This window comes from Vulpes vulpes, chromosome 2 (genome assembly GCF_048418805.1).
Source record: "Vulpes vulpes isolate BD-2025 chromosome 2, VulVul3, whole genome shotgun sequence".
In the NCBI taxonomy this organism is placed as follows: domain Eukaryota; kingdom Metazoa; phylum Chordata; class Mammalia; order Carnivora; family Canidae; genus Vulpes; species Vulpes vulpes.
The window spans coordinates 34,585,883-34,874,240 of record NC_132781.1 but is presented as its reverse complement, the minus strand read 5'-3'; the positions used below and the strand labels follow the sequence as shown (position 1 = coordinate 34,874,240).

General features: G+C 35.0%; 2 protein-coding genes, 1 long non-coding RNA gene and 1 pseudogene across 8 annotated transcripts; 1 reads left to right on the top strand and 3 right to left on the bottom strand.

Annotated features, from left to right (window-relative positions):
* Nucleotides 1–46,525: 46,525 nt before the first annotated feature.
* Nucleotides 46,526–228,961, bottom strand: BRIP1 (BRCA1 interacting DNA helicase 1). Its single transcript, XM_025996062.2, has 20 exons — nt 228,442–228,961; nt 226,452–226,574; nt 224,543–224,654; nt 222,022–222,192; nt 214,598–214,725; nt 212,592–212,711; nt 177,903–178,193; nt 173,331–173,552; nt 169,551–169,750; nt 162,768–162,900; nt 155,556–155,710; nt 152,148–152,313; nt 151,890–152,030; nt 147,809–147,970; nt 102,604–102,763; nt 101,029–101,150; nt 73,840–73,952; nt 55,344–55,426; nt 52,129–52,452; nt 46,526–48,313 (listed from the first exon to the last, which is right to left on the bottom strand). Exons 2-20 carry the CDS (start codon nt 226,542–226,544, stop codon nt 47,466–47,468), a joined length of 3,744 nt encoding a protein of 1,247 aa, XP_025851847.1. The 5' UTR covers nt 226,545–226,574; nt 228,442–228,961; the 3' UTR covers nt 46,526–47,465.
* LOC112917945 (large ribosomal subunit protein eL33 pseudogene) lies at nt 156,138–156,686 on the bottom strand (annotated as a pseudogene).
* LOC140597791 (uncharacterized) lies at nt 228,949–232,871 on the top strand. Its single transcript, XR_011999728.1, has 2 exons — nt 228,949–229,203; nt 232,181–232,871. It is a non-coding gene; the product is annotated as an uncharacterized lncRNA (long non-coding RNA).
* Nucleotides 230,213–282,217, bottom strand: INTS2 (integrator complex subunit 2). 6 transcript variants are annotated; one of them, XM_025996059.2, is made up of 25 exons: nt 282,098–282,217; nt 280,407–280,713; nt 279,405–279,543; nt 277,703–277,805; nt 276,100–276,213; nt 270,901–271,031; nt 270,484–270,657; nt 268,019–268,245; nt 266,252–266,377; nt 261,254–261,325; nt 261,062–261,176; nt 258,580–258,648; nt 256,996–257,130; nt 255,277–255,453; nt 254,155–254,263; nt 250,271–250,375; nt 247,861–248,025; nt 246,058–246,259; nt 242,713–242,838; nt 238,572–238,770; nt 235,864–236,115; nt 235,186–235,293; nt 234,951–235,056; nt 233,125–233,301; nt 230,213–232,289 (listed from the first exon to the last, which is right to left on the bottom strand). In XM_025996059.2, the coding sequence occupies exons 1-25, from the start codon at nt 282,105–282,107 to the stop codon at nt 232,120–232,122; spliced, it is 3,618 nt and encodes a 1,205-aa protein (XP_025851844.1). In that variant the 5' UTR covers nt 282,108–282,217; the 3' UTR covers nt 230,213–232,119. The 6 variants fall into 6 exon arrangements, with proteins under 6 accessions (XP_025851844.1, XP_025851843.1, XP_025851845.1 ...); XM_025996058.2 differs by having other exon boundaries at nt 282,085–282,207; XM_025996060.2 differs by having other exon boundaries at nt 281,808–282,163.
* Between the last annotated feature and the right edge of the window lie 6,141 nt (nt 282,218–288,358).

Genomic DNA, 288,358 nt, shown 5'->3' with positions numbered 1-288,358 from the left:
GAAATATGGTATAATTGATTTTCAAATGTTGAACAAGGCTTGTACAGCTGGAATACATCTCACTTGGATATGGTGTATAATTACTTGTATAGAATGTTGGATTTGATCTGGTAATTTAAAAAAAACAATCTCTACACTTAACATGGGGCTTGAAATCATGATCCTGAAATCAAGTCATATGCCTTACTGACTGAGACAGCCAGATACCCCAATCTGGTAGTATTTTGTTCAGGAGTTTTGCATCCATGTTTGAGAAAGAAAGTGGTCTGTAGTTTCCTTTTCTGTAATGTCTTTATCTGGTTTTGATATTAGATTAATGAGTTAAGAATAGAATGAGTTAAGCAGTATTCCCTCTGCTTCTAATTTCTGAAAGAGATTGTAGAGAAATAGTAAATTTCTTTATTGAATGTTTGGTTGAATTCATCAGTGATCCCATCTGTGCCTGGTGTTTTTTGCTTTAGAATGTTATTAATTATTGATTTCATTTCTTTAATAGATATAGACCAATTCAGATTTCCTCTTGTGTGAGTTTTGGCAGATTAAATCTTTTAAGGAATTAGTTCATTTTGTAGGCTTCTATAGATGCCCTTTTGTTGAGAACAAATGGACGGTGGATTTTTCCAAATACTTTTTCTGCACCTATAGAAATATCAAGAATTTTTTAGTCTATTAATAGGATGATTACATATATTGAGTTTTTAAAATATTTTTTCCTTTAGAAATTATTATGGATTCCCAGGAAGTTGTAAAGGTAATACAAAGTGATCCTATGTATCCCAATTTCCCCTATCAGTTACATTATACGTATTTATAGTACAATATCAAAACCAGAAAAATGACATTGGTATAAAATGTATATATAGTTCTATGTCATTTTATTGCATGTGCAGAGTCATAAAACTACCACCACAATTAAAAGAACTATTCCACCACTGCCAAGATCTCTCTAATGATACCTCTTTAAAGACACATCCAATTCCCTCTGCCATCTCCTCCTACTTCTGGAGATCACTAATTGTTTTCCATTTCTACAATTTTGTCATTTCAAGAATGTTATATAAATAGAATCACATGGTATGTGATCTTTGAAATTTGATTTTTCTCACTCAGCATATGTCATTGAATTGTGTATTCTAATTGTGCATGTATCAATAGTGCCTTCCTTTTTATTGCTGAGTAGTACTATGGTTTAACCATTCACATATTGCAGAATATTTTGGTTTCCAGCGTTTAGCAATTACAAATAAAGGTATAATGAACCTATCGTGTATAAGTTTTTATGTGGACATACTTTATTATTTCTTTGAGATAAATACCCACGAATGCTTCTGTATATTTTTGTTTATTAAGTCCTTGCCAAAATATTTGCCAGAGTAGCTGTAACATTTTATATTCTCCCCAGCAATGTGTGATAGGATTCATTTCTCTGCATTCTTTCCAGTATTTGGTATTGTCACTATTTTTTATTTTAGTCATTTTGATAGACATGTGATTTATCATCCTGGTCTTAAATTCATTTCCTTAGTGGCTAATGATAAACATTTTTTCATGTGGTTATTTCTTATCTGTTTATCCTCTTTGGTGATATGTCTCTTCAATGTCTTTTTCTTATTTTCGATTAGATTTTTTTTTCTGTTGAGGTTTTTTGTTTGTTTTAGAGAGGGAGAGAGAGAGAGAAAGATGAGAAGAAGGGGCAGAAGGACAGATAGAAAGGGAATCTTAAGCAGACTCCATGCTCAGCACAGAGCTTAACACAGAGCTCAATCTAACAACTGAGATTATGACCTGAGCCGAAATCAAGAGTCAGATACTTTAACCAACTGAGCCACCCAGGCACTCCTTTACTGTTGAGTTTTGAGAATGTAGAATAATCTTATCTATATCTACAAACACTTTTTGCTGGAATTTTGATAAAAATCACATTAAATCTATGTATCAATTTGGAAGAATTGATATATTTACTATGATGAGTCTTCTAATGTTATGTCTAACCATTTATTTAGAACTTCTTTGATTTCTTTCATCTTTATTTTGTACTTTTTTTATTTTCATTTTTTGCTTTTCGACATACAAGACCTATTGATATTTTGTTAGGCTAGTCTCTAGGTATTTCATTTATAAAGTGATTTTAAATATTGTATTTTCCATATAAACTATAGAATCAATTTGTTAATATCTACAAAGCTTGTTGGGATATTGATTGGAATTGCATTGAATCTACAGATTATGTTTGGAATTGACACCTTCACAGTATTGAGTCCTTCCAACCATGAACATGAAATATCTTTCCATTAATTTACATATTTTTTTATTTCTTTCATCAGAATTTTATAGTTTTCTGCATATAGATTCTGTACATATTTTGATAGATTTAAATCTTACTAAATCATTTTTTGGTAATACTAAAAATGGTATTTTTAAATTGCAAATTCCAATTATACATTGCTGATATAGGAAAGTAATTGATCATTGTATATTAACTTGGAATCCTTCAACTTTGCCATACTCAGTTCACTCCAGGGAATGTTTTTCAATTCTTGGGATTTTCTACATAGACTACCATCTAGATAGATAATAAAGACAATTTTATTTCTTCCTTTCCAATCTGCATACATTCCCTTTTCTTATCTTGTTGTTATAGCCAGATGTCCAGTATGAACTTGAATGGGGGTGGCAAGAGAGGACATCTTTATCTTTCTCCTGATTTAAGCAGGGAAAACATTCAGTTTCTCAGTATTACAAATAATACTAACTGTAGGGTTTTTGCAGATGTTCTTTGTCAAGGTGAGGAAGTTTACTGAGAACTTTTTATCATGAATGGGTATTGAATTTTGTCAAATGCTCTTTATGCAACAACTGATATGATCATATGATTGTTTTTCTCTTTAGACAGTTAATGTGGTGGATTACACTGATTTTCAGATGTTGACCCAACTTTGATACTTGGGCATAGTGTGTAGTTCTTTTATACATTTTTTGGATTGTCTTGTTAATATTTTGCTAAGGATTTTTGCATTTATGTGCATGAGAGATACTGGTGTGTACTTTTCTTCTTCTTCTTTTTTTTTTTTTTTTTGTATTGACTTTGTCTGGTTTGGCTATCAGGATAATATTAACTCCATAAAATGAAATAAAAAGTGTTCCCTTCTCTTCTATTTTCTTGAAAAGACTATAAATTTGATATTAATTCTTTAAATTTTTGGTAAAATTCTCCAAAATCATCTGTATCTGTAGATTTCTTTTTTTGAGTTTTAAAGCTATAATTTCCTTAATAGTTACAGTGCTATTCAAATTTTTATTCCTTATTGGATGAGTTACAAGAACTTTTGCTTTTCAAAGAATTTGTCATTTAATTTATCAAAATTATGTGTAGAGTTGTTTGTAGTATTCTTTTATTTTCCTTTGCAGGCTCTGTAGTGATATCCCTGTTTCTTTACCGGCATTGATAAATTATGTTTTCTCTCTTTTTCTTTGCCAGTCTTTTTAGAGGTTTGCCAATTTTATTGATCTTTTCAAAGAACCTTTTGCTTCATGATTTTTTTCTATTGCTTTTCTGTTTCTAATTTCATGAATTTTTGCTCTTATGTTTATTATTCATTTCCTTATGCTTGCTTTGGGTTTATTTTACCCCCCCCCCCCCCATTTTCTAGGTTTTCTTGAGGTGGGAGCTTAGATTATTGATTTGAGACTTTTCTCTTTTTATTGAAACATGACTGACATATAACATTCATATTAGGTATTCCAGGTGTACAACATAATGATTCAACATTTGTATACATTGTGAAAGGATCACCACAATAAGTCTAGTTAACAACCATCACCACACAGTCACACTTATTTTCCTATGGTAAGACCTTTTAAGATCTCCTGTCTTAGCCACTTACTAATATACAATACTGTATTGTTAACTATAGTTACCATGCTGTACATTACATCCCTTATTTTATAAGAGTACTTTTGTACTTATTTTATAAATGGAGGTTTGTACCTTTGACCACCTTCACCCATTTCACACACACACACACACACATCCCATGCCCCACCTCTGGCAACTAACAATATGTTCCCTGTGTCTATAAGTTCGTGTTTTTTAATTTTTTTTTTTTCAGATTCCACATATAAATGAGATCATACAGTACCTGTCTTTTTCTTATTTCACTTAGCATAATGCTCTCAAGGTCCAGCACAAATAGCAAGACTTCCTTTTTTTATGGCTGAAATATATGTGTGTGTGTATGTGTATATACATCCATAAAAACATCTCCTTTGCATTTTCTTTATCCATTCATCCACTACTGGACATTTAGGTTGATCCATGTCTTATTATTGTGAATAATGCTGCAATGAACATGGGGGTTCATAAATCTCTTCAAGTTAGTGTTTTCATTTTGTTTAAATAAATATCCAGAGTATTGCTAGGTCATATTTTTAATATTTTAAGTAACTTTTATACTCTTTTCCATAGTGGCTACACCAAATTACATTCCTGCCAATAGTTCACAAAGATTCCTCTTTCTCTACATTCTTACCAACACTTGTTATTTCTTGTTTTTGGCAATAGCTTTCTGACAGGTGTGAGGTGATATCTCATTGTGGTTTTAATTTGCATTTCTCTGATTATTACTGATGTTGAGTACCTTTCATGTACCTGTTGGACTATGTCATCTTTGGACAAATGTTTATTCAGATCCTCTGCCCATTTTTTTAATTGGTTGTTTTTTTACTATTGAGCTGTATGAGTTCTTTACATATTTTGGATATTAACCCATTATCAGATATATGACTAGGAAATATTTTCTTCCACTGGTAGGTTGCCTTTTTATTTCAATGATGGTTTCCTTTACAATGCTGTAAGTTTTTTTTATATATTAGTATATGTTAACAAATTAAGCTTTACATAGTAAATCATCGAAACTATTGTTAAAAACTATTCATTTTTGTGATAAACTATGTAATTAACATTCTTGGGATAAATCTATTTGCAACTTTAAAAATTCTAAAACCTTATTTAATGCCCTTAATATTTAGAACACTGACTACAGGGGTGCCTGTCTGGCTCAATTAAGCATTAGACTCTTGATTTCAGCTCAGATCATGATCTCAAGGTACTGAGAATGAGCCCAAGTCAGGCTCCCTGCTGGGCATGAAGCCTGCTTAAGATTCTCTCTCTCCTCCTTCTGCCCGTCACTACCCTCTCTGAAAAATAAACAACTCACTTCAGAGAAATCACACAATTATAGAATTTATATCAATGTACAATGTTGAAAACAATGCTTCGATTTTTTCTTTTCTGTTGGTTGATGTTTTGTATTCATGTTCTTCAGCCAAATAATATACCAATAACAAAGAAGTGATTTATATTTTGATACTCCTGAGAAGTGGCAACAGCAGAATAATCAGCATAAAACAATCCCACTTTAATGAAACTGTATTAGAATATGCAACAATCTAATCTTTAATTCCTAATTTTAGCAGCTACTCTTATAAGCTTTAAATATATCCCGATTCCTTGCGTAGGACTTCATAGTCTTGGAGAAACATATTAACTTGCAAACAAGAGTATGAAAAAAAATATTTGGTTTTTTCTTTTAAGATTTTATTTATTTATTCATGAGAGACAGAGAGAGAGAGAGAGGCAGGGACATAGGCAGAGGGAGAAGCAGGCTTCCCTTGGGGAGCCTGATGTGGGACTAGATCCCTGGACTCCAGGATCACACCCTAAGCTGAAGGCAGGTCCTCAACTGCTGAACCACCCAGGCATCCCACAAAAAAATTTGTATGAAGCAGTTCTTTTTTTTTTTTTAGAAAGATATTTATTTGTTTGTTTGTTTGTTTGTTTGTGAGAGAGAGAAAGGTACTTGAGCAGGGGGAGGAGGCAGAGAAGGACAAGCAAGCTCCATGCTGAGCACAGAGCCTCACATGGGGCTCAGTCCCACAACTAGCAGATCATGGCCTGAGCCAAAATCAAGAGTCTAACATTCAACCAATTGTTTAAAGCACTCTTGCAAGCTGCATGTGATCTTTTAAGTCCCACATGACAAATTTCTTTTTTTAAAGATTTTATTTATTTATTCATGAGAGAGACAGAGAGAGAGGCAGAGACACAGGCAGAGGCAGAAGCAGGCTCCATGCGCAGGGAACCCAATGCAGGACTCAATCACAGGACCCCGGGATCATGCCCTGAGCCAAAGGCAGACACTCAACTGCTGAGTCACCCAGACATCCCAATGACAAATTTCTAAAACTAAATGAGATTACTAACTTAATGATTGTATTATACCATAACTGAAAAGGTAATGTTATATGGCAAAATTCATCAACTTCCCAGAAAATTTATTTATGAATAAATTTATAATGGCCAAAACTAAATTGTAACCCAAAATACAACACTGTATACATTAGCTAATAAAAAATATATGCACACTCTTATAAAGCTTTTCAGTAATAATATAATGAGCAAAGACAAATTACATATACATCGTGTTTACAACATTTGTTTAATATTTATTTAGACATCTCAAGCAAATGATATATAATCATAAATATTTTAAAATTTAAATGAAGATAATTGAGATCATTTTGTTGAGATATGAGCTAAGTACTTCAACCTTTGATTCAATAGAATGACTTTGCAGAATGACAGTCAGATTTCTCCGACCCTGGGATTATGCCACTACATGGACATTCTGCAAGCTTTTTTATTAGAAACAAAAGAAATCATAATTAAAAATTATCATAGGATTTAGTCAAGAATGTCAGTTTTAGCCAATGTTCTATAGTTAGCACAGATTCAACTCAGTGTCCTAGATAATCTATGTTAATAATCCTGAGTCTTAGTCAGGATTAAGTCTTAATCAGGATTAAGGGAAGTATAACATATTACAAATATATTTTTTTATGTTTAAATATATTTAAACATATATTTTAAATATATTTAAATATAAAATATATTTAAACAAATATATATTTTAAATGTTTAAAGCATAAATTTTAGAAGGCCTTACATACCAGCATTTAACTACTCAAAAATTCTATTTTTTTTTTAATTTTTATTTATTTATGATAGTCACACAGAGAGAGAGAGAAAGAGGCAGGGACACAGGCAGAGGGAGAAGCAGGCTCCATGCACCGGGAGCCCGACATGGGATTCGATTCCGGGTCTCCAGGATCGCGCCCTGGGCCAAAGGCAGGCGCTAAACCGCTGCGCCACCCAGGGATCCCCTCAAAAATTCTATTTTTGAGGGACTACATCAATTAAGTAAGATTTTGCTACACTTAATTTCTTTTTGAAATCATTTAAATTTTTGGCCTTTTTGACCTTTAAATTTTGGCTGAAATTATACTATTTTTGTTTGGAGTATGCAATGTGTATTTTTAAATATTAAGATATGCAAATATTTGTTATATCATTTTGATATATGATTTTAATCCTTTAATTGCAGTTGTCAGTACATATCTAATGAGAGAGATATATCCCAAAATTTGGAAAAGGTCAAATTTTCTTAAAAGGTCAAAAACTTATTTAAATTATCTTCATTTGAATTTAAATATTCTTTACTTAAGAATGTATGTCTACTTTTATTTGCATCCACTTCTCAAGTAATACTAATTAAATTTACATGGTTCTTCAAAATTTCAAAATGCTTCAGCTGATTCTTGAAAATCCTTATGAGGTAGGTGGCACAGGTATTTCTGACATAAAAAGCACTGAAATTCTAAGAAATTATATGTACACACACTAGTAACTCAGATCTAGAAGTGAGATATAATGAAAAACAGCAAATAAATAAACAGATCCATGAGTTTTGTAGGCAGTTAAACTTGGATTTAAATCCTGATTCTCCTACCTTAAAACTGTCTGACATTGCAAATAATTTAGCATTTCTGAGTATCAGTTTCTTCATATTAAAATTGACAATAATGACTATCAATAGTATTATGAGGAATAAATTAAATAATGCACAAAGTAAGAACATATCCATTCCAACTGATATCTAGCGTTATTTTTACCAGGCTCTCTCCACATGAAAGTTCTTAAATGTATATAAAAGTTTGTATGACACTTTCACATAAGTATAACCCATTTGATGCTTATTACTTTGAGACACAGGCAAATCAAATAGAACACCTCCAACTTACTAGTGAAAAATATAGATTTTAGAGAGTATAAGCTTTTTAACCAAATTCATCCCATTGTAATAGGGTGACAAAAAACATCTTTATTGTAAACACAAAAATTTCTTTTCTATTGAGGAGTCAACTCTTTTTTTTTCCAACTCTTTTTTATTAGAAAAAAACTTTGGGGACACCTGGGTGGCTCAGCAGTTGAGCATCTGCCTTTGGCTCAGGGCGTGATCCTGGAGTCCCAGGATCGAGTCCCACATTGGGTTCCCTGCATGGAGCCTGCTTCTCCTTCTGCCTGTGTCTCTGCTTCTCTCTCTCTCTCTGTGTGTGTGTGTCTCTCATGAATAAATAAATAAAATCTTTTTAAAAAATCAATCATCAATCAATTAATCAATCTCCCCCTCTCTCCAAGCCTTCATTAAGCCTGTTATATACATAAATTCCTTAAATAAGGGGATTCTTTTTCTTTGTTCTTTTTTATTCTTCTTCCTTCTTTTTTTCTCCTTCTTTCTCTTCTTTCCTTTTTAAAAAACAATATTTATGAACAGAGTCCAATTCTATATCTAAGTCAGTATGATGTGAGATAAGGACAGCATGTGGAGAAAGAGCAAATAGTCTATAAATGAATAAATTCAACCAAAGCATAAGCTTAGACATATGATAAAGAAGAAAACAATACCAATTCCTCCTCCCCAGATTAATAGAAATCTTAGGTAAAGGAATTAATCTTTCATATGCTGTTCTTATCAAGATTTTAAGGGAAAAAAAATTTTTTTTTAAAGATTTTAAGGTAATTACAGTGGAAAAGCTAAGACTAGTACTCAGATTTTTTTTATTCCTTATCCACTCTTCTCTCTAAAGCTCATCCCCAAAAGTATTAGCTAAATGATGCAAATATAAAGCAAGAGTTAAGCCTACTGAATTCTGATGACTTAATATGATGAAAATAATGTAATGGGTTGATATGTAGAATTAAAGCTAGAAAAAAACAAAAATTAATTTTTTTATATAGTATATATAGTCTTGACTGTTTTTTTTAGGCAAGTCATTTAACCTGCCCCCCTGCTTCAGTATATTATCAATAAAACAAGTTTTGATATGAATCTTGCCATATAATTCAATACCTTAACATTATTAGGCTGAACTGTATGAAATAGATGTTTTTGTAGATAAAAAGGCCAAATATTGGCAATCATATTTAGTTAAATTTAATATTGAGCAAAAACCACATCATTTAGCTTACTGCCTTCTTTCTACATTCTGCTAAATTTCTGATTAATTTGTTTATGCCTAGTATAATTCATATTCAAATGGATGATGTTTTCTTAGATTGTTAGATGTCACTTATAATTAAGTTCTTTCCTTTTTCTTATACCCTAACTAGATCTTTGCTTCTCATGAATTTTAGTGCCTGGAAGAGATATTAATACGGCTCCCATCAGAGTGTCTTTAGCAAATTACAGAAAACAGTGCTTCACAAAGAAATTCTCTCCTTCTTCCATATCTTGGCTGTTGTAAATAATGCTACAATGAACATAGGGGTTAGTGTTAGTGTTTTTGAGTTGTGTTTTTGTTTTCTTTGGGTAAATTCCAAGTTATGGAATTACTGGATCATATGATAACCCTATTTTAAATATTTTGAGGAACCTCCATACTGTTTTCCACAGTGGCTATACCAATTTGCATGTCTATGAACAGTGCACTAGGATTCCTTTTCCTCCACATCCTTGCCAGTGCTTGTTATTTCTTGTCTTTTAGATTTTTTTAAAAAACGGTTTAGTTATTTATTTATTCATGACAGACAGGGTGAGAGAGAGGCAGAGACATAGGCAGAGGGAGAAGCAAACTCCACACAAGGAGCTCGACATGGGATTCAATCCCCCGCCCCGGGATCACACCCTGAGCCAAAGGTGGACGCTCAACCACTGAGCCACTCAGACGTCCCTCTTGTCTTTTAGATTTTGATTTTGATTTGCATTTCCCTGATGATTAGTGATGTTGAGCATCTTTTCATGTGTTCGTAGGCCATTTGTATGTCTACTTTGGAAAAATGTCCGTTTAGATTCTCTGCCTATTTTTTTTTTAATTTATTTATGATAGTCAGAGAGAGAGAGGCAGAGACACAGGCAGAGGGAGAAGCAGGCTCCATGCACCGGGACCCCGACGTGGGATTCGATCCAGAGCCTCCAGGATCGCGCCCTGGGCCAAAGGCAGGCGCCAAACCGCTGCGCCACCCAGGGATCCCTCTCTGCCTATTTTTAAGTCAAATTATTTATTTGTTTTGTTTTGGTCTTTTTGGTGTTGATTCTAGAAGTTCTTTATATATTTTGGATACTAACCTCATATTGAATATATCATTTTCAAATATCTTCCTCCACTTAACAGTTTGCCTTGGAGAATTATTTACAATAGCCAAGATACAAAAGCAACCAAGTGCTCATCCATAGATAAATAGATAAAGAAGATGTAGTATACATACAATGGAATAATATTCAGCCAAAAAAAAAAAAGAGAGATCTTGCCATTTTCAAAAACATGAATGGAACTAGAAAGTACACTTCTAAGTGAAATAAGTCAGACAGAAAAAGAAAAATACCATATGATTTCACTCCTATGTGGAATTTAAGAAATAAAACAAATGAACAAAGAAAAGAGACAAAGGAAAAAGCAGACTCTTGAGTACAGAGAACAAACTGGTTGTTGCCAGAGGGGAGGTAGGTAGAGAAATGGGTGAAATAAATAAAGGAGATTATTATGTTGAATATTGAGTAATGTATAGAATTGCTTAATCATTCTATTGTACACCTGAAACTAATATAACTCCATTATAAACTAATATAATTAATAAATATTAATTATACATCAATTTAAAAAGATTTTTAAAAAAGAAATTCTCTCCTATAGGTAAATGAACTACTTCTGAGTTATCTATTAACTTGAACACATATACTATATTTGCCTGAAAACATAAAGCTCAGGATTCAAAGTACACTAATATTACTTCATTATGAAATACATACATAGATTATACATATATATGAAATAAATACATATACAAATACATACATCTCTATAAGGTAAGTTAAAGCAGAATTAACTCCATTTTGAAATAAGAGAAATAAAGGGCCCAGCCCACTGAAAATTAGATTTAAAAAAATTTTTTTTTTAATTTATAATAGTCAGAGAGAGAGAGAGAGAGGCAGAGACACAGGCAGAGGGAGAAGCAGGCTCCATGCCCCGGGAGCCCGACATGGGATTCGATCCGGGGTCTCCAGGATCACGCCCCGGGCCAAAGGCAGGCACCAAACCACTGCACCACCAGGGATCCCTGAAAATTAGATTTAAAAAAATCAGTCCTTGTGGGCACCTGGGTGGCTCAGTTATTTAAGCATCCAACTCTTGATTTCAGCTCAGGTCATGATCTCAAGGTTGTGGGATTAAGCCTCCTGTTGGGCTTCATGCTCAGCGTGGAGTTTGCTTGTCCCTTTCCCTCTGCTCCTCTTCCCTGCTCCATGTGCACGCTCTCTTTCTCAAATAAATAAATAAATAAATAAATAAATAAATAAATAAAATCTTAAAAAAAAAAGACCACAGTAAAAAAACCAGTCTCTTGTCAACAATAACTGGTTATCTGCTAAGTGTTATATTATGAGTCTTACCTTTTGACAAAATTACAATATTGAGTATTAAGAGCAATTCAAATAATCATTGTCTACACAATACATATACATTTCCATCTATACTTAATAGGATATTTATACTTAAAAATTATCTTAAAAGGGAGAAAAAAATAGTAGCACTGGGAACAATAGGAGGGAACAGAGGCATGGCCAACCATCCATCCACATACACTAGAGTTGCTATCTCTGAAGAATATGTCTCAAGGGGGATAGAAAATCTACACAAATTGAACAGAAAATCAAAGGTCACAAAACAATTAAGTGGTTAAATGTGTAAGATAGGAAGCATTGTCAGAAAAGTGAGGGATAAATGTGGCTACAAGGGTAAGGGAAGGCTCCACAGAGCAGATGAATCCAAAATTGGAAAAGCAAGATAGTCAAAATGGATGAAAAAGAATATTTTAGAGTCAAGGAATAACTTACGTAAAAATTCTAGCATTGAGGGATGCCTGGGTGGCTCAGTGGTTGAGTGTCTGCCTTCAGCTCAAGGCATGATCCCATTCTAGGAATCGAGTCCCAAGTCGGGCTCCCTGAAAGGAGCCTGCTTCTCCCTCTGCCTTATGTCACTGCCTCTCTCTCTGTGTCTCATGAATAAATAAATAAAATCTTAAAAAAAAAATTCTAACATTGAAAGCCAATTTGTCAATTGATTATCTTTGTTGGAGCAGTGTCTTATTTAGACTATATCAACTAATATTTGTTATCTTTTATAAACAGATGGCATGTCATTGAATTTAGTATTATACCATTTGTCATCGTATAATGAGTTCTTTTGGCACCTCAGTAAAGAAACCCATTTAGATTAACACTATTCTCTAAGCCAGCTCTGTTCCACAGTGTTGTAAAAAAGTTTGAGTTCAGATACTATCCAAATATTTCATTAAAAAGTGAATTTTGGAGGAATGACTTCAGTAAGATACTATCATCTCCCCACAGAAGCATGAATTTTAACAAATATTCATGGATGAGAGTACCTTTGTGGGAGGCTAGAAGTCCAATGAAGAAGTTCAAGCACACCACCGGAGAAAAAAATCTGAAGATAGATGCATCGAAGAGGGTAAGAATAGCTTCACTTTAACCATATCACACTTCCCTCAAGGTGACATGGGCCAAGAGAGATCCCCCCTCTGCCTGCAATTTCTTCCATGGGAGAAAGTGAGAGCATGATGAGTGATTGCCTGGCTTCCCTAACCATACAGAATGCTGCTCAGTGGTTGCTTCTTTCTTATCCCACTCAGAATACTGAGGTGATAGGCACAGCTGAGTGCCTAGAAGAGTCATTGAGGGCAGGAAAGAGAGACAGGACTCACACTAACCAGTATGTGGAATTCAACAAAGGGCAGTGGATCCTATTGAAATGCTTATACCCTCCATCAGAAAGCCAGCAATGAGCCACTTGGCACATCACCTCAAGAACCCCCAAAACTGCCCCATGGATTCCCTCAACACTATGCATCTCCCCTTTCATGGCTGTATCATCATGGATGCTCCTGTGGACATATGCAAGCCTCTGCAGACAACTTGCAAGCACACACAAACATCCAACTTGACTTTATGAGTTTGGGAGAAGGCATGCAAACTTAAACATTTCAGGGTACCACCCTAGGAAAAACAAATGGGAGAATCTCAGCATTTGGCTGGCTTTGAAGAAATCAAGAAAAAGCATATTATCTTAAGAATTCCCAATCATCCCAAGAGGTGTCAAATGGGCACACCCATAGTTAATGTTGAAGAGAGCCTCAAAAATCCCTAACCAAGCTGACTAGTGAAGGTATTTCTCTCCCAGAGCCAGCTAGTAAAGACTAAAGGAGGTCACCTCTTCTTCAAATGTGAATACAACAACACAAAACTTCATGGAACATACACAAAAAGTAGTACCCTACTTTCAATAAGGTATAGGTTATCCAAACAGAAAATTGATAAAGAAACATTGGATTTAAACTATACTTCAAATGGACCTAACAGAAGAATCTATTCAGGACAGCCCCGGTGGTGCAGCAGTTTAGCGCCGCCTGCAGCCCAGGGTGTAATCCTAGAGTCCCAGGATCGAGTCCCACGTTGGGCTCTCTGCATGGAGCCTGCTTCTCCCTCTGCCTGTGTCTCTGCCTCTCTCTCTCTCTCTCTGCATCTCTATGAATAAATAAATAAAATCTTAAAAAAAATTTTTTTAAAGTATATGATTGTTTTAAAAAAAGAATAATCTATTCAACAGCAACAATATGCACATTTTTCGTAAGTGCATAGGGTATTCTTCAGGATAAATCATATGTAAGGTCACAAAACAAGTCTTAAGAAATTTAGGAAGATTGAAATCATATCAAGTATCTTTTCTGACACAACAATAGGAAACCAGAAATAAATAATAGGAGAAAAACTGGAAAATTCACAATATGTGAAAATTGACCACACTGCTGAACAATTAATGAACAAAGAAGAGATCAAAATGGAAATAAAAAACTATCGTGAGACTAATAAAAATGGAAATACAATACAACAAAACACTGGGGATACAGTCAAAGCATTTATTAGAGGAAAATTTATAGTAATAAACACCTATATTAAAACCCAAAAATAATCTTAACTAAACAATCTAATTTCACAGCTCAAGAAATTAGAAAAAAAGAACAAACTAAACTCAAAGTTAGCAGAAGGAAGAAAATAACAAAAATCAGAGCAGAAATAAATGAGATAGAGACTAGAAAAATAAAATACCAATGAAACATTGACAGTTAATTTTTTGAAAAGATAAATGAAATCAACAAATCTTTAGCTAGACTAAGAAAAAAAAAGAACAGATGCAAGTAAGTAAAATCAGGAATGAAAGTGGGGACATTACTACTGATACCAAAGAAATATGAAGGGCAATAAAAGAGTACTATAAACAAATATATACCCCCCAAAATGGGTAACTTAGAAAAAAATGGTTAAATTCTAGATACATACAACCTACCAAGACTGAATCATAAAGAAAGAGAAAATATGAACAGGTCAATAATAAGTAAGGAAAGGAAAGTAATAATTAAAAACCTCCAAACAAAAAAGAAGTGCCTAGGTTTAGATAATTTCATGAGTGGAATCTACATACAATTTTAAAAAAGAATTAATACCAATTCTTCTCAAACTCTTTCAAAAAGTTGAAGAGGAGAAAATGCTTCCAACTCATTTTAGGAGGCCAGTATTATCCTGATAACAAAACCAGAAAAGAACACTATAAAAAAATTATACTCTAATATATCTGAAGAACATAGTTGCAGAAATCCTCAAAAGGATTGGGAGACAATATTTGGAAACCATTTATCTGAAAGGGGTTAATATCCAAAACATATAAGGAACTCATACAACTAATAACCAAAACGCCAAATAACCTGATTCAAAAATGAGCAGAGAACCTGAATAGCCATTTTTCAAAAGATGTACAAATGGCCAGTGGGCATATGAAAAATGCTCAACATAACTAATCATCAAGAAAATGCAAAACAACATTGAAATATCATCTCGTGTCTCGTGTATGGCTATTATAAAAACAAACATAAAAACAAGAAATAACTAGTGTTGGTGAGAATGTGGGGAAAATGAAATCTTTATACCCTATAGTATGAATGTAAATAGGTATGGCTATTATGGAAAACAATATAGAGTTTCCTCAAAAGATAAAAAATAGAACTACAATATGATCTAGCAATTCTATTTCTGGGTATTTCTCTGAAGAAAATGAACACTAACTCGAAAAGATAAATGTACCCCCATGTTCATTGCAGCATTATTTGTAATAGCCAAGATATGAAAACAATTTAAGTGTTGTCAATGGATGAATAGATGATAAATAGAGAAAAATACATAATGGAATAATATTCAGCCTTAAAAAAGAAAGAAATCTTGCCATTTGCAACAACATGGGTGAATCTGGAGGATATTAAACTAAATGAAATAAGCCAGACACAAAAGACATGATCTCACCTGTGTGTGGAATCTAAAAAAATCTAACTCATTGAACCAGAGGTTAGAATGGTACTCACAAGGGGTAGGAGAAATGGAGACATGGTGGTCAAAGGGTACAAGCTTTCAATTATAAAAAGAACATGTTCTAGAGACTTAGTGTGCAATAATGACTAGAGTTAATAATAATGTATTGCATAAACTTTTCTAAGAGAGTTAGATTTTGTTGTCTCACCACATTAAAAAAAAAAGGTCATTATGTGATGATAGATATATTAATTAGGTTATTATGGTAATCATTTCATAATGTATCAAATATAAAAACACCATGTACAATTTAAATCTATATAATTTAGGGATGCTTGGGTGGCTCAGCGGTTCCAGATCTGCCTTCTGCTCAGAGTGTGATCCTGGAGTCCCTGGATCTAGTCCCACATCGGGCTCCCTGCATAGAGCCTGCTTCTTCCTCTGCCTGTATCTCTGCCTCTCTCTCTCTGTGTCTCTCCTGAATAAATAAATAAAATCTTTAAAAATAAATAAATAAATCTATACAATTTATCTCAATAAAACTGGGGGAAAATTCAGATGCATTGTAAATCTAAATGAGGATAGAAAACAGTAAAAGCACTAGAGAATTTTTTAAAAAGTGAATATTTTCACTCATATATATGAAAATATTTTTATTAATAGTAATTGCTTTATTTACAAAATGCTTGACCATTCCTAATACAATTTGCAATATACAAATTTGAGAAGACTCAGTTCCGTAATAGAACAGAAAATAATACTCTTCCCTAAAACTCACTGGTCAGGAAATATGAAGGACAACCATATAATTCCATCTACTCAAAACTTGTAAACCAGATTATGAAGCTAAGTCCACCTGAACCCTTAATGGGTGAGGATTTCATTTCTAAGGCTGCAATAATTTCATTTGTGGCCAAGTCAGCTTCAAGAGCAGACAGATTACGAAGGATGTCCTAAGATAAGTATGAAGTACAGTCTGCTTAAACCAATTATGATGACATTGTCAGATCTCAGATGGCAGCCAATTTCATGCCTTTCATAGCCACTGAATTTATTTAATCAGAACAATAATGAAATTGAATAAGAAAGATGGCATTAAAAAAAAAAGAAAGATGGCATTACATGTAATTCTTTTGAGGGATCAAAACCATAGATGAATGATTTACACATAAAACTCAGCAAATATGATTTTATGGAATACATTGTAGAGAAAATGTGGATTTATAATTATATTGTTTAATAATTATACTTTCATGATTTTTTTGCTTATTCTACCTCACTGATTCATTTTAAAAGAAAACTAACAGTAAATTTAAATAATATATTTAATCCTTTCTCCTCTGTATCATGTCATTAATAAATGAGGATGACACAATATATCAAGGTAGAGAGCAATGCTTACAAACTTCTCACTTTTGTACTACTTTTAACCCATGGATTCTAAATGGTGCTCTATAATATATATAAAAGGAAACAGTTTAACATAATTAGCGATTATTTCATGCATCCTTCACTATAAAAGCCTGTTATGAACTAAGAGGAATTCATATGCGCTTTTTCTAAGACTGTTCTTTGTAATATGTTTGCATAATAATAAGACCCAATCTGTTAGAAAACAAGTAAAAGACAAACGGTCATTTGGGTTTGATTATGCTTAATGCAGTTTTAAGCAATCTGCTCAAGACAAAAGGTGGCCACTCAGACATAGCCAATTACTTATTGTGTGGCAGATGAAATCTTTAATAATGAATCTGATTAACATTCAATACTAAACATACAGGCTGAGAAAATGACCAAGCCACCTCCAGCAAACATCAACTAAGGCTTTGTTCAGATTGAGGTCAGACTGGTATTCCAGAAAGGTGCTTTAAAATAAAAGTTTACCAAATGTGTTAACATGGACCCCTTGCCCCCTAAAAAATCCACACAAAATCCTTGCTACACAAAGATCACCTTTTTAACAGTTGACTTCTCTATCAGTTAGAAAAATAATAGACCAAACACCGTTATGAATTATACATATTTAATTTTTTAGAGAAGCTTTAAATCAGTTTGGTTTGATCTCCAAACACTAAAAACATGATAAAATCATGCTATAGGAGATTTAGCTTAAGTTTCTTAAGTTTAGCTTAAGTTTTTCTACTAATGACATTCTATGAGCAACTTCAAGGGATTCTGTTTTAATCATACTTAAATTCCTAAAATGCCTTCGATTCAATGGTGTTTAATAATTGTTTCTTGTCTAAATAAGCACTAATTAATAAAGTATGGAAGAGGTTAGATGAGGATATCACAAATTGTATTTTTAAAATGTTTTACTGAATAATAGTGTACCTGCAGAAAAGTACACAAATAATAAAGAGGTCACTGGATTTTCACAAAGTGAGCATACACATTAACCAACAACCAGATTTTTAAAACTAAACATCAAGAACTGGCATCCTAGAAGCCAAGATCACAAGATCCCTCTCTGCCAGCACACTAACCCACTTTTAAACACCATGCATTAGTTTGGCCAGTTTTTGAACCTGTATCTGGCTTTTTCTCTCAATATAATGTTTGTGAGATTCTTCAATGTTTTTGAGCAATCATAGCTCCTTCATTCTTTCTGTGCAAGTAAACCATTTTATATATATATATATATATATATATATATATATATATACACACTATATATTGTAGATTTTAGATTATTTATTCATTCTACTATTGTCCACTTTATAGCTATAGTGAATTATGCTGCTACAAACAGTCTTATACCTGTCTTTTGGTGAACATACATATGCATTTCTGTTGAGCATATATCCAGGAGTATTGCTGGAGGTTAGAAAGTAAATATATTCAATTTTATTAGATACATAAATCAGTTTTCCAGATGGTTATACCAATTCACATTCTCATAAACAGTGTTCTCCATTCTCACCAATCTTAGCATTTTCTATCTTTATCTTAGCCATTCTGTTAGGTAAATAGTGGTAAGGCATTATGGTTTAAATTTGCATTCCTCTGATAATTAATAAGGTTGAATATCTGTTTATATATTTATTAGTCATTTGAATACCCTCTTCGTGAAGTGCCTATTCAAGTCTTTGGTCTATGTTTTATCTTCCAAGCCAAACTGTAGTATCTCTTATAAGTGGTTATATTAACCAGTATGTTAGTGAAATTTGAGCTATTATTCTATTTTTTTTATTTTTTTATTATTCTATTTTTAAAATATGAAAGGAATTGAAATATATCAGTATTTTTTGGCTTCTGAGCTTATAATAAAACAAAAAAGAAAACCAAAAACATTGCTATTGGATGCTAATGAACTAACTCATCATAATAATTATAGTAAAAAAAAAAAAAAAAAGATATCAAGTACTTATCCTGACTTTCGTATTTAAACTTTACCTCTGGGGCAGCCTGGGTAGCTCAGCGGTTTAGTGCCGCCTTCAGCCCAGGGCATGATCCCGGAGACTAAGGATGGAGTCCCATGTCGGGCTCCCTGCGTGGAGCCTGCTTCTACCTCTGCCTGTGTCTCTGCCTCTCTCTCAGTCTGTATCTCTCATGAGTAAATAAATAAATCTTTAAAAAAAATAAAAAATAAATAAACTCTACCTCTGAGTAATCATATAGCAGATAAGGAGAAGTTCCTCCTCCTAAAAGTACTCTATATAATAAGTGAATAAAGAATGAGAGAATTGGAACATCACTATTTTGTAACACTTAATGAATTAATGGCCCTAGATGTTGAACATCAATTTCTAATAACATCATCAATAGACAATTACACATATCCTTCTTAATGGAAGAATACAATAACACCTATGAAGTAGATTTTAAAAAATTACTAGTTATACTAAAAGACTAAAACAAAGAAACAATTTGAAGAGACAGAGCATCAGAAGCAGACTCAGATATGTCAGAGATGTTAAAATTATCATACTAGAAACTTAAAACATATGATAAATAGGCTAAGGGCTCTAATGGAAAAGTGGACAGCATACAAGAATGTATAGATAATGTAAGTAGAGAAATGGAAATTCTAAGAAAGAATCAAAAGGAAATGCTAGAAATCAAGAACACTGTAACAGAAATAATGAACACCTTGCTGGGCTCTTCAGTAGATTGACATACTCTCATGAAAGGTCAGTGGGCTTGAAGAAATGTCAGCAAAAACTTCCAAATTGAAATGCAAAGAGAAAATACAATGAAAGAGGTAGAGCAGAATATCTAAAAAATATACAATACAAATTACAATTTTAAAGAATGTAACATGTATAATGATTATACCAGCAGTAGAAAAGAGAAAGGAAAAAAAAAGGAATACCTGAAACAATAATATTTCCCAAAACAATTGAGAAACATCAAAACAAATCCATGAAGCTCATAAACCACTAAGAATAAATACCACAAGATATACACCGCATATCATATTCAAACCTCAGAAAATCAAATGTAAAGGGAAAATTTTGAAAGAAGCAGAGGGAAAAAAACCACATTACCTACAGAGAAGCAAAAATAATAATTACAGTGACTTCTCTTCAGGAAACAGCCAAGCAAAAAAAAAAAAAAAAAAAAAAAAGAGTGAAGTACTTAAAGTGTTGAAAGAAAAAAAATAACCAACCTAAAATTCCATCTCCAACTAAATTAAATTTCAAAAATGAAGGAGAAATACATTCTCAGGCAAGCAAAAATGAGAGAATTTGAAGGAATTTGTTGCAAGTAGGCAATTTTCATGTTTTGCAAGAAATGTTAGAAAAAATGCCTCAGAAAAAAATGAAAATTATATGTCTTTGTTAATGGACTGAATTGTCTTCCCCAAAAATTCATATATTGGAGCCCAAACCCCCACTAACTCAGATTATAACTACATTTGAAGATAGAGTCACCAAAAAAAAAAAAAAAAAAGTAAAATGAGATCAATAATGTAGGCTGGTGTCCTTATAAGAGGAGATTGACTTCTTTTGTGCTAAATATCTTCTAGTGTACTAATATTTTAACTACTTTGTGTCTCTTCTCACATTTAAAAAATTATTTCCTTAATGAGTGCTCTGGGGATTATAATTAGCATCTTAAAACAATGTAGCTCGGATTAATATCATCTTAATTTCAATGTTACACACCAATTTTTCTCTTACATCTCCATCCTCTCCTTTGTATGATTATTGCCACACAATTTACATCTTTAATATGAACTCATCAGGGACTCCTGGGTGGCTCAGCAGTTGAGCATCTGGCTCTGGCTCAGGGCATGATCCCAGAGTTCCTGGATCGAGTCCCACATCGGGCTCCCTGCATGGAGCCCACTTCTCCCTCTGCCTGTGTCTCTGCCTCTCTCTCTCTCTCTCTCTCTCTCTCTCTCTCATGAATGAATAAATAAATAAAATCTTTAAAAATAATAATAAGGGGATCCCTGGGTGGCGCAGCAGTTTGGCGCCTGCCTTTGGCCCAGGGTGCGATCCTGGAGACCCGGGATCGAGTCCCACATCGGGCTCCCGGTGCATGGAGCCTGCTTCTTCCTCCGCCTGTGTCTCTGCCTCTCTCTCTCTCTCTGTGACTATCATAAATAAATAAAAATTAAAAATAAATAAATAAATAAAAATAATAATAATATGAACTCAACAGTTTTTATTATTGTTTTATGTAGTTGTCACTAAAAAGAGGTAAAAGGATTATAAACAATCTTTTTAAAAAGATTTTATTTATTTATTCATGAGAGACACACAGAGAGCAACAGAGACATAGGCAGAAGGAGAACCAAGCTCCCCGGGGAACCTGATGTGCAACTTGATCCCAGGACCTCAGGATCACACCCTGAGCCAAAGGCGGACACTCAACCACTGGGCTACCCAGGTGCCCCATTTGTGGTGTCATATAAATATATATATACACACACATATATATACATGTATATATATGTGTGTGTATATATATATTTCTGTAGTATTTTTACCAGTGCTCTTTTTTTTTTTTTCATGAGAATTCAAGTTACCATCTGGTATTTTTTTCATTTAGCCTGAAGGACTCCAGTTAGCATTTCTTATATGGCAAGTTTGCTAATGCTCTGTTTTTGTTTATCTAGAGTGTCATAATTTCTCCTTCTTTTTTTTTTTTTTTAAATTTTTATCTATTCATGAGAGACACACACAGAGAGAAAAATTTTTTAAAAATTATTTATTAATTTGAGAGAGAGTGAGAGCAAGAGCAGAGGGAGGAGCAGAGGGAGAGGAGAATCTCCAGCAGGCTACATCAGGTGGAGACTGACAAAGGGCTTGATCCCACAACCCTGATATCATGACCTTAAGATGAAATCAAGGGTTGGATGCTTAACCAATTGGGCCATCCAGGCACCCCATCTCCTTCATTTTTAAAATCAAACATATTTTGAGATAGTTGTAGACTGATCACTTGTAAGATATAATATAGAGATCCCATAATCTTTCACTCAGTTTCCTAAAGTATAGTATCTATCCACAAAATAACTTGCTGGGATTTTGATTGGGGCTGTACTGAATTTATCAATCAAGTTAGGAAGTACTGATATCTTGATAATATTGAGTCTTCCTAACCATAAATATGGAATCTCTCTCCTTTTATTTATAGTTCTCTGATTTCATTCATCAGAGTTTTGTAGTTTTCCTCATCTAGATCTTGTACCTATTTTGTTAGCTTTATACCTAAGTATTTCTTTTGGTGGGGGGAGGGGAAGAAAGGAGTACTAATGTAAATGGTTTTGTGTTTTTAATTTCAAATTCCACTTGTTCGTTGCTGGTATATAGGAAAGCAACTGACTTTTGTGTATTAACTCATACCCTGCAATCTTGCTATAATCACTTCATTCCAGGGGGGTGTTTGGTTGATTTTTTTTTTCTACATACATGATAATGTCACTGCTGAACAAAGATAGATTTATTTATTCCTCCCCATTTTGTCTTTTATTTCTTTTTCTTGTCTTATTGCATTAGCTAGAACTTCCTGTACAGTGTTGAAGAGAAGTGATGAGAAGGGACATTCTTGGTTTGTACCTGATCTTAGCGGGAAATCTCTGAGTTTCTTACCATTAAATATAATGTTAGCTGCAGGGTTTTTTTGTAGATATTCTTTAATAAAGTTGAGAAATTCTCCCTCTATTTGTACTTTACTGAAAATTTTTATCATGATGGGTGTTGAATTTGTGAAATGCTTTTCTGCATCTATTGATATGATCATGTGATTTTTTTCTTTTAGTTTATTGATGTGATGGATTACATTAATTGATTTTTGAATGTTGAGTCAACTTTTGCCTGGTTGGGATAAACCTCACTTGGTTGTGGTGTATACTTCTTTTATACATTGTTGGATTTGATTTCTTTTTTTTAAGATATATTTATTTATTTATTCATGATGGAGAGAGAGAGAGAGAGAGGCAGAGACACAGAAGGAGGGAGAAGCAGGCTCCATGCCGGGAGCCTGATGTGGGACTTGATCTGGGGGCTCCAGGACGACGCCCTGGGCCAAAGGCAGGCACTAAACTGCTGAGCCACCCAGGGATACCCTGGATTTGATTTCTTAATATTTATTGAGAATTTTTATATCCATGTTCATGAGAGATATTCTGTAGTTTTCTTTTCTTGTAATATCTTTGTGTGGTTTTGGTGTTCGGGTAATTCTGGCCTCATACATTGAGTTAGGCAGTATTCTTTCTGCTTTTATCCTCTAAGAGAGATTGTAGAAAGTTAGTTTAGAGGCACCTGGGTGGCTCAGTGGTTGAGCGTCTGCTTTCAGCTCAGGTCATGATCCTGGGGTCCTGGGATCAAGTCCCCCATCAGACTCTCCCTGGGGAGCCTGCTTCTCCTATGCCTATGTCTCTGCCTCTCTCTTTGTGTCTCTCATGAATAAATAAATAACATCTTTTTTAAAAAAGAAAATTAGTATAATTTATAATTAGTATAATTTCTTCCTTAAATGTTTGGTATAAATCATCAGTAAACATACTTGGGCTGGGTTCTTTCTGTTTGGAAGGTTATTAATTATGGATTAAATTTCTTTAATAGATATAGGCCTTTACAGATTATCTCTTTGTGTGAGTTTTGCCAAATTATATTTTTCAAGAAATTGGTCTATTTCATCTAGATCATCAATACTTGTTGTTTTTAGTATTTCTTTATTATCCACAGGATCTGTAGTAATATCCTCTCTTTTATTTCTGATATTGGTAATTTTTGTCCTTTTCTTCCCTTAGTTACAATGGCTAGAGGCTTATTGACTTTTGATCTTCTCTGATGGCAAGTGATGCAGCGCATTTTCTCATGTGCTTGTTGGCCATGTCTATGTCTCAAAGAAGCAGCTTTTAATTTCACTGATTTTCTTCTATTACATCTTGTTTTCAATTTCATTGACTTCTGCTCTCAATTATTATTTTTCTTCTGCTTGCTTTGGATTTAATTTGCTGTTCTTTCCTAGTTTCCTAAGATGGAAACTTAGATTTTTAATTTTATACCTTTATTCTTTTTTATCTATGCATTCAATGCTATAAATTTCTTCTAAGCATTGATGTTGCTGCATCCCACACATTTTGATAAGTTGTGCTTTCATATTCATTTAGTTTCAAAATAGTTCAAAATATTTTCAAATTTCCGCTGATATTTTTTCCTTAAACCCACGTGTTATTCAGAAGTGTGTTGTTTAGGGGCACTTGGGTGGCTCAGTCAGTTAAGCATCTGCCTTTGGCTCAGGTCATGATCCCGAGTTGGGCTCCTTGCTCAGCAAAGAGTCTGCTCCTCCCTGTGCTCCTCATCCCACTCATGCTCTCTCTTGTTCTCTCTCTCTCAAATAATATAAAATCTTTTTTTTTTTTAAAGAAGTGTGTTGTTTAATCATGTACTTTAGGATTTTCCAGTTATCTTTCTGTTACTAATCTGTTACCACTGTGTTCTGAGAGCAGATATTGTATGATTTCTATTCTTTTAAATTTGTTTAAGTGTATTTTGGTGGTTCTCTTGGTGAATGTGCATTCTTAGTTTTTAAAGATACTTTCAAATTGTTTGCGACTGTGGCTATATTATTTTACTAGACACCCAGCAGAGTATAAGTGATGTAGGTTTTCTGCATTCTCATCATCATTTGGTGTTGACACAATTTTTAAATTTTAGTCATTCTGATATGTATATAGTGATTTCAGTATGGCCAAGTTGCATTTCCTTAATGGTTAATAATGTCAAACATTTTTCCATATACTTTTTTGTCATCTACATATCTTCCTTGGCAAAAGGTCTCTTCATATCTTCTGCCCATATCCTAATTGAATTGCTTGTTTTTTACTGTTTAATTTTGAGAGTTCTTTATACTTTTGAGATAGTCCTTTGTCAGGGATCCCTGGCAGCAGTTAAGCGTCTGCCTTCTGCTCGGGCATGATCATGGAGTCCTGGGATTGAGTTCCACAACAGGCTACCTGCATGGAACCTACTTCTCCCTCTGCCTGTGTCTCTACCTCTCTCTCTGTCTCTCTCTTTCTCTGTGTCTCTCATGAATAAATAAATAAAATCTTTAAAAAAAAATAAAGAAGTCCTTTGTCAGAAAGAAATGTGGTTTCAGATATTTTCTCACACTCTATAGTTTGAATTTTCATCCTGTAATAGGGGTCTTTTTTTTAAAGATTTTATTTATTTATTCATGATAGACACAGAGAAAGAGAAAGAGGCAGAGACACAGGCAGAGGGAGAAGCAGGCTCCATGCAGGAAGCCAGATGTGGGACTTGACCCCAGGTCTCCAGGATCACGCCCCAGGCTGAATGAAGGCAGGTGCTAAACTGCTGAGCCACCCAGAGATCCCTAATAGGGGTCTTTTACAGAGCAAAAGTTTTTAATTTGGTTGAAGTCTAATTTATCACTGTTTCCTTTTTATAAGTCATGCTTTTGAGGTCAAATCTAAAAACTTTTTTTCCAGACCTGATTCTAAAGATTTTTTTCCTATTATATTTTTCTAAAAGTTTAATAGTTTTATATTTATTTATTTATTTATTTATTTATTTATTTATTTATTTATTTTTTAATAGTTTTATATTTAAATGAATGATCAATTCTGAGTTAAATTTTGTGTAAGATGGGGGATCCCTGAGGGGCTCAGTGGTTTAGCATCTGCCTTTGGCCCAGGGTGTGACCCTGGAGTCCCGGGATTGAGTCCCACATCAGGTTCCCTGCATGGAGCCTGCTTCTCCCTCTGCCCTCTGCCTGTGTCTCTGCTTCTCTCTCTCTCTCTTGCTCTGTGTGTGTGTGTCTCTCTCATGAATAAATAAATAAAATCTTTAAAAAAATTTTGTGTAAGCTGTGAAGTTTACATTGAGGTTTTTTTCTTTTTTCTTTTTCCTTTTCTTTTTTTTTTTTTGGCTTGTGGATGTCCAATTGCTTATTGAAAAGTCAATCTGTCCTACATTGACTTTCTTTTGCATCTTTGTCAAAATTTAGCTGGGGATATTTGTGAGGATCTATTTATGAGTTCACTATTCTGTTCCATTAACCTATATTTCTATCCCTCATTAAAAACACACATACACACACACACACACACACAGTCTTGATTACAGTAATTACATTAAAAGTCTTTCAATCAAGGGGACTGATTTCTTCCAGTTTATTCTTTTTCAAAATTGTTTTAGCTATCTTAGTACCTTGGCCTTTCCATGTAAATTTTCGAATAATGTCTATATCTACAAAATCTTTGTTGGGATTTCGACAGTTACTGCAATAAACCTGTATATCAATTTGGGGAAGACAATTGACATCTTAAGTCTTTGAATGAACACATTATATCTTTCTGTTTATTTTATTTTATTTTTTAAAAAGATCTATTTATTTTAGAGAGAGACCAGGGAGAGGGGAAGAGGGAGAGAATCTTAAGCAGACTCCTCCCTGAGTGTAGAGACTGACAAGGCTGGATCACAATCCTGAGATCATGACTTGAGCTGAAATCAAGAATCAGACACTCAACCAATTGAGCCACCCGGATCCCCCTCTCTGCTTATTTTATTTTTTAAGATCTTATTTATTTTAGAGAGAAATAGAGAGCGTCAGTGGGGGGAGGGGCAGAGAGAGAGAGAGAGAGAGAGAGAGAGAGAGAGGGAGAGACAATCTGCAGCAGACTCTGCAGAGACTGAAGCAGGGATTGATCCCAAGACCTTGAGATCATGATCTGAGCCAAAACCAAGAGTTGGACAGTTAACTGACTGAGTCACCTAGGTATCCTATGTTTATTTTAGATCTTTGATTTCTTTCATCAGTGCTGCATAGTTCCAGCATACAAACCTAATACATATTTTGTTAGAGCTACACTTAAATATTTCCATTTTGAGCTATTATAAATAGCACTGTATTTTTTTTTAAGATTTTATTTATTTATTCATGGGAGACACAGAAAGAGAGAGAGAGGCAGAGACACAGGCGAGGGAGAAGCAGGCTCCATGCAGGGAACCTGATGTGGGACTTGATCCTGGAGGCCCAGGATCACGCCCTGGACCGAAGGCAGGTGCTAAATCGCTGAGATACCCAGGGATCTCAACAGCACTGTATTTTTAACTTTGGTGTCCACGTGCTTATTTGTAGTATATAGGAAATTTTTTAAAAAATGTTATATGTTTTCATTGTATCTTAGGCCCTTACTGAACTCACTTGTTAGTTTTAGTACTTTTTTTGGTAAACTCTTTAGAATTTTTACATTCAAAATAGTTTGATTTTTAAATACTCCATTTCTGACAGAAAGTTTAGTTGCATGTAGAATTTTTGGTTGATAGGATTTTTCTTTCAACATTTTGAAGACTTTAAGATACTGGCTTCTAGTTTTCATGGTTTCTGATGAAAAATCAACTGCTAATTTATTGAGCATACTTTACATATAATGTCATATTTTTCTCGCTGCCTTCAATATTTTCTTTGTTTTCAACTTTTGTCAGTTTATGATGTGTCCAAATGTGAATCTCTTCAAGTTTATCCTATTTGGAGTTGGTTGAACTTCTTGGATCTGTAATCTTTTCTCAAATTTTGGAATTTGCAGAATTTGCAGCCATTATTATTTTAAATATTTTTTCTGTCCTTTTATATTGACCCATCTTCAAATTTGTTGATGTTTTCTTCTGCCAGCTTAAATATGTTATAAGTGCCTCTGGTGAATCTTTTACATTTATTTTTCTTTTTAACTCCAGGATTTGACTTGGCTCTTTCTTTCTTTTTTTTTTTATAATTTTTTAAAAAGATTTTATTTGTTCATGAGAGACACGGGGCGGGTGGGGGGGGGCAGAGACATACGCAGAGGGAGAAGCAGGCTTCATACAGGGAGCCCGATGTGGGACTCCATCCTGGAACTCCAGGATCTCGCCCTGAGCCGAAGGCAAACACTTAAACGCTGATCCACCCAGGTGTCCCAACTTGGCTCTTTCTTTAAAAACTATTTCTATTTTTTTATTGATATTTTCTCAATAATGTTGTTATATTTTCACTTGATTCTTTAGATACGATTTCCTTGGGGATCCCTGGGTGGCGCAGCGGTTTAACGCCTGCCTTTGGCCCAGGGCTCGATCCTGGAGACTCGGGATCGAATCCCACATCGGGCTCCCGGTGCATGGAGCCTGCTTCTCCCTCTGCCTGTGTCTCTGCCTCTCTCTCTCTCTGTGACTATCATAAATAAATAAAAAATTAAAAAAAATATATTAAAAAAAAAAGATACGATTTCCTTTAGTTCTCTGAATATGAATACATGTATTATCTGATTTAAAGTCTTTGGCTACTGAATCCAAAACTTGGAGCAGCTTGCTTTTGACTTCTCTGTCTCATGTCTAGTTATTTTTTGTTGAAAACTGGATATTTTAAATAATAAATTATAACAACTCTGGCATTTGGTCTTTTCTTCCTCTGGCATTTGGTTTGTTGTTTTGTTGTTGTTCATTTGTTTAGCAATTTTCCTGGACTAATTGTGTAGCTTCTGTACTCCTCATTGCTGAGTTCTCTTCTAGCTTTTTTTTTTTCTTCAAAACATTTTTTGAAGCTGGGTTTATAGGAGTCACTTCTGGGTCACTATAATTTAGTAGTCAGCTAATAACCAGTCAAAAGATTTCCTGAAATGCCTGGACTTTGTTTTCCATCCTTTGCTGAGAGAATCTGTGTGAGAAGGCATGCCTTCAAACTTCAGGCAGTTTATAAGACAGACCTAACCCTTCACTTACTTCTTGCACAGGACCTGAAAGTCAGCTAGAGGTGATTGAGTGGGCCTTCTTTCCCATGTCTTTCATGAACAGGCACATAGTGTTGTTCATGCGTACAGCTTTTTAATCCCCAGGAATATATCAGAAATATTCAAAGTTCCCAATGGTTTTCTATTTCTCTAGGATTTCCCATTAAATTCCTGGCCAGACTCTGGCTTGTAGCAACTGAAATCCAAGCCTTAGGTAATTCTGAGATTGCTATTGTTTCAGTAATGTCCTGCAGGTAGAACTTCCTCTCCTACCCACTATTCTGATTTATTTATTTATTTAAATTTTAATTTTTTAATTTAAATTCAATTTGCCCTACTCTCATTTAAATCAAATAGCTATAACAATCTGGGAATTGAGATATTTTTTAGGGAGCTGAAGTTCATACAAAATATCCATTGTGTTGTGGTGATGTTGCTTTAGTTTTTTTAATTGTGAAAAATACACATAACATTTATCATCTTAATCATTTTTAAGTGTACAGTTTAATAGTAATAAATATATTTACACTGTTGTGCAACCAATCTCCAGAACTTTTTATCTTCCAAAACTGAAACTCTGTGAGTAATACATAATAACCATTTCCCCCTCTCCCTAGCCCCTGGAAACTACCATTCTCCTTTCTGTTTCATGGGCTTCACTGTTCTAGGTTATAAATAGAATTATAAGGAATTTTTCTTTTTGTGACTGGCTTTGTTCGCTTAGCATAATGTCCTCAAGGTCAAGATTGTGTGTCAGAATTTCCTTCCTTTTTCAAGGCTAAATAAAATCCCTTTGTATGTGTCTGCCACATTTTCTTTATCCATTCATCCACTGATGGACATTTAGGCTGATACCACCTCTTGCATATTGTAAATAATGCTCCTATGATTAATGCGTATACAACTATCTCTTTGACACCCTGCTTTCAATTCAATACCCAGAACTGGAATTGCTATATCATATAGCAATAGTATTTTAAACTTTTTGAGTAGTGGTGTTACCTTTTAACTGAGCATCTTTCCACTGGCTGAGAAATTGATAGCTTTGAATGACTATGGTACCACAGAGCTAGGAATTGGGTGGTGGTTGTGGGGAGATGGATGGGAATAGCCCCAGGTAAAATGTCACTGAAATCGTTGTCTTACTGAGTTTCTCTTGGATAGATGATTTTTTTTCAATTCGTTCTGTGGCTTTGGTTCATTGACAGAGTTCTAAAATAGCTGTTGTTTTGCCAGTTTTCATAGTTTCTTTCTTTCTTTTTTTTTTTTAAATTTATGATAGTCACAGAGAGAGAGAGAGAGAGGCAGAGACACAGGCAGAGGGAGAAGCAGGCTCCATGCACTGGGATCCCGACGTGGATTCGATTCCGGGTCTCCAGATCGCGCCCTGGGCCAAAAGCAGGTGCCAAACCGCTGTGCCACCCAGGGATCCCCAGTTTTCATAGTTTCTGTGGGAAAATGAGTTCACCAAGATCTTCATGAGTTCACCACCATTTCAGAAGTTGATCTCCTATATTATTTTAATTATTTATGTTTCCTGTATGTTTTTAACATCTGCTAAGGTGAGATCCCTTCATTAATCATTATATTCAAATCAATTAATTCTATACCTTATTTTGTAAAGAGCTGGTATCTATACAATATTTATTTTACTAATTCTATGACAGATATCTACTTAAAAGCTTTTACTCTCAAACTTTTAGCCTCATGTCATTTACATGCATACACACTACCAACAATAGTAACTCTAATCATGTAGGAATTCTTTGGAGTAGAAGTTGATACACTCCCCTCCATTTGAAAATCTCTGCTCAACATCTTCCAGATAAGTTTTACATCTTTTGTCCTATAAGTTGTAAACATTTCCTAGATTTCAGTGGATTTTTTTCATCTTGTAAGAGAAATTGATATTCCCAGTATCCTCTAAATATCTAAAACATTCTTAAATACCTAAAGGTAGAAGTAAAAATTATCTTGAATATTAGTTATTTCAGTTTTTTTCACCCTGGATAGAAGTTATTTTAATTACGGCTCTTATCAAAAGTATATATTGTTTTACAAAATATCAGGAGTTACATTCTTTTTGTTTGTTTGTTTTTAAGGAGTTACATTCTTAAACAAAGAGTTATACATTCACTAAGATTGAAAATGATCAGAGCATCTAGGTGCTCAGTTGGTTAAGTGTTCAACTGTTGATTTCAGCTCAGGTCATAATCTCAAAATTGTGAGATCAAGCTCTGCCAACGAGCTCTGCACTGGGTGTGTAGCCTGCTTAAGAATCCCCCCCACCCCTGCCTACCTCCTCACCCCGCATGCACTCATTCTCTCAAAAAAAAAAAAATTAAAATGAGTATTTTGAAATTACAGGGTTACTATGCAAGTTTAAGATGAAAATAAAAATGTACTAAAAGATTTGCATAATAACAAACAGGTAGAAAATTAACTCATAAATTAACCCAATTATTGGGCATTGATGAAAATGCCCAATAAATTTGAATTAGGCAATTATTTCAAAAAATTACTGAAAACTTAGATGATCAATTATAATAAAGTATAGCTGCTTAGGTCTTTCACTAATGATCACTGTGAGCATGTGAATAGTTTCTTGGCTGTATTAAGGTATCTTCTAAAGAATCTAGAAGTTTACAAAAATAAATTATAAGGTTAACAAGATCAAAATTTCTGAAGCTTGAATGAACTATGAATAGAGAATGAATTAATAAAAAGAACACCTTAAAATCATTTATTTAGAACTTTTTTCTTTCATTTATATACACATTCTAACGAATTCGGGAGATGCGAGAGAAAGCAGTTTTTTGTTTGCTTGTTTTACCAATTCCCTATTAAACTATATTACTCTTAATGATCTTTGGATGCAACTTGAGTGTTTTTAGTTCATTTTTCATCCTTCATCCTATTTTAGAGATATTTCTATGGCAATGACATAATCTCACAGTATATCTAGTTCTTAGGAAGAAGTATTGTCTTAACTAAGGAGAAATTGAATGTTTTGGATTGACAATGTTCTCTTTTAATAGTTGCCAAATAGGATGCATGTGCTTGCTATAATATTCTTATTTCCTTTCCCCATTCCTCTTTTTTATTTTCCCATATTCTCTTCCTTGTCATTGATATACTTTTGCTCTTGTATTACTGTTTCCCACTAAAATAGAGGATTCATGCCAAGGTCCCTGGATGGCTCAATCAGTTAAGCGTCTGCCTTTGGGTCAGGTCCATAATCTCAGGGTCCTTGGATAGAGTCCCGCATCAGCTTCCCTGCTCAGAGGTGAGCCTGCTTCTCTCTCTGCTCCTCCCCACTGTGCGCTCTCTCTCTTTCAAATAAATAAATAAAATCTTAAAAAATAATAATAAAGGTTCCAAGCCATATACATGTATGTTCATCATCAAGCCACATTCATAAAATGTGAAAACATTTCTACTACTTTGTCTCCTGAAATAAGAGTGTTATATCATCTAAAACAAATATTTTTATGGGGTAATGTGATTTTTACTGATACCATCATTTAAGGAACACTAGTATGCAAACTCTTAGTATAAATAGTAGCAAAAACAAAAAGAAAGAAGGGTTACAAATAGACATAAATGAGAGAAAATAAAAATGTATAGAAAAATGTAAAAACTAGCATTATTCAGTGAATGTTTTGAAGATAAAAGGGAAAAGGGAGATGTTAAGTACAATAAATCAAAGAACATGAAGTTTGTTTACTCTGAGTGGTAAATAAAAATATAAAAGATATATTTTTTTATATAAAAAAATATATATATAATATATATGATATATATAATATATATATAATATATATAATATATAAATAATATATATATAATAAATAAATATAAAATAAATATAAAAAATATTTTTTATATGACATAGAGAAAATAAAAATGTATAGAAAAATGTAAAAACTAGCATTATTCAGTGAATGTTTTGAAGATAAAAGGGAAAAGGGAGATGTTAAGTACAATAAATCAAAGAACATGAAGTTTGTTTACTCTGAGTGGTAAATAAAAATATAAAAGATATATTTTTTATATAAAAAATATATATATAATATATATAATATATATATAATATATATAATATATATAATATATAAATAATATATAATAAATAAATATAAAATAAATATAAAAAATATTTTTTATATAAAAAATATATCTTCTACGAGCTATCAAGTTACATATGATGTATCTGGGTTAAAAATACTAACATCTCTAGAGCAAATCTCATTTCCATCAATAAGATCGTCAACAGTTACAACAATCACCTTCAGTAAAGCCAGAAACAGGAGAACTAATCCTTCATCTGCACATAGCACATTTGCATGTACAATCATTTCAGATTTTAGATCCCCAAATACCTTCAATATTTATTTTAAAAGAATTATTTAAAAAAATTAGTATATTAAACAAGTAAAAAAATATCTAGGGTGCTCTTATTAGGTAAAATCAAACAAGAGAATAAAAAGCAAATTTTCTCTCAGTAACACAGGTAATGGTGATGTTCAGTTAACATATATAACAAGTGATAAAATTTCCTAACTCCTAACAAGAGTGTAATGTGAATGGATATGATATGGACATAACCAAAAAAGAGAAAGTCACATTGCAAGTTAATTCCCAGTGGCCCTAACCAAAAGAAGGTTATGCTTACTGTCCTGTCTAAATTTCTTATCAAGCAAGACAATGGAACAGAATCTTGTTGCAAAATCTTTATTACATTTCCAATTGGGAAGAGTAAATTTTCAAAAATAAAATACATAACCCTGCCAGAACTTTTCAATGTTCCCATACTGCCAATTTTACCTTCCTTGGAAGAAAGACAAGCTCTATTTTTTTTCCCACAGAGAAGTATTAATTGTAAGGCATAATTCACCAGCCCACAAAGGAATAGTACTTAACTATGCTCTTCCTGTGAGCATTCAATTAACTGTATGCTTATAAATGGCATTTCCTCTGAATGTGTATTGAAACTCACCTTATAAAATCCACAGCAGTAGAGCATTTCTTGTTGCTAAGGGACTATGATACTATTTCATAATGCTAAAACAGAATATTATAGTTTAAATTGTTCATATGCGTAACCATCATCAGACAATTTAAACACAAAAATGGATAAATATTCTAACCTCTAATTATGTTATTCAATGTTGGGATATTAAGTGATTTTGTACTTTTTGATGACTAAAGACTTTTAAAGTAATATAAATAATAATATAGCATCAATATCATTATGATTGTTGTATGAGCTCTTGCATCATGCTAGGCACTATTCTAAGTGGTTTATAGGAATTAACTCATTTAATCCTTATAACAACTCTATTGCTTAAGTATTATTATTATTTCCCCAGTTTTGCACAAAAGTAAAAGAAAAGTTAAATAATTTGCTCTAGGTCATGGAGCTAATAAAGAGGGAGAGAAGAATTTGATATCCAACTGGTCTCATTGCAGACGCTAAGAAAACAATAAAAAAAAAATCTTACTACATTTAGTTACCTGGGATTTGATGTTTTTTAAAGTAATATAATTCATAGTTCTTTGAGAACATACCTAGTCTTATTCATAGAACATATCTGCTGAAAGTACTTCTATCCTTTGATAAAACTGTATTTATAACCAAATTGTTTACATTACTATTATGACTTTGAATCTGCTTGATTTAGGGATGTACACTAGCAGTTTACATTGAGTCGGAAATCCAATCCTTATTTTACAAGGCTAATCTTTGGGTCATGTCTTTGTCTCTAATGTATATTTAATCCTGATTAGGCTTAAGTGAGCAGATTAAAAAACACACAAAGAGATAAGATAGAATTACTTTAACAATGCAAGTTTTTAAAGTGTAATTTCACTGCAACGTGGAAGCATAATGTGTCTAATTTTTCTATGCTGCCATACTAAATGGCTTTTTAGTTTTGGCTTTGATATTTAAGGTTCAATGACAAATTTACTAAAGCATAATCTAGGAATAGTTCATCTTTGGTAGTATATCATATTTTATATTTGTTTTTTATTAAAACGGCGAATGGGCCTTATTAATTATATTTATCTGCACATAGCAATACTTATGATGAAGATATATGAAATATCGTTATGAGCAAGCAGCTCCGTATTAAATTTCAAGAACAAATCTATAAAAACTTAGCCTTGATTCAGCAATGTTTTCAGGATCACTTTTTTCAGCACCAATTAAAGGACATAGGAATAGAGACTGGTTACACAATTCCTAAACTGTAAGTAGTTGGCTAAAGAACATTCTTTCATATTCCAGATGGCATTTAAAGATAAACCTGTCTCCATGCCCACAAAAAATTTAAAAAGGCCTTTCAAAAACCCTGTATGACCAGATTCAACATCTCAATTTCACTCACTTATAAAGGTCTAATAGAAGGTAGAGTGGATGTTAAGACTGGATAAAGATTTTGAAAACTATTAGTTTAACGTATTTAAAGGAAAAAGTAAAATCTTAACTTTCACAATCTTTAGTTTAACACAGATTACAAAAATAAGTTTAAAAAGAGTATTAGCTTACATTTACTATTGCCTATTATGTAAATTCATTCAGTTTACTCTCATAGCATCGTAGCATCTCTATGCAGTAATATTGTTCTCACATATGAATGAGAAAATTGAGTTTCAGAGAATATGAGTAAAAGTTAGAAAGCAATAGGCTGGGATTAATTTAAAATGTGGTAACACTGGCATGCCTGGGTGGCTTAGCGGGTTGGGCTGACTCTTGACTTCAGCTTGGGTCATGATCTCAGGGTTGTGAGATGGAGCCCTGCATTGGGCTCCATGCTGGGCATGGATCCTGCTTGAGATTCTCTCTCAGCCCACCCCCACTTTTTCTCTAAAACATAAATAAATAAAATATCCTAACCCCAAACTCATGCTCCAGTCCATTAGGCTTAGTGCCTTTCTAAGAACCAAAACTGTTCTCAAGAGAAAAATATATTTCTTTGTTTTCTCATCATGTATAATTGAGAATATTAACAAATTTCCATATCCTACAATAAAAAAATCTGTCTACATTAAATGTGAGACAGTACCTTTCAAAATTTTCAAACCAGTTAGTTTTAAAACAGAAATTTGATTACCATATCAATATATAAGAATTTAATTTTTCCCATAACAGAGGCTATACGAGAAATTACATGTAAGATTTATAGTCTAAGAGAAGGCTATTTTAAGAGAAAAATTTTAAAAATGCAAATATTTCTTCAGTAATTAGAAATAGCAAAATAATTTTGCTCAAGCTTCCTTCACATTGTAATACATCTATGGGAGTAATATTCCTTTACGGTATATTCATAATAATAGTAATAGGTGACTGCTACACATCTGGTTTCAGAACAAAAAGTTTCTCCATATTCTTTAGTTGAACAATCCACCAAGCAAATCTCAAATCAGCAATCTTTTTTATGTTAGGCTGCCTTTTGTATAAAGTGGGTAAAACTCCAAGTTTTCATAGAGGAAGGAAGAGCTCCTCCGGGTGTTGAATGAACACTCACAACCTTCTGTAGGAATTAATGATACTATGCAATAATAGTTTTCAGTTACGGCAGAGAGGAGAAAATAGACCAAGAGAGAATCTCCTTTACTCTATTCCCCCAGTCTCTTTTGAGATTGAATTACATTTGTGCCTGGAAGTCACTGCAAAGAGTAGTGGAAACTCAGAATGAGAAAACATTGGATGATGTAGTTCAAAATACAAAACAAACAAACAAAAAACAACATAGCATTTTACTTCAAGCTCAAGGGTACACAGTTGAAATTGGAAGAATTTATGTAATAAGACTATGAATCTATGCAAAGTTGTAGTTCTCAAAAAAACTTCTTACAGTCTTTTATATTTCACTAAGCCAAAAAGTTCTTAACAACCACATATTCATTTTTTGATAAATGAGTACATTCCCACAAGAAAGAATTTCCAATTCCAGAAAAAATATTGAAATTGGTCAAAGCTGCAAAGTACTAAAGGGAACATTATTAGAACCATATGATCTGACCATATGTTTCTGCAGACATTTGTAACCAAAGTAAACATTCAGACTTGTCATAAATGGTCCACCTTTGAGGGGGTAGCAGCAGGGAAAATCCCAAAGTATAGTTGTGTCTCTTATACTTAAGGATTGAATGAATGAATATTATCATAGAACTTGTTATCTTCAGATTTTAAATGGGTAGAAAAGAGTTTAAATGTTAAAAATGGGTAAATAATGGATGCTTGATTATTTAACTAAGCATTTTGGAATACAATTTATCTGCTTCTCCTTGGCCTGTTTCTAGGAAAAGTGGAGGTTAGGATTATTTCTGGGTGAGTGCAGGGCCTGAAGTAAATCATAAAGTTTGACCTAGTCCCTTCTATACAACATTAGAAACGCATATTAGAATAAAAATGAACATGATGAGCAGCATTGAAAATGGTTAGGAAATTGAAAAAGGCTAGCAGGCAACCTGAGACATACTTATGCAATAAAGCTTATGGGTCACTTGTTTGTATATGAGCACCCATCCTGTTGTTTTTTAGAAACAACTGGTGAAAACCAGTCCCTTTTATCCTTGTAGGTTGCTTCCATAAATTACTGCCCATCCTTTCCCCAGGTCAAACCTGCCAAAGCATGAGATCTGGATTATGTATACATTGGGAATATTTGTGTGGTTTTTTAAAATTCATTATCCGACACAAATAGAGAAATACCTAATTGCCCCAATGTGACATTTCTTACTTCCTATGTTTTGAACAGAGTTTAAGATTGTTTTATTTTTTCTTTTTTGCAATTCTTAAGACAGTGGACTATATTTTAAAAAGCAGTTTAAAAATTGCTTTTCATTTCAGAATTTACATGAAAATGAAAAAGGCATCTTATTTACATTTGAAGGCTTTAGAAAGTGGCAAGGAAGCAATGTAGCAAATAAGTAAGTTTACCTTCATTCTTCCTTGAAGTCTAATAAATCATTACTGTGGCTTTTAAATAATTAAGGGCAGCACTATCACCAGAGACAGATTTTCTTCTGATCTATATTATCAGTTAAGCAATGGCAAAGGGATTTTGTGCAATTTTTCTAAAGATTTATTTTATTTTAGGGAGAGAAAGAGAGAGAGAGTGGGGCGGGGGGGGGGGCAGAGGGAGAGAACCTCCCAAGTAGACTCCTCACCAAGTGCAGAACCTGATGTGGGATTGATTCCATGACCCTGAGATCACCACCAGAGTTGAAACCAAGTGTCAGACACTCAACAGATTAAGACACCCAGGCACTGTATGTGCAATTTAATATTCAGGAAGATCCTTTGGATTTTTATCAGCGCAGTATTCTTGGAAAAAGCTTTTTTAAACATTCCTAGGAATAAAATAAGGTGAAAAAAATTTAGAAAAGGCTTATCACACTAACAATTAAAATCTATTATCAACATATTTCTCATAATAAACTCCATATTTATAGGCAGTCACAAAAAATGTGATTGAGTGGCTTCTTAATTAGTATCTTAATTTGTTAGTTTTTTGTTTATCTAATGTAACTTTCTCTAAGAATGCCTTAAGAGGCCAAATCATTTAGTTAATTTGTACTACACTATATTAAAAACAAACAGTGTGGTATGTTGTTATCAACAACCTTGGTCTAGGTACTAAATCTCTCTGGCTTCAGTTACCTCACATTTAATGGAAGGGAAGTATATGATTTCTAAAGTTCTGGTCCACTCTAAAATATTAAAACAGTAATAAACAATATAATAAACAAATCAAAGCAGCACCTAAATAAAAGTAGCCTGTCTTAAAATAGCATGATTCAATTCAGCTTGTGGAACTGAACAGTGCCCCAATAGGGTGGTTTTAAAGCACGTGCCAGATGCAAGAATTATGAAGACAAGATCTTACGTTGTATAAGCATATATAGTCTGATACGGAGACAGAAGCAAAAATAAACAACACAGTGTTGAAAATACTATGTTGAAGTAAGACACTGAGCAGGGGCAGTGGGATGAAGTTTACTTAATGCAGTTGGGAGGACTCAATGTTTTCAGAGGAATATGCTTTAGTTGAATTTCTCAGGATGAGTAGGAGTTTGCCAGGTAAGGAAGAGGGAGAGAACTCTGCCCAAGTGAAAGAGCATTAGCAAAGGCAATGGATCTGAACAGCAGTTTTTAAATAAATTTTAAGACTATTCTTAAATATATAATGTCAGCAAAGGGTGACAAGAGTTGAGGCTGGAAACATTGGCAAAGATCAGATCACAAAGGCCAGGTTATGTTTTCATGTGGAGTTTTGACTTGGTCTTGTACATAGAAGGGTTTTAAATAAGTGAGTAAATGGTCAGATGCATTTTTTGATTGGTTAAATGGCAACAAAATGGAAAGTGGAATTAGAGTAAGACTGGTGGCAAAGTGACTAGTTAAGAACTATTACAGTAGGGGGATCCCTGGGTGGCTCAGCGGTTTGGCGCCTGCCTTTGGCCCGGGGCGCTGGTCCTGGAGTCCCGGGATTGAGTCCCATGTCGGGCTCCTGGTGTGGAGCCTGCTTCTCCCTCTGCATGTGTCTCTGCCTCTATCTCTCTCTCTGTCTGTCGTGAATAAATAAATAAAATCTTTTTTTTTTTAAGAACTATTACAGTAGGTTAGAAAAAAGGTCTTAATGCAATCACAGTAAAGATAGAAAGTTGAACAATATTGCTCAACTCTAAAACTTAGAGGACTTGATACTTTAAGATTTGGAGAACTAGATGAATGATGGTGCCATCAGCTGAAACAGGCAGAGCAGGTTTCAGGTTTCAGGAGAGAATTGTACAAATTGAATTTGAGATACTATGGGGCACCCAAGATATTGAGCAGGAATCATTAGCATATGGTTCAAGAGAAGATAAGATTATCCAGAGGAAGCATATCAACTGGGAAGGGTGTTGGGCTGAGAAGTAACATGTAAGTTTAGTCCAGTTGCTGCTCGGTGAATGGAGAGATGGAAAACAAGTCAGGGAAAAATATATAAGCTGGAAAGCAGTATTGAGAATACAATTAAGACTGAAGCCAGGGGCGCCAGTGGTTGAACACCTGCCTTCCGCCCAGGGTGTGATCCTGGAATCCCAGGATCGAGTCCCACATCCAGCTCCCTGTGGGGAGCCTGCTTCTCCCTCTGCCTATGTTTCTGCCTCTCTCTGTGTCTCTCGAGAATAAATAAATAAAATCTTAAAAAAAAAAAAGACTGAAGTCATAATACTGTAGTGGCACCAATCCACGCTATTTTACAAAATTTTTCAGTAGTACTCAACTTCCCAGATGTATGCATAGCAAAAACAGACTGTGACATTAAACTAGGATTGTGATTTTGCAAGACTGAGATAGTAGAATGACAAAGGTGGATGGGAGTTCAGGACACCAGCAAGAGACTAGTTCCAGTGATTGACTATCAAGTCCACACTTGGAAGGAAGGAAGCTAGGCCTGGAGGAGGTTGATAAACTGGGAGAAAACTAAGGGAGTAGGTATACAAGGAGAAGTGGAGTAAAAGCTGGAGGACAGAAGATCAGAGAGGTAATCAGAGAGAAGGATATTTATTCAAGGTTACACAAGTAAATTTTAGTGTATAGTCAATGAAAATGGGTGGATGAAATGGAAGTGAAATCATAAGAATAGAAGTCAAGAAACTGAGGCTTTGGTATAAGGTAAGTTGGTAAGATGTTATGAATCTAGAATTAGAATTTATGACACCTGTATACAAGTTCTGACTCTAGTGTCACTAGTTAGCTATGTTACTTAAGGCGATGTTAAGATTTTGGGGTGGTTTTGAAAAGATTCCTTCTTCTCATCAAAAAATATTTACTAATCATCTACTATGTGTCAAGTAGTATACTATGGTCTAGGACTGTTTCTGCCCTCAAAGAGCTTATACTCTTTAATGAATATTAATGTATCTTTGTTTAATATTATAGAAATGTTGAGAAGATTCTGGAAAGTACTCCTTTGGGAAAAAAAGATAATGAAGACCGCTTTCAGAATTCTAAGGTTCTGCTTTTCATAGTTTTTTGGAAATAAAGGAGTACCAAAATCAACATGAAAGTACAGAATTGCAACAAAGCAGTAAAAAGAATATCATGACTTTGTGGACTCACTGTTTCATTTTCCTCATTTTTTAAATGTGTTGCTGACTTCGGCAGGCTATGTTGAGAACCAGATGAGCTAATGGTTGTGAAAGCTCCATGATAGACTACATGTTATACACCAAAAGTACTACAGAAGATTTACTTGCTATGTTCTTGCTTTGTTTCCTTTAGGTAAGTCCACACTCAATAATCCTGAGAGGCTAAGATATCTAAAGATGGGATTGTCAAGAAAAATAGTGTATCCTAAATACCCTCAAGAATGTATTTCACGGGCAGCCCCCGTGGCCCAGCGGTTTAGCGCTGCTTTCCGCCCCGGGGGCGTGATCCTGGAGACAGAGGATCAAGTCCCATGTCAGGCTCCCTGCACGGAGCCTGCTTCTCCCTCTGCCTGTGTCTGCCTCTCTCTGTGTGTCTCTCATGAATAAATAAATAAAAACCTTTAAAAAAAAAAAAAGAAGTAAGAATAGGGGTACCTGGGTGGCTCTGGGCATCATCCCAGGGTCCTGGGATCAAGTCCCGCATAAGGCTCCCTGTGGGGAGCCAGCTTTTCCCTCTGCTTATGTCTCTGCCTCTCTCTGTTTTTCATGAATAAATAGTCTTAAAAAATAATAAAATATTTATTTATTTTTTAAAAAAAGATTTTACTTATTTATTCATGAGAGACACACACAGAGAGAGAGGCAGAGATACCGGCAGAGGAAGAAGCAGGCTCCATGCAGGGAGCCTGATATGGGACTCGATCCCACGTCTCCAGGATCACACCCTGGGCCCAAGGTGGTGCTAAACTGCTGAGCCACCCAGGGATCCCCGAATAAAATATTTAGAAAGAGAAAGGTCACTACAGTCTAGAAATTGGTCAAAAGAAACAGGCATTTATGAGTTAAGTAGCATATGACAAAATCCTGAGAGAAATAAATACATTATTAATAGAATGCTCTATACATTTAATTAGAAATTTAATGCTGGGAGTACAGCAGTGAATAACAGGCTTAAAAAAGAAAAAAATTCCCTTCTCTATGGGATCTTATGTAGAATGTTCTCAGTGGGATTTACAGATTTTGGTGTTCCTTTGATAACATTTTTGTTTGCAAGGTGCAATGTACACACATTTTAAGATATAAAAATGAAATGTAAAAAGTGGGAAAATTTCATGATGTCTTGCTAGTAAAAGAATAACTACATTGATTTTTTTTTTCTGAAATTAGCTCAAAGTGCTTTTGAGTATATGGACCAAATTCTAACAAGTTTATTAGTCCTTTGACTAATACTGAGATGACTATTAAACTGTATTATTTGAATTTCCTACCAACTGATATTTGCTTCAGAATTTATAAAGCACTTTCACATATTACATAATCCTCATAATTTTCTTGGGTAGATATTGCTCACTGTTTTCCCTCAGAAGATATAGTTTAAGCTCAACAAAGACCACTCTGTAAATAACAGGGCCAAAACTCAAACTTATTCCTTTGACTTCCAAATTGTTCTTTCTCCTTGTCTGATTTAAAAAAAAAACAAAAAACTTTTATGCACTCTACTGCACTTGCTATTCATGTTATGTTTCTTATGAAATTATTATTTATCTCAATTTTAAGATGAAAAATACAGAAATTCAGAGTACTTAACTTGCCCAAAGTAAGTCAGCAGGTAGAATTGGAACATGTTTCCAAGTCTAATGGTAAAAAACTTTATGTATTTTGCAATCAACTTTAAATGCTGAAGTATGGAAATATTACTACATCAATCTATTTTATAATTTTAGGTAGGCCTATAGTAAGGATGGCACAAAGAATTTTTTATATTTTCTACCTCTTGCTTTTGGTATAATTCAGCTCCACACACAATACAATAAAGGCCTAACTGGCAAGGCAGGTTACTTGGGTCCTTTTACAAGAGATAAAAGGTATCAATGTTTGGAAGAATGTTAGTATTTAAATATAAATTTCATAAGACTAGTTTGTAAAAAAGAAAATATATCAAGGCTGTATTTGATTCAAAATAACAATCAGTGTTTAATCTTTAAATCTTTTAACTATATATGAACTGTATTTAAAAGATGACAGCATCTAACAGATTTAGATAAATGACATGCCAATTGTACAATTTAGTACTTTGTAACAGCAAAGAACCAAATGAAATATTTTACTTATTTATGTATTTATTTAAGGTTTTCCTTAGAGAGAGAGACAGAGAGAGATCACAAGCAGGGTGGAAGAGTAGAGGAAGAAACAGGCTCCCCACTGAGCGGAGAGCCCAATGAGGGATTCGATCGCAGGACCCTTGGATCATGACTTGAGGTGAAGGCAGACACTTAACCGAGTCATCCCAGTGCCCTCAAATGAAACATTTTAATATTGAATTTAATAAATATTGATGTGAAATAATTTTATGTAAAATGACAAAATTTGGAAGAAAACCGTAAGAGCACCAAAATCATATAAATTGCTTGAAAAAGGAAAACCAAGATAAAAAAAATACAAATTTATTATTAAAAAAGCACTAGAGTAACTATCTGAGTATGCCTTGTTAAAAATGTTCTTTTAAATCAGTATTTACCATTAGGTTTTCAAAGGTTAATTTCTAGGAATAGTTAAATTTCACGCAGCTTTTATTTTTCTTTCAATACATTGAAGCTTGTTTATTACAGAGTGGAATTTGGTATAAGATGGGTTGTTTTGGACCTTGTCCAAGAGTTTAGTTACTGAAAGCACTTCATTATAAGGTGGTTTCACCAATAAGGTGATCCACTGGCTCAGATCCCATGGATATTATAACAAGGCTCCATTGTAGAGTACAGGAAGCTGGGCAGCTAATGTTCTATCAAATGAAACCTTAAGAAACAAAATTCTTTTTTGGGGGTAGACATGAAAATCGTTTAAGCCTAGAGAATCATAAGCCTAGGTCATCTGTATAAATTTCCATTTCCTGAAGTGATGTTCTTTATTGTACATTTAATAGCTGCACATATACTTCATGTTATGGTTTTAGCTTAAGATATTCATTGTCTGATGCAGTCTTAAATTTATTTTTTATTATGAAAAAGTCCAGTATTAATACTGCTTTTCTATTTATAAAAGATTGACTGCAATTGTCTCTGGAATAGATAGGAAACTACCAAGAATTCATAAAGTTTAAAATAAAATGTGTAGCTCATTGATAAATCTGATGTATGAGCAAGAATAATTGTGCAGTAATCAAACACAAAAAAATGCCATTAAATAACACAGTAACTAGTCTTTCAAATGATTTTACAACAGGCACTTTGATTTCATGAAATCTTATAAGCAATCCTAAAGAATTAAATATTTTGAATATATTTTACTTTGGAAAAATATGACAGTCACTGCAAAAAATATGGAAAAGACTTTAAAAATTAATGAATACAAAGATCATAAGAATCAAAACAAAGCCTTATGTGAACTTACAGTAGCAAATTAAAAGCCATGTAATAATTAAGTGCATAGTAGCAGCATAGTAAGAACTGTCATTAGTTTCCAATACAATTATAAAAAGTTTTAAATGATTTATCTAAATTTCAAAAGTCAAAACATGAAACATCTACTCTTTACGTTGTACTTTTCTTCCATTAATAAAGCCCCTTCTCCAACTGAAGTTTTCCTGGTTCCTGGTTAGTATGTTTTATATACTTTCAGCTCCTAAATAAATTCAGTATAATTATTTCATATCCATTGAATGGGTAAGGCAAATAACCTGATAAACAATTTCTAGCTTATATATCTCCAAAGCCTTAACAAATAAACTAGCCAAATAATTTTTCCTTCCTATTATATAAGAATTCTTGTCAGTCTATCTATCTATCTATCTATCTATCTATCTATCTATCTATCTATCTATCTATTATCTATCTATCATCTATCTATCTATCATCTATCATTTCCATCATCAGAGAACTCTTCACATAAAGCAAGGGTTTACTTCAGATATGACTGATTTACTAGCTAATATTTGAGGGTTTGCCATGTGCCAAATACTCAATTTCACGTGTTTTAGGGATGCCTGAGTTGATTGGGTGGCCAACTCTTGATTTCAGCTTGGGTCATGGAAAGGAGCTCTGGATTGGGCTCCATGCACAGTGCAGAGTCTGCTTGAGGATCTCTTGCTCTCGCCCTATGCCCTGCCCCCCGCTCACACTTTCTCTCAAATAAATAAAAATCTTTAAATGTTTCCACATGTTTTAACTTAGTCTCCGAGACATCTTTTAAAAGTACATTATTACTAATTAAAATGTTCTACCTCCTACTCCGTTTTAAAAGCTGGTGCTTTTTTTTTTTTTTTTTTTAATATTTATTTTAGAGGTGGGAGGGTAAAGGGAGAGAATCCCAAGAAGACTTCCTGCTGAGCACAGAGGCCCACATCGGGCTGGATCTCTCCATGCTGAGATCATGACCTGAGCCAAAATCAGTCAGAAACTTATCTGACTGACTCATCCAGGTGCCCCAAGGTTGGTACTTTAATATTTTCTTTAATTTTAAAGATTTTATTTATTTTAGGGAGAGAGAGAGTACACGGGCAGAGAGAGAAGCAGAGAGGCAAGCAGACTTCATGCTGAGCCCAACATGGGGCTTGATACCATGACCCTGAAATCAAGAGTTGGATGTTTAACTGACTGAGCCATCCAGGTGCCCCATAAAGGCTGGTATTTTAATTCTTGCAATATTATCCTGGTCAAAGTTGTTATCTGAGGGGACCCTATACCTGTTTCAATAGTGAGGTCATTGCACAAAATTTCTGAAATACCTTTTGGAATCACTAAATGCTAGTGTTGCATTTCTACATGCATTCTTAGTTAATGGAAATTTTTAGCTTCAGAGAGAATTAGATTTTAGAGAGAATAAACTTGAGATTAAGTTGGGTGATACACCAAGGAATGACTAAAAAATACTGTGCTTAATTTATCTTCTATTCTAGTGTTTGTAACTTATTACTCACTGATCAACTAGGAAAAATGTATAATACTAGGGATCTAATATATCCTAATCTATAGATAACTCTAACTGGTAAGTTATCAATTTAAATTTCTTTGAACTATTGTCACAGTTCTAATATCCAATGCTATAGAAAAAAGCTGTAGTCAATCTAAACACTTTCAAAATAAAAGCAAATATATACAATATAATTCATTTATCCAAATGACTATATAAAATACTGGATTGCTGGGAATTTTGAGTTGAAAAAATAAAACATATCCAAACTTGACAAATCACAAAATTTAAATTCGAATCATCCACACAAAGCCTAAAAGTCCATCAAATAACAGATGTTTCTTAGAAAAACATGAGTGAATGTAATTTTAAAGAAATAATAACAGAGAAGGGCATCTTTTATAACCATTGTTGATCAGAAATATAGCTTCATTCATAAACACATAAACAGAGTCAAAATTTACAGAAAATTAGTGAGCATAAGAGAACATTTTTCAGTTGCAGTTACATGTTTGGGTTTTTTTTTTTTTTAATTTTTTTTTTAATTTTTTTTTTTTTTATTTATTTATGATAGTCACAGAGAGAGAGAGAGAGGCAGAGACACAGGCGGAGGGAGAAGCAGGCTCCATGCACCGGGAGCCTGATGTGGGATTCGATCCCGGGTCTCCAGGATCGCGCCCTGGGCCAAAGGCAGGCGCCAAACCGCTGCGCCACCCAGGGATCCCACATGTTTGGGTTTACTTATAAAATTTACATATGAAGTTTTCTATCCTAACAATTTCATAGTTATAGCTTTCATGCTAGAACATGTCACCTTTTTCCACAATGAAGCTAAATAATTAGAACTGCAAATCTGGAGTCATTCATTTGGCATTTTGTAACTACATAATTTGCTTTAAATGTGCTTGATTTTGGTTTATCAAAACAGAAAAATGTAAAGCAATATCAGTTAAAAATACATAGTTTTCTTCTTCATTCTTAATTACTTCTAAATAGGCAGTTTAATACAGGAATAAGCTTTTAAAAGAAAACTTTGATTTCTAAAATAATAAACTGATTTGAGGTGAATATATAAAACATGACTGAGGTATAACTGGATTCGACTGCTTTCATTTTTTATATATTAGTATGAAAACAAATGGATGAATAGGACTATAAAATACAAATATTTATGTAAAATTTAAAGTGCTTCAGTTAACTATGTATCTTTCAGATTAAGTATATAGGTAAAGAAAATTTGTTAGAAGAAAATATTTTGTATGGATCACTCTCAAAACTCAAAAACAACAAAACTTACATTCTAAACATAAAATAAGACTTAAAAACCTCTAATATCAAAGAATTAAAGTGAAAAATATTTTTAAAATAAAAAAACTATACCATTTATCCAATGAAGGAGTTGTCATTTAAAATAGAGTTTAATACAAGCATGACAACATATTTTTATAGTATTATAGTTAAGTATTATTATCTAACACCAGGAACACACCTTTATTTTTGGAAGGCAACTGATTAAAGTTCTTTATATCAGTTTCACAAGTTTTTCCTAGTTCCAATTCATTTATATGAGTTTTTTTCATATTACTATCAATGTTATCAATTTTACTTTCTTTAATATGCATGAGTCTACTCAACGTTGTGACTGTGCAATCCTCAGCTTTCATTTCTTGGACTGAATCCACTCCCTTAATAGTTCTAATTTCAAAAAGATCTTCAACTAAAATACAATTTGAATGATCAACAAATCTATTGTCTCTATCACTTTCAACTAGTTCATTCTTTTCTTCATTTGTATCTACAGGATCATAAAGCTCAGGTGAAAAATAGATAGATTCATCCTCTGCTTCTGTTTCAGAAGCTCTATGTGAAGTGGAAAATTTAGCTTCTTCACCAACTAGAGACAATTCAATGTCTGGATCCACGGCTTCTTCACAGCAAAATAGTTGTTTGGAATAATTTCTTTTAAGAAGAGTAGAATCAATCTTTACTGATGAAATGACTTCTGATTGAGAGCATGATGCATTTAACATCAGAGATGAGGATTCACATTTATCAGTGAGTGGCAAAACTGTTTTATAACCCTCTTCTGTTTCTAAAGTGGAAATGCTAGAGGCACAGTCCTCTGGTGACCTGAACTTAGGTCCTGCAGTCAGAATTTCACCAGTAAAATAATGTCCCAAAGAATTAAAGTTAGACCAGCTAACTGGCTTTGTTTGTTTGTTGAAGATTGGGCTTGTGGATCTGGAAATCACATTTTTTTCTGCTTTGACTGCCTGGGCAAACTCTTCTGGTAATACAGGATCATCTACAAATACAAAATTTAAAAGTGTTAATTTTCTGCTTCTAATATAGTAATTTTTGTTAAAAATACTGAAATAACTGTATAGGATCCTAATTTAAAGCCTACAACCAATAGCAGCAGGACTTCCATATTAGAATATAGAGAACAAAATGTGAACTCTGAAAGGAATCTTAGATCTCCAGTGATTCTGAGCCCAAGTTATAATGCTGTCTGGTAAACTATCAAATTCCACACCAGGGACCTCAGAAGTGAATGAAAAAAGGAGGGGTAAAAGGAATAGGAAGAGGGCTGAGTAACGGAGGAAATACACTATAAAACTCTGCCTTAAAAATTCACTAACCAAGGACTGGGAAAAACTGATCTAGATTAATTCCCTAAAGGAAACTGGCAACCACAAAGACTAAATTATTTGTTTAGAGTTATAAAACTGGTTAGTAATCAGACCCAAACTAGAACTTAGGTTTCCTGATTACCAGTCTAATGGCTTTGAATTCATTATGACATTTACTTAAACAAAACAAAAACAAAAAAACCCCAACCCAACAGGTACTATAAAGTAAATATTTAATGCTTCATATATTAAATTGTCATATATTAGTTAAAACAATTAAAATGATATCCAATGATACAGATCACAGTTTGGCAAACTTTTTCTATAACTGGCCAGATAGTAAAGATTTTAGGCTTTCTGGGTCATATTACTGGCATACCTTCCTGTTTTTTAAATTTTTTATAAATTTATTTTTTATTGGTGTTCAATTTGCCAACATATAGAATAACACCCAGTGCTCATCCCATCAAGTGCCCCCCTCAGTGCTCATCACCCAGTCACCCCCACCCCCCACCCTGGCATACCTTCTTTATTGTACTTTGCAAATAATGTGTTTTTTACAAATTCAAAGTTTGTGGCAACCTTGCATCAAGCAAGCATACAGGCAACAGTTTTTAAAAAGCATTTGCTCATTTCACGTCTCTGTATCACATTTTGGTAATTCTTGTAATATCTCAACCTTTTTCATTATTATATTTGTGTGGTCATCTGCGATCAGTGATCTTTGATGTTACTATTGTAACTATTTGGGGCACTATACATCACAGCCACGTAAGATGGTGAACTTGGTAGACAAATGTTTGTGTTCTGACTGCTTGACTGACCAGCTGTTCCTCCATTTTTTCCCCTTTTCTAAGGCCTCCCTATTTTCTGAGATATAACAATATTAAAATTAGGCCAATTAATAATCCTCCAATGGCCTCTAAGCATCCAAGGGAAAGGAAGAGTCACAAATCTCTCACTTTAAATCAAAAGCTAGAAACGATACAGTTAGTGAGAAAGACATGTTGAAACCAAGATAGATCAAGGAGCAATTCTGACTTTCAGGTTTTATTATTTAAGAAATACACTTTTGGGGGCACCTGGGTCGCACAGTTAAGTGTCTGACACTTTTTTCAACTCAGGTCATGATCTCAGGGTCATGAGATTAAGCACTGCATCCAGCTCTGTGCTCAGCATGAAGTCTGCTTGCGATTCTCCCTCTGCTTCTCCTGCTCGTGTTCTCTCTCTCTCTCTAAAATAAATAAATAAATCTAAAAAAAAAAAAAAGGAAATACATTTTTGTAAGGCAACAGCTGCCATAGATCGGGATTCCTTTGATGAATCTGGGCAAAAAAAGTTGAAAACCTTCTGGAGAGGATTCACCATGCTAAATGCCATTAAGAATATTCATGATTCATGGGAAGAGGTCAAAATATCAATATTAAGAGGAGTTTGGAAGGAGCTGGTTCCAACCCTCATGGATGACTTTGAGGGATTCAAGACTTCAGTGGAGATGTGGTAGAAATATCAAGACAACTAGAATGAGAAGGGAAGCTTGAAAACGTGATTGAATTTCTGCCGTCTCATAATAAAACTTCAATGGAAGAGGAATTGCTTCTTACACATGAGCAGGAAGTGGTTTCTTTCTTCTTTCTTTCTTTCTTTCTTTCTTTCTTTCTTTCTTTCTTTCTTTCTTTCTTTCTTTTTTTTTTTTTTTTCAGGAAGTGGTTTCTTGAGATGAAAGCTACTCCTAGTGAAGATGCTGTGAAAATTCTTGAAATGACTACAAAGAACTTAGAATATTACCTAAACTTAGTTAATAAAGTAGCAACAGGGTTTGAGACGACTGACTCCAATTTTATTTTTTGTTTTGTTTTAAAGATTTTACTTATTTATTCATAAGAGACATACAGAGAGAGGCAGAGACACAGGCAGAGGGAGAAGCAGGCTCCATGCAGGGAGCCCAGTGTGGACTCCATCCCAGGACTCCAGGATCATGCCCTGAGCCGAAGGCAGAGGTCCAACACGGAGCCACGTAGGTGTCCCAGACTCCAATTTTGAAAGGAAGTTCTACTTTTAAGTAAAACAGTATTGCATGCTGTAGAGAAATCATTCATGAAAGGAAGAGTCAATTGATGTGGCAAACTTCAATGTGGTAATTTTTTTTAAGAAATTGCTGCAATCACCCCAGCCTTTGGCAAACACCACCCTGATCAGTTAGTAGCCATCAAAACTGAGGCATGACACTCCACCAGCAAAAAGATGATGACTTATTGAAAGCTCAGATGGCTAGTATTTTTTAGCAATAAAATATTTTTAAATTAAGGTATATACATTATTTTTAAAGACATAGTGTTATTGTACACTTAAGAGATTGTAGTATAATGTAAATATAACTTTTATATGTACTATGAAACCAAAAAATTCACTTGAATTGCTTTTTTTTTTTTTTTTTTACTTGAATTGCTTTATTGTGATACTTGCTTTATCGTGGTGGTCTAGAACCAAACCTGCAATATCTCTGAGGTACATATGTACTCAATTATGCTGTTCCAGTACAAAATATACTATGACTAAACTCTGCTTTGTGTACCTTATGTAACTGAATAGACATGACTATGTTCCATTAGACTTGCTTTACGAAAACAGATGGCCAAATTTGGTCCATAAGCCATAGTTTGTCAATCCCTGACAGACTATTCTTGTGTGTGTGTGTGTGTATATATATATATATTTTTTAAAGACCTATTTATTTATTTATTTATTTATTTGAGGGAGCGAGAGAGAGCCCACACAGTGGGGGAGGGGCAGGAGGAGAGGGAGAGAATCTCAAGCAGACTCCTTGCTGAGTGCAGAGCCCTATGTGGAGCTCAATCTCACAACTCTGAGATCATAACCTGAGCCTAAACCCAGAGTCAGATGCTTAATCAACTGAACCACCCAGATACTCCTCTATTTTTTACAATTATTTTTTTTATCATTTAGTATAAATGACTCACATTTACCTAAACTAAGAAATTCATTTACCTAAACTAAGAAATTCATGTTTTTTACTTGAATACTGCTCTTGTATCTATAAATAGACCAATTTTTATTATAGCTTTTAGAAAAATATCTACCATTTGTACAGTATATTTTACTATGCTGTGATATTTATTCATGATATTCATGATATTCATATTATTAGATCTTTACAGCCCATCCTAAGAGATAGGTGTGTATAGATTCTTTTTTTTATTAAGACTCAAAAAAGTTACATGACTTGCTCAGGTCACACAGCTAGGTGGTGGCAAACCTTGTGAGTGGAGAAATACAAACTATGCTTAGGTCTCTTGACAAAAGTTTGTTCCTATTCCAATACACCATATTATTTTATTATTTTATGGCAACACTTTCTATTTCAAACCGTGTTTTAAAAAATTAATCTATAGCACAATAAATATCATTTCACTGGATATAATGAAAGACTTCTCTATCAAATGTAAATAGGCAAAACTTTTCAAACCTCTTTCCTTTTTGGAGATGATGCCTCTTGGTAGAGGTGGACTTTCAGTTATTGTAAGACACTGTTGTTCTTGGACATGTATTTTTGCTTCACCTTTCCTAGGATTTTCTGGTGTTAGAGGACTTGCTGCTTCTAAGTAAGTTAATGTATTGTCCTTCAAACAGGTCACTTCAAGTATAGACTCACTGTCTTGTGTAAACTTTCTGTCCTCTTTGGATACATTAATGACCTTTTGGTGCTTTCTGGAAAATTCAGACAAGGACTCCAGTGCACTTTCAAAGGTTGAATGGTGCTGAATCTGCTGCCGTATCCATTTGGAAAGTCCTAAGGAAAAAAGTAAACCCAAGGAAGAAACTGTAGTTATTTAGTTTCTTAAGATACTATGTTTTGGGGCACCTGGGTGGCTCAGTGGTTGAGCATCTGCCTTTGGCTCACTCAAGTCATGATCCTGGGTCCTGCAATCAAGTCCAGCATTGGGGGGCTCCACACAGGAAGCCTACTTATCCCTCTGCCTATGCCTCTGCCTCTTTCTGTGTCTCTTATGAATAAATAAATAAAATCTTAAAAAATATATATTATGTATTAAGAAAACACTTAGATCATTTTTCTAATGAAGTAATCCACATGAATTTAGGGTATATAGAATGATTCTCAGTATTTTTCCTGCCTAAACATCTTCACATGTATACTCTGCTCATGTATCAGTAACATTTTTCTTTATGTGCAGTGATTATCAACTGGAGGGAGGGAAGAGGCAGAGGGGGAAATGTATTATTTGTCAGTTTAGGATAACTGGGGAAATAAGGCAAATTTAATTTCATCATAATTTTCCACAAATAATGCCTGCTCTTTAATTTTAAGGAAACTAAAAGTTGTAAACAACAATCAACAGTCTTCCATTCCAACTTTCTAACTTTGACTTCCTTCACAAAAATAAATTCAAGATTCCTTTTTTGGTGCTCTTCTCCCCCAATTCCAAATGTCTTATACTAACCAGGGAATGAAAAGAATAACAATGTTATTATTAGGGACAAATCATGTCCTGTTTGTATATTTATTATATAATTCTTTTTTAATATATAAATAACCAAGTTATAAGGGATAGGATTTGACCTGTGACATGTGAGTAATGTATAAGCTTGAACCACATAAAAGTATAAGTGTTTTGCTTAATTTCAGAACGAAATTCAAAATCAGACATTTGGATTTCTAAAAAATAAATATTCTCTGCTGGTTGGTATTACTAAAACTATCATCATCTTCTGAAGTAGTTTAAAAAGTCACTATGGTATTTTAAGTTAGAAGAAAAATAAGACAGGGCTTCAAGTTTCAAGTTGTAATTCATTCATTTCAAATACATTCCCCTTTAGTTTTTTTTTTTAATGGAGCTTTTCTATATTTAATGTAAATCAAATTGAGTTCTATAGTTAATACAAACTGAATTTTTTTTTAAAGATTTTATTTATTTACTCATGAGAGACAGAAAGAGGCAGAGACACAGGCAGAGGGAGAAGCAGACTCCTCACAGGGAACCTGATATGGGACTCGATCCTGGAACCCCGGAATCACGACCTGAGCCAAAGACAGACACTCAACTGCTCAGCCACCCAGGAGTCCCTACAAGCTGAATTTAATCAAAAGGAATTTGTATGCTGTGCTATTACTGTCTCGATAAGAAGACTTCAAATTTTTATGAATCTCAGAAAAAATAAATAAAAACCATACAAAAATAATGAAAAATTCTTCATTTAAAATCTGTCAGGGATGCTTAGCTGGCTCAGTAAGTGGAGCATGCAACTCTTGATCTTGGGATTTTAAGTTCGAGCCTCACATTGGCTATACAGACTAAAAAAATACAATTAAAAAAAAATCAAATTTGATCAGGTAAAAATTCAACTTCAAGATTTTAAAATAAGAAAAACTTTTTTTCATATTTTACATTTTTTAGTTGAAGTATAGTTGGCAAGAAGAATATTTTAATTTTTAATTTTTTAATGATTCTATTTTTAAGTAATCTCCACACCCAACATGGGGGGCTCAAATTTACAATCCCAAGATCAAGAGTCACATGTTCTATCTACTGAGCCAGTAAGGTAGCCCTAGAAGTACATTTTAAATAAACATTTCCCTTAAAGTTCTTTATTTTTGTTAACTTGGGGAAAATAATTACACCAATTAACCAAGAAACTTTCTAAAATGGACAATTTTTAGTTATAAACTTCTTTCATGTTTGGAACTTTCTGTAATCAAAGAAAGCCTTTTTGGTGCAAAATGTCCATTTGCTTTTGAAAACACAAAGAATCTGAGCTCCATCTGCTGACTAAACATAAGCACTTAACATTTTTCTTTTAGTTATATCTGGACCTAAGCACAATGGCTTGCTTTACATGGAAAGGGCAGAAAAGACTAATAAAGCACTTGCTATTTTAAACCAGGTGGATACATTTTAATACCAAACCAAATATTAGGCTCTGGGATAGAAAAAAAAGTCCATACCTACAGGTAGCTAATCAGAAAGAAACTTAAAATTCTGCATCTCTATCATTGTACGGCATGAACTTTTTAAGCTTTAAAGATAATACAGATGCAAGTATTCCTAACAGTTCTTTAATAACAGATGGATTCCTGGTATTGACTCTAAAGGGACTCTGACTACTGGATAGAAACTATAGGCACATAGTACTTGTTCATCTAAGTGGGCAAAAAATGACCATCTATTTCATCTTGAGACCCACATGGTGCTTTTTTTCTTTTAGAAAATACTAGTTCTGACTAACATAAACTGTAGAACAGCTGAAGCATATCTAAATAAACAATCAAACTTCAGTATATTCCAGAATGAAAGAATAAGGAATTCTAAGCAGCCAAAGGAGATTGCTTACATGCTTACATGTAAAAACTTATTTCCTGGAAAATTCATTTTTGTGAACAGCCTTTTTTTCCCCTTACAATGCTAAATACTCTGTTACTTAATTAAATCCTACATTCTATGAAACTGAAGGATCCTGATTAATACTATGTTAGTATCTAACCAGATTCTTCTATTTTTTTTATAAACACAAGCATTATTAAGGCTAGATTTCCCAACAATGTGAATTTTTCCAAGTTTGATTTAGTAAAACAAATTCTGTCCAAAATTTTTCTTTAAAACTAGTAGTTATCAAATGCCAAAGATCATTATTATTTCTTACTTTAAGCCCATCTGAGAATCTTACCAGATATATATCTACTGGGATTACTCCTGAAGCGATCATCCACTAGAATAAGAGCTCCCCAATCATTTTTGTGTCGAATACACCTATAAAAAGAAATAGGGAGAAAAATCAAACAAAAATAAACTTGAAAATAAAAACCAACAGGGCGCTTTGGTGGTGCAGTTGATTAAGCCTCTGGCTCTTCATTTTGTAACAGTTTGTGATCTCAGAATGGTGAGATTGAGCCCTGCACTGGGCTCCATACTTAGCAGGGAGTCTGCTTGAGAGTCTTTCTTCCTCTCCCTGCCTTCCTACTTGTGCTCTCTTTCTAAAATAAATAAAGCTTTAAAAAAAAAAAGAAAAGAAAAGCCAAATTTCTCATGGGACAGATAAAAGAATGAGAAAGTCAGTGATATATCAGTGATATATCTAATATATCAGATATTCCTTTAATCAAAGCTTTGCTATTATGAGCAAGGTTATAGAAATGGTTCAATATAATATACCTAAGTAGGTATATTAAAAAATCAATTTTTGCCATCTACTGATGACTTATTTTTTTTCTACTGATGACTTATATTAAAAATGTTATATGCATTCTATTTTGAAAGCCAAAATATTATTGAAAATATTTTCCAAAATCTTAGCCACACAGACTGTATTTTTTTTTTTTTTTTACCTTTGGTATCATATTAGTTGTAGATTTTATGTAAATGAACTTTTTTTTAGTTTAATGAGTTTTCATCATTAATGAATGTTTAATTTTGTGAAAAAGAAACCTCGGAAGTATCAATTGATATGATCATGTAGTTTTTCTTCTTTAGACTGTTAGCATAGTGAAGCACATTGGCAAAATTTCAAATAGAGGGCCAGACTTTCATTCCTTAGATAGTAACCACATGTTGTTATGGTGCATTATTCTTTTTACAGATTGTCATATTTGGTTTGCTAAAAAAAATTTTAATCTTAAAAATTATTCAAGGGCGCCTGGGTGGCTCAGTTGCTTAAGTGTCTGATTCCTGATTTCAACTCAGGTCATGATCTGAGGGTACTGAGATTGAGCCCCCTGTCGAGTGGTGCCTTGGTGGAGAGTTAATGAGTATTAGGGTTGTTTCCACATTTTGATTGTTATGAATAATGCTGCTTTGAACATTTGGTACAAATTTTCGTATGAATCCAACTAGGAGTGGAACTGATGGATTGTACAGAATTCAATATTTAACTTCTTGAGGAACTACCACACTTTCTTTCTGAAGCACTTGCACAATTTTACATTCCTGTCAGCTTTGTGTGAGGTTTCTAATTTCTCCATACCCTCATCAACACTTATTATCCACTTTTTCATTATATGTTCTGTAGGAAATGTGAAGTATCATTTCACTGTGGTTTTGATTTGCAATTCCCTAATAACTAGTGATGCTGAGCATCCTTTCATGTGTATACTGGCCACTTGTATATCCCTTGGAGAAATGCCTATCCAAGTCATTAGCCCATTTTTGAATTGCATTATTTATCTTCTTATTGTTGAATTATAAAAGTTCTTTATACATTCTGGATGCTACACCCTTATCAGAAACACTTTTTGCAACTATTTTCTCCCATCTGTGAATTTTTTCCATTTTTAGTAGCATTCTCTGAAGAACAAAAGTTTTGACTTTGACAAAGCCCAACTTATCTAGTTTTTTTTTTAGTTATGCTGCTGATGTCAGATTTAAGAAACCACTGCCTAATCCAAGGACAAGAAGATTTACACCTCATTAGTCTTTGACCCATTTTGAATTAACTTTTATATATGGTGTGAGGAAGGGGACTAACTTCTTTCTTTTGCATATGGATAGCCAGTCATTCCAGCACCAGCTGTTAAAAAGATTTTTTTCCCCATTGAATTGTCTTGACACATTAAGGGGGGGTGGTGCTTAACGAATAGGAATTTATTTCTCACATTTCTTGAGGCTGGGAAGTGCAAGAAAGTGGTGTGAACTTATTAGTTCCCTGGTGAGGTTCTCCTCCTGGCTTGCAGATGTCAGCCATCTCATTGTGTGAGGGTGAGAGGAGGGAGAGGAAGAGACATGCAAGTTCTCTGGTGTCTCTTCTTCTAAGGGCACTAATCCCATCATGAGGGCTCGTGTGAATGACATCGTCTAAACCTAACGACCTTTCAAAGGCCTCATCTCCAAATAGCATTACATTGGGGATTAGGCTTCAACATATGAATTTGAGGGGTGGGGGCACAATTCAGTCCATGGCAGAAAGTAGGAAAATTACATAGTATATGAGAATATACTAAGTATTAAGGAAAAAATAGAGAATAGGGAATGTTGGGGGCACTAAATTTTTAAATACAGTAATATTGAGCACCTGAAAAAACATCATTTCAACACAGATCCTTCACAGGTAAGGGAATAGGCTGTGTATATATGTGGAAAGGAAGTTTTGTAGCAAAGAGAAATGCAAATGCAAAGACCTTGGTACAAGAGCTTATCTGACATAGTCAAGGAACAGCAAGGAGCATACTATACCTTCTTCAGTGTGGCCCCTGCTCTCCCTTTAGTTGTGTTGTTTGTTCTGTCAGTCTTCAGGTTGATTTCTGGGGTATTTAAGATGATTTGGTAGTTACATAGTTGTGTTCATGGGATAAGACAAGCCTAAGGTCCTCCTACTCCACCATCTTCTTCTCCCTCTGTCTTGGCACTTTTGTCAAAAATCAACTTACTGTAAATACTGGAGTTTCCTGGACCTTCAACTTTACTCCCTTGTTCTATATGTCTATATTATGCCAGTACAACACAGTCTCGATTATTGTAGCACTGCATATGTTTGAAATTGAGAACCGCTCGTTCTCCAATTTTGTTCTATTTCATTATTTTTGTGACTAAAATGAGTTTCTTTCAATTTCCATATGAATTTTAGGATCAGCTTTCTCAATTTCTACAAGAAATCCAGTGGGATTTTGGAACTGCACTAAATCTCTGTAGATTAATTAGGGGGAATATTGTTATTTTAAAAATAAGCCTTCCAATCCATCATCATGGAATTCTTTCTCATTTATTTAAAAATTTTTCAACAATATTTTGCAGATTTTGGTGTAAAGTCTGGCATTTCTTTTGTTAAAGTTACTCCTAAGCATCTTACTCTTTTGATGCTATTAGAGATGAAAAATTTAAAATTTATTTTTATTGAAATATAGTTGACACACAATTTCACATTAGTTTCAGATCTTAACAAACCTATATGTTATACTATGCTTATGACAAATGTAGCTATCATTTGTTACCATACAACAATATGTAAATAGAATTTCTTAATTTTTTTTTGGATTGTTTATTCCCACTGTATACAAGGTGATTGATTTTTGTATACTGAATGTTATAACTTATTGCACTTGCTTATTAGCTCTAATAGTTATGTTTTATGGATATAAGAATTCTATCTGGAATACCATGTCATTTGCAAAGTTTAAAATAATTTTACTTCTTTTCAAATCCAACTACTTTTTTTTCTTTCTCTTGCTTCCTTCCTTTCTTTCTCTCTTTGCTTGCCTGCCTGCCTTCCTTTCTATCTTTTTTGCCTATTTGTCCTGTGTAAAAACTCTAATACAATACTGAATACAAGTAATGAGAGTGGACATCCTTATTTTATTTCCAAACAAAGGGGCAAACTTTCAGTCTTTCACTATTGAAATGTTAACTACAGGTTTGTCACAGATGCCCTTCCATTTCTACTGAGTGTTTTGTGATGAAAATATATTAGATACTGTCAAATGCTTTTCTTTCTTTTCTTAAGAAGATCTTGTGTTTTTTGTATTTTATTCCACCATATGGTATATTACATTGACTTTAGTTGGAGCAACAAAATTGGTTGGAGGTTGAACCAACCTTGCATTCCCAGGATAAAACCCATATGGTCAATGTGTATAATTTGTTAGTAAATTACTGGATTCAGCTTTCTATTTTCCATTAAGAATTTTTTCATCTACACCCATAAGAGATACTGTTGTGTAACTTTTTTTTCATGTGAGGGCTTTGACTTTGGTAACAGGCAATACTGGCCTCATGGAATACGTTGATACATGTTTGTCCTTCTATTTTTCATAAGAGCTTGTAAAGGACTGGTGTTAATTCTTCAAGTATTTACTAGAACTCATCAGTGAAGCCATTTGGCCCTGAGCTTTTCTTTATGGGAAAATTTCTGATTACTAATTCTTTTATCTCTTTAATTTTATAGATCTATTCAGATCTTCTCGTTGTATCAGTTACAGTAGCTTATGTTTTTCTATGAATTTGTACATTGCATCTAAGTGATGTAATTTGTTGTCATGGAATTGTTCAAGGCATTCTCTTATAAGGCTTTATATTTCTATGGGGTTGGTAGTCACATCCCCTCTTTCATTCCTAATTTTAGTAATTTAAGTCCTTTCTGTATTTTCTCTTGGTTAGTCCAGTTAAAGGTGGTCAATTTCATCTTTTCAAAGAACCAACTTTAAAAAAAAAAAAAAAAGGTTAGCCCTGGTGGCTCTGAGGTTTAGTGCTGCCTTCAGCCCGGGGTGTGATCCTGGGGGCCCGGGATCGAGTCCCACATCGGGCTCCCTGCATGGAGCCTGCTTCTCCCTCTGCCTGTGTCTCTGTCTCTCTCTCTGTGTCTCTCATGAATAAATAAATAAAATCTTAAAAAAAAAAACTTTTGTTATCATTTTTTTCTATTGAATTTTCTATTCTCTCTCTTCTTTATTTCCACTCTAATATCTCTTATCCCTTTGATCTGCTCGCCTTGGGCTTAGCTTGCCCTTCTTTTCCTAATTCCTCAAGGAAGGAGGTTAGACTACTGATTTTAGATCTTTCTTTAAAAAGAAATAGGCATTTACAACTGTAAGTTTCTTAATGAGCAATGCTTTCATTGTATCCTCAAAATTTTGGTACACTGTGTTTTCATTTTCACTCATTGCAAGGTATTTTCTAGTTTCTTTCATATCTTCTTGGATCCAATGGTTAAAAATGTGTTCTTTAATTTCCACATGAGTTTCCCATTTTCTCTGCTATTCTTGATTTCTAGTTTCATTCCACTGAGATCAGAAAAGATACTTCCTATGATTTTAACCATTCAATTTATTGAAGACTTATTTTGTAGCCTATCTTGAAGAATATGCTCCATGCACCTTAGGAAGGTGGAGTGTAATAGATATGTTAGGCTTATAATTGTTGGGTTATAGTGTTCACGTCTCACATTTTTGATCGATTTACTTTCTAACCGTTCTATTATTGAAAGGGTAATAAAGTATCCAACTATTTAATTGTTGAACTGACAGTTTTTGCTACATATGATTTAGGGTCCTTTTGTTAGTTGCCTATCTGTGTATATGTTGCAAAGCTGAATGTTACATATTCTTGATGAAATGAAACATTATAGAATATTCTCTCTATTAACAATTTTTGTCTTAAAATCTATTTTGTCTGATATCAGTATAATCAACCAGCTTACTTATGTTTACTGTTCATATGGTAAATCTTTTCCCCATCTATTTACCTAAATCTATTTGTATGTGTGCACGTGCACATGCTTAATTAGAGTGTTTCTCTCACAGGTAGCATTTAGATGGGTTGTATTTTTTTTTAAATGAATTTTGCAAATCTTTGTCTTGACTGCAGTGCTTAATGCAATTTACATTTGGTGTAATTACTGATAAGATAGGATTTACTTAGCTATTTCATACTTTACTATTTGTTTTCTATGTCTTAATTTTTTTTCACTATTTTCCCATTATTGGTTTCTTTTCTGTGCAATATATTTTTTAAAAGTTTTATTTATTGGGGTGCCTGGGTGGCACAGTGGGTTTGCTTTGTCTGTGCTTTGCCGCAGGTCATGATCTCATGGTTGTGGGATCGAGCTCCATGTCAGGTTTCACCCTCAGTGCAGAGTCTACTTGGGATTTTCTCTCTCTCCTAGCCCCTCCTGCTTGTGTGCCCTCTTTCTAAAATAAATAAACCAATCTTTAAATTTATTTATTTCAGAGGGAGATGGAGAATCCTCAAGCAGACTCCCCACTGAGCATGGAGCTCAATATGGGGCTTGATCTCAGGATCCTGAGATCATGACCTGAGCTGAAATTGAGACAGATGCTTAACCAACTGAGCTCCCCAGAAACCCCCTGTGTGCAACAGATATCTTTATGTATCATGTTAAGTTCTTGTCATTTTATATTATTTTGAGTTATTTTATTTGTGGCTATGTTGAGGATTATAAATTAACACTTTAACTTATAATATAATTTGGATTAATACCAACTTAATTTCAATAGTATATAAAAATGTTGCTCCTATATGATTCTGTTCCTTCTCCCCTCATCTTTGTTATTACTGTCATATAAGTTATATCTTTATACACTGTATGCCTGTGCAGAAAAGAGGTAACAGCAGGCCAAAATGCTTATCTCTAGAGAGACCTGCATACAAGGGAGACTTTGGTGTTTAGGAACTTAGATTTCAGGAGGGTTCCAATCATTGACTGATAGGAGAGGCTCCCTAAGTTTAAAATGTTTGTGCAAGGGTGCTTGGGTGGCTCAGGGGTTGAGCATTTGCCTTTGGCTCAGGTTGTAATCCTGGGGTCCTGGGACCAAGTCCTGCATCAGGCTCCCTGTGGGGAACCTGCTTCTCCCTCTGCCTATGTCTCTGCCTCTGTCTCTCTCATGAATAAATAAATAAAAATTTAAAAAAGAAAATGTTTGGGTAAACAATTATTAAGCTGAACATCTGCTTAGAAACATCTGTTTCTAAGAGGTAGAACTTTGGGGAAGTGCTAGGCAGAGGCTATGTGAACAGTCCCAAATAAAAATACTAGGTCCTGAGTCTTTAATGAGCTCCCCTAATTGGCAATATCTCATACATGTTACCATAATCACTGTTGGGAATTAAGTGTGTCCTATATGACCCCACTGAGAGAGGAGTCTTGGAAGCTTTAACCTAGTTTCCCCTAGACTTTGCCCATATGCCTATTCTGTTTGCTGATTTTGCCTGGTATTTTTTCAATGTAATAAATCCTACATGTGCATACAACTAACTATATGACAAATGTATCCCTGCCCTGCTCCTAGTGAATTACCGAACCTGTGGTGGTTCATGACAATGCCTATCACCACATATTTAAAATGACTGCTTTATGCAGTTGTTATTTTAAAAAAAATCGAATAGGATAAAAAGAGCTATAAAATACACTTACATTACTTTTTATATTTATCTATGAAATTACCTTTACAGATGCTCTTTATTTCTTCATATGGTTATGTCTATTATATAGACATATGTCTATATGCCTATTGTTTTTTCATTTCAACCAGAAAAAGACTCTCTGTAGTATTTGCTGTAGGACAAATTTTTTGGACATTAATTCTCTCAGTTTTTGTTTATTGGGAATGTCTTAATTTCTCCTTCATTTTTGAAGGATAGCTTTATTAGATACAGAGTTGATTGACAGTCTTTATCTTTAAATGTCAGTACACTGCCTTCTGCTTCCCAGAGTTTCCAATAAGATATCTGCTAAAATTATTGAAGATGTCTTGTGAGTCGTTTTCTCTTGCTGTTTTCTAGATTCTCTTTGTTAGTGGTTTATGACATGTATACGTATGGATCTCTTTGATTTTAAATTACTTCAAATTTGCCGGTTTTCTTATATGTGCAGATTAATGTTTTTCATCAAATTTGGGAAGTTTCCAGCCTTACTTCTTCAACTAATCTTTCTGTTCCTTTCTCTTCTCTCCTTCTAAGACTCCCTTTATGTGAACATTGGTATGCTTGATGGGGTTCTTCTACAGGTCTCTGAGGCTATGTTCATTATTCTTCATTCTTTTCCTTTCTAGTCCTCAGACTAGATAATCTCAATTGACTTACTTTTAAGTAAAGGGAGTCTTCTTCCTGCTCAAAACAGCTGTTGAGTCACTCTAATGAATTCTTCATTTCAGTTATTGAACTTTTCAAATCTAGAATTTCCATTAAGTTCTTTTAAAAATTCGATATTATTATTGATTCTATCTTAAGAAATTCTATTTGGTGAGACATCATTCTCATAGTTTCCTATAGTTCTTTAGACATAATTTCCTTATTTCTTTGACCGTATTTAAAGTAGCTTTATACATTCACTACAATGACTGGATTATCTTAGGGACACTTTCTATTTGATTGTTTTTTCTCATGTGTATGAGACATATATTCTTTCTTTGAAATATATCATTTTTGTTGCAAAAGTACATTTTAAATAACACAATGTGGCAACTTTAGAATTCAGATTCTTCCCTCTGCTCAAGGATTTTTTTGTTGCTGTTGTGACTTTCTAAAAATAATTCTTTAAAGTCTATGTTCTGTCATGTGTGACCACTGCTAGATCAGCTTAGTGGCCAGTTAATGACAGGACAAAGATTTCTTTAAACATCTGTAACCAATATATGTCTCATTTGCCAAGAGGCTTTGCTCACATTTTTCAACATCCTCAGTAAGGCAGGTAACAACTCTGCCATAGTCTTCACTTCCTGCTTCAACAGAGCCTCAAAGTCAGCCATAGGTGAGAGCTTAGGGGCTTCTCAGGTTTTCCTGACCATGTGGCACATCCCTAGTTACATGCACCATTGTACATATGGGCATGGCCCACTAAAGTCCCAGGAATATGTCAGAACTTTTAAAGCCCTCTATGTATATCTCATTTGCTAGTTTTTCCAATTAAGCTGTTTTAGTTAGCTTTTTACTTGGCCCAAATTTAATTGTCATTTCAGGATGCTGTGAAATTAAAAAATTGCCTGTGTGAGGTCCTAATCAGGTCATATAAGACAGCCCTGTCCAGGAAATCACAAGAGGTTCCATAATGACAATTCTCAAGGAATCTCAAGGAATAAGATCCAGCCTTTTCTCTGGCTGGCAGAATGCTGGCTTTCACTAGGATTTAAAACTACTGTGAACTTGAAGAGAGGGGAATGGGAACTGGGCAAGTGAAAATGTCACAATATTCACTGTTCTTTTTTTAAAATTTATTTTTATTTATTTATGATAGACAGAGAGAGAGAGAGAGAGAGAGAGAGAGGCAGAGACACAGGCAGAGGGAGAAGCAGGCTCCATGCCAGGAGCCTGACAGGGGACTCGATCCCGGGACTCCAGGATCACGCCCTGGGCCAAAGGCAGGCGTGAAACCGCTGAACCACCCAGGGATCCCCATATTCACTGTTCTTAATGAGATTCAGCAATTTGCATGAATAAATTTTTCCTGGAATGTTGTAAACTGGTTAATTTATAGTTTCGACAAAGTTGATTCTATATGGCCTGTTTTCTCATTCCTTTATTATAGAATTTTCAGAGGTCTTTGTCATTTTTGTACATCTAACCTAATTTAAGAATATTTTCACTTATATTTTTGACAGGTATTAGTCTACTGTTTTCTTTCTTTCTTTCTTTCTTTCTTTCTTTCTTTCTTTCTTTCTTTCTTTCTTTCTTTCTATTCTTTCTTCCTTTCTTCTTTTTTTCTTTTTTTCTGTTTTATATTGTCTTCATTTAGTTTTGGTTGCAAGATGGTACTGGGCTCATAAAATGAATTGGGAAGGGTTCTATCTGTTTTTTAAAAAAGGATTTTACCTATTTGAGAGAGAGAGAGGGAGAAAGAGAGAATGAGTGGGGGTGAATGGGGCAGAGGATGTGGGAGAAGCAGACATCCCACTGAGCATGAAGCCTGACTTGGGGCTCAATCCCAGGACCCTGAGATCATCACGTGAGCCAAGGGCAGATGCTTAACCCACTAAGCCACCCACGTGCCCTATACCATCTATTTTCTAGAAGAGATCAAATGGAATTGGGTGTTACTTCTTCTTTAAATGCTTGGTAATTTGCTAGTGAACCCATCTAGGTGATTTATTTTCAAACTACAAGTTGTTTCTTTACTAGAAAGAGGATTGAAAAAAAAAAAAAAAAGAGGATTGACTATTCAAGTTATCTATTTCATCTTGAGTGAGTGTGGTACTTTGTGGGTTTGAGGGAATTAGTTTATCACATCTAAGTTGTTGAATGTATGCATATTGTATAGTTTTTCCCATACTATCTTTTTAATATCTGCAAGTATAATAGTACTAGGACTTCTTTTATTCTGGAGATTGTTAATTTGTGGCTTCTCTTTTTTACTGATCTTTTTAAAATCGATTTTTTAGGGGCACCTGGATGGTGCAGTCAGGTGAGCATCTGACTCTTGGTTTCAGCTCAGGTTGTGATCTCAGGGTTTTGAAATTGAGCCCTGCACTGAGCTCTGCACTCAGCAGAGAGTCTGCTTAAGATTATTTCCTCTCCCTCTGCTCCTCACACTTGTGCTTACTCTAATAAATAATCTTAAATAAAAACAATTTCTCAATTTTTAGTTTCATTGATTTCCTTTGTTTTCAAACTCATGGATTTATACTTTTATCTTTATTATTTCATTTTTTGTGTGCTTTATATATATTTTACTTTTCTTCTCCTAGCTTAAGGTAGAAGCTTAGATTATTGATTTGAGACCTTTCTTCTTTTTTGAAATAAGCATTTAATGATACAAATTTCTCACTGGGCACTGCTATAGATGCAGCCCACATATTTGGATATATTTTCATTTTGAATTTTTTTTTTTTTTTTTTTTTTTTTATGATAGTCACAGAGAGAGAGAGAGAGAGGCAGAGACACAGGCGGAGGGAGAAGCAGGCTCCATGCACCGGGAGCCTGATGTGGGATTCGATCCCGGGTCGCCAGGATCGCGCCCTGGGCCAAAGGCAGGCGCCAAACCGCTGCGCCACCCAGGGATCCCTTCATTTTGATTAACTCAAAGTATTTTCTAATTTTCGTAAGATTTTCTGCTTTACCTATAGATTATTTAGAAGTATGCTTTTTTTTTTTTTTTTAAAGATTTATTTATTCATTCTAGGGGGTGGAGAGGAGGACAAAGAGTCTAAATAAAGCAGACTTTGTGTTGAGTGTGGAGTTTGACATAGGGCTGGATCCCATGACCCTGAGTTCACAACCTGAACTGAAACCAAGAGTCAGAAGCCCAACTGACAGTGCCACCCAGGCGCCACTAGAAATATATTTATAATTTCACTCATATGTGGAATTTAAGAAACAAAATAGATGAACAAGGAGAGTGTGGGACAAAATGATGAAAAAATGAGAGACTCTTAATTATAGAGAACTGAGGTTGATGGAGGTGGGAGAGGTATGAGATAGATGGATGATGAATATTAAGGAGGGCACTTGCTATGATGAGCACTGGGTGTTACAAGTAAATGATGAACCACAGAACTCTGCTCCTAAAGCCAATATTGAACTGTATGTCAACTAATTGCAATTTAAATTTTAAAAATTACTAGACATTTATTATAAAAAAAAAGTATGTTTTTAATTTTTAATTTCCTAGTATTTGGGGTTCTTTTTCTGTCAAGTGTTATTGATTTCTAATTTAATTGTTTAATTCCATTTTGATCAGAGAACAAATTAGGATTTCAATTCTTTTAAAAATGTAAAGTTTATCATACAGGATATGACCTGTTTTAATAAATGTTCCTTGCACACTTGGAAACAACATTATTCTAATGTTGTATGGAGTATCTATAATGTCAATTCAATACAGTTGGTTAATAGCATTGTTCAAATCTTCTTTTTTTTATTTTTATTTTTTTTTTTAATTTTTATTTATTTATGATAGTCACAGAGAGATAGAGAGAGAGGCAGAGACACAGGCAGAGGGAGAAGCAGGCTCCATGCACCGGGAGCCCGATGTGGGATTCGATCCCGGGTCTCCAGGATCGCGCCCTGGGCCAAAGGCAGGCGCCAAACCGCTGCGCCACCCAGGGACCCCCTTTTTTTAATTTTTATTTATGATAGTCACACAGAGAGAGAGAGAGAGAGAGAGAGAAGCTGAGACATAGGCAGATGGAGAAGCAGGCTCCATGCACCGGGAGCCTGACGTGGGATTCGATCCCAGGGCTCCAGGATCGCGCCCTGGGCCAAAGGCAGGCGCCAAACCGCTGCGCCACCCAGGGATCCCTTGTTCAAATCTTCTGTATTTTTATTGGTTTTCTGTCTATTCCTTAAGGAAAGAGGAAATGAAATCTTCAAATATACTTTCAGACTTATCTATTTCTCTATTCAGATTTGTTATTACATCATATATTTTGAAGCTCTTTTTTAGGTGCATATACATTAAGGATTTTGTAACTTATTGGTAAATTGACCCTTAAATCATTATATAATTTTCCTTTTTATTTTATTTTATTTTTTTAATTTTCCTTTTTAATACTCCAATAATACTCTTTGCTCTGAACTCTACTGTATTTGATATTAATATACTTACTCCAGAAAGTTCTCTTGTACTTTGAATTCTATTCTTCCCAAATCTGCCTGCCACTATTTACTTTTTACAGTACTCAAATAGCTATTCCATGCATTCTGTCCAGGCCTTTAAGACAGTATATAGTATGCTTATTCCATCTTATCTAGGGTTGAAACCTCCAGACTATTTTTTAAAAGTTAATTTTAACTTTGCAAATTTTAATTTTTAATCAAATACATAAGCATAGTTTAAAAATCAAATGGTTGTAAAGTAGTTATAATCAAAAAAAAAAACAAAACACCAGAATTCTCTTTTACCTATGCACATCCTATCTCCAATTCCCAATCCTCAGAAACAATTCCTTTATATATATTATAGTTCTTCTACTCCTTTACTTCCATGTTTCTAAATAACTTTTAGAACTACTACTACTTCTTGGTTTTTAAACTTTACACATTATATGTTGACTCTTCCTATAAAAGATGTTTATTCTCTTACATCACGGATACTTCATCACCTCTTCATTTTCCTGATAGTTATACCACAATTCTGAGCAATCAATATTCAATGGATTATCATTTATAGGTGTTATATTGTACACTATGATTACATTTTTTTCTTGCACAAGATTTCTTGGTCTGCCCTAGAGTTAACAACTGTCTCTCTCCTTTTTGTTTTTTTTTAATGTACCTTTTTTTTTATTAATAATTTTTTAAAAAAATTTATTTATGATAGTCATACAGAGAGAGAAAGAGAGGCAGAGACACAGGCAGAGGGAGAAGCAGGCTCCATACACCGGGAGCCTGACGTGGGATTCAATCCCGGGTCTCCAGGATCGCGCCCTGGGCCAAAGGCAGGCGCCAAACCGCTGCGCCACCCAGGGATCCCTATGTACCTTTTTTTAAAAAAAGATTTAATATATTTGAGAAAGAGAGAGAGAGAGCTCATGAGCAAAGGAAATAGGCTCCCTGCTGAGCAGAAAGCCCCACTTAAGACTCGATCCCAGGCCCCTAAGATTATGACCTGAGCCAAAGGCAGATGCTTAACTGACTGAACCACCCAGGTGCCCCACTTTTCTATGTATTCTATCAGTAATTAATTCCCAAACTTTGCCACAGCTATAAAAATTCTTCTCAATATGGTCAAAAATCCATTCTCAGAAATCATTCTAGACTGACTACTATGGGGCTGCTGCACAGCTGTCATTCCAGAGCGGATTCCTCTCCTAATCTAAGAATTCTCCTTTCCTGTATTATAGATTGGAACTCCCATTTCCTGAAACCTAGATATTCCTCTGTATAAATTTTCTCTTATTTGACAGAGCATTTCTTCCAGGAGCGTCCTGGGAAAGTACGCATTTAAAGCTAATGTTTTAGGTCCTTGCATATTGAAAGCTTTATTTTATCTTACAGTTGATCATTTGAGTTGTATAGAACTTAAATTGCAAGTCAAAATTTCCCTCAAAAATTTGAAAATAATTTAAAACTGTCTTCTAGCTTCTAATGTTTTTAAGGAGACTCTCAAATGTGATTTCGCATCTTCTGTATGAGACCTTCCCCCCCCCCCCACACCCCCCTGGAATGTTTTAGGACTTTTTCTGTATCTGAGGTAGTTTGAAACTACACAGTGAGATGCTTTATAGCTTTTCTTCCTTTACTGGTGCTTGCGTGGGCCCCCTTAATCAGAAAATTATATCCTTTAATTCTGAACATTTTCCTTGAATTGTTTCTTTGATAGGTTTAATTTCCTTCATATTTTTTCTAGTCTCTTTCTATAGATCTCTTTTTTATTAGAACTTGGCTCTTATATATGATCTTTAATTTTTTTTGTATCTTTGTTGTTTTGACTTAGGATATTTCAATTTTATCTTCTAAGCCTAATTCTGCATTTCAAATTTGTTGCTATCATGTTAATGCCTGGAAACTTTTCCTATGATAAATCTGTTCTTATTTCATTAAGGAAATATTTTACCCTCTATGGGTAAGGGGTTGACTAACTAAGCCCACACAGAAAATCTGGTCCATATCTTGTTTTTGTACAGCCTCAAAGTAGGAATGGTATTCACATTTTTAAAGGACTAAAGAAAAAATAAAGAAGAATATGCAGATTGTACATGGCCAAAAAACCCTAAAATATGTACTGCCCACTCCTTTACCAAAAGTTTGACCAACTTTTGTTCTATTGCACTGTCTCTGTTTTCTACAAGCTCTTCCACCTTGTTTTTATTGGTGGAATTTTGCTATTGTTTTGGTCTGTATTTTTCATATTATAGATTTTTAAAAAATATATCTGGTGATCACTCTTTGCTCTTAATACATCTTTAGCTATACCTGGAGTTGAAGAATATATAAACTCTCTAATACAATCTCCCCAGAGAGTTAATTTGACTGGTGCAGGGGGCTGTCTACTTATAGTGCCCCCATATCCTAAGCTTTTCCACGGTTCAATCTGAAGAATCTTGCTGGCCTTTACAATAGCTTTCTTTTGCCTGCTAAGTCACTCATTCATCTGTTCTCCAGTGTTCAAAATTTGCTGACATCTCATCTGTTAGTGTTCCCTCTTCCACTCTTTTAAACTTTTAGTTTTGACATTTTTATTTCTTTACTATCATGGAATTTTGAGAAGGGTGGAGATTAATATAAATGTTTGATTTTTCCAGAAACTTTTAAAAAAATCTAAATTTTATATGACACCCTTTTCTGATATTATTTTAAAGCAATTCAGAGGTTCTAAGGCATCATACCACAAAATTAGGCAGGATAGGAACATGGATATGCCAACATGATAGAACACGGTTGAAAAATCAATGGAAAGTCAGGGCACCACTCTATTTTTTATTCCACTTTGGTTTATTTTAAAGTGTCCTATGGTAGAAAGGTATTTAAGTTAACAAAACAGTTCAGAGAAAAGAATTTCATCTTTTTTTTCCATTGTTTTCATTCTGCCTTGTTCAAATGAATTATGCCCACTCGAGACAAAGATTATACTTTCAGTAAAGCACACCCGTTAGGAAACTTATAGTGCAGTTGTAACCTGGTCACAAAACCATCTGGTACATTCCCAAAGGCTGTTATTACATTTCATGGACTTATATTACTTCAAATACTCTAACAGTCCCATGTGGGCTTAAAAAAAAGATTTTTTAAAACTCAATTTGTTTCTGCTTACTTTAGACCTTCTAGATTTATCCCTTATACGAAGAGTGCCTGATATAGGTACCTTTTATGTCTATCAATACATATTATGAGTTTTATCAAGTGATGTAAAACATTCACTTGATTTTTAAATAACGTTTCTTTATAATAAAAAGTTGCTACTTGTTGACACTGTTCCCCTGAAAATCAATACAAAGACTATCAATTTTTTAATTAATAAAATTTTTTAAAAAATTTATTTATTTATGATAGTCACACACACAGAGAGAGAGAGAGAGGCAGAGACACAGGCAGAGGGAGAAGCAGGCTCCATGCACCGGGAGCCGGACGTGGGATTGGATCCCGGGTCTCCAGGATCGCGCGCGCCCTGGGCCAAAGGCAAGCGCCAAACTGCTGCGCCACCCAGGGATCCCCTAATTAATAAAATTTTAAAACTGCAATATTATATATCACTATTTCAAACACATGTTTTTTGTTTTTTTTTTTTTAAGATTTTATTTATTCATCATGACATAGAGAGAGAGGAGGCAGAGACAACACCGGCAGAGGGAGAAGCAGGCTCCATGCCGGGAGCCCGATGCGGGACTTGATCCCAGGTCTCCAGGATCACGCCCTCAGCCAAAGGCAGGCGCCAAACCACTGAGCCACCCAGGGATCCCCAAAACACATGTTTTTTATGAAATTCTAGAAAAGTATGTTTGAAGCTCTAGAAGCCTCTGGTCAACACGGTATAGTGGGGAAAGCACCAAACCACTATTTTTCACAAATTCAACAAGTATTTATTGAGCATCCATGCCCCAAGCTGAGGCATAGTTGGTTGCTGAAAACGTAAAATACATGTTTAGGGAAGGAGACAGACATATAAACATGTTATTACAATACAATGAGTTAGATGTGTAACAGAGATAATGTATAAACTACTATGGGTTTCCTAAGGAGTAAAAACTAGTTGGAAAAGTAAAAGAAATCTTCATAAAGGACATGATCTTCAACTAGGTTTTGATGGGTAAACATGTCAAATGAATTGTATGATAGTTTGTATGCCAAAGCAGAGAGTAGTGAAAGGATATGGTATGTTTACTAGTAAGATATTTTATGCTTAACAGGGAGAATTTTAGAGGATAAAGGTAAGGTCTAAGGATGAAAAAGCAGGTCTTGAGGTTTTAAAAGTATGTGGGGCCAAAGTGTGAAGGCCCACTTAGTAGTATGTGATATTAGACAAGTAATTTAATCTCTTACAACCTGCTTGATATGTGTAGAAAATGTTTACAAATGACAAAGTGGGATATATATATTTTTACTTCAAGTAATTTCTTAAAATTCAATGCATTGCCTATATTAAAAGGAAAAAAATAATAACTGGGGTAAGAATACTTTCTTGAAATTAAGTATAGTGACTAAAAGTCAAGAATTTTGACAAAAAAAGGTAGAATAAAAAAATAAAAATTTAGTTAAAGGTTGGGGAAAAACAGAATTTTAAATAATATTCAGGATCCCCTAGAAACTATTTGCTGAATATTAAAATAAAAATTAGAGAACACAAAACAGGTCAATCAACAGGAAAAGACCAAGTAAACATGAAATGGTTCAAGAACGATTTATAGTGCAACTTGATGTGAAGTACCAATGAGATTTCTAGGCAGAGAAGGGCAGCACCTTAACCATATCAGCAGATTAACCACAGAACTGAATCATTCAATTTGAAGGGAAACACCTGCAGAATATCATTCTTAAATGCTGAGGAAGAAAGTGGGTGATATGTTCTGGGGCTTAAATCTAGCCATTGTAGTCCTATGTCATTAGGTATCTATCTGTAAATCTGAACTCAAATGGAATCTAATGTTATGTGTAAATAGGCTAATGTAAGTGAACAAGTTACTTGAGAAAACCTTAAATTCTGGTTGGTTAGGTCAGATTACAGTTAGGTGTGATTCTTCTGGCTGAATAGAAAATATATCAAATGGTCATGTTTTCATGACTTTATTCTTTTTTTAAAAGATTTTATTTATTTATTGATGAGAGACACACAGAGATAGGCAGAGACATAGACAGAGGGAGAAGCAGGCTCCTTGCAGGGAACCTGATGTGGGACTCGATCCCAGGAATCCAGGATCACGCCCTGAGCTGAAGGCAGATGTTCAACCACTGAGCCACCCAGGCGTCCCTCATGACTTTATTCTTGTGTTCTTTTATTTTGATTATATGAGTGACTTATAGCCTCACAGGAAAAAATTATTACATGGTTTTAACTAATTACAATTTCATAAACAGAGAATATAAAATATTAGATGAGATTATTCAAAGTCTACGAATTATTTTGTTTATAAATTAAATGCTGATGTTCCACAAAGCACAAATCTTAACGGACCAGAATCCTTAGGAAAAGAAGTGTTAAATGTTATTGTGAGTTGGCATTAATTCTTTAGTTCCACAAGCATGGTTTTTTTAAAAAAAATTTTAATTTTATATTTAAAAAAGACTTATTTACTTGAGAGAGAGAGAGAGAGAGAGAGAGAGAGCAGGGGGAGGGAAATATAGAGAGGGAGAATCTTAAACAGACTCCTGGCTGAGCACCAAGCCAAAGAGGGGCTTGATCTCACAACCCTGAGATTGTGACCTGAGCTGAAATTGAGAGCCAGATGTTCAACTGAGCCACTCAAGCACCCCTACAAGCATGTTTTTTTTTTTTAACTCTTCTTGAATGATTCGCTTTATATCCATAAAATCATCATCTAGGTTCTGATGTTCATAAGATAAAACTTTTATTGTTTGGTGGTGAACTTCTATAAACACTTACTGAGTACCTCTTCTGTGTGACATTCATCGTTTGATCAATCATTAATCTTTAAACTTTAGCAAATGTTGAGGTTTTAGGGATTCATTTATTCCACTGATTCTTTTCAGCTTTCACTTGTGACATATATCACTTAAAATTTATCAGTTCCTAAGCAAAATGCTATCAAATTTAGTCTAAGAAGTAGTAAGACTGTTTCTTCTATAGCCCTGGCCATAGATAATATTATAGTAACATTACATTAAATTTCACTTACCTACCTAGGGCCTGGTTTAAGGCCCTATATGCTTGAATTTCATACCACTGACGACCAGGTAAAAGACCTCTCAATTTTGAGTGCTGATCATTGTATTGTCGCTTTAGTTCAACCTAATAATTTAAAAAATATTAAAAACATAGTAGGTAACACTTATTTTAAAAATCATATTAACTTCTAACATTCTGAGCATCACTTTGTTAGAGATTTTGCTTTTCAATATTTCAGTACTAAATTTTGTTTAGTTTCTCTATGTCTATTCATCTTTACATTCCCTGAATTCCTACATGCAACTAATTAGCTGTTTAATTAAATCAGCTAATCACATAGAATAAAATTCATAAGCTTTCAATGTACACGTAGATTAAGTCTTCTTTTTTTTTTTTTTTTTAAGATTTCTTTATTCATGAGAGACAGAGAAAAAGGTAGAGACATAGAGGGAGAAGCAGGCTCCCTGTGGGGAGTCTGATGCGGGATTTGATCCCAGGACCCCGGGATCACAACCTGAGCTGAAGGGAGACACTCAACCACTGAGCCACCCAGGTGTCCCTTCACGTCCCAACACAAATGTATTGTCATATAACCACCACTATAATCATAATATAGTATATTTTCATCACCCTGCAAATGTGCTTTCTATTCTGTCTCTCTCCTTCACTGCTGACTTTGTCAACCAATGATCTGCTGTTTTATCTTTTCTAGAATTTCTTGTAAATGTTATTACTCAGTATATAATAATTTGTCTTTTTCATTTACCATAATGATTTTGGAATTCATTCATGTTGAAACATACATCAGAGATTCATTTTTTAAATGTTTATCTAGCCTGATAATCTCTTGCTTTTTAATTGGGATGTTCAGAGCATTCACATTTAATGTAAATATTGTTATGATTTGGTCTAAATCTATAGCAACAGAATTCACATTCTTCTCAAGTACACATAGAATATTTTCCAGGATAGATTGAACATGACCAAGACATGTTCTTGGTCATAAGAACATGTCTTGAGAAATTTAAGACTGAAATCATATAATGTATCTTTTCCAACAAGGGTATGAAATTAGAAATCAATAACATGAGGAAAACTGGAATATTCACAAATATGCAGAAATTACATAACACATAACTGAACAGTCAATGGGCCAAAGAAGAAATCAGAAGAGAACTCAAAAAGTATCTTTATACAAATGAAAATGGAAAAACAACAAACCAAAAATATACAGATGCACCAAAAGCAGTTCTAAGAGAAAAGTTTGTAGTGATAAACATCTGTAGATGTTACTGTAGTAAGAAAAAAACAATAAGATCTCAGATAAACAACCTAACTTTACATCTTAAGAAACTAGAAAAAGAAGAACAAACTAATTACAAAGTTTGCTTAAGGAAGGAAACTAAGATGAGAGCACAAATAAAATTGAGACTAGAAAGCAACAGAAAAAAATTGTTGAAACTAGGAGTTGGTTTTTTTTTAAACATAAGACTGATAAACTTTTCGCTAAATAAGCAAAAGAAAGGGTCAAAAAATTATAAATGAAAGAGTACAAGTGGGGATCCTGGGTGGCGCAGCAGTTTGCCGCCTGCCTTTGGCCCAGGGCCCGATCCTGGAGACCCGGGATCGAGTCCCACGTCAGGCTCCCGGTGCATGGAGCCTGCTTCTCCCTCTGCCTGTGTCTCTGCCTCTCTCTCTCTGTGTGACTATCATAAATAAATAAAAATTAAAAAGAAAGAAAGAAAGAGTACAAGTGATACTACAGAAATACAAAGGATTGTAAGAGACTACTATGAACAATTATATGCCAAATAATTGGAGTAACTATTCTAGAAGAAATGGATAAATTCCAATAAATAAACAACCTACCATGATTAAATCATGAAGAGACAAAAAAAAAAAATCTGAACGGATCTGTATCAAGCAAGAAAATTGAAGCAGCAATCAAAAATCTCTGAACAAAAATAATCCCAGAACCTGATGGCTTCATTGATGAATTCTATCAAGCATTTAAGATAGAATTAACACTGTCCCCTTCTCAAATGCTTCCAAAATAATGAAGAGAAGGGAAAACTTCCAAACTCATTTTAAGAGCCCAGCACTACTCATACCAAAGCCAGATAAGGATGCTACAAGAAGAGAAAATTACAGGCCTACATCCCTATATGATAAACATTGTTGCAAAAATCCTCAACAAAAGATTAGGAAATTGAATTCAACAGCATATTAAAAGAATTAGACACATGATCAAGTGGGATTTATCCCTGGAATGCAAGACGGGTTTATCTATACAGAAAACAATAAATCAATAAATGTGAAAAGAGAGTAAGAACCATATAATCATCTCAATAGAAGCAGAAAAAGCATCTCAGAAAATTCAACATCCTTTCATGATCAAATATAAAAGGAATCAATATAAAAGGAATGTACTTCAACATAATAAAGTCCATACATAACAAGCCTACAGCTAATATCATACTCGGTGGTGAAGAGTTGAAAACTTTTCTTCTAGCATCAGGAAGAAGACAAAGTGCCCATTCTAACCACTTCTGTTCAACAAAGCACTGAAAGTCCTAGCCAGAACAATTAGGCAATAAATAAAAGGCATCCAAACCAGAAAGGAAGAAGTAAAACTGTCTTTGTTTGCATATGACAGGATCTTACATAGAGAGAACCCTATAGACTCTACCAAAAAACTCTCAGCACCAATAAATGAATTTAGTAAAGTTGGAGGATACAAAACCAACATACAAAAATCTGTTGTATTTCCATACACTAATAAAAACTATCCAAAGAAGAAATTAGGAAAACAGTCTCATTTACAATAACATCAAAAAGAATTAAAATACTTTGGGATAAATTAAACCAGGGATGCAAAAGATCTTTACACCAAAAACTATAAGACACTGATGAAAGAAATCAAGGAAACACAGATAAATGGAAAGATCCTATGTTTATGCATTGGAATAATCAGCATTGTTAAGATATCCTAACTACCCAAAGTGATCTATAGATTCAATAAAATTCCCATCAAAATCCAAATGGCATCTTTTACAGAACTAGATGAATGATAACTGGCTGGCAGCCCACATGAAAACATGCTTAACTTTACTAGTAAATGAAGAAATGCACATTTAACCATTCCATTGCTTTTATCTGCAAAAACTGACAAATATTTACCAAAAGTGTTTATATTTTTCTACAAGTACAAATAGATAATATATACAAGGATATTCACTGCATCTTTGCCCTGAAGACAAATAAGAAACAACCTAAATGTCTACCAAGTGGATTAATTAAAATGTAATATTATATTTATTCTGAGATACTGTATTATTAAAAGAAATAGATTTATACATTTTGACACAGAAATTTAGCCAAAATACATGTTTAAAATAAAACCTGAGTCTCACACACACACACACACACACACACACACACACACACACACACACACAATCAGTTCAGAGCTATGCCAAATCTAAACCAACCCCCAAAAAGATTTCAACTAAAACTGACAAGAACCACAGAGGAGACAGAGTTTAAAGATTATGTACTTTGAGCTTTTCCCAGATCTCCCTTTCAAAATTGTCAATCATGCTCATACAAGTTCAAGATGATCTACTAATTGAACTACCTACAAAAAACAAAAATCAATATTCTTCATAGAATAGAGTCCAGAATCTCTAATGTACTACCCACAATGCCCAGTGTACAATAAAAATTACTAAAAAATGTGATGCATAATCAAAGAAAAAAAAAGTTAATAGAAACCAATTTTAGCAAGGGCCCAGCTGTTGGAATTAGTGAAGACTTTATTGTAGCTGTTATGGATATATTTAAATAACTTAAAAACATACAGCTTAATGAATACACTTTAGAGAGTCTCAGTAGAGAAACAAAAACTATAAAAAAGATCCAAATGGAAATTCTACACCTGAAAAAATATAGTAACAAAATTCCATTCCATTGGGTAGGCTTAACAGCAGATTAGAGAAGATAGAAGAACTGGTAAGTCTTAAGATAGATCCACAGAAGCAAAGAAAAACATAAACTAGAGCAAAATAACTTTATGCACACCAAAGACATAGGTGTGAAAGAATCAAAGCATATGAAAGCATTCAGTGATGATCTAAACAAATTTAAAATTCAGAGCTGAAACAGTACTAATACATTTGAGACAATATTTAGTGCCAGAAAGGCTTCAGTATTATAGGATATCAAGAATCTCTTACTTTTCCAAGTGACTGAATCTACATTGATTTTCTATCTATATTCAAAAACTATGTTAAATTAAACTTCTTTGCTGGAAAAGAAATCACAATAAATTCTGCTACCTGGTCAATTGAATTTGATATTATAATCATATCCCTTTTCAAAGAGACTCAGAATTAATTACAGGACATAAACTACATTCCTATTAAAAGCAGTGTCACGGGCACCTGGGTGACTCAGTGGTTGAGCATCTGCCTTTGGCTCAGGTCGTGATCCTGGAATTCCAGGATCGAGTCCCACATCGGGCTCCCTGCAAGGAGCCTGCCTCTTCCTCTGCCTGTGTCTCTCTCTCTGTGTCTCTCTCATGAATAAATAAATAAAATCTTTAAAAAATTAAAAAAAAATAAAAGCAGTGTCACATCAAAGGATACCACATACCCAACAACCTTCATCTGGTCTTCATAAAAAATGTTAAAATTACATCATCCTGAGAGTAGACTACTTTCATACAAGGTTAGAGTGTATGGTATACACAATTCAGACTGACCTATTTAAATATATAAGATAATGAGCTTTTTCCTGTAAAATTTCTCCTTTAAAAAGATGCAAGTTCTAAGTTAAAGGAAATTATGCATTATGATTTTATATTTTTATACATTCACTGAATGAAAAAGAGGTTTTTATTTTTAGAAAGAGACAGCAAGAGGCAGAGGAGGGACAGAAGGAGAGGGAGAGAGAAAATCTTAAACAGGCTCCGTGCTGGGCATGGAAATCAAGAGCTGGACACCCAACAAACTGAGCCACCCAGGTACCCTAAAAGGGATTGTGTTTTAGACAGCTCTCAAGAATGCTATAGTCAATTATGTCTCAATAAAGCTAAAAAATAAAAATAAAAAAGAACCTAAATAAAAAAGAATGCTGTAGAAACATAAAAAATAGAACATTTGAAGTACAAAAATTTATAAAATGGGAGGGAGGAAATTTTTAAAGAAACACTGAATTTAGACTAATATTTACAGTTTCACTTATGTACAAAACATCTGTGATAGGCAGTAGAAATACAAAGATGAGTTAGAGTTGCCTGGGTGGCTCAGTCAGTTAAGCGCCTGACTCTTGATTTTGGCCTAGGTCATGATCTCAGGGTAGTGAGACTGATCCCCATGCTGGCCTCCACACTCAGTGGGGAATTTGCTTGAGATTCTCTCCCTCTCCTTTTCCTCCTCTCCCTGCTCATGCTCATGTGTTCTGTCTCTCAAATAAATAAATAAATCTGAAAAAAAAAAGTTAAAAATATGTTCTGTCTAGCAAGAGTTTATAAGGAACTGAAAAGAATATGAGTACAGGGATCCCTGGGTGGCGCAGCGGTTTAGTGCCTGCCTCTGGCCTAGGGCGCGATCCTGGAGACCCGGGATCGAATCTCACGTCGGGCTCCCAGTGCATGGAGCCTGCTTCTCCTTCTGCCTATTTCTCTGCCTCTCTCTCTCTCTGTGACTATCATAAAAAAAAAAAAAAAAAAAAAAAAATATGAGTACAAACAGCCATCAAGTAAATTTAAGTCTTAAAGTATTTGCTTTTATTATAATGTATAGAAGTAAGAAGAATTGAGAAATGAAGACATGAATTTGGTGCAAAAGTAATGAAGGCCTTATTTGGAACAGCAAAAGGAATAGAAAAAAGAGGCCCAGGTTTGTAATACATTGTAGAACTACAGAACTTTTAGTGATAAAGTAGATGTGGGGCTTACTAAAGAGAAAAGTAAAAAATGACTCCACAAAGTTTCCAGCCACCAGAGAGAAGCAATCTAGTAATCCATCAAGAGAAGACAAGAAGTATGTTTAAGGGAGAAGATAAACTTGGCTTAATTCCTGATAAATAATTAATTTCTGGAGCACCTGGCTGACTGTCTGTAGAGCACCCAACTCTTGCTCTGGAGGTCAAGAACAAAAATCTATGGAGTCAAAACACTACATAGCTCCTATGAGTCATCTTAAGTAGGTCAATTCTCTTGTGGATTACTTTTCCTAATTAGAAATGGAATGAGAAAGAAAATCTAATTAAAATAAAATTTAAAATGGTTTTCAAATACAGTGACAACAATTTAATCACCTATAACTGCTAGTATTGGCAGCTCACAGAAATTGACTATAATACCTAGCAACTAGTTACCTAATATGAAATAGTAGGAATTGCTCTTTTCACTTAGTTACCCTGTAAAGATCTCCTATGTACTATTCCTGGGCAAGTATATAGTATGTTTTTTTTGTAGTATACACCTAATTAAAGATATAAAGAGCTATTCTCTTGGAAAAATTCTGGACTTTCAAGATAAATTAACAGTAGTTTTAAGAAGTTTTAAAACTACTCAGGAGAAAAAGTGTCAATACAGTGTATAATACTATCAACCTTCTAAAGCAAAGGACATGTGTTAGATGAGAAATCAGAAGGGTACACTTCTCGGGTGCCTGGGTGGCTCAGTCTGTTAAACATCGGCCTTCAGCTGAGGTCATGATCCCAGAGTCCTGGGCTAGAGCCTGCTTCTCCCTCTCCACTCTGCTCTTGCTTTCTTTTGCTATCTCTGTCTCTCTCTCTCTCAAAAAATAAATAAAAGAAGGGTACACTTCTGACAAGTAGCTTTCAAATTAGTAGGAAAGACACTGAATTTTATTTTATTTTATTTTTTTAATTTTTAAATTTATTTTTGATAGTCACAGAGAGAGAGAGAGGCAGAGATACAGGCAGAGGGAGAAGCAGGCTCCATGCACCGGTAGCCTGACGTGGGATTCGATCCCAGGTCCCCAGGATCGCGCCCTGGGCCAAAGGCAGGCGCCAAACCACTGCGCCACCCAGGGATCCCGACACTGAATTTTATATTCCCTCAAAATAACCTGTCAAATTTCTATATTAACTTTATAACTAGAATAAAAGGGAAATAAACTTTCCTTTAAGTGTTACAAGCTATGTTTTATTTACTTATTTTTAAAAGATTTTATTTATTTGAGAGAGATAGAGCACAAGCAGAGGGGAGAGGCAGAGGGAGAAGGAGAAGCAGGCACTCCACTGAGCATGCAGCCTGATGTGGGGCTTGATCTCGACCCGGGATCATGACTTGAGCCAAGGCAGATGCTTAACTGGCTGAGCCACCCACTCACCCCTACAGGATATGTTTTAAATATATATATAATAAATAATATGGCATTATAGGAAACATTAGATAATAGTATGTAAAAATTTCTGACAATTCAGAGATAAAGTATAACATATAGAGATTAAAAGAGAATATTCTTTAAAAATTCTATCCAACTGGAAAAAATATATTTCCTTTCTATTTCTCAAAATGCAACTAGTTTTTTATATTCTTTAACAGTACCATCCAACCCCCACCAAATTAAAGCATTTATCCTTTGTCAGACATAACAGCTTAAGGGTTTTAGAATTTTCCTATACCCTGTTCCAGACAAATACTTTATAATAATCACTCTGCCTATGATAACAGTTGTTCTAGGATGTATTAGTTACAAATGAAATAGAGATAATGTAACAACTATTAGATTAAATAAACAAAATTATCTCTCCTTGGTCTTTTAGTTTTCATTAAAATGAATTAACTTTTAGGTATGACACCATGAATTCAATTCTTTATAAATTTTCAAATAGTTTTTACAATGCAAATGGCCTTTAAAATACTGCCAGTATTTTACCTGAGAAAACTATCTTAGATGAAAAGAAAAAAAAAACTTTTGAAAGTAAATATATATATTGGTTAACATAATTTTTTTATTATATAAAGAAACAGACTTAAAAATTAATAAAAAGTAAAAATTGTTTTGGGGGAACACATTTAATTAGAGAAAGCAAAACTAAGGGTTTGAAAAAGTAGGAAGCTAGTATACATCATTCTAATGACATCAGAATCTATTTCATTGTACACTTAGGGATTATCAGGCACGAAATCAATGCCCAATTTAAAATGACATAAAGCATATGTGAAAAAGCCAGTTTCTCCTGCCAGCAAATAGCCTAAATGTTAAGTAAGCCAAAGGCTGGAAGGGATTAGCTGAAATGTCAAAAGACAACCTTTTACTTTTACCTGCTCATCCCTATAAACACATTCTCATCCCTCAGGCATGCTTTCCAAACAAATAGTTTCAGTGTGCAGCAGCAAAAGGCCCCAGGCAAGCTCTGCCATCTTGTAACTGTCAAAGAGATTAGTCTTTGATCTATTTGGGAGGTCATGTCCACATTCACATTAGCAATAGAGTCTAACAATATTATACCTGTTGACCAATCCTTCTTTAACGCCTAATGAGACAGACATTTTACATTATGGAAGTTAACTGTGAGTGTTTTTCTGAGTTTTGACAGAGAGTAAACACCATAAACTAAGCTCAAGTGTAGTTTGGAAAAATGATCTTGTAGACCAGTTAACAGTACTTTTCAAATACATTTTATAAGGCTTTCCCAAAATAGAAAGCTATATTTAATTGTATACTCTAGAAGGAGTTCAAACTACTTGGTCCCCAGACTCAATAAATTAGTATATGTGTAATTTTGGAGGGATGTGTGAATGGCAGGGAGAAATCAAACTATTTTATCAAAAGTTGCAAACTGAAGGCCCAAGGTTGTGTTTTCTGTGGCTCCCTTACTGTGGCTTAAAATAATGTGAACTATTTACCAACCCTCAACTAGCTCACTCATTTAAATAATCTGTTTAACTCTTTTAGTGGCTTGGGTTTGCAAACCATTGGTTCAGATTCTACACTAATTCACAAAACATTTTTTTTCCATGAGTTCAAGTTCACACAAAATGAAAAAATATCTTTAATACAGTAGTTTGTAGACAACTAAAAATATCTGCATCAAAATCTAGCCTGACATAAGCAGAGATTAGATTCTGAATGGCAAAAGATAGATAATAAAGACTGAAGTGGTACTTAGAGAATTATGTAAAAATTCCCATATAGATTTCATACAAAAGTTATATGGTTTTGGATTCTGATTTTACTATTACATTATAATATCTTTGAAATCAAATAGGAAGTTACTTAAGTCTTTCAATTTCTCACTTTTATTGGAGTGAGTATAGGTAGCATACTACTGATGGGCACAGTATATATTAAAATAACCAAAAGGATTACACTGTATATGTCAACAAGAGATTTAAGTCACAATTTTGAACATTAGATTATTTTTTCAACTTAGTCAAACTCAACAGTGTCGGCCGTAAGTAGCTCTGTACAAGAATAGCCTTCTACAAGTTTCACAAGTAGCTTCTGAAGAAATAAGTGGTATGATAAAAATATGAGCTGGAAGTATAAATGCAACTCCTCACTTTACTGACTCATATGAAAGACAGGGGAATTTATCCCAATTCATATAAATATGTATTATGATTTGAGTAATAACACCTTTCTAAAAGCAATCTATACAGGCAGAATATACCTTTTCCCTCATATGTAAGCTTTACAACACAAGTTCAAGCCTGGAAATAAGACTAAGAACAAATAATCAGCTAAACTTATTAATCAAAAATATTTTAAAACTTTGTTTCAGAAAAATAAGCGCATTTGTCTAGCAAACACTCAAAAAGAATAGTTTTATCTTTCGCCAAGGTACAGGACATAAAACATAAATATTTATAACAAACCAAATCTGGAAGACAGAGACTGTGCATTAGAGACATTTACTGCTCTATATCATCACAGTATAAACACTTTTATCAGAATATCACAATATAAATTCCAATGGTTAGAGTTCTAAACTCAGCATAAGATCTTGTATGTAAAATAATTTAGCCAGATAAAAGGAATATAGCTGGTTTTATTTCATCTGGCATATTTTCAAGATTTCTAAACATCAAGTTAACCAAATATAGTATATATATTTTCTTAGATGGGAAAAAAATGGGTTTCTGCCAAGACTTAAGAAGCCAGGCTCCCTTTAAGAGTTTAAACACATACACATACACACACACACACACACACACACACACACACACAGACGAATGCTGAGTGCTCACGCAACTGATGGTATTCAATTATTACTTACTTTTCTTGTTACCTTAGGAACTGACCACAATCATCTACTAGGAAATAATAATCAAAACATAATAACAGACACAGTAACAGCAACATAACTTATCTTACATATGTTGTAAGGCTACTTTGGGTGACACACTTTTTACAGAGAAAATCTATATTAAACTCTGTTATAAATTGTCATTGCTATAAAAAAAATAGCCTAGAAATTTCAAATAGAGAAAAAAATTTTCTCCTCAAACCAGGTATCTCTTTTTTTCAATATATTCAACATACTTGACCTTAATTGGTTATAATAATTTAATTACTATCTAGAATAGTTTATTGTAACTCACTAATATTTAAATAAACCTGAGGGTGTCTGGGTGACTCAGTAGGTTAAATGTCTACCTGCAGCTCAGGTCAGGATCCTAGAGTCCTGGGATTTGGCAGCACTGGCTCCCTGCTCAGTGAGGGGTCTGTTTATCCCTCTCCCTCTACTCCCCCCACCCTGCCCTGCTCCTACTCTGTCTCTTGTATGAATAAAATCTTTAAAAAAAAAATCCTGATTAAATGCTTTGGGTAATGCAAAAACAATCTGTCAGTTATGGAGCATTAGATGCTTGGGGTTTTTTATTATGAAAATAATTTGTTAAGATAAGAAAATGAGCCCAGAAAAAAAGAAATCACAATTTTTCTATTAAAAAAAAGATAGTTAATACTTTAAGATATGCAAGATTATCTTAAATAGAATATGTTTATTCTATAAAGGGCAAAGCTAAACAGTTTTTAAAAATAATGAGCCCTGGGATCCCTGGGTGGTGCAGCGGTTTGGCGCCTGCCTTTGGCCCAGGGCGCGATCCTGGAGATCCGGGATCGAATCCCACATCGGGCTCCCGGTGCATGGAGCCTGCTTCTCCCTCTGCCTGTGTCTCTGCCTCTCTCTCTCTCACTGTGTTCCTATCATAAATTAAAAAAAAAAAAAAAAAGAGCCCTGTGGCAATTTAGTTAGGCTAGCCACATTAAAATATTGTCCAGGTTAACCTGAAAATGCTTAAATTATCACCTCCATAAAATGTTATATATATATATATATATATATATATATATATATATATATATTCATTCTATAGTACGTTTTGAGGGAAGGAGGTGAAAGTACACAGCTTGGATTTAAGACTGACACTAACTAGTTGTCTGATCTTGGGCAAGTCACCAGTACTCCCTCAATTTAGTTTCCTTTCTCAGTTTCCTCCTTTCTAAGTGGAAGAAAATAATTCCTGCCAACCTTACCTCATAGAGTTGGCTGAAGAAATAAATGAAAATTAGCACAAAACAGTACAATGTCATATATTGGAGGTAAGTGGGCTGGAGTCATTATTTATCCCATATTTCTAAAGCCCAAGTAGGTTTGGGTGGGCTTTACATTTTGTCATACTACATTGTTGCATATACATGAAAGCCACAGTACTGACAAAAACAATGTGGGCAATTAGCCAATGTAGGCCATCTCTTAGGCTGTTCACCTAAAATCAGGGTTCTAACAGCTCGATCAACTTCTTATGAAGTTAACTGATTCTATTCAATATATAGGCAAATTATTTTAGGTAACATAAAATAAGTTTCTGTGGGACCCAGGAAATTGAACAAAATCCCCTACCCCTGGACAAGCAGAGCAGGACTGACTCTATTTTGGGCTGCACCCGCCTTGTGCTGACCTGCTTATTACTTAGGCCACTGCCCCAACCTAGTCAAAGACCAGGGCACACCCTAACCGGAAATCCGGCTCAGCGGACCAGCATGACTAGGCAACTTTCTGCGTATCCCATTGGCCACTGGCCCCTATAAAGTTGCTAAGCCTCTTAATCTCGGGGTCCAAGTCCCTGCTCCACTGTGTCGGGTACCCTTGAACCCAGGCTCGAGCTTGTAAATAAACCCTCGTGTGTTTGCGTCGGTGTCGGCTCCTTGGCGGTTTCTCGGATTCGCGATCTTGGGCACAACAGTTTCTTCAGTTTATTAAGTGGCTACTTTTTCATCAAATATACATTGGCAGGACATAGAAAATAGTATTCACTTTTGAATCTTAATTTTCGATAATTTCTGCGATTGTAAATTTTCTGACAAATTATAACCTTAGCACTTTTAAATATCCTCCATAATATCTTTTATCACTTTGCAATCCATGAGCTTTATTTTAACTTTATAAAATATGTTCGTGGTATAATATATGGAATGAGTTCATAACTGGTTGGTCCTTTATTAGTCTGAATATTATCTCATTCCTATATTTTGTAATCTAGAGCTTCCCTTGTCACAAACAAGAGCCAAATAATTATGAATAAACACTTCTAGCAATAGTCAACAAAATGAAATACTATAGTACATAAGAAAGCAAGGTGGAGTTGTAAATGGAAGCCTAGGCTCTTAAAGGAATGAGCTGCCATCAGGAGGCTTTTTAAAAAGAGTAGTGTTGCACTCAAAAGATGATAGAGACCGTACCTACTCCTATAGAATTCTGGAAGAAGGCAGTATCTCTCATGCAAGAGGCTTATGGATGCTAGAAAATACAATACTAAGCACTTTGGCCCTGGGGTGGGAGGTGGGAATATTACATAAAAGTTTGGTGGCAATGGCAGGCATAGAAAGTAGAAGGTAATCACAGTAAGAGGAAGCTCAGATTCAAATTTCACATGATTAAACACTGTGACATTGAAAAACAAACACGGTCAAGAGAAAGTGTGCATGTAACAGATTACATAAGTACTGAAGAATACTCAAATATACTTAAAATCTTAAAACTGTTTATTGCCTCCACATCCCAACAAACGAATTCTGACACTTTCTTCATCTAGATTTTTATTACATCCAAATTTATCTTTCAAATATAAGTATATGCTTGATTTTAAAAAAATATTACTTTCCATCTTTACGATATTATTGTTAGGAATATTTTAACTTAGAGTTTCTCAAATGTGAATGTGAGAGTGTGGGAATAAGGCATATGGGATCACAGCATTTTAAAATCTCATTCTTAATCTTGAAAAGTAATGAACACTTCTAGTTTCAGAAAGGAAAAAAGAAAGACATTTTTCTTTCCTTGCCTCTCAAAAACTGCCCAAACTTAAAAGACAAGAAAAACACAGTCTTCATCTTCAATTAAACTCAGAGACAACTGCAACCTCAAAATCCAATACTTGAATGTGAAAAGCAGATGGACAAATGGTATATGGCTAAGCAGAGAGGCGAAAGTTCAAACCAAAGTACTCACAGAGCTACTGATGGGAAATAAGCCAGTTAGGCTGCAGGAATCCAAAAAAGCTCAGGAAATGAATGTATAGGTAAACTGCTAGAGGATGTGTACCATGAAGATGAAACAGTAAATAAGAAACAGGAGGAAGATTTGAGACCCAGGAAATTTAGGATCTAATATAGAAGACAGGCAAATCAAATTCCTAGGATGAAAGCAAAGGGAAATTTCAGCATTTTGGCAGTTAAGTGGGCTAACAAAACAGCTCAGTCCTGATTGAAATAGATCAGAAGGCTCAAGAAGCAATGTCGTCAGGGGGAAAAAAAAGACTGACCTATTATCTGACAGGTCTGATAGGATAATTGTATTGAGAGGTGCTGTATAGATTCATTGAAGGGTGAGAGAAGATTAAAGATCTTTTAAAAGGAAAAAAGGGCGGAGGACATTATTTTTTTTTTAAAGATTTTATTTATTTATTCATGAGAATACACAGAGAGGAGAGAGAGAGGTAGAGACACAGGCAGAGGGAGAAGCAGGCTCCATGCAGGGAGCCTGATATGGGACTTGATCCCGGGTCCCCAGGACCACGTCCCGGGCCATAGGCGGCGCTAAACCACTGAGCCACCGGGGCTGGGCAGAGGACATTATTAATGGGAAGATAAAAAGTTCAAGAAAGAAAGGAAATCATTTCACTACAGTGAACAATATTTTCATAGTCATGATTTGAATATTGATTATGGATTTAATTTTTTAAATGTGATATATTAGGAGGAAAAAGCGAAAGGTGTAGTAAGCTAAAATCCTTATATCACATATGAAGTAAACAGGTTTAAAATTGATTAAATAAAGATAAATACTGAGGTAAATACCAGAAAAAATAGCTAAAAGAAGTGAAAGTCACTGTCTCTCAGAAGAAGGTGCTGGAAGTGGGGCAGAATCCAAAAAACTTAAAATAAGAAACTACTGTATTTTGTATAAATTTGGCTCCTCAGAAAAGCTTTATTGGTCTTTTTTCAACTTGATAAAAAATAATTAAAAAAATAAATGTACATTGCTCATTTTAATTCATGACATATACTTACTTATATGTCTTACTATACAAAGCTGCAATACTTAACTGAGGCTGATTTGCCTACCAAAAGATTTTCGCAATGTCTGGAGAAACATTTCTGGTTGTCACAACTAGTGGGAAGAAAAGGGTCTGCTACTGGTATCTATACGTAAAGGCCAGAGATGCTGCCAAACATTCTATAATGTACAGCATATTGCTCATAACAAACAATTAAACTGCCCAAAATCTCATTAATGTCAAGCTTGAGAAAATCCATTTTAAGTAATTTCAAGCAACAAATTTGGTAATTTTGATTTAAAAAAATGCATAATGGGGTGTTGTGAGCTTATTATACTCCCTGGCACATTATTTGTCCCACAGTTAGAAAAATTAAACTGGGGGCACCTGGGTGGCTCTGTGGTTGCGCATCTGCCTTTGGCTCAGGTCATGATCCCAGGGTCCTGAGATTGAGCCTGTATTAGGCTCCCCAACAGGGAGCCTGCTTCTCCCTCTGCCTATGTCTCTGCCTCTCTCTCTGTCTCTCATGAATAAATAAATAAAATCTTAAAAAAAAAGAAAAAAAAAAGAAATTGAACTTATTTCCAAATGATCAAACCTTCAGTCTCAGTGAAAAATAGGAAAGACTGATGTATAAACAATGATCAGTGCTATCTACTACAGTTTATGTTATTTGAGACCTTAAGGCTTTATAGTTGGAGAAAATATCAAGTAACATACTCACCTGAAGCCCACCTACATCTCTGTACTCTGTAGGGTTTAAGGGGATTTGACCAAATAAATATAAATAAGCTAAAATTCCCTACAAAAAAATTCTACTCTGAAGAAAAAAACTTAAACTTATTTTCAGAGAAATTAAAAACCCATTCTACCACTTCCCTTTGAGGTAGTGTTGCTGATTCTGTTCGGGCCAACAGAAGTAATATGTCAATCAATCTTATGATTCCCCAGGGTGATAATTTCACTTTTAAGGCCTTAAACTTACTATGAGAACAAAAGTAAAATACAAAGGTCAATAAAGTTCTTGTTCTTGCCAAAAACAAGATGAATACAAGAAAAAAAATTTTTTTCAGGGACACCTGGGTGGCTCAGCAGTTGAGCGTCTGCCTTTGGCTCAGGGTGTGATCCTGGGATCCAAGATCAAATCCCAATCAAGCTCCCTGCGAGGAGCCTGCTTCTCCCTCTGCCTGTGTCTCTGCCTCTCTCTCTCTCTGTGTGTCTCTCATGAATAAATAAAATCTTTTTTTTTTAATTTTGATTTATTTATGATAGTCACACACAGAGAGAGAGTGAGAGGCAGAGACACAGGCTGAGAGAGAAGCAGGCTCCATGCACCCGGAGCCCGACGTGGGATTCGATCCCGGGTCTCCAGGATCACGCCCTGGGCCAAAGGCAGGCGCCAAACAGCTGCGCCACCCAGGGATCCTGAATAAATAAAATCTTAAAAATAAACTCAAAACCAGAAGTTTTGTTTTATTAAATATCCAAAGGTTTAATTTGTAGTTACATTCAGACACGGCTTTTTTTTTCTATAGAAAATGAATGACATTAGTTATGTCATTTGGAGAAAAAGGAAAAAGGCTAATGAAACTTGCTTAAAACTTTGTGATTTTAAATGTTTCCCCCCCGATCCTAAAACATTCCTTTAAGAAATATGGGAAATCTTTTAAATTTAAAAATTAAAAATACCTCAGCCATTTATTTTTATGTTTTTGTGTTTGTTTCTCAGGAGGGATGGGTACAAGGGTTTGGTTATCTCAGTTTTCAGTGTCCAAGGCAAATTACAAATTGTCAACCTAGAGGACATGATTAGATTTAAACTAGATTTTAATTTTGTTATTTCAAGATACACTTACAACTTACTTTAGTAATACCTTTGGCCAAACTATCTTTAAAAAATAAAAAAGCTGGGAAAAAAAGTGTTCTGAGAAGGAAAAAAAAATGTTTAAGTAATTGAGGATAAATTCATTCTGGACCTTCAGAGAGGACATGGTTCTTCTTCCATTTCTGTGCTTTGGCCTAAGTGTTTCCAAAAATTCCAACAGCAAGTTGCTGGACTCCTAAGAAACTTAGGAGTTTAGTATTACAACCATTTAAGTTTATATACACAGCCGTTTCCCCTGGGTAACCACATGTTATTATCGGAGCTAGATCCAGGTGGGTTTCTGTATCAGATGCTACACTATAACTAGAACTCCACTATGCTCTGACCTCAGGCTCCATTCCCGGATCTGGTTTCCCACAGGATAGCTTAGAATTTCCCTTGGCTTAGAATAGTCTCAAACCCTTAAAATGGCATAGAGAGCCCTAAATGATTTGGCTCCTTAATACCTCTCCCAGCCTCTATTCACATGCCATTCTCCCCAACTCACTTTCTACCTTGTTTCAATTCCTGGAAACTGCTTATCTTCTTTCACACCTTTAGGGCCTGATCATAGTCTATTCTCTCCATTGAGAATATTCTTATCCATTCTGCTCACCTATATAACTCCTAGCTTTCTTTCCCATGTCAGTTTAAATATCACTTCCTTAGGAAGTCTTTCTTTACCCCCAAAGACTAGGTCAGGATCCTGTTATACATTCTCACAGTTCTTGTGACTTTTTCTTACAGCCTCTATCACAACTGTAATTAACTGTTTATTACCTTAATATCACTATTTCTTGCTAGACTATAAATTCCATGAGACAAGGGACTATAATCTGTTTAGTGGATCATTGTGTCACCAGTCTATTAAAGTACTTGGTACTCTAGGCAGATACTCAAAGAATGGTTGTTTCATTATCCTGAATAGTCTTAATGATCTGAATAGTCTTATAATCTGACCTTTGAAGAGGCTATTCCAAATGTTTGTATGTTTCAATATTGGTATAAACAATATTCAAATCTCATCTCTCTGCTTCCTTCACCTATTTTAGGCAAATCAAAGTAAATAGATATCTGGATGAGAGGTGAAAAGTGTTACTCAATTTCACTTTCTCCAAGCATCTGAATACCTAAATTCAATCCCACCAAAACATTCTGTTACATACTCACATCCTTTACTAAATTAGAGGCTTCAGGAGTGTAGAGATAGCATTGTGTTCATTTTTGTACCTACTATATTTAGTACAAATTAGGCTCTTTGTAAAAGCTTATTGCATGAATGAATAAATAAATACTATAATACTCAAGAGCATCAAAACAATTATGAAAGTGATACAAAAGGAATATATAAATCTACTAAAAATTATTAAGAATGGTTTGTTTCTGAAATTTGTCTTGATATACTATGGCCCCTTGCACTCCTGCCTTCATTTATCTACTGATGAATATACAGGCTGCTATCAAAGCAAGAAAAATAATTAAGAATCAATATCATTCTCCTTAAAAATAAGTGTTAAAGAATACATATACAGCCATCATCTAATAATATTCTGACACCTGAAAATACTAGTTGAATGCAGTTTAACGTGCATTCTGTTTTATTAATGCTGTTATCTTCTGGGGCAAGCAAAAATAACAACCCTTTTCTAAAGTTTATAAAACATCAAGAATCCATGGAAGCCTATAAATTTATATGTTATAAAGTCAATAACTAATTTAACATGCTTGTCTTTTCAATCATGAATGTAATTTTCCAAAACTGATTAAATATACTCAGAGTACAGTATCTTCAAAGCTAAGAGAAGCTTCCTAAACAAAAATATAGTAGTTTTTGTATGTCAATACTAAGATACTAATCAGATCACCCTCTGAATTTTAAAGTTTCCAGGTAAAATCTATTTTAGTAACTGAATATACTATATTAATAAAGAGAAATGATTACACAAATATAAAATTTATCTGAAGTTATTTCAATCATTGTAAGAGTACTTCTGTTATTGAATATTACCATCAAATTTCATGAAACCAATTATAAAAATCTAACATACCACCTGAACATCTTTTAAAGTACAAATATTTTTACCCATATGCCATGGTTTTATGCATTTTCCACAGGGAAGTAAAGGCACAATACTCATGAAAAGAAAACATTTCTATCGACTACCAAACTATGCTAGGGAATATAAATAAAATGCGATTTTAAAATCTAAATATTATACCTTATAATGTCTCACAAATTATGACTAAGCCACCAATTTCAGATGTAGATGCCTGGATTATAAAGTTGAAGGCTTTTGTAGTTTTTAGATCATACTAATTGGCCAAAGGATTTGCTGTAGATATCCACTAAATAGCAGCCTTGTTATACTGTAACTTAATTGCATTAAAAGAAAACAACTTTTCTTTTAGTTCTACTTTTTCACCAACATCTAATCATATAAAGGCCTTGGTTCACTTTCCTCCCCCTCAAATACTACGGGTTAGTGCACAGAAAGTTTTCTTTTTAACTATTACACGATTAAGTATGTCCTTATAGAATGATCAGAAGCATCTGGGAAAGGTGGAAGTGAAAAAAATCCTCACTGGGAAAGTTAGCTTAATGCTTGCCCTTCAGAGTGGCCCATTATCAACATTTCATAGTGGGTTTCTTTATTTTCAGGTCCCTGAGGTATGTGCAATAAATTATGACTTGAACTAAACAAGTCACACTTGGCTCCAAAATGAAATTTTCCTACCTCTACTTTCTAGTCCCCAAGGTGGGAAGAGGAAATCCTGGTCACAGCCAAAGAAGTCATATTTTTGGCTCTAACATACATTTTCCTGCTTCTCTAAAAGCCAAACTCAGCAATTGAGACAAGAGTCTTAAGTTAGTATTTTAAAGTGTATTTTAATTTTTAGTTCCATAATCTGTGTCTCAAATTTAAGAAAAAACTTTTAGTATCATAAAATTAATGTCATTGCCCTTTTCCCCCACTCAAATCACTTTTCTAATTCTGACACTGATCTTAAACTTTGAAAATACAAATTCAAATCAAACAATAGAGAAAAAATGTAGAAACAGATTGTTTAATTTCCAAAAGCTAGAATATTTAAGGTTTTCAACAAAATTAACCTCTACTATTTCTATATGATAGACTGAGTATTAACATAAAAGAAAATTATAAAGTCCTAATTTATAATCCAGTAATTCGTTTTAGTTTTGGAAGAACTATTTATAGAAGTCATTTTTTTCTTCATCTCATTTTACAGAAAATAGGAATATGGCAAACATACCCTAAGACGACTCAGACTTGTGTCTTATAGATTCCTCTCATCTTGAGTATGAGCAGAACCTGTGACTTGCTTCTTATATATCTCATCGGTCTTTTGAAAAAGTAAATTGCCCTGCTGAGAGAGGGCTTGTATGAAGGTGACAGGGCCAGGAACTGTGAGTAGCCTCTATGAGATAAGAGTAGCTCCTGGCTGGATCAGGGGCTACTGATCATAAGGAACTGAATTCTGTCAACATCCTGGATGAGCCTGGAAGAAGACCCAAGGTCCAGATAAGAACACAGCCCAGCTGATACGTTGACTGCATCCTATGGAATCCTGAGCTAAGCCACGCCCAGATGCCTGACCCACAGAAACTATGACATTAAGAAATGTGTGTTGTCTTAAGCTACCATGTGATAATTTTTTTCACTATGTGACAATTTATAATGCAGCAGTAGAAAAATAATAAAGAGTGACAGTCAGTATAATCAATATAAGATATCCCTCTAATTTATAATGTTCTACTGTGTGTTAATATAAAATTCTACTAGGATTGAGCATTTTCTTCTCTTTTAATAATTCATGATTGTAATAATATACTATACTGCCTCATTGTAAGTCATATTAATGTTCACTAATGCCCTATTATCATCTCATAATGATTACTATCATTTTAATAACTTTTAATTAGTTTAATAACTTCTATTAAATATAAATAGACATACCTTGGAGATATAGTGGGTTTGGTTCCAGACCACTGTGATAAAGCAAATATGACAATAAAGCAAGTCCAATGAATTTGTTCCTCAGCACATATAAAAGTTATGTATGCACCATACCATAGTTTCTTAAGTGTGCAATAGCATTATGTCTTAAAAAACAACATACATGCCTTAATTAAAAAATCCTTTATTGCTAAAAAAAAAAAAAGAGTGCTAACCATTATCTGAGTCGTAATCTTTCTGCTGGTGGGGTTCTTGCCTCAGTGTCGATGGCTGCTACTGATCAGTATGGAGGTTGCTAAAAACTGCGGTGGCTGTGGCAATTTCTTAAAATATAACAACAATGAAGTCTGCCATATTGACTGGCTCTTCCTTTCAGTGAACTTTCTCTATAGCATGCAATGTTGTTTAACAGTATTTTACCCACAGTAAACTTCTTTCAAAATTGGGAGTCAAACCTCTCAAACCTTGCCACTTCTTTATCAACTAAATTTATGTAATATTCTAAGTCTTTTACTATCATTTCAACAATCTTCACAGTATCTTCACCAGGGCATTACATCTCAAGAAATCACTTTCTTGGTCATCCGTAAGAAACAACTCCTTTTCCGTTAAAGTCTTATCATGAGATTGCAGCAATTCAATCACATTCCCTTAAGGTCATCTACAAGGGTTGGAATAGACTCCTTCCAAACTCCTGTTAATGTTGATATTTTGGCCTCTTGCCATGAATCATGAATTTCTTAACAGCATCTAGAATGGTGAATCCTTTCCAGAAGGTTTTCAGTTGACTTTAGAGAAACCTCTATGACAGCTATTGCCTTACAAAAATATGTTTCTTAAATAATAAGACTTGAAAGTTACTCCTTGATCCATGTGCTGCAGAATGGATGTGGTATAAGCAGGCATGAAAACATTAATCTCACTGCATATCTCCATCCAAGCTCTTGGGTGACCAGGTGCATTGTCAATGAACAGTCATATATTGAAAGCCATCTTTTTTTCATGAGCAGTAGACCTCAGGAATGGACTTAAAATATTCAGTAAACCAAGTTATAAGCAGATGTGCTGTCACCCAAGCTTTGTTGCCCATTTACAGAGCAGGGGCAAGAGTAGGTTGAGCATAACTCCTAAGGGCCCTAGAATTTTCAGAATGGTAAATGAGCACTGGCTTCGGCTTAAAGTCACAAGCTGCATCAGCCATTAACAAGAGTCAGCCTGCTCTATGATAAAAAGCCAGGAACTGAATTCCCCTTTCTAGATGGTCCAGTACTAAATGGCCTCTTCTTTCAATGTAAGGCCATTTCATCTACATTGAAAAATCTGTTTAGTGTAGCCTCCTTCTTTAATTATCTTAGCTAGATCTTTTTGATAACTTGCTGCAGCTTCTACATCAGCATTTGCTGCTTCACCTTGCTCTTTGATGTTACGGAGTTGGCTTCATGAATCAATCTCTTCTAGCTTTAAACTCTTCTTCTGTAGCTTCTTCTCAGCCTTCATAGAATTAAAGAGAATTAAGGCCTTGCTCTGGATTAGATTTTGGCTTAAGGGAATATTGTGGCTGGCTTAATCTTCTATTCAGAGCATGAAAACTTTCTCCATCAGCAATAAGGCTGTTTTGCTTTCTTATCATTTGTGTGTTCACTGGAGTAGCATTTTAAATTTCCCTCAAGAATTTTTCCTTTGCATTCAAAACTTGGCTGTTTGGCACATGAGGCCTAGCTTTCAGATAATCTCAACTTTCAACATGCCTTCCTCACCAGGTTTAATCATTTCTAGTTTTTCATTTAAAGTGAGACATGCAACTCTTCCTTTCACTTGAACACCTAGAGGTCATTGAAGAGTTATTACCTGGCCTAATTTAAGGATACTGTGGTGTCTTGGGAAATAGGGAGGCCCGAGGAGGAAGGGAGAGAGATAATGGAAAAGCCAGTGGAGCAGTGGTGGAGCAGTCAGAACACATCTACTTATTTAACATCGGTCAATTAAGTAAGACGTCTTATATGGGCAGTTTGTGGCACCCCAAAACAATTACAGTAGTAACATCACAGATCACCATAACAAATATAATAATGAAAAACTGTGAAATATTTGCAATAATTACCAAAATGCAACACAGAGATATGAAGTGAGCAAATGCTGTTGGAAAAACAGCACGAACAGACTTGCTGTATGCAGGTTGCCATAAACTTTCAATGTGTAAAAAAAATCACAATATCTACAAAGTGCAATAATGTATGATAAAAAGAAGTATGCCTGAATATTAAATACATATTTAACTTTTAGTTCTATTTTAATTTAATTAATATATCAAATATATTTATATTTAAATTATATGTAAATACAATGTATATATTGAATATACTTAGTATTCAGATATGATTAAGTATATACACAGTTAAATACATGTAAGTGTATGTAAGACTACTAAGTAATAGATTTATATTTAGTCATTAAATCAACATTTTTTAAGAAATCAACATTTATTGAACACTTACTGTATTCCAAGGTACTACTTTAATTACAGAGACACCTTAAGAAATTATCCTAATCCTTGAAGTATACCATCTAACACATCATAAAACATATTTGTAAGCAATACAATTAACAAAATGAAAGCAGTACAGTATGTGCTTTAGGAAGTAATAAAGGATACTGGTAAAGAGGACTATGTAGGTAAAATATACAAGCTAGTATTATTATACTTTTAGTTTGTAATTCTTTTTTTCTACAACATTTAAAAGGCAAATGTATAAAATATTATAAATTATGTTATAAAATGTATAAAAATGCAATGCATAAAATTTTAAGAATGTAATCCAGATAGTAACACTATAAAAGGGAAAGGACAGAGATTAAGGATGTTATTTGTAATCTCCAGGGTTAACACTAAGAAAATAACTAAAAAATGTACACAAAAGAAGGGTATCAAAATAGCATTCAGTGAAAAAACAACTAAATACAAAAAAGAGTAATAATGAAGCAATTGAGGAACAAAAAGCACAGAAAACAAACAGTGAATAGTAGAACTAAGTCTTTCCTTATTAGTAATTACTTTGTGAATAGATTAAACTCTTCAAATGAAAGGCAGAATTCAGCTGAATGAATTTAAAAAATATGATTTAACTATATGGTGTATACAAACTCATTTCAGATGTAAGGAAATTGGTACCTTATATCATATACAAAAAATTACTCAAAATGGAAACAAATATCTTTTTATTGAAAGATTTTATTTATTTATTCATGAGAGACACAGAGAGAGAGAGAGAGGCAGAGACACAGGCAGAGGGAGAAGCAGGCCCCATGCAGGGAGCCTGACGTGGGATTCGTGGGATCCCGGAACTCCAGGATCATGCCCTGGGCTGAAGGCAGGCGCTAAACCACTGAGCCACCCAGGGATCCCTGGAACCAAATATCTAAATTTAAGAGCTCAAACTTATGAAACTCTTTGAAGAAAATGGGCAAATCTGCATGGCAGATTTTTGTTATATTTAGGAAACTATTTGGCAACACCAAATGTACAGGAAAAAAACAAAAGAATAAAGTAGACTTCATTACCAAATTTTGTATTTCTTTTATATTTTAATTTATAAGTATAAGTTTATGCTTATTTTTATATATAATTATTATATAATTTTTATACATAATTAAATTATTATATAATTTTATATATAATTAAATTATAAAAATTTTATATATTTATAATTTTAATTTATACTTTTATTTCTTTTTAATCCCATAATAGTGCTCTGATTTATTTCAGGTGTTCAGATATTTCAGGTATTGATGACTATATTCTGGTCGTTTCTAAATGATAAAAGGCCTTTCTAATTATTATAAACATTATATATCTATACTCTTAAAGCTTATAAATATCAGTCTTTTGAATGGATGTCCCACAAATATCCTTTAGTTGTTAAAAAAAAAAAAGCCAAAACTCCTTTTTCGAGTCTTAATTCTAAGCCCTTTGCCATGTGCGGTAGAAAATACCCACATGCCTCCTTTTGTTCCTGGCTTTGGGCTTAGGCCTGTGACATACTTTGGGCAGTAAGTTAGTAGGCGTGATATAAGTAGGTATGTGAAAAGTGCTTGCACAATCAAGCCTGCCCTCATGTCTCTGCCAAGGTATAAAACATGGTAACATGTTCTGACTAGTGTGCTGGTATATAAAGGATAAGATGCATATATAGCAGAGCTGACCCACTTGGGCCAAACTACATTGGTGAAACCATAGCAGTGTGACAGAGCCTGGTAGAAATCAGCAGAGCTGCCCAGCCAACCCCAGCTCATATCATCTACCACCTAGCTACTACCCCCCACCAATTGATATGTGATTCATAACAAATGATTACTGTTTTAAGCCACTATGTTTCAGAATTGTTTGTTACACAGGAAGAGCTGATCTAGACATAAGGCAACAAGAAATACACTTCACTTATATCTGATATTGCCAGTAAAGAATTTTCCTCTTTATCTGTCCCTTATCCATGAAGTCTGGACTACTCTTGGGTCTACTCTACTTGTCCCTTTCAGGAACCACTAGCAAAACTCCTTTAAAACCACCCTCCTCATCCCTGGATGGCGCAGCGGTTTGGCGCCTGCCTTTGGCCCAGGGCGCGATCCTGGAGACCCGGGATCGAATCCCACATCGGGCTCCCGGTGCATGGAGCCTGCTTCTCCCTCTGCCTGTGTCTCTGCCTCTCTCTCTCTCTCTCTCTCTCTCTCTGTGACTATCATTAAAAAAAAAAAACAAAAAAACAAAAAAACCACCCTCCTCCTCTGCATTCAGATCTCACTGAAGCTTCTGTTGTTTTGCAGAACAAAGCAAATATAACTACCGCCACTGCAATTCAGACAAGCAGAACTGTGATAAGCAAGACCATTACTGAGGAATATCAGAGCAGGTCACCAGCTGTCTTTGTGTATGACAGAATGAGAAGTTGCCGAGAAGAACTAATCTTGAGGAAAAAGAGCATTAATAACTCAACACTAGTGCAACAACAATGCCAATAATCATAGTTATTGGGAGCAAGGGTAGAGAAACCAGAAGGTAAATGTAATTTTTTTCTTCACAAGTTAACATTTTATTTAAATATTTTTTTGAAGAATGACATAATAAACATCTTTATTCTTACCACATTTTCTTAAAATTTGTTTTCTACTAAAACAAGTATTATAGAAAAAGTTAAAGTCCCATTTGATAACCACCCTTAGTTTCATTCCTTTCTCTTCTCAGATATCATAATCATTATTATGAGTTTGATGTGAATGAATCTTCGGGCCTTGCTATTTAGTGAGTATAATATTTACTACAACATAGTGTTAGCCAAAGAGTTATTTTCTTGTGTGGTCCTCAAGGGCTTATGTATAGGTCCAAGAAAAAGACAAGATATAAACAAAAATTGAAAGAGCTAGTTTTAAGGAAAAAAAAAAGACATTGGGAGAATGTATGATACAAAGGAGCATTAGTACAATGATATAGGGCCAAGGTAAAATGATAAGACACTAAAGAGAGACAGTAATACTGCCAATAGCAGAACCATCAGCACCCCTCAGCTTCAGTGGAATGTGGCAACTAAAGCTGTTGATAGTGAACAGAACAGTTTTCTTGAGTAGATGTCAACTATTTCATCAGTAGCTGTAGTGAGAGGCACCATTAACTATATTAGAAAGGGGAGCCTTGGGCATGGTCATTAGCACACTCAATAGGGGCCTAGCAGCTGAATGAAGAGAGATAATGGAAACCACCAAAGTTAGTGCAGGCTGAAAGAATTAGATACCTCCTGAGGACTTTCAGAAATTTTGAAGAGATCTAGAGCTTAGGGAAGAGTAGGAGCTAACCACTGAAATACTGTTTATTACATTTAATATATAATTCACAGTGTCTATTAAAGTATTAACAATAAATAAGGTAACTGCCTAGGGAAAGAATACTTGCTTTGGTATGAGACCCTAACAGATTATATCCTAGGAAAAGAGATATAAATTATACTCATTTAAGTCAGCTTAATGGCCAGAAACCCTGAACTCTTGGTCTCAGATTGCTAGCACCTTCAAATCCCAGTAGCAAGTAAAAGAAAATCCTTCCTGATGGAAAATAACATCACCGTAGGCTTCAAATTATTGCTACAGATAATTTTTCAAATATACTGTTTAGTAAACAATCAGTGATGATAAAGCAAAGTTCTTGTTTTTAGCCTAGATAGAATATCTGGTTTGGGAATATCCTTCCCGCTACAAGTACTGTAAAACTGGATAAAATAGATAAAGCAACTACTTTCAGGGAGAAGATATCAGGCAGCATAGGACCATAATTTTGGAGATAAAGGGAACCCATCAGGTGAACCCCATGATTCTCAGCTCTCTTCCTACCATATAATTTCCTGACAAATAGTACCCAGAACACTGAAGTACAAGCAGAGTATGGTGGTCCTGCTGAGCTGAGGTGCAAGAGATCAGATTTTAGAGCAGCTAAACTCACTGAAATCACCAGGGGAGGGTATGGTATTGAGAGAAGGGAAATAAAGAAAGAACCCTAGAATTCTAGAATTCTCTGAGGGACCTTGTAAGTCTGGGCTTAGAGGTTGATAGAACACAAATATCTACCAAATCTTTCTCACTCATTCTGAGTCACCAAAGCATTAAAATATCCGAGGATACAAGAAAACTGTATTATTAACTTTACATAAAGATCAACAACTTCAGTAGCTGAAAATAATATTGCACTGTATCTTAATTAACTGGAATTTAAATAAAAACTTAAAAAATTAACAACTTATTTGATAAACAAAACTTAAGGCTTTGATGGCCTACCTGTAGATCTTTCACATTTGGAAAAGGAATTCCTATTGTTATGACAGCACGGGCATTGTCATCTGAGAAATCCAGACCCTCACTCACTTTCCCACGACAAACTGCTACCAAGAGGGCTCCATCTTAAGCAACAAAAAATAAAGATTTTAAAAAGCACACTCAAAATTCCCTGAAACTGCTTATTCCTGTCATTTTGAAAAGATCTAGTTAAGTAATAGCAAATTTAACATAATCAAAATAAAAAACTATGATGACATAAAGTTTTAAAAGGGAAACAATACTACATTTCTGTGCAATATGGTACTAAACGAATTTACAAACTGTGTATCTCCCAAATAACTTACAAAGAAAAGCCATATTGGAGTACCATTAACTTATAGATGAACTGAGCAATTGTGCACCAACTGTTTTATCTTTAAAAAGGTAAAATTGCAATCATTACTTTTACCACCAGAATATAAAGTTCTCAGAATGATTTAAACAACTCTAGTTTGGGCAGCCCGGGTGGCTCAGCAGTTTAGCGCCGCCTTCAGCCCAGGGGATGATCCTGGAAACAGGATAGAGCCCCACATTGGGCTCCCTGCATAGAGCCTGCTTGTGTCTCTGCCTCTCTCTCTCTCTCTCTCTCTCTCGAATAAATAAATTCTTTAAGAAAGAAAAAAAAAACCTTTAGTTTGTACTACATATCATATTGAATCAATATTATATTGGAAAGCATTTAAAACACACACAGAACACTCTGTCTATAATCTTATTATACTGACAATATTGACAATTATGTTATGTTATAGAATTTTTAAGATGGTACACTGTTCATAAGTTATTACTATTAGCTCTTCCTAGCAAACTTTTTACAGACATTCTCTAAATTTGAAATTGAGACTTCAGTTCTGTTTTGAAAACTCAAATTTACCTTATGTAATAAAATGTAAACATAAAGTACATTATTTGCATCAAAATTTAGGGTTTGTCTGGCTAGTAAGGAAGATATTTATGCATACTCCATCCACCCTCTTTCATAAGACATTTTAGGTAGTATAAGAAAGACTATACTGTCTTCCTGATCTGAATATATGTATGAGTGTGTGTGTGTGTGTGTGTGTGTATATATATATATATATATATATATATATATATATATATATATATTTAAAGATTTTTTATTTATTTATTCATGAAAGACACACACACACACACACAGAGGCAGAGACACAGGCAGAGGGAGAAGCAGGCTCCACGCAGGGAGCCCGATGCGGGACTCGATCTGGGGTCTCCGGGGCCACGCCCTGGGCTGAAGGCGGCGCTAAACTGCTGAGCCACCCGGGCTGCCCTACATATCTGTTTCTTAAAGTTGAACTCAGCCAGCTGAACTGGCCAAATGAAAATATTCATAGAACAACTCCAAATAAAAGAGTTTCTTCAATTTATTTTCTTTTCACACAGATTTTAAAGTATTATTTTTCTCTTATGTGCAATTCATTTGAAAAGATTCATAAACAGAATTCTGACAGAATCAACTTCTTACCTTATGATAAAAAATATTTTTTCATTGACCAGCTGATAATTTCCAATTACCTTTCTCTCCTTTGTACTTGATTGCATCATAGTACACTTGCAGTAATTCATCAAAATCAGTTTTTTCTCCTCCTTGTGGTTCTACAATGACTGTCTTCACCAATTCTAGATTATGCCATAAACCAGTGTAGAGCCAACGTTCTTTTAACTTTTCTAGTAACTGAAAAGGAGAAAGAAAAAAATCAACTTTTTTTGTGTGTGTCCAAATAAACAAACTTACTGTGGTTTGTTGAAAGAATATAACTATGGCAAGCAAATTAATCTCTCAGCATTTTACTTTTCTCATCTATAAAATGAGAAAAACAAGAGTGTATCATAGAATTCTTATTGGATTAAATTCATTAACTGATTTAGATGACTCTGAATGATGCCTAGCACATAATAAGAGAAGCATAAAAGTTTACTGCTACTGCTGCTGTTACCATATCTATTACTACTGCTGCTGCTGCTACTATGATTGCTATCTTGGGGTTTCAAAAGCAGAAAAAAAAATGACTTCTGTCAAAGTTGATAAATTTCAAGTTATCTCTTTAAACCTTAAGTGAAATTCCTTAATATTCTTACCTAAAGGTTCTTTACCTTTTTTTTTTTTTTTTTAAGTAGGCTCCATGCCCAGCCTGGAGCCCAATGCAGAACTTGAACTCACAAGCCTGAGATCAAGACCTGAGCTGAGATCAAGAGTCAGACCCTTAATTGACTGAGGCACCCAGGAGCCCCAACTAAAGATTTTTTATTGAAGATTCTTTTTTTTTTTTTAAGGTTTTTATTTATTTATCCATGAGACACACACACACACACAGAGAGAGAGAGAGAGAGAGAGGCAGAGACACAGGAGGAGGGAGAAGCAGGCTCCATGCTGGGAGCCCGACTTGGGACTCGATCCGGAGACTCCAGGATCGCGCCCTGGGCGAAAGGCAGGCGCTAAACCGCTGAGCCACCCAGGGATCCCCTGAAGTATTCTTTTTAAGAAGCTAGAAAATCAAATAGTAAATGCAAAGAAAGTAGAAGTTAACAATAAACTCTTAAGAGCTGAAATGAAATGACAAAAGCCAGTACTAGAGATTATTATGATTTAAATGTACCTGTTTTACCTACTTGTTCTATGCAAAGAGTTCTATACAATGTGGACCAGCTATTATAATGTAGGTAAGCAAGAGGACGTTACCCCAAATTCTCTAGAAAACAGAAACTAATTTTTATAAGATGGTTTATTTCCTCAGAATTTCACCCTTATCTATTTGATTTTTTTATAAAGATTTCTATTTGTTTATTTGAGAGAGAGAGAGAGGATGCACACGTGTGTGGGTAGGGTTGGGCAGACAGAGTGGGAGAGAAAGCAGCAGAATCCCAGCTGAGCTGGACAGGCTGATCCCAGGAAACTGAGATCATGACCTGAGCTGAAATCAAGATTCCAACACTTAACCAAGTGAGCCACCCAGATGCCCCATCACCCTTATCTATTTTCAGAAATAAATTTAATAAGATCATAAGACAAAATTTTTATCACTCCTATGGTGTAAATATTTATGTCTTCTCAAAATTCACATGTTGAACTCCTAATCCCCAAAGATGATGGTACTATGAAATGTGCCCTTTGGGAAGTGATTAGGTCATGAGTTTAGAGCTTTCACGAATGAGATGAGCGCTCTTATGAAAGGGATCCCACAGAGCTATCTTGCTCCCTCTACCATATGAGACACAGCCAAAAGACCCTGGCTACTAATCAGGAAGAAGGCCGTCATCCAACCTGATCTTGGGACTTCCAGCCTCCAGTAGTGTGAGAAATAAATTTTTGTTGTTTATAAACTACCAAGTCTGTGGTATTTTGTTACAGCAGCCAAAACACTAAAAAAAAATCACTAATTTGTAACACATCTCATTGTATGTTATACAGCGATCAAGGTAGCCTAATAAAAAGAAAAATTCTCTTTATTATCATGTTATTAGGAAAAAAAAACATGTAGGGTAATCATTAATCTAAAAGTCGTTTTTAGATTACTGACTTGAGTGCCTCAAAGGTTGGCTATTAAAATTTGCTTTTTAATATGCACTATTATTAATTAGTCTCTCATCAGTGTTAGGAAGTTTGAAAACCTTGTAACAGTATTCAGAGCTATGGTGTATAAGGGAGAGTCAAACTGAGTCTTCAATTGAAAAGATAAGACTACTATAAAGTTGATAATGTTCAGAATAATATATTAATGTCTTTAAATTTCTCTACTGAATAACCAGTTTAGAAGAGGGTATAAATATCCTTAGGATTTAAACAATGTAAAATGTGTTGTGAATTTGTAAGATTGTTAATACTTAATGGAATTTAATCCAATGATACACTGTTTTCTGTCATCTGAAAACATAGATAGCAGTTCATATATGATTCCTTGATCGTGAGATAATAATTGTCAGAACAATAGGTTTTTAACATTTAAAATCTGGAGGAACACCTCTCACTTTACTTGAGGAAAATCATTAAGTTGGTAATTCCAAAATATATCCCATAATATCTATTTAACAAGGCAAGTTTGAGAAATAACAAAGAAATTGGTTCAATATACATTTAGCCCCAAAGAAACTCCCATTATATAGAAAAGAATTCAGAATATCAAAGAGTTATATATGACTTAGAAAACATCTAAAAGTTTAAAAAATTTCAAAGCAGGTTTATGTGTAAAATTCCAAAATTTGTTATAATGAATGAAGAAAAAACAGCCTATCTATTGACTTTTTGGATTCTAAGAACTTAAGAATTTTATGGACAATGAAAATAGCCACAAATTTGTAAATAAATCATAAATATTACAATTAAAAGTACAATGTGCAGTATGTCACTCACTTCAGGGAACTTTTATGGCAAATATAAAACAAACTGTCATATATTACTAGGTCTTTAAAAAAATTATCTACAAAGTAAGGCTGTTAAAGTTTGTTGATCTATCTGAATGAACTTTTAGCTGTAAAGATCTTTAATTCTATTAAAATTTAAAAACTGAATCATTAGTATGTAATATTTATATATAAGATTATAATCCAGAGAATAGAACAAAAAGGAGAAGGTGGGACACTCAAAGACAGGCTATTTTTTTCCTAGCTTGGCATTAGAGCTGAAAAACTTTACTGTTGATATAAATTTTATAACTAGGACAAAATTTTTTCCCTAAATAGAAATGATTCAAATTTGCCCTAATTGAAAAGAATCATTTTAGTTATCCAATCATAGCTAAGAAGTTATTAAACTATTTTTTCCAGAAAAACTGTATGCAGTTTAACACCTATCTGCCCTTTCAAATTGCCATTACATACCATAGCATGCATGTATTCATTCATTCATTCATTCACTTATAAGTTGGTTCCATGCCAGTGTGGAGTCCTACACAGGGCTTAAACTCATGATCCCAAAACCAAGACCTAAGCTGAAATCAAGAGTTGGCTGCTTAACCAACTGAGCCACCCAGGTGCCCCTGCCATACCATATAAAGCAATTCCTGAGAAATATTTTAGGCAACTCAAGCGAAGCTGAGGCAGATAAGAGACAAATAATAGATCATAACTAGAAGAGCTCTTAGTCAGAAATGGGGGGGGGGGAGAGAAGATAATTTGCTCTTCATTTTTATCTATTTTTAATAAATGTTGGCAAGAATATGGAGAATTGGAACTCTCATACACTGCAGTGAAAATATAAAATGGTGCAGGTGCCTTGGAAAGAAGTCAGGCAGTTCTTCAAAAGGTTAAACATAGAGCTACCACATGGCCCAGCAATTACACTCATAATTAAATACCCAAGAGAAATGAAAACATGTCTAAACAAAAACTTGTGCATAGATGTTCATAGCAGCATTATTCATAATATCCCTAAGTAGAAACAACCCAAATATTTTCCAATTGATTAATAGATAAATAAAACATGGTATATTTGTGCAGTGGAATATTATTCAGCCATAAAAATGAAGTACTGACACATGTTATAACATGGATGAACCTTGAAAACAATATACAGTTGACCCTTGAGCAACACAGGTTTTAACTGTGTGAGTCCACTTATAAACAGATTTTAATACAGTACAATGCCACGTATGCACTTTCTCCTCCTTATGATTTTCTCTAGCTTATTGTTAAGTCTATAGTATAAATATCAGAAAGGGAGACAGAACATGAGAGACTCCTAACTCTGGGAAATGAACAAGGGGTGGTAGAAAGGGAGGTGGGTGGGGGGTGGGGGTGACTGGGTGATGGGCACTGAAGGGGGCACTTGATGGGATGAGCACTGGGTGTTATTCTATATGTTGGCAAATTGAACACCAATAAAAAATAAATTTAAAAAAAGTATATAGTATAAAATACATATAACATATAAAACGTGTTAATCAACTGTTTGTGATAACATTGATAACAATAAGGCTTCTGGCAAACAGTAGGTTATTAGTAGTTAAGTTTTGAGGGAGCCAAAAGTTAGAGTTCTGACTGTGCAGGGGATTAGTCCGACACGAAAGATCACATATTGTATAATTCCATTTATATTAAGTCCCAGAACAGGCTAATGCATAGAGACATAAAGTAAATTATAAGTTGTCTAGGGCTGGGGAAGGGAAAAAGTCTGGGGGAAAATGGGGAGTGATTACTAATGTGTATGGAGTGATAAAAATGTTCAAATATAGTTGCAGAACTTTGTGAATTGAATAAAAACCAATGAACTTATATTTTAAATGAGTGAGCTATACGCAAATTGTATCACAATAAAGATGTTATATTGAGAAAATGATAAATGGGATACAGAACTTCCAAACAACTATGGGGAAAAATGAGAAAATAAGTAGAAAATAAGTCCAAATATGCCCAGAATTAAAGCAAACACAAATTAATTTAACTCATTTATTAAGACTGAGACACTCATATTGTTTGGAAAAAAGGAAGAGAGGTAGGCAGGGAAGGAAGAGGTGGAGCGAAAAAGAAAAAATCACCTATATGTTGACCAATAGAAACACTTAAAATTACGCCATACAGAAATCTTAAAATGAATATATGGAAAAAGAAATGCAAGGCATATACCAAAAGAAATCAGGTATAACACAGTCATAAAAAATGGACTTCAAAGCAAAAAGTTTCATAAGAAACAGATATATATTCCATATACTTAAAAAGTGCATCCACTAAAAAGATGTGAAAAGGTAACAGTCATGAATCTTTACGCACTTTAAACACAGTTTCAAGATATATAAAAGAAAAGCTGACAAGAAATATAAGGATAAACTTATCAATTCCCTAAATACTATAGAGGATTTTGATGTACTTCTCTCTTATATATCTTATCTCTATCTACAGTTGAGTCAGACAAAATTAGTAAGGATACAGAAGACTGAAGTTTGTAAGAATCATCAACCTTGCTCTAGGGTAACTGGGTGGCTCAGTCAGTTAAATGTCTTGACTCTTGATTTTGGCTCAGGATAGGTGCTCCAGGTCATGGGATGAAGCCCCAGCTCAAGATTTTCTCTCCTCCTCCAACTGCCCTTCCATTGAGCTCTCTCTCTCTTTCTCTCTCTCTAAGAAAGAAAGAAAGAAAGAAAGAAAGAAAGAAAGAAAGAAAGAAAAGAGGAAAAAAAGAATCATCAACCTTGTTCTCATAGAGAACTTGATGCTGATGCTGCCTGAAAATAGAGGATTTTTTCAAACATGAAACTATGTGTGTTAAGTCACAAAGAATATATCAATTTTTTAAAATCTGGAATTATACAGATTCACTGGAAATGCATATTAACAGAAAGGCCTTCTATACTAAAAATAATTTATCTACATAGAAATAAAAAATTTTCCATTTTTTTGGGGAACAATTTCTAGGTTTCAAGAGGGAAACAAAATGTGGCACCTGGGTGGCTCAGTCAGTTAAGCATCTGCCTTTAGTTCAGATCATGATCCTGAGCCCTGGTATCAAGCCTTGTTTTGGGCTCTCTACTCAAGGGGGAGCTCGCTTTACTCCCTCTCCTCCCTGCTTGTGCTCTCTCTCTCTCCCAAACAAATAAAATCTTAAAAAAAAAAAAAGAGGGAAATAAAATGGAAAAAAAATTACTTAAAAACATCTTGGCTATGCTAAGTCTTTTCCATATAAATTTTAAAATCAGCTTCTCAATTTCTATAAAAATGTCAATAGCAACATTACTTTAACAGCAGAACATAAAAACAAAAATATTAGAAATAACCAGAAATATTTACTAACAGTAATATGTAAACTATCTCATGGTCATACAATGTATTATAATAAGCAATAAAAATAATTGGCACTTCTACCATGGATTAGGGAAAAAAGCATGTGGCAGAAAATTATATATAATATCCTGCCATTTTTAAAAAATTAAAAAAAAAACAAAATTAAGAAACATTGTTTAGAAGTATATATTTATTAGGGAATATGTATCTATGTGGTAAAGCCACTTTTAAAAAATAAACAGCAGGGCAGCCCCAGTGGCCCAGCGGTTTAGCGCCGTCTTCAGCCTGGGGTGTGATCCTGGAGACCTGGGATCGAGTCCCACGTCAGGCTCCCTGTATGGAGCCTGCTTCTCCCTCTGCCTGTGTCTCTGCCTCTCTCTCTCTCTCTCTCTCTCTGTGTGTGTGTCTGTCATGAATAAATAAATAAAATAAAAAAAAAAAAGAACGGTAATCACAAACTTCAGGACAATGATTAACACTATGGGAATAGGTAAATGGATGGGATTGACAAGAAGCATCCACATAGCTTTAAAAGTAATATTTAGTTCTTAAATGACAGTTTTGATGTTTTCATTTTACTAATATATTCCATAACTCACATATATATATTACATGTGCTCTTATGTATTTACTCTTATGTAAGTATGAAATATATTACATCATGATTGTGAAAATGGAGTAAGATGGATTTCTTTTGAATGTTTTTAGTAATACCAGGGCAGTGGGGATGGAGGGTGAAGATAAGAAAAGAAACAACAACAATAAACATATTTAGCTTGTACAATGTGCCAGAAACATCAAACATCTAAGGATAAAGCAGGGAACACCACAGAAAAGATAACCTACCTTCATGGCACTTACATTCTAGTGAGAGAATATTATATTCCTAAAGATGCAGAATAAATATGGCCTGAAGCTCCAAAATTTGTATCTACAGCCCCAGTTGCTCCTTTATGTGCTATATTCATAAGTGTGGTCAAATTCACCAGTTAGGTATCTCAAAGGTACCTGAAATGTCTCATATGAGACACTGGAAATGTTTCATATGAGACTAAATTTATAACATTTCAGTGTTTGTTATTTCAATAAAGGATATCACCATTCACTGAGCTGCCTTTGCTAGAACACTGAGTCATCCTTAACAATTCCCTCTTCCCTTCATTCTCCATGTATAACCCATTACCAACCTTCTTAATTTTTGTCTTCTATCTCTCTATATCCAAAGCCACCACCCCAGTCCAAGCCATTAAATCTCTTGAAAAACTACTCCAATAATCTTTTAACTGGATTTCCTGCTTCTTTTTTATCACTCTTAGGTCTTTACATTTTAGCCAGAGAATATTTTCAAAACACAAATTTTACCACACCATCTGCTCACATCTCCATTTCAAAAATTCAGTAAGTGTGCATCAACAAACCCTCCTTGCCCTCATGGAAACATTGATTCAACAACAATACATGGACCAATTACTTTTGTGAGAAATCTGGAAAATAGTTAAGAGGCTCTTGCCCCTAGAAGAGTATGAAACCAGCTGCATAGAAGGGGAAAATTCGTGGCACCATTTGCCTTAGTCCCCCCTCCTCCGCTCAGCATGGTGTGACTCAGGGAAAACTTCCAATTCCTGGCTTTTCCCTGAGGAGGGACAGGGAAGACTGAAACATACATTCAATGTACTGACTATTAGGGGAGCTACCCGGGGGACTGGTTTCTGTCTTGCCTAAATCTAAGTACTGACAGGAAATAGTCCTGAGATGGGGGCCGCTGAGCACAAAGGCTAAAGTTTAGACTAGAATACATTCACTAACCATCGTCTCTCACCCTGGCTCAGGTCTTAATTAGGGGGAGAAAACCTCCAATTCCCAATTTCTCCAGGGAATGGAAACTGTTGAACTGTATATTCAATGTTGCACTTTTTCAGGAAGCTGACTGGAGGACTGGTGGTTTCTGTGTCACTTGTCTCAGAGCACTGACAAGAGCCAGCATACCCTAGATGCCAGGGGGCCACTGAGAACAAAAGACAGCTAGGTAGCTTGGTGCCACTGCAGAGGACTCACAGTATAGCAGACAAACCAGTATAGTTTGGTAGTCTCTACCCTGGATGGGGAGAAGAGAATAATGGACTATGTTGTACAACATTCCAGTTGGCACTGCTCTAAGGGACTGGTTTCTGTCTTGCCTGACTCAGAGCGTTAATGGGACCTGACATACTCTAAAGGCCTGGGGGCTGCTGAAAACAAAAGAGAGCTGGATAGCTTATAGCACTCCAGAGAACTGTAGTACCACAGACAAAACTCAGAGGGAGCAAGTGATTATGAGCTCTTAAAAAAAAAAAAAAAAAAAAAAAGAGGAAAAATCCCTCTAATTAGGAATTTACACATGAGTCTAGAGAAGATACATTCACAGGAAACGGTTGGAGGTCCCCAGAATCTGCGGGACAAAGCCAGTCCGTAAGAGACAGTTTTTTAAATATGAGTAGGTAAAAAGGAACAAAATAAACTCCAGGAACCAACTATAAAGAAATGGAAGAGGGGCACTTGGATGGCTCAGCTGGCTAAACGTCTGCCTTCAGCTCAGATCATGACCACAGGGTCCTGGGATCAAGCGCTGAATCAGGCTCTCTGCTCCGGGGGGGGGGCATCTGCTTCTCCTTCTCACTCTCCCCCTATGCTCTCTCTCACTTTCTTTCTCAAATAAATAAATATTTTTTTTAAAAAATGGTACATGAATTACCTGCCAAAGAATTCAAAATAACCATCACAAAGATATTCAGCGAGCTCAGGAAAGTGATACACAGAAGAATTTGAAAAGAGATAGAAAATATAAAAGAGAACCAAACAGAAATTTTGGAGCTGAAGAAAACAATAACTGAACTGAAAAATTCACTGAAAAGTTTCAACAGCAGACCTGATCAAGATAAAGAATCCATGAACTTCAAGACAGGTCATTAAAAATTATCCAGAGAAGTAAAAAGGAAAAAGAATGAAAAAGAGTGAATAAAGCAGAGAGTACTTATAGGATACCATCAAGTACACAAGTATATACATATGAGACTCTCAGAAGGAGAAAAAAGTGAGAAGGCAAAAACTTTCCAAATCAGGAGTAGGGGTAGAAAACAGACATCCAGCTTCAAGAAGCCAAACAGCAAAAAGGATGAAATCAAAGAAGATCACATTGAGATACATTATTAATAAATGTGTCAAAAGTCAGAGACAGTGGCACCTGGGTGGCTGAGGAATTGAGTGTCTGCCTTTGGCTCAGGTCATGATCCCAGGGTCCTAGGATCAAGTCCTGCATCAGGTTCCCCACAGGGAGCCTGCTTATCCCTCTGCTTATGTCTCTAATGAATAAATAAACTCTTTAAAAAAAAAGATTTTTGAAAGCAAAAGCAAAGCAGAACCCCCATAAATCTGAGTGAATTTCTCAGCAGAAATCTTGCAGGTGCTAAAATGATATACATGAAGTGCTAAAAGAAAAAAACTACCAGCCAAAACCATAATATTCAGTAAAAAAATGAAGGCGAGATAAAGATTTCCCTAAGAATAAGAAAAACTGAGGAAGTTTGGTTCCCCTAGACCTGCTTCATAAGAAGTGTTAAAGAGAATCTTTCAAGTTGAAATAAAAATGCTAGACAGCAACACAAAACAAAAAAAAAAAATGAATTCTTGGTGAAGAATTGTTAGAGACCAAGATATAATACATTGAGAAAAGTGCCAACTCATGAAGATGTGATTATAAACACATAAACGCCTAAGACCAGAGCTCTAAAACACATGAAAGAAAAACAGAATAAAATAGAAAAATAAACAGTTCTACAATAATAGTAAGTTTTAATACTCCAATTTCAATAATGAACAAAACAACCATACAGAAGTTCAATAGGAAAAAAAGGATTTGAGAAACACTGTGAGAGCACTTAGGTTGGTTAAGGATCTGATTCCTAAGTTCGGTTCAGGTCATGCTCCCAGGCTAGAGAGTCAGAGCCCTACACTGGGCTCTGTACTCAGAGGGGAGTCCGCTTGGAATTCTTGCTCTCCTTTTCCCTCTGCCACCCCCCACTGCATGCTTTCTCTCTCTCTAAAATCAATCAATCTTTTTGAAAAAAAGAAAAACACTATAAACGAACTGACCCAACACACACACATACACACACACACACACACACACATATAACACCCCACTCAACAAAATAAATACAGTCTTCTCAAGTACACATGGAACATTCTCTATGGTAGACCATAGGTTAGGTCACAATATAAGTCATAATAAATTTTAAAGGGATTGAGTAGTTTTTCTGACAATCAGGAAATGAAACTAGAAATCAATAACATAAGGAAAATTGAAAAATACACACATAGGTGGAGACTGAATAATACAGTCTTAAACAACCAGTAGATCAAACTAGAAATCACAAAAGAAATTAGAAAAAAAAATCTTCAGACACATGAAAACAAAAATATACACATATTAAAACTTATGAGATACAGTGAAAAAAAGTACTACAAAAGATATTTATAGCTGTAAATGCATAATTAAAAAGAAAAGTTCAAATTAATCTTAACTATACAACTTAAGAAACTAGAAAATAGCAAATTAAACCAAAAACTAGCAGAAGGAAAGAAGAAATAAGGGTAGAGCTAAATAAATGAACTAGAGAATAGAAAAAAAAAAGAAAACTGAGAGTTGGTTCTTTGAAGATCAACAAAATTGACAAATCTTTGGTAGACTAAGAAAAAAAGAAGATTCAATGATTAAAACCACAAAAGTGGAGACATACTATCAACTTTAAAAGAAATAAAAAGATTATAAGACAATACTATAAACCAATGTATACCACTAAATTGGATAATGTGGATGTAAAGAATAAATTCTTAGAAACATAATCTATGAAAACTGAATCATGAAGAAAAAGAAAATCTAAATAGACCTTAACAAATAAGGAGATTGAATCAATGATCAAAATCCTCCAACAAAAAAAGCTCTGGAACAGATATCTTCACTGGTGAATTCCATCAAACATTTAAAGAATTAATATAAAAAAAGAATTAATATCAATCTTCCTCACTCTCCCCAAAACTGAAGAGAACACTTCCTAACTCATTCTATTGGCTAGCATTACTTTATACCAAAGGCAGACAAAGATACCACAAGCAAAGAAAGCTACAAATATCCCTTATAAATATTGATGCAAAAATCCTCAATACTAGCAAACAAAATCCAGCAACATACTGGGGCAGCCTGGGTGGCTCAGTGGTTTAGTGCCACCTTCAGCCCAGGGCATGATCCTGGGGCCCCAGGATCAAGCCCCACATTGGGCTCCCTGCATGGAGCCTGCTTCTCCCTCTGCCTGTGTCTCTGCCTCTCTCTGTCTCTCTCGTGAATAAATAAATAAAATCTTAAAAAAAAAATTCAGCAACATACTAAAAGTATAAGGGTGCCTAGGTGACTCAGTTGGTTAAGCATCTGCCTTCAGGTCAGGTTATGATCCCAGGGTCCTGAGAGTAAGCCCCATGTCAGGATCCCTGCTCAGTGGGGAGTCTGCTTCTCCTTCTCCCTGCTTTTGTTTTTTTTCTCATTCTCTCTCTCTCTCAAATAAATAAATATTTTAAATTCTTAAAAAGTGTAAAAGTATTATATATCATGACCAATTGGGATTTACCCCTACAACAGAAGGGTTGTTCAACACATAAAAAAAAAAATCTATCAATGTAACATATTACATTGGTGGAATGGAGGGAAAAAAGCCACATGATCATCTCAATTGAGGTAGGAAAGCATTTGAAAAAATTTAACACATTTTCATGATAAAAACTCTCAAATTAGGAATGAGAGAAAATTTCCCAAACATATTAAAGATCTTTTATGAAAAGCTCACACCTAACATCAAATTCAAATAGTGAACAACTCAAAGCTTCCCCCAAAATCAGAAAACAAGATAAGAATGCCTGACTTTGCCACTTCAATTAAACAGAACAATTAAGCAAAAATAAATAAATAAATAAATAAAAAATAAATAAATGGTATTCAAATTGTAAAAGAAGAAGTAAAACTATCTCTGTTCACAGCTGACATGATCTTACATCTAGAAAACCCCAAAGAATACACATCAACTCCCCCCTCCAAAAAACCCTGTTAAAGCTAATAAATGAAATCAGCAAAGTTGCACGATATAAAATCAACATCCAAAAATTTGTTTCATTTTTATATGCTAACAATAAACAACCATAAAAGAAATGAAAACAATTCCATTCACAGTAGCATCAAAAAGAGTGCTCACTTCAGCAACACATACATATTAACATCAAAAAGAATAAAACACTCAGGAATAAATTCAACCAAAGACTTGTATACTGAAAACCACAAAACACTGCTGAAAGAAATTAAAGAAATATAAATAAATGAGAAAATATGCCATATTCGTGGATTGGAAGACTTACTATTGTTAACTTGACAATTACTGCCTCCAAAGTAATTTATACGGGGCAGCCCGGGTGGTTCAGTGCCTACCTTAGTAGGTTTAGTGCCTACCTTCGGCCCAGGGCATGATCCTGGAGACCCAGGATCAAGGCCCATGTCGGGCTCCCTGCATGGAGCCTGCTTCTCCCTCTGCTTGTGTCTCTGCCTTTCTCCTTCTCTCTCTCTGTGTCTCTAATGAATAAATAAGTAAAATCTTAAAAAAATAAAATAAAAAAGGTAATTTATATTCAGTGCAATCCCTACCAAAATTCCAATTATTTTTTTTCCAGAAATAGAAAAACCCATTCTAAAATTCATATGGAATCAGAAGGAGCCTCAGAGAGACAAACAATCTTGGAAAAACAAAACAAAACATTGGAGGGCTCACATTTCCTAATTTCAAAACTTAATACAAAGCAACAGCAATCAAATAGTGCAATACTGGCTTAAGGACAGATATATAAACCAATGGAATAGAAAAGGGAGCCCAGAAATAAGCCCTGCATATACAGTCAACTGATTTTCAATCAGGATACTAAGACCATTCAATGGGGAATGGACAGTCTGTTCAACAAATGATGTTGGGAAAGGGGATATCCACATACAAAAAATGAAGTTAGGACTTGCCTATACCATGTACAAAATAACTCAAAATTACAAAAACCTAAATGTAAGACCTAAAACTATAAAACTATTAGATGAAAGCACAGGTCAAAATCTTCATATACTGGATTTAACAATTTTTTAAGATATGCCATCAAAAGCATAGGTAACAGCAGAATATAGATGAACTGAACTTCATCTAAATTTAAAAACTTTTGTGCATCAAAAGATACCATCAAGTAAGTGAAAAGATAATCCACGAATAGGAGAAAATATTTGCAATTCATTTATCTGATAGGAAACTAATATAAAGAACTCCTACAATACAAAAACAATCCAATTTGAAAAGTGGACAAAAAACTTGAATAGACATTTCTTCAAAGATACACAGAGGACAAATAAGCACATGAAAAAAAGGACAACTTCACTAATCATTAGGGAAACGCAAATCAGAATGAGACACCATCTCACATCCATTAGGATGGCTACTATAAAACTAAACGAACCAATCAATGAACACAAAACCTCAGAAAAAGGTGTTGGCAAAGATGTAGAGAAACTGTTAACTCTGTACACTGCTGGTGGGAATGTAAAGTGGTACAACCACTGTAGAAAAATCTGGCAGTTCCTCAAAAAGTTTATAAAACAAAATTACCATATACTTCAACAATTCCACTCATGAGCCTATCACCAAAAAGTGAAGGCAAACACTCAAATGGATAGTTGTACATCTATGTTCATGGCAGCATTACTCACAATAGCTGTAAGGTGGAAACGACACAAACATCCATCAACAGATGAATGGATAAACAAAGTAATAGATACATACAATGTAATATTCAGCCATAAAAAGGAATGAAATTGTGAAACATGTTACAATGTAGATAAATCCTGAAAACAGGATAAGGGCAATAAGGCAGATGCAAAAGGACAAATATATTATGATTCCATTTTTATGAGATACCCAGAATAGACAAATTCACAGACAAAGTAAGTAGGAGTTGCCAAGGCCTGGGGAGAGGAGAAAATGAAGAGTTATAGTTTAATGGGTACAGAGTTTGTAGATTTGGGATAAAAGTATTTTGAAAATAGTAATGATGGTTGTACAATATTGTAAATGTACTTAATGACATGGAATTGTATACTTTAAAAGTAGTTAAGCAGTAAATTGTATGTTATATGTTTTTTACCACCATTTTAAAAATTGAATAAAATAAACCCACGCATGCACAAAAACAAATACTATATAATAGTGTAAACGAATAAATTAGTAATACATGTATCAACAAGGATGAACATAAATCTACAGATATTGAGTTTTAAAAGCAAATTACTGGGGCAGTTAAGTGTCTGACAAGATCTTGATTTCAGCTCAGGTCATGATCTCAAGAATTGTGAACCTGAGCCCGACATCTAACTCCACGTTTAACAGGCAGTCTGCTTGAGATTCTCTCTCCGTCTCTCCCCTGCCCCTCTCCCCCTGCTCACATATGCCCTCACTAATATATAAATAAATAATTATAAACATAAATAATTTTTCATATGAAGTTCAAAACTATATTATTTATTATTTAACACGCACACACACACATATACACTACTTCTAAAAATGCAAAACATATATTATCCCTTGGGATGGAAGGATATGATTGTGAAGGGGTACATGGGTTCTTCTAATGTAAGAGTAATGTTCTATTTCTTAAGTTGGTGGCGGGTATGTCAATGTCAATTTTATTATTTAAAATGTACACATTAGTTTTATTGATACACTTTGTGTGAAGACAAAGGCCCAGCCAAATATTAAGCAGGAAAATGCACTTTATTGAACTCAACTGTCATATTCCTTTAATTAAATGGCCTATAAGTTTACACAGTTCCTTAAATGTTCTCTGAATCAGCCTAACACCATACTCGTTAATCAAATAGAATAAACTCCTTGATAGATTTTCACTATTTACATTGAGTCATGATTTTACCTTTTTGAAAAATTATACTGTAGAGAAAGAAAAGTGAGCAAGTTATAAAGATATTTAAAATTTAAAATGAAGGCAGCCCTGGTGGTGCAGCGGTTTAGCACTGCCTGCAGCCCAGGGCGTGATCCTGGAGACCCTGGATTGAGTCCCATGTCGGGCTCCCTGTATGGAGCCTGCTTCTCCTTCTGCCTGTGTCTCTGCCTCTCTCTCTCTCTGTATCTCTATGAATAAATAAATAAAATCTTTAAAAAAATAAAAAAAAAATTAAAATGAAATGTAAGATTAAATATGACAGGGCAGCCCGTGTGGCTCAGTGGTTTAGCGCCGTCTTAGCACTGGGGTGTTATCCTGGAGACCTGGGATCGAGTCCCACATCAGGCTCCCTGCATGGAAGCCTGTTTCTCCCTCTGTCTGTGTCTCTGCCTCTCTCTGTGTGTCTCTCATGAATAAATAAATAAAATCTTAAAAAAAAAGATTAGATATGACAGGGAAGGGAGGAAAAGGTTCATAGATGATACTGATTATAGGATTAGGAGAAATTTATTTATTTATTTATTTACTTATTAAAATTTTTAAAATTTATTCATAAGAGACAGGGAGAGAGAGAGGCAGAGACATAGGCAGAGGAAGAAGCTCCTGCAGGAAGCCCAATGTGGGACTCAATCTCAGGACCCCAGGATCACAACCTGAGCCCAAGGCAGACATTTAACCGCTGAGCCACCTAAGTGTCCCAGGATTAGTCCAAATTTAGATTGTGGTACCATCCACTCATAATGGCAACACTGGAAAAGCAACGAGATCGGGAGGAAAGATCACAAGTTTGTTGCCTTTGAGATACTCATATTGATATGTTTATCCAGCAGCTCAATATATGGGTGTTGTGTGATGTTGTGATTTGTAATAAGAAACATATATTTGGTCTTTATCTCTTTTCTTGGCACATAGCTCCTAAAACTCTTGGAATCTCCTGAGCAAGAAGAGCCATACATGCATCTTTTGTTCTAATTCCTGAAATAGCTCCAGGTGAAAATTATTTATTCATAACAAGTCTCATCAACCACACCTGAGTATATGTTAATTAGTGACTTTTGCACAACCTCCGGGTAACCTAAGGATGGTGGTTGGTTGCCAAGGGATCAACCATGTGATTAGAGGGTTGGTACTTTCAGTCCCCCCCCCCCCCCGCCCCGTCCCCAACATCCAGGAAGGGGCTCAAGGTTCAATTAATTGCCCGTGGTCATTTAATCAACCATGCCTATGTTAATAAAGCCTGCATAAAACCCCAAACAGATGGAGTTCAGAGTTTCTAGGTTGGTGAATGTATCTACATGCTGCAGGGTGGTATACTCCAGTTCCATGGGAACAGATGCTCCTGTGCTTCAACCTTTCTAGACCTCACCTCATGTACCTCTTCATCTGGCTACTCATCTGTATCCTTTATAATAAATTGGTAAACATTAAGTAAACGTTTCTCTGAGTTCTGTAAACCACTCTAGCAAATTAATCAAACCTGAGGAGGAGGTGGTGGGTACCTCCAATTTACAGCCAGTTAGTCAGAAACACAGATTAAACAACCTGGACCTGAGAATGGTGTCAGAGTGGGGGTAATCATGTGGGACTGAACCTTTAACCTGTTGGGATCTGATGCTCTATCTTTAGGCAGACAGTGTCAGAACTGAGCTAAACTATAGGACAACCACATATCTAGTGTCAGAAGTGAAGGTGTATTATAGCAAATTACTGAGAGAAGGCACACAAGAAGTTTTTCTTTAGAGTGTGTTACTTAGAGGAGAGGTCAGAATTGAATGCGAAATTGGAAAACCAAGACAATAGATGTACCTAGAAGAATGAACACAGATGTGACTGACTAGCAGCACAATACAGATAAGAAAGAAGCCCAGCAAGAAAACCTTACTCCCTCCCTCTCTACAAGACTGCACATCTAATTCATCAGCAAATCCTGCCAGCACTTTCAATCATATCTAGACTCCAAACACTGCTATCACAGTGGTCCAAGCCACTATCCATCATATGTTATTACAACAGACTCCTATGCAGTCACCTTGCTTCTTCTTATGCTCCCTACAGTCCATTTTCTATACAGTAGCCAGTATAATCCTTTTAAAATTAAGTCTAAAGCCTCCAATGACTTCCTATTGCATTTAGAATAAAACCTAAACCTTACTGTGGTGTGATGTTACTGCAGCTACTTCTCTAAACTCATCCTACTACTCCTCTCACCTCACTCCAACTCTGCTTCAGCCACAGTAGCCTTCTTGTTGATAAAACCACTCTCTACCTCAAGGTTCCCTCTGTCTAAACATTCTTCCCCCAGATCACAATGGCTTGCTTCCTCTCCTTTTAGGCCTTTACTCAATGTCACTTCTGACAGTACTTCCTGAACCATCCAATTAAAATACTAAACCACTTTTCCCCACTCCCCTAGGAGTCTCATTTCCCCCTTCTTTGCATTATTTTTCCACATAGCACTTATTTGTACTAGTATGTAATGTATGTACTACACACAGTATTTGCACTAGTCCCCTCAGGCTACTATAGGAAAATACCACATAATCATTCTGCAGTAGATATGTGGAATCAAATCATCACATTGTAGACCTTAAATTTACTATGTTATGTCAACACATCGATAAAGCTGGAAAAAAAATACCACAGATAGCATGGCTTAAACAAATTTATTTCTCACAGTTCTGGATACTGGGAGGTTCAAGATCAAGGTGCTTGCTGACACAATTCTTGGTGGTTCTCTTCTAGGCTTGCAGACAGACATCTTCTCACCGAGTCATCACGCCACTTGCAGAGAAGATAGCCAGATTTCTGATATCTCTTCTTATAAGGACACTAATATTATCAAGGTCAGAACCTCATGCTTATGACCTGACTTAACCTTAATTAATCCCTTAGTAAGGAGACCCTATTTCCAAATACAGGGGATTAGGGCTTCAACATATGTATTTGGGGGTGGACATGGGGGAATGACCCAAACATCCAGCCCATGACACCATCTAATAAATTACTATCTTTCTACATGTCTTATTATTTATTTATTTATTTATTTATTTATTTATTTATTTATTTTAAATTTTTATTTATTTATGATAGTCAGAGAGAGAGAGAGAGAGAGAGAGAGAGAGAGAGGCAGAGACACAGGCAGAGGGCGAAGCAGGCTCCATGCACCGGGAGCCTGACGTGGGATTCGATCCCGGGTCTCCAGGATCACGCCCTGGGCCAAAGGCAGGTGCTAAACCACTGCACCACCCAGGGATCCCTGTCTTTTTTTTTTTTTTTAAAGATTTTATTTATTTACTCATGAGAGACAGAGAGAGAGAGAGAGAGACAGACAGACAGAGGCAGAGACACAGGCAGAGGGAGAAGCAGGCCCCATGCAGGGAGCCTGACGTGGGACTCGATCCTGGGTCTCCAGGATCAGGCCCTGGACTGAAGGTGCTAAACCGCTGAGCCACCCGGGCTGCCCGCTACATGTCTAGTTTATTTTCTGTCTCACGCTCCTAGAATATAATCTCTATAAGGACAATGAATTTTTAAAAAATATTTTATTTATTTATCTGAGAGAGAGAGAACACACCAGCTGGGAAGAGGGGCAGAGGAAGAGAGAGAGGGAGAAGCAGACTTCCCGCTAAGCCTAGGGAGCCCAACATGGAACTTGATCCCAGGACCCTGAGATCATGACCCGAACTGAAGGCAGACATTTAACTGACTGGGTCACCCAGGAGCCCCAGGACAATGATTTTTATTTTGCTCACTGCTGATTGTTCAGTGCTTAGAACAGTACCTGACATATAGAAAGCATTCAGTATTTGTTGAATGAATTTAATAAGTGAATGAAAAAGGAAGGGTCAAAATAGTGGAAGGTAAGAGAGGGGAGTAAGACGGGGGAAAAATATTATACAATTGGTGCCAAAAGTTGTTAATAAGAGTATTCAAGTGATTTGTAAGATGTCAATAAAGGTGAAGAGGAAAGGATGATATATATCAATTAAAAGATATGAACTCAAAGACCAGAACTTCTGTTGGAGAGTTTTTTTCTCTCTCTGTATTTCTCTTTCCCTCCCCACTCTTCCCCTCCTCTTTCCCTTCCCATTCCTCCTTCAGAAAAAATGGGAGAGGTAAAGATTTAGAAAGAGCACTGGAGGGCAGCCCCGGTGGCGCAGCGGTTTGGCACCACCTGCAGCCTGGGGCGTGATCCTGGGGACCCGGGATCGAGTCCCACGTCGGGCTCCCTGCATGGAGCCTGCTTCTCCCTCTGCCTGTTTCTCTGCCTCTCTCTCTCTCTCTGTGTGTATGTGACTATCATAAATAAATAAACATTTAAAAAAAAAAAAAAGAACTCCATTCTAAAAAAAAAAAAAAAAAAAGAAAGAGCACTGGATACCAAACCTGAGTTACTACAGAGAAAATACGGCTATACAGCTATAACATGAAATGGTTAATGAAGAAATGACATATCCTCTGGTTATGTGCAGATTTTAATTCAAGTAAGGAGGTATAAGGAACACTATGAAAAAGGGAGAATTTGGTAATTATGAGACAACATTTTCACAGAACACAATGTGTTTATTTTAATATCTTGGTGGAAGTTTTAAGAAAAGTATCTTAAAAGCCTGTTAAAGTTTATACAGTAACTACATGCAAATTTGGAGTATAGCTCTATAGCAGAAACATACTGAGTATTTTGGTGAAAATGGTCTATAGCAAATTTTCAGTTTTAGATAACAGAATGTTTAGATTAAAGCTTTTCCATTCTCACTGCAGGTGACACTCAAATTACACATTTATACATCTTAGTATTGCACCCCTTGCCAGAGAAATCATTCAGATAACTAAAGACATACATACTCAGTTGTTTTTAAAATTCTCTTAAGTATCCCAACTAGGAACCTAAAAATAAAAATAACAGGGAGGAAAAGTACACTGACACTCAAGTTTTAAGACTTACATACATGAAAAATGTGAAGTAAATCTGTTATATAAGATAGTTTACTTAGCTATAAAGAGCAAATACTGTTCACATACAGAGAAACTAGTTTATATATAGTAATATATAGATTACTTAATCTATTAATTGGATTTGGTAACCTCAGATACTTTTTTTTAGTCAGATCTCACAAATTAAAAGACACTTTGGAATATTTATGCTTTATCTGGATATTGTTATTTTACTTTTTCAAACTTCTTAAAACAGTATCTCACTAGGGAAGCAGTAAGTTAGAATGCAACCTAGTGGGGAAATTCTGCATTTGCTCAATGTCTATAGCTTTTACACAGTTCCAGATGTTCAGCACATTAATAATGTTCTAACTCAAAGCTCCTTTTTGAAACTTTAGAAAGTGCAAATTGCATTAAGACCTCTTTGCCCTCATTAATGGTATTGTTACAATCCCGGTCCTCCGGAAAATGTTTTTTGGCATGTGTTTAACTTTATAATATTGCCATTTACTCACTTTAATAGCCAGTACTCAAGTCTTAATGCTTTTAATAGGCCTGCCTAAACAGACTACCATCTTTTGTAATCTTTTTCACATAATTTATTTCATAGGTAAAACCTGTCATATTTTCCATCTGAAGATGATTCTTCACTATTCACTTCATGAGGAACTTATATTAAAGAATTATTTATTTTCTTTTATTCAGTCGATATGTGCCTATCTATAGGTGGCATGTTAGGAAAAAGTACAGTTGCTTTTAAATATAGTAGTGTTTTTTACAACTTTTGGAAATTATAGTAAAAATGGGCATATCCTCAATTCTTGCTGTATTCCAATATAAAATATGAGAAAACCAAAAATATAAATATATTTTGGAATGCTAGATACTTGGTCATGTCTGACTCAGCATCTTTATCTCAAGAGATGGTGTTATATTTCAGAATCAAACTTTCTTTTTTTAAAATTTTTTTTTAACGATTTATTTTTGTTTATTTATGATAGACATAGAGAGAGAGAGGCAGAGACACAGGCAGAGGGAGAAGCAGGCTCCATGTAAGGAGGCCGACGCGGGACTCGATCCCGGGACTCCACGATCACGCCCTGGGCCAAAGGCAGGTGCGAAACCGCTGAGCCACCCAGGGATCCCCCAGAATCAAACTTTCAATGAATATAGATGCAGTGAGTAATGCAGTAGGAAGAATATGGCCAAATACTGTCCTAAGTGAAAGTAAGTAGGATCCCTTGTAATAGTTGGCTATCTAAATGGAAATGAAAAGTACTACAGTCCTCTCTGACAAGGAGCATTCCCTTCCATAAATTGGTTAAGAATGAGGACTCTGAAAATGTTAGAACTGCACTACTGATACTGATATGATTATTTACAGTCATTTATTGATACATTTTGAAAAAATACACAATAATAGCTACAATGTAAAAAAACTCCAAATAAAATGGAATTTCAGAAATAACTTCTACATTTCCTCACCACAATCTACTTTGTTGAAATCTCCTGAAAACAATATTTACTTATGGAACAAATTACTAATTGTCTAAAACATGAATTCTGAATTTCTGTTGACTGATCTACATATTTGATTCATCAGTATCTGAAATAACCCTATGGTTAAAAATGTATATATTTGACCAGTTTTGCTACTTGAGAGTCAAGAAGCATTGGCTTAGTAAATTTTGGTTGAAATCAGAATGAATAAATCTATTATCTGTATGTTCCATTCCTTACCTGTTAAGATCAACTGTAGGCAAAAAAAAGGTGGGGGGGGAGGGGAGGGAACACAACTTGTTTTGTACCTCTCTGTTAAAAGGCTAATAATTAAACTATAATGTGGTATTAGAATCTTTGTAGAATCTAGGCTGAGAGAAGAAAATGAGTAAGAAGCAACCACTACAAAGTGCTTTCAGATACTGCCAATCTGAATTTACTGTAAACTTGTTGCTGTAAAACCTGAAGATGAAATCCTCTGGAAAAAAAAAAAACAAACACTACTTCAAAATCTAGTGGAGAAACCCCCCCACCCTTAATGCTTAAAATATAATGTGATAAGTGCTATTATAGATGTATGTGGCTAGGCAGAGGAAAAAGTGACTAACTTTGCCTGAGGGTTAAGGATGTCTTAATAAGGTAAACCTCTGAGGTGGATATAGAGCATAACGTTTCTGGATAATAAAAAAGTCAGAGAGTAGATTTCAAGCAGGCACTAAACTATGAACACAACTGCTGCATAACAAATTACTCACAAACTTAGGGACTTAAAACAAATATCCACTTCTTAAAATAATTCTTTAAATTGTGGTAAAACATACATAACATAAAATGTACCATCTTAACCATTTTTAAGTGTACAGTTTAGTAGTGTTAAGTACATTCACATTATTGTTCAATCTCCAAAATTCTATTTACCTTGCAAAACTGAAACTATACCTCTCAAATAACTCCTCATTCCCCTCTTCCCTTTCCTCCCCTGGGCCCTGGGAACCACTCTTCTACTCTCTGTCTCTATGAGCTTGACTACTCTAGGTACTTCATATAAAGGGAATCATAGAGTATTTGTCTCTCTGTGACTGCCTTATTTTACTTGGCATAATGTCTTCCAGATTCATTCATGTTGTAGCATAAAAACACCATCATTTATTATCTAGCATCTGTAGATCAAAGTTCAGGCACAGTACAACTAGATTCTTGCTTAGGGTCTTATTAGGTTAAAATTAAGGTGTCCACCAGGGCTGTAGTTCTCATCTGAAACTTGGGTTTTCTTCCAAGGTCACTGGTTGTTAACAGAATTCATTTCCTACTGGCTCTAAGATTACTTCTCCCGTTTTTCTGCTAGTTACAGGCCAGAATGTCTCAGCAGCTAGAGGACACTTACTATACCTTGCCACATGCTCCATCCCTCCCATCAGTCAGTTTACAACATGGATGTCTGTTGTCTTCTAGGTTAGACCATGTCTCTCTGACTTCCTCATCTGTAACCAGCTGCAGAAAACCACTTTTAGAAGGCTTATATGATTAGATAAGGGTCATCCAGACAATTGTCCTATCTTAAGGTCTACTCATTTCATATACAAATCCCCTCACACCAGTACCTAGATTAGTATTTCATTGAATAAAAGGGCACTGAATAAATGGGCACACTAGGAGCAAGGAATCTTAAGGGACTATTAGAATTCTGCCTACCACATATTTGTCAGTATGAAAATGCATGGCAGCTGAAGGTACTTCTAATAATACAATGTAACCCCCCAAAAGGGTATATATATATAGAGGATAGGGAAGTGGAAGAGCAAGGCTGGAAAACAACCATGGTTTCTACGTAATGCAAAGGATTTTAGGATTTATCTTTCAGAAAACAAGGAATTACTAACGGTTTTTAACCCTTCATAGGGATCCCTAGGGGGCTCAGCGGTTTGGCACCTGCCTTCCGGCCAGGGCGTGATCCTGGAGTCCCAGGATGGAGTCCCGCATGGGGCTCCCTGCGTGGAGCCTGCTTCCCCCTCTGCCTGTGTCTCTGCATTTCTCTCTCTCTCTCTGTGTCTCTCATGAATAAATAAATAAATAAAATCTTTAAAAAAATTTTAAAAAAATAACCCTTCATATACTACTGTGATCCAATGGACATATTTTTCATTTCCGAACATTCCTAATTATTTGTAAAGATAATAAATTTCAAATATCAATTTCATCACTATTTTTTCTTAGAGGACAACCAAAAGAAAATGTACTTAAAAAAAAAAGAATAAAACCCATTGTATCTTGCAATTACCATATGGGTTAACTGGACTCTTTTATAATTCTATGATATATTATGGGATCTTACTGATACTATTTTTCCTACATCTTGAAACATTCAGCTATTTCATTATTCTGCAAATCATTCCATCACTACCCATTATTATTTACCAATTATTCCTAGTAATGTTTTTAAAAAAAAAAGGTAAAACAGGAAAAGAGAATAATGATGGTATCAATGTGGGATATGCAATAATAAACTGTCATTCTTTTTTCTTATTGTGTTGTTCAAAATATTGCGTGCTTTTCTTTAAAAAGATTTTATTTATTTATTTGAGAGAGAGAGAGACAGACAGAGAAACAGAGAGAGAGAAACAGAGATAGCAAAAGAGAGCATGAGTGGGAGGAGAGGGAGAAGCAGGCTCCCCACTGCAGGGAGCCTGACAAGGGGCCCAATCCCAGGACCCTGAGATTATGACCTCAGCCGAAGGCAGACACTCAACTAACTGAGCCATTCAGGAACTCCAAAGTACTGAATCATCTTTTCAGAAAGAATTGATTTAATAAACTATGTGATTTAAGCATCTTAATATGGTCTGTCAGCTTCTCTGTCCCATTACCACTGGGATAGCCTGTCTACTATGCATATTAGCTTATACTGGAGGCTACCACTGCATCAAGGTAATTTTCTACCTGTCAATACCCAAATCATCTCAATTCAAAAGCTGCCAACCTGAAATTGTCAGCCAAATAGAAAAATCCATTGGTTACTACTATGAAGATTAATTATAGATGGATATTAAATATTGTAACCAAAACAATGCCTGAGGCCTCCAAGTTTTTCAATTCAATTGAAATTTCAAATTCAAATTCAAATAAATTGCTTTAATATGGATACGTACAGTAAATTAATCATGTATTAACCAATTTGCCTGTCATTTCCCCCAAAGTGCTTTTTGTATCTATGCTTTCATCCATGGAAAATATAGTTTAGAACCAAGGTTAGAGAGTGGAGGATGCACAAGAAGTTAGAATGAATACAGCTTCTAGATTTATTGCTTGACCTTTGCTCTTCAACCTATGTTATCTGGCCATCCTTGACTCTAATTAATCTTAACTTCCCTGCTCTTATTCTCTCTAGATTTTTCCCTTAAAAAATTAAAGTCAATATATTTTTATAGAGCTCTTTTGAAACCAGATATGAAAAAAAAAGTAAAAAAAAAAAAAAAGAAACCAGATATGATACAAATATACACAGATTATTTATAGACAAAGGGCATGAATGATTATATACATGCATACAAACACAAAAAAACAAAGCAAAAAACCTGGTTATTTAAGTAGTTATTTCAAATGATCTCCTACTTTTCAGAATATTTGATCACTCACTCATTAAAGCCACTTTCCATTGTATCCCTTCAGGGTAGCTCTTCTGTCTGCCTTGCAAGATAACAGTTTACCTCACATGCAGAGCTAAATGTGAAAAGCAAATATATATATGTATGTATATATATATACATACACAAGCAAGTATGTAGGTATTAATACAAATCTGCATACAATTCTAAATAAAAATCGATCAAATTAATATTTATCAGATCAAACATATTTCATATGTCAAACTCTAGAATGCTATTATGAAGATAGCACTGGGTCAGAAAATCAAGAGTCCTAAGGCAAGTGCTTTCATTAATTAAATATATGACCTTGGGGGCAGCCCCAGTGGCGCAGCGGTTTAGCGCCGCCTGCAGCCCGGGGTGTGATACCGGGGACCCGGGATCGAGTCCCACATCAGGCTCCCTGCATGGAACCTGCTTCTCCCTCTGCTGTGTCTCTGTCTCTCTCTCTCCCTGTGTTTCTCATGAATAAATAAATAAAATATTTAAATATATATATATATATATATATATATATGACCTTGGCCAAGGAATTTGAGGTGTCTATTCAGAATATAGTATGTGCCCAATAAATATGTGCTAAATAAATCAATGAACAAATGAGTGAATACTGTTTAATTGAAAAGAGAAATTCTTAAGAACTTCTTAAAATACCTAATCTCTCACAATTCAAAAGGCCTCAACACCATGAAGATTCCTTCTACTTAACTCTGCAGATGAAACGTTCCTTAAAAAGGTTTGGTTGAGTGGCTCAGTGGTTGAGTGTCTGCCTTTGGCTCAGGTCATGATCCCAGGGTTCTGGGATTGAGTCCCACATCAGGCTTTCTATAGGGAGCCTGCTTTTTCCTCTGCCTATGTCTCTGCCTCTCTCTCTGTGTGTCTCATGAAAAAATAATACAATCTTTTAAAAAAAAAATTAAAAAGGCTCGGTTGATTACTTTGAATAAGGCAAATCCATAACCTATAGAAACTTCAAGTGTCTAAGAAAAAAATATTTTAAACAGAACAATTTGGTTTCTTCTTCACATTAAATGCAATATAGCTTAAAAATGAGAAACATAGCAAACTATTAGCACTGTAAATTTCTCTCAATATACAAACTTAATATTAAGTAATACTTATAAAAATTATAACTAGAGACTGAACAGAAACATTTGCATTTTATTCCTTATCTGACATTTCAGTGGTCAACGCAAAAACGTTCTCTCAGGGAAAATGATTTATGCATTTTACTCATAAAGATATAAAAGAAAATCAGACTGAATTGAATAAAAAGATTCAAGTTGATACTTTGGCACCAGAGTGCCTCTTTTCAAAATGATTTAATGGAAACTTTTCTATTCATAAAAAAAGTATAGAAAGTCTTCTACCCATAAAAATGATCTCTCATGGAGTTCTAAAGCAGTGGTGCTACTAGTTAAATGACAATAGTTAAAAATAAAATTTATCTTATTGCAGGAACGATACTCTTCACAAAACTGTTACAATTTTTAGTAACTTTGGAAGACTCTGAAAGAAATGCAAGGGAAAAACATGTAGAATGACAACTTTCTCACTTTTATCCTTACACAAATGCTGCAGTTTTTAACCAAAGGAAATTCCTTTTATTTCTCTCAGTGAAAGAGTACAGTTTTGAATAAATCACTCATTCTAATTATCCAGACATACAGGGAAAAACTACCACTATATTATTTGGAAACTTCTATTCTATATTTCTTCTATGAAAACCTGCAACTTCCTGTGCAGTCTTTCCATTAAATTCTTTCACACAAGTTGGCTGAACTCATGATTATAAAAATATTCTCTAAAAAATTTTTTTTAAATTAAAACAAAAAAACTGTTTTCTATGACTTTGGTAATGCTATCCCCTCAGCTTAAAATACTATCCCCAATCCCATATCTATCACTGTGAATCTACTAACCTTTTTTAAAACTCACTGAAATAGCATTTCCTCTAAGAAGCATTGCTGATTGAGTCAATCAAATGTGATCTCTTCCTACTTTTAAACTCCGTATCACTTTTATCTTCCTAATGATTACAGATTTTGTCAACTACCATAGAGATTTGTACTAAACATATTTTATACCACTATCAAAACTGAAATCCTCTTGAAGGGATAAGAGAACAAGAGCTCTTGTTCATTTTTGAATATTCAATAGGGCTTAACGCAGTCCTTTGCACGAAGTACACATTCAGTAATTATTTACTTAATGGGTTGAGTAAATAAAAATGCGGAAAAAAATAAATGTGAATATAGTTAGTAGATTTTCCAGAAAGATCTTAAATGCAATTAGAGCAAGTTTCTCAATGTAAATAATTTTGATATTTTAAAGAAATTTAATTAAGAATATTGAAAGTTCCTTCTCAATACAGAAATAACATTAATATGCAGGGATTAGAATGTATTGATCTGTGGTGCAAAACACAGGGATGTTAGCTTGTAGTTCTAAAATATCTGTGATTTAAGGAATCAGGAATATGAATAAGGAAGACTTGGACCAAGGGAGAATTAATATCCATCCACTTATATGTTCATTCAGCATCTATGGAGAACTTATTATATGTCAGTCATGATGCCTTTGCTACCTAACTGAATTTCACAAGTCTCATTTCACTTTAGTCAATCTTCTCTGCATATGCCAAGGAAGCAAACCCTGATTTAATGGTTCTTAACCTTTTTCTTACCCTGTTGACTTACCCTTGTATAGAAAGAAATCTAAGACAGCTCCCAAGATTTCTGCCCTCTGTACATACCCTGTATAAACTTCTCCCCTTGACTGTGAGTGGGATAAATATAAATAATAAGATTTTACTCTCACAATTAGGTAGCAAAGATGGAAGAACTTTGCTCAGTTCTGTAATTAAAATCTCCCTCAACTGGTTCTGAGTTAATCAAAAGGGAAATTATCCTGCATGGACCTAGCTTGATCAGGTAAAATCCTAAAAGACAGATTATACCTATTATGAAAGAGGTGCTCTTGTTGGTTTTGAAGAAGCTGCCATGTGGGTAAGAGAACCACATGGCAAAAAACCTCAGGGCAGGTGCTAAGAGCCATCTCCAATCAAAGCCAGTAAGAAACTGGGTGCTTCAGTCTTACAACCATAAGAACATAAAATCTGCCAATAAATTAAGGGCACTGGGAAGCTCATCTCCCTAATCAGGCCTCTAAGGAGACTACAGTCCCAAGTGACCCCTGATAGCCCTGTGAGATCCTGGAGGAAAACCCTGTGAAATCCTGAGGAAAAAAACCTAAGGTATTCCCAGACTCCTGATCCATTGAACTAATAAATGCATGTTGTTTTAAGGTGCTGAGTTTATGGCATTTAGAGTGCAACAATAGAAAATAAATGCTTCTATATATATTTTTCAATCTTGACCCAAAATATCCCCACGAAATAAATTCTAATGTAAGCTCTCACATTTTCTGCATGTCCAATGTCAAACACATTCAAAATGAAAAATAGATAACATAATACATTTAATAATTCCAGTCACTCTACTGTGCAACAGTTGACAATAGTACTGACAAAAGATTATTATAATGTGTTAGTTTGACCTTTTAAGTAAATTATACCTACATTCTAAAACACAGTTGAAAATACATTCTTTTTTTTTTTTTTTTTTTACATTTTTAAAGATAAACTTACGACTTCCACATGAAAATCTTGGAAGTCAGCATACCCACCTTTTACCAAGAAAAAAGTGGAACTGAAAATCAGTGACTTTTCTTGGACACACAGAGAACTGAAATCAAAAGGCAAACTGCCACCCTAAAATCTGCAGACAGGTGAATATGGAGAATCACAGTCTACATCTGCTTACTTATAGCAAAGTCACTAAACCGTAAGTTGGTATGATAATTTTGATGAACTGCTGGAGGCACAGTGTATACTAGTGTAAAAGTGAGAAACTCCTAGGGCTCTGTCTTAAGGGTCCCCCACATTTCTGGAGTTACCTCCAGGAACTCCACCAGATTCTCACAGTAAAGAGAAAAAAAAAAATCTCCTCTATTTCCTGACAGAGAGGAGGGGAAAAGTAACCATTTTGAAATGCAAACAAGGCATTCCCCAAAACCCTCAATAAGGGTTATGAACTGTGGGAAATGAACATTACTGGAACCTTAGCTCCTTCTAGACTTCCTAAGGAGATGAGTAAAGAGATGGGAAACACGTGAAGGTAACAGCCCAAGGACACAAGTGCCACTAAAAATGACTGAGACTTAATCACAGAATTAAGTCTCTTCCCCATACCTTAACATCATATCCACTGGGCTCCAGGATAATGACAGTGGATTACAACTGAGAGAACTATAATCTTGGACCCTAAGAATGAGTGTTTAGGTACAGTAGACAGTAACGCAAACCCACATGAAGAATTAAAGGGTACTAGTAAAGGTAACTTAAGTAACATAAGTAAATATGAGAGACAGCGTAAGTGTATTTTTTGTAACACTTTTTATCTATTTGACTTAACAGACAACTACAAATGCGGTAAATATGAATCTGTGCTGATAGACATACATGTAGAAATGGCACACTAGAAAATTAACACAAAAGAAGGCAGTAATGGAGGAACAGAAGGGGGGGAAAGATGACATAGAGAAAACAAAGAGCAAAGTGACATATGAAAAAACTACCTTATCAAAATTACACTAAATGTAAATGAAGTAAAACCTTAGTTAAAAGGCAGAGGTTAGCAGAATGGATTTTTAAAAATGATCCAACTATACGCTGGCTCTAAAACATACACTTTAAGTTCAGAGATACAAATATTGAAAGTAAAAGAAATATTATTTAATCATAAGAAGGAATAAAGTAACGATTCATCCTATGATACAGATAACATTGAAAACATGCTAAGTGAAAGAGCTACACACTAAAGGCTACCTATTATATGATTCCATTGATATGAATGTCCAGGAAAGGCAAATCCACGAAACACATAAAGTAGTGGTTACCAAGGGGTAAAGGAAGGTAAGAATGGGAAGTGACCACTACTGGATAAGGGTTTATTTTTGAAGTAAAGAAAATGTTCTGTAATTAGACCATTAGTGGTGATAGCTACACAACTTTATAAATACACTCAAAACTACTGATTTCCATATTTTAAAAGAGTGAATTCTACGGTATGTGGATTATATCTAAAAAAAAGTTTTTTATAGGGATGCCTGGGTGGCTCAGTGGTTGAGCATCTGTCTTTTGCTCAGGTCATGATCCCAGGTTCCTGGGACTGAGTCCTACATCAGGCTCACCTCAGGGAGCTGCTTCTCTCTCTGCTTATGTCTCTGCCTCTCTCTCTGTGTGTCTCTCATGAATAAGTAAATAAAATCTTAAAAAAAAATTTAAAATAACAAAAAAGAGACCAACTTCAGATTAAGAAAAATTACATTAAAGAAAGAAAAAATAATTAAGAGGCTTCTGAATTTTCCAAAATTCAAGATTTTGAAAAATTATAATAGGAATCAACTGGTAGAATAATTAGAAAATAAAAACTAGCTGAAAATTATGAATAAGAAAACTTTCCTCCTCTGTGCTAGAATACTAATTTAGAACCTTCTCTGTTTCATACTTTTTTTAATTGTGAAGAAATAATTACTCTCAGTATTACACACCAAAATTTTCAAAACATTTCCTGTCTTTAAGTTCATGTTTCATGATGAATGAATTTTTATTATAGTATTCATTCTACATAGAAAAAAACCCCTGTGAACCATTTGTTGTGTATCTTTTTAGACCCACATAGCATAATTAAGTGATATAAAAACTATTCTAAAGTAACATTTAAGTAGGTAATTTTTATTATAATAAAGCCAATGCTTTTAATTTAAAATTTTCATTTATTTAGATAATATACTTTTACTATGAAGCCATGTTACACCTGTCATTTTTAATAGTTTTTTATTGTTAAAAGAGAAGGTAAATAAATATACACTAACAAGAGTATTATGATGAAAATCAATAGCAACGGTAGCAAAAGTAACTTCTAAAAATGAGTATCAGAATTGATACTCACTGGGTGTCACAGACTATCAGAAAGTAAAAATTAGTTAGAAATAGAAGATGCTTTTAAATACAATTAAGATAAAAACCATTAGTGTTCATTGTCGCCAATCTGTCTACATTAAGATGTATAAAAGTCTAGTACCTGATTTCTTATCAAAGACTAAGTAGCCAAAGAAAAGTGATAATGCTTATAAACTTAGTTGATTCACCATCATGGTTACTGATCTTTCTGTGGAAACTGTTTACAATGTTATTATAATTAAATATGCTTTCAAATTGTGAATTATAGGTCTGTAACACAATGATATTTTATCAATAGTGCCTATTATGTAATAATTAAGAAATGGTATCTAATATTAGATGTTAAGAACATCCTGATCTTAAAGTGATCATCAATATACATATTATTCATTAATTAAAAACAGGATTTCATTACTTGGCTTGCCATTTTTAAATCTTTAAACATCTTTCTCCTTTTTAATTTTTTTTTCTGGCTAATAATAATTTGCTTTAGCTGAATTCCTGCCTGCCTCTTATATATAATTATTAAATATTCTAGACTTCATAAAGGTGAAGTAGAAGCTTGTAGGAAATGTAAACTATCACATAAGATTACCTAGAAATTCATGGCATGTCAACTTGTATAAACAAAAATTCTAAACATTCATTTTAAAATTGAATTTGAGGGGCATCTGGGTGGCTCAGTCAGTTAAGTGTCTGCCTTCAGTTCAGGTCATGGTCTCAGGGTCCTGGGATGCAGCCCTGCTTGGGGCTCCCAGCTCAGTGCTGAGTCGGCTTTTCCCTCTACCTCTCCCCCCAATCATGCTCTCTTTCTCAAATAAATAAAATCTCTAAAACAAAACAAAACAAAACAAAAAAAAAAACCCCTGAATTTGAACTATATTGGAACAGATTTTATCAGAAGCTACTCATTGGATATCATGGAGCTATTTATATTGCCATATCAGCTGACCTAATGAAAGGCAGAATATATCCACTTATGCACTTTTGTTAAAGGCAAAGTATTAAGGGAACTGTTATATTGTTGGTTTGACCACCTTGTTTTCCTGAAGGATAAAAATCATCACATAATAAAAACATACCATATTTCCATATAAAAAGATTTTATATTATCCTTTCCAGATAAACATTTTAATACATTTTCATCTAATTTGTGATGAAAATTTTTATTTTTCTGATGTTTTGTTGTATAAAAAAAGTTTTACTGATTATAATTTACATATAACAAAATGCTTTCTTTTTAAGTGAATAGTTCAATGAGTTTTAACAAATGCATGTACCCTAGAAACTCCCACCATAATTAAAATATGAAACATTTACATTTTCCTGAAAGTTCCTTTGTGCCATTATAGACTGAGTTTTTCTCACTCAAAATTTATATGTGGTAGTCTTAATCTCCAGTATCTCAGAATATGACTATATTTAAAAATAAGGTCCTTAAAGAGGTGATTTTAGTTTTAATGTTTTAGCTTTTATGTTTAGGTATATGATGAACTTTGAAATTTTTGGATAAGGTTATAAAGTGTCAGTGTTCATTTTATCCATATGGATATATATGTGTTCCATTTCCTGAAGAGACTTCCACTTGTCCAATAAACTATCTTTGTCAAAAGCCAACTGACATGTGAATCTATTTCTGGACTCTACTCTGTTTTATTGAGAATATATGTCTATCCCTATGCCCAATATTTCTGTAGCTTCACAGGAAATCTTGAAACCAGTTATTTAAGAATTCCAACTTTGTTTTTACTTATTTTCCAAAATTTTAAAAAAATTCGCACTTTTGTATGAATTATAGAATCATGTCAATGTCTTAAAAAAAAAGGCCTATTGAAATATTTACTAAGATTAGCTTGAATGTACAGATGAATTTCAGGATAATAGATAATAATACTGAGACTTCCAAACTCATGAACATAGTATCTACTGGTATAGATTTTATATATACCGGCTTTAATTTCTCTCAGCAATGTCTTGTACTTTTTAGTGCATCTAATTTTTAGTGTTATATGATTTCTAGTGTTATCTGAACTAATACTGTTTTAAATTTTACTTTCCAATAAACAGACATACAGTCTGTTTATGTATACAGTTGACCCTAAAACAACACAGGGGTTAGGGGCACCAACACACCTGCTTAGTCAAAAAGCCACATATAACTTCTGACTCCCCCAAAACTATTAATAGCCTGTTGTTGAATACAAGACTTACCAATAATATGAATAGTCAATTAACACATTTTTTGTATGTTAAGTGTATTATATACTATTCTTATAATAAAGCAACCTAAAGAAAAAAAATTATTATTAAGAAAATCAAAAGGAAGAGGGGGACATGGGTGATGCAGTTGGTTGATTCTATTTCCCTCTACCCCTCCAGCTTGTGCTCTAAATTAAAAATCTTAAAAAAAAATTTTTTTTTTTAATTAAAAAGAGAAGGGGCACTGGGTGGCTCAGAGGTTGATTGTCTGCCTTTGGCTCAGGGCGTGATCCTGGGGTCCTGGAATTGAGTCCCGCATCAGGCTCTCCATGGGGAGCCTGCTTCTCCCTCTGCCTATGTCTCTGCCTCTCTGTGTCTCTTATGAATAAATACATAGAATCTTTAAAAAAAAAATTTAAAAATTAATTTAAAAAGAGAAAATCATGAGGAAGAGAAAATATATTTATAGTACAGCACTGTGCTTTTAAAAAAATTGACATGTAAGTGGGCCTGTGCAGTTCAAACCCAAGATGAGGGGCACTTGCACTGACTGTCTCTAGATTGAGAACTTGCTACATTCAGTTATTAATTCTAGTAGTTTTTTTTTTAATTCATTAGCGAAAAAGTACATAATCATATTATCTGAGCTAAACCAATTTTACTTATTCTTTTGAAATCTTTGTAATTTTATTTCTTGTTTTTGTCTCACTGTAGCATATACAGTACAATGTTTATAATAGACTAGAAAACAGACAACTGTGCCTTGTTCCTAAAAGTGAGCAAAAAGCATCAGTCTTAGAACATTAAGCAGGATGTTAGCTCTAAGTTTTTCACAGATTCTCCTTTATCAGATTGTTCATTATTTACTAGAGGGTTATATTATGAATTGGCATTAAATTTTGCAAAATGCTTTATCTGTAACTTTTTAGATGAACATGTTTTTCTAACTTATTCTATTTAAGAATTTAATTATACTGGTGGATTTTTGAGGACGAAAGTATTATTAGCTTCCTAGGATGAATCTCACTTGGTCTTGATGTATGATCCTTTTTATATGAAGGGATTATATTTACCAGTTATTTTTTTGGCCTGTGTTGGTCTACAGTTTTATTTTCTTGTAATATCTTGTAATCAGAGTTATACTTGCCTAATGACATAGGAAGTGTTCCTCCTTCCTTCTGAGTCTGGGTAGTATTGGTACTTTTTCTTGATAGAATTAATCAATAAAGATACCTGAGTCTACAATTTTCTTTCTGGTTTTAATACATACTCCAATTTGTTCAACAGATTTATTAATTTGAATTATCTAATTCTTGTTGAGTCAGTTTTGGTAATCTGTGTCTTTGAAGGAATCTATCCATTTCATATAAGTTGTTTAACTGCTTGGCATAAAGTTGTTGAAAATATTCCTTTATTATCTTTTTAATTCAATGAAGTATATGATGATATTCCCACTTAATTCCTAATACTGGTAATCTTGCCTTCCCTTTTTATCCTGACCAGCTTTGCTAGATTCTATTAACTTTATTAATACATTTTAATAATGAGTACAGCTCTTCGTTTAATTCATTTCTATTATTTCTTGGTTTTCTATTTTATTGATTTTTGTTCTTCATTATTTTCTTTCCTCTATTTAGTTTGTTGGTTTTTTCCTCAGAAATTTGGATTATGATTTTAAGAACTTTTTTTTTCTAATAAGCAGTAAAAGCTATAAATTCCCTCTAACTTCACCTCTACTATATAAATCGTGATATATTTCCCTTATATCTCAATTCAAATATTTAGGAAATAATGGCTGAATTTTTCCCAGATGTGATGGAAGAAATGAATATACAAATCCACGAAACGTAATGAGTTCAATCAGAATTAATCCAAAGTGACTCAAAGATACTTTGTAATTAAACTGCCAAAGATAAAGAACAAAAACCTAAGAGGCCAGAAAGCAGTGGCCTCTGTTAAAGAAAAAACTATCAGCCAAGAGGTACTATATCTGACAACACTGTCCTTCAAAAATATTATGACAGATCCAGATAAACAAAAGTGGAGTTTATTACAGTAGACCTCCCTCTGAGAAAAGCTAAGATGAGGACTTCTTTTGAAATGAATGAACATAAAATAGTAACTTAAAATGGTATAATGATACAAAGATCTCCAGTAAAAGTAAAAACATGAAAAAAGATAAAGCCATTATTGTTATAATTTTGGTTTGTAACTCTATGTTAATTTTCTAAAGGATTTAAAAGGCAAATGCATAAAAAATTATTATAAATCTTTGTTGGACACACATGTATAAAGAAGTAATCCATGATACCAATAACACAAAGAAGAGATGGAACTGTTTAAATGTGAGGTTTTGTACATAAATGAAGTTCAATTGTTATCAATTCTAATCAGACTCTCACAACTTTAGGATGCTAATAAGTAATCCCCATAGTAAGCACAAAGAAAGTATCTATAAATATACACAAAATAAAGCAAAATGTATAGCTACAAAAAATCAACTGAACAATAAAGAGGGTGGTGATGGAGAAAATGTGGAACATGAAAGTTTAAAACATACAGAAAATAAATAAATAAATGGCAGAATAGATTTAAAAAGATGGTCCAACTATATATTGACTATAAGAGATTCATTTTAGATCTAAAGACATTAAGGTTGAAAGTGAAAGGATGGAAATGCTATTCCACACAAATGGTAGGGTGCCATAACTAATATCAGACAAAATAGACTTTCAGTCAAAAACTATTACAAGGGTCAAAGGATACTATATATTGATGATAAAAAGGTCATTTCATGAAAAACATACATAACAATTATAAACATATGCACCAAAATTGTAATCCCAAAATTTATTAGGCAAACGATGGCAGAATTGAAGGGAGAAACTGACAATTACGGATGTCTGGGTGGCTGAGCCACTGAGTGTCTGCCTTTGGCTCAGGGTATGACTCCGGGGTCCGGGGATCAAGTCAGCATCAGTATCCTACAGGGAGCCTGCTTCTCCCTCTGCCTATGTTGCTGCTTCTCTCTCTCTTTCATGAATAAATAAATAAAATCTTTAAAAAATAATTTAAAAAAAGAAACTGACAAGTATATAATATTGGAGACGTCAAAAGCCCATTTTCAATAATGAATAGGAATTGGATAGAGCTAAGAAAGGAAATAAAGAATTGGAACAGCACTATAATCTAGTTGAATCTAACAGGCATGCACAGAATTTCAATCACAACAGAGAATACACATTCCAAAATGGACACAGAACATTCTCCCAAAGACACCACGTAAGTGCACAACACAAGACTTACTAGATTTAAAAAGACTGTAATCATATAAAATATCTTTTCTTATCACAATAGAATAAAACTAGAAATCAATAAAAGAAAGAAAACTAGAAAACTCACAAATGTGGGCAGCCCGGGTGGCTCAGTGTTTTAGCGCCACCTTCAGCCCAGGGCATGATCCTGGAGACCCAGATCGAGTCCCACATCAGGATCCCTGCATAGAGCCTGCTTCTCTCTCTGCCTCTTTTAAAATCCTTAAAAAAAAAAAGAATACATAGAGACTAGAAAAGAGTAGAGGAAATCAGTAAAACCAAATTTGGTTATTTGAAAAAATTAATAAAATTAAGAAACGTTGGGCTACTTTGACTTTGGGTATGTGTGAGGGAGACTCAAATTACTAAACACAAAAGAGAGAGACGTCACTATCAATTATACAGAAATAAGGATTATGAAAAATATTATAAACAATTGTATGCCACCAAACTCGATAACCTAGATAAAAAGGGCAAATTTAAAGAAACATACAACTTACAAATACTGAATCATGAAGAAATAGAAAATGTGAATAGACTTAAAGTTCGTAAGGAGATTGAATCTGTAATCAAAAGCCTTCCAACATAGAAAATCTCTGAGCCCAGTGACATCACTGGCGAATTTTACAAATCATTTAAAGACAAATTAACACCACTCCTACTCAAACTCTTCCAAAAAACTGAAGAGTAGAGAATATTTGTTAACTTGTTCTATGAGTCTAGTATCCTGAGAGCAAAGACAAAGATGGAAGCAAAAGAAACTAGAGACAATATCTCTTACACATATTGATCCAAGAATCTTCAACAAATATAAGCAAAACAAATTCAGCAGCATACTAAAAAGATTATAAACCATGACCACGGGGGATTATTCCCAAAATTAAAAAAGAGTGGTTCAATATATGAAAATCAATCAATGTAATACACAGCATTAATAGAATGAAGGACAAGAAACCACATGATTTTCAATTGATTCAAAAAAGTATCAAACAAACAAAAATAGTCAATAAACTAGGAGTTGAAGGTAATTTCTTCAACATAGTAAAGCAAAAAAAAAAAAAAAAGCAAAACAAACAAACAAACAAAAAACATAGTAAAGCAATATATGAAATATCCACAGGTAACATCACACTCAATGGAACAAGTCAGAGATGTCAGTTTACACCACTTCTATTCAACATACTACAGTTCTAGCCAGAATAATCAGGCAAGAAAAGGAAATAAAAGACATCCAAACTAGAAAGGAAAAACTAAAATGATCTGTTTGTAGATGTGATCTTATAAATAGAGAGCAAAAGATTCCACCCTCCCACACACACACAGACCAAATAGAAAGCAAACAGATTCAGAAAAGTTGCAGGATACAAAATCAATACAGAAAAATTAGTCCCTTTCCATACAGCATCAATGAGCAATTGGAAAAGGAAGTTAAGAAAACAATCCATTTGCAACCACATAAAAAAATACTTAGAAATAAATTTAACCAAGAAGGTTAAAGAATTGTACACTGAAACTATTAAACATTGCTGAAAACAATTAAAGAAGACATAAATAAATGGAAAGACATCCCATGTTCATTGATTGGAAGAGTTAATATTATTAGTAATACTACCAAAACAAAATATAGATTCAATGCAATCCCTATCAAAATCCCAACATCGTTCTTTTGCAGAAAAAGAAAAACTCCATCCGAAAATGCATAAGGAATCCTGAAACTCCAAATAGATAACGCAATCTTGAAAAAAAAAAATTAGAGGATCTACACTTGCTAACTTTAAAACTTACTGTAAAGCTGGAGTAATTGAAACAGTAATGGCATAAGGATAGATTTATAGACCAAGGAAACAGAACAGGAAGTCCACTTGCAAGTCCTTGCATATGTGGTTAATGGGTTTTCAACAAGGGTACCAATAGCACTCAATGAAGAGAATCTTCTCAACAAATGATGCTGGGAAAATTTGGTATCCATATGCAAAAAAAAAAAAAAAAAAAAAAAAAAAAAAGTGGGCCCATACCTTACACTATAGGCAAAAATTATCTTGAGGTGCCTGGGTGTCTCTGTTGGGTGAGCATCCAGCTCTTGATTTCAGCCCAGGTCATGATCTCAAGGTCATGGGATCAAGCCCTGTGTCCAGCTCAGCACAAAGTCTGCTAGTGACGCTCTCTCTGCTCCTCTCCCTGCTCTCTCATACTCTCTAAAATAAATAAATAATATCTTTAAAAAATTATCTCAAAAACCTAAAAGATTTAAATTTAACAGCTAAACTATTAAACCCCTAGAGAAAACATAGGGGGAAATCTTCATGACATTAGATTTAGCAATAATTTCTTGGTCATGACACCAAAAGTAGAGGTAACAAAAGAAAAAATAGACAAATTTTTTTAAAAAGAATTTTATTTATTTATGAGAGACACAGAGAGAGGTAGAGATATAGGCAGAGGGAGAAGTAGGCTCCCCATGGGGAGCCTGATGTGGGGCTCAATCCCAGGACCCTGGGATCATGCCCTGAGAAGATGCTCAACCACTGAGCCACCCAGGTGCCCTGACAATTAACTTGATCAAAATTTCAGTCTAAGGGATGTCCACTCTCACCACTGCTATTCAACATAGTATTGGAAGTCCTAGCCTCACCAATCAGACAACAAAAAGACATTAAAGGCATTCAAATTGGCAAAGAAGAGTCAAACTCTCCCTCTTCGCCGATGACATGATACTCTACGTAGAAAACCCAAAAGCCTCCACTCCAAGATTGCTAGAACTCATACAGCAATTTGGTAGTGTGGCAGGATACAAAATCAATGCCCAGAAATCAATGGCATTTCTATACACTAACAATGAGACTGAAGAAAGAGAAATTAAGGAGTCAATCCCATTTACAATTGCACCCAAAAGCATAAGATACCTAGGAATAAACCTAACCAAAGAGGTAAAGGATCTATACCCTAAAAACTAAAGAACACTTCTGAAAGAAATTGAGGAAGACACAAAGAGATGGAAAAGTATTCCATGCTCATGGATTGGCAGAATTAATATTGTGAAAATGTCAATGTTACCCAGGGCAATTTACCCGTTTGATGCAATCCCTATCAAAATACCATGGACTTTCTTCAGAGATTTAGAACAAATTATTTTAAGATTTGTGTGGAATCAGAAAAGACCCCAAATAGCCAGGGGAATTTTAAAAAAGAAAACCATAGCTGGGGGCATAACAATGCCAGATTTCAGGTTGTACTACAAAGCTGTGGTCATCAAGACAGTGTGGTACTGGCACAAAAACAGACACATAGATCAATGGAACAGAATAGAGAACCCAGAAGTGGACCCTGAACTTTATGGTCAACTAATATTCGATAAAGGAGGAAAGACTATCCATTGGAAGACAGTCTCTTCAATAAATGGTGTTGGGAAAATTGGACATCCACATGCAGAAGAATGAAACTAGACCACTCTCTTTCACCATACACAAAGATAAACTCAAAATGGATGAGAGATCTAAATGTGAGACAAGATTCCATCAAAATCCTAGAGGAGAACACAGGCAACTCCCTTTTTGAACTTGGCCACAATAACTTCTTGCAAGATACATCCAGGAAGGCAAGAGAAACAAAAGCAAAAATGAACTATTGGGACTTCATCAAGATAAGAAGCTTTTGCACAGCAAAGGATACAGTCAACAAAACTAAAAGACAACCTACAGAATGGGAGAAGATATTTGCAAATGACATATCAGATAAAGGGCTAGTTTCCAAAATCTATAAAGAACTTATTAAACTCAACACCAAAGAAACAAACAATCCAATCATGAAATGGGCAAAAGACATGAAGAGAAATCTCACAGAGGAAGACATGGACATGGCCAAAATGCACATGAGAAAATGCTCTGCATGGCCAACATGCACATGAGGAAATGCTCTGCATCACTTGCCATCAGGGAAATACAAATCAAAACCACAATGAGATACCACCTCACACCAGTGAGAATGGGGAAAACTAACAAGGCAGGAAACAACAAATGTTGGAGAGGATGCAGAGAAAAGGGAACCCTCTTACACGGTTGGTGGGAATGTGAACTGGTGCAGCCACTCTGGAAAACTGTGTGGAGGTTCCTCAAAGAGTTAAAAATAAACCTGCCCTACGACCCAGCAATTGCACTGTTGGGGATTTACCCCAAAGATTCAGATTCAATGAAACGCCGGGACACCTGCACCCCGATGTTTATAGCAGCAATGTCCACAATAGCCAAACTGTGGGAGGAGCCTCGGTGTCCATCGAAAGATGAATGGATAAAGAGGATGTGGTTTATGTATACAATGGAATATTACTCAGCCATTAGAAACGACAAATACCCACCATTTGCTTCAACGTGGATGGAACTGGAGGGTATTATGCTGAGTGAAGTCAGTCAATCGGAGAAGGACAAACAGTGTATGTTCTCATTCATTTGGGGAATATAAATAATAGTGAAAGGGAATATAAGGGAAGGGAGAAGAAATGTGTGGGAAATATCAGGAAGGGAGACAGAACATAAAGACTCCTAACTCTGGGAAATGAACTAGGGGTGGTGGAAGGGGAGGAGGGCGGGGGGTGGAGGTGAATGGGTGACGAGCACTGAGGGGGACACTTGACGGGATGAGCACTGGGTGTTATTCTGTATGTTGGTAAATTGAACACCAATAAAAATTGATTCATTAAAAAAAAAATTTCAGTCTAAAACTTTTATGCATCAAAGAACACTCACAGAGTGAAAAGACAACTCAAAGAATGGGAAATAATATTTATAAAGCATATATCTGACAAGGGATTAATATCTAGAATATATTTTAAAACTCCTATAACTTAACAATAAAAATGACAAAAACCTGATTCAAATATGAGGAAAGGACTTGAATAGACATTTCTCCAAAGATAGACAAATGGCAAATAAGCACAAAAAACACCACTAGTCATTAGGGAGATGCAAATCAAAACCACAAGGAGATACCACTTCATATCCATTAAGATTGCTATTATCCAAAAACCAGAAAATAACAAAGGTTGGCAAGGATGTAGAAAAATGGAAATCTTTATGCAGTGCTGTTTTCTAAAGATTTTTTTTTTTTTATTTACTCATGAGAGATACAGAGAGAGAGGTAGAGACACAGGCAGAGGGAGAAGCAAGCTCCCCACAGGGAGCCCTATGCGGGATCCGATGCTAAGACCCCAGGATCACACCCTGAGCCAAAGGCAGACGCTTGTCCACTGGCATTGCTCAATGCTGTTTTCTACAGCTAAAACTGTACACCTGGTGTGGAAAACAGCATGTTGGTTCCTCAGAGTTATACAGAATTATAATACAATATAGCAATACCATCTCTAGATATATCCCAAAGAATTGAAAGCAAGGGCTCAAACAGGTATCTGTATACCAATGTTCACAGCAGCATTACAACAGCCAAAAGGTAGAAACAACTCAAGTGACCACTGATAGATAATGGATAAACAAAATGTGGCTCATACATAAAATGGATTATTCAGCTATAAAAAATAAAATTCTGATACATGGTACGACATGGACGAACCTTAAAAACATTAAGAGAAATAAGCCAGATACAAAAGGACAAATTTGTATGATTCCATTTATATGAAGTACCTAGAAGAGACAAATTCTTACAGAGTAGATAGAATAGAGATCACGAGAGACTGCAGCTAGGGACTCGGGGGAGCTACTATTTCATAGAGAATTTGTTTGAGATGATGCAAAATTTGTAGAAATGGACAGTGTTTATCATTGCACAAATTGCAAATATATTTAATGGCATTAAACTACACTTAAAATGATACATTTTATGTTATGCATGTTTCATTATTTTAAAAAAAGAAATAGCAATAAATATCAGAGGAATAGATCAGAGATTTGAGAAACCTCGGAGGTACAGAACTGAAAAGTGAGGTTGTTTTTTATTATCATCATTTTTTATTAATTATGTATAAGAATTACTTTGATAACAAATTAATTTTTAAAGCTTAAAAAAAGAAATTGTAATATTTCAAAAATGAAAAACTGGGAAACTTTTTTGACATGTTCTATAGAGAATTAATATCCATGCAATCTATTAAGAGTCTATACAAATCAATGAAAAAGATAAATATAGTATAGACAATAAGAAAATAAAGAAGCAAAACCCCTGGAACTATCAATTCCACTATTTAATAAAAGAAATAAACTAAAACAGAAACAAAATACTTTTGAAAGCTTATATTCTGTATCTTCCCATTCTTTTTTAGTTGAAAGGTAGAAGCAGAAAAATAATCCATTCGTTATACCAATCTATAAAACTGCTAAAAAGTATATTTAAATGTTAGTCTCTGTAGTTACACAATAATCAATCATCAACTTCAGTAACTATAAAAATACTGTGCTCAAAAAAAAAGAAATACTGTGCTAAATCTATTCCAAAAATTAAATTTAGGAGGTAACATTCCATTTATATTTAGAGTAGTTACTTTTCTTCTAGCAAGTAAATATACTAAGAATTTAGAATATATTTTTATTTATTATTATTATTATTTTTAAAGATTTTATTTATTTATTCATGACAGACACAGAGAGAGAGGCAGAGATACAGGCAGAGGGAGGAGCAGACACCATGCAGGGAGCCCGACGTGGGACTCGATCACGGGTCTCCAGGATCACGCCGTGGGCGGAAGGTGGCGCTAAACCGCTGAGCCACCAGGGCTGCCCATAGAATATATTTTTAAACTACTGAGACTGGCTAACAAAAATTATGTTATTTGAAAACCAGACAATATGGTTCATTGTTCAACAAATAGTCTGTTTTCTCTTTCACTGTAACTTTTTCAATGACAATTATATTATCGTCTATTTTAATAACTTTATATTAGATTTGGTTTTCCTCTCTATATACAAAAAACAGAAACAAAAAAATCCATACCAAACTGCTTCCTGGCATATAAAGAATCATTCTTACCATGTATTTGAAACCTAGCAGAATATGAAATTGTTCATTTACACAACTGGGCATTTCCAGCTCACTTCTGGGATTGTGATTGAGATTTTACTTTTCTTTAGCTCTAATTTTAATTATTAGTTTTCCTTAACATACCTGTTTGGTGTAAATTTTCAGACTCTGGGATAAGTATTGCTTTCTATTAAGAATTTTTAAGATGTTTATGTCCATTTTTTTTTTTTAGATGTTCTTGAAAAAAAAAAAAAAAAGCCTGTTTAAATTTCTTCTGAAAGCAATTCCTTCAATTTACCTACAGGACGACTAATTTACTGTCCCTGGCTAACAAAGTATGTGTCCCCTTCAGGCTGCTATAACAAAATACCTCAAGTTGGATAGCTTTTAAACATAAGAAATTTATTGAGTACAGTCCGGGAGGCTGGAAAATCCAAGATCAAGGCACCGGCATGGTCACATTTGGTGAGGGCCCTCTTTCTGGTTCATAGTTGGCATCTTTTTTCTCTGTCCTCACATGGGAGAAGGGGCAAGGTTTCTCCCAGGTCCTCTTTTACAAACACTAATCCTATTCATAGGAATTCTAACCTCATGACTTAAGCGCCTCCCAAAGACCCCATTCCTACTATCACCATCTTTAGGGGTTAGGATTTCAACATATGAAATTCTGGAGGTCACATTCAGACATAGCAGTATGTATATAAATGAAAAGACAATAGGAGAGCCAAAAAGTTATCAGTATTGCCACTCAAATATATTACTTATGTATGCTACTACGCTTACATATATAATTTCCTATGAGAAAAGAAAGGGGAATACCACTTCTCTACATTGGAATTTAGCTTAGATTTTGATAAAGTATGATTTTACTCTCAGGAATTATATGTAGTTTTAATGCTTTGAATATTAGGACTAACATATACCATATAACTCAATTTTACACAAGAAAATATTATTAAAAACCAGAGAGGTTAAAGAAGAAAAATATCTAGCCAAATACATGAAGTAAAAAAGATAAGTAACAAAGGAAGTCTGACTTTAGATTCAGATTAATGAAACATTCAGAAGTATAATTTATGAAAGTAAAGAATGCACTTTTTTCCTTCAACTGTGAAAAAATCCAGTTGTCCCTAAGATTAAAAATAACATACACATAAACAATCCTATATAACTAACACCACTTGAAGACTTTTAGTCTCTTAGAGTTTCAAGTAAAACAGAACAACCAATATCTTAAACAATAAATAAGTAAAACAATGTATGATGCTTAGGAAGGCATAATTCTTTTGTTGCTTCTGAACTCTGGAAGTTTATCACGGTAATCCCACGTGATTTTTTTTTAAAGGCAAAAGAAACAATAAATATTCCCGTACCTTGTAAGATGGCAAGAAACACAAAATTCCTTGGCTCACAGTCTGACACACAGATAACAAAAGTGCTCCCACTTCATCCTGGAATTCAAATGTTTCTGTGTGCTGGAAGGTAGCACAGAGATTCCGACCCTTGGGGCCTGACCCAATGGTGCCCACCCAAACCTAGAATATAAATATGTCATATTAGAGTCATGCCTACACCAGGGCAGGCAAATTAGCATTTAGTTGAGAGCATTTAGTTATGTATGTCAAGAAAAGATCAAGCAACACGTTTAGAGGAAATTTATTTTTAAACTGTTGGTGTTTCTCTATTATCATTAATTATATATAAATCTAATTTATAAAAATTTAACTTTAAATTTTACTTTTAATTTTACCACTGACAACTTAAGATAAAACCATAAAGAGTTTTACCTATCTATTTCCTCAACAGCTTTGCAAAACTAAACACAGTAGCAAAATTTTGTGGGATGTGAACAAATGAAATGAGTAAATTAGAAGTGACTCCAAACTCTTAGAAATGAAGGCTTGTATGATCTGCTGTAGATAAGTCTCTAAGACTCAACTATGACAAGAGCTAAGTATATTCAACATGAATATACTTAACAAATTTACAAATTCACTGAGGCTCAAAGATCTACAATCCTAAAAAAAAAATCAGACCCACCAATTTTACAGTTATTTCCTCTACATTTATACAGATCTAACTTTAGTATACTTGACTAAGAGACAGAAAAAACTTTATTTGTAATCTAAAGAGAAGAAAGACCTCAGATTGTTTAAGAATATAATAGTCCTATATTTTCAAATGATGCAGGAGATTGAGGTACATTTTGCAAGATGATAGCTGATGGACACCAGTTGGTTTCATCAACTTTTAAGTAAATTAACTAGTAAAGACAAACTGATATTAAGTGTTTCCTGACATGAGGCAATAAGAAGTAAGAATATTACCTATACAGTATTGTTACCAAACTGTTTAACATGAATCTTATCAAGAGGAAACAATCAGATAAAATCCAGACCATAAAACATTCCTCAAGATAAACGCTGACTTAAATTCTATAAAAAATGTCATGAAAGACCAAAAAAAGAAAAAAAGGGCAAAAAACAGTATTAAAGACTAGATATATAAAAGTGCAATATATAATTCTTGATTGGATCCTAGATCAAGAATAAATAGGTATAATGACATTTTGGAAATAACTGGAGAAATATAGACACTAATATACCAATACTAAATTTCTTGGATATGATCATGGTATCGTGGTTATGTAGGATTACATTCTTATCCTTTTTTAAAAAATATTTTATTTATTTGAAAGAGGGAGACAGGCAGAGGGAGAAGGAAAGAAGGAATCCAATCCCAAGAGTGGAGGCCTACGTGGGGCTCAATCTCATGACCCTGAGATCATGACCTGAGCCAAAATCAAGAGTTAACCAAGGTGAGCCACCCAAGTGCCCCTTATGTAATTGTTCTTTAGAGACATGCTAAACTAATTAAGGGAAAAGTGTCAAGATGTATGCAAATTACTTTCTCATAGTTTATCCAAAAAATGTGCATTATACATATATATCTGTATGATGTAACTGTTAACATTTGCAATATTCCTCTTCTGTCTCTCACATATACACCTGCAAAATGTTAACAACTGATGAATCTAAATGAAGGGTATAAAGATGTTCACTATATTAATACTATTTTTTGTACCTTCCTAAGTTTATAATTGCTTAAGATAAGAAGTTGGGGGCATCACCAAATGAATGGACAACCAAAATGTGGTACATAAATACATACAATGGATTATCATCCACCCTTAAGAGGAAGGAAATTCTGACTCAGGTTACAACATGGATGGACCCTGAAAACATCATACTAAATGAAACAAGCTACTCATAAATAAAAATGCCTGTGGTTCCACTTAAATGAAGTATATAGAGTATCAAATTCATAAAAATAGAAAGTAGATGATAGTTACCAAGGGCTGAGAAGAGGGGGAAACGGAGACTTATTCAATGGGAAAAGAATTTCAGTTCTGCAAGATTTGAAAAAGTTCTCGAAAGTGGGTGTACAACAATGAAATATACTTAATAGGATTGAACTATACCTTTAAGACTGGTTAAGATGGTAAATTTTATGTTGTACATGTTTCATTATTTTTATTAAAATAAAAATGAGGGGTGCTTGGGTGGCTCAGTTAAGTATCTGACTCTTGATTTCAGTTCAGGTCATGATCTCAGAGTTGTAAGAGAGAGCCCCACGTCTGGCTCTGCACTGAGTGTGGGTCCTGCTTGAGATTCTCTCTCTTCTCCCTCTGCTCTACTTCCCTCCCTCTCTAAAGAAAATAAAAATAAAAATATTTTTATAACAAAAATAAAAATACTTTTATATAACAAAAATACTCAAAAAAGGCAAGAGTTTACTCTTTAAAGAGTTTACTCTTTACTCTCTAAAGAAAATAAAAATAAAAATATTTTATAACAAAAATAAAAATACTTTTATATAACAAAAATACTCAAAAAAGGCAAGAGTTTACTCTTTAAAAAGATTATTGAAGTGATAGACTTACACTGACACTGATTAAAAAACCAAAACCATAGATCCAGAGAATACAAATTGGCAATATCAGATAGGAATAAGAAAAACATGGCTACAGATGTTAAAAAGGTAATAAAACACTTCACCATAAAAAATAAATTTTTAAAAATTGGGGGAAATATAATAGAATTCAACTGAACAATTAGCATTTTTACTATTATAATCCACTGACATTACAGGTTAAATGGGCTTTTGTATACTAGAGTGAGAACATAGAATCTATAACAACATTCTTATGAGAAAACATGTTAAATTTATTAATAACTTCCTATATTTTTGAACCTCTAAAAAAAGGAAACTTAAAACTATGGAACATGATAGCACTGGGTGTTGTATGCAAGTGCTGAACCACTAAACTGTACACCTGAAACTAATATGACACTGTATTAACTAACTGGAATTTAAACAAAGACTTTAAAAAACTGTGCAACATATCTTTTTACCTCACTACTATTTATAGCAATGTCTCTAAACAGGAGCATTCTGGCATTATAGAAAGCACAATTCTTAGTTACATAGGAGCTTAATGTTCAAGGCCTCTACCTACTAAATATGAGTAGTTCCTCCCAAGTGATTGTGAAAACCAAAAATGTCCCCACAAATACACTTTGGTTGAAAACAACAGCTGTATGGGGTGCCTGGGTGGCTCAGTCAGTTGGGCATCTAACTTCAGCTCAGGTCCATGAACTCAAGGTCCTAGAATCAAGCCCCACATCAAGCTCAGTGTTCAGCAGGGAGTCAGTTTGTCCCTCTCCCTCTGCTCTTCCCTCAATCATGCTTGCTCTCTCCTTCTCCCTGTCTTTCATTTTTTAAAGAAAAAAAAAAAACCTTTATAAAGAACTAGCATTGTGTTAGGCACACAGGCGATGCCAAGTATGTAGCTAGCTGGTTTAAATTACGTCATAAAAAAGTAGCAGAAGGTAGATTGACAAATGACAATTCAAATATTCCTAGGAAATTAAATAATATTTATGTGGTATTGGTATAAAAACATTAAAATCTTAAGTTATAGGACTCATAAGAGTACTTTTAGTTCGTTTCAGATATTCAACATATGCTGAACACTAATACCAGGTATCAAAGTACAGTGGAAGAATGGGGACATAAAAAGAATAAGGATATACCACTGTCTGTTGGAAAAGAGAAGCACATGAACAAATAATTATGCAATAGGAACCATGTAAAGACATTAAAATTTTTGCTTTCTTTTTAATTATTTTTAAAAACCTAAAACATATTTAAGTTAAGAAACTGCAATATAATTTTAGCATCTAAAGTGTATATTTTTACTCATTGAGCTAAACAAATCAGTATTTCCTTTTGTTGACACTACCAAATAGCTGGCAGATTTTCCTTTTATTCTAAAGCTAAACTGTTGAATTTTCTAGCAGGATCTGTTAGTATTTCAGGTACTTTCAGTTTTCTTTATATAAAATTATATTGAGGTAAAAAAGACTGAGAGCCTCCAAAGAACATACTAACCTGTGACTTATTAATGACATGATTAGCCTCCAGTTGGATAGTAAATGTAACACCAAGTTCTGATGAAAAGGATTTCATTGGTGATAATGTTCCAGATGTCAAAACAATCGTCAAAACTTTGCCATTAATATCTGAAAAGGCCTAAAAGGAAACAATATTAAAAACATAAATTCATCTTTATAAGAGTTAAACATATTTATTTAATTGCTGGTATTGAGCAAGATGACAGAATCTTCATTTACAACATGACCGGCTTACCACAGCTGGATTTAAGCACCAAAAGTTTAGCACATGAACTGCAGTTTTCTGTCTTAAATGTTTTTTATTTTTTGCTGGAGCAAAGAATCCATTTTTATCTGAAGTATCAGTCTGATTTATCCAAGAATAAGTCTGTTGAATAGCAACTTTATAATCATCTGCAAATCTGAATGAAAACAAAATGGTAAATTAACGGCAATTAAATTATATGAAACTTATATAATGCCCCAGCTACACACAATATAAAAACTGATTAACTTAAAACTAAATCGAGGAGCACCTGGGTGGCTCAGTCAGTTAAAGCATCTGCCTTTGGCTCAGGTCATGATCCAAAGGTCCTGGGATTGAGCTCCACATCAGGCTCCCTGTCCAGCAGGGAGTCTGCATCTCCCTCTCTCTATTATTTCCCTTGCTTGTGCACTCTCTCTCTCTAATGAATAAATAATGTTAAAAAAGAAAAACTAAATTGAGACTCCTAGTGTTTTCCCAAAGATAACATTTTCCCCATCAACAACCCCAACACAAATTAAATTCAGTATTTTTTTTTAAGATTTTATTTATTTATTCATGAGAGACACAGAGACACAGGCAGAGGGAGAAGCAGGCTCCATGCAGGGAGCCCGATGTGGGACTCGATCCCGGGACTCCAGGATCATGCCCTCGGCCAAAGGCAGGCGCTAAACCGCTGAGCCACCCAGGGATCCCCTAAATTCAGTATTTCTGATAGAAAATGAGCCATTAAATCTTACAACCAACTTCCTCTTTCAGAGATTAGATATCACATAAACATCTATCCCTTACTATTTCCCATCCCTATGTTTTAAAATACATAAATCATGGCAGAGCCAGAATTAAAATCCAGGTCTCCTAACTCCTAGTCTAGAGTTCTTCGCTCTGTTTTACGTTATCAGCTACAAAACAGGTAAGTTATCCTTAAAGAAACTAAACAGTAGATTATACATTTTTATTATATGAGAAAATAAACGAGTTACAAGATTTTTAAGTTCCTTTAAAATATGGGTCTCAGACTCCATTAACTTTTAATAAAGGTACTGATCTCTGTGATCCCATGCAACTTATAACTTCTCTCAATAAGAGGTTTTGCACAAAAGAGCTATGCAAACTTCAGCTGAAACAGAATAAAATGTACTATTCTCTACAATCTCCTCACAATAATACTGACAGTTAATTTCACCCCTAGAGAGATCAGATCTCAAAGTTCAAGTCACAAACCCTACAATCTGTGGAGTGAGTTTTATAACAGTACTGGGAGCTAAAAACATTTAGAAGAAAACACAGGGGAAAATCTTAATGATACCAGATTTGGCAATATTTCCTGTATATACCAAACGCACAAGCAACAAAAGAAAAAATAAACTGGACTTCACCAAGATTAAAAAACTTTTGTGCATCTGACACTATCAGAGAGTGAGAAGACAACCCTCGGAATGAAAAATACTTGTAAAACGTATACCTGATATGGGATTAATATGGAGAATATACAGGTAACTTTTATAACTCAACAACAACAAAAAACTCAATTCAAAAATGGGCATAGGGGATCCCTGGGTGGTGCAGTGGTTTGGTGCCTGCCTTTGGCCCGGGGCGCGATCCTGGAGACCCAGGATCGAATCCCACGTCGGGCTCCCGGTGCATGGAGCCTGCTTTTCTCTCTGCCCCTCTCTCTCTCTGTGTGACTATCATAAATAAATAAAAAATTTAAAAAAAGGAATAGTTAAAAATGGGCATAGGACGTGAATAGACATTACTTCAATGAGGAAATGCAAATGGACAATAAAAATGTGAAAAGATGCTCAATTAGCCGTTAGTGGAGGGTGGAATAAATTGAAACCTGGTATAGTTCAAAAGCAGATACCACTTTATACTCATTAGGATGGCTATTATCCAAAAAGCCAGAAACAGCAGCACCTGGATGGCTCAGTGGTTAAGCATCTGCCTTTGGCTCAGGGTGTAATCCCAGGGTCCTTGGATGGAGTCCTGCATCAGGCTCCCTGCAGGGAGCCTGCTCTTTCCTCTGCCTATGTCTCTGCCTCTCTCTCTGTGTCTCTCATGAATGAATAAATAAAATCTTTAAAAAACAAAACAAACAAAAGCCAGAAACGAGTATTGGCAAGGACACTGAGCAACTATAAATGTTGTGCATAACTAAGGGAATCTAAAATATGCAGTTGCTATGGAAAATAGCATGTTGATTTCTCAAAAAGTTAAATACAGAATGACCGTGTGATCTGAAATTCCAGGTACGTACCTGAAAGAATTAAAAGCAGGGACTCAAACAGATACTTGTATATCAATGTTCACTATAGCACTATTCACAATAGACTAATGGTGAAAATAATCCAAATGTCCATCAACATAAAAGGTATAAACAAACTATGGTATATACATACAGTGGAATCTGAATATTCAGCCATAAAAAAGAATGGCATTCTGATATATGGTACGACTTGGATGAACCTTGAAAACATTATACTAAGTTAAATAAGCCAGATGCAAAAGAAGAAATATTATATGGTTTCACTTTATAAGAGATACCTAAAAGGGGCAAATCCAGGGAGCTGAAAGAATGGAGGTTACTAGAGGTTGTAGGAAGAGGGAAATGGTAAATATTGTTTCATGGGCATAGAGTTCCTGAAGAAGTTCTGGAAATGGACTTTCCAAAGTGGTGATGGTTGCACAACAATGTGAATATACTTAATGCTACTAAAAGGTACACTTAAAAGAGTTAAAATAGTAAATTCTGTTATGTATATTTTATCATAAAAAATTGGAACCAAATAGTACTATAATTTATTTTATTTTTTTAGATTTTTAATGTATTTATTCATGAGAAACACAGAGAGAGGCAGAGACATAGGGAGAGGGAAAGGGAGGCTCCCTGCGGGGAGTCTGATGTGGGACTCAATCCCAGGACCCCAGGATCACGACCTGAGCCAAAGGCAGATGCTCAACCACTGAGCAACCCAGGCATCCCAGTACTATAATTTAATAAGGGGTAGAGTGAAGGGAGTTGTTTCTCATTTTCCACATTTTAACAAATAGAGGCTTTATGCAATAAGAAGACACATTCTGACACTGGGAGAAACATATCTAAAACTATCCTTAAAACCTAAATGTTTAAGTTTAATCATATACAACTATAAATTTAATACTGCAGTAACTTTAAAAATGTATTTAAAATATATTTATTTTTTATTTCAATACTCATTTTCATTAATAAAGACTAATTTTGATTGATCCAAATCTGTGTCAATAAGAATAATACTTATACCCACTTCTTTACAACGAACCTAAGTACTCACACAAAATACAGATTAAACACATCCTGGCACCCAATAAAACTAATATTTTTAAGAGGAAAAACACAAATCATATATATTTACTAACCTGCTATTTTGCCTAAAAAGATAGTCAAACACCATAAAAAGTCCTTTGAGCATTATTTGAGTTGAAGCACTAATAATCGGCACTTCTCTTGTCTCCTCTTTACCATGAATTGGTAAGACTTTTTCTTCTTTTTGAAGGACAGCAGAAAAGTGTCCCTGTAAGAAATTACATTAAGTACATGGCAGGAAACGAGAAGAAGAGAAATACAAACTTCTTAAAACTATAATATAACCCAAATGAAAGATACATTGAAATTTTAGGGAAACATTGTTAATAAGTGCTAAAAGTATGTTTTAAATTCCTACATAGGGCAGCCCCGGTGGCGCAGAGGTTTAGCGCCGCCTGCAGCCCAGGGCGTGATCCTGGAGACCTGGGATCTAGTCCCCCGTCGGGCTCCCTGCATGGAGCCTGCTTCTCTCTCTGCTTGTGTGTCTGCCTCTCTCTCTCTGTGTGTCTCTATAAATAAATAAGTAAAATCTTTAAAAAAAATAAATAAATAAAATAAATTCCTACATATTCCCTCAATTGGTATCCTACAGAAAAGTACATCTTTAAGTCTCTTATACCACCAAATATACATTTTACTTACCATTCTCACAATAGTTATATCATAATTTTTTATTAATTCAATATTTTATTCATTTTTTTACAAGAGAACAGACCTACACCTTTATTTACTTTTCAGCAAGTTTAAGTCCTTGAGGAGTACAGCATTACATGGATTCTGTGGCCAATGGCTTTAGCAGGAAGTTTGCTTCAGAATTTAGGACAAACCATGCCACTGTTTCCATGAACACAAGTTACTTTTTCCCAGAATACTCTGGTTTTGTTTGGTTTGCCACCAGGAGTGTTGTTCTTTGTTTTGTACACATAAGCATATGTCTTGCTTAGTCAGAAGTCAGTTTCATCTCAAGCATAAACACCTTCAATTTTAAGAAGAGCTGTGTGCTCCCTCTGGCCCCGGAGACCCCGCTTATAGCCAACAAAAATGGCCTTGGACCACAGCCTTCCAGACATAATTGTCACTTTAGGAGTTCTGTTCCCGGGATCCCTGGATGGCGCAGCGGTTTGGCGCCTGCCTTTGGCCCAGGGCGTGATCCTGGAGACCCGGGATCGAATCCCACGTCAGGCTCCTGGTGCATGGAGCCTGCTTCTCCCTCTGCCTGTGTCTCTGCCTCTCTCTCTCTCTCTCTCTCTCTCTGTGTGACTATCATAAATAAATAAAAATTAAAAAAAAATTCTTTAAAAAAAAAAAAAAAAAAAAAGGAGTTCTGTTCCCAGCAGGCCTCCACAGGCTCCAAAATTAAGTCAATATTTATTTTTAACAAAATTGTGATTATATATATATTATACACTGTTATAGCTAACCCATATATAGTATACTGATCATATTTCCTTTCTTTAGTAACACTTTCATTTACTTTTTCCTAGTGTTTATGCTTAAATCAACCTTTTCAACAAACAAACCAATAAATAAATAAATAAATTCCCATATATTCCCAAATTCTCTTCAGAGTCAAAGACATTTTAACAATAAGTTATATATTTAGGAGGTTCATTACTTCTTGAGGCAATCAGGGTATTATTATAAAGTGCCCTTCAAAAGTAATGAACTAGGTATACCTGGCTGGCTCAGTTGGTAGGCCATGCAAACTTTGATCTCAAGAATGTGAGTTCAGGCCCCATGTTGGGTATAGAGCTAATTTAAAAACAAAAACAAAAACAAAACAAAACAGTAAAAGAGAACTAAAATGTGCCAAACAGTTTTTCCAAAGAGCTTAAAAGAGTTGATATGCCATCTAAATGCCTGAATGACTTCCAGGTAGTATTCCAATGATGAGAATAATATGACTGTATGACAAGCAAAAAATTTTAAATGAAAAAAGGAAATAATAAATGCTAAATACAAAATGTATACTAATTAGCTCATTTTTTGCATGTGGCTCATAAGTTTTAACAAATGTTCTAAAGTTAGATAGACAGCAGTGACAGTTGCATAATTCTGTAACTATATTAAAAACTACTGAATTGTATATATTTTTTTGAATTGTATATTTTAAAAGGGTAGTTTTCATGGCATGTGAATTATACCTCAATCAAGCTGTTAATAAAAAATAAAACAAAGAATTTTAAAACAATGCAGTAGACATATTCCTAAATGACGTAACACTGGTAATATAGTCTCTTTTGGGTAGCAATAAGACCAGGATATCTGTTTCACTTCCTGTGATAAACAATGTACTGGAAGTTTAAGCTAACAAAGAAAGAAAGAAAATGTGATGGAGTTGGAAGGAAAGAGAATAAAGTTACTACTTACAGACAGTATAATTACATAGAAAATTTGAGAATCCATAGACAAACCAGGTAGTATAAGATAGTTTAGCAAAGTGGTTGGCTGGCTACAAGATAAATAAATAAAAATCAACTACCACATTTATACAGCAGTAATAATTAGAAAATGTAATTTTAGCATTTGAAAAAGAAACAAATTTTAACTTACTTAGAAATAAATCTAAAACTCCTAAGACTTTTAAAAATAAAATAAAATTTTATTGACATATATGACATAATAAGTGAAGAACTTTATACATCTTATTTGTGAATAGGAAAACTCCCATATTATAAATATATCAACACTCTAAATTAACCCATAAATTCAGTGAAATTCCAACCAAAATTCCAACAGAATTTTTCATGAAAATTTACAAGTTAATTTTAAAATTCAGCCAAGATCATCCTCAAAGGAAAAGAACAAAGTGAAGAGATCCACCCTACCAGGTATCAGCATACTTCTAATGCTAGAGTAATTAACCAATATGACAGTTTATTTTTATTTTTTTAAGATTTTATTTATTTATTCATGAGAGACACAGAGAGACAGGAAGAGACATGAACAGAGAGAGTAGGCAGAGAGAGAAGCAGCCTCCCGACCCAAGCAGAAGGCAGTCAACCATTGAGCCGAGGTGCCCCAAATATGACAGTTTAGATAAACAGAATCATAGAACAAAGTCCAGAAATTAATTCACAAATAAATGAAAATTATATATGTGGCAGAAGTGTCATTACAAATCAGAGATAAATGGATGAACTTAGTAAATGATGCCAAAATTATACTTATAGGAAATAAAATGGATTCCCAACCTCACAATATAAACAAAAATGAATTCTAGGCTGATTTTATTTAAAAAAAAAAAAAAAAAGAACCACTTTTAGAAAATATAGTACAAGATAAGGAAAGACTACTTAAACTAAACTCAAATATAATTCATAAAAAAAACTGATACATTTGAATGCCTTAAAATAAAAAACTTCTAGAAAAATGCTCCATAAATAAAACATAGACACAAGACTAACATACAATGCAATAAGCAACAAAGAATTAGTATTTATAATACATAAAAGAAATAGCAACATATACAGAGATATATTTTCAAGGATGTTCATAACAGAATTTTTTCTTACTCTGGGAAAGCTGGCAACAACTTATATTTCAAATGCCAAATTAAGCAAGTAATTTAGAATATCTGCACTCACAAAAGTGCTACACTGCAATTAAAAAATCACGTGAAAGGGGTGCCTGAGAGACTCAGTCAGTCAGGCCTCCAAACTCTTGGTTTCAGTTCAGGCCATGATCTCAGGGTCATGAGATGGAGCTCTGTGTGCGTTCCACGCTCATTGCAGTCTGCTTAAGATTTTTTTCTCCCTCTGCTCTTCCCCCTTACCCCTGCTCTCTCTCAAATAAATAAATATTTTTAAAATAAAAATACAGATCATGTGAAAGAATATTAAAATAGTATTCATAGGGGCATCTGGGTCAGCTAAACCTCCCACTCTTGATTTTAGCTCAGGTTATGATTTCAGGGTCCTGAGATGGACCTGTGCTCAGTGGGGAATCTGCTTGAGATTCTCTCTTTCCCTCTGTCCCTCCCTATCATCTCACACATGCACTTTCTCCGTCTTTCTGAAATAAATCTTTAAAAAATAACAGCCCTGGGTATTACATAAGACTGATGAATCACTGACCTCTACCTCTGAAACTAATAATATATGTTAATTAACTGAATTTAAATTTAAAAATATTTTAAAATAAAAAAACAGTACTCCTAATATACTGTTAAATGAAAAGAGACTATAAAGAACATGCATCATATCAGAAATCTATGTTAAATAAATATATGCATAGAATAAGATGGGTGGATAAAAATCCAAAAGTTAATAATGATCATCTTTATGAATTTTCTTTTTCCTTTGTGCCTTTGTATTTCCCAAGTTTTTTCTTTGAGATATATTTATTTGTACATTTTTTATTAAAGTATAATATATAATGCACTAGTCTTAAATATACAGCTCACTAAACACACATACACACAACATGCACACACCCATGTAACTAACACTCACAATACAAAATATTCCTTGAATCCCAGATGGTTCCCTTTTGCCCTTTCTCAACCCAAACTGCTCCTTACCCCTGCACAGTAGTAACCATTATTCTGACTTCTACTAGTGTAAGAATATTCATTTCTTAATTTCATAAAAATGAAATCATACAGTTTATATTCTTCTGTGTCCAGTTTCTTTTACTCAACATTGTCTCTAAGATTCATTTATATGATTGGTAGTTCATTTCTTAAATTGCTGTCTAGTATTCTATGAATACCTCACAATTTATCCATTTTGCTAATGATATGAACTATTAAAATGCAAAGTTTATGCAAAAAATCATGGAAAGATGCCATGATATGGACAATACTTATAATACCACATTGCATTTTAAAAATGCAGGGCAAAAATCTTAAGTATTATCTGATAAAAATACATTTTTAATACTCATATGCCCAGAATTCTAGTGGTGACCATGGTAGCCATAGTTCTTATCTGTTTTAGTTCAAAAGCCTCTTTAAGTCTGTACATGAGGAAAATTATAAAATTCCGATAAAAGAAAACAAAGATCCAAACAAATGGAAAGATACTCTCTGTTCATAAATAGGAAGACTCAGAATTGTTCAATTGTTAGTTCTTCCTACTTTGATCTATAGATTCAAGACAATCTCAATCAAAATTCCAGAAAGTTACCTGGTAGATTGACAAGCTGAGTCTAAAGTTTATTTGGAAAGAAACAAACCAAAATAACCAACACAATATACTGATCAAAATCAGAGAACTGATACTACCCAACTTCAAGACTTATTACAAATCAATAGTAATGAAGATAGTGTGGTATTAGTGAAGGAAAAGACAAATCAATCAATGGAAAAGAATAGAGACTAAAAATGGACCCACAAGGATACAGTCAACTGATATTTAACAAAGTAACAAAGACAATCCAAAGGAGAAAGGATGGTCTTTTCAACAAATGGTGACAGAACATGCAAAGAAATGAATCTAGATACAGACCTTCTATCCTTCACAAAAATTAACTAAAAATGGATCAGACCTAAATGTTAAATGAAAACTCTGAAACTTTTAGAAGAAATAACAGAAGAAAATCTAGGTGATTTTGGTTTTGGTGGTGAGTTTTCAGACACAACACCTAAAGCATGATCCATCAAAGAAAAAAATTGGTAAGGTGAACTCTATTAAAACTAAAAACTTGGGGAGCCTGGGTGGCTCAGCAGTTTAGCACCACCTTCAGCCCAGGGCCTGATCCTGGAGACCCGGGATCGAGTCCCATGTCGGGCTCCCTGCATGGAGCCTGCTTCTCCTTCTGCCTGTGTCTCTGCCTCTCTCTCTGTCTCTCTGTATATCTCATGAATAAATAAATAAAATCTTAAAAACAAACAAAAAAAAAACTTATGTTTCAAAAAAAGACACTGTTAACAAATTGAAAAGACAAGCCACAGACTGGAAGAACATATCTGCAAGCATGAGTCCTGATGAAGGACTTGTATACCAAATATAGAAAACCCTTAAAACTCAATAATAGGAAGACAAAAGCATCCAACTGAAAAGTAGGCAAAAGATCTGAAGAGACATCTCACCAAATAAGATATATAAATGGCAAAAGAGCATGTAAAAAGATGTTCCACCTCAATGTTATTTAGGAATTGTAAATTAAAATAACAATAAGATACTACTACATATCTATTTGAATGGCTAGTATTCAAAACTGACAATTCCAAATGTTGGCAAGGATATAGAATAACAGGATCCCTTATTCACTGATGATGGGAATGTAAAATAATAGCACAGCCACTGTGGAAGATAGCAGTTTCTTGCACAGCTAAAAGTAGTTTTACCATCAATACAGCAATTGTACTAAGTATTTACCCAATGAGAAGAAAGCATATCCACACAAAAATACTCACACAAATGGTTATAATAGCTTTATTCAGAATTGCCCAAACTTGGAAGTCACCAGTATGTCCTACAGTAGGTGAATGGATCAGCAGTGTGCATACATACAATGAATACTATTTAGCAATAAAAAGAAATGAGCCATCAAACCATAAAAAGACATGAAGGACCCTTAGTATGATTCCAACTAAATGGGATTCTGGAAAAGGCAAAACTAAGGAGTCAAAATTAAAAAAAAAAAAAAATATATATATATATATACACACACACACACACATATCACTGGTTGCCAGAAGTTCAGCAGGGGAGATGAGTTATGGTGAAGGAATGAATTAGTAAATGTAGCACATAAGATTTTTAAGGCAGTGAAAATATTTTGTATGACACTGTAATGGTAGATACATGACTTTATTTTTGTCAAAACTCATAGAATTGTACGAGTGAATCTTTAATGTAAAACTATGGACTTTAGTTAACAATACTGGCTCAATTGTAACAAATATACTGTATTATTGTAAGATGTTAATAATAGGAGAACTGTAGTGTGTATGTATGTTTGTCGTTAGGTACATGAGAATTCTGTCCTTTCTGCTAAATTTTTCTGCAAACCTCAAACAACCACTCTTAAAAGCAAAGTCTATTAATTTAAAATAGGCAGTTATTTTATTTAGTTTTATTTTATTTTATATTTTATATATTTTACAGTATATTTTATTTAGTTATAACTAAATAATGCGAATTTTTTAATCCATTATTTACACCATCAGTTAAAGATTACCAAGCTTAGTAATAAAATAAAATTTTAAAACAATTAAGTTGCTACTTTTTTAGGCCTGGATTAATTTATTCACTATTAAACAATGGTTTAATGGTTTAATTCACTAAATAAATGTTAGAGGTGGAAAAAAATCTTACCTGCAAAATAGGAAAAGTAGCAGTAGTAATGCCCATTTTGTGCAAATTTAAGACCATTTCACTTCCACTCCATATTTTACAGGATGATTCATAATCCCTTTCCACAAGATGTTCAGAGTTTGCTTCTAACCAACTAAAATAAAATAAAACAGTTCCGTCAACTAGTATCACCCTTGTGTGCACTATTTTAACAAAAGAAAGAGTTGTGATACATTCATCATATTCCTTGAAGCTATTGGGATACAAATGTGAATTCAGACGTCTCTTAAAATGCATGCATGTCTCATATTGCCAAATAAACATTTACATAGCTAAATAGTAAGCTTTCACTTAGAAAAGAGAAACATGCATGTGATTTCCCAATTATGTTTTATGGATTCACACTGCTTCACTTGACTATCTTTCCAACTGACAGCCAGGTATAGGAGCATTTGATCCCAAATGCACATAAAGAAAATATAAAACAATCTAATAAAGAAATTAAGGTATTATATATTAAGACAAAAAAGAGAGTTACTAGAAAGTATATTCATTTTTATGTATACATATACATTTTGACATTCAGTAAGTACTTAAATGCCTATATTATATGCCAGACACTGTACTGGATACTAGAAATACAGCAGTAAGTAAAACAGGCAAGATCCTTATTCTCATGGAAATTACATTCTACTAAAGGGAGAAATAATCTTAGAAACACATACATGAAACAAGAGCATATCAGATAATGGAAAGTGATATAATGAAAATAAATTAGGTTAATGTAATCTACTTGCTACTTTGAGTGTCAAGGAAGTTCTCCCTGAAGTGACATTTATTCTAATAATTGAATGCAAAAAATACCCCGTCATGAAAGGATGGGGCGCGGGGGGTGGGGGGGAGGGATTCCAAGTAGAAAGAATAGCTAATGCAAAGATCTAGAAGTGGTTAATAAATTCTGTTTATTTAAGGACTTGACAGAAAGCCACTGTAGTTGCAACACAATGGGCAAAAAGGAATAACAATATGAACAATGTCAGAACAATGTTAGAGTGATAAGCAGGAATCAGATCATGTTGAGACAAGGTAAGGAATCTGGATTCTATCCAAAATGTAACGGGAAGGTTTTAAATAAGAGGACTGATTGACTGATTTAGACAGTGTGTACACATGAGGAGGGGATTGGAGAGGAGCATTGGGAGAGAGAGAAAATCTTAAGCAGGCTACACACACAGCACAGAGCCCAGTGTGGGGATCCATACCACAACCCTGAGACCATGACCTGAGCTGACGTCAAGAGTTAGATGCTTAACCGACTGAGTCACCCAGGTGCCCCTTAAATGGAATATTTGAAATGAAAGACAATCTATTTTAAGTGTTTAAAAGATGATTCCAGTTTCTAAGCCAGAATGGATTATGGAAAAAGGCAAGAATAAAAGCAGAGACCTGTTGCAGGCTGTTACAGAATTCTAGTTGAGAGATGATTCTGGGATGATAGATAGGAGTCTGAAGGATTTGGGATATATTGTACAGGTGGCATTTATTAAACTTACTGATGAACTGGATAAGGTGAGGTAGCAATCAAGGATAACAGATTTCTGATTTGAGGAACTGGCTGGTATTGTTTGCTTAGATAAGGAAGACAAGGCATTTGGGGGGAGTACATAGGAGAAGAGAAGGAGTTTATTTTGTAAAGTTGAAATTAAAGCCCCAACAGATTAATATAAAGTACAGGTCAATATACGAAAATCACATTCCAGAGACAGATTTGAATATAGATTTATTAGAAATTGGGCTAGACACAGATTCAGGCCTCACTAGTACTACTCGGTTAAGTAATTTAGGCAAAGTACAGAGTTAAGAGAAGAAATGAAGTACCAGAACCAAATCCTGAGGCACTTCAACATTTAGACATCAAACAGAATAAGAACTATCAAAAGAAACTGACAAAGAGTGGACTGTGAAGAAGAAGAAGACCGGAAGGTATCCAGAGGCTGTCTAGGAAAAAGTACTCTTGTATGTCTCCTCTAGTCTTACTACTTCACTTCTGACATGTTTGGTCACTACATGTATGTGGGGTTCTTTTTTCCTTACACTAATGCAATTCTCCAAGACACTAGATGGGTGTTCCATGATTCAAACCAATTCTTACACTAACAAGTTAGCACAGATCCCAAGACTGGGATTCAGTCTCACCATACTGTCCTCCCCACCTCGTCACTTCAGATGCCAGCATTAAAGTCCAAGTTGTCATCTGTGCCTCTGACAAAGCAATTATAAGTCAGAGGTTCTCATGACCCCTCCTCAAGTTTGATCATTTACTAGAACAACCCACAGAGCTCCAGAAAACATCTATGTTTACCAGTTTATTATACAATAAAGGATACAGACAAATAGCCAGATGAAAAGTTCTGGGAGGGTCTGAGCACAGGAGCTTCTGTCCCTGGAAAGGTGGGATGCTCCAAGCACATAAATGTATTCACCAATCTGGAAGCTCTGAACAATGGCTTCATTACATAAGCATGATCAATTATTAACTTGACCTCCCCTCCCTCTCCCCTTTCCAGAGGAAAGGTGGAGCTGAAAGTTCTAAGCTTCTAATCATGGTTTAGTCTTTCTAGTGGCCACACACATCCAGAAGTTCACCAAGCACCTCATTAGAACAAAAGCCAGTCCCAGCACCTAGGAAACACCAAAGGATTTAGGAGTTCTGTCAGGAACTGGGGGGTTAAAAATGCTCTTAGTACTCTTCTCACTTAGGAAATTGCCAGGTTTTAGGAACTCTGTGCCAGGAACTGGTGACAGAGAGCAATGTGTATATATTTTCCATTATTTCACAGAAGTTAAGCCAAAAACATTTTTCATAGAGGTGATAGTCGACAACACCCAAACAATACTGCTGAGAGGCTGAGTGAGATAATAGAAAAATAACCTTTGCATTTGGCAACATAGGGGATCATTGGTGACCTTGATAAGAACAGTTTCAGTGGAAGTCTGCAGTCAACAATACAACTGAGATCAGTGAGGAAAGACTGAGGAGTGAGAAAACAGAATTAGCAACTAAAGACAACTCTTTCACCAAATTATGCTGTGAAGTAAAAATGACAATATGCTACGTGACAAAAACACCACAGGAAAGGCATAAGCGGGATGCCTGGATGGCTCAGCGGTTTAGCGCCATCCAACGCAGGATGCTGGGTCCCGGGATCGAGTCCCGCATTGGGCTCCCTGCAGGGATCCTGCTTCTCTCTCTGCCTATGTCTCTGCCTCTGTGTGTGTGTGTCATAAATAAATAAATAAAATCTTTAAAAAAAAAAAAAAGGAAAGGCACAAGCACATGGTAAAATAGGGGGAAAAATATTTGCACTCTTATCACAGACAGGCAAAGGGTTAATCTACAAAGAGCCTCTACAAATCAGTAAAAACTGTAACAAAACCAAAAAAGGACAGAGATGTCAACAGACAGTTGACAGGAAAGGAAATACACCTTTTGCCTTTTAAAATGCTTAATATTGGGGCACCTGGGTGGCCCAGTCAATTAAACGTCTGACTCTTGGTTTCAGCTCAGGTCATGAACTCAAGGTTGTGAGACTGAGCCCCACGATGGGCTCCATGCTCAGTGTAGAGTCTGCTTAGGACTCTTGATCCCTCTCCTTCTGTCTCCTCCAACCCTTCCCGCACTCCCTCTCTCTAAAATAAATAAATCTTCTTTAAAAAAAAAAAAAAGATAAAATGCTTAATATCAATTATATTAAGAGAAATTAAGTAAAAACTACACTGAATACCACTTTTCACCCATCAGACTAGAAAAAAACAACTTTCATCCTCTCATATGTTGCTGCCGAAAGTATAAATTAGTCCTCTGCCTACCCATTTATTGTGTAAAGTTTAGAAATATCTATCAGAATTACATGTGGATCTACGGTTTCACTCAACAATCCCACTTGTAGGAATTTTCCTATATACTCCCATTGTAACAGCAAACAATTGCAAACCTCAGTATCTATTATTTAGATGTTAGCTAAATTATTATACATCAATGCAATGGAATTCAAGGCAATTATTTTTTAAAACTGAGAAAGCTTTTTAAGTCATGATAATGAAAAATCTCCAAAATATATTAAGTGGAAAAAGACATGAAACAGGAAACAATAAGCATAAAGTACAGTGCCAATAGTCAACAATACTGTATTGTATACTTAAATTTGCTAGGAGGGTAGAGCTTACGTGTTCTTATAAAAAAAAAGATTAATAAAGAGGACAGAAGGAAACTTTCAGAGGTGATGTTTATGGCATAGATTGTGATGATAGTTTCATGGATATATACTTACCTGCAAACTTATCCAGTTGTATACATTAAATATTTATAGTTTTATATATGTCAATCATACTTCAATAAAATGGCTTTATTTATTTATTTTAATAAAATGGCTTTAAAAATAACATTTTTATGCTTAAAATGGAAGACAATGGGGCGCCTGGGTGGTTCAGCTGGTTAAGCATCCAACTCTTGATTTTGGCTCAGGTCATAGTCTCAGGGTTGTGAGATCAAGCCCTGCATCATCAGGTTCCATGCTCAGCAGAGCGTCTGCTAGAGATTCTCTCTCTCCCTCTGCTCTTCCCCTCACATGCTGCACACACTCTCTGAGATAAATAAATCTTTATTTTTAAAAATATATTTTATTTATTTATTCATGAGAGACACACACAGAGAGGCAGAAACACAGGCAGAGGGAGAGGCAGGCTCCGTGCAGGGAGTCCAAAGCGGGACTCAATCCTGGGAGTCCAGGATCACACCCTGGGCCAAAAGCAGGTGCCAAACCGCTGAGCCACCCAGGGATCCTCTAAATAAATCTTAAAAAAAAAAAAATGGAGAAGACAAAAAACTAAAAATGTAGCATGCCATCATTTGGGAGGAAATGGAGGGACTGGGGAAAGTACCTATATTGGTTCATCAATGAATTGCTCGTAAATATGCACTGAATGTTAAACTTGTTCAGGAGAGGACCTATGCAGACGGGGAATGGGGTTGGAAGGAGTTTTACAACATAAATTTCTATATCTTTTATATTCAAACATGTGACTATGTAACCTTCAAAAAATTTTAAATATACTATGAACAGAAAAATGCTGCAATGAATGGAATAAGATAGAGGGTCAAGATCTAAGATAAAGAGATTCTAGGGGTACCTGGGTGGCTCAGTAGTTGAAAGTCTGCCTTCGGCTCAGAGGGTGATCCCAGGGTCCTGGGATGAAGTCCCGCATCAGGCTCCCCATGAGGAGCCTGCTCCTCCCTCTACCTATGTCTCTGTCTCTCCCTGTGTGTCTCTCACGAATAAATAAATAAAATCTTAAAAAAAAAAAAAGATAAAGAGATTCTAGATTAACAACCTCCTGTCTGGGATCACTGGGTGGCTCAGCGGTTAGTGCCTGCCTTTGGCTGGGGTATGATCCTGGAGTCCTGGGAATGAGTCCCACATTGGGCACCCTGCATGGAGCTTGCTTCTCCCTCTGCCTGTGTCTCTGCCTGTCGCTTTCTCATTCTCTCTCTGTGTCTCTAATGAATAAATAAAATCTTAAAAAAAAGAGAGAGAAAATCATTTAAAAACCCACCAAAACCTAATGTCTAATAAAAAGGAATTCAGGGATGCCTGGGTGGCTCAGTGGTTAAATGTCTGCCTTTGGCTCAGGTCGTGATCCTGGAGACCCAGAATCAAGTCCCACAGTGGGCTCCCTGCATGGAGGAGCCTGCTTCTCCCTCTGCCTGTGTCTCTGCCTCTCTCTCTCTGTGTCTCTCATGAATAAATAAATAAAATCTTTAAAAAAAAAATTCAATGTAAACTTTAATAAAAGTATTACTATATCTGTTATTTTAGAGTATTGAAATCCTGGCTAATTAAAACTCAAAACAGAACCCTACTCAAACTGAAAGATAAAGCAATAAATTAAAGCATAATCCAGGGACGCCTGGGTGGCTCAGTGGTGTAGCATCTGCCTTTGGCTCAGGGAGTGATCCCAGGACCCAGGATTGAGTCCTACATTGGGCTCCTTGCAGGAAGCCTGCTTCTCCCTCTACCTGTCTTTCTCTCTGTGTGTCTCTCATGAATAAATAAATAAAATCTTAAAAATAAAGCATAATCCAAAAAAAATTTTTTAAGATTTTATTTATTTATTTATGAGGGACACACACAGAGAGAGAGAGAGAGAGAGAGAGGCATAAAACATAGGCAGAGGGAGAAGCAGGCTCCATGCCAGACACAGGACCCAATCTGAAGGCGGCACCAAACTGCTGAGCCACCCAGGCTGCCCCAAAATTTTAAAATATGTTAATGTTCAGTTTATGTTCAGCCCAATGTCATATATATCATACAGGAGGCTATTAAATTATTCTGTTAAATTAGAAATCAAATTAATAATTATCAATTTAAAAATCTATTATTATATTCTTTTGAAAGAGACAAAAGTTTGGACTGGCCTATTTCTAAAAGTTTAACAGGCAAGGAACAATCTATTTCCTAAGTTGCCAGTTCAAAGTTTACTAATTAAAATATTATGGCATATAGGACACCTGTGTGGTTCAGTGGTTGCCTTTGGCTCAGGGCGTGATCTTGGAGTCCTAGGATTCAGTCCCACATTGGGCTCCACACAAGGAGCCTGCTTCTCTCTCTGCCTGTGTCTCTGCCTCTCTCTCTGCATCTCTCGTGAATAAATATATAAAACCTTAAAAAAAAATACTATGGCATAATAAAACATGTTTTTAATACAAAGGCAGCAAAAATGACACTGTTAAACAAATGTTCTTACTTAATTAGGCTATAGCACACAGCTCGTAAGGGTTCATGGTTTTTCTTCCTTATATTATTGTTGACCATGCTATCTAGTTCATCTCGAGCAAACCGAAGCTGAACTTCTGTTACACTATAACTTGCTGATTCCCGAGCACAGTCTTCAATGTTATGAGCTTCGTCTAAAATGACAACCTGTTCTTTCAGATTGATATCCATCTATAAGACAAAAGAATTCTGTAAAACATTCAGTAAAATGCACTTAACAGCAGTAGGCAAGATATTTCATTTAAAACTTCACATTAAAAAAAAATAAATAAAACTTCACATTATAGGCCAATGTGGCAAGAATAATTATATAAGTAACTGATTCTAGGTCTTAACACTTTTAAAGCACTAATGAGGCTAACAAATATTAGCTCAACATTACAGTTTCCCATTTTTCATTCTCAAAATACTTTACAAACTTATCAACCAAAATACATGTTAAGTGAATCTGGATTAAAGTACAGCTGGCCACACAAAAGGGTATAAAAATCTCACTATGAAGCAATCTCCGACATAATTTTAAAAGAGGAACAAAAAAAAACTTTAAAATTAAATAATTATACAATATTCAAGAGACTCTGAAAATACTAATATAAATACAGCATTTATCTGTTTCATTTTAGTTGTTCCTACTATCCTTCATTTTGAGAATTGTTTTTCCCAGACGCCATGTGGTGTTGATAGAACTGTTAATCCGTTAATCAAGGGATATAACCACCCTCAAAACATAGACTCAGAATCCAGGTTTGTCAGTTATTTTTTTTTTAAGGATTTTATTTATTTATTCATGAGAGACACAGAGAGAGAGAAAGAGAAAGAGAAAGAGAAAGAGAAAGAGAGAGAGAGAGAGAGAGAGAGAGACAGGCAAAGGGAGAAGCAGGACCCCAGAATCACATCCTGAGCCAAAGGCAGATGCTCAACCACTGAGCCACCCAGGTGCCCCCAGGTTTGTCAATTAAATAAAGTATTCCATCCCTCTGTGGTCACGGGTTGAAGAGTGAAGATGAGATTTAAGGGAGGCCAATCAGAGAAATTTGGAGTGATGAATATAAGATCATGAATTTTTTCCAGATTAGGTGGCTATTTGTGGTTATCTTTGTTCCAACTGGAAAGAAACTGTCTGAGAATAAAGCCATCACAATAAAGTCAGCCAAGCATTTTTTCTTAAGCTCTACTGAAGCTGGGTTTGTGTCACTTGCAATTCAGAGTCCTGGCTAATACAAAGAAATGTTAAAAAACAATTGCCAGTGAGTTATTCCGAGGAAAAAATATACAGAAAGTTGACGATGACTGAAAAAGAACCATGAAAGAATAGGAAATGTATTGGCATTTAAAAAGATGAGTAGAAAGGTCCCTGGGTGGCTCAGTCAGGTAAGCATTCATTTGACTCTTGATTACAGTTCAGGTCATTTATCTTAGGGTCATGAGATCAAGCCCCACATCGGGTTCCTCACTGGGCGTGGAGTCTGCTTAAGATCTCTCTCTTTCACTGTGCCCTCCCTGCTCTCCCAAATAAATAAATAATTAAGAGGTGAGTAGAATTTGGATTTGGAAAGCAAAAGGAGGAGTGCACTTCAATATAGGCATCATCAAAAGCAGAGATACAGTTAAGAACAAGATATTCTCAGGGGACTATGAGGTAATTTTTGAAGGGGCTAAGTTGGGAGTTTGTAGCAGAAATGTCTGAGAAGGCAGATCTAAGCCAGACTATTGAGCATCTTGAGAGTAAGCTTAGCAGATACAGACATTAATTGACAGATGAATGGATAAAGAAGATGTGGTATACATATACAATGGAATACTACCCAGCCATCAAAAATGAAATCTTGCCATTTGCAACAATGTGGATGGAACTAGATGGTTTTATGCTAATGAAATGTCAACCAGAGAAAGACAATTATCATATGATCTCACTCTTATGTGGAATTTAAGAGACAAAACAGAGGATCCTGGAAGAAGGGAGGTAAAAACAAAAACAAGATGAAGTCAGAGAGGGAGACAAATCATAAGAGATACTCTTAATCATAGGAAACAAATTGAGGGTTACTGGAGGGGAGAGGGATGAAGGGATGGAGTAACTGGGTAATGGACATTAAGGACAGCACTGATGTGATGAGCACTGGGTATTTTTTTTTTTTTTTTTTTATGATAGTCACACAGAGAGAGAGAGAGAGAGGCAGAGACACAGGCAGAAGGAGAAGCAGGCTCCATGCATGGGGAGCCTGATGTGGGATTCGATCCCGGGTCTCCAGGATCGCGCCCTGGGCCAAAGGCAGGCGCCAAACCGCTGCGCCACCCAGGGATCCCCCAGCACTGGGTATTATATAAGACTGCTGAATACCTTTATCTCTGAAACCAATAATATAGTATATGTTAATTAACTGAATTTAAATTAAATAACTAATATTTAAAAAGATATAGACTTAATCCCATGAGCCAAGAGTGCAACAGATTTTTTAATCAGAAGAAGGATGTAATAAAAGTAATACTAGGAAGACTGACCTGCCACTGATATGTACAAGTGGCTCAAATGAAAGGAGCCTAGCAAAGAGGCAACCAAAGAAGAGGTAGGACAGGGATAGTTAACATAATAATGCCTATTAATTTTAAGCTTAAATAGAAAGCTAATGAGAGTTGTGCAGTCAGATCTAAAGAGAGGAATAATAGGTGAATATACCAGGTTATTCACTTTTTTTTTTTTAAGTAAGCTCCATGCCCAGTATGAAGCCCAAAGCGGAGTCCAAACTCATGACCCTGAGATCAAGACCTGAGCTGAGATCAAGAGTCAGGCGCCCAACTGAAGGAGGCACCTAAGTTAATTACTTTTTGTCTGATGCTGTAACAACTGGATGGTTCTAAGAAGACCCATGCAAATAAACACAAATGCTATATCCAAACTTTATTTCTCAAAAACTCACAAAATTACAAATGTTATATCCAAACTTTATTTCTCAAAAACTCAAAAAGCATAATTTGCATAGTGTACATATTCTCCCCACAAAGTTCTTCAAACTACAGATTCTTCATATGAATGTTTTAAAATAATTCTGACTATTCATAAATGGAAGGAGTGATAGTTATTATTGGGTCTCAACTGGGGGTAATTTTGCCCCACAGGTTATATCTGGCAATGTCTGGAGACATTTTTTTTTTTTAAAGATTTTATTTATTTATTCATGAGAGAGACAGAGAGGCAGAGACACAGGCAGAGGGAGAAGCAGGCTCCACGCAGGGACTCAATCCGGAACCTGACGTGGGACTCAATCCAGAGTCTCCAGGATCACGCCCTGGGCTGAAGGTGGTGCTAAACCACTGAGCTACCCGGACTGCCCTGGAGACATCTTTGATTGTGACAGCTACAAGGGTGTCACTGGTGTCTAGTGGATAAAACCAGAAATGCTGCTAAGCATCCTACAGTGCACAAGATAAACCACCACAACAAAGAATTATCACGTCCAAAAACAAATAATTATCAATATCATTATTAACAAGGCTGAAAAACCCCATCAAAATTCCACTTCAGTACTGGGTCCTTAAAAGTATGAATTACTTTGGACATTAAAATGACAAGATCTAAAACTCAGTTTTTAATATACCTCGGTATATGTTTTCAGTACTCTAATCTGCTTATACATTTATATAAATATAAAGCAAAAAATAAAGTGAAAAGTAAAACATCTAAAAGCTTTACATTGATCATTTGTATCTTAGTAAGTAGGAGAAAAGTTCTAATTTTCACATAGCTACTTACACTTTCCCTTATTTGTGCATCTAGAAGATAGTTGTAAGGACAAAATATTATGTGAGCATCTTCTATTAGTTCTCGTGCTGTGTAATACGGACATGCTTTTAGTTTTTTTCCCAAGCTGACAAGTTCTTCTATATCCCAGGCTTTGCACATCCCTTGCAGAGTCTGTAATGTGTGTTGATTGCTAATTTTATGTACACCATGATAAAAATAGCAGGATTTGCCCTAAAAACAAATATGTGTTACTGAAATGTGAATCAATGCTGGAACAAAGGAATAAAACAAGTTTATCTCAGAATTCTCAGAACATCATTAAAGCCACAAGGCAAAGATATTACAGGAGAGAAATTATATCCGCAATCACAACCATTTTAAAGAAACTGTTAGTTGACTCATATAGAGCTCCAGATCAGTATAGCTCTAGATACCCTGAATTCACCTGAAAAAACTGTTTTTAATTATGCTTGTTGTGCCACTGTTCTGATTCAAGTGATATTGGCAAAAATATTTCTTGAAGGATACACAAGAACAATGGTATCATTGTTTGCTTTCAAAGATGACAGCTAAGTGACTTGGGGACAGGAGTGAGATTTTTCTCTATAGACACTTTTGTACATTTTCAGTTTGAGCCATGAGATAGTATTACCTAAGTAAATATAAATAAGTAAAAAGAAAGGAAATAAGAAAGGAGAAAAGGAGGGGGGGATGTCTTAGGGGAAAAAAACAGTGTTCACTACAAAATATCTGTAAGATACAAAAGAGTACCAAAAAAACCCCACTAAATTATCTATAATTCTATCACATAAAGCATGTACTAGTAACATTTTGATGTATTTCATTTATACTTCTTCTGTACATATGTATATATGGATACATCTCTAAAATGTGACCCAATATTAAAATAATGAAAACAAAGCAGTTTCCCAAGGCATCAAGGATTAACAAGTTAGCCATAATAAACATTTTTTATAAAACTGGAATCACTTTTTTTCCCTCCATCTGATTTTATTAAAAATCCTATCAGAAATATTTTCTCACATCACTAAGAAGTTTTTCATCAGTGTCCACATATGTACATTGTGTTAATGGTTATAAACCGTTTCGTTATTGTTGGGCATTTAGACTGTTACCAATTTTTGCATTATAAATAATGCTGCAATGAGCACTTTTATGCACATTTCTAAATATTTTCTTAGTATACATTTTTAGAAATGGCATTATGGGATCCAACAGTATAAAGTATTTTTAAGCTTCATGAAAACTATACCACCAAATTATCCTCCAGAAAGTGTATACCACTTTACATCACTTTTTCTGTATCTTTATCAACACTAATATTATCTTTACCTATTTTAAAGGTTAAAAACTAGAATCTTCTTGCTTTGATTTGTGTTTTTTATTCCTTCTAGCAACGTTTAACACTGCTATTGTACTCTGTGAACATTCTAACATGCTTAAACAGTAATTTGCATTTCTTCTTTCATGTACTATCTACTAATGTCCTTTGCCATTCTATTACCAGAAGTAAAAAATTTTATCAATATATGCTAATCAAAAATAAGATGCTTGATAAAAACCCAGTCCTAGCAATAGTGTTTCCATATCCCATTAAAAGATGTATAAAATTAGTAGTATAAATGTACACCATTAGTGGAAGTATAAATTACTTCTGTTAGAAGCACATATTTTGTCAATAACTATCAAATTTTAACATTTCATCATTAACGTGAATATATATATACATATATATATATAATGCACTGTTAAACAGCCAAAAATTTGAAAGTAAACCAAATATCTATCAAAAGCAGACTTTTTTTTTTCTTTTTTTGAAGCAGACATGTTAAACAACTTATGGTAAATTTATGTAGAAGATACAGCCCTAAGAAATGTGTCAGATTTGTCTATATGCCAATATGTTTAGGCTTTTAAAAGAATATATACACATTATAGCAAATACATATTTTAAGTGTTTTGGAAGACTATATAAAAAAACCTTAGAGCAATTTCCCTGAAGGGTTAAAAGAATGTAAGGAGCAAAAAGGAGAGTTCCTCTATTCATTTTATTGCTTTCTGTAATTTGGAGTCTTCTAACTATAAATATATTATTTTCTATTTCAATTGTCATTTGGGACTAAGTCATTGAAAACTGATGGGTCATTTTTATTTAATTAATTCTAGGCACCAATAAAAAAATTAAATGTGATTTTGAAATCCAATATTTATCTTTCCTAGTTTGCGGTCCTTAACAAGTGAAAATAATATTACATATATAATATATGTATGCTTATCTACAAACTATCCAACAGCCAAATCTATATTTTCAAAACACATGTACTCATTATATTCACAAAAGGACCTAGAAATTACTAGAAATGGAATAAAGCATAAAATGTTCATCACCTATAAAAGAATGTCAACAAATCCAAGAACAAGGCATGGTCAGCTGAGGGACGACAACTAGTTCTAAAGCTTCGTATTCAGCCACGTAAGGGGATGCTACTAGTTGGTTCTCCATGGTACTAAAAATAAGAATTGAGAAAAGGACTTACCTAACCTTTATTTATTTATTTAGTTCATTCTCTATATTACTTTCACTCACTGTGTTTTTTTACCCTCTACTTTCTTTTTTTACCCTCCATACAGGGTCAACTTCCTCAAGCCATCTTTTGTTTTGCTTCTAGTGTAATCAAAATAACAATGACGAGGAATTAGAAAAGTTGTCTTTCTTGCTAACTAGTTGTCAGACCCTGGGCAAACTTCAGGGCCCATTTTTCTCAGGTGATGAGGCATCAAAAGACTAAATGAACCAGAAGCCTTTTAAAGATTCCTCTGACCCAAAGACTACCATTTCTAAGGTTTCTTCCACCTCTAAAATCCTGATTCTAGGGTCCAGAAACAGATGGAAATGTGCCAAGTATCTTTCATACTGACTTCAATACAGATTGAGTTTAATAATATGATATTCATCATTTCTTTATTCCAACTATCTTTGATACTATTCTGAAAGCTTGTAATTGTGTAAAATGATCACCAAGATGCCTTTAGAGTAGATGATTATTAACTGTTAAATTCCATCTTCACAAAAAACTATTCTTTCATACCTAAAATATTTTTCTAGAATTATTTCTGGAGCTAGTTAAGATTATTTGTTCTTAAGTGAAACAAAAATTAACTTTTAACAGATAAGTGCATTGCTTTTCCATCATAGGAGCAGTTTCATAAAAGAAACAGTGAATAAAAACACATGTGCCTTTGGATCAAGCCAAAAAATCGGAAAGTTTACACTTTAAGGGCACTTAGAATGACACTCCTGTGCAGGCTGATAGCAAAACCAGAATGGCTCATCCATTTTAGCAGTGTAACATAACCCTGAGAGGAGTCTGTCAATTGAAGTGTTATCACACTTTAAACTCTTTTTCACTCAAACTGTCAGTTGTCTATTTATCATTTCACTTTGGTAATTCAGCCACAGTAAACAGAGACACCTATAGTGACTTTGTAATTGGGCATCATTACAATACCAAATTACCCTAAGGACTTGGGAACAACAAAAAAAAGAATGTTCATGTATGCCTATGAGCAAACCATTCTGAGGCAGAATTAAGTCAAGACAAATAACCAAAAGCAGGTATCTTCAATTATTTATAAGCATTGAGAAAGAAATGCATGATACAAAATAATTTATTCACATTACATGGTAGAAGGTGATATATCAATTAAATGAAACTCTAGGGGCTATGGCTCCTAGCTTTTTGTGTGGAACCAACTCTGTTTGATAAAATACTAGTGAAAGAACTTTCAAAGTATATTAATTTATCATTGGTCATTTCATAGACTATCAATTTATGGTTCACGAATAATTTCTCAGTATATTCCAGACTTCTAACTTCAGACTAAACAAGTTATTAAACTGTACACAGACTACCAAATTAATACTGCCAAAAAAATTATGTTTTTACTAAGAAAGACTTCTCAATTTCTACCTTGACCAAATTCGTATTAAAGATTTTCCTGGAGGCCTTCAAAACCACCAATGACATATCTTTAACTTTAATAATTCAATTTATTTTTTGAAAGAGAAATTTGTATTAAAATTAAAAGACAGGATAATCACTATATTTCTCATTCAACTAAAATTTATTTACTCAGAGAGTCTAAATAAACTATGTTCTCTTGAAGTTTTAAATATACGAAATAATTAACTGATTAAATTAGACTAAATTATTTAAATACTTTTATCTCCTATGACATCACCCAACATTTGACTATTTTTGATAGTGAGATTTCAAAGAGGTAAAAAAACATCTGACCAAAACAGAAATTAATTTCAAGGAATTAAACACCCCCAAGCTTTAGAACCAAAATCTATCATTCTAAACTTGAAGAAAGGTTTTCTTGTGGTAAAATTCTTTTTCAAAAAATAGCAATACTAGCAATTAATTTGATTTTTATAAGTTATTTGATTATCAGTGGAAATACACATATAAAACACAAAATGAACATGTAAAAAATTGAGTAACTGAATCTTTTCAGCCGTATTTTTTTTCTCTAAAACAAAATAACTTTACTCACATTTTTTCCATCCAGCAATTCCATGCACTTCTCATTTCTGTTGAAGTTACCTACTACTTCAGGATGAACACAAGTATGGTCCCTGCTAGAAAGAATAGTCATTGGGACCCCTGAGTATGCTGTCCTCCGGAGCTCTCTAGTAATCTGAGCAATCTGTTTGTGTGTGCGTGTCCCAAAATATATTTTGGGTATCTTGGATTTCCCGCCATGATCCTTCTTAGTGGTATTTGAGGAATCTTGACTGCTTCCTTGTTTAGTAGAACAACAACACCTGGAACAGTGACCAGGGGGCTGTAACAAAGGAAAAAAAAGACAACTCATGTCTGGTATATCACAAAAAATGTTATTAAACCTCTCATAGAATCAGAACCACTATGCAATAAATCACAATTGTCAAATAAAGAGAAATGTCAAGATATTACATCATCTAAAACTTGGAAGTTTTCCATTTCAAATTGGTTTTCTTGCACTCCTAAAAGTTATAAACGATGTTTCCATATTTGCATAGCTTTCTAACATATCATTCTAACTCTTGAATTCCAAACATTTTAGGTAGATTTTAATTCTAATTATAAAAATAAGACAAAATGGAGGACAGTTTTCATTTTTGCTTAGGCTATAAGTGAACTCATGATACTACAGTTTAGAGTTGATAGTGCTTTTTTGTTCACAGCATAGCACATTCAAATATTCTATACCAATATTTTAAAAAGCACTTTAAACAATAACTTACAAAAAATAGAAATAATCAAGTTGAATCTAAAATATCATTAAAAACAAGAGAACTATTCTCTAGCAAAGGGATGCAAATGAATGCTATTAATATTTAATAATGAAGGCAGGTTGCTTGTGTGGAACAAGTATACCTGAAATTCAATTACCTGTCATGAAATTCAAATCCATCAGAAAATTATTCAGGATAGCTTTTTCTGGACAATTTTACTCATAATTCAGTTCCATAATGGGAATCATTAGATAAATGTCTCCTTAAACACACTATCATAAGGAATAGCAAGAATTTGGTCCATTATTTACCTGATTTTTCTCTTCTGTTTCCAAACTCAAAAATAAAATAAAAACTTTAATGCTATATATTAGAATCATGGGTTATTAACCACCCATTCCTCAACCTCAATTGCTATATAAATGAGACAAAATGTAGCCTCATTTAAAAAGAAATACTGTGAAATAGTTTATAGGAATGGTGACTGAGAAGGAAAAAAAGCTAAATACCACAGTTGCTTAAGAGAATTTGTGCTGTAGAGTTTTAGTTGCTTAAGAGAATATGTGCTGTAAAGTTTTAGTTCAATAGAACAAATACACCATTTTACTCAATTTTTTTTAAAAATTATAATCAGTAAGAGTAGCCTTCATAAACAAATGCTAAGTCATAGTATGTTACACCACAATACTGGGGATCAAGCTGTCTTTTAGCCTCAACTCAGTGGAAAAGCAAGTTCAAATTACTCCCAGTCTCGCTCAACCTTGTCCGCCATTAAATATTACAATACATGATAGAATGGATGTAAATGTGACCCTTCTGGAGCTGTCACTCACTGGGATAAAAGGTTCACTGATGTGCCAAATAAACAGTCAGTCAAAGCAGATAAAGTTACAGCCATGCTGGAATTGTTACATTCCCTTCTCAGGTTGCTAGTAGCAGCAGATTTCATTACAGAGTGCTGCCACATTAAATAGCCTGTTCCAAATATCCTGCCTTCTATATTGAATAATTACTTATTCACTGAAAGGATAAAAAGAAGAGTTATGAATGGGGCTCTTGTCAACAGTGAGGCAGGAAACAGCTGACATGTGGTTTATGTTACATATGTTGCAATATCCAACAATTTATGGTCACACAGAAAATGGAATGCAAATTATATCATGATATTTCTGACTGAATATTTTTTTGGCCTTTGCAATTATCACATTAATTAATTAATCTAGTAAATGAATTAAGATAACTCTAGGTAGCAGAATTAAGTTTACTTTTCTGTACCTTCAATCTTTTCACTTAATTAAACTATATCTCTTTCCTATGATACAATAAATTAAACACTGAATATTAAATTGAATATTGGAATGCTAACGTCTAATGCATGACTATATACTACATGGAAATATCATATCCAAGCACAAAAGTAATCCAATAAAGTGGTCTTCTCTCAAGGCTTAGAAAATCTTTCTGATGAAACACTTTCAACATCAATTCCACTTAAAGCTTTATCATCTACACCTTTTATTTTATGTTAATTCATCTACACCTTATATTTAATTCTTTTTTCTAACCAAAAGTCCAAATATTGAAATAAACAAAATAAGTCAACCACCTATGACAAATAATTTAATATATAACTTAGACCTTCATATATATCTCCCATATAATTTTTTCAAATAAAAAGGAATGTTATTACATAGTTTTATAACTTGTTTTGTACTAGAACTTTTTACTTCTTAAAAGGGATGAATTTGGCATTAATAATTTTAAAAAAGGATCTCCCTATCTTAAAATGTTATGATAGTAGCTATAACTAACAAAACAAAAGATAGAGAAAGGTTTCAGAAAACTTTTCCCATTAGATCAGCTTTATTTAGGTACCTTAAATCCTATTTTCACTCTATAACTGAGAAAATTATAAACTAGGACTACTTTTATATTAAACATGTTTTTGTTCATTATGTTTTACAGTGGTCTGAAGTAATTATGTCATCTACGAATTTGAGGTTGGACTCTCAAGAATATGGTTTTTCAGTGAGTGGTTGGGCAAGTTATTATAGAAGATGGAAATTAAGAAAGTTGATTCTTTTTCCTTTGCAATATTAAAGAGGAATTATTTCTTCAGATGTGATCTTCTATTGAGGTTTCCATTTAAAGGATTTGGTATAGTCATATTTAACACAGAAAAAAAAAACTGTGGCAAGAGAACAGAGACTTCAAAAAGACATTTTTTTAGTGGCAAAAGAATTATTTGCATCAGAAAACCCCCAACTTTCAATTCTGTAGGAAAACCAGAGAAAGAATGCTGAAAGCAGCAATGGCAGGAGGTCATAATATCTTCCAATTCAACTAATAGGCTAACACTTTATGGCCTCTCTCTGAAATCCTTTGACCTAGCTGTCTTGAAATAATAAATGAACAAAATTAAATACTTTTGTACCTTTCATTGAGTTTTTCTCCCGCTAACAAGCTATCAGGTTTGTCTTTCACAGGGATACTTTCCTTTTGTTTTTGACCTTTGAATTTACAGAGATTGCATTAGGAAACGGAGAATAAATTAAAAAGTATTCACTTTCATCAAACACATCTGAATGTCAAGAAAGATAAAACATATAGGCTCTCCAAAACCTGTAATCTCTAAAACCTGAAATAGGCTACACTGAGTGGCAGAGCCAAACTCTTTAAGAGATGGCTACTTCTATACCTAGAAACTGTCTAGAGTCCTTTTACTTCAACAAAAGGCAAGAAAACTCAACCAGAATAACACCAAAATTCCATTATTATTTAAAGAGAAAAAAACAACCAAACAAACAAAAACACTATAGGGGCACTTGGCTAGCTCAGTTAGTGGAGCATGCGACTCCTGAATTTAGGGTCAGGAGTTCAAGCCCCACGTTGAGCATGGAGCCTACATCCATAAAGAGAAACATAAGAGACACATGGGGGTGTGACAGCTATATTCTTTCCAGATGTAGGAGTCCATTGTTTAAAAATAAATTTCAAATTTACAATAGTCAAAACTATTCTTAGAAGGTCAACAACAAAGGATTTTAGAAAATTCTTTTCAAGTATAACAATTCCTACCTATTCTCTTATTATATAGAAACAAGTATCTAAATTTTTTGAAAGGATAAAGATTGTAAGACTTGATCTTAAAAGAAAGGCCAAATTCTGAGTCCTTCCCACTATTCCTTTCACAAAATTACAAGTTCAAGTAGTTTAAGATACAATGTCGAGGTCTGAAGTTTTATAATGTTCTCCAACCTCTCCCCATAAGAACAACAACATAAAAATTACTATGCCTAAATAATTGAAAAATAAAAATGAGCATGGTGACTGTAAATTTTAAAAATGGAAAATAATAAAGGAATAGCTAGAAACTATTGTATTGGCAGAGAAGCTATTTTGCTAATTCATAAAATTAGGTAACCTAAAAGGACGCTATGAACTGATTCTAAACATAGACATAAAGGGGAATATTTGTATGAAAAATAAGTATATGAGAAAGTATATAAGAATGAGGAAAAAAGACCAAAAAGAATTTTATTTGTAGGAAATAAAGGGAAAACTAGGTCCATGAAATAATTACATACTTTTCTGGAACTTTCCACATGTGCATGTATTGTCTTTCAATCACACTGCAAATTCCTTGAGGAGAGAAACTATGTCTTACATTTCTTTATATAACTCACTCATTAAATACGTTGTTTTGCACATGACTATAACTTAAGTTTTTTTTAATTGGTGGACTGTGACTAATGTCCCCAAGTCAAGTACTATACATGTACCACATTGTATTTATCCAAAGGATGCATAACTGATGTCCTAATTTGAAATTCTTCATATGTCAAAAAGGTACTTCAAAATAAAAAGTTTACCTTTTAAAAGAAAAAGTACACAGCAATCTGTTATTTTCAAGGCCAAAAAGAAAAATCATTTTGTTATACTAATAACTGGGGCACTTTATAGTTGTGAGCAACAAACACATATCCTGATATATTCATTATTAATAATAACTGGGGATTCCTGGGCGGCTCAGCGGTTTAGCACCTGCCTTCGGCCCAGGGCGTGATCCTGGAGACCTGGGATCGAGTCCCGTGTCAGGCTCCCTGCATGGAGCCTGCTTCTCCCTCTGCCTATGCCTCTGACTCTCTCTCTTTCATGAATAAATAAAATCTTTAAAAAATAATAATAATAACTATCAGTCATTAAGATTGTTCCTGTGCTAAACACTATATATATACTATCTCATTCATTCACTCAAGAAATATTAGAATTTCCGATCTCTCAAGCCAAGGAGAAGGACAAGGGTCACCTCATCTCACTGACAATGTTTCTCCTTAATTATTCTACAAAGCACAGTTTTTGGAGTTTATCAATACTCCATGAATTAGAGACATGTTTAAAGTCAGTACTCTAAGTGCATTATTTACTGAATGCAATTACAAAATATTCCTAAGGGTACGCTATAAAATTTACTTCAAAAAACTATTTTAACTTCTTATTGGTTGACATTTAAATCAAATATTTTCTAACAAGATTTACACTTTATTCCTCAAGAAAAAAAACAACAAAATTCTCAATTAAGAGACTTGTTAAAGCACATAACAACAAACTTTTTCTGTAAACGGTCAGAGAGTAAATATTTTATGTTTTGTGGTAAATAAGGTTTCTGGCCCTGTATAAGAAAATATTTTTATGATCCCAATGTGGGGAAAGGTTTCTTAACATACCAAAAACACAATGATTAAAAACGCAATCTCGTTAAAATGTAAAATTTCTATTTAAAGTAGCGCTCCACTTTATAAAAGAAAGAGAGAAAGAGAGAGAGAGAAAGAAAGAAGAAAGAAAGAAAGAAAGAAAGAAAGAAAGAAAGAAAGAAGCACAGACTAAGAGAAGATATTTGCACTGTATATAACCAAGAACCAGGATCCGTAACATATGAAGAATTTCAACAAATGAATTTTAAAAGACCAATCCCTAGATGGCCAAGAACAACAACAAAAAATCACAGAAGAGAATAGCTGAAAGGCCAATAAACATCAGAAAAGAAATGTAATTTAATGCTTAACTTCATAACTAATTAGGAAAATGCAAATTAAAATCCTAATTCGATTCCATTTCCCACCTATCAGATAGGATGTTAGAGAAGATATGAAGCAACTCTCACACACTGCTGACACAAGTATAAGGTGAAACATCACTTTGTAAACTGTTGATCTAGTGAATCAAAGATACATAGACACTCTGATCCAGCATGACACTGCTAAGTATATATATGAGAGAAACTCTTGCACATTAAGACAAATACAATAGGGATATTTTTTGCAGCATTGTTTTAATAGTGAGGAAAACAAGCTAAACGTATCAACAGAAGAATGGATAAATTGTGGATTTTTTTCAATCAATATGATACTGTCTATAATGAAAAAAATAAACCCAGAGTTGCAGGTATCAACATAAACATAAAAAAGAAAAACAATGTTGAGCAGACCGAAGAGAAATTAAATTTTATTCTCCCCATAAAATTCCAAACAAATTGATGATAGGAATAAAACTATAAAACTTTAGATACAGAATTAGGAACCCCCACTGTAGTAGATAATTTTTAGAGCTAAGGATTATAATAGACAATACACCTGAAAATGTTAACCAGTACTTCAAAAGAAACCTAGCACAGCAAATGCAGTCTACTCTGGTTCTTCCTCAGCAGCTTATGAAAGCAGAATAGTGGGCAGCCTGGGTAGCTCAGTGATTTAGCGCCACCTTCAGCCCCGGGGGTGATCCTGGGGAACTGGGATTGAGTCCCGAGTCGGGTTCCCTGCATGGAGCCTGTTTCTTCGGCTGCCTGGGCCTCTGCCTCTCTCTGTGTGTCTCTCATGAATAAATAAATAAAATCTTAAAAAGAAAAAAAAAAAAAAAGAAAGAAAGCAGAATAGCTTTCATCTTAATACCTCTTGACCAAAATGTTTCAACCTAATTTATTAGGAAATAGGTTCTTAATTTAGGGTCCATGAACTGTTACAGGAGACAGGGTTTGAGATCACCCAAAACTACAGACACAATTTTGAGTGCATTTCCAAAAAGTAAGTACAAACTTTCCTCAGGTGGTCAAGAAGACTATGATTTACTGGGTGAGCTCTGTATTCCAGAACTTATGTCTGATTTTATAATGAAAATCAAACAAACAGCATTTTCTTTACAACCAACTTGGCCAAATTTATTCGGTAAGGGAATGAACAAATTGATAACCCAAAGAAGACAATTTTACAAAGGTTCCTCCACTGCTTGTAAATTAATTTCTCTTTTATGTTTGTTAATTACCTAATATTAACATAATTCTAAAACACTTAGTTTATTGCCACTGTTTACTTCTAACTCCATTTTAGAGATGAAAAAAAATCTAAAAGAGTTCCTCAGGTTGTTATAAAATACATAATAACAACTTTTGTGGGAAAGTTTGAATTCATAAACTTAAATCTCAAAACAAAGTTTCAGGGATGCCTGGTTGGCTCACTGGTTGAGCATCTGCCTTCAGCTCAGGGCGTAATCCCAGGGTCCTGGGATCGAGTTCCGCATTGGGCTCCCCGCGAGGAGCCTGGTTCTCCCTTTGCCTGTTTCTCATACATAATAAACAAACAAACAAACATTTAAAAAACAAAACACAAAGCTTTAACAGGATCATTTTCATCTACCATTTAACTTGGCAAAAAAGCAAAATATTGCCCTTTTTCATTTCAGAATGCCATGCACATAAAAAGCTAGTGGTAAAAAGCCAATGAAGACAGACTTATACTACAATCTTTGAGGCATAAAAAAGAGGGTTTATTGTTAATCTTTATCAACCAATTGCTGTTGTCCAAGCCATCTAAACAGGTACTGAGAGATGCCTGGGTGACTCGACGGTTGAGCATCTGCCTTTGGCTCAGGGTGTGATCCCGGAGTCCCAGGATAGAGTCCCACATTGGGCTTCCTGCATGGAGCCTGCTTCTCCCTCTGCCTATGTTTCTGCCTCTCTCTCCCTCTCTGTCCCTCATGTACAAATAAATAAAATCTTTAAAAAATTTAAAATAAACAGGTACCGAATGCCTGTTGTACAAAATCTCACATAAGCATACACTCTAGTAAGATAGCAAAAGTGACATGACTATACCTTTTCAACTATTTTTAAAAATTCAAACAGTAGTATTCTACTGCCAGTTTCATGATTAAACTGCACAAAGCAGCTGTTTATCCACTCACAGCAACCAGCAGGTGAACCTGATTCAATATTTATCACAGGCTTTCACAGATCACTGCTAACCAAGCAAACGTTTTAATTAAGCTGGAACTTGCTTCAAAGAGCTCATTCAAGATGTCAATCAGCAGGTAAGGGATCAGATACAGTGTCAGGTGAGAGTGTGTAATACAAATCCACAACTTTCTTCATCCCATCGCTGTAAATTAGCCTGCTCTAAAGTTCAGACTCTGATTGTAACAGACTGCCAGTCTCCTGGAATGTGTAACTGAAGTCACTCAAATTCTATTGTGAAGGTTGTAAGCAATATGTTAAACTGCAATGGGCTAGCACATTAAGACAGATCCTTTTCACGGTTGTTTCTTGATACCATAAGTGTTTGTTACCCTACTCTCCACTTACTGTTTACTTTCTTGCCTGGTGTAAATGGGAATTCCTTAACACAGTTGCCCCAGTTTCTGAAAAGTTTATGTTTCAGTACAATTAATCAAAAAAGATCCAAAGTGGTATAATTTTTTACATAAATTTTAACAATTATATCCTATAAAAATTCTTATTTTAAGAATAAATACATGATAAAAATGACCAGACTGCTAGAAACCAAAAATTCTCTTGGTTTAACAGCACTTTACACAGAAGTCTCAAGACATAGTAAGTCACACTGGCCAATTCATGGGACCTACGTGGGGTGTTTACAACAAATAGAGAAGAAAAAGAAGAATCAAAGAATATGAGGGGAAAAGAGAAAGCTCCCCCTTAAAGAACAGAATGTCAGCTAAATATTGTATGTAAACAGAATGAAAGAATTTTTAAATCATCATTTTGCAACTCCTATGTAAAAACTGATACCCTAGAGCTACCTAAATGGATGCTAAAATCATTGAGTGAAAACTTGTTGGGGAACAAGATATTCACACAGCCTCCAAATATCACCCTATAGATTACTTATTAACTGAAAAGAAAAATGTGCCTTTAGCATGGACACCTAGTAATCATCAGTTTAACCAAATGGTCAAATGATACAGTGGTCAGACAAACTGGCATCAATGTACCTCTCGATGTGATACCAGAAAAATACTTATGTGATCTTCTTGAACAAAACTACATTGATTATGAAATCCAAATAATCAGGTATGAATCAAATAGAACCCAGGAATAAAGAAACTGTGGTAAAAAGATGTATTATTTGGCTGGTGAAAATTAATCCAACTGCACTTACATATTTTTCAAACTTCCTTCAATGAATCTTTTAAAATGAGAAAACAAAGCTATCCTATGACATCATCGTCCCCACATAATTGACCAAAATGCTACAAGTAAAACCTACACAAAATAGAGATTTTTTACTTTTTCACGAGCATTACAATACAGATAAGTTATTATCAATATACAAGGCTCGAAGGCAGCACTACGCAATAAAACTTTCTGCGATGATGGAATGCTCTCTACTTGCACTATTCAATACACTTGCCACTAACTACTACCTGGGGCTAGTGAGCACTGGAAATGTGCTTAGTGCAACTAAGGAGCCACATTTTAATTTTAATTAAACAGTTGTATGTGGCCATAAACCCTATCAATGAAGTTTTAAAATACTACAACAGGTTCTAAATTTAATCTGGAAAACAAATTAGAGTAACCAAAAAATATCTGGAAAGGAAGATGGACAAGAATGGTATGTATTTTATATATATATAAGAATTTAGTGTACATGATAAAGATGTTGTGTTAGGCACCTTTTTAGACGTGTCCAACCCTATATTCTTTTTTATTTTTTGAGATTTATTTATTTGAAAGAGAGTGCAAGCGGGTAGAGGGAGAGGGACAAGCAGACTACACTGAGTGTGGAGCTGATACGGGGCTCGATATCATGGCCTTGAGTTCATGACCCCAGCCAAAATCAAGATTTGGACGCTTAACCAACTGAGCCACCCAGGTGCCCCAACCCTATATTTGTAAAAGAGTTCATCATCTTTAGCCCCTGCTAAAAAGGTAGACATCATAACACATGACCAAGCCCAAAATACTCCTAGGCATAGCAAGACCAGTAACATTCACCTTCCCAGGAACTTGTAACTGGGGCATTTAGATTAACTATAGGGAACAGACAACAAGAACAGACAAGCCTTTCATAAGACTTCAAGGCTTCCATTCTGTGATGTTATGGTAAACTCACATCACGGAGAAAAAAATGAGAGAATTCTACAGAGAGAGGCAGAGAAGACTAACTCAAGGCCCCATAGAAAAGAAAAAAGTTTCCTAAAAACTTTTGAGTTCTAATAAGGGCAACTGTATTTACTGTTTTACCATACTTTTAGTGGGCTTCTACTTCTTCAAAAGAAATCATTCCTGATTAAGGGTTGAAATTATCACGCAATAACAAGAAACTTTCCCTAAATTGACGTAGTCTCTGAGTCTTCAACTTAATAAAACCCACTAAATAACTAGCATAGTGAAAGAAAATGACTCACCTAAATATCCAGCCACAGACTATAAACATAAATTATAAGAACAGTCAATCAACAAAATGCAATGTAGTCATTAAAAATGATGCAAAAGAATATTAGGTGACATGAAAACATGATCCTGATCCATTATTATAAAGAGAGATAATTGGGGATGCCTGAGTAGCTCAGTCAGTTAAGCACAGTGGGTTTAGGGATTACTTAAAAATAAAACCTTTGAAAAAAAATAAGTCCCAGTTCCTCACTCTTTCCTCTTTTGATCCCCCTCCAAAAAAAAAAGAAAAATAAATAATGGCAAAGGGTAAATAAAACAAATAGAGGAGGTAAAATGGCAAAATATTAATAACTGTAAAAGCTGAGTAATGGGCACAAGGGGGTTCATTATATCCTCATATCAACAGTCCTCTGTTGGCTTTGTGTATGAAATTTTCTTAATATTTTTAAAGTAAGGAAAATTTACAAATTCTTTTTTATAAAACAAGTACAACATTGATTCTAAAGCAAATCAAGATAAACTTTTTCTAATGAAAAATATGAAGAGATCAAAAAAAATGAATTCTAAATGTAATAACAAATAGGATTCTTGTACACGTGTACACATACACACAACCAAGAAGTCAAGAACAAAAGGATAATTCAGTTAATTTAATATAGTTTAATGTATTAAAAAATGTGAAAAATCATATTCATATGCATAGTTTAATATTCATTCTTGATGAAAATGCTGAATAGAAATGATTCTCAACCATGACAAAAATTATATGAATAATATTTAATTAAATCTATAATTTACATATAAACCTATAACATATAATTTAACATATTTATATATGATTTCCATTTAATTTCTATATGAATTTTACATATGTATATATGTGTGTATATACATATATATATGTAATTTTCAAAAGCCACTTTCATCCTTAAGGAAGAAACCCTAGAAGCTTTCTCATTAATGTCTCAAAGAAGACAATGATGACCATTATTTCTCAATATGCCTGGAAGAATCTCAGTTTATACCTACTTTTACAATTTATTATTAATAATGCCCCCTACCACCTCCATTCTCAAAACTGTCCTATTCTGGATAATAGATATGATTCTTCCACTACTATTATTACACATAACTTTGGAAGGTATTATATAAAATTGTGAAGGAGATAAAATCATCACTGTTTACAGAGCATATGATTACATACTTGGAAAAGCTAAGAAAATTTATTGGAACTATTAAAATAAAAGAATTCATTGATGTGGTTTGGTAAAAAAACATCGTAAATGTAGTTCAGTAAAAAAAAAAGCAATCAATAATCTTTATATATAAAACCATAACAAGTTAGAAAATGCAATTAAAGATCAAAATCCCAATTATATAGAAAGGAGAGATAAATTCTCTAGGAATCAACTTAAAAATATATTTAAGTAGTAACAGTATGTTTTTTTTTTTTTTTTTTTTTTTTTTTTTTAGTAACAGTATGTTTTAATTAGATGAGGCAAATCCTTTCACAAACTATATGTATATCAAGTCATCATGATATATACTTTAAATATCTTATCATTTTATTTCTCAATTATACCTCATTAAACCTGAAAAAAAAAAGTTGGTAAGAAACTTAACACTACTGAAGGAAACTTAAAAAAAAAAGCAAATGGAAACAAAGCATGGTCTTAAATATTAAATAGAAAGACATCATAAAAAACTGAACTCTTCCAAATAATCTAAGAAATATATCAAGAATTTTTTTTTAGCTAGGCAGTCTAAGTCTAAAATATATATGTAAAAATAAACAAGGATGAATAACTAAATAGATAATAAGGCAGAACTAAACATACAGAATATTAATACGTACAGTAATCAAAACAGTGTGGATTGATGGAAAAGAAAATAGAAAGTCCAGAAGTAGAACCAGATACTTTAAAAAATCTAGAACATCATAAAGTCAAAAAGGTTGCATCTCAAATTAGTAGGGAAAAGAAGAACTATCAATAAATGATGTTGGAATAACTGAGTAGCAATCCAAGGGAGCAAAAATTATGTTCCTATCTTATACTATTCACCAGAATACATTTCAGATTTAAATATAACAACTGAAAAATGTTTAAATCATCTGAGAAATCATCTTTCTAAGTGTGACCAAAACCGAGAGACCATAAAAGACTGAAAAATTCAAATAAAATAAAAATTTCCTGCATGATAAAATGTAAAAAAACAAAAAGATTTTTGTAATTCATAACACAAAGGTCTAACTTAATACTGAAGAACTCTGTAAAATAGTAAGAAAAAGAAAAAAAACCCTGACAAAAGGAATAAACAGATATTTGAAAAGATACTCAACCTCATTCATAACAAGAGAAATACACATTAAATGTAGAATGAAATGACATTTTTGTTAACCAATCGGGAAGAAAAAAGATACAAGATTTTGATATATTTGCAAGAGTGGTAACACGTATACATATATGTATGTATGTGTATTATGTATAATTTACCTTTATAATATATATACTATGTAAACATAATATATGCATATATATTTGCTTTTATTATCCTGGGTAGGATTCATAAAAAATAGTAACAATTGCCTTGGGGACAGGAAACACAATGGCTGAGAAACTGGGTGTGGGAGACTTTTTAACACACACCTTTTTGTTTTTGTTTTTCAATTTTATATCATAGGCATATATACTTTTCAAGAATAAATAAATAAAATATAAATTAAAAAAATTAAAATACCACATTGGCTTCCTCTGGCACTACAGACATATCTACTCCCTATAATGTTGAAACAATGTATAGAGAAGTAGCCATTTCATTCTTAACAGAATGAAGACTTAATGAACATTAGTAGTAGAAATAATCAGCAATAGCAAAACTCTCACACTGGCTAAAACTGCACAAGATAAAACTTACTACTGACTAAAACTTAAGAACCAATTATTTAACAAAACTGTGACTGGTACTCCCTCTGCCTGCGTCTCTGAATCTCTGTGTATGTGTGTGTGTGTCCCTCATGAAAAAATAAATAAAATCTTAAAAAAAAAAAAAAAAAAAAAAAAAGGCAGCTCGGGTGGCTCAGCGGTTTAGCGCCACCTTCAGCCCAGGGCCTGATCCTGGAGACCCGGGATAGAGTCCCACGTAGGACTCCCTGCATGGGGCCTGCTTCTCCCTCTGCCTGTGTCTCTAGCGCTCTCTCTCCCTCTCTCTCTCTCTCTCTCTCTCTCTCTCTCTCTCCCCCTTTCTCTCTCTCTCTCTGGCTCTCTCTCTCTCTCACGTCGGGCTCCCTGCATGGAGCCTGCTTCTCCCTCTGCCTGTGTCTCTGGCGCATGCTCTCTCTGTCTCTCATGAAAAAATAAATAAAATCTTTAAAAAAACAAAAACAAAAACAAAAACGTAGGGAATCCCTGGGTGGCACAGCGGTTTAGCACCTACCTTTGGCCCAGGGCGCGATCCTGGAGACCCAGGATCGAGTCCCACATCGGGCTCCCGGTGCATGGAGCCTGCTTCTCCCTCTGCCTATGTCTCTGCCTCTCTCTCTCTCTCTCTGTGACTATCATAAATAAATAAAAATTTAAAAAAAAAACTGTGACTGGCAAAACTTCATCTAGAAATACTTAATGTTAGAAATTAATAGCCTAAAACAAAAAGAACTCTATGGCAAAAGCCATAATCAATAAAAAGCTGACATAGCTGAAAAAACTTGATGAATGAAATGTCTTCTTCTGTAAACATTACATTAAAATAGTAAATTACAAAAAAGAAAAGACAGTAACAGAAGAAATATTAATTAACAACTAGACTTTGATAATGGCAGTCTGATTTTTTCCTTGCTTCTTTATACTTTCTGTTGTTTCTTGAATTGTTTATAATGAACAAATATCACTTTTACAAAAGGTTTTTTAAAAATACACATAAAGGAAAATAAATACTGAGTAGAGATACTATCAGAGAGAAGGGTCTCCAACTCTATTATTCACTATTTCTCCTTGCAGTTCTATTAGATTTTACCTCATATAGTTTGATGCACTGTTGTTAGGCACATACACACTAACTACTATTACTTCTTGTTGGAGAACTAGTCTCTTTATCATTATGCAATGCCCTTCTTTATCTCTGATAACTTTCCTTTCTTTAAAGTTTCCTTTGTCTGAAATTAATACAGCTACTCCCGCTTACTTTTGATTAGTTGTTAGCATGGCATATTTTCCTCTATCCATTTACTTATATTTATTTATTTTTAAATATTTCATTTATTTATTCATGAGAGACACAGACTGAGAGAGAGAGAGAGAGGCAGAGACACAGGCAGAGGGAGAAGCAGGCTCCATGCAGGGAGCCTGATGTGGGACTCGATCCCGGAACTCCAGGATCACACCCTGGGCCGAAGGCAGGCACTAAACCACTGAGCCACCCAGGGATCCCCCTATCCATTTACTTTTAGTCTGTATATTTATATTTAAGTATAAGTATATTTAAATTGAGTTTCTTGTACAAAACATAGTTTTATGATCCCCTCTGTCAATCTCTTGGGGTATGGCTTTAGATACACACCAACAGCACAATCCATGAGAGAAATAACTGATAAACTGGACTAGGAGAAATATTTGCAAAAGATATATGTGATAAACAACTATTATCCAAAATATACAATGAACTCTTAAAATTTAAGAAGAAAAAGGCAAACAACCCAATTAAAAAGAGTTTTTTAAAACTGTATTTAAAAAGATTTTATTTATTTTAGAGAGAGAGAACAAGCAGGGAGGAGGGGCAGTGGGAGAGGGAAATGCACACTCCCCACACAGAGATTGATGCAGGGCTCAATTCCAGGACTCTGAGATCACAACCTGAGAAGGCAGGCTCATAGCCAATTGAGTCACCCAGGCACCCTATCCCTTTAGACCTTATTAGACACTTCACCAGAGAAAATACACAGATGGAAAACAAGCATATGAAGAGATGTTTGACATCATAAATCAGGAAAATGCAAATTAAAATGAGATACTACTATATACATAATTAGAATGGCCATATCCATAACTCTGACAACACTGGATGCTGACAAGAACATGGAGCAACAAGTATTCTTATTTATTGCTGGTGAAATATGAAATGGATAGCCATAATAGAAGACAATTTGGCAATTTCTTACAAAACTAAATATACTTTTACCATAAGATCTAGCAGTCATACTTCCTGGTATTTACCTGAAGAAGCTGAAAACATGTCCACATAAAAACCTGCACAAAGATGTTTACAGCCACTTAATTCATATGAAACTTCGAAGCAACCAAGTTATCCTACAGCAAGGGAGTGAATAAGCAAAGTGTGGTACATCCAGACAGTAGATGATTATTCAGCACTAAAAAGAAATAAGCTATCAAGCCATGAAAAAATATAGAGGAGGGCAGCCTCGGTGATGCAGCGGTTTAGCGCCGCCTGCGGCCCAGGGTGTGATCCTCGGGACCCAGGATTGAGTTCTGCATCGGGCTCCTTGCATGGAGCCTGCTTCTCCCTCTGCCTGTGTCTCAGCCTCTCTGTGTCTCTCATGAATAAATAAATAAAATCTTAAAAAAAAAATACAGAGGAACCTTAAAAACATATTACTGGGTGCCTGGGTAGCCCAGTCGGTTAAGCATCTGCCTTCAGATCAGTTTGTGTACCTGGGGTCCTGGGATCAAGTCCCCCATCGGGCTCCTTGCTCCGTGGGAAGTCTGCTTCTCCCTCTCCCTGCCCCCCCTTCTCTCTCAAAATTAAATAAAAATCTTTAAAAAAATATTACTAAGAAGCCAAAGAGAGGTTACATACCATATGACTTCAATTATATATATATATATATATATAACACATTCTGGGAAAGGTAAAACTATGAAGACAGTAAAAAGATAAGTGGTAGCCAGGGATTTGGGGGAGGAGGCAGGAGGTGATGAATAGGTAGAGCACAAAAAACTGTTAAGGAGTAAAAATACTCAATATGACATCATAATGATGGGATACATGTTATTATACATTTGCCAAGCCCATTGAATATACAACAGCAAGAGTGAACTGTAATATAAACCATGGACTTTGGGTGATTAGGATGTGTTGATATAGGTTCATCAATTGTAATATATGTACCATTCTGGTGAGAGATGTTTATAACAGGGTGGCTATGCATGTTGGCACCATCAAGACATATATGGGAAATCACTGTACTTTCTCTTAAATTTTGCTGTGATCCTTAAACCGCTCTATAAAAATAAAATCTCAGCAAGAAAATTAAAATGTAAAAAATATAACTGGAGATGCCGGGGTGGCATAGTCGGTTAAGCATCTGACTCTTCGTTTCAGCTAAGGTTATAATATCAGGGTTGTGAAATCCAGCCCCCTATCAGGTTCTGCGCTCAACATGAAGTCTGCTTTAAATTCTCTTTTTCTCTCCCTCTGTCCCCCGACCCTGCTTGTGCACACACTCTCGTTCTCTCTCTCTCCCTAAAATAAATAAATATTTAAAAATCCTAACTGATGATTGAAAAAAGTAATAAAATACTGTGTGGTTCAAGTAAAATATATAACAGAAGTAGCACAAAAGATGAAGATGGAAATGAAAGTATGGTGGTAGAAGGTTCTTAAACATTAAATGTGAAGTAAAAATTTTAAAGTACAATGATAAATTTAAGATGTAAATTATAAATCTTAGAATAACCCCACAACAGATATAATTAAGAAACCAATGGCAGAGAAAATCCTAAAACATGTTCAATTAATCAAAAAGAAAGCAGAAAAGGAAAGGAGAATAAAAAACAGAGGAGGCAAATAGAAAACATACAACAACCACACTGATGATTACATTAAATGTAAATGTGTAAAGATTCCAATTAAAAGGCAGAGGCAGTCACAATTGGAAAAAAAAAAAGGTAAGATTCAATTATGTATAGAAAATCCATTTTAAACATAAAAACATAGATGGTTAAAAGTAGAAGAATGAAAACACTATGCAAACACTAAGCATAAAAAGCTAGAGTGGCTATATTAATATTAAACAGATTTCAGAACAGGCTTTCCTAATGACAGATGGGTAAACTTATCAGGAAGATATAATCTTAAATGTATATACCACTAAAAACAAAATGTAAAAATCTAAGATTTAAAAATTGATAGAATTGAAAGCAGCAGTAAATCCACAATTCTAAGGCCTTCAGCACTCTAATGTATAGACCCCCTCAAAATCAGTAAGAATACAAAGACATAAATAATATTATCAGACAAATTAACCTGACATTTATAGACTGCTACACTAAGTAAGTGAGCAGTAGTCTATAAATGAATACAAAGTCTCGCCAAGAACTCAAAGCATTTACCAACAGATCATTAAATCTAAAAGAACTGCAATCATATAGAATATGTTCTCTAATGGGATGCCTGGGTGCTCAGTTGGTTAAGCATCTGCCTTTGGCTCAGTTCATGATCTCATGGCCCTAAGATCAAGCCCCACGTTAGGCTCCCTGCTAGGTGGGGGAGTCTGCTTGTCCCTCTCCCTCTACCCCTTACCCCTGCTCAAGCTCTCTCTCTCTCACTCTGCTCTCTCTCAAATAAATAAAATCTTAAAAAGGAAAGAATATGTTCTCTATAATATTAAATTAGAATCAATAAGAGAAATATATCTGTGGAAAAAACACCTATTTAATATGTTTATTTAGACTGACTTGAGCCTCAGGTGCCCTAAAAATAAATATATATTTTTTTAAATTAAAAAACTTTAGGGGCACCTGGGTGCTCAGGGATTGAATGTCTGCCTTTGGCTCAGGTCGTGATCCTGGGATCAAGTCCCACATCCTCTCCTTCTGCCTAGGTCTCTGCCTTTCTTTGTGCCTCTCATGAATAAATAAAATCTTTTAAAGATAAAAATAAATAAAAATAAAAAATTTTAACAAGAATTAAATATGCATGTGAGACGGTTTCCAAAAATAAGATGCAAGGTCTGGAAGGCTTCACTAGTAAAGTCTATCAAAAATTTAAGGAAGAAATAACACCAATACTTCTCAATTCATTTTATAAGTCTAGAATTACCCTGATATCAAAACCAAAGACATTATAAAAAATAAAACCAAGGACCAAGATCGTATCTGCATGCAAAAAAAAAGTATTAGCAAATTCAGCAAATCAAACCTAGCAACATATAAAAAGGGTCTTATTCCATGACCAAGTGGGTTTTACTCCAAGAATGTGAGTTTGGGTCCACAACCAGAACCCAATTATTATAATTCACCATATAACAGGATATAGGAGGAAAATCCTATGATCCTACCAATGGATACAATAAAATTTAAAAGAGAAAATTCAACATCCAATCCTTATAAAAACTTCCAGAACCCAGGAATAGAGAAAAGCTTTCTTAACCTGAAAAAAATATATATACAAAACATCAATTAAAAAGTCATATTTAATGATGAAAGAGTGAATGAATGTTTTCCCCCCAAGATGTGAACAAGGCAAGAATATCCTCCCACAACTCCAATTCAACCTTGTACTGTATATCCTCACCCAACACGGCAAGAAAATATATTAAAAGCCAAACATTAAAAAAGAAGTAAAATGTTTACTAGAGAATGTAAACATACAATTCTATGTACTTGGGAAGTCCCAAAAAACTCCAACATCAACTAGAACCAAAAAGTCATTTAGCAAAGTTACAGGTTACATGGTAAATACACAAAAATGAACTCTATTTCTATAATAAAAACACATAACTGGAAAAGAAAATTCAAAGTGGAATCATACATTTGTTCTTTTTGTCTGGCTTATTTCTCTTAGCCTGATCTCTTCAAGGTTCATCAATGTGGTAACACAAGTCAGAATTTTCTTCCTTTTTAAGGCTAAATATGCCATAATATGTATATACTACATTTGTTTATCTATTCATCTTTCATAAGACATTTAGATTGTTTCTACTATTTGGCTATTACAAATAATACTGATTTGAGTATTGGTGTACAAGTATGTGTCTCTGTATCTGCTTTCAATTCTTTTGGATATATACCAAGAAATGAAACTATTGGAACATATGGTAATTCTATTTTTAACTTTTTGAAGAACTAGGAACAAGGTTTTTCAGTTAAAAATATGAAAAGGAAAAAAAAATATGAAAAGGGAGAAACTTAGAATGAACCCTCCCTCCCTCCCTCTGGTGTTGAACTGGAATTGGATGTATTGATAGGAATATATAATTTTCAACATCCAGATAGAAAACAACATAAATATAAATACATATGAGTGTGTATTTGCACACACTCACATAATTCCTAGCTGTCTGCTGAAGGGCCTGGAACAGCAATCCCAAGAGCAATGAGCAAAACTAACACCCAACTTGGCTTCTAAATATTATTTGCCAAAAGCAACCAGAGGTCCTTGGAAAAATGGCCAAATCCAGGACTGGGCAGAGAAAAGATAATACAAGCCTGGAACATCTTGTGCTAGAAAGTAAGGAAATGCTCCATGAATAATGGATACATGTCAGAAATACACAAGCAACTTAAACTCCCACCTGAACATCTAAAGAAATCATATGATGGATTATCACCCACTGAATAAAATGGGAAATCATAAATCCATAAAGATATAAAAAGAATAAATTGAATATTTACTAAGGAATGCTATTAAGTTTCAAAGTTCCTCCCTACAAAGACCTCTAATTATAAAAGAAAAAAAGTTTTAGGTATGCCCAGCAATCACCATATTAATTAAATTATCAAAGTAATCACTAATGAAACAAAATCAAACTATTTGCCACCTCAGAGAATGCAATGGTAGAATAGTAAAATGATAGAATGGGAAGCACTGCTTCTATGACATTCTTGCTAAGGATATATAACCTTAATCTAATTATGTTAAAACCCAAAATTGAGAGATACTCAAAAAGGCTGTAATCTTCTGAAGTATCAAGGTCATTAAAGTCAAGGAAAGACTAAGGAATTGTTCCAGACTGAAGATCAGCAAAATGACAACTAAAAGCATCGCATGATTCTGAATTTGATTCTTCTGCGATAAAAGCTTTATTGAGAAAACTGACAAATCTAACCTGGTTCTGAGTACTAGATAATAGAAATGAATCAGTTTTAATTTCCTGATTTTTATGGTTTTATTATAGTTCTATAGAAGAATGTGTTTGCTTATAGAAAATAGAGATATAAGTATTCCAGGGTGATGGAGTATCAGGTCATCAACTCATTCTCAAATAGTTCTGGGGGATAAAGGATGTATTTGTATTGTACTTCCAATTTTTGTAGAATACTATAGCTATGTCAAATCTTAAAAAGCTAAAATAAACAAATAAATCTACTGGCCAAAAAATATGTCAATTAACAAAGCAGTGTTCTAAAGTAGTTCTCTTTCTATACCCACTATACATGAGTGAAAATTTTCTGTATGGGCAATTGTAGGTTCTATTGACACTAAATACACATGTTGGCTGGATTGGTATAGATATTTCATCAAATATTTCTACAAATCAAGAAAAATAACTGCCAATCTTTCTAAAACATTCATCAAATTCACTCAACATGATAAAAATATTTGAAAAATTTGAGATTTTTCCTTTGTATTTCCATTACAGAGGTCACTATTATGTTTTCTATAAACATTAAAAAAAAATCATAATTATTGGAGCTGAAGGAAACTCATTCAAGTAATTACCAATCCATTCTATTATCCTGTCCTTAAGTTAAATTTGCAAATAAAGCAAGAGATTCACACTAACTTCTGGCCTCACCTAGCAATGAAATACCATAGGACAAGGGTTAGTAAATTATCTTTAAAGGGTAAGAGTAAATAGCTTAGGTTTTTTTAAGCCCTATTATCTCTGTCCAACTAACCAACTCGAACGCTGTAGCAAAAAAGCAGCCACAAACAGTATGTAAATTAATGTAAACTATGTTCCCTAAAATTTATAAAGTATATAAAATATATAAAAACAAGCAGCAAGCCATATTCAGCACATGAGTTACAGTTTACCAACTTCTGGCATAGAAAAAGGCTGCATCAAAAAAGTATGTACCGGGGGGGATCCCTGGGTGGCTTGGTGGTTTAGTGTCTGCCTTCTGCCCAGGACGATCCGTGGAGTCCCAGGATTGAGTCCCGCATCGGGCTCCCTGCATGGAGCCTGCTTCTCCCTCTGCCTGTGTCTCTGTCTCCCTCTCTGTGTCTCTCTCATGAATGAATAAGTAAAATCTTAAAAAAAATAAAAAAATAAATGTATGTATCGGGATGCCTGACCATGATATATTAGGTGAAAAGTAAAAGCTATATACATTATAATCTGAATTTTGTGACAAAAATTATAAATGAAGTATATGCATAATACATATATGTATATGTTATATAACAAAAATGGCCACAAATTCTTCCTATCTCTATATGTAAGCCCCTTTGAACGGTCACTTTGTAGGTCTTCCCACCAAGAAGTGAACTCTACCATCTGAATCTGGGTTTGGCCATGTGACTTGCTCTGGTGACTAAGACATTAGCAAATGTGACACAATCAGAAGCTCAAAAGATATTTGCATATTGGGCTTTGCTTTCTTTCTGCTACTGGAACCCTGGGGCCATTATACATTACATTATATATAATATATATATATATAACTCAGGATTAGATGAGGGATACCCACCAGTCCCAGCCAATTGCCAACCAAGCCCCTGAAACAGCTGCTTTGCTGACCTGTAGCTGACCTACAGCTGACCATAAATGCATGGATGCCCCAGCTGAGATCAGCAGAAGAAATGCCCAGCTGAGCCCAGCCTAAACTGCTGATCCCCATAATAGTAAACTAAATAAATGGTTGGTTTGTTACACAGTAATGGGTAACTAATTGTGTGTATGGGTGTGGGTGTGAGTGGTAAAAACAGATAGCACAAGCAAAATAACAGTGTTGATACTATGGAAACAGCTGAATTAAAGATCAATGTTTATAACTTAAGTACACATTTTGGTATTTTCCAAATTTTCACCAAGAAATAGATAATGCCTTTGTATTCAAAAAAACTCAATGTGAGGGCAGCCTAAGTGGCTCAGTCAGTTGATTTCAGCTCAAGTTTTGACCTTGGGGTCGTGGGATCAAGGCCAGTATCAGGCTCTGCTCTGCCTCTCTTTCTGTGTCTTTCATGAATAAATAAATAAAATCTTTAAAAAATAAATAAGTAAATAAATACTAAAATAAGTAAAATAATTAAAAATTATTGACTTCAGATAATAGGAATTGGAGAATGGAAGTAGGACAAAAGTTTACTTTTGTTCAAAGGTGTGTAGAACTCTTTGACTAGGACTATATACATATATACTTTGAAAATAATAAAAATTTAAAGTGATAAACAGTCTAGGAACCAATTCAAAAATATATAAGAATTTAGTGTATGATAATGGCAAAATTCAAATCAAGAAAAATTATTCTTTAATTGACATTGGGGCAACTGATTATCTACTTGGAAAAGCATACAATTAGAGCCTGAACTCATACACAAACTAAAATTAATCCTATAAATAAAAGGTTTAAATATTTTAAAGATTTTATTTATTTATTCATGAGAGACACAGAGAGAGAGGCAGAGACACACAGGCAGAGGGAGAAGCAGGCTCCGTGCAAGGAGCCCGATGTGGGACTCGATCCCAGGACTCCAGGATCATGCCCTGGGCCAAAGGCAGGAGCTAAACCACTGAGCCACCCAGGCATCCCCAGGTTTTAATATTTTTAAAAAATATATTTAACTATATGGAACAATGAAAAATATCTATTGTAAATTTATACAAAAGGATCCAGAAAGATTCTCATGGAAGTGTTCATCTTGTTTACTTCTGGAAAGCAGAAAGGGGGGGTGGGAATAATGTTCTAAGGGAGAATATTTTAATTTTTACTTTGTACTGGTTTATAACACTATTAAAGGTTTTTCAAACACTGTATATTACTCATTATTTTTAAGTTTTAGTTTAAAACTCTTTAATAAATAAAATACACAAAACATGCAAGATAATTTAATCTTTCCCCAACTATAGATTGTTTAAAAGTAGATATTAAAAAAAATAAGGGTAGCCCCAGTGGCTCAGCAGTTTAGCGCCGCCTTCAGCCCAGGGCATGATCCTGGAGACCTGGGATCGAGTCCCATGTCAGGCTCCCTGCATGGAGCCTGCTTCTCCCTCTGCCTGTGTCTCTGCCTCTCTCTCTATCTCTCTCTGTGTCTCTCATCAATAAATAAATAAATTTTATAATAAATAAATAAATATTTAAAAATTTAAAAATAAGTAAAATAAAAAAAAATAAAACAAAAGTAGTTATTTAATGCCAGACATACTGAATAATAAAGTCTATTTTCTCTTGCACAATGATTTGGTTTTTTTCCTCATCTGGCAACAAGAAAAAAGATTTCCCAGCCATTCCTTTTCTCTCCTTTCTCCACATTTATAATCCATGAATCTATATGCACTCAATTTTAGAGCTAGGCTCAAATAATGGTTCCACAATTTACTTGTAGTATGATCATAGTCAAATAACCTAGTATCATTGGACTTCAATTTTCTTATCTGTAAAATGAATCTAATGTCCACTTGGTTTTCTTCACAGTGCTGATTTAAGGATTAAGTAAGAGAACATACAAATTGCCTAGCACAAGTAATATTCCCAAAAGCTATCATCATATCATTTTTTTAAAGATTTTATTTATTTATTCATGAGAGAGAGAGAGAGAGAGAGAGAGGCAGAGACACAGGCAGAAGCAGGCTTCATGCAGGGAGCCCGACATAGGACTCAATCCCAGGACTCCAGGATCATGTCCTGGGCTGAAGGCAGGTGCTAAACCGCTGAGCCACCCGGGCTGCCCCTCATATCATTATTATTAACCCTTCAAGAAATATAGGTTATTGTTTTTAAGTGTCTGGCACATAATAGGCTTCAAAAATGTTGCTGCCTTGAAAAAATTATACTTCGATTAGTTCGTCATATTATTTAACAATTTATTCCTGAAACAGCTAAACAAATCAAAAGATGCTTTTAATCTTTTGTTTATACTAAGCACCAATTTACCTCTTACCTCCTACAGTTTGTTTTATTTCTGTTTACCACTACATAAAAAGCTACTATCAAAATATACTGCAAAAGGAAAAAAAATTTTAAAACCTGATTTAAGTCTCTTCTATTTAACAGTACTATTACACCTCTTTTAGTATATGAATCTGAGTAAAAGTCGTAAACTACAATAGTAAATCGTGCATTTCCTCAACTTTGGCCATTTTTTCATTTATTAAGCAAATATGTCAGTACCTACTAGGTGCAGGTCCTGAGCCAGATGCTGGTTATTAAAAAAGTGACAAGAGAGACATAACACTTGTCCTGGTGGACAGCCTGACAAAGAGGCAAACAAAACAGTTAAACCTACAAATAACTATATGATTATAAATTTTGGTAGGCATTGTAAAGAAAAGAACAGGGTGTTAAAAGACTAAAGAGGAACTAATCTTAATTATCTATATGGTTCTGAATACAACATGTCCTGTAACAACAGTACAAAAAACTTTCATCCAAGTTCATTTGAAAGAGTTTATTCACAGGCAGAATGGTAAGGTGATTGAGAGAATCAATTCTAGAGCCAGACTGCCTGGGTTTTAAACTAGCCTCAGGATCCCTGGATGGCGCAGCGGTTTGGCGCTTGCCTTTGGCCCAGGGCGCGATCCTGGAGACCCGGGATCGAGTCCCACGTCGGGCTCCCGGTGCATGGAGCCTGCTTCTCCCTCTGCCTGTGTCTCTGCCTCTCTCTCTCTCTCTCTCTCTGTGACTATCATAAATAAAAAAAATTAAAAAAAAAAAAGATTTGGGATCCCTGGGTGGCGCAGCGGTTTGGCGCCTGCCTTTGGCCCAGGGCGCGATCCTGGAGACCCGGGATCGAGTCCCACATCGGGCTCCTGGTGCATGGAGCCTGCTTCTCCCTCCGCCTGTGTCTCTGCCTCTCTCTCTCTCTCTGTGACTATCATAAATAAAAAAAAAAAAAAAAAAAAAAAAACTAGCCTCAGCTTTGTGACATGAACAAGCTACTTAATTCTCATGCCTTAATTTCCACATGTCATTGGGGAAAATAATAATACCTTTCTCAAAGGGCTAACATCAGGATTGAGTTAAATTTCATTTTATTTTGAAAATTGGGAAATCCAAAGAAAAGTTAAAAGAACTTGCAATATATATTAACTCATAAAAACATGTATTTACCAGGTGAATTAATGTTCCTAGAATGTTTGGAAGAGTTTCTGGCACATAGTAAGTATCATATCACTATATAAGCAGTAATATTAAATAAGAGTAAATTAAACTATGAGAAAATGGGGCACCTTGGTGGCTCAGTGGCTCAGGGCATGATCCCAGGGTCCTGGAATCGAGTGCATCAGGCTCCCCACAGGGAGACTGCTTCTCCCTCTGCCTATGTCTCTGCCTCTCTTTCTCTGTCTCTCATGAATAAAGGCTCTTTAAAAAATAAAAATAAAAAAATAAACTATGAGAAAATGACTTGTAAAATAACGTGAGAGAAAACTGGTAATTTTCTCTTGAGATCGTAGAGAACACCTTAAATATTGATGGGAGGGAGAGGAAGAAAGGAGAAGAGAGAGAGGGAAAGAGACAGAAAAGAAAGAAAAGACGGGCATGTAAGAGGAAGAAAAAGGAGAGAAACCCCAAGGTTCGCCCAACATCAACACTTTATCAAAGGTCAACAGCGCACTCTACTGGACCCACATCTCTTCTACACACCAGGCAAAAGTGATGAATGCTACTGCTGTACTAAATCAAAAAATATAACTACTTTTATAAAAATATATAGTCAATGTTAACATTTAATAAATACAATTATGTATAAGCATAAGCATGAGTCTATAAAAATACCTCACCCATTGTGAAAATTTACTAACAATGAAGAGAATGGAAATAAATTCTAGAGAAAATGATTATGCATGTGGAAGAAAGTAAAATCAGAATGGTAACACTATTAAAAAACAATGTTTCTCTTAACTGTATTTTGACATGGAGACTAATACCTTATTAGATCTTTGATATTTGAATTATCAGTAAAAAAGAAAATCTAAAATATAAGAGAATAAGCATTGGACAATGGAAGGTAATTATGTAAGAGATGAGGTATTGACTCCACTTTCTTACTTGAAGAGACAGCAAGGATACTTGAGATAGGATGATAAAAGACAACTATCCAATTATTCAGTCGACAGGCTGAAAACTATATTATTTTAATGAGAACCAAGAAAATTATAAAGAAAAACTTAAAAGTTTAATGTTGAATTCAGAGGAAAAGAGAAATCATTACACTAATTTATCATTTCCTTTATGAAGGAAAGTTTATTTTATTTTATTTTTAATATTTTATTTATTTATTCATGAGAGACACACAGAGAGAGGCAGAAACACAGGCAGAGGGAGAAGCAGGCTCCATGCAGGGAGCCCGACATGGGACTCGATCCCGGGTCTCCAGGATCACACCCCGGGCTGCAGGCAGCACCAAACCGCTGCGCCACCATGGCTGCCCTTTTTTTTTTTTTTTAATAATACAACTATGGATTTTAAATGTAGAAAGACTATAACATTTATAATTTTGTAGGAATAAGAAAACTAATTCATTAATTTATGAATCCAAGTAACTATTATTCCAAAAATAAATTGTCTTCCCTATAACATCTTATATGAACCAAAACAGAAGATGCATCCTTAGAATTTAAAAGTGTTAGAGCTAAAAGTGATATAAGATATAAAACCTAGTCCCACCTTCTCTTTCCTGCAAGTTGAAGGAACAGATCCTAGAAAAAAATGTTACTTGCCCAAGTCTCTCAATTTACCTTATTCAAGATGTTTAGATTATCTAAACTAAAATGTGATCTACCAAATGTGAGGCATGTGATCTGGCAATAAAGGAAAGATTTAAAATATGGACTGTATTTTAAAAATTACCTAAGGTTTTGATGATAAACCAACTTCAGAAGCTGCTATATAATAAATATTAAATCTTATGAAATCACATTTTCTTTCCACTTCTTTATAAAACCATATATTCCAAAATTTATGGAAAACATTTTTGTGATTTATAATAAGCCACTCAGTAAAGATTAAGAAGTATTATACAATGGGGAAAGGAGAACTATTTGCAAAAGGAATGAAAATCAACCATCATCTTATAGTCCACTCCAATATTAACTTAATATAAAGAAATGAACATTAAGATCTGAAATCATAAAACCCCTAGGAAGTAAGCTCCTATGTCAGATCTTGCTAATGTTTTATGAGTATGACACCAAAAACAACAAACCAAAAATGAACAAGTTTGACTATATCAAACTAAAAGACTTCCTCACAGTAAAGAGTATCATCAGCAAAATAAAAAACCAACCCATGGAACAGGAGAATTATTTGCAAACCCTATATCTGTTAAGGAGCTAAAATCCAAAATATGTAAAGAACTCATATAACTCAATAGCAGAAAAATCAACCAATCCAATTTAAAAGTGGGCAGAAGAGGGACACCTGGCTGGCCCAGTTGACAGAGCATCCAACTCTTGATCCGTGGTCATGAGTTCAAGTCCCACATTGGGCATGGAGCCTACTTACTTACTTACTTAATTAATTAAAATGAGCAGAAGATCTGAATAGACTTTTTTTTTTTAAAGACATACAGATGACCACCAGGTATATAAAAGATCAATGTCTTTAATTCTTAGGGAAATGCAAATCAAAACTACAATGAGCTCTCACCTCACAACCTGTTGGAATGACTATTATCAAAGACAGGAAAAGAAGGAGTGCCTGGGTGGCTCAGATGGTTAAATGTCTGCCTTCAGTTCAAGTCATGATCCTGAGATCCTGTGATTGAGCCCTGCATCGGGCTCCCTGCCCAGTGAGAATCTCCTTCTGCCTCTGCCCCGGCTTGTGCTCTATCTCTTAAATAAAGAAATCTTTAAAAAAAAAAAACAAAAAAACAAGAAATAACAAGCATTGGTGAGGATGTAGAGCAAATGGAACCCTTGTTCACTGTTGGTGGGAATGTAAATTTGTGCAGCCACTATGCAATGGTATGGATATTACTAAAAAAGTTAAAAATATAACCACCATATAGGATCCAGCAATTCTGTGTCTGGGCATTGATCCAAAGAAAATAAAAACACTAACTCAAAAGGATTTATGAAGGAGCCTGAGTGACTTAGTCGGTTAAACATCTGACTCTTGATTTCACCTCAGGTCATAATCTCAGGGTCACAAGACTTAGCCCCATATTGACCTCTGTGCTGAGCATGGAGCCTGCTTAGGATTCTCTCTCTCCCTCTGCCTCTGCCCCTCCCCACTGGCTCACGCATGCACATACTCTCTCTCTCTCTCTCTCAAAAAAAGATATATGTACTCCTATGTTCACTGCAGCATTACTTAGGGGAGATACAGAAGGACACCTGGGTGGCTCAGTCAGTTAAGCATCTGATTTCAGCTTAGGTCATGATCTGAGAGGGTCCTGGAATGGAGCTTTGCATCAGGCTCCCTGCTCAGTGGGGAGTCTGGTTGTCCCTCTGCTCCTCCCCCTACTCATACTCTCTCTAAAAAATAAAATAAAATAAATTAAAATAACAATAGCTGAGATATGGAAATAATCTAAGCATCCATTAATGGATGAATGAATAAAAAAAATGTATATATACATAATGGAATATTATTCAGCCATAAAAAAGAATGAAATCTTGCCATTTGCAATACCATGGATAGACCGATTTCAAGGACTTTATACTAAGTGAATAAGTCTGACAAAGAAAGACAAATACAGCATGATCTTGCTTATTTGTAAAATCTAAAAAACCAAAAACACACACACAAAAAAGCTCATAGAGAACAGACTGGTGGTTGCCAGAGGCAAGGAGTGGGGTGGGGGAAATGCGTGAAGGAAGTAAAAGACAAAAACTTCCAGTTATAAAATAAGTCATGAAGATGTAATGTACAGCATGGTGACCATAGTTGACATGTATTTTATATTTGAAAGTTACTAAGAAAGTAAATCTTGAAAGTTCTCATCACAAGAAAAAACATTTTCTAACTATAATAAGTGACAGATGTTAACTAGACTTACTGTGATCATTTCAAAATGTATACAAATATCAAATCATTATGTATATACCTGAAAATATCAATTATACCTCTATTCAAAAGAAAAAAATGAGAGAAGAAATGTTATACCAGAAGCAAAGTAAGTTCTAATAGAAAAAAATACTTCTAAACTCAAAAATTCTTTCTTTAAATAAATTATCACTACTTATATCTCCATTATTCTTTCTTATATCCATGGAAAGAATCAGTCCTGGCTCTTTGAAAAACCAAGAGATTTACACTAAAAATGCTACCATCCACTTTTAAAATTAAGAGGACAGCAAACCACACAAATCTACACTAGAGTGCCTGAGTGGCTCAGTCAGGTAAGTGTTCAACTCTTGGTTTCAATTCACATCATATCGCAGGGTCATGAGATCAAATCCCACATCAGGCTCCACGCTCAGCTCAGAATCTGCTTGGGATTCTCTTTCCCCTTTTCCCCCTGCCCTTCCTCCTGCTCTCTCTCTCTCTCAAATGAATAAATAAAATCTTTTTTAAAAAAAAATCCACACACAAACCTACAGGTTTTCTTAACAATTTACTAAAATTTACCAACAATTTATGAAAATATTAATTACAATTTTATATTTTGTACTGATTATATTTCTATTTTAACTGCTTATTCTAATTTTGTTAGGAAGAAAAAGTAACATTGAAAATACAGATCCCTTTACCTAAGTATTTGTGAGTTTTTCCCTAACCATTCAGCAAGTACCTAAAATTACTTTATATATACATGTTTTTTACTACAAACTATAAAAAAAGAACAAGTATTAGAGCTCAACCATATGGTCTTTCTGTCATTGCAAAAGTACTTTGGTAATGATAAATATACTTTATATATGTGTTGAATCAGTAAGGCATATACCACTTTTAACTTCTTATAAACAAAAGTTCTAACACTAGTGAAATGTTATCATTTGAGTTACTAGATTTAATTGAGAAATTTAGTTTGTTTAACAATCTTCAAACTTATGAGAAATCATCAGAAACCTTTAGTCTCATAAATAATAAATCACCCATGTATGACAAATATTCCATTTCTACAGCAATATAGTTATGCCACATATAGCCAAGGAAACAAAACTTATAAATTCTGGTTTAAAAAATAAAACCAATATAAAGATATGGATATATACATATAAATACAATCATACCTTGCCAATAAGAAGACCACATTAAATGATTAATATAGCACATAACCAAGAGAGGCGAAATCAAAGCACTTGGCTTAAAATTAAGGTACCTAGCCAGAAACTCTGCTGACAAGTGGTCTAAACTATAAACAGGTTCAGCTATAGACATCCTTAACAAATATTAAAAGAATTTGTTACTTAATTATAAAACTAATTCCTCAAAATTATTATCAATCAATACTGTATCATGTACTTTAGTAGCATTTAAAGATAACTATATATGTAATATTAATCAATATTATATAATCTTTATTAGCAGCACACAAATATGTAACCATTTGCTGCTACTACTATCCCTATTGCTGCTACTTCTACTACCACTTACCACTTAATAAGCTCTAAAATGTGCCAGGTATACTCTAACCACTTTATAAATATTAACCTATTTAATCCTCATAATAGCACTGTGAGATAGGTACTATTACTATCTCCATTTAACAAACGGGGACATTAAAGTAGCAATAGTTTAAAAACTTCAAGGTTACACAGGTAGTAAAGAGCAGAGCTGTGATTAAAACCCAGGTAATCTGATTCAAGTTCATTCTCTTAACCAATAAAAACAAAACAAAATTTTAAAATCCACTTTCTAAAAAATAAAAAAAAATTAAAAATAAATAAAATCCACTTTCTAGGGATGCCTGGGTGGCTTAGTCAGTTATGTGTCTGACTCTTGATTTTGGTTCAGATCATCTGAGGGTCATGAGGTCAAGCTCCAGCTTGGACTCCACATCGGGCGTGGAGCCTGTTTAAGATTCTCTCCCTCCCGGACCACACCTCCCCAACCTCCACTTCTTTCCCCATCTACTAGCTTGCATGTGCACACACTCTCTAAATAAATAAACAACAACAACAACAAAAAAACGATCAAACTTTATCTGGGTTCCACTTTTAAAAAAAAAAATCCACTTCTCTTATTTTAGCTATTATCAATCATAGTTTATTCTATGCTTGATTTCTTTCTTCTTGAGGCTTCTACATTATATTTCTTTCCTTTATGTTGGTATGAGAATCTGGCTTAGATGACTTCAGGATTTGAGAGGTATTTTAGAGAGACTGTATAATAAAGTGATTAGAGCATCATACTGCTTAGGCAGGAATTAGCTCTAATATTTGCCAGCTTTGTGACATTAAGCTTACTTACTCCTCAGAGTATCCTTATCTATAAAATGGGAATAACAATATTATATGCCTATGCTACGGTCTACTAACAAATATTTATTAGGCAACACTATATGCTATTCTAGGTACTAGAGATACATGTGAAAAAGACTGGCATTATATTCTAACAGAGCAGATAGATAATAAACAGGTAGGTAAATTGAAATACTAAGAGCTATGAAAATAAGGCACTGTTAACGAAATGAGGGAGGAAACACTGACAGGCAAACATACAGCATATATTATTATTGACAATTAAATATTAAAAGCTCCTGAGACGACTTCTCTAACTATATGCCTTTTGTGAAGATAACCAACAACTTTTCCACCATTTAGCATTTGTAAGAATTTAAAGGAAGATTCTTTGGGGGCAGGGAATATAATTTTCATTCACTCTGCCTTTACTAGGCTCCTACCACAAAGCTAGGTGCTTGGAACATAAAGACGAATAAAATAGTCACAGCCTTCAAGGATGTCTCAATATACTAGAGAACCTGCTGTTTCCTTAATGGAACTTAGAGCCTTGCAGAGAAGATAGTAAGTATTAAAAATCTGGAAGTACAAGGAACATTCAGATGAGAATCTAACTCAAATGTGAGGATGTCACAGAAAGCTTTTTGATGAATTAGCAGAAGTTGGTCAAAAAAAAAAAAAAGAGGGAGGATGAGCTGAGAGGGCAAAAGAAAACAGTTAATAAAGGTCTTATGACTATATAGATAAACAAAAGACTTATAAGCCACCTAAGGATTTCTGGAATTTGTCACATAATGAGTTTTTTCATTCTCCACCTGAAAAACTAAAAATACAGACAGAATATTTGAAGCAATAGTTTTTAAGATACAGGATATCAGGTAAGAAAGAGTGATCCTGAGCAGCCCCAGTGGCCCAGCAGTTTAGCGCTGCCTTTGGCCCAGGGCGTGATCGTGGAGACCTGGGATCAAGTCCCATGTTGGGTTTCCTCCATGGGGCCTGCTTCTCCCTCTGCCTGTGTCTCTGCCTCTCTCTCTCTCTGTGTGTCTCTCATGGATAAATAAATAAAATCTTAAAAAAAAAAAAAAAAAAAAAGAGTGATCCTTGAGAGAGAAAATAAATGAGATAGGCCCTATGATTGCCTAAGCTTACTGTCTTGAGAGAGCTAGGCTGTGCTATGGAGAAGGGAACCCAGATAAAGCTCAGCAAACCTGTGTTGAAGAGACATTGCTCTTCAGTCCAGGAAGTCAGGAAAGACTAAAGTTCAGGTTAACAAACTAAGGTAGATAGAGCTACACAAAGAATGAATTCCAGAGATCTGTAAAGGGACCTCTCAAAAATTTAGCAGAGTATTGATCAGTACATGTAAGTGAGAAAACCATCCAAGATAGTGGAAAGAACCACTTGAAATGATGAGGCACTCACACAGGGCACAGAATAGTGCCTATTCCCACCAGCCAGACTGGAAAACCTAACAATTCACAGAGCATTAGATAGAGGACTCCAAAGGAGCTAGCCTCTATTGAGGTAATACACAACTAAATTCTACTCAGGTCCCATCTAACAAGTCCTAAAAGCAGACCCAAAAGGATCAAGTTGATTCCAATTAACTGCATCTCAGAACAAAACTCAAATGTATATATATATATAACAACATCCAACACCCAACAGGTAAAATTCACAGTATCTTAAATTTAATTTTAAAAAATGAGGCATGATTCCATTTATATAAAACTATGGAAATGAAAACTGATCTATAGTGACTGGGGAAAAAAAAAAAAATCTCAGGATGCCTAGGGATGATGGGAAGGGGAAAAAAATAGGTCCACTGGTCTATCTGGCACTTACAAAGGATCTTTTCCAGGCATTATTTTATAGTATCAGGTATAGGCCATTTAGAAAATATTTGGTTCCCTGATTTTACAGATCTTATAAGTGTTAGCACATTTCATTATACAATACCCAAAAGTCACATTCTATAATATTACCACCATTATTATCAGGAAAGTAAGTAAAAGTATCATAAAGCTGCCAAGCTCACAGTGGCATATACATTTTTTCAAAATTCTGATTTTCACTCAAATTTTATCAGGCTTACTTTGCTTATTTTCAAGAATTAGCAGAGTTCATCTGTTAGTTGGTCTTTCAAGTAAAAATGATGTTCCATGAAAAAAAAAATGGCTAGTTCAACTAACAATCCACACTATCCTACAAATATTTTTCCTCAAGACAATCATCCTATTCCTTTATGCAAAACATTTTGAGTACCACTCACTTCTTCACACAGAATATTAAAAATCTTAAATTATTACTAATTTAATAAAATTAGCAATTTTTACCTCTTCATCAAGGATATTCTTAAGTAAAACCGGCTTTTTTAAACTGTGCATTAATGATGGTAAAGAAAACTAGTATTAAAACAAGCCGGTACCACTATCTTGATGGGCTCTGACAATTTTACCTATTGTTGTTTTGCACCATCAATGTAAATGCCAAGGCGGTTTTTTTTAGAAAGGAACTGCTCCTTGAGAAGTGCCTGCTCTAAGAACACTGAAAGAATTATAGGGAAGCAGAGTCCACAACATTAGAATGTACAGGAGGAAAAATCCTTCAGATTTCTTTCTGGTCCAATTCTTGCATTTTAAAAATGAGGAAACAGGGGAACAAAGAAAATAGCATTTCCCATAGCACTTACAGGATTTCTGAATTGCCTTCTACTATTCTTTGCATTATATTATTCTTTTTTTTTTAATGAGTTTAGCAAATTCCATATTTTCTCTCTTTAAACTGTTCAATGGAATAAATACATACATTTTGTGGAGAAAAGGAGTTTATCTTTTCTAATGGAGAGTTGAGTTTTGTAGTCTTTCCTGAAGCAACTTTTGCATCCACATGATGTACCTCCTTTTCAAAACAATGACGCTTTCTAATCTGTAAACACAGAACCAAAATGAAGTTTAATGTAAACTAGAAGTCTGAGCAGGCCAGTTGTTCTTAAAGATCAAAACAGTTTTCAATATGTTTTCAGCATTTAAAAAAAAAAAAAGATGACTATTTCTAACTGGCAATAACCAAATAATTTTTAAAAATACAAATGAGCACCTTATATTTCTCAAATCCTAACCAAAACAGCTTTAGTCATGTGTTAAAACTATAGTATTGTAAAATGATCTTCCCATAAATAGTCCTATCATATGGACATCAAGTGTAGTATTATAGCAAAGTCCAATTAAATATCTAATTGGAAAGCAAAAGTAAATAAAAATAAAACTTCATTCTAAATTGCAAAAACTCATGGGCGTCTGGGGGGCTCAGTCAGTTGAGTGTCCAATTCTTGGTTTTGGCTCAATTCATCATCTTGGGGTCATGGGGTTGAGCCCTAAGTGGAGCTCTGCGAGTGGGGCTCAAGATTCTCTCCTCCCCTTGCCCCTCACCTACCACACTTTATGTCTTTCTCAAATAAATAAATCTTTAATAAATAAATGTGTAAATCGAAAAAACTCAGAATAACAATTTTAAATGTAAATATTCTGATTTCCTACAAGATAGAATATATTATTTGATTTTTTTTTATTTATTATTTATGATGGTCACACAGAGAGAGAAAGAGAGAGAGGGGCAGAGACACAGGCAGAGGGAGAAGCAGGCTCCATGCCCGGGAGCCCGATGTGGGATTCGATCCCGGGTCTCCAGGATCGCGCCCTCGGCCAAAGGCAAGCGCTAAACCGCTGCGCCACCCAGGGATCCCTATTATTTGATTATTAATATTATCTTCTAAATTTTTGATAATTCAAGTTGTATTTGACTATATTTCCTCTATAAATACTAAGTTTTCTTTCCAAAGTGTCTATGCTTTTTCATACTTGCCAAAAATCTATTTGCTTAAATTATGAAGAGGAAAAAAAAAAAAGCATTTCTATTGATAATCCCATTCCTACCAAAAAAGAAATGAGTGAATTAAGTCAGGGAATAAATGTTGTAGGTTGAGCCCTATTACACAACATCCAACTCTACGTACACATTCTGGAGAAGAAAATTTATACATATTCATACTTCATTTGTAATCAGTACTTTTCCAAAAGTAAACTAGTTCATTCTATCTCTAAAACCAAGGTTTAATTATGGAAGTTAATACAGATTATAAGAATAAACTATATAAGAATACAAACACTTTTTGAGTATATTCAATTAGAAATATATAATCTACAAAGGATATGCTAATTAATTATATTAGTCTCTTTATTTGTAACTAAGGCTGTCCATCTCCCTCCCTCACTGCCATGATCTCGAAGACAAAACACTGTATTCATGTATGAAAAACACATTTCACATAAAATATTTAGTAATTCAGGTCTTTCAATACTTTTTAGAAATAAACATTTTATCATGTATTGATATTAAAATTCAATAAATGAGAATAAACTTTGTCATTATACTAAAACTATCAGTAACAAAAATATTCATATCAAAGATACTTTGGCCAAAAGAAAATGCCATCTTTTTAAAAACAATGGAGTTAAAAACTACAAAGTATCTATATTACCAACATATGCCTTTTAGTAAATATTTTACTGTCAAATTCCTCATATATGGAAAAGCACCATGCAGTTTCACTTTAAAGACATATTATGAATAATCTACTATAATAATAAACTCCTTTGTAATGAATAACTATATAAAATGAAGTTACAATAATTTACCATTTATGTCTATGATATGACCCAAGTAAATTGTAAAGTGCCACTGAAAACGTGATTGATACTTGGCTCCTGTGTGCAGTAATAATGGTATTATTTCACTGCCAATAAATTGTTTACCTGCTGTGTGGTTTCTAAGGGTCGAATTCTTTTCTTCTCTACTTGAAAATCATCATTTTCATCTCTTTTTATGGATGCCTGTTTCTTGGCAGATAGCTTTGCAGCCAGTGTGGTTTTCTCAGGAGAGTCTTATAGAAGAAGTCATAAAAAATTAGCATAAATAACTTAGGCAATTTTTCCAGGAAAAATAAGAATGATGATATTAATTAAGATTTCTCAAAATTTCGTAACATACTTTAAAACATGAAAAGCTCGACATATATATATATATTTTTTTTTATGATAGTCACACAGAGAGAGAGAGGCAGAGACACAGGCAGAGGGAGAAGCAGGCTCCATGCACCAGGAGCCCGACGTGGGATTCAATCCCGGGTCTCCAGGATCGCGCCCTGGGCCAAAGGCAGGCGCTAAACCGCTGCGCCACCCAGGGATCCCAAGCTCGACATATTTAAAAGCATTTCTTTACCACTGAGTTTACTTTAAAAAGATACAAGATTTTGAGAAATATGCTTTCAATAGGAAAGTCCAATTCTGGGTGCTTGGTTAGCTCAGCTGGTTAAGTGTCTGCCTTCAGGTCATGTCATGATACCAGGGTTCTGGGATCAAGTCCACATCAGGGTCTCTGTTCAGTGGGGAGCCTACTTCACCCTCTCCCTCTGCCTGCTGCTCCCCGTGGTCATGCGCATGTGCAGGCTCTCTTGTCAAATAAAAATCTTAAAAAAATAAATAAAATTCTCATTCCAACTTAAAAACAAATAGGAAAGTCCAGTTCCAATACAATAGGTTTATGCTTTTGTAAACCATTTCCGCTAATAGTTTAAAAATTACGAGTCTCACAAGAAAATGTATTTCATGTATATAAAAATCTTTCTCTACAATGTCTCAATGTCCCTTTGCACTAAGCTTCTATATGTTATTTTTTTTTAAGATTTTTTATTTATTTATTCATGACAGGCACAGAGAGAGAAGCAGAGACACAGGCAGAGGGAGAAGCAGGCTCCATGCAGGGAGCCTGACATGGGACTCAATCCTGGGTCTCCAGGATCACACCCCCCGCCAAAGGTGGCGCTAAACTGCCAGGCCACCAGGGCTGCCCTATATGTTCTTTAGACTTAAAAATACAATAAAACCAAGCTCCTATTATCTGCCCTTTATGGTGATTAATGACCTCTTAATCATCAAAAATATTAATCCAATTAATAAGTGTGAACACTAAGGTTTTAAAGAAGTCAAGTTAATATGCCCAATATCATAAAGCTTCTGAGAAGCAGAACATGGATATGACTGATGCCTGCTGTTGGACTCTAAAATCCATCAGCATAACCTCGAGGGATACAGTGAAATAGCACTGTCTTCTTAAAATACAATAAACATACTTCCTTTTTCTTATTTTCTGTAACACTTTTCTTAACTGCTCCTACACATTGGTTTTTCATTTTCCCTAAATGTAAGTGTTCTTAAAAGTACCTTCCTTCCTCTCAGCTCTTCTCTATACATTCCCTCCATTCCCAGGGCTTGAATTCATTTAACAAGTATTTATTTTACTGAGTCCATACAATTCCAGATACTATGGATAACAATGAAAAAGAAACAGCCTCTGGCTTTAAAAGATTTATAGGCTATTAGAGAAGAAAGCCCTATAAGCAGGTCCAATAGTATTTTCAAAAACTAAGTCTAAGCCTATAAAAACACGGAAGTAAATCTATGCCACACAGCATTCATTTTCAAACTTTTTCTGAGTGGACTATGTTTTTTAAAGATAATATTGCTTAAGAAGTGCCTGGATGAAAAAAAAAAAAAAAAAAAGAAGTGCCTGGATGGCTCAGTCGGTTAAGTGTCTGCCTTCAGTTCAGGTCATGATCCTGGGATGGAGCCCTGCATTGTATGGGCTCCCTACTGCTTCTCCCTTTCTCTCTGCCTGCCACTTCCCCTGCTTGTGTTCTGTCAAATAAATAAAATCTTAAAAACAAAAAAATTGCTTAAAATTTCCAGAACAGAATAAAAGACCTAGAATTTCCTGACTTATTGTACCCTTTGCCTTACAAACCATGTTTTTTCCTATGACTCTTAGGAACATAGTTTTTTTTTTTTTAAGACTTATTTATTTATTTATGAGAGAGAGAGAGAGAGAGAGAGGCAGAGACACAGGAGGAGGGAGAAGCAGGCTCCATGCCGGGAGCCCAACGTGGGACTCGATCCCAGGACTCCAGGATCGCGCCCCAGGCCAAAGGCAGGCGCCAAACCGCTGAGCCACCCAGGGATCCCAGGAACATAGTTTAAACACCACTATATTCCAGGGGCATCTGGATGACTAAGTCGGGCAACCAACTCTTGATTTTGGCTCAGGTCATGATCTCAGGTTGTGGGATCAAGACCTGTGTCCGAATACTGCGAGATGTAGGGTAGCATGGAAAATAAACTGGTTCAACCACTTTGGAAAATGTTAGTGGTATCTATTATAGTTGAACATAAGCACACACTTTGACCAGGAATCTCATTTCTAGGTGTATATATGTATATGTATATGTATATGTAAATATAAAATAAAAAATATCCATTTGCACTAGAATGAACAAGAACATTCGGGCAGCCCCGGTGGCGCAGCGGTTTAGCGCCACCTGCAGCCCAGGGTGTGATCCTGGAGACCCGGGATCGAGTCCCACATCAGGCTCCCTGCATGGTGCCTGCTTCTCCCTCTGCCTGTGTCTCTGCCTCTCTCTCTCTCTCTAGCTGTGTCTCTATGAATAAATAAATAAAATCTTAAAAAAAAAAAAAAAAACAGGAACATTCATAATAGCATTAATAACCAAAAGTAAAAACCACTCATATGTCTAACAACTGTAAAACAAATAATAAACTATAGAAGTAATTTACAAAACTACTCCTATATGTAGTAACACCAATGAATCTCAGAAATACAACATTAAGCAAAAGCAGACAGTACAATGTGCAAGAGTGCATATATAATTCCATTCCTATAAAGAAGTAAAAATTATCAATTGTGACAGAAGGGAGGATAGCAATTAGGGAGAGCTGCTATGTTGTAGGTAATGTTCTATGTTTTTTATCTAGGGTGTAGTTACAGGATTGTGTTTACTCTGCAAAAATTCATCAAGCTTATACATTTACTATCTGCATATTTTTCTGTATTTAGGTTGTATCATATTAAGGGACTTACTTAAAAAGTATAGAGTATCAGAATACATCCCTGATCCCATCTGATTCTTCAAGATACTATTCTAAATAACTTTAACTCACAATCACATTAAAATGCAGGCTGAAAAAAATAAAAAATAAAAAATAAAAAATAAAAAAATAAAAATAAAAAAAAATAAAATGCAGGCTGCAAAAAAAATTTAAAAATAAAAAATAAAATAAAATGCAGGCTGCATATATATTGACAACTGATTTTTACAAAGGCACAAAGGCAAAGCAGTGGTTAAAATCACTTTTTCAATAAATGGTGCCAAACAATTAGATATCCACATGCAAAATAAATGAACTTGGATCTCTACCTCACATGATATACAAAATTTAACTTGAAATAGATCTTAAACTAAGTAAAAGCTAAAACCATACTTGGTTAAAAAGTCTGTACTCAAAATATACACAGAATTCTCAAAACTTAACAATAAAAAAAAAACAGAAATGTGAACAGGAATTTCATCAAAGATATACATGGCTAAGAAGCATTATGAAAAGATGTTCAAATGTCATAAATGATTAGGGAAATGCAAATTAAAACCACAATGAGATACCACTACGTACCTATTAGAATGGTAAAAAAGCCTGACCATACAAGTATTGACAAGGATGTAAAGAAATGGGAATTCCCAACCACTGTTAGTGGGAATGCAAAATGGTAAAACCACTTTGGGAAACAGTTTGGAAGTTTTAAGAAGTTACACGTAAGTGATCTAGTCATTTCATTTCTAGGTAATTACCCTAAAAAAATGAAAGCACATGCCCATAACAAAGACTTACACACAGATATTCACAGTAGCTTTATAAATAACAGCTTAAAACTAGGAACAACTCAAGTATATCAATAGGTGACTGGATAAACAATTTGTAGTATAACCATACAATAGAATATTACTCAACAATAAAAAGGAACAAACTGTTGATACATGCAGCAGCATGGATAAATTTCAAAAGAATTAAGTGAAAGAAGCTAGACAAAATAAGTGTATAAACTATGATTGCATTTAAATAAACTAAAAAAAATGCAAACTAATGCAAACTACAATGACAGCAAATCAGTGGTTGTTTGGAAAGAGTGAGTCATGGAAGGCTGGGAAGGAGGGATAACAAAGGGGCATGAGAAAACTTTTTTTTTTTTTTATGAGAAAACTTTTGAAGGTGTGATGGACATGTTCACTATCTTGATGCTGGTCAAAGTTTAATGGAGGTACATCTATGTCAAAACTTACCAAAGTGTATCATTTATATATATAGTTATGTCAAGTATATTTCAATAAGGCTGTTCTTTAAAAAATACAGGTGGTGGGGAGGCCTGGGTGGCTCCGTGGTCGAGCATCTGTCTTTGGCTCAGGGCATGATCCTGGGGTCCTGGGATCAAGTCCCACATCAGGCTCCCTGCAGGGAGCCTGCTTCTCTCTCTGCCTGTGTCTCTGCCTCTCTCTGTGTGTTTCTCATGAATAAATAAATAAAATTTAAAAAAATACAGGTGGTAGGGGTGTCTGGATGGCTCAGTCGGTTAAGCATCTGCCTTCAACTAAGGTCATAATCCCAGGGTCCTGAGATCAAGCCCTGCATCAGGCTCCCTGTTGGGTCGGGAGCCTGCTTCTCCCTCTCCCTCTGTCACTCCGCCTGCTTATGCTCATTCTCTCTCTCAAATAAATAAATAAAATCTTTGAAAAACTACAGATTGTGTATAAACATAAACCAGGATTCTTATAATTACCTAAAAGTCAGTTCCATTCATTCATACAATAAATATTTTTCTAGCACCTACCATATGCCAGGCCCTCTGCTAGGTACTAAAGATATGACGATAAGCAAACTGACATGGTCCCTGACCTCACGGTGTATATAGTCTGCTATAGGAAGCAGAGCTTGATAAATGATGTATACAGACATATGGAAGATACAAACTGTGACAAGTGCTATGAGAAGGAGAGGTACACAATAAGAGGACAAAATATAATAGGGAAACCAAATCTAGTCTGATAGAAAGGTCAGTATGGCTCCATCAAGGAAACGACATTTAAGCTGAGACCTAAAGGAAATGCAGGATAACAAACTGAAGATGGGACTTTCCTCAGAAGAAACACTAAAATAAGCAAAGGTGCTGAGGCAAGAGAAAGCATGACCCTCTTAAGGAACAGAAAGAAAACCAAAAGGACTAAGGGTCAAAACAGTATAGACAACACTACTGGCCACCTCCCCAGCATGTATTCAACCACTTCTTCCTCATTCTTAACAGAATCATACTTCAGTTCAAGCAGCTACCCTCCTCCACACACAGTCATGTCTTTTAAAGGTAGGTAACTCCAACCTTGATTTTAGAAGTGGATACTATTTAGGGGCACCTGGGTGGCTCAGTCAATTAGTGTCTGACTCTTGATTTCAGCCCACGTGGGGCTCCATGCTCAGCAGGGTGTTTGCTTGAGATTCTCTCCTCTCCCCTTGCTCCTCCCCCACTCACTATCTCTCAAATAAATAAATAAAATCTTAAAAAAAAAAAAAGTAGATACTATTTAGACTTAAGTCATTCATGGCAACCCCTTTTGTTCCTGCCAGTGATTAACAGATGGTAAAAGCTGCTTGAGTAAAAGCAGGAAAAGAAGTTATTACATGCTCTGAACAAGAGATGGCACTTTGGACTAAGGAGGTATCAATGGAGGTGGAGGTTTGCATGGAGAAATAAGGAAGAACAAAGCATACAGAACATGTCCTAGGTTTTTTTGTTTTTGTTTTTGTTTTTTTAAAGATTTTATTTATTTATTTATGAGAGACACACAGAGAGAGAAGCAGAGACACAGGCAGAGGGAGAAGCAGGCTCCACGCAGGGAGCCCGACGTGGGACTCCATCCCAGGTCTCCAGAATCACACCCCGGGCAGAAGGCGGCGCTAAACCACTGAGCCACCAGAGCTGCCCATGTCCTAGGTTTTTGGCTTAGGTAAATAATGGTTAATCCTTTCCATATACTCAAAGATAAAGAAATATTTTTTAAAATTAATAATCTTGAATATTCTAAGTATATTTCTCTTAAATAAATATAGTAAGAACTACTTAAGTATCATATTTAAAATATCCCTGATTCTCTATTCAGCCATAAAAAAAGGATGAACTCTTGCCATTTGTGACAACATGGATGGACCTAGAGGGTATTATGTTAAGTGAAATAAGTCAGTGAAAGACAAATACTACATGATTTCACTTATGTGGGGAATCTAAAAAACAAATGAATAAACAAAAAGCAGAAATAGACCCAAAATACAGAGAACAAACTGATGGTTGCCAGAGAGAAGTGGAAGATACAGGCTTCCAGGAACAGAATGAGTAAGTCACAGAGATAAAAGGTACAGCATAGGGAATATAGTCAATGGCACTGTAATAGCATTAAGGTGATGTACGCTAGAGACACTTGTGGTGAATACAGAATAATGTGTAGACTTGTTGAATCACTATGTTGTACATCTGAAACTAATGTAAGTAATGTAATGTGTCAGCTATACTTTAATTTAAAAAGCTAATGTATATTTTTTAAAAAAGCCTCATATAAGATTTATTGGCCTCGGAAGTTCCAGCAAACTCATAATGATGAATAAATGAAACAAATTACATTTTGTCTTACAAACCGGTATGTTTTAAAATTTTTTAACATATAATTTTTTTTAAGATTTTATTTATTTGAGAGAGAGAGAGAATGTGGGCGTATGCAAGTAGAGGAAGGGGAAGAGGGAAAGGAGAGAGAATCCCAAGCAGTCTCCCCACCTAGCACAGTGCCTGACAAGAGGTTCAATCCCACAACCCTGATATCACTACCTAAGCAGAAACCAAGAGTTGGACAACCAACCAGCTGAGCCAATCAGGCACCTCCCCAAAATCCTAACATATAATTAATAATACTGCCTACAAATAAGATCAATTTCTAAATATCATTTATTGTGCATTACCCTCTTCAAAAAAATTTAAGCTAGCAAAATGTCAAAATAAATTATAAATCAAGACAAGAATAAAATGGTCTAAGTATATCTAACTATTCTATGTGTTATCTAAAAATAATTCCAATAAATAAATAAATAAATAAATAAATAAATAAATAAAAACAATTCCAGAGAAATTAGGTGGAGATACATAGTCAGGCTAAACAAATTTATCTTAATTAAGTCTCACAACGGCAATACTTAAGACTACTACAGATACCAACAGAGCCAAGCAAAATATAAACTACCTTGACAAGTTGATGAAGTGTCATATCTTTCAGAAGGTGGTGTACTCGGACTGTTGAAATGATGTGAAGTTCCTTGGCTTAAGTCAATGTTTGTAAAATTCTTTGAGTGGCATGCACAACAACATGATGATGATACTTCAGTTTTACTTAAGCTTTCATCCACTAGCTTCCCTAAAAAATGAAAGAATCTCAAGTTGTCATATTTCTCATTTAAAAAACATTTATCTTCCTCTGCAACTGGGGAAAGCAACCACCCAATTTGCTCAACACTGCGGGGTTTTCTAAGATACAATATTTTCAGTGCTAAACTTGGAAAAGCAAGTGGCAGATCTGGGCAAGTTAGTCAACTTATCTCCAACATCAAATTACAACAAGAGAGAGACACTTAATGACAGAAATATATAGAGAGAAGTTATCATCAATTTACATAATTTGTAAAAATTAATAATAGTCAAAGATTAATAATGTTAACCATTCAGGTATTCATGTATACTGACATTTATAAAAATATCAAGTAGGAAAGATTAAAATAAAGACCTAAAGGATATTCTTAATTACTGCTATTTCCCTGAAGAAACTGAAAGCTCAATATATTAAATAGTGTAAATACATAAGGGTTAAATCATTTCCACTTTATACATCTATTTCAAATAGAAACATGTTTCATGATATATCAGTTCTGATACATGTATCAAAATATATTTTAAGGTCAATATTCAAATTAAATAAAACAAGTAATTTTTAATAAACAGAATACATAATAAGAATAGGTTTACATTGTGTGCCTATATGTATATTACATTTGATCTTACCCAAAAGGCCAAGAAGTGATTGCCTACATGTATAAATACAGTTCATAGATACTAAAAAAAAGGTGAATAATTAATTTATTTTCTATGAACAGTACTGACATTATTTTCCCATCTGTACTACATAAACACTAATTCTAATTTTCAGTCTCTCATTAAAATTTTAAGTTATTAACAGATTATCCCATTTTTTCCCAAAGAGTAACATCATTAATAATCAAAACAAACAAGTCATAAAATATTTACTTTTTATTTTTAATAGTCTTATCAGTAGCACATTTCCTTTTATTTTATTTTATTTTATTTTTTAAAGATTTTATTTATTTATTTATGAGACACACAGAGAGAAAGAGAGAGAGAGGGAGAGGCAGAGACACAGGCAGAGGGAGAAGCAGGCTCCATGCAGGGAGCCAACAGGGGACTCGATCCCGGGTCTCCAGGATCACGCCCTGGGCTGAAGGTGGTGCTAAACCACTGAGCCACCTGGGCTACACACACATTTCCTTTTAAAAACATATATATATGGTATATTCATATAATGGAATACTATATATATATACACACACACACACACACATACAGAAGAAAATACATTTATACATACCTACATACGCTGTGGTTAACTTTAAATTTTCCTAGTACTTTAGGTCAAATCCCCATCTAATTATGTAACTAAAACATATCCAAAACTGTATTTCAGACCCATTAAGTGTATTAGCTAGTCTTTCATAAAAGTAAATGTTACAAGGCCTTTGTTAGCAAATAAAGTAAAAGTAATGGAAAATAATACATGTTTATGAAAACAATATTACAGTAAACTTTTGCTTATCTGGCATCTAAACAAATAGAAAAATCAATTAGAATGTTTTCTTTACATATTCCATGGTCTAATGTTGTGAGGAAGGGATAGATAAGCAAATATATTAAACAATTTACTCAAAGCAATTACTTGTGAAATACTAGCATCACGACAGCCTCATCTCATATCTTTTACATACAAATTATCATAATCATTTTCATAATGATAAGTAAGCACTCCAAGATTCTTATATATACTCTGATTCATCAAATAAAAGACTATATTATGTTCAAAACTGTTTTAGAATTAACTGAACATATTTTGCTCTGTTAAAATTCTTTTGGGGGATCCCTGGGTGGTGCAGCAGTTTGGCGCCTACCTTTGGCCCAGGGCGCAATCCTGGGGACCTGGGATTTAATCCTATGTCGGGCTCCCGGTGCATGGAGCCTGCTTCTCCCTCTGCCTATGTCTCTGCCTCTCTCTCTCACTGTGTGCCTACCATAAATAAAAAATTAAAAATTAAAAAAAAATTCTTTTGGAAGATATGTAACTTGGGGCACCTGAGTGGTGGTGTGTCAAGCATCTGTCTTTGGCTCAAGTCAGGATCTCAGGATCCTAAGATTGAGCTCTGCTGAAAGGCTCCCTGCTCAAGCAGGAAACCTGTTTCTCCCTTTGCCACTCCCCCTACTTGTGCTCTATCTTGTTAGCTCTCTCTAAAATAAATAAGTAAAAAATCAAAATCTTAAGAAAAAATTTTAAAAGAATATATATAACTTATAAAGAAATATTTAAAAAACAATATGTACTTAAATTTGCTAGAATATGGTTGAGTCATTCTGGATAAAAAGTACTTTATTAAAATATCTTTTTCTGTTCCCAATAAAGAACCTGAAGATATCAACCAACTACTTACCACTAAGAGACTGTTGCCATGCTAAAGTAGAACAAAGTAAGGCTAAGCTTTTCCCACTTCCTGTAGGACTCTCCAACAAACAATGTTGCTTACTGTTTAATCCTCTGACAATCTATGGACACAAAAACAAAAACAAAAAAAATCAATGAACAATTTACTTCATTAGGATCTCTCTCCATCAGATATAAATACAATAACAATGAGAAGTAAGAATGCACTTCCACAAACACAGCAATAGCAGGAGGGAGAACCAATACTTACTTAACCCTAGACTTTATTCCTTTATACCTCTCCCTAAAATTATTATGGCCTTAAAAACATATCAAGCAAAAAAAGAAGTAAAGAAAAGCAGTTTGTTGCTGAATCATGTTATAAAATTAGATTATAGCACATAAGTACCTTTGATGAAAACTTAATGGAGGATACTGCTCATGGGAGTGTAAACTGTTAACCACTCTGTAAAGAAATTAACAATTCCTAGTAAAGTTGAAGATACCCAACTCCATCAAGTCCAGTCTTATGTATATACCCCAAACTTTTCCCACATGAACACAAGGAAACCTGTATAAGAAAGTTCATAGCAGGGATGCCTGGGTGGCTCAGCGATTAAGCATCCGACTTCAGCTCAGGTGATCCTGGAGTCCTGGGATCTAGTCCCACATTGGGCTCCCTTCATGGAGGCTGCTTCTCCCTTTGCCTATGTCTCTCTCTCTCTCTCTCTCTCTCTCTGTCTCTCATGAATAGATAAAATAAAATTTAAAAAAAAAAAAAAAAGAAAGTTCATAGCAGCATTGTTTATAATTGCTAAAGAATGTAAACAACTAAAAAAAGAATGTAAACAACTTAAGTATATTAAAAGGAAAATGGACAAAAAAATTCTGATATATATTCATATAATGGAATACTACACAGCAAGTAAAATGGATTAACAATCAACAGGCCTACATCTTAAAAATATTAAGCAAAAAAAATATGTCAACTTCTGCAGGTAAGTAAAGTATCATGTTATTATGCAACATTTAAAAATGTGTGAAGTAATATTCTATTGCTCACAAACAAGGTATAAAGTAAATATAAAATATTCAGATTTAACAAAGTTGGAAATTTGATTTACTTAAGTTTTTATATTAATTTGCTATATGACAACTATCTCAAAAAATTATGATGAGAAATATACTGAACAGTATGTTCTGTGTAATAGATAGCAAATATTTTGTAGAAAGCAGTAATTCTGGGGTGCCTGGGTGGCTCAGTCAATAAAGTGTCTGCCTTTGCCTGGGATAATGATCCTCAAGTCCTAGGATACAGCCAGAGTTGGGCTCCCTGCTCTGTGGGGAGTCTGTTTCTCCCTCTACCCCTACCTGCCTGCCCTGCTGTCTCTCTCTAACAAATAAATAAAATCTAAAAAAAAAAAAAAAAAAAAGACAGTAATTCTGCAAAGTAAATACAAGTTCCAACTGAGCTAAGAATGTTTTTCAGGGCAGCCCGGGTGGCTTGTCGGTTTGGCGCCACCTCTGGCCCAGGGCGTGATCCTGGAGACCCGGGATTAGGTCTCACTTTGGGCTCTCTGCGATGAGTCTGCTTCTCCCTCTGCCTATGTCTCTGCCTCTCTCTCTGTGTCTCTCATGAATAAATAAATAAAATATTTTTTAAAAAAGGGGGGGGAGAAAAAGAATGTTTTTCAGAATGTTCTCTTTGTCTCCATTATAACCATGAAATATACAGTTTAGCAGTGATCAGTATTAATTTTCCAAAGGCTAGATGTTCTTTTTTTTTTTTTTTTAAGGCTAGATGTTCTTCAATGAACCTGGCAAATATTTTCAATCCATTTACCATCTAAAAAAATGAACAGTCTCATGAATTGTAAGCACCTATCTTACTAAAAAATTAACTATTAAAAGATACTTACAGAATTCATCATCGCAAGCTGTGATGGGTAAGCTTTATAAGGAAAGGTAATCTTCACCCCACCAATTGTATATTCAGACCACAATGAAGACATTATGCTTTACTATTTACTTCAGATTCGTAACTGCAACAGAAATGAAAATCAATATTGAAACGATGCCATTCAAAAAAAAAAAAAACAGATATCCAACACTAGAACAGATGTCTGGAAATAAAAATTGGAATAAATGTTTAAACAAAACAAATGGGGAAGTAAAAGAATGTCCTCATCTTATAAATCACAGTGGATGTCTTGGAATCTGACAAGTATGGATTTGTATCACTGCTATGCCAAAGCTGTGGACTAGGAGTTAGAAAATATAACTCTAGACCAGGTTCTGAAAACAACTCAGATATGTTACCTTGATCATGTCTCTTCACTTCTCTAGACTAAGATCCTTATTTGTAGTAACTCCTAACTTAAACTGTTTTGAAAGAGAAAATGCCTTGACACTTAGTAGGCTCCCAATAATTCGTATTTAAGGGTCAGGGGGGTATAATGGAAAGGTGAGTTTGGACTAAAGCACATCTAAATTTGAATTTTTCTGTGTGAGTCACTTAACCTCTCAGAGCTAATTTCTTCATCTGTGAAATGTAGATAATACTACTCATTTGATAGGGTTTTCACAAGAATTAGCCAGACACTGAGTTCAGAATTAAATAACAATGTCTGTATACCACGTGTACATAAGGCACCCTGTGGCACCTGGATGGTTCAGTCACTAAGCTTCACACTTCACCTCAGTTCAAGATCTCAGGGTCCTGGGATCTAGCCCCGCAGGGACTCTCTTTGTCAGCTGGGACTCTGCTTGTCCCTCTGCCTCTCCCTCTGCGCATGCTCATTCTCTCTCAAATAAATAAAATCTTTTTTTCTCAAATAAATAAAATCTTTAAAAAATAATAAAATAGAGGGGTGCCTAGGTGGCTCAGTTGGTTAAGTGTCTGCCTTCAGGTCAGGTCATGATCCCAGGATCCTGGGATGGAGCCCCAACTGCTGCTTCTCCCTCTCCCGCTACCCCTACTTGTGCTCTCTTGCTCTCTCTCTCTCTCTCTCAAAAAAATAAATAAAACCTTTGAAAATAATAATAGAATAAAAAATAACATAATGGACAGAAATGTGCACAGACTCTAGTATCTAAAACAGAAGTGATCTACTTTAATCTCCCTCTTTCTAAACCACCTTTTCTTAATCTAAAATAGATTAAATTCAGAAACTCTTGCTAGATCTCTTCCTATTGCATACAGAAGTTTCTGCGCACGACTGCATTTTTTTTTCTGAAAAGAGTCCATAAATTTCTCATTCCCAGAAATGCATAAAAAAATAACTCAAGGGGGGGGGGGTGATATACATTGATAGCACTTTGTAATAGTGAAAAAATTTAGTAGACTCAATCTGGGGATGGAGGGATGGTTGAAATAGCAACGCAAAAGATTAGAGAGCCAGTAAAACCTTAACCATGGCCTATGTGCTCCAAAAGGACCACTACTCTAAGGTACTTTCCAGTTCTAGTATTTTTTACTTCTGTGCAGCTCTGAGAATGAGATTTGGGGGAACCCAACCCTTTAATCTGAACTAACAGCTCAGCGCTGGCCTAGTTACTCAGATATAACCTGGAAATCAATCCATCCCCCGCCCCAGTAGCGGCAACAGGCATCTCAAAAGGGGTAGCTTCCCCCGCACAGGGAATAAAGCAAACAAAACCCAAAATACACAACTATCCGCCTCCCGCCGTCGCCCCCTGCCGCCAAGAGTGAGCGCGGGCCGCCGTCTATCCTAACAGGCCTCGGCTCCGGGAGGGGAGGACAGGCTCCCTCCTCCCGCAGCCGGGTGAGATCCCAGAGGCCCTGGTGATCCAGCCAACCCCGACCTGCCGGCGAGGAGTTTGGGTGAAAGCAGAAAGCACTCCGCCGGCAGGCTTCGCGCTCTCCCCCCGCACGGGAGACAAACTTGCCTGTCCTGAGGAAAACTGAAGCACCACTGACTGGGCTCCGATTCACGGGAGAAAAGGAAACAGATATCCGCAAGTACAGCAGAGCGCTGGCAAAGGGTCACACGCCTCTCTCTCTTCCTCAGCGGGCTGCGGGAGGCTTCGGCTTTCCGCTCCAGCCCGCAGGAGTCCGCTCGCTCTACAACGCTCTCCCAGACAAATTCCCGCCTCCCGCCCCCTCGACTCCCGGCATCCAATCGCCGGATGAGCCCAGACAACCAATCACCCGCCTCGATCAGGATTCAAGTAGCCAATCCCGGTGCAAGGTCAGGGGACGAGAACTCTGACATCCAATGGAAGCCTCCGCAAGATGAATGGACCCAGGGCGCTTGGCGGCACCGGAAGGCGAGCGACTGAAGAGGGAAGGACTCTCCCAAATTTTGGGGATTTAAAGGAAAAGAGTTCTCTCCGTTGGACTTTTTGAAACCGGTGATTTAAGTCGTGCAAAGATTTCTTGGAAACTCGAAGTCTCTAGTCTTAAAAGCTGTAGACAGAAAGGAAACACCTCTGTAAACCTTGCTGAGTTCTCCGAGCATTCATCGGTGCCACGCAATTCAAATTCGAACTTCACAAGTAGCCACGCTATCGGAAAGATTGAGGCGGGAATTGCGAGACTGAGCCAAACCAGGCGAAAAGATTCGATGACAAGATTTCATAATATCTTTCAAGGCATCCTCAGGTACCAAATTAAACCAGACAAACGCTCGCAAGGTCTTCCAGCACCAGGTAACTTCTACCTCTATTAAGGCTCATCCACCTTCTGTCCCTCCCGAGACCAGTTTATTCTCCGTTGCTAAGAAGTACACTTAAATTTTCTCAAAATTAGGTTAATCTCTCTGAATTGTTATTTTTAAAGAGTTCTGTATAGCCTAAACTTGGCTAAAATACTAGTGCCCCCAAAAGCAAAACCTGAGACATTTTCACAAATTCGAGAAACTGGTTTGAGAGTGAGGTGTGCGGCAGGAGGGAGCAGCAGGAGGCGAGCTGATTTGTTTGCCTCACTTTCACTTTTACTACAGAGTCCCCAAACGCCAAAACTTAGTCATAAAAATAAATTCTGCCCTTCAGTCATCTCAGACTCAGAAATTTATCCTAAATAAGTAATCTAAAGGAAAGAAAAATAATACTTCAATTTGATAACACTGCCTATTGTAATACTGAAAAAAAAATCACAAACTTCCCAGTATAGTAATAGGGAGATGGCTATATCAATTCAATCATCATGAAGCAAATAAAATAATTATAAAGATAAATTGCTATAAACCATAATTATAAAAAAGTAAACAACTTGCAAAAAACAATACCATATAAAAGTAAATGAAAAAAAAGCAGACTCTAACTGGGTACTGTAAATTCCATTATGTGACAATATGTGTGTATAAGCAAAGATGAAGAGAAAGTACAAAAAAACATAACTTACTGTTAAGACAGTGGAGGGATAATTTATAAAAATAAGACCGTAAAAATACACTTCAAATTGTTATTCTGCATTTACACATATTTAAAATATCTAATCTTTTAAGTTACTGCTCCAGGGAAACTATTCTGATTTTCCTCTCCTAAATTCGTAAGGCTCTCAACCGACTCTAACCTTGTATTGTCATTTGATGTACATGGCATAATAGAAAAGGGACACACCTAGATTCTGGAGCCAGAGAGTCCTGGACTCCAGTCCCTCAAAATGTCCCTTTCAAGTCAGCAGCAGTGAAATGAAACACAAAAAACCGCAAGTTCATTTGATAAAGAATATGAATGTTTATAAACCAATATTCAAAATAGCTGCACACATCTTTCACTTGAATAAAAAAAATCACATTGTGACAAATCTTAGAACCTTAACTTAAAATACATGAATATTAACATTTACTAATATATTTACACATTTATTTACATCATCAACAAATCTGATGAAAAACAGCATATGTTATTTTAACACAGCAGGTTTTGACCAGTCTTTGAAAAGTGATCCAGGAATGTGCACTGCATTTAGTTAGAAAACATATTTCAACCTTTTCTGAACTCCTAGAGATTATCTACTCACACAAAATATTTCAAAGCCTCAGTTTAAAAACTAAACTAAACAAAACAGGAGCAGTTGTATTCAATCTTAAAAGACTTATAAAACTGCCTTGTTTAAAAATATGAAAATTCTTATGGTATTCTTTAAGTGTATGTTTTTACTTTTTGCATCAAAATTACTTACTTGAACATTAAGCATCTAATAAAAGTTATAAATAGTCTATCATCTAGGATACTGTGTACTTCATGATTTGAAACAGTTACAAATTAATTCTTATATAATACCCTTATGAGGTAGGGCCAGTAGTAATCAAGTTTTACAAAGGAGGAAACTGACATGTGCCTGTAATGTAGTGAGAAGACTGAAGTTAAATTTCTTTTCTTAAAAATCACACTTTCTTATTAGCCTACCTAATTTCTTTTACAAGTGAAGAGGTCTGTTTCAAGGCAGGGGACTGGGGGAGTGGTTGTGAGGAGTGTGTATCACTCAGGCATATCTCAGAAAGCAAAGAAAATAACTTCTACATTGGATATTTAATTAAGGAAAAAAATTAGGATTATGGGTTACCTGAATGCATCTACCTAATCAATGGAAGTTACTAACAGACAAATGCAAAATCCTTCAACAACATGGTACATTACATACTTTTAAATTTTTCCTGAGGTCCAAACACTATATATATATTTTCTTACTCAGAGATCTTCTAAAATTATGATGTGAATTATAATCCTGATAGCACACCAAGGGCTCTTTAATCTAGCCTGTTTCGCTGCTCTAAACTTTAATTACATACCAATGTATTTCCCCCCCACTGACCATTAGGTAAGTCAGTAAAACATTATAAAAATAAATCTTATAAAAAAAATTAAATGAGATCTCCTTTCAGATTCTTCTCTGCACAAAGATGTTTCTGTAAACACTTTTAAATTAGTATCTTAAAATTTCAAATTATTCAAATATCTCTTTAAACATATGTCTCCATATTAGTAAAAATTGAAGCAAATATGTAAAATCTTAAAATTCTCATCTGTAATTCCATGGAAATCATTTACAAAAAGCCATCTGCCTTTTTTAAAGTCTTCTCAATACTATTGCTAGAGAAGCAGAATTCTACCTTACATTACTATTACTTGCATTGCAAGTTTTAGCGATTTCTATTGGGTATTTAAACTCCTAATTTTTCCTGAATTCTCCCTTCCCTTTTTCTCCATCTCATCATTGCATCATTGTCACACTGTTACTAGCTGACCTTAAACACTAGGGCTACCCAGAGATTCATCTTTATAAGAAATTAAAGGCATGGCACTGTTTCTTCATCGCGAAAGCTAAACAAGGCCAAATTCATTTTCTAGTAATGAGTTTCTTAAATGTGCTCCCAATAGAAAAAAAACAAAAAACACTCCACTGCTACAGTATAAACATACCAGCAAAGTAGATCCAAAGAAGTGCCAATCAAATACAAGCAAGCATAATCCTTAAGAGAGTTCTAAATTATACTCATGTTGAACTGAATTGTTTAATGATTTCAAGACGATATTGTTCCCATTCAGGTTAGAGTTGTTATAAGATGCAGATTTGAATTGAGTATATGCAGCAAACAGCTTCATTTTTTTACTTTTTTTCTAAATTCCACTAACACTCATGTTTATTATTTCAATTATTGTGCTTTCAATACAATGACAGAGCTGTACATCAGGATCCATACTTCCAGTGTCCCCAGATCCATTTTTATAAAGTGGATCTTTACAGATACCGGACCATCCACTTGGCTTCTCCTTTATTTGCTGAAGACCTAAAAACATAAGGAAAATTAATTAATTAATTAATGCAAGGAATCTATGCAATGAAACGCCGGGACACCTGCACCCCGATGTTTATAGCAGCAATGTCCACAACAGCCAAACTGTGGAAGGAGTCTCGGTGTCCATCGAAAGATGAATGGATAAAGAAGATGTGGTTTATGTATACAATGGAATATTACTCAGCCATTAGAAACAACAAATACCCACCATTTGCTTCAACGTGGATGGAACTGGAGGGTATTATGCTGAGTGAAGTAAGTCAATCAGAGAAGGACAAACAGTGTATGTTCTCATTCATTTGGGGAATATAAATAATAGTGAAAGGGAATATAAGGGAAGGGAGAAGAAATGTGTGGGAAATATCAGAAAGGGAGACAGAACATAAAGACTCCTAACTCTGGGAAATGAACTAGGGGTGGTGGAAGGGGAGGAGGGCAGGGGGTGGGGGTGACTGGATGACGGGCACTGAGGGGGGCACTTGACGGGATGAGCACTGGGTGTTATTCTGTATGTTGGTAAATTGAACACCAATAAAAAATAAATGTATTATAAAAAAGAAATAATGCAAGGAATCTAGAAAGGAGTTTGGCCTTTTGTTTGACATTAAAACAACTTTGAGGGGATCCCTGGGTGGCGCAGCGGTTTAGCGCCTGCCTTTGGCCCAGGATGCGATCCTGGAGACCCGGGATCGAATCCCATGTCGGGCTCCCGGTGCATGGAGCCTGCTTCTCCCTCTATGTCTCTGCCTCTCTCTCTCTCTCTGTGTGACTATCATAAATAAATAAAAATTAAAAAAAAAAACTTTGAAAATAAGTTACTACTTACGTGTAATAATTGGATCAATGTCTCTTGTCTGAGTGGCAACATCAGAGGCACAGACTTGCCCTATTTGGATCAGCAAAGACATAATATCTTCATACAGTGGAGGAAATGCTCGACAAAAAGACACCAAACTTGGCAGAGTTGGCATGAAAAAAGCATACCGCTTAGCCTGTGTTAAAACTGTTGGAAAAAAGTTATACAATACTTTACAAATATAAATTAAACATATATGGCCTATTAAATATACTAAGCACCACGCTCTGTGCAGAGATTACTAAATTTTCTAAGATAGGTCTGATCCCTGCTTTCAGGGAGCTTATAATCTAGTAGATAGCCATCATCCAACATGTAAATTCTTATTCTCAAGCACTATGAGTGAATTACATTATTTAATTCTCACAGCCTCATAAATGAGGAAAGTAGTATTATGATACCTCTTTTATAGAGGAGAAAAATCCTAAATGAACCTTAGATTAAGAAACTTTTCAAGGGGGATCCCTGGGTGGCGCAGTGGTTTAGCGCCTGCCTTTGGCCCAGGGCGCGATCCTGGAGACCCAGGATCGAATCCCACGTCGGGCTCCCGGTGCATGGAGCCTGCTTCTCCCTCTGCCTCTCTCTCTCTCTCTCTCTCTCTCTCTGTGACTATCATAAATAAATAAATAAATAAAATTTAAAAAAAAATTAAAAAAAAAGAATCTTTAAAAAAAAAAAAAAGAAAGAAACTTTTCAAGGCTACACAGCCAGTTAGTGCAGTTGGGATTGAACTCAGGCAGTTAAGTTCCCAACCACTAAAAATAATAAAAACGAAAAGAAAAATGAACAAAGCATTGTGGGACCACTAAGAAAGAATATGAAATTAACTAAGCCATAACTTTAAAAGACTGAATTACATATTTTTAATTACATATCTTTTAAAATAGTTTATTTTGATACCATTTTACTCTGCAAACCAGACAGTGATTAAAACATTAATCTAGTATCTAAAACTAGTTTAGTTTTAGAACTTAAGGAAACAATATATTTTTTTCTCTTATTTATATATCATGATGGTATTTTTCTGGAACTCTAAGCCTTTGTAATAAATTATAATTTGTCTTCTGTTGATATAATTACATTCAGAAAGCAGACCTGATTTTCATTTGTAAAAGTTTGTTTTTTTTTTTAAAGATTTTATTTATTTATTTAGAGAGAGACGGGACACCTGGGTGGCTCAGCAGTTAAGTGCATCTGCCTCTGGCTCAGGGCGCGATCCCGGAGTTTCGGGATCAAGTCCCACATCGGGTTCCCTGCATGGAGCCTGCTTCTCCCTCTGCCTGTGTCTCTGCCTCTCTCTCTGTGTCTCTCATGAATAAATAAATAAAATCTTTAAAAAAAAAAAAAAAAGAGAGAGAGAGAGAGAGAGAAAGATAGCATGCAAATGTGTGAGCAAGGGAAGGGGCCAACCAGAATGGGGATCAAATCTGAAGCAGACTCTGCACTGAGCACAGAGCCCAGTGCAGGGCGTGATTCCACGACCATAAGATCTTGACCTTAGCGGAAATCAAGAGTCTGACATCAACCAATTGAGCCACCCAGGAGCCCCTGAAAACTAATTATATTTACTTAAATCTATATATAATCATTCACAAAATGAAAGATACAATTTGCCTACCTATTCATCTCCTCTACACTATAAATCACATTTGTAATTAAAAATTTTTCAAAAGAATAACTGAAAAGATGGTGTAAATTAAACTACTGGTAACACAAGATCATACTATTAAATTCAGTAAAAATATGTACTACTTTACATTAGAAGTCTTTGTTATTGATATTGGTTGACCACACACCTGTTAGCAAAGTTCCCATGACATTCACAGCTAAGCGAGCCACACTGAGTGACTTTGGTAACGCATACTGGATACACAAATGAGAAAGCAACTGGATAGCAAATATCTGCAATACAAAGTCAAAATGTTACATGTTTCTGAGGAATCCTTAAGTATTAAAATTTTTTAAATGTTTGATAACTAGCAGGACTGGAGGGAGATTAAAATTTTCCTAAACCTCCAAAATGCTCATTACCTGTTTTTCAAGTTCTGGCTGTGCAATAAGCTCAGGTATGAAATCCAGACAAATGTGCATAGATGGAATACCTGCGACGGTCAGAGGTAAAAGTTCACATGGATAACCCTATCTCAACAAGAAAGGGGGGAAAAGTTAGAAATTAAAAAGAAGACCTGTAAGTCAAGTACAGATAAAAATACAAAGGAAGATTTTTCTTCCTTTATGTAAAAGTTGCTCAGAAGGCTACAGTGCCCTAAATAAATCCTGGCATTTGACCCTTCTGGTGCACTAGAATAAATTATCTGAACCTATTAGTGTGAAATAAAACCTAAAAACTTGGGGATCCCTGGGTGGTTCGGCAGTTTGGCGCCTGCCTTTGGCCCAGGGCGCAATCCTGGAGTCCCAGGATCGAGTCCCACGTCGGGCTCCTGGCATGGAGCCTACTTCTCTCTCCTCCTGTGTCTCTGCCTCTCTCCCTCTCTCTCTCTCTCTCTCTCTCTGTGTCTATCATAAATAAATGAATAAATCTAAAAAAAAAAAACTAACTAAAAACTCTGGATTTTTGGCCATATCACAAAGGACCATGATCATTTGAGTGATCTCTGATTTCTAACTGATCCCTATTAGTTTAGTAATCAAACTCTCCTTCTCAGATATAAAGTTCAATCATATAAAGATTGTTCTTTGAAAACACACCTGAAAGTGAACAAGTTTAGCAATGTTGGGATCAGCAATGTACATCTGGTGTAAGAGACAACAGATAAGGCACTGAACTTCTCGAAGGTTACAGAGCAAATTGTCTTCTCCTTCCTCCATTCCCTTATTTGAAGCACTGGTAGTAATAACACTTTGAACATTCCTTAGCAAGCTGTCTGGATTAACACCCTTTGCCTTCTCTTCTTCAGTAGGTAAGCAGATCTCCAAGAGAATCTGGACAGCTGCACTATCCTACAAGCAAACAGAACAGTGAATTTAAGAATTTTCTGAAAATTTTATTTGAAAACCAAATCTAATCTTGTTTTCACATGAACAAAAGTGGTAAAATAACAGTTTCTTTAAAAAAAAAAAAGGTACTTCGACGAGCAACTGTGAGCAATCTATAGAGCAGTGGTTCTCACCTTGTTTAGGGTCATGAATGCTTTTAAGTCTCTGAAAAAAACTACACACCCCATATATAAATTATCATGAAAACAAATATATTGTATAATTTCAGAGTGGTCATATGTCACTATGGCAGATCGATGGACTCTAGTTTTAAATTGTCTACTAGAAGAGGAGTATTCTGATTAAATGACATCCTAAACAGGGCCTAAGCAAAAAATGACTTCTACCAAAATCTCCTTCCTTTCCTCTTAAATTCCTACATTTCCCGAGATCCTATCCTGTATTCCCCTCTTTTTCTCAACTGGTTGTTTTTCCTCACCAATTAAGTAATTCCTCTGAAGATGGTGGTTAAAAATTAATACCTAAAAGTCACTTCCTAAAGCTTTTTCACTTTTAATTTGAAGATGGGCTCTTTATGGCCCTGGTTTTGCAAAGAAAAAGTCTGCCTTACCATCTATTCCCCCTGTACAAATCACTGTTGCTCAGTCTATAAGCTTGAGTGTCATTTCATAGAACAGTAATTTCCTGAGGGGTGATCCACTTCATGCCCCTACATATAAAGGAGAGCTAGAATCATTTTTATCTAGCAGGAAGAGGTAAAAAAAAAAAAGAGAGAGAGAATATATGACATGTATCTCTGGAAGACAGCCACTGCCTGGAATAGAAGAAAATAATTATTTCACCTGTTTTTACGAATGATTATAAAGTAAGGTAAGTTTTATTTTATAATTATCATTCTTGGGTTGAAGGGTTTTTGGTCTGGAGTTATTGTTTTGTTGTGTTTTTGTTTGTAAACTCTGGTGTGAGACTACCCAGGCCTGAATACTAGCTCTGCCACTTATTAATGTGTAGCCTTGAGCAAGTGGCTTAACCTCCCTAGGTCTCATTTTCCTAATCTATAAAAATGGATAATACTCCATGCCTCATAGATTGGCTATAAAGATTAAATGAGTTAATATACATAAAGAACTTAGAATAGCACTCAGCACATAGTAAGCATTATATAAATGGTAACTAGTATGATCCTCAATTAGTTACCTGAAACTCTGAGGACCAGATTAATTTTAGAAGTCAGAATTCTTTTTAATGTAATATTATATAATATCTCCAGGAGAGACTAGGGTAGCACACAGTGCAGTCAAACATACTCACATTTCTGCAGTAAAACAACATTCACAATAAGTGAGATAAAGCCATAAATAGCCTCATATCAATTCAGGTCAAGTTTTCTCAAAAATGAGATCACATCAAGTCAGGTCTTTCTGTCAACTGAATTACCGAAAAAGTGCTTCAGTTTTCATAGCTTATTTGATTTCTGTATCACAGATAAGGGATTGTGGACCTATACTATTGCTCTAATTCCCCTTATTGTCAGTAAAAATATTTCAGAAGATATGTTTCAAACTAAGAAAACATTTCTACTTTGAAGACCTCAAATTGCTTAACTTTTAATCATCTCACATCTCCTGACTTACTTAAAAATGACTAAAGGCTTCGGAAAATCCTACATTGTTTTTTTGTTTTGTTTTGTTTTTTATGATAGTCACACACACACACACACACACACACAGAGAGGCAGAGACACAGGCAGAGGGAGAAGCAGGCTCCATGCACTGGGAGCCCGATGTGGGATTCGATCCCGGGTCTCCAGGATTGGGCCCTGGGCCAAAGGCAGGCGCTAAACCGCTGCGCCACCCAGGGATCCCCAATCCTACATTGTTATAAAACTTTTCTAAGGGCCCCTGACTGGCTCCGAAAGTTAAGCGTTTGCCTTCAGCACAGGTCACAATCTCAGGGTCCTAGGATCAAAGCCTCACATCTGGCTCCCTGCTCACCAGGAAGGAAGCCTGCTTCTCCCTCTCCCTCTACCTACAGCAACCTCAGCTTGTGTTCTCTCTCTCTCTCTGTCAAATAAATAAATAAAATCTTTAAAAACTTTTCTATATATAAAACAACTCCTTGTATTGTCATACTATTTACCACTACTTGACATTTTATTATATATATACTTGTTCTGTTTGTCTCCACCCTTCAATTTTAAAAAAACAAAAGTTTTATATTTTGTTAACATGTAAATCTCATTTAAATGGCTATTAAACTAATATTATGAAGATTATTCCTAATTTTAGTAATATAGTCCATCTGATATTCAGAAGCAAAGGAAACAGAACTATAATACATTCTGTAATGAAAGACATGTATAATATGTCACTGTTGTACATAGAGGGCTATCATATCCCATCTATTTAACTAATTATATTAACAGGAAACCCATGCCCTTTCTTGGCTAATTTTATTACCTGAGCAGCCAGCAATGCATTTTTTAATTCTTCTCTGGTAACTTCGGGGCCATCAGTTTGCCCAACTAAACCTATTGTATTATTCTGGGAAGGCCTATCTTGCTCTGCTGTTTCCTTCAGATGAGCACTAAGGTAGGCTTTGGATGCAAGCAGATAGCCATTCAACATGTGTAGAGTAATATCCATCAGTGGGGGGCATCTAACACAGAAAGAAGAAAAATACATGAGAAAGAATATAAATTTATAAATTACTCAGAATATGATCAATCAGTGGTGAATAGTACCTAAAAAACCTAAAGAGTTGTAGTACTCTTATTACACTGAAATATTTATTTTATTTTTTTAAGATTTTATTCATTCATGAAAGACACAGAGCGAGAGAGGCAGAGACACAGAGCGAGAGAGGCAGACACAGGCAGAGGGAGAAGCAGGCTCCATGCAGTGAGCCCAACGTGGGACTCAATCCCAGGACTCCAGGATCACGCCCCGGGCAGAAGGCAGGTGCTAAACCGCTGAGCTACCCAAGCTGCCCTACACTGAAATATTTATTTAAAAAGTTTAATATATTTATCCTATCCTCTATATTTTGATTATATTGAATACATATTAAATATTATCTATTTCATCTCATCAGCTAAAATCAAATATAATGTATGCCCTTTTGCAAAAAGAGCGGTACTACCAGTAAATCTCTTAAGTAGGAACCTGCAAAGCAGCTGTCCTCAAAGAGAAACATTCTACAATTGATATGATGAAGGAAACTAGAACAGAATATTTATTCTTTCTATTCCTGTTTCTCCTTTGGAGCAAGACAACTCACTATTCCAAAAGTGCTTCATCCACTTGACCTGAGATAAGTTATTTACAGTTATTCATTCCACAAAGATTGTTACAGATTAAATTAAAGGAGGTAAGAATAAATACAAGAATTACATACAAAAAATGAAACAAAAAAATAGATAAATTAGTAACCACTAAAATTTAAAAAGCCAAGCCCAGGGCGCTTGGGTGGCTCAGTCAGGTGAGCATCTGATTTCGACTCAGGTCATGATCTCGGGGTCCTGGGATGCAGCCTTGCATGGGGCTCTGTGCTCAGTGGGATTCTGTTTCTCACTCTGCCCCTCCCCAACTCGTGGGTATGCACCTGCTCTAATAAATAAAATCTTTAAAAATATATAAAAAATAATATGATCACTTGGTAAAAAAATTTTAAAAATTAACAAAATTAAAAGGCAAAATTGGGGCAGCCCAGGTGGCTCAGCGGTTTAGCACCGCCTTTGGCCCAGGGACTAATCCTGGAGACCCAGGATTGAATCCCACATGGATTCCTGCTTCTCCCTCTGCCTGTGTCTCTGTCTCTGTCTGTCTCTCTCTCTGTGTGTGTGTTCTCATGAATAAATAAATAAAATCTTAAAAAAAAAAAGGCAAAATAGAACAAAGAAAAAAACTGCAAGAGCTAATATCCTTTATGAAAAACTCTTTCCAAATAAAAAAATAAACATTTCAATAAAAAAACTAGACTAAAATAGAAAGAAACGATATCAATAGCCAATAAGCATATTAAATTATTCAATCTAAAATACAAATTAGGGATCCCTGGGTGGCGCAGCGGTTTGGCGCCTGCCTTTGGCCCAGGGGGCGATCCTGGAGACCCGGGATCGAGTCCCACATCGGGCTCCCGGTGCATGGAGCCTGCTTCTCCCTCTGCCTGTGTCTCTGCCTCTCTCTCTCTCTCTCTCTGTGACTATCATAAATAAATAAAAATAAATAAAAATAAATAAATAAATAAAAATACAAATTGACTAAGGGTGCCACCCTTAGTCACCCTCAGTCAGTTAAGCATCTGCCTTCAGCTCAGGTCATAATCCCAGGGTCCTGGGATAGAGCCCCATGTCAGGATCCCTGCTCAACGGGGAGCCTGCTTCTCCCTCTCCCTCTGCCTATCCCCCTGGCTTGTGCTCTCTCACTCACTCTCAAATAAATAAAATCTTTAGAAAAAATTAAAATAAAAATCAAGTTTTTACCTATATAAAGTAGTAAAGTATAATATCAAACACTGCTTTGGAAATGTAAACTGGCCCAGCCTTTCTAGGTGGCAGAATGAAAATATGAATATGAATCAAAATATGAATATAAAAAATACAAAAGTCTTGAAAATAAGAATGTTACTTTTCCCCTATAATTCCATTTTTAAGAATCTGTTCTGGGTTGGCTTGGCTGGCTTACTTGGAAGAGCATACAACTCTTGATCTCAGGATTCTGAGTTTGAACCCCACATTGAACACAGAGATTACTTCAATAAATATTAAAAAATAAAATATTTTTTAAAAAGAATCTGCTCTAAGGAAATAGTATATAGAATAGTCACCACAGTAATACTGATAATAACAAAAAATAGAAATAAACAAAATGTCCAACAATAGTGATTCGGTCAGGCAAAGCAAATCTATGTGGGATACTATGCAGCCAATTAATATCAGAATATCTATTAATGTGGGGTAAAGTTTACAAGTGAAAATCTAGGCTAAGAAAACATTATATACATTATGATAGCAAAATCTAACAACTTCCTGAATAACTGGAGGCAATTCAGATGAAAAGTTACCTATTTAAATGGATTATTAAGACTGATAAATTGTTTTAGAAGTTACTCTTGTCTGGAAGTGTTATTTACTGCTATTTTTCTTTTATTAGATACTTAATGTCACTTACACTGTTCATTCTCCTGACTCGTATTTCCTATGAGACCCTGATCTCACCAAACCATATGTGGCTGATTTTGCAAATTTGGTCACTTCACAAATGTCATCCCTTAGGTTGAGGTCTGATGAGTACATTCAGAGAGTGAATGTCTTACTTAAGTTTTAACTCCAATTTCTTTCCCCTCTAAGCCATCTAACACAAAGCTTCTCTTCTTAAGTTACCACCTAAATGACCTCTTTAGCCTAACATTCAAGGCCCTCCACAGTCTGACCCCTAAGTTGACATTCCTGTTCTAAAGTATGTTCCTCTCGGGCAGCCCCAGTGGCACAGGGGTTTAGCACCACCTGCAGCCCATGGCATGATCTGGAGACCCTGGATCGAGTCCCACATCGGGCTCTCTGCGTGGAGCCTGCTTCTCCCTCTGCCTGTGTCTCTGCCCCCCCCCCCCTGCATCTCTATGAATAAATAAAATCTTTAAAAAAAAATAAAAATAAAAAAATAAAGTATGTTCCTCTCAACAACTTACCCCTCCACCCCAAGGCTTTTTCATCTGTGCTTCTGTGCTTTTGCTCACATTTTTCCTTTTCCCCCATAATGCCTTCCTTAAGCCCTTACCCCCATCATTATAGTGTCTGTTCATCTAAACCCCATTTCTATCCTTTAGAATACTACTCAGCAGGCAGCCCCGGTGGCGCAGCAGTTTAGCGCCCCCTGCAGCCTGGGGTGTGATCCTGGAGACCCGGGATTGAGTCCCATGTTGGGCTTCCTGCGTGGAGCCTGCTTCTCCCTCTGCCTGTGTCTCTACCTCTCTCTGTGTGTCTCTCATGAGTAAATAAATACATCTTTAAAATACTACTCAGCATCCACTTCTTTTGCATCTTTCCTGAACCTTTAACAGCATCCATTTACTGTACCATTCATCTGCATGCAACCGTATTATTTAACTTTTCATGTATTTGTCTTATTTCTCCATATAGGTGATAATCACTTTAATCTATATATAATTGATATGACTTAGCGTTGGAAATTCAAATATTATTGATGTGAATTAATTAAATTGGCCTCTTAAGGTGAAGCCACTTCAGAGCAACTGATTAAAGTTCAGCAATTGGCAAGGAATTATGGACAAATGTGGAATCAATAAAACTAATATCACAACTGAGGATGCCAAAAAAATGATAGTTTATGTAATGGTTCATATTTAGTAAATTTTTAAAAGCCTTTTTCAAAAATGCTAACAAGGCTAGATTTTATTAATAAATATTAAACTGAATAGTTAGTTCTTAAATGTAGACAAAACAAAAACAAAAAACCTCACAGCTCACACTGCCAATTACCTACAAGAACACTAAGACAGACGTAAATTGAATTTCTCCAGTTTCTTTTGACTCTCCAAAGTATAACTCCAGAATAAAAATGAAACTCAAGTGACACTTACCTGTGTACCCTCTGATCACATCTTAGGACAATGAGAGGATCTATCATCAGGTCATTCTGAGTATACTTTTGTTGTCGTACAAACTTTATTGAAGGCTGAAGTGCATTAACTGTCATTACCCACAGTCTGATGAAAAATAATCACATGTTCAAAAACAGCTATATTATAGATGAAACCTATAGCCATCCAGTCATAACTTAGAAGGATAAAATCAGGAAAAAATTAATCAGGTGTGAATAAACTTGGAAAAATTAAGAACTATGGAAATCTAACTTATTATGATGTCTCTAAAACAAATGAAAATAAAACAGCAAATATAGTTTCAAAAAGTTTCCACGGTTGTAATGGAATAATCATGGCATATAAAAATAAAAGTATGAATTAAAACCTTAGCACTATGAAACTGTATCTGGCCCCATAAATTAAGCTTTGGTTCTGTATCATCATAAAATCTCAATGTGAGATGCCACTTTGAGATTAGACATCAATAAACTATAAAAGTGATTACCAACCTGAAGTACACATCAGAATTACTAAGGGATATGCCAACAGGAAGGGTACCTAATTTCTCACAGTGAAGCCCAAGAGTCCATCAGCCCCATCTTGCACACAGAGCTTGTCCACTCTCAAATCTGAGTGGATAGCTAAGAGTTACCAGACACTTAAGTAAAACATCTAGTTTGAAAAAGATTAAAATATGCAAACAGAAGGAAACTTCAAAGAAACAATATAGGGATGAGAAACTTTTAAAAGTCTATAATATCCTTAAAGGATAGAATATTGCATATATGAAACAAGAACAGGAGACATTTAAAGATCTTAAGGTAAAGGGCACTTGGGTAACTGAGTCAGTTAGGCATCCGACTCTCATTCTCAGGGTCATGAGTTCAAACCCCATGTTGGGCTCCATGCTGCGCACGGAGCCTACTTAAAAAAAAGAAAAAGAAAACTAAAAATACTTGGGTAAGAGCCCTTAAAAATTAAGAATATAACAACTTAGGGACGCCTGGGTGGCTCAGCGGTTGAACGTCTGCCTTTGGCCCAGGGCGTGATCCCGGAGTTCTGGAATCGAGTCCCACATCAGGCTCCCTGCGGGGAGCCTGCTTCTCCCTCTGCCTGCATCTCTGCCTCTTTCTCTCTCATGAATAAATAAATAAATCTTTTAAAAAAAGAATATAACAAATTATTTAAATTCAAAAGAAAGATCAGAAGATAACATTGAGGAAATACTTGAAGTAAATTCAAAAGACAAATTTAAAGAGAAGAAAAAAAATTAGATAATCCGATTTTATGACAAGAGGCTTAAAAGCTAAATTACAAAAAATTACAGAAAACAGAGGGAAAGAAATCATTGAAAAAAAAAATCAAGATTATATTCTTAGAAATGAAGGCATTAGTCCCCAGACTAAAAAAAAAGGCCAAGCACCCAACACTATGAATAAAAAAAACACATACACAAAATACATCATGAAATTTCAGAAAACAGTGAAAGGAAAAAAACACCTACAATTTAAGAGAAAAAAACAACAATCACATACGAAGGAGTGAGAACTGATATATCAATGGATTAATTAATAGCAATAAGGGAAGCTCAATTCATTAAAATTAAATCTTCAAATTTCTGAAAGGAAAATTGAGATAGAATTCTACACTTAGGCTAAAGAACAACCAATCACATGTGAGGGGAAGAATAAAACTCTTTTCACACATGCAAGTCCAAAACAATAAATAAATTCCCTAAACACTCTTTCTTAGGAAGCAACCTGAATGTGAGTTACACTCACATTAAAAAAACAAACTAAACCAAGACGGAGAAAAAAACATGGAATTCAACGAGGAGAGACAAAAGCAATTCCAGGATGGCTTCTGTGCATGTCCCAAACTAAAAAATAAGGATGGAAAACTATAAAAGGAATGTTTCCAAGAATAAAATGCTACTGATACATTACCGGATGTGTTAGAACAATTTTAAAGTAAATGTCCCCTCAATAATGGAGTTAGGGATGACTTAGTTATTAATACAAAATGAAAACAAAAAACCCAAGTAAAATGAAGAGGAAAGTTTTTTTGTTTTTTGTTTTTTTTTTGAAGAGGGAAGTATTAACTCAGGGTATGTGTGTGAGGTATGAAGGAAGGCAGTTGTATAAGAGGTTGTAATCAAAGGATACTGCATATGTCAACTATAATAATAGCACTGATGCAGTCATAATGATAGACACACTGAATACTACTTTAACCAAAATTTTGGTATTACTCTGTTGGGAGAAGTGAAGGAAGGGAAAGTGTGTTGGGGGAAGAGGGACTCACAGGGGAGGAAACAGGTGAGAGGGCTAACTCTTCATCTTGCATAGTGGAAAGACAAAATTTCTCAATTGGAAAGTCAGGAAATCCTAGTAATTATGTTAGTGAGATAGATGGGGGGATATAAATGCCAGAATAAAAAGGTTAAAGAGCTGGAAACAGCTGTCTCTGGGGAGCAACAGTCAAAATGGAAAGGAATATACTATTTAAGTTCTTAAGTTACGTGTATTTATTTGACATAAGCAAAAATTAAATTTAAAAAGCATAAATATTTCCAGACCAATTAAATCAAAATCAAAGTCTAGCCCAGTGTTTAGGTTCTTTTAGAGCAGACTAGGTGTTGTTTGTTTTCCTACTTAAAGGGGTTCTGATTTGTTTTTATTTCAATTCTAGCTAGTTAACATACAGTATAAGATTAGTTTCAGGTGTACAATTTAGTGACTCAAAACTTACATACAACACCCAGTGCTCATCATCACAACAAGTACACTCCTTAATCCCCATCACCTATTTAGACCAGATGTTTCTGATGCCATATATGGAACAAGAGAGATTTATCTTCCTAAAGGCAAAATAATTAATCCAGTGTTCTCTAAACTTTATGGGTGCTAGAATCACTCAGGAAATTCTTTAAAAAAATAATAATAATAATAGCTAACTCCCACCAACAGACACTCTGATTTAATTAGCATGCATTACAACTTGCTTATCAGGAGTTTTAAAATATCTCCAGGTGATTTTAATGTGTAGCAAAATTTGAAGCCATGGCAAGGATTGTAAGACACATGGTGATCTAAATCACAACTAGCCACAAATGAGTATACGTGAGAATTCATTTTTAAAGGACTTTCTCAACTTGAAAATACTTTGTTTTCTGTTTCTTAAAGTTTATTCTTTTCCTTAAAGGTATAACTACTTTTTAATTAGTGGTCTTCAGAATGGACTTATATTGTCAGATAATCAACAATTTTTCAATATTTAAGTTATTGTATACAATCACTGCTCTACGCTTATTTATTACATGAAACAATACACTGAAATTACCTTCTGGGCATCACAGTATTAAGAACCATCCATAGTTTATTGACCGTTTGAAGAATTCGCCGTGGAACTCCTGAATTCAACAGCTGGTTCATATTGGATGTTAATACTTCTGCATAAGGTATAAGTTCACTGGCAGAGAGTAGAGTCAAGTGTTCCAGAATCTGCATCACTTGTGTGTGACTTACTGGGACAGCTGAAAATGCTAAAAGGAAAACTTAGCAGTCATGATCTAAATTCTATACAGCTTGCCAAATATTATTTAATACTGTCCCATCAGACTACACACCACCCAAATGAAGGAAACACTGTTGCTGAAAAGAGTAAAACTTTCAATCCTGGCCACAAGTTTTGGCTATACTTAAAATAAGGGCCTAAGGTACTTTTCCCTCTGCCTATGTCTCTGCCTCTCTCTCTGTGTCTCTCATGAATAAAAAAATAAAATCTTTTAAAAAAAGGAGGGGCCTAAGAAAAGTTAATGTTAAGTATATTTATAAAAATAATCATAAAGATAAAAGTTAAAAAAAATAAAGATAAAAGTTATAAAAATCCCATTTTTTTTAAAGACTTTATTTATTAAAGGAGCTCATGCAGGGAGTCCAATGTGGGACTCGATCCCAGGACTACAGGATCACACTCTGAGCTAAAGGCAGATGCTCAACTGCTGAGCCACCCAGGCATCCCTAAAAATCCCATTTTAAAAAACACATTAGTAACCCAAAGACAAATGCCATTTCCTTGGTGAATCAAATTAGTTTTAAAAGTTGACTGAAAAAAAAGAAAAAAAAGAAAAAATAAAATAAAATAAAAGTTGACTGAAACATGAAAATATACCCAAGTATTGCTTTTGGTAGTAATATTCAGTAAGATCCAAACTTCTTAATATCTTCCATCTGGGTGGCCCCCTTTATAAGATGTAAGTATCCAGCAGACTGCTGTTAGTGAAAAATATCTATAACTGTGCTTTTCAACAGAATAGTCACCACATCTGGCTACTGAACATGTAAGAAATGTAGCTAGTGCAAACTGAGATGTGCTTTGAATATAAAATATATATCAGATGGCAAAGACTTTCTTTGGAAAAACAGTAAAATATCTCATTAATATTTTTATAATGATTACAGGATGAAATGATAATATATTGAAATATTGGGTTAAATACAATTATTAGAATTACTTTTGCCTATTTTTTAATATGGCTATAGAACGTTAAAAATTATATGTGTGGCTCAAAAAAAATTATATGTGTGGCTCATATCACATTTCTAATTGACAATGCTTGAACATTTCCATTAATGGCAAGTACATTGCTCTATTCTATAGTAGTTATTTCTGACCAGTTTAGGACCTTCCTAAACCATATGACCTATTTAGTACTATAATGTAGAAACTATGAGTAAACAGATACAAGCATGTCAGAAAGAAAAGATTAAAACTCCTGGGGTGCCTGGGTGGCTCAGTCAGGTAAGAGTCCAACTCTTGATTTGGCTCAGGTCATGATCTCAAGGTTATGAGATCAAGCCCAGCACAGGGGATCCAGGCTCATGGCAGAGTTTGCTTGTCCCTCTCCCTCTGTTCCTCCCCCAACTTGGGGTACTCTCTTTTTCTCTCTCTCAAATAAATAAATAACATAATTTTAAAAATTAAAAAAAAAAGGTTAAAACTCCCTAAACTCAAAATTACTTAAACATATTGACGAATCATTGTTACATACCAAGGAAAATTCTGCATGACTTTAAGATTTCAATGAGCCTAACATCTCTTTGTAATACTAAAGGTATAAAAGGAGTTTCCAATTTACTCTACCTTCTTGGAGTTGTTTAGGAGAGTGGTTTTTGGCATTATTAGTCAGTAGCATTCGCCTTAACAGGGCATCAGTCCCTGTGATTTCTTCTTCACAGATCCAATCATCCACAATGCACAAATGTGGATAATTAGTTGCAAGGAGACGTAGTAAAGCAGAATGTAACCCTTAAAAATTTACAAGAAGTCAATGGATTTTTCATTCGCAAAACCAAAATCTTTTCTCCTCTCTCCCCTCTCCCTTGTCTCTTTCATTTTTGGCAAACCAAAGGAATGTGCACATCTTGTGCATGCATACTATCATTTGAGAATTTGTTTGGTAATTCAGCCAGATAATCTGCTTAAATAAAGGTTTGATATACAAAAAGGTGGAAACTACTAGTTTTATCAAAAGTTCTCCAGCTTTCTTCCACCCTATCCCAACATAAAAGACTTCATGTTGACACAGCAGTAGTTCAAGTATGAGGGCAATGGGGAGAAAGACAAAAAGAGGAAAAGAATGTCCATCTGGGGGAGATCATATATGGTTTGAGAAAGACCTTCCTCAGAAATTCTGATAGGTGTCTATAGAAGAACATGTGCTCTCTTCCAACCCAGTTAAGAATCACTGCTACAGATGGGTAAAATCAAGTTGCCCACTCTGAGTGCCTAAAAAAATATCAGGCACTCTATGTACATTTTTTCATTTCTCTGTAACATCCCTTCAAGGTAAACAATATTGTCTCCATTCTACTGTAAGAAAACAGACTGAAAGACATTTATTAAAGTTCCCAGAGTCACACAGCTAAATATGTCAGCCAACTGAAGCAGTACTGATGATACCTACAAGACAGTCCATTTGTCTTCCTTCAAGAAGAATTAATTAAGGAAGGGCAAAAGGAATGGGAAACTTTCTCATACTAAATCAAAGTCTTCTTTCTAAACCTTTTGTTTACAGCAGTTTGACTATTCATGACTTTTTTTAAATTTAAATTCAATTTGCCAATATATAACACCCAGTGCTCATCCCATCAAGTGCCCTCCTTAGTGCCTGTCACCCAGTTACCCCATCCCCCGATCCTCCTCCCCTTCTGCAACCCTTTGTTTCCCAGAGTTATCTGAGTCTCTCATGGTTTGTCTTCCCCTCTAATTTTTCCCCATTCAGTTTCCCTCCTTTCCCCTATAGTCCCTTTCACTATTTCTTATATTCTACATGAGTGAAATCATATGATGATTGCATGACTGGTATTTTAAATGATAAAATAAATGATGATGATTCTGTAAAAATGTCTACTTAGATATATGAAATACCACTACGCTAAAGATTTGGCACATAAATACCTAATAAATATTGTTGTTACTATATTATTATTATCATCCTCATCAGAGTTATAAGAATAGCAGCAACAGTACTAGTGGTAATAAAAGTACTTTTCATCCAATAATCTCATTATGCAACTTAGATCAAATAATGCCACTTAGTCCCAGTAGGGAGAATACCTGCTTCCTTTGTCAAAGAAACTGCTTAAAATTAATATTTGTTTGAAAAAATGCTGCAACAATCAATATTATTTTAAAGTTTAAATATCCACATGCACAACTACATGTATAGTTAAGACTATCTCAAAACAGTCACAAAATGACTGCTTACCAGAGTGAAAATTAATCTACATTTCATAATCTCTCCAATAAAATGTTAGTTGCCAAATATAACATTATTTCCTTGGAAATAGTTTATGCAAAGATCTAAGTAAAAATAAATGCACGTATCTGGCTAAAGGGGACCAAAGAAGGTCCATCTTTGTTCCTGCTTGAAATCAACCATAACAAAGAAAGAAAAAGAAAACTCCCAACTTCAAAGAAACAAAAAACTCAAACACTATAAGAGGAGGTGTTAAGGAAAAAAATCGAATTTCAAAAAATATCATTATATATCTATTTGATAGCTTTACAGTAAAAACTATAGTAATTCGATGCTATGGAGTATTATGGAGGAATTAAAAGCAGTAAGGTAGATCTACATGTACTGGCATAAAAACATTTCTAAGTCTCCAAGGGAAAAAAACAAGTCTCAGAAGAGATAGGGTTTAATGCCATTCATAGTTAAAAAAAATTTTTTACTCGTGTATCTATTAACTTCAACCATATGAAACTGTATTTTTGTAGGTCAAAAAAAGTTTGTACTTATTATACCTGTAATTTCATATGGTTCAACTTACAGAAAAAACGTCTAAAATTACATACCAAAATAAAACTGGGTTTTGGGGAAGGAGGAATGCAAGGAATAAGATAGGGAGGTAAAGAGGAATTTCACTCCTAAATTGTTTGATTTTTTTTATTATTATTAAGCACCTATTACACTTTATAACACTATAAACAGGAAGGTATTTTTTAACAACAAATGTTAGCAGTAAAAAGCAAGCAAAACAAATACCTCCCAACTCCTGCTGCAGCCCTTGAGCCTGTCGAATAAGGAATTTGATAGGAATCTGATCCATTAAAGACGATGAATATGATTTGGGCTTTCTTTGCATGGTGGCTGTCAGTGAAAGATACAAAGCAGAAGATAAAAACTGTAATTAACAACAGCGATCTTAACCGTCAACCAAAATGGAACAAAAACAACATTAGATTGCTTTTAATTCACTGAATCTATAAATTTTTGTCACAAAAAATGAAGAAATAGTGGACACAAAGGAAGAGCAAGAACATAGCTAAGGACAAGATCTGGAAAATGCCCCAAAATGAAACTAGTGAGGAGAAAAATGCTAAGAGAGAAGCCATCTGCAGAAGTGCCCTACCTGAAAAAACAAAAACAAATGAAACAAAATGAAACAAAACCCTTGATAAGTAAGTCAACCCTCTCCCAAATCTAATCAAATTAGGAAGACTAAAATTCAGTCATGACCATATGGCTTTAAAGCTTCATGATTTCAATAGTTTTAATTTAATTATGTATTATAGTGACTCTTTTTAAAGGAAGTTAGGCAATATGAGTTTTACTCCCTTTTCTCACAACTTCTATCTTCAGTCAGCAAATAATTTCTTTTTTAAAAAAACAAGTCCTGGGGCACCTGGGTGGCTCAGCGGTTGAGCATCTCCCCTCAGCTCAGATCATGATCCTGGAGTCCTGAGATCGAGTCCCACATCAAGCTCCTATTGAGGAGCCTGCTTCTCTCTCTGCCTGTGTCTCTGCCTCTCTCTCTCTGTGTCTCTCATTAATAAATAAATAAAATCTTTAAAAAAATCAAATAAAATAAAAACTGGAAATATAATGATAATGCTCATATTTTAATTGGGTATTATTATTAGTACATTGGGATTTATTATAGTACTCTATTTCTTATACACATTCTTTTGTATCAATACAATATTTAACTAAAATTAACATATACAATATAAAGATTTTTTAAACAAACCAAAAATATATGTGCATATGAAAATACACACACATACACACCTTTTTGAAACTGCTATGACATTCTATAACTTTGCTCCAACTCATATTCCAGAATTCCATATGTGAGCATCTGCAGCTACCTGGTAACTGCTAATAATTTTTATTATATGGCTAAAACCACAGAACAGTTAATATACTGAAACTACAATACAACTTCACATGTAGGAATAAATATGAGGCAGAAAAATTACCTTTTTGACTATGAAAGAGCAAAGTTCTCCCATGTTGTGACATATTCTACAGTCATTTATTTTCCTTAGAGATGAAAAACTAGACTAGGAAAAAGTCTCCTCATCTAAGGAAGAAAAATTTTCCAAGGAACAGCCAATCTCTTCATTTGTCTTCTACATCCCACTGCCTTTCAAGGACATCAGTCCAGGAATTCTCTTCTCAGCATTATCAATCTTACCTCTCCAGTAGATTACTCCCAACAACATACATTCTCTCAACTACTTCACCTTAAAAAAAAAAAAAAAAGAAAGAAAGCCCTCTCCTGACCTTACTTTCCTCTCCAATTACATTATTTTCCTTTCTTTAAAACTCCTCCAAAGAGCTGTCTCTACTCATTGTTTTCATTATTATCTCCTCTAATTTTCTTTTCAATCCACTGCAATCCAGCTTTCTACCACTTTACTAGTAAAACTGGCCTCCAGCAAGCAATACGCTATAATCAGCTAAGCCTCAGTCCTAACCTTAACTGATCTAGCAACATCATTTGATATAGGTGATCCCTGTATCTCTGAAACATTCTTCCCTTGGCATCCAAACATCATATTCTCCTAATCTCCCACACTCCTATCCATGGGTGATCTTATTTAATGTCATGATTTTAAATATCAAATATATGTATAAATTCTCAAAGCTTCAGTCCAGGTACCTCCCCTGAATTCCAGGCGTGTGTGTGTGTGTGTGTGTGTGTGTGTGTGTGTGTGTGTGTTTGTGTGTAGACTGTCTCCTTAACATCCCCACTTAGAAGTCTATCAGACATTTCTAATTTAACATGCCCATTACAGAGTTCCTGGTCGCTCACAAATCTGCTCCTTCCCCAGGCTCTTATATTTTAGTTGATAGCCATTCTGTTCTTTAAGCTAAGGCCAAAAGCCTCCACATCCACCTTGGCTCATGTCTCTCAAATCTCATGAATCCATTAGCAAAACCTCTCAACTCTACCTTCAAAATGCATATATCCTTCTACCAGTCCAAACCACCACTACCTTTCACCTAGAATCTTATAAAAACCCACTAACATTCCTTTAATACTTTAGTTCCTTTCCCAAGATGCATTCTAGGCTGAGTTGTACTCCTAACCTAAAACCTTTAACTTTCTGAGATCCATCAGACTGTTATATAAAGACTAGCAGCTTCACAGGAAGGGCACCTGGGTGGCTCAGTCAGTTAAGCATCTGACTTTGGCTCAGGTCATGACCTCAGGGTCCTGAGATTAAGCCCCACATCAGGGTCCCTGCTCAGCAGGGAATCAGCTTCTCCCTCTTCCTCTGCCCCTCCACCTGTTCACGTTCTCTCTATTGCTTTCTCAAATAAAATCTTTAAAAAATAAAATAACAAGTTAAAAAGAAGAGTAGTTTCATAGGAACACTGGGTTCAACTAAGCACGTCACTAGGGACTGGAAAACATAATCTTTAAAGATTCTTCCAGTCCTAAAAAATTTTGAGCATTTATTAATTCCTCATGGTATATACATAGGCATTGGCTATACTACTCCCTGTACTTTCCTGTATTAAAAAAAAATTTTTTTGCTAGACATTCATTTATGAAATAAGGGTGAAAAATAAAGGTGTAAATAAAGGTAAAAAATAAGGGTGTATCCAGGTCCCTGCTACAATATTAATGGTTTGAATTCTTCACAAGAACACCTCCTTATAATTTATTCTTCTATTATTAAATTACAAGTGTCATATTCTTTAACAGAATTCATTACATGTGAATAAGAGTGGCAGACTATTACTAATGCTTATTATTAGCCCATCTTTTGGCTAATATGACAAAGATTATAATCACAGTTATGAGATATCATCTGTATAACCCTAACAATTATACTCAGGAAAAAGAAAAGCAGTTAAGAAGTTCACAGTATATTTAAAACACAATACTTCAGATAAATAAAGGATCTGCCAAACACTGAAAAGTAACTTTGATTTATAGCTTTCAAATCACTCAGCTGTGGCAAAATAACAACCCTTATAAGAATTTTCCCTGCATTATACTTAATGCCTACAATTTTCTAATGAAATTTTTTGTTCAAATATGGAACTACATACATTTAGCAAGCCTAAAATACAAGTGAATTTTCTTTTTCACATACAAAAAAACATACTGCTTTATATGCTATCTTCTATGTTAAATCTAACTGTTGTTATTATATACAGTATCTATGTTTGAAAGCCCAGTTCAATGATACTTTTATAGCAAAATGAAACTCCTGTTATTTTTTTCAACTGTTTTTCATTAGATTATTATTCTTCACCTAGTGGAAGGAAGGTAGGGCAAAGACTCAAATCTAGCAAAAAATTTTCAGTTATATTTCCTTCAGGTTTATCTCTTAATTTGTAGGCACTTAGTAGTGTCCCTAAAATTACTAAACTACAGACAATTCAGTTATTAATTGAGCCTGCTAAAAAGAAGGCTGAGCCTCAAGAGGTGGTTATGTGCCCACACATACATATATTCACACATCAGAGTATATAATGCCTTCATTGCAAAGATTATAAAATGATAATGAAGCCTGTTAGAATATTTGACCTTATTTTCTCATATGACAGCTTGGAAAGTAACAAAATGTAAGCAAATAAAATGAATTATCACTAGAAACACTTCCCTATGTATATGTACAACTTACCTAAAGTCTTTGTGTTTGCTAGGAGAGCTTCCTCATAAGACAGTATATAATAAAGCACCAAAAGCTGTGCTGTGATACTGAAACGTTGATTAAGGCGGATGTTGTCACCCTAGAGGTAATATTATAAATAATTTAAAATATTGTTAAATTTCATGCATACTTTTTTGATGGTAAAAGCATTTAAAATAGGCTATTCAGTGTTACTGTTCCCAAGTTCAGATAAAATGAGAGCAACATTGCACTAAACTCAAAGACACAACTCAAAATTTAAATTTGAGATGGCACAGGCGATGAAAGACAACATGCTTAATCATCTTTAAGATTAAAAAAAAAAAAAAAAAAGACTTCAGCTGTTCCTCAACAGCAATTCCATCAGGCTGCTTCTGAAAAAGGTTTACAGGAGGCTCAAGTATTACCTGGAATTACCATGAAGAAAATAACTCCTGGGCAGCCCGGGTGGCTCAGTGGTTCAGTGCTGCCTTCAGCCCAGGGCATGATCCTAGATCAAGACTTGATCCAGGATCAAGTCCCGCATCAGGCTTCTTACATGGAGCCTGCTTCTCCCTCTGCCTGTCTCTCTGCCTCTCTCCCTCTCTGTCTCTCTCATGAATGAATGAATGAATGAATGAATGAATGAATAAATAAATAATCTTTAAATAAATTAATTAATTTAAAAAAAGAAAATAACTTCTAAAAAAATATATTGTACATTGGAATACATTTGTGAAAAATACAACCATATTTTCCTTCTAAAAAATGGAGAAAAAAATTTTTTTTCAAATTTCCCATTTGAATCTAAGTGTATCTTAGATTCCCAAGAAGCTAAACAAATCTCTGTTGACGGTGTTGAAATGCCAAATAGTCCTTAGTTAAGCACACTCTCTGGGGCATTCTTTAGACTTTAAAAGGTAGCTCTTTTAAAGAATTCCTCAGAAAGTGCCTCTTCAACAAACTACTTGAAACTAATGCCATACTTGTAAATTTCATAAGTGATCTAGAGAAATGTAATCCCATTTCAAATTCAGAACCACCCAGAAGTCCTCTAATAATCAAAGAAAAAATATGGAACAAGTCAGAAGAAGAAAAGAAAAATCAACTAATAAATGTAAAGAACTATTTTACCCCAATGACTCCTTGGAAAATACTGAGGATCTCCTGTTCTGTGACTGGCTGATTTGTGGCTTCTGGATTAGATTTCGATGCAGGAGTAAGAATGGAATTTATATACACGTCAATCAGAGGAAGTAACTGAGGATGAAGTGGAGTAGAGGTCTCACACAGCTGTCTATAAATCCAGTCCTAAAAAAGGTTATAAGCACTCAATCAATTATGGCAATAAGAAAAAGTGAAATCTAGTAAACACATACAATTTGACATGATTTATGAATCAGTAAAACTATTAACTTTTAGCAGTTACAAATAGATTACCCAGTTTCACAATTGTCTTTGATCTAAAAATATGAATTATTTTTACATCCTAATCAAGACTATTATTGTCTAGTGGAAGATAAATATAATTGATGAATTTGGATTTTGGGTTTTTAATCCATAATTTTTTAAGTAGTCGGAAAAATATTTTAAGTCCCTACTATATCTGTATATAGAGCACCATCTGTGTTGTAAAAGACCCCACAGCACAGAGGAATTTAGGGAGAGGGATAGTTCTTCATGACAAATCCTCAGATTTTAAAAAATGGCTTTGGCAACCACTTATGGGAGACTATCATTAACTACACATGGAGAGAGAACATGTGGATACATTGAGTGTGCATTCAGACTCTTAATCTTATCTGTTTCACTTGCTAAAAATATAAAGAAGAAGATACAACCTACCTGGAAAATAACTTTACTAAATCATGAAAACAATGATAAAGGTACTACATCAATGCATATATCGTTCATTGTTCTTTATAAATAAAAGAGTCTCTAGAAAACGCTCAGACATCTTTACCTTCTGGGATTTATCTTTTTCTTTAAAAGACCTTTTAACTGTTTGGTATAGCCAACTATAACTGATTGAAAATATATCAAAATATGTATATTAAATCATAGTTATCCTTGGGACAAAAGTACAAATGCTGGTCATGGCTGATAAGCAACTTTGTCAGTTTGGTGAACAAAACCAAAGTATAGAAAATGGCAATTTCAGGATCCCTGGGTGGCTCAGCAGTTTAGCACCTGCCTTCGGCCCAGGGCAGGATCCTGCAGTTCCGGGATCGAGTCCCGCATCGGGCTCCCTGCATGGAGCCTGGGGATCCCTGGGTGGCGCAGCGGTTTGGCGCCTGCCTTTGGCCCAGGGCGCGATCCTGGAGACCCGGGATCGAATCCCACATCAGGCTCCCGGTGCATGGAGCCTGCTTCTCCCTCTGCCTGTGTCTCTGCCTCTCTCTCTTTCTCTCTGTATGACTATCATAAATAAATAAAATTTAAAAAAAAATTAAAAAAAAAATAAAATTTTAACTGGATTAGTAATACTCTACATTTTGTCAATAACTTAAGAGTTACATTGTTTAAAAAAACTGAAATTAATGTCCTACTTACTATGTATAAATGATTAGTAACTGTATTTCATACATAAAACCGGCAGCAGAAGCCTATAAAACTAAAACAGAACTAGAAAAAAAGGAATGGCTCAGTAGGGTAGGCATCTGTCTTTGGGTAAGGTCATGATCTCAGGGTCCTGGGATCGAGCCCCAAGTCAGGCTCTCTGCTCAGCGGAAAGTGCTTGTGCTTTCTTTGTCTCTGACAAATAAATTTTTAAAATCTTAAAAAAAAAAATAAAGAATTAGGGGAAAAAAATTAACTTGAGTTGTAGCTTCAAATATAAACGTAAGGTCATACTTTTATTGACACTTTGTGCTTGGTAAAGGAACGACTCCTTAGCAGCTGGTAAATACAATGAATAGGCAAAAATCCTGTAATGTTGGCACTCAGGTTGCTGGTGACAGGAACCCGAACAGCATGAGCTGTGACAACCTAAAAGGGAAAAATAGTATTAATACATATGATAAAACCAAATACAAAATTATTCTGAAAAAGGGAGGATTAGCAGGTAGAGTGTCAATTCTTAACAGAAATGTGATCCTTAAGAATGAGTGAGAAAAACTAATTATTACATGATTTAATTATTTCTGGATGATAAAGCTGCATACATTTAGGGATTTGTAAAGCACTCTAATTTTTTAAAAAAAATTTTAAACATAAATATGTTGACAGCAATATCAAGTTAAAAAAATGTAAAATCAAAATCTGGGCTCAGTGACTTTAGATAGGTCACTATCTTCTAGGCCTATTTTCCCATCTATAAAATGGGACAATACAGTCTTACCTGCCTCAAAAGGTTTTTGTGAGAGGGAAAAATTGCTTTGAAAAACATATGTGAATTATAAATTATCAATTCTTTATATGTGACATAAATTCTCTATATGTGATAAATATATAGGGATATAAATATATACATAAATAAAAACGGATTTTTATTATTCTTCTCATTGTGTCATGCATAGACCTCTAATGGTTTTCAAAGACCGTCTCCAACACTGTCTTCCAGTGAGTTCAAATAAATACATAAAAAATAATTTATGAATTTCCTACGTATTATTTGTGTCTGTTATGCGGGAGTGTATATATACTGAGAGAAAAAGGAAAGTTGGTATAGGGATGAAAATATTATTGTAAAAGAAGCAAAAATTATGCCTTCATGAGCATTTTCAAATATCTCATTTTTTCAGACGTATGTTTTTTGTAATCTGAAGTTTAAATTGACAAATTAAACTGGGAATTAATTTTAAATTTCAGAGTTGTATCTTTTGCTGAAAAACTAAAATATCCATAGGCTTAACCCATGGACAAAAGTACTGCGGCCAAATAAGAACACATAAATACAAGAATAAAGAATTAAGGGGCGCCTGGTTGGCTCAGTCGGTTAAGTATCCGACTCTTCAATCTCAGCTCAGGGTCATGAGTTCAAGCCCCAGTTTAGGCTCCACACCCAGCCTAATTAAAAAAAAAATTTTTTAAAAGAATAAAGAATTTAGATTCTAGTTTATAATTTAGTTAGAAATGAACATTACAGCCTAAAAGTTTAAACAGGTCTCTTTTTATTTTTCTCTGACAAACCAAATGATTACCCCATGTGAGATACCTACCATTAATACTGAAGACCATATTCTTCAGCACTTACTCAACATCTCCAAAATATATAAATCTAAAACATGCTTTTGTATGTAGTCAGTAGCTTTAAAAGCAAACTTTAAAAGGGATTGTTCTTTACAGAGTTTTAAAGATTAAATAAACCATCACTAAAAACTACAAAGAAACAGAAAAAGACCACAGTATCCTTTTAAACTGATATACAAGTTTTCCCCAAAAAAAGTTATAAAAGAAAGTTACAGAAGTACCTAAAAATAAAGTTAAAAGAAGTACCTGCTCAGTAAAAATTTCCTGTGTGAAGATAGTCTTCATCCTGCTCAAGGAACTTGGCTTAATTACAATCTAAAACAACCAAAAAAATTCTAATAGCATGTAAAAATATATGAAGTGCTTTTCTCTGATAAATGTATTATCTAAAATGACTATGATATGTAAAATTAATGTTCAAATACTCTATTTTAAAAGTGGCTTCAGGCACCAGGATGTCTCAGTTGGTTAAGTGTCCTAGGATGGAGTCCAACATTGGGCTCCCTGCTCAGTGAGGAGTCTGCTTCTCCCTCCTCCTCTACGCTTCCCCCCTCTCATGCTCTCTCTCTCTTATGCTCTCTAATAAATAAATAAAATCTTTAAAAAAAAATAGCTCCTCAAACCCTACATTAAAGTGTGTTTTTCCTCAGACATACAAAAGTACTTAGTAAATATTACTATCAACTTTTCAAGTCAGTGGGAAGAAGTGGATTATTCATCAATGAAGGTAAAACAGCTATCTTCCAGGGGAATAAATAAATATATATATATATATAAAACAGCTATCTTCCAGGGGAATAAATAAATATATATATATATATATATATCTCTGCACACATGATACCATACCCAAAATGAACTCTAAGTGTACTAAAAATTTAAATATGAAACACGAAGCCACAAAGACACTGTAAGAAAACATAGGTAACTGTTTCTTTAAATCTGAGAAAAGAGAATTTTTTTTCATTTAAAACATTTTTTTTTTTACATTTTTTCTTTTTTTAACTAATCTCTATGTCCAGCATGGGGCTCAAACTCAACCCTGAAACCAAGAGTCACATGTTCTACCAACTAAGCCAGCCAGGTGCCCTCCCTGCCTTTTTTTTAAGATAGTATTTCTAAGAGTAACATCAAAGTAGGAACCATAAAATAAATACTAAATATAGTACACACACCAAAAAAAATAAGTTTCACATGGCCAAAAAGGACTGAGAAGAATCAATTGCAACATACTGTACTTCTCCACTGTTAAAGACACTAAGGAAAATAAGATATGCTGATTTAATAGTAACTTTTCAAGAAAAAAAGTGGGGAGAGGGATTACTACCATATTACATTACAAATCACCTAACTGTAAAATAAAGCCCCATTTCAATATCGGATAAAATATGTGTCTTGAAATCAATGAAATATGATACATAAGGCATAATGGCATATCATTTATATATGAATTCTGAATCAGTGAAAGGATAAATAAATAAAAATCCCTATAGGAAAATCAGGACATTGATAAACCTCTTCACAAAAGAAATGAACCAGCCAAAACACACAGATTTTTAAACTACAAAGAAAAAAAAAACAAAAACCCTATGAATTAAAAAAAATAATTAAAACTACAGTTTCACTAGTAAACGATGAAATGAAAACTAAGTGAGAGACCATCTTTCATCAATCAAAGTTATAAAGATTAAAAAGAATGGTATGCCCACTGATGGTAAGAGTCCAGTTAATTGGTACTCTCATTCACTGATAAGAACAGTTAAACTGGTATAATCTTTCTTAAAGGTAATCTGGCAGTACTCATTAAACATCTTAACATCATCATATTCTTTTGCTTAGTGACTGCCTTCTAGAACTTTTTCCTACGGAGATAATCCAAATACTTTTTTAAAAAGACTTTATTTATTCATGGGAGACACAGAGAGAGCAGAGACATAGGCAGAAGGAGAAGCAGGCTCCCTGTGAAGAGCCTGATGCAGTACTCGATCCCAGGACCCTGGGATCACGCCCTCAGCCAAAGGCAGATACTCAACCACCGAGCCACCCGGGCATCCCAAAAAAGGGGGCACCTGGCTGGCTCAGTTGGTAAAGCATGCAACACTTGATCTCAGGATCCTGAGTGCAAGGCCCATGTTGGGTGTAGAGATTACTTAAAAAAAAAAAAAAAAAAAAAACTGTTTAAAGATAAACATATTTGAGCATCTATGTTGTATTTACATAAATAAGGATAACCATCTAAGCCCTATCCAGAAATTAGCAAATCTACATGGCAAATAAGAAAGGATCCATTAGAAAGTCATGATTGGTACATAAGATGTACTATGTTACAGTCAATGAAAATGATATTGTATTACAACATTTACTGATGTGAGGAAATATTACATAGAAGTTCTTTAAATCACAAAATACATATATCAATATAAAGAAAGAACAGACACAAGAGTGTTAACAGTAGTATACTTGATAACTTGAACAATGAAATTATATTCTTCCTTTCTTTTGTGTTTAAGTTTTCTATATTTTGAGTTTTCCCAACTTTCTATCTTGAACATCTTTTATTCTGGCAAATAAATGTTTTCATAATATGTATTTTTTTCTAAGAGCTCCAGATTAATTTCAAACTATTAAACTGAAATTACTTCAAAATGGAAACAAAATATACTATATACTACAAAAAACCACCCAGTTTAGAAATACTTTCCTTAGAGAAAAGATAAAAGAAAATTACCTTCATCCCCAAAGTGGAACAGACCAAGTCAATGATAGCACTAAGTTGATTGCTGTGAAAGTACATAGCAACCAATAACAACATCTCCCCAAAAGAAGCAGACACGCCAGAAGTACTGTTGAAACAAAAAAGAAAATGTAAATTTCCAAAGACAATAAGAAACACTAACTGCAACAAATGAAGTCATCTTACCTTTCAAAATAAGCTTCTTCTTTTATCATCCAACTTAGCCACACTACCATTAGCTGCTCCTGTTCAGGTGTACTACAGAAAATATGAAAAAGTCACTGGTTTGAATCAGATTTACAGGCAGAGAATGAGAAAACATTCTGGAATTATTTTTAGCAGAAATTATTTTTTCCTTCTCTATTCTGAAGTATCAATTCAAATTAACTGCTTGTTGAAATGGCCATTAACTGTCATTGAAATATGAAGTAGTTCCAAAGATGAAGAATAAGGGCCTTTGCTTTTTTTTATGAATGTGAATAGTCAAACCCTCTCAAAGGCTTAATTATTGCATTTGCAAGTTGGAGAGAGTGAACTTCTCCTTTTTTTAGAAAAGTCAAGACTTTTTGGGATAAAATAGTAGAAGAACTGTATGAATGGTTAATATTTCTTTAAAAAAATATTTTATTTATTTATTCATGAGAGACAGAGAGAGAGAGGCAAAGACATAGGCAGAGGGAGAAGCAGACTTTATGCAGGCAGGGAGCCCAATGTGGGACTCGATCCCAGAACTCCAGGATCTCGCCCTGAGCTGAAGGCAGGCACTCAACCACTGAGCCACCCAGGCATCCTTGAATGGCTAATATTTCATTCAGAAAAAAATCCAGTGTTTAAAATAGTCATCAAAAAGTCACAAACTGAGTAGTAGGGCTGTAACAAGGAAAATAAAATTTAATTTACAGAAACACTTTGAGTAGAATTCAAAATTATAGAGAAATAAGTGATCACTATTCAAAGAAAAAGAAAAATGAGCCATGGGCTCATCAGACATAAAAAATTATTATAAAAACATACCAAAACATTTTTAAAGGGAATGCCTAGATTTCCATTGAAAGGTACAAGTCAACTTTGACTTATGAAAATAATTTTGATTTTCTACTTCATTGCAAAGTAAATGGATAAAAAAAGCAACTGAAAAGCCTGCTATCCCAAGCTAAGAGAATTTGAAAGGTCATTCTGAACTATACTTAAACCATTTCACTAATAAAAGCATTAAATGGTAGAAAGATAACAGCCTTTAGAGCATGGCAGAGCTCAGCAGGAATCCTATCACTGGTAATGTGATCTCAAACAAGAAATTTAAGTGATCCTTCTAAACTTTAGCTCTCCTGCGGCCCTGGTTATCCTGGAAGAAGCAGAGGCTATGGAAGTGGTGGACAGGGTTATGGAAACCAGGGGAGTGGCTATGACAGGAGTGGCAGTTATGACAGCTATAAAAACGGAGGAGGCGGAAGCGGCTATGGCAGTGGTAGTGGAAGCAACTTTGGAGGTGGCGGAAGCTATAACGATTTTGGCAATTACAACAATCAATCCTCAAATTTTGGACCCATGAAAGGAGGAAATTTTGGAGGCAGAAGCTCTGGCCCCTATGGTGGTGGAGGCCAATACTTTGCCAAACCACGAAAACAAGGTGGCTATGGCAGTTCCAGCAGCAGCAGCTATGGCAGTGGCAGAAGGTTTTAATTACTGCCAGGAAACAAAGCTTAGCAGGAGAGGAGAGCCAGAGAAGTGACAGGGAAGCTACAGGTTACAACAGATTTGTGAACTCAGCCAAGCACAGTGGTGGCAGGGCCTAGCTGCTACAAAGAAGACATGTTTAAGACAATACTCATGTGTATGGGCAAAAAACTCGAGGACTGTATTTGTGACTAATTGTATAACAGGTTATTTTAGTTTCTGTTCTGTGGAAAGTGTAAAGCATTCCAACAAAGGGTTTTAATGTAGATTTTTTTTTTTTTGCACCCATGCTGTTGATTGCTAAATGTAATAGTCTGATCATGACACTGAATAAATGTGTCTTTAAAAAAAAAAAAAAAAAACTTTAGCTCTCCTATCGAAAAATACAGATAGAAATACCCACCTTCCAGAAGTGATGAAGATTAGAGATAATATTTAGCAATTACTTTAGGTAAAGAGAAAAGAAAGCACTTCATTTTATTACCTGATTTCACACCCTCCTGAAACTCCAAACTACATTAAAAGGATTTTCCTAAAAGGCATAAATGCATAAGATGATGCTGAGGGACAACACAAAATACTGGAATTGACAACACATATAGAAGAGTGGTAAATAATTTAGTAGATCCAAGAAAGCAGAATACTAAACTGGCAGGAGGGAAAAGCCAATCCACTTAATACCACAGAATTGCCAAAGAGCTCAGGAACTGAGAGCTCCAGGCAGTTGTGGGATGAAGAGTGAAGACAGATGAAGTTAAAAAGGTCAGCAGTCTATATAAGTAGTAGACCTCCAAATCACCTCCTCCATTCTACACAAGTAGATGGTTCCCCATGCCCCAGCAGAGAGAAGACTGGAGATTTGTGTTCTGGACATGGCGAAAGAGGGAGTCTCTGAACTGAGGAACAACCAGGGCTATCTGGGACACCATTCTAAAAGTAGAATTATGTGAATAATTATACTATAGGTTTAGATCTCCTAACCTTTAACCCCTACTTTTTAAATTTTGCTTATGGGTTTTCTTATCAGGTCTTTATCCTCAACATAAGGCAAGAGTCTCCTTTAAGAATCTGGTAAGCCCAAGAGCTTCCCAAAGAGCCACCTATGCATTAAAAGCTTTAATCTGCTTGTTAGTTTCTTACTCTTTTTTTTTTTTTAAAGATTTATTTATTAGAGAGAGAAGGGGGGAGGGAGGGCAGAGGAAAAGAATCTAAAGCAGACTCCCCAATGAGCACAGAACCTAATGTGGAGATTGATCTCATGATCCTGAGATCATGACCTCAGCTGAAATCAAGAGCTGGACATTAAACTGACTGAGCCACCCAGGCACCCCTCCTACTCTTAAATATAAACAATTAAGAATGATCAAAACCCTGTGAAAAGTTTCTGACTTAAAAAATAGAGACCCCCCCCAAAAAAAAAGTAAAAAAAAAAACTTAGAGAAAACCAACAGTACTAATAAAACCTCTTCAATCATTATGATTGGGATGCCTGGGTGGCTCAGTAGTTGAGCGTCTGCTTTTGGCTCAGGGCATGATCCTGAAGTTCCGGGATCAAGCCCCATATCAGGCTCCTCGTATGGAGCCTGCTTCCCCTGTCCCTGTTGCCTCTCTCTCTGCCTCTCTCTCTCATGAATAAATAAATTAAAATCTTAATTTATAATTAAGAATAAATAAATAAAATCTTAAAAAAAAATCATTATGATTAATTTCAGAGAGATCATGCCACACTATGAAGCAACAGCTACCGTACGGAAGAAATATCCAGAAAACAAAAAAGAGCTCTTAGATGTCAAAATGACAGAGAATTGGAAGCTCAGAACAAATCCTTGAAGATACAATGAGCAGTATCTTTTCAGAGTGATAAAATGTTCTAAAATTAAATTGTGGTAATGGTTGTACAACTTTGTAAATATACTTAAAACTATTGCATTGTACACTTTAAAATGGGCAAGTTTTATGGTTTTATGGTATGTAAATAGTCTCTCAACTAGGCTGTTTGGTTTTTTTTAAAAGTAGAACAAGACAAATATATAGAAAACAGGAAAGGATATGAAAATAAGATAATCATTTTAGGAAGTCCAATATCCAAATAAAAGAAGGTTTTGGACAGGAAAAAGTCCTATATGGAACATTACCAACATATTAGTTTAAGAAAATTTCCTAGAACTGAAGAGTTCCCAGGTTAAAAGGGTTTACTGAATACCTAGGACAATAGATAAAAACAGGCATATCATCCAAAATTTTCAAAATCCTAGGGACAAAAAGTTAATCCTGTCTGCATAGTTTTAAAAACCTAGGCTACACAAAAAACCAAAAATCAGAATGTCATCAGACTTCTCAATAGCAACACCAGAAGTAAGAAGACAATGCAGCAAGACTTTCAAAATTCTCAAAGGATATTATTTCCAACTTTAAATGATAAACCCTATGAAACTATCAATCAAGTGTCAAAGTAGAATAAAGACATTTTCAGAAATACCCAGTCTGAAAATAACTGATCTCCCACATACTCAAACTAAAGAAGCAAAATAAGAAAGCAATTTAAAAAAAAAAAACTATGTTGGGGTGCCTGGTTGGCTCAATCAGTAGAGCATGCAACTCTTGATCTTGGGATCGTAGGTTCAAGCCCCACACTGGGTATACTTATTAAAAAATAAAATCTTAAAAAAAAAAGAAAGAAAAAAGAAAAAAGGAGATATAAGATGTAGCAAGCAGGAGATCCAACAAAGGAGATATGAAGCAAGTCCTAAAAACAAGAGTGAAGAGCAATTTCAGGATGAGAGCTGAAAAACTCATTAGAGAGGTAATGAGTTCAGAGAGTCAGAAGAGACTTCCTCAAGACAATGAAACTGACAGAATAAGAAGTATGAACATCTTGAGAGAAGGTTCAGAATGGCAGAGTTTGAGGTTGCATTAATGTTAAGTGCACAGAACAAAGAGCCAATGAAAAATAAACAAAATGCCAGATAATTATTAAGGTAAAAAACAAGTTCTGCAGAAGAAAAGTTATCATCTACTATATGGCTGAGCCTCCAATAATATAATATGAACAACTACATATTTGTCAAAGCAAAATTGCAATAGAACTGTTCTGGGAGAATGGGAAGATGAGAAGGATATGTAGATATGCTGGGAGAGGGAAGAGAAAAAAAGAGAACTAATTCCTCACCTTTCATGTAGGAAATCAATTACTCCTAAAATTAAAAAATTAAAAATATAGCAAACACAAACGTTATTTAAAGATGTGGAAGTAAAAAAACAAAAGAATCAGCTATAAGAACTTAAAGAAGTTGAAAGAAGTTGCCTTGAGGGAAAGGGAAATAGGAAGGAAGGGAATAGGGACTGCCGTACGGTAGATGCTACTGACACAATTTACTAAAAGATAATACCACTGTCCATACCTAGACCATTTTTTTTAGTAAGCTCCCAATTAATGCTATACAAGCATTTTAATAAATAAACAAAAGCAGACCTTCGGAAAACAGCACAATCGATGTAGTAAGATACCTGACAAGTGTAGAAAAGGCCAGCAGCATACAAAAGGAGAGTGAAACAAAGCGAACCCCAGCTGGGGTAGCAGGAGGACGACTTGTCATCAACTGCAGCAACTGCTCAGCTTCTTCCTCAGTTGGTCTAAAAAAACGGATATATTATTAGGCTTTATTTTTCTTATGTTGAGAGAAGAAAGAAGAAAAAAGGACATCTCAAGAGTTTAATTTTTCTGAAATAAATTCTGAGCTTTCTGATGATACCTTTCTATTTATAAAATCTTTAAAATCTTAAGTCATTAAAAGCAAAACTGCGGAGCTTACAACCAGTGCTTTTTCTCAAACACAAACACAAGCAATCCTCACTTGGCACAGTAGTGTGGGACCATAAAAATAACCATGCAAGCCAAAACTCTGCATCAGGATCATAATAATAATCAATGGGGAAAGTTAACTGTTTGTGACCTTGAAAATCTGTCAGAACATTAAAAACTTTGTCAGTCATAATGCATAAGTGAAAAAAATAGCAAATATTTATATAACTGAAAATACTACAAACATTGGGAATTAAACTATTTTCTTTGTAAAAAAATTTTGCAAGAAATAGTTTGAAAAGCCCTTGCCTTCTTCTCCTTTATATCTTATAAAGTGGAGTGAATCCCTTTCTTAAGCCTTGATGAACCATCATATCTCTTTCTAAGTTTGGATCTGAGATTCCTTTAATGTGGAGATTTTTGTCAGCATCACGTCCTCTGGGACTTCGTTTTTTTTCCACAATGACTTTCTTCATTCATGTTGACAAGGGCACCTTCACTACGTTCATCAGCTACATATCTAGGGTTTCTCAAATGGCAGCAGTGTCAACATTGTCATGATCAGCTGTTCCATTTATGATTGGTTCAAATGCCACTTCCAGTATTACCACTTTTTCTTTGCTACACATTCATTTCTTGTGGCCAATTCCTTCTTTCAATTATGTTTGTCAAATGACATATGGGTTTATCACTGAGACAAGGCTACCATATAACTACACACTTTCCTGTTTGTTCACCAACTAATAGATGGGCAGTAAACAGTCACCAACAACTTTAAAAGAAATGATAGGATTAGTCACTGATCATGATGTGCATGTTATCTACATAGTGACTAGTGGTTTGAAGAGCTCTGGCAAAGTTTGTACCTTATACAGCCATTTGACTAATGTATCATGGTAACTAATACATTAGTTGTTGAGAGAGTGGTCTTATTTAACTTAGCCAACACTAAAGTCGTGGTTAGTGAAATTCATACTTATCAGAGACATGCAAAGTGAGGACTGTATGTACAACAGTTGAGGACATTATTCAAAAGGATGTAGTGCAGTGACTGAACAAGAAACCTTATGCTTAATAATTACAACATAGCAATTTTAAATAATCTGTGATCTCAGTTGCAAAAGGAAACAGGAGAGATTTACTTGAACTAGCTGTGAGGGCTAGGTAAAGTATCATTCACAGATCATTCACTAGAGTCATGTCAAGCTGCGGTAAAGTCACAGGTTTTCTTTAACTGCTCTGGCCCTCCCATATACACATGATTATATTTACAATCCGGCAAAAATAGATGGATACATCCAACCCAGGAATGTTTTTGCCTTAGGACTTCATTCCTGATATAGGCCAGCCCACTGCCTAAACCTAGTAGAAAACCCAAATCCTCAGAATAAGAGGCCTTTGGCTCACTTTCTTGGGATTAGAAACAAGAAAGTAAAATGATAAAAAAGGTAAAATATCAAATTATTGAATACTTGAGTCCAGCGATCCCCATCAAAGCACAGTACAGACGTAAGAGTGCACTGGCTTTCACAACATGCTCTTCTTTCAGCCCCGAATACACAGACACATTGGGCTCCATCTCCACATCAGCTTCTTCCACAATGCGAGTACTTCTTACTGTGGGAAGAATGCCCATCAACTCCAGAAGAAGCTGCCTTCTCATTTGCCAAAGGACAGAACTACTGGTCTCTCTTTTTCTCTGTAAAAAATATGGACCACAGAAGGAAGGAAGAAAGCATAGAGTACTTATTAAGTCAAAAGAATGTTCAAATCAAACTCCTCTGTTAAACATTTGAAACTGATCCCATTTGAAAAGGCTGTCATAACTGCAACTCCAACGAGCAAAATCAAAATTCACTGACCCCTTTGAGGAATACTCTACTCACCTTAAAAACTGGATTGGCTATACAGAAAGTACTAAATTAATGATAATTCAAGTTGTAAAATACCATTTAAATGGTATTTTCAAATACATAATAACTAATGGAGTTATCTGTGACATAGCACAAATTACTCAGATGTTGGAGATAGAATATCTTGGGTTTAAACAATAGCTTTGCCATTGATTATGTACACTTACCTCTCTGAACCCCAATTTCTTTAATGACAAGGAAGTAATTATTTTATTAATAATATATAATTTCGAAAGCTATTGTAATTAGGAGTTTACAAGTCTATCACCCTCATAGTGCTTCAGGAAGGGATAGCGTCTTAGTCATCTATTACTTGGCAGAGCCTACCCCTGTAGCCTGACATATAGCAAGCATTTAATATCTGTTAAATAGATGAATGAACAAAGGTAATACATATGAAAGCAGTACTAAGAACACTTGGGTGACTCAGCAGTTGAATGTCTGCCTTTGGCCCAAGGCAGATCAAGTCCTGCATTGGGCTCCCTGCAGGGAGCAGCCTGCTTCTCCCTCTGCCTGTGTCTCTGCCTCTCTCTCTCTGTGTCTCATATAAATAAAATCATAAAAAAAAAAAAAAAAGAAAGAAAGCAGTTCTAAACTGTAAAGAATTAGGCAAATGTTATTTTTAGGATGTTTCTAAGTAAAATATGATAAACCTGCTTTAAAAGCATTAGGCTCAAAGAAGAGAAATGTACTGCCCACAGAGGATAATTACAAACAAAATGAGCATACCAAAGTGCCTCACACAGTGCCAGACATATAGAAGGTATATAATAAATGTGAACACCCTTAGAAAGCAAAGTTTAAAATTAGTTCTCAAATGGGCCAGAAATAAGCAGAATTTGGATACAGAATACATGAGGAGCCAGTAGCATACAAAATCGCCTGGAGGACTAGGCAGTACCCACGTTACTCTAATTCACTTCAACAAGATAAAAATCAGTCTGCATAGGGTCCTTCATTGGAGCTCTAGTCACAGAGTTATCAGGAAATATTTTTTGAAAAAGTAAAGTATTTTGCACTTAAACACTGTTCCAAAATATAATATTCATCAATGGGTGAATGAACAAATAAAATGTGGTATATACATAGAGTAGACTATTATTCAACATTGAAAAAGAAATCCTGATATATGCTACAAGGTGCATGGATTTTGAAAACATTATGCTAAGTAAAACACACCAAACTCAAAAAGAGAAAATACTATGTGATTCCACTTACATGAGGTACCTACAACATTCAAATTCATAGAGACAGAAAGCAGAAAGAAGCTACCAGGGGCTGGAAGGAAGGAGGAATGGGGAGTTATTGTTTAATGGGTATAGAGTTTCTGTTTGAAATGATGAAAAAAGTTCTGAAAGTGAATAGTGATGATGGTTGCAAAATATTGTGAATGCCACTGAACTAGACACTAAAAAAAGGATTAAAACAATAAATTTCATGTCATCTATATTTTACCACTATATATATACTAAAATTACAGACTATAATAACATATTTTGATTACCTACTACAGCAGTTCTCAGGAGTCTAACCCAAAACCCTAGAGATTCCCAAAACTCTTTCAAAGGGTCCAAAGGTCAAAAACAATTCATTGAACATTACTGACCATTTCTACTCTTTTCTCACAAGTGTACAATGTCGTTTTCCAAAGGTTCTATTAAGCCAGACATTAAAGAGATTTGTAAAACTGTAGAACAGTACCACTCTTCTCACTAAATTTTTGGAAAACTTGGTTATTTTTCATTAAAAATGTGTTCACATTTAATATGGTTATTATTTTTAACTGAATTAAGTAAATATTTCAAAGTTTTCAGTTTTCATTTCTAATATGGTAAATAGCAACAGATAAAAGTACATAAACAAAAGTTATTTGGTACTCTCCATAATTTAAAATGCCAGGAGTTCCTGAGACTAAAAGTGTGAGAACCACTGGTCTAATGACATCATTCTAAAAGTGTTTCTTCGTCTTTTACTAGTTGCCAAAATATCCTGATTCTTAACCTATAAGATTTTTAATCCCATACCTGCTGTCCATTTCGGATAAAAGTTCCAAACCAAGTCCGGACTTTCGCGTTTGTTCCAAGAAGCAACCCACTAACAAAACAAACCAGGTCACTCACTCCATCTTCACTAGCTTCATTTTTAGTATGATCCAATGTCAAAGCCACTCCAAGGCCTGGCAAGTGACATTCTTCCACCTAACACAGCAAAGAAAACAAACTGAACTCAGTATCATATCAGGCCACTTCAGAGTTTAGATGTTTTAAAGTTTCTAAAGTTTAGAAAAAGACATATCCCAAAACATAAAAACCCAGAGAAGAAGGTACTAATACATCGAATATAATTGTAATTCCAAATCTCTACAAAATTCTAAAATCATCCTGGGAAAGTTTTTGATAATACAAAGGCTTTTGTCTCATAAAAATAATAAGATGTCCTACCACCATCCCTCGAACTTTGAGGGCCTGAGAAGGATTCATTTTACATAAGAAGCGTAGGGCATCTGTCCTGCGCCTTCCTCCAAGACTTTCTTCATCTTGTCGTTCTCCATTTTTTATCAGGCCCCTGCAAACTGAACATTTAACAGCCACTATTACTTTAAGCTTTCGAGTAAGATGTTAGCAACAATTTCCTCAGCCTTTGAATTAATGTGGAATAGACATTACAGAAGAAAGCAATTAGAGAATTTGAAAACCCAGTAACAGAACGCTGGTCAAAATTTTAAAAAAGAGTGAAAAGAGACTTAAAAAATGAACAGTGACCTATAGAGCAATAATATCACATAGTCAAATATAATTAAGGTCTCAGAAAGAAAAAGAAAATGGAAGACAAAAATATATGTTAAGAAATTTTCTCAACTTTGATGAAAATTATAAACACAGAAACTCAAGCAGGATAAACACAAACAAAATCATATCAAGACCCTGGAAAAGAGAAAATCTTAAAAGTAGCCAGAAAGAAAAAATAAAGTAGCCAGAGAGGAAAAAAATAAAAAAACATTATATACAGAGGAACAGAAACTAAAACTACCACAGACAACAGAATGACATCTTCAAAGAGCTAAAAGAAAATGTTAACCTAAAACTTTATACCCAGTGAAAAGTATCTTTCGAGAATGAAGAGAAAATCAGGGTTTTGTTTTGTTTTTTCAAATTAAAAAAAGCTGGAAAGGGGCACCTTACTCAGTCTGTAGAGCATGTGACTCCTGATTTCCGGGTTAAGTTCAAGCCCCACATTGTGGGTAGAGATTACTTAAAAAAAATTTTTTTTTAAGATTTTATGTATTTATTCATGAGAGACACAGAGAGAAAGAGAAACAGAGACACAGGCAGTGGGAGAAGCAGGCTTCATGCAGGGAGCTGGATGTGGGACTCGATCCCGGGTCTCCAGGATCATACCCTGGGCCGAAGGCAGACACTAAACCACTGAGCCACCCAAGGATCCCCTAAAAATAAAATCTTTTAAAAAATAAAAATAAATAAGATAAATTTAAAAAGCTGGAAAAGTGTGTTGCCAGTAAACCTAAACTGTAAGACGTGTTAAAGAAAGTTCTTCAAGGGATGCTTGGGTGGCTCAGAAGGTTAAGCGTCTGCCTTCAGCTCAGGTCATGATTCCGAATCCTGGGACCAAGCCCCACAACAGGTACCCTCCTCTGTGAGGAGTCTGTTTGTCCCTCTGCTCCTCACTCCACTCATGCTCTCTCTCTCGTGCGTGCGTGCTCTCTCTCTCAAATAAATAAATTTTTAAAATTATAACAAAAAATGTTTAATTTTAAATGTTTTTTTTTTTTTTTAATTTTTAAAAAAGGGAATGCCTGGGTGGTTCAGTGGTCTGCCTTTGGCTTGGGTTATGATCCTAGGGTCCTGAGATCGAGTCCTGCACTGGGCTCCCCTTGGGGAGCCTGCTTCTCCCTCTGCCAGTGTATCTGCCTCTCTGTCTCTCATGAATAAATAAAATCTTAAACAAAATTTTTTAAAAGATTGAGCTCATCCTTCCATAGGATGAGGGGCCATCATTCACTAAAAAGGAAGGAAGGAAGGAAGGAAGGAAGGAAGGAAGGAAGGAAGGAAGGAGAAGGAAGGAGGAAGGGAGGAAGGGAGGAAGGGAGGAAGGAAAAAAGAAAGAAGAAAGAAGAAAGAAAAAGAAAGAAAGAAAGAAAGAAAGAAAGAAAGAAAGAAAGAAAGAGAAAGAAAGAGAAAGAAAGTAAGTAAGTTAGTTTTCCTAACTTTACTTACTAACTCCTTACTTTCCTAACTCCTTACTTTACTTCCTAAAGAGAGAAAGAAAGAAAGAAAGAAAGAAAGAAAGAAAGAAAGAAAGAGAAAGAAAGAACGAGAAAGAAAGAAAGAAAGAAAGAAAGAAAGAAAGTAAGTAAGTAAGTTAGTTTTCCCCTTCAAGCTAAAGGGGAAATGTGGAGCTACAAAAAGGAATGAAGTGGGGCACCTGGGAGGCTCAGTCTGTGAAGTGTCAGACCTGATTTCAGCTCAGGTCATGATCTCAGAGTCTGAGATCAAGCCCAGATCGGGTTCCTCATTGAGCATGGAGCCACTTTAGGATTCTCCCTCTCCCGCCCCCATGCTCTTGCTCTAAAATAAAATTAATGGTAAAAGCAAAAGTAGTAACAACGTATTGTGAGTCTTATAACACATGTTGAAGTAAAATCTGTGACAACAGTAGCACAAATGACAGGAGGGGGAAATATGAGTATATTACATTATATGTGAAGAGATATAAAATCATTAAAAGTAGACTGTCATAAGCTAAAGATGCATACTTTATATATTTTTATTTATTTTTACTTTTTTATTTAAGATTTTATTTATTTATTCATGGCAAACACAGAGAAAGAGGCAGAGACACAGGCAGAGGGAGAAGCAGGCTCCCTGCAAAGAGTCTGATGCTGAACTTGATCCCAGGACCCCAGGATCACAATCTGAGCTGAAAGCAGATGCTCAACGACTGAGCCACCCAGGCACCCCCCAGTTCATTTATTTTTTCTTAAGTAGGGTCCACACCCAGCGTGGAACCCAACACAAGGCTTGAACTCACAACCCTGAGATCAAGACCTGAGCTGACATCAAGAGCTGGAAGCTTGGGGCAATGGGTGGCTAAGTCAAGTGACTGGCTCTTGATTTCAGGTCAGGTCATGATCTCTGCATTGTAGAATCAAGCCCTGCCTGGGCTCAAAGCTCAGCTCAAAGTCTGCTTGTCCCTCTTCCTCTGCTCCTCCCCCAAATCACACTCACTTACGTTTTCTTGTGCACTCTCACTCTCTCAAATAATCTTTTTTTTTAAAGTCTTATACTAAAAAAAAATAAATAAATAAATACATAAAGTCTTACACTTAAAAAATAAATAAAATAAATAAAATAAAACAAAGTCTTACACTTAACTGACTGAACCACCCAGGCGCCCCAAAGATGCATACTTTAAACCCAACAACAATAATGAAAAACTAAAAATACAAAGAAAAAAATTAAGCAAAGACATATAGCTAATATGACAGTAGTGGAGATAAAATGGAATCCTAAAAATTTTAATCCAAATGAAGAAAGGAAAAGAGGAAAAAGGAAACAAATAGAAAACAAATAGTAAGATGATACACTTAAATCTTTTTTTTTTGTTTGTTAACTTTTATTTATTTATGATAGTCACACAGAGAGAGAGAGAGGCAGAGACATCGGCAGAGGGAGAAGCAGGCTCCATGCACTGGGAGCCCGACGTGGGATTCGATCCCGGGTCTCCAGGATTGCGCCCTGGGCCAAAGGCAGGCGCTAAACCGCTGCGCCACCCAGGGATCCCGATACACTTAAATCTAACAACGACAATAATCACATTAAATGGCCTATGTAAATGGTCTAAACACTCCAATTAAAAAGCAGAGACTGGGCAGCCCGGGTGGCTCAGCGGTTTAGGACCTGCCTTCGGCCCAGGGTGTGACCCAGGGACCCGGGATAGAGTCCCACATTGGGCTCCCTACATGGGGCCTGCTTCTGCCTGTGTCTCTGCCTCTCCCTCTCTCTCAAGAATAAATAAATAAATAAAATATTAAAAAAAAAAAAAAAAGCAGAGACTGTTGAGATGCTTGGGTGGCTCAGCGGTTGGATATCTGCCTTCAGCTCAGGGCATGATCTCGGAGTTGTGGGATCGAGTCCCACATCGGGCTCCCTGCAGGGAGCCTGCTTCTCCCTCTGCCTATGTCTCTGCCTTCTCTCTGTGTCTCTCATGAATAAATAAAATCTTTAAAAAAAAAAAAAAAACGCAGAGACTGTAAATTAAAAAAAAAAAAAAGATTCAACTACATTTGTCTACAAGAAACCTACTGAAAGATACAGATTTTTCAAAAAGACGGATACACACCATGCAAAGACTAATTGTAAGCTGCTATGGCTCTGCTAATAAAGTAGACTTCAAAAGAAGGTATATTACCCAGGTACAAAGAAGGACATATCATAATGAAAAAGAAAAAAGCTCAACTCATCATAAGATATAACAATCCTAAATGTACATGGACCCAATCAGAGCTTCAAAATTAATGAAGTAAAAACTGACAAAATGAAAGGAGAAATAGACAAAGCCACAATTCTGTTTGGAGACGTCACCACTCTTCTCTCAGGAACATGGAGACAGAAAATGAGCAATGGCACAGTTGTCAGAAAGACTTTTACATGTTATGATATTCAGTAAGCCTCTCAGAAAAGTATGGGAAGAAAATTTAAAAAAAAAGAAATGTATGGGAAATATTATTAATACCTCATTTTATAGAATAGTATCTTGATGAAGATTACCCGAAAAGCAAGTGACAAAATTAAAAATCATGACTACCAGATCCAGTGCTTTTTCCTCTTCAGCTCCCAATTCACAACTTTGTTCAATAAATGTTTTTATTTTTTATATCACACAGACCCAAACAATAATCTTCAATCAGTAGTAGTTTGAAATAGAGGTGAAAATTTCAGTTGATTTTTCTCAATTTCGACTTTTCTGCCAACTGATGGCAATAAGTCTAAAACACAAAGGGTTTGATTGCTGCTATTTCTGATTATATATATCTTGTCCTGCACTCTATTTCACAGATGTATGTCTTCTTCTCCTTGCTCCATGAGCACAGGATTATAGCTTGTAGTTGTTGTTGTTTTTTTTACTGTCCTATTATAGCACTGATGATGAATGGCAAAAAAAATTACTTTTTTGCACACTCACTGTACATAAATTTGTAATCTCAAAACAATTTAGAAATCTCAACTCAATATATCTACAATGAATACTCACTAATAAACTTTCCAAAGATAAAATCTCAAATGAAAGCACATAAATATTTCTTCTGGGATCCCTGGGTGGCGCAGCGGTTTGGCGCCTGCCTTTGGCCCAGGGCGCGATCCTGGAGACCTGGGATCGAATCCCACATCGGGCTCCCGGTGCATGGGGCCTGCTTCTCCCTCTGCCTGTGTCTCTGCCCCCCTCTCTCTCTCTCTCTCTCTCTCTCTCTCTCTCTCTCTGTGACTATCATAAATAAATAAAAATTTTTAAAAAAATAAATAAATAAAAAATAAATAAATATTTCTTCTTAGCTCAAAAAAGCAGGTCCTGCATCTGCCCAAGCAAATCACTTCAATACCCTATTTTAAAATTATATTTACCTTCATTAAAACTATCAGGAACATTGGCCACCAAGAGACATAAGAACCAAGCACCATTTCTAACATGTAGCAAAGCTTCAGCTACATCCACTATAGGAAGCAGGGAAGGGAGCTCTATAAGAAAACAAAATCAATGTTACTACTAAAGAGTGATATTTCATTATATTATATACAAGCATTTTTTGAAATTTTACAGATGTCATTTGAAAGCAATTAAGGGGGACAGCCTGGGTGGCTGAGCAGTGTAGCGCCACCTTTTTGGCCCAGGGTGTGATCCTGGAGATCCTGGATCGAGTCCCACATCAGGCTCCCTGCATGAAGCCTGCTTCTCCCACTGCCTGCGTCTCTGCCTCTCTGTAACTCTCTGTGTCTCTCATGAATAAATAAATAAAATCCTTAAAAAAAAACAAAACAAAACCAATTAAGTACTTTCTTTTCATAGTCTAGAGCTGAACTGTCCAGTTGGAATAGCCACCATCTACATGTAGCTATTTAAATTTAAATTAATCTCGATAGAGCATGCAACTCTTGATATCAGGGTTGTAAATTCGGGCCCCACACTGGGTACAAAGATAACTTAAAAATAAAATCTTTTAAAAAAATAAATAAATGAGGGTTCCTGGGTGGCTCAGTTGGTTAAGGATCTGTCCTTCAGCTCAGGTCATAATCCCAGGGTCAGCAAAGGGCCAGTTCTCCCTTTCTCTCTGCTGCTCCCCCTGCTGGTGCACTCTATGTCCCTCCCCACCCCCCCCCCCCCCATCAATTAAATAAATAAAATCTTTGAATAAGTGAATATATTAAAATTAATTCAAATTAAATAAAATTTAAAATAGTTCAGTCTTGCTAATCACATTTCAAGTAATCTACAACCATGTATGGCTAATGGCTACTGCATGGGAAAGTACAACATGCAGGGCACCTGGGTGGCTCAGTCAGTTAAGTGTCTGCCTTCAGCTCAGGTCATGATCTCAGGGTCCTGGGATCAAGCCCATGTTAGGCTCCCTGCTTAGTAGGGGAGTCTGCTTTTCCCTCTCCCTCTGCCTCGACCCCCTGCTCATGTTCTTTCTATCTCTCTCATGTTCTCTCTCGCGCTCTCAAATAAATAAATAAAATCTTAAAAAAAAAAAAAAAGTACAACATGCAATACTGCCACTGATACACCAGACAATGCTGGTCAAAGTGATTTTCATGAAAATCTTTGCATTTTTATGCATCCTCTACCGTTCTGATCCAATCACTCAAAGTTAATAATCTGAAATATTTTAATCCCCCCACAGGTATTATCTCATCTTTAAATAAAATTGGGATTATATTCCACTTATCATTTTACCCTTTGCTTTTTCCATTTACAGGTTATGACCATTTTCAAAAAAAAATCATTAAATTCCTTCAAATTCACTTGGTGATGGCTGTATAACATGCCATACTATGGAAATAATACAATACTTAATCACTGTCCTGCTACTAGCACATTAGGTGCATTTTTATAAGATACATAAAATATTTATATAAAATAACACAATATTCCAAGTTAAAAAGTTACACAGAATCATTTAACAAGAAAGTATGTATTCTAATGTATCTTAGCAGTCATTATAAATACCTGCTTGTAAAATACAAAGTACATCTGCAGCTTCCTCCAAATAGACTGGACTCTCAAATAGCTCAGATGACTTAAAAAAAAATTCTCCACTGGACTCAGACACCTTAAAAAAGAAAACAAAAAAATAAAAAAGAAATGATGAACTCTATTAATTTTGGATAATATACTAAATCCCTTACTATTTTTATAATTACTCATTGAGCTTACAGACCATGTTTCTAAATATGCCAATTAATATACTGCAGCACAATATGCATTATTTGATATATTTGAGCCAATTTAATCATAGTCACTTACTGTTCAGACATAGCAATATGAGTGTCAATAATGTATTTCTATATAAATATTTGGAGACATCTGGAATTAAAGATAAGACAAGCCAAACAAATGAAGTAGGAATGTCACCTACAAAAGTTATAGCTAAAAAAAAAAAAAAAAAAAAAGCAAGAAATGATAAATTTGAAGTAGTATAATAACTATAAATTATGTTCAAATGCAAATGAACTGTAGGGAAAACAAAATATAAAAATGTAGATCAATAGAAGTACCTATTAACTTTTTAAAAAATCTCATATAGTAGTTTATCACACTTCCCATTTGCTAGAGTTCTGAACTGAAAAATTGGAAACCTCCTAAGGAGAACAGTCACTTATTTCACTAGCGTAATCAAGCTAGGAATTAAGAAAAAGATATAGGAAAAATATTGACTGAAATTAAATCTATCAGTATAGTGCAAAAGAGTAGAAAGAAATAATTGTAATAGAAAAACATTTTTTATAAGATTTATAATATATATACTGGAATTTTAAAAATTAATTTTTAAAAATAAAGATTAAAAAAATAAAGATTTCTAATATATCCTAAAGACTATCTAAAACTTACTGACCGCGCCCCCCCAACCATCACTAGTATTTTCTTTGGAAACAGAATTTAGAATTGTTCGGCCCGCAGTTTATAAAACTAAACTTTATTTATTATAAATTAACTGACCTTGAGATTCTAACAGTAAATAACTTTTGCCTCTGAAACTCTAGGCTTAATAATATAAGCCATCTTAATACAAAAATCCAGCTTAATTCTTTTTATAGTAGACCCCTGACATGCACAAATTTAGAGTTTCAATTAATCATAATTACCCAGAGGTCCATGAACTCAGTAATCTATCGTTTTGCTGACATGTGAAGTTGAATAGCCTTCATTGTGAGCAATTCAGTCATCTAGTGAATAAGGCTACTCAATGATCCAACCAACTCAGCTTTGATATTCCCTCTTCACCGTTATGTGAGATAATTAATGCCCATTCAGTGTCTAAAGGAATCACATGCATTTTTCAGTTATGCTTTATAATATTTTATGAAGGAAATTATATCCTATAAAGATATAAAATTTGGTAATTTGTAGAAATCTTGAGCTATGTACTCTTCTAATATCAAGAAGCCATTGTGTGGAATCCATACAGAAAAAAAATCTCTACAACAGAAAATGAAGACTAGGTATAAATGAGGGAAAACAGTAATTAGAGAAAGAAAATCTTTCAGGCAGGCATTTAATATTCTTTTAAGCCTTTCTAAGGAAAATACTTTCAAAACAAATAGAGACACATGTAAAAGAGACTGCAACCTGCCCGTCTTCTAATCTCTGCTTCTACTATGTGTAGACAACAAATCATGCATATTTTGAGATGTGATTAAAATAAATGCACCTTGTTCATTATTGCCAACAGTTCACTAAGCACAAGACGCAATCGACGAGGTGAATCACTGTGTTCAAACTCCAATGTCAATCCATGCTGAAGCTGGGATACCAGGATGCTCTCTCCACTGCCTCCTCCAAGTTTATGCCTAATAAAGCAGAAATGTGTAAAACCACAATGATAAGAACACTGACATAAAAATAACATAAAATTATCTTTTGTTGAAATAATCTACAAACGAATGTATGAATTCTTTTCATACATTTCATGAGTGTATTATTTCTGAAACACTATTTAGTTTGCCTATTTCAGGGATTCACAACCTATATATAAAGACTCAACTAACAGTTAACACCCACTTCAATGAACAAGAATGGCTCACTACTAGAGTCGCAATGGGCAGAGAAGAACTGAACAACTGCCCAGAATTTTGTGAAATCAGTGTAAGCTAAAAAGGCTTTGGGGTGCCTGGGTGGCTCAGTACGTCAAGCATCTGCCTTTGGCTCAGGTCAGGATCCTGGTGTCCTGGGATAAAGTCCTGCATCTGGCTCCCTGCTCAGTGGGGAGTCTGCTTCTCCCTCTCCCTCTTGTCCTCTTGCTTCCCTGCTTGTCCTCTCTGTCAAATAAATAGATAAAAATCTTAAAAAAAAAAAAAAAAAGCCTTCTGAGTGATTCCAATAATTATTCTATTCTAGGGGAACTTACCCTACCCACTTCCCACTGAGAGTAATTGACCTAATCAGTTTAGTATGAATACGACAGTGTATCTGGCCAAACTCCTCTACACATTTTAGAATATGGAATTCAAAAGATCCTGGAATTTTAACTATAAATAGAAAAGAACTACGTAATATGCTCTCCAAAGTTTAGATTCTCAATCTTTTCTGGGAGAGTGCATCCAATAAAAAAAAAAAAAAAAAAAAAATCGTAAAAGTTCCCAAGACATATTTGATTCTCTCTTCTTTGGCATATCTAAGTAAATCCCAGTCCACATATTATATAACACATTACCTAAGCTGCTGTTCTTTGCTGGCATCCTGTTCTAAAGCATGAAAGTCCACAGACAACAATGCAACAATGGAGTTGACAGCTTCCACTCCAGAGAGAAGACGAAGGATCAGTTTTTTATCCTGAGCCCAGCTTTGGCTCTGGTCAGCAGGAGCACAAAGCGCCATCCGCACCAAGCAAGGCAGGAGAAGTCTTAATTCCGGATCACTTAGAGATGCCAACCGAACAACATCCACCTTCTGCATTGCCTCAAAAGCAAAGGGGCTGACAAACTGAAGATTTGTACACTCAGCCATCATCACTGTTGATCCTATTAAAAAAAAAAAAAAAGAAAGTGGGTTTAACTCCTATATGTATGAATGCTCCTCTTTTTAAATACCCTGAGAAAAGTGGTGTATCTTTAATAGGCCCCTATGCTGGCTATGTTTCTGGCACAAAGGTTCCCTGTTTTTACTCCCATCTAAAAAATGATAAAGAAAAAATACATATATATTAATTAATTAATTAATTAATTAATTAATTTTTAAAAATGATAAAAGAGAATATAGTAATATCTCCTCCAGCCCTAGAGATCTTCTGTTCTAGTACTTATTTTGCAAAGGAGAAATATAAAGCCCAGAGAGATTAAGTAACAGGCATATAGTGATAACTAGTGGCAAAATCCAAGGCTGAACCCTCATCTACTAAATCTCAGTCCAAGACTTTCTCCACAGCATCAATCAACTGAGCACTACAATGCAAATAAAAGTGCGGAGTACAGTTAAGAATGCCCCTCTTCTGTACGTCTTTAGTTTCTTCTGCCTACCCAACAAATGCAAAAAAAAACAAAACAAAACAAAACAAAACAAACAAACAAACAAAAAAACCTGTCAGGCTTCTCTTTCTCACCCTCCACAAGTCAATGGAACCTAAATCTCCTCACTTGCCACATGCAATGCCAGATTCAACATTCTGGAGGCCGTAACATTATCTTAATGTCCCCTGTGCTCCTTTGGGGAAAAAAAAAAAACAAAAAACAGCTGTGGAGGTGCAATTAGCTATGGGAGAAAGACGAGTTCCACTTGGGCACTTCTCTGTCTTCGCTAATCATCAGGAGGGGGAAAAAAAAAAAAAAGGCAGAGAGCGGGTGGCCAAAGTCATCCCCTCTAAAAAACCACAGACTCGCCAAAATCGTGGGTTAACAGAGTCGTGGGCAGAAACGTTACTTTGTTTTTAAGCAAGAGGAGCTGGCCTTTTAACGGAGGGGCGGGCTGAGCAAGCGGAGGCGCCAAGAGCCGTGCGTGCTCACAGGGCTCGCCCGCAGCGTGAGGAGAACCAACCAGTCCCTCTGGCGGAGAGAGGCAAGGCCAGTGACCGACGTGGAACCCGGAACGCGCTCAGGCCTGAGAGGCGGAAGCTTCATACCTTAAGATTCACCCTCCAACCTCCCGGGACCAAACCAGGATTCCGCGCCCTAGAGGTGGGACGCCGTGGAAATCCAGAGCGCGATCCGAGGTTGGGCCTAGGCGAAAACCCCGATTCGCCACCCCGAGCTGTGCCCTGAGTCGACCCAGACACCGGCAAACCCAGACGCCGGGACCCACGGGGTCGGCCGCGCGCTAGGCTGCATGGGGACACAGCACAAGCACAAAGGCAGAACCCGCTCTGAAGGGAGGGGAAAGCGGAGGGGGGCTGTTTCAACCTGCACCCAGCACCTTCATTCATCCCCAGCGTAGGGCTCCCGTCGGCCACCGTACTGGACTGAGGGGACCGCCGGCTGCGAAAGGAAACCCAGAGGCGTCGGCGTCGAGGCGACGGTGCGCGTGCGCGGCCCCACCCCTTCCTCCCCGCCGTTGCCCCGCGTAACTACATCCCCTCCCTCGTTGACAACGGAGCTTCCAGGGTCTTCTGCGAAGCGCGCCCGCCGTCTGTGTCCCTTTTCGATGGAGCGCTTAAGCTCCTCCAGGCTGAAGTTTCATTATCCCAGGATTTTTGTAGCACTTGAATGAAGTCAAGTAGGTAAAAGAAATGTTAACAGTGTAAGCCTACACTGTTCCTTGACCGGAACACTAATGGAATCAGGCTGTGCTCCTCTTTCCATCTCTGCCTGTGCCCTCCGGGCACCGAAGTTCTAGAATCCCATGTATGGGCGAATGTATGGGCGTGTATGGGCGAATACAAATTCAGTCTCTTCCTGCGCTTGCTTAGGCTCTTGACCTCTCACACCTTCAGGGTGGCAAGTTAAACACCTTAATTTCAGGGATCTGTACTTTAGGGTCAAAGGTTGGGGGAATGGGAAAAATGGGGGAGGGGGAGGTACAGACTTCTAGTTACGGAATGAATAACGCCCACACAACATAGAAATTATAGTCAACGGTATTATAATAGAGGGTAGCTGCACTTGTGGTGAGCAGCATACAGCATAACATACAGAATTGCCCGATCCCTATATGGGGACACCAGAAACTAATGTAACATTGTGCGTCATCTGTAGTTCAATTTAAAAACAAAAACCAAACACTTAGGGCCCATAGATCCTTAGAAAGTGATGGGTGGAGTTTTTGGAATTCTCTGGAACCTGCAAAAGTGTGAGTGCTTGGCACTTCTGGAAAAAGGGTCCAAACTTGGAACAACCTCTCAAATGGAGTGTTAAGCATCCAGAAAAGATTAACTAATCTCTCTATATTTTCACTTTATTTCTAGTTCCTGGTTCAATCAGTGTGCATTTAGCACCTTCTGTTTACCAGATACTGTGCTACAAGCTGGAAACAAATATCTTACAGAGCTAGAACTTCATACCATATAGTTTCCAAGGCTTTCACAGTGATAATCTTCTAATAAAGTCTGCTTTCAGCATTAAAAATCAGCAAAGGAAGAAAACTAACATGTGTTGCAGTGTTTCTCAAACTTTTTTCCACCTACAATAATACATTTCACATTGTGATCTAGGACACATATGCATGTATACCCACTTTTTTTTTTTTAAGATTTTTTTTCTTTTTTTTTTTAGGGCAGCCCCTGTGGCGCAGCGGTTTAGTGCCGCCTGCAGCCTGGGGTGTGATCCTGGAGACCCGGGATCGAGTCCCACTCGGGCTCCCTGCATGGAGCCTGCTTCTCCCTCTGCCTGTGTCTCTGCCCCTCTCTCTCTCTCTCTCTCTCTCTCTCTCTGTGACTATCATAAATAAATAAAAATTTTTTTTAAAAAAAGATTTTTTTTAAAGTAATCTCTACACCTAAAACAGGGTCTGAACTCACAACCCTGAGATCAAGAGTCAAATGATTTGAGGCACTTGTGTGGCTCGGTTGAGCATCTGCCTTTGGCTCAGGTCATGATCCTGGAGTCCCAGGATTGAGCCCTCCATGGGCTCCCTGGTAAGCGCGAGTCTGCTTCTCCCTCTGCCCCTCACCCTGCTCTCATGCTCTCTCTCTCTCTCTCTCTCTGTCTCTCTCTCTCTCTCTCTCTCTCTCTCTCTCGGAAAAAAAAAAAAAAAGTTGCGTGCTTCACTGAGCTAGCCAGTGCCCGTATACCCACATTTAAATGGAATAAAATTTTTATGAAATAATACATACACTACATGTTATATGTTCTATTTCATTTCTTTAAATTGCTGGTCACAGGGCACCTGGCTGGCTCAGTGGGAGCAAGGCTCAAGTGACCCTTGATCTCAGGGTTTAAGTACAAACGCTACATTGGGTGTAGAGATTACTTAAAAGTAAAATTTTAGGGCATCCCGGGTGGCTAAGTGGTTTAGCGCCGTCTTCCGCTCCCAGCGTGATCCTGGAGACCCGGAATTGAGTCCCACATCCAGCTCCCTGCATGGAGCCTGCTTCTTCCTCTGCCTCTGTCTCTGCCTCTCTCCCTCTCCCTCTCTGTGTGTCTCTCATAAATAAACAAAAAATCTTTTTAAAAATAAAATAAAATTTTAAAAAATTGCTGGTCACTACACACTAAAATTGATTTCATAGTCTCTTAGCTTACAAATTGTGTGTTGTCATTTTTAAGCTGATACTTAACATTTATTGAACATTTGCTAGGCACTAGTATTTTATATCATCTGATTTCATTCTCTAAGGTAGATAATAGCCTTTTTAAAAAATATATTTTATTTATTCATGAGAAACAGAGGGAAAGGCAAAGACAGAGGCAGAGGGAGAAGTAGGCTCCATGCAGGGAGCCCAATGTGGGATCACACACCCTGAGCCAAAGGCAGATGCTCAACCACTGAGCCACCCAGGTGTCCCGATAATAGTCTCAATTTTATAATTGTGGGGGAATTGAGACTGAGAGAGGTTAAATAATTTAATCTCCCTGGATAGTCATTTCACAGGAGTATGGAGAGAAATCAAAGACTGGTTAAGAGGTAAATGAGAGGAGAAAGGACCAAGTGATTTTTAAGATCTCTTTCAACTCTTTTTATGATCCTGTAATTATTAATGGAGAAACAAAATGCAGATCCATCTCAATCTAAGGTAACAACAGATCACACCCAGCCCAAACAAGATCCTAGGTAAAGGTGATGAGTGCTGACACTTAACCTTCTTCCAAGTCCCCTTCTCCTTCTCTTCCAATTCTTCTCCCAGTGAATATCACCCACTACTCAGAATTTCTCAAGCCAGAAACCTGAAAGCCATCTTAGGTTTCAACCTCTCCCCGCTCATCCACATAGTTAAAGTCTTTCAAATCTACACGGTAATGTTTGCCAGTGACATCATTTTGATAATCATATAGAACTCAAAAAAGATTTACTCGTGAACTTTTGAGTTTTAGATCTGCCTCCTCTGAGGCTCATTCCCTAACTATAATAAAATCAATTTTTAAAGACTTTGCAGGGGCGCCTGGGTGGCTCAGTTGGTTGAGCATCTGCCTTTGGCTCAGGTCATGATCCTAGGGTCATGGGATTGATCCTCACATAGGGTTCCCTGTTCAAAGGAGAACCTGCTTTTTCCTCTCCTGCTCCCCCAGCTTGTGCTCTCTCCCCGTCAAATAAAATATTAAAAATAATAATAAAGGCTTTGCAGCTCTGATGTTTAGTTAGATTAACAACTTGTAGAAGAGTAAAGTAGTCCTAACATTTAGTTGCTATAAACCACAAAGCCTTTGATTAGTAAAGGGGTATCTTATATGACTATGGTGTATCCTTTGTGATATAAAATGTTTGAAGAAATAACCTTCTAAGACCAATGTGGTACTGAGGCTCATTACCATTTTACTCACAAAAGATATACTTCATCAACTCTGTGGTGACTTTTTTTCACATTTTGAAAAGATTTTTTATTTATTTAAGAGAGAGAGAGAGAGAGTGGAAGGAGGGGCAGAAGGAGAGGGAGAGAATCCCATGGGCTTGATCTCACAACCCTGAGAATATGACCCAAGTCAAATCAAGAGTCAGATGCTTAAATGACTGAAATTGAGATGTCTTTTTAAAAATATTTATTTGAGGGATCCCTGGGTGGCGCAGCGGTTTGGCGCCTGCCTTTGGCCTAGGGCGTGATCCTGGAGACCCGGGATCGAATCCCACATCAGGCTCCCTGTGTGGAGCCTGCTTCTCCCTCTGCCTGTGTCTCTGCCCCTCTCTCTCTCTATGTGTGTGTGTGTGACTATCATAAATAAATAAAAATTAAAAAAAATAATAAAAATAAAAATATTTATTTGAAAGAGGGAGGGAGAGAGAGAGCATGATAGAGGGTAAGGGACAGAGAGGAAGATAGGGAATCTTAATTTAAGCAGGCTTCATGACCAGGACGGAGCCCAAGGCGGGGCTTGATGTCGTGTCTCTTGAGATAGATCATGACTTGAACTGAAATCAAGTCAAATGCTTACCTGTCCCTGAAATTGGGATGTCTTAAAATCAGTAGTTTAATTTACTAAGCGGCATTTTTTATGTTTTAGTGGTACATAAAATGTCTTACAATCACCGGTGTTTAGATTAGGTGAAACATGTTGTGTAGTTCCTATACTTCAAGTCAAAAGGGAAAACTCCTGGAGATCCCTGGGTGGCTCAGCGGTTTAGCACCTGCCTTTGGCCCAGGCCATGATCCTGGAGACCCAGGATCGAATTCCACATCGGGCTCCCTGCATGAAGCCTGCTTCTCCCTGTGTCTCTGCCTCTCTCTCTCTGTGTTTCTCATGAATAAATCAATAAAATGTTTAAAAAAAAAGGGGGGGGGGAGGGAAGACTCCTTTCTAAGTGTAATAAACATTCTCCTCTGACTGGCTGACTTTACTCTTTTCAGTAAAAAAAACTATTGACTGGCTATAACTATTTTTCAGGGATCCCTGGGTGGCGCAGCAGTTTGGCGCCTGCCTTTGGCCCAGGGCACCTGGAGACCCGGGATTGAATCCCATGTCGGGCTCCTGGTGCATGGAGCCTGCTTCTCCCTCTGCCTATGTCTCTGCCTCTCTCTCTCTCTCTGTGTGTGACTATCATAAATAAATAAAAATTAAAACTATTTTTCAGTAAGACTAAGAGAAGAAAAAAAAAGAATCAAAAAGAAAAAGCAACATTATGTTTCAGGTATACTAGGTGTAGATTATTGCGAAGTAAATGGGCTTCAAGAAATTAGAACACCTGGGTATTTAAAGGAAGACCAATATTCTTTGGAAATAGAATCACAGAATTTCAAAGTAAAATGATCTCAGGAGCCATCTAGCTCCAGTTTTCTCAACATGAAACTCTGTAATTATCCTCAATAGTGCCCTATTTTATAAAATTTCTTCCATTGTTTTACCCTTTGAGATCTTTTGGAGTCTTCTTTTACACTGGGTATCTGCTCTGGCTATGCAGATCATATCTATTAATTTTATGGATAAAATACTGAATAAAATTGGGTTCAGCCAAAATTCTAGTGCAGCACCAGAGACATCCCTCCAGGTTGATATAGCTCCATTAATCAAGCCTTTTTTAGTGTAATTGTTCAATTTGTTGTGAATCATCCCAACTTCTAAGACATTGCCTTGCTTTGGGATATTCTTTTTCCTTACTCTGGCACTCAAGACAGTTTTTCATGGTCTTTTTTTTTTTTTTCATGGTCTGACTTCTTAATTCTGGCTTGGACTCCTGCATCATCTATCTATGCCACCATAAGCACCACTGTTTTAGTCTGTTGGAACTGCTTGTTTCCCAAATCCTTCATGCTCCTTCTCCCTCACTGTTCCTTCTGAATGAATTTCCTTTATTTTATGTAGTACCTCCTAAGTATCCTTTAAGTGTCACTCCTAGTGTTTCCTTGCTAAGCATCTTTCCCTGACAAACCACCTATTTCTCGAGATTTAAGTATCCCTCAATGTTCCCAAGGCACCCTTTGCTGCCATCATAGTACTTCACATATTGCACTATATTGTAAAATTTGTCTCTCCTAAAAAACAAAAAAACAAACCGTCTCTCCTACCAGAATGTAATACGTGGAGGGCAGGAACTATATTTTATTTCTTTGCCCTTGGCACGGTATGGTATTAATACTGGCTTGCTGAATTGACTTATGTAATGATACCATGAAACCTTACTAAATGACCTGAATATGCATCTCCATACAGTTAATACTGTCAAAATAAAATGTAGAGATTGATTTTAACTATTCTCTTCTCTCTTGTATATGCATTACATTATTCCTATCACTCTAGAGGGCTTATGGTACTATGTGCATACAAGTATGTGTCTGAGTAGACTAGGGCTAAAGGTCAAAGGTTAGGATCTCTAGTGTAGTGTATTAAATGGTGCTTTAATGAAACTATGCTGGTTTTTAATGATCTTGTTCATAAAGTGAAGTAAATTTGTTAGTTTCTAGGACATAACTTTTTAAAACTTCAAAAAACCAGGGAAGTTGTACTTTTCCACTCCTCTGGGACCTTCTGGTTTTCTACAGCATTTCTGAAATCATGATCTGTAAGTTCTTTTAGCACTAAGGATGTAACTCATTTGGACCTGGCGCCTTTAAATCCTTTAAGTCAGTTAACTACCTCAGATTTTAATTTCATC

Bases quoted from the DNA above. Each gene is read 5' to 3' on its own strand.
- INTS2 (XM_025996058.2), bottom strand. The intron at 271,032-276,099 runs GTAAATATAATT...TTAAATGTTCAG, and splicing joins TCCTGATAGTTTTAATGAAG to TTTGCAGGGGCCTGATAAAA. The intron at 266,378-268,018 runs GTATTCAATAAT...CCGTTTTTTTAG, and splicing joins ATGGGGATCGCTGGACTCAA to ACCAACTGAGGAAGAAGCTG.
- BRIP1 (XM_025996062.2), bottom strand. From the start codon at position 226,544: ATGTCTTCATTGTGGTCTGAATATACAATTGGTGGGGTGAAGATTACC. The intron at 178,194-212,591 runs GTATGTATTTAT...CCTTTGTTACAG, and splicing joins ACTCCTTTTCTCCACAAAAT to CCCCCTGGTCACTGTTCCAG. The intron at 102,764-147,808 runs GTACGGGAATAT...TCTCCTTTTCAG, and splicing joins GTTTCTTGCCATCTTACAAG to TTACTAGAAAAGTTAAAAGA.